Here is a 288,358-nt window from a genome sequence, read left to right as displayed (position 1 = left end):
TGTTTATAACCCTGTAGTCACCTGACCAGAAGTCTAGTTCCTCCTGCCACCGAACTTCACTAATTCCCACTATATCTAACTTTAACCTATCCATTTCCCTTTTTAAATTTTCTAACCTACCTGCCCGATCTGACATTCCACGCTCCGATCCGTAGAACGTCAGTTTTGGTTCAAATGGTTCAAATGGCTCTGAGCACTATGGGACTTAACATCTGTGGTCATCAGTCCCCTAGAACTTAGAACTACTTAAACCTAACTAACCTAAGGACATCACACACATCCATGCCCGAGGCAGGATTCGAACCTGCGACCGTAGCAGCCGCGCGGTTCCGGACTGCGCGCCTAGAACCGCTAGACCACCGCGGCCGGCACGTCAGTTTTCTTTCTCCTGATAACGACATCCTCTTGAGTAGTCCCCGCCCGGAGATCCGAATGGGGGACTATTTTACCTCCGGAATATTTTACCCAAGAGGACGCCATCATCATTTATCCATACAGTAAAGCTGCATGCCCTCGGGAAAAATTACGGCTGTAGTTTCCCCTTGCTTTCAGCCGTTCGTAGTACCATCACAGCAAGGCCATTTTGGTTATTGTTACAAGGCCAGATCAGTCAGTCATCCAGACTGTTGCCCTTGCAACTACTGAAAAGGCTGCTGCCCCTCTTCAGGAACCACACGTTTGTCTGGCCTCTCAACAGATACCCCTCCGTTGTGGTTGCACCTACGGCACGGCTATCTGTATCGCTGAGGCACGCAAGCCTCCCCACCAACGGCAAGGTCCATGGTTCATGGGGGGAGGTTTTGAAATCTATGTTGTGATAATTTTGCTGCTTTATCGAACTTTAAGGTCATTTCATTTCATATCATCGCAGCAATTTCACTTTTAAATGTGGTCATTTCATCTTTAGTGGTCAGAGTGGTCACATCAAATAACTGTTTTGCAATCTTTCTCAAATATCAAATTCATTCCAAGCTCGTGCGGCCGCGACACCGAGGTTGGCTGAAGGTCGAACCTTTGCGTTCGCGATCTGTTCATTGCTGGTAGCTGATTGAATATCTGACCGCAATGTGTCACTTTTAGAAAGCATGATTATTTCTCACACAGCAGCATTAATATTCTCCATGTTTGGGTTAATTTCTATGTCGTTACGTTCAGAATTTTATCAGAATTTGTCTCTGCCATTTTTGGTACTTACCAGTTTCTACCATAATATTAAAGAATTAAAAAAGCGCAGTAGAGCGACTTTTGCAATGAATAACATTATATGACGATGAAAAATGTTATCATCGCTGTTGAATGACCACAATACCGACTGCATTCACTTCGATAATGGAATACGTCATTACGTGCGGTAAACAACAAGATCGTCCATCTCGGACCAGCTAAACTGCGTTTTGTGAAGTTTGTTACTGTTAATTGTATTATACTGTATTGTATGAAAGTATGGGACCAAGATAAAAAAGTAATGTACTGCTCATATATCTCAATAAAAAAGCGTAACGTTGCAGCCTAACACTACTACTTCACCCAGTAAAGCGCAATATTAGATTCTCCCATACTTTAAAAGTTTTCATTCTGCTTCATCATGTTAACTATCTTTTTATTTTTTTGTGTTTCTTTGCCTTTTCTTTCCGTGAGTAACTTCACTGGGTTTTAGTTTCCTAATGACTTAATACAGGGTGAATAGCGTAAGACGTAACACCCCCTTTATTCCGGGGGCGATTGCACTTATCGGCATGCGGTTTTCGGCGAATCATAGCGGACTATGGGTCACATACGTTGGTACATGAACAATAATCACAACGTTTATATTGACCGAGATAATGAGGCAAGTGCATGTTTTTTAAATGGGATGCTATACATTTTGTACCATTATTCGAACGCTCTGGAAAAGACGCGTATAGTGATGTAGCGCATGTTGCTATTGTGATTCAAACTTTGCTTAAAAGGGGTTCAAAAATGGTTCAAATGGCTCTGAGCACTATGGGACTCAACTGCTGTGGGCATAAGTCCCCTAGAACTTAGAACTACTTAAACCTAACTAACCTAAGGACATCACACACATCCATGCCCGAGGCAGGATCCGAACCTGCGACCGTAGCGGTCGTGCGGTTCCAGACTGTAGCGCCTTTAACCGCTCGGCCACTTCGGCCGGCTTTAAAAGGGGTGGCTGGCAGTGACGGCCAATAAACTGCGGTTGGTAAAGTCAACCACTCGACCGTGGCGTTCCTCCTGCCGGTTGCTCAGGCGGGAAGAGGTGGCCCTCACACGTCTTCGGATCGGGCACTGTCCTCTCACACATAGCTTTTTATTACGGCGGGAGGATCCTCCGTTTTGTGATGCTTCTGGTGTGCGCATCTCTGTCCTGCATATTTTAACAGACTACATTTTATACCGTGATGCACGGGCAGAAGCACAAGTTGATGGGGATCTGCCCTGTGTTTTAGCTAACGATGAGACGTGTGTGTCTAGGGTTTTTAAGTTTTGTGATGTGTGTGGACTCTGGCCGTAACTTTTAGGCGGGAGGTTTTAGTGTATTGCAGAGTGGCTGACTCCTCCCCTTTTTTCCTTGCGGTCAGCCAGCCACTTCCATCTGCTACGTTGTTTTAGCTCCCTCTACCGTTTTCTTCCTGTGTTGTCCATGTTTTACGGCTGACACCCTGCTTCTTCCCACGCTTCGTTGTGGGTGAGTAAATATTTTTCAACGATTGTTCCCCGTGTTTTATGTTCCGTTTTATATTCCTGTTCTGGGATTTTTCTTGACACCCGTCTCACTATGATACTGAACGGGTGCTGAAGACCTTGCTGTCGTGCGCCCAGAAACCCGTCTACTAACTAAACCTAACTTTGCTTAAGAGAGGGCGGATGAGGATTTACCTACGTAGCGTAGGTCGTGCATGCTGCATAGAGCACGGCAACTCGGCCTGCGGGTCGCGCGAGGCGTGTTTACAGTCTGCAGCCGCTTCCGACCGCCTCAACCTTCAATAGTACAATATTTCCCAGCGCCTTTTAAGCGAAGTTAGAATCACAATCGCAACATGCGTTACATCACTATACCGTCTTTTCCAGAGCGTTCTAATGATGGTAAAAAAGTATAGCGTCCCATTTTAAAAAAAATGTACTTGCTTCATTATCTCGGTCGATATAAACATTGTGATTATTGTGCATGTACCAAAGTATGTGTCCCATAGTCGGCTATGATTCGCCGATCACCGCTTGTCGATACGTGCAATCGCCAACGTAATAATGGTGGTGTTACGTCTTACGCGATTCACCCTGTATGTGCTTACTCATATTTTGAGTCATCGCTCGACCGTGAAAGAAAGACAAACAGTTAGAACAATCAAGAAAAATTAGAATTTCATTTAATAGACGTTATTTGATGATTATCCTTTTACCGTCGTCGGTGTGAGTTGGCTCCCACCTCCGCAAGCTAAAAAAATCGCAGTTAGTGCTTATTTTCATAGTTTCCAACAAGAAGTGTCTAGTAACCACAGTTTAGTCAGCTATCAGCCACCTTAAGTGAATTAGAAGTCTAGTTAAAAGTTGATTACTTAACTCTCTACAGTAAATTGTCCATTTCTTAGGATGGATAGGATGTGTGACCTGTGTACGGACGCAGGAGGAGCTGGCCACTGTTTGCGAACAGCTGAACTTTCTGATGGCCACGGTCAGCCGTCTTCAGGCTGCTGCCTCGAAGAGTAGCGGCAGTGGGGAGTCTGGTTCGTCGCATGGTACACCCTAGGTGTTACGAGCTTCAACAACAGTCCCTGCTGTCTAGACACCTTCGTGGTACCGGGCGCGGTTGGGCCACCCTCTCCCCAAGGGGAGTGGCGGGTTCAGTGGCGTTCGCGTCGCACGAGGCGGAGGGTCAATGTGGAGGCTGGCCGTGTGGCATCGCCCGCTCTGCCTGTGAGTGGACATGTGGCTGCTCCTTCAGCAAGGTCCGAGCAGGCACACGGGGGGAGGGGTTTATTAGTGATTGGGAGCTCCAATGTTAGGCGGGTGATGGAGCCCCTTAGAGAAATAGCGGAAAGGTCGGGGAAGAGGGCAGTGTTCAGTCTGTCTGCTTGCCGGGGGTTCTCATCCGAGATGTGGAGGAGGCCCTGCCGGCGGAATAGAGAGCACTGGGTGTACCCGACTGCAGATTGTTGGTCATGTCGGCACCAATGACTCCTGCCGTCTGGGTTCAGATGTCATCTTCAGTTCGTACAGGCGGTTGGCGGAATTGGTGAAGGCGGAAAGCCTCGCTCGCGGGGTCGAATCTGAGCTAACTATTTGTAGTGTCGCTCCGGTAATCGATCGCGGACCTCTGGTTTGGATCCATGGGCTCAGATGATTCTGCGGAGATCTGGGGTGCAAATTTCTCGACCGGCGCTATCGGGTGGAGAAATGTAGGATCCCGCTGAATAGGTCAGGCGTGTACTACACGCAGGAAGCGGCTTCAAGGGTAGCGGAGTGCACATGTAGGTTTTTTAGGTTAGAGAATTCAGTCCCTAGGACCGACAAGACGGCTCCTGAGACGCGACAAGGTAGCAGTAGACAAAACGCAACAGGGAATGACAATATTAATATGGTAATAGTAAATTGCAAGAGCGTCTATAGAAAGGTCCCAGAACTGCTCTCATTAATAAACGGTCACAGTGCCCACATAGTACTAGGGACGGAAAGCTGGCTAAACCAGATGTAAACAGTAATGAAATTCTAAACTCAGATTGGAATGTATACCGTAGAGATAGGATGGACAGTGAAGGGGGAGGCGTGTTAATAGCGATAAAAAGTGCAATAGTATCGAAGGAAATTGGCGGAGATCTGAAATGTGAAAAAATTTGGGTGAAGGTCACGGCTAAAACGGGCTCAAACATGGTAACAGAATGATTTTGTCCATTTAACACCTTCCTTTTTCCTGTTGAAATTATTACATTGTAGCGTAATAATTTTAACAGGATTGGTTGGTTGGTTTGGGGAAGGAGACCAGACAGCGAGGTCATCGGTCTCATCGGAAGGATGGGGAAGGAAGTCGGCCGTGCCCTTGGAAAGGAACCATCCCGCCTTTGCCTGGAGCGATTTAGGCAAATCACGGAAAACCTAAATCAGGATGGCCGGACGCGGGATTGAACCGTCGTCCTCCCTAATGCGAGTCCAGTGTCTAACCACTGCGCCACCTCGCTCGGTGCAATTTTAACAGTAAAGATTACTTTTAATTATTACGGTATTAATTGTAATTCTTAATTTTAATTATTACGGTGTGCCGTAATAATGTTAACAGGAAAGAGAAAAGGTGTTCAACTCGATAAAATTTGGGTGTCAGCGTTTCACCGGAAGCGTGACGACCGACTACTTTCAATCGAGAATGTTGGCATTACCAGAGACAGTCTCATAGCCGACGCCACGTGATGGACAGTGGCGCCCTCTGCACTGCCTATATAATCAGCGCTTCCTCGAGTTCTCTTTGCAGTTCGCCACTTTACCTCGGAGGATGTCTCTCGCAGTCGGAAACGAAACGTCAGGGGAGAGTTTTCTTACATCGACCACAGCCTATCAGCCCGGCAGTTTTAAGTGAAGATATGGAGATCGTTACCGAGAGAACATGCAGAAAATCTCGTGAAAGGCATGCCAAAAGGGTGCCAAGCTATAACCGATAATGGCGGCGATTGGATTCACTATTAGGTAATTGTGCAATTAGTAACAACATGTATTTTCATGTAAACATATGTTTATAATAGTGTCTTTTTTCATGCAGATAACGGCGTACACTTTCTTGTGGAAATGACTGTGTCTCGATTCTCTCCCACAAAAGGCTGAAAAATGAAACTGACAGAACATTGGTAGCAAGCATAAATATGTGAACTGCTATGGCAAGAAAGCATTCGAACACATCCTGACAGTGATTTAGCTGAATATACGAGGTGCATTCAAGTTCTAAAGCCTCCGATTTTTTTTTTCTAATTAACTACTCACCCGAAATCGATGAAACTGGCGTTACTTCTCGACGTAATCGCCCTGCAGACGTGCACATTTTTCACAACGCTGACGCCATGATTCCATGGCAGCGGCGAAGGCTTCTTTAGGAGTCTGTTTTGACCACTGAAAAATCGCTGAGGCAATAGCAGCGCGGCTGGTGAATGTGCGGCCACGGAGAGTGTCTGTCATTGTTGGAAAAAGCCAAAAGTCACTAGGAGCCAGGTCAGTTGAGTAGGGAGCATGAAGAATCACTTCAAAGTTGTTATCACGAAGAAACTGTTGCGTAACGTTAGCTCGATCTGCGGGTGTGTTGTCTTGGTGAAACAGCACACGCGCAGCCCTTCCCGGACGTTTTTGTTGCAGTGCAGGAAGGATTTTGTTCTTCAAAACATTTTCGTAGGATGCACCTGTTACCGTAGTGCCCTTTCGAACGCAATCGGTAAGGATTACGCCCTCGCTGTCCCAGAACATGGACACCTTCATTTTTTCAGCACTGGTGGTTACCCGAAATTTTTTTGGTGGCGATGAATCTGTGTGCTTCCATTGAGCTGACTGGCGCTTTGTTTCTGGATTGAAAAATGGCATCCACGTCTCATCCATTGTCACAACCGACGAAAAGAAAGTCCCATTCATGCTGTTATTGCGCGTCAACATTGCTTGGCAACATGCCACACGGGCAGCCATGTGGTCGTCCGTCAGCATTCGTGGCACCCACCTGGATGACACTTTTCGCATTTTCAGGTCGTCATGCAGGATTGTGTGCACAGAACCAGAATGCCAACTCTGGAGGCGGTCTGTTCAACAGTCATTCAGCGATCCCCCAAAACAATTCTCTCTACTTTCTCAATCATATCGTCAGACCGGCTTGTGCGAGCCCGAGGTTGTTTCAGTTTGTTGTCACATAATGTTCTGCCTTCATTAAACTGTCGCACCCACGAACGCACTTTCGACACATCCATAACTCCATCACCACATGTCTCCTTCAACTGTCGATGAATTTCAATTGTTTTCACAGCACGCAAATTCAGAAAACGAATGATTGCACACTGTTCAAGTAAGGAAAACGTCGCCATTTTAAGTATTTAAAACAGTTCTCATTCTCACCGCTGGCGGTAAAATTCCATCTGCCGGACGGTGCTGCCATCTCTGGGACGTATTGACAATGAACGTGGCCTCATTTTAAAACAATGCGCGTGTTTCTATCTCTTTCCAGTCCGGAGAAAAAAAATTGGAGGCCTTAGAACTTGAATGCACCTCGTATTACAAATCATACAGAACTACAGAGCATTGTGCTTACATGATGAAAGCGAAATGATAAAAGATGATAGAAGACAACCAGGCAGCTCTTAGCTGTCAAGGAAAATACTGAAGACCATGACTTGTTTTTTTTTGTGTATCTTTGATCACAAATCTTTACACAAAATTTGACACAAGAAGTTATTGCTTAGGATGGAGTATTACAAACGCTAAATGCTGAAGGATATGAACACATTTTAGAGGACTGTGCACTGTCTGCAGTAGAGACATACCAGTAACATTCCTGAACTGGACTGACGTTCTCCTAGCCCCGACCGGAGGTTGCTGTAACTTCTCTGGGAAGATTTAGAAAGTTGACACTCCTCCATACCCCATCACTACCTTCTCTTGTTTCCGTTTTTGAGAAAGAATGGCCTGCCTGCAATTCCTCCAAGGATGTTCGCACACACCATTAAAACTTCCCTCTGCAGAGTTCAAGCCACGACAAAATTGAAGGATGAATGCAACTCACGTTAACGTCTACTAACAGGAGCCAGGACACTTCCGATCAAAACCTGCTGATACTGGCTGGAACTGGTCATCGTTTATATATAAAACTGTACGGCAAAGTTTATTTTAATATTCCTGTACCTTCAGACGTTGGTGACGATTCACAGCTATCTTTAATATTACGAAATGTATTCATTCTTTGTGAATTATTTGATATGAGATGTGTTAGGTACAGATATACCTTCTGTCAGTGACACATGAAAATTTGTGCTGGATCGAGACTCGAACCGAGGCATCTAATACAACCAATGTCGAGAAATTGGCAATCAACGAATAAATTTCGTAATATTTAAGATAGTTGAGAATCGTCAGCAATGCCTCATCCTTCAAATATGCATGCAAATATGAACAAACAGACATCGTAAAATAAACGTTGCAATACGTGTCTAAACGAGCAAAACGGCGATAATAATAACGCAGAACGTTTCTCACCTTCCCAATTGCGGGAATCCAAGCAATGTTGCCATCGATAGGAGATGTGGATAATATGGCATATGGAGATTTGGATTGGTGCAAGGAGTGTGCAGGTATATCCGAAGTGCTTAAGATGACCGCTCGTGATAAGCAGGAAATCCGGGTTCGAATCCAGGACCGGCACAAATTTTCATATGTCACTAATAGCTGGTACACCCATACCTAATACAGCTAATGTTAAATAAGTCACAGTCTACAGACAAGTTTTGTAATAAATAAAATTGTATTCTAAACTGAGTTATTCACACTGTTCGACTAAATATTTGCATTTATTCTCAGAGATTGTTTCATTGTGGGTAACTGGATCACCAGTAAAAGTCAGAAATTGTTGCCTAGTTATTAGAATACAACAAAAACAGTAATGGTCCCGGTACACTTCCCTGGGGTACGACTGTACTTTCTTTCATTTTGATTTTATGTTGGCATCTGAACAGGAATCATACAGTCATCTTCACACATATAAGGCTTAACACGCAGAAGAGCAACAAAAACATTTCTTTTAATACATTACATACCATAATCAGATAGGGATGCCATCGGATCCTTTACCTTTGTTCATTTTTAGCGACTTCAGATATTTCGAACCACCACAAATATGGTTGCAGTGACAAGATTGTTTGCGTGGCCATAATTCGCAGCAAACAGATAAATATTAGTTTTTTAAGTAAAAACCGTCTCTTCTTGCTGCAATGTATTTTATTTCTTCCAGACTCGTTTAGCCTTTTACTTTAAGGCATCTACAGTGGGATCTAAAATGATACAAGTTTTGTTTTGATGTGCGATATTTATAGATTATCAAACAGTTCAAGTTACATAAAAAACTGATTACTAACAGTTATTCGCGTTTTTGGGTGGCATCTATGTTTCATTTCGTCTGGTAACAAACTGTATATCGTACTGTAACTCCACTTAAGAAACATAAGCACGTCCCCATATTACGAACTTTTTCTTCAGAAGTTTCATATTCTTTGTGCTAATTGCTGTGGAGTACTATTCGTCTTCCGTTAGTAGTTGCAGATATCTTAGCAACAATTGTGATTTAAAGTCGTAACTACTGTGTGTTCGCTTTACGTCTCTTCCCGTTTGGTTTCTTTACGTACATGTTGCCAACCGAACGAAGTATATGCAGAAAACTAGCTTGTGTTCGTTTCCGTTGTCTTCATATCTGTGTCACACACGCACACACTCACAAAATCATACGTATATACAGAGAGAGATAAAGAGAACACAGTCGAACAGACGTGTTTAGCATATACTTCGTTAGGCTGGCAACATGTCCCTAAACAAAGCAAACTGGAAGAGACATAAGATGAACTACAGCAGCTACGACTTTAAATCTTTAAATCACTGTTTTCGGTAAAATACCTACAATTAGTGACAAAGACTAACAGTGCTCCACAACAATTAGCGCAAAGACTATTGAACTTATGAAGAAAAAGTTTCGTAATAGGAAAACTTGGTTGTGTTTCGTAAATGAAGTCATAGTGCTACCTCCAACATGTGTTCATACGACAGGAAACGCAGAAGTCGACCAAAAACGCGAATAATTGGAAGATATCATTTATTTACGTAACAAACAGGACAGGAAATGTTTTATAATCTACAAATATAGCTTATTTAAACAAAATTTTCTCGTTCTAGAACCAGCTGAGAATGCCTTAAAGTAAATGGCGAAGCTTGTATGGAAGAAATAAAATACACTGCAGCAAGAAAAGGTGGTTTTTATTTACAAAACGAATATGTCTTTGCAGTGACGAGCGACGGAAACTGGAGCAGTTCTACTGGATTTTCCTTTGTGGCGAAAATTTGAAATCCGAATTAAGGGCTTCAGGATTTACGTTGCTGCCCTCGGTTTTTGCTTCTCTTTGATCTATCACCGTCTATTATCTCGCTTTGATTCTAAAGCCGGCCATTCCAAATGACGAGAATTTCTCTGGGTTTTGTAAGAGATCTTACAACAAGATACCGTTATGCTAATAACAGGAACAATAATGGAAAGATATTGATTATCATATATTTTATTTTTAACCTTTCTTGCTGGGGGTTTAACGAAGAGTGGTTTTGACAGCCAAACACGTCCCATTTAGTGTTTATCTGTGTATATTCCCACAGCTTGTTTTCCTACGTATTGTATACTAGTCGTGGTTTCTTTAGGCATTCTTTTACACTGATGTATACCACCGACGGTCCATCCCATCACACACTGTTATACCAGGCTCATATTTATCCTGTGCTAGGTCAACTATTCTGCTAGACCTGTTCCCGCAGCTGATCTATAAGCTCCTGCCCAGAGTGTTTCAAACCCTACTCCGCCTTCGAGATACTTTACTACTACTACCCATCCTTAACACTGAGTTAGCCCAAACATTGTCGAATGTATTTTTAATTTATGGCACTGTAGCACACTTACGCTGTCAATTAACTACCGCGTAATTTGAATTACATGTTTGCACATATATTTATCAGTTTCCTTATTTTAATTATTGGCCAGCATATTTTTTTTTATCAAACACTTTACGGAGTAAAGTTAATTATTGTTATTTTTTCCCTAAAGAACAACGGTAAAGGGGAGACACAGCAGTCTTACAAATACACTCCTGGAAATTGAAATAAGAACACCGTGAATTCATTGTCCCAGGAAGGGGAAACTTTATTGACACATTCCTGGGGTCAGATACATCACATGATCACACTGACAGAACCACAGGCACATAGACAAAGGCAACAGAGCATGCACAATGTCGGCACTAGTACAGTGTATATCCACCTTTCGCAGCAATGCAGGCTGCTGTTCTCCCATGGAGACGATCGTAGAGATGCTGGATGTAGTCCTGTGGAACGGCTTGCCATGCCATTTCCACCTGGCGCCTCAGTTGGACCAGCGTTCGTGCTGGACGTGCAGACCGCGTGAGACGACGCTTCATCCAGTCCCAAACATGCTCAGTGGGGGACAGATCCGGAGATCTTGCTGGCCAGGGTAGTTGACGTACACCTTCTAGAGCACGTTGGGTGGCACGGGATACATGCGGACGTGCATTGTCCTGTTGGAACAGCAAGTTCCCTTGCGGTCTAGGAATGGTAGAACGATGGGTTCGATGACGGTTTGGATGTACCGTGCACTATTCAGTGTCCCCTCGACGATCACCGGTGGTGTACGGCCAGTGTAGGAGATCGCTCCCCACACCAAGATGCCGGGTGTTGGCCCTGTGTGCCTCGGTCGTATGCAATCCTGATTGTGGCGCTCACCTGCACGGCGCCAAACACGCATACGACCATCATTGGCACCAAGGCAGAAGCGACTCTCATCGCTGAAGACGACACGTCTCCATTCGTCCCTCCATTCACGCCTGTCGCGACACCACTGGAGGCGGGCTGCACGATGTTGGGGCGTGAGCGCAAGACGGCCTAACGGTGTGTGGGACCATAGCCCAGCATCATGGAGACGGTTGCGAATGGTCCTCGCCGGTACCCCAGGAGCAACAGTGTCCCTAATTTGCTGGGAAGTGGGGGTGCGGTCCCCTACGGCACTGCGTAGGATCCTACGGTCTTGGCGTGCATCCGTGCGTCGCTGCGGTCCAGTCCCAGGTCGACGGGCACGTGCACCTTCCTCCGACCACTGGCGACAACATCGATGTACTGTGGAGACCTCACGCCCCACGTGTTGAGCAATTCGGCGGTACGTCCACCTGGCCTCCCGCATGCCCACTATACGCCCTCGCTCAAAATCCGTCAACTGCACAAACGGTTCAAGTCCACGCTGTCGCGGCATGCTACCAGTGTTAAAGACTGCGATGGAGCTCCGTATGCCACGGCAAACTGGCTGACACTGACGGCGGCGGTGCACAAATGCTGCGCAGCTAGCGCCATTCGACGGCCAACACCGCGGTTCCTGGTGTGTCCGCTGTGCCGTGCGTGTGATCATTGCTTGTACAGCCCTCTCGCAGTGTCCGGAGCAAGTATGGTGGGTCTGACACACCGGTGTCAATGTGTTCTTTTTTCCATTTCCAGGAGTTTAGATTGAAAAGTAATTTTAACGTTGTCCGGAAACCTACAAGGGATTCCACAGTTTCATGTACAATATGTTTGCAACCGAATTGAAGGACAATGAGCGATTAATGTGACACTTTCAGACATAAGCTGGAAGACTTCTTTGCTTTAATACGCTACTGAGTCTTTCCTAACGTTTCGCGGCATTTCGTAATATATGTTGATGGAATGCCATGGTTATCTAGTGCCTAATCGAGGAGTGAATTAACAGTTGTTCCACATCCAGATTGCGCATGGGGTTCAATACTGACATTGAACTTTCTTTTGCATGTTCCAAATTTTTTTCATGTCTGATGATAGCATTAGTCGAAACGAAGATATAAATAAATATTAATAGCCATCCAGACGATTTTCTTCACGACATGCAATAACTTTGTTACGAGGCGCCTAAGATCAACCACATCAAATACTGACGAGTCGATTCCACAGACCGAACGTGAGGAGAGGGGCTAGTGTAATTGGTTAATACAAACCATAAAAAATGCACTGAAGTATGTTTTTTAATATAAATCTACGTTTTATTTAAATGGAACCACGTTAGTTTTGTTAGCACATCTGAACATATAAACAAATACGTAATCAGTGCCATTTGTTGCATTGTAAAATGTTAATTACATCCGGATGTATTGTAACCTAAAGTTGACGCTTGAGTACCACTCTTCCGCTGTTCGATGGTGTGTATCGGAGAGCACCGAATTACGTAGGGATCCAAAGGGAACGGTGTTGGACCTTAGGTACAGAAGAGACTGGAACAACACATTACGTCCACATGCTAACGCCTTTTTATTGGTCTTTTTCACTGATGCAAATGCACATTACCATGAGGGGTGAGGTACACGTACACACGTGGTTTCCGTTTTCAATTACAGAGTGGAATAGAGTGTGTCCCGACGTGTCAGGCCAATAGATGTTCAATGTGGTGGCCATCATTTGCTACACATAATTCCAATCTCTGGCGTAATGAATGCCGTACACGCCGCAGTACATCTGGTGTAATGTCGCCGCAGGCTCCCACAATACGTTTCATATCCTCTGGGGTTGTAGGCACATCACGGTACACATTCTCCTTTAACGTACCCCACAGAAAGTAGTCCAGAGGTGTAAGATCAGGAGATCGGGCTGGCCAATTTATGCGTCCTCCACGTCGTATGAAACGCCCGTCGAACATCCTGTCAAGGGTCAGCCTAGTGTTAATTGCGGAATGTGCAGGTGCACCATCATGCTGATACCACATACATCGACTCGTTTCCAGTGGGACATTTTCGAGCAACGTTGGCAGATCATTCTGTAGAAACGCGATGTATGTTGCAGCTGTTTGGGCCCCTGCAATGAAGTGAGGACAAATGAGGTGGTCGCTAATGATTACGCACCATACATTTACAGTCCACGGTCGCTGTCGCTCTCCCTGTCTGAGCCAGCGAGGATTGTCCACGGACCAGTAATGCATGTTCCGTAGATTCACTGCCCCGTGGTTTGTGAAACCCACTTCATCGGTAAACAAGTAGAACTGCAACGCATTCTCTGTTCATGCCCATTGACAGAATTGCACTCGATAATTAAAGTCATCACCATGTAATTGTTGATGTAGCGACACATGAAACGGGTGAAAGCTGTGACGATGCAGTATGCGCATGACACTACTTTGACTCAGTCCACCGGCTCTCGCAATGTCCCGCGTACTCATGTGTGGGTTCTTGGCAACAGCAGCTAACACACCAACTGCACCCGCTTCTTCTGTGAAGGGCCTGTTACGGACCCGTTTGCGTGCTACGACCATACCTGTTGCATACAGTTGGCGGTAGATGTTTTGCAATGTGCGGCACGTTGGATGCTCTCTGTCCGGGTACCGTTCTGCATACACCCTGCAGGCTTCAGCTGCATTTCGACGACAATCGCCATAGATGAGTATCATCTCCGCCTTTTCAGAGTTCGAATACATCATGGTCACAGTTCCTACAACACTACACTATCACAGGCGTCTGGTAACACAGTGTACTACAGTTGGTCTGCGTGCGGAGACGAATGCAGAATAACAATAGCAGCAAGCGCTACATGCGGACACTGCGACAGCTAGACCAAACCACAACAGTGCACTACAGCCACACTCGTAAACACTGTCGTCGTAAACATGTCCCTGCAGATGCTGCTCGTCGACCGTGGCCCGTGTTTGTTACAACAAGCAACTGAACGTCGGAGGTTTCAATCGTCAACTTTAGGTTACAATATCTCCGGATGTAATTAACATTTTATAATGCAACAAACGGCACTGATTACGTATTTGTTTATATGTTCAGATGTGCTAACAAAACTAACGTGGTTCCATTTAAATAAAACGTAGGTTTGTGTTAAAAAACATACTTCAGTGCATTTTTGTATGGTTTGTATTAAACATTTACACTAGCCCCTCTCCTCACGTTCAGCCTGTGGAATCGGTTCGTCAGTATTTGATGTGGTTTACGAAATATACCCAGGGGTAACGTCAGGTGACTCACCCTCTATACGCAGTAACCGTGTCACTAGTTGGCAGGTAGGTGACGTTCCACGTAAAACTACGAAACTGAATTTAAAAATAATTGCATAACAGGTACGTCATTTTCTGTAAATACGCTTAATAGGATAACAAGAAATATCATACAGCATCAGACAGTTCGAAATTCTGAGGACTATAAAATTGTTTACATAACAATGGGTGCTATGTAGAACAAACGAATGTATCAATTCCTGGGCCTCCTGGTAATGTAAAGTCGAAGGCAGACGCCGTTTTAAATAAACATCTACATCTACATCTACATCCATACTCCGCAAGCCACCTGACGGTGTGTGGCGGAGGGTACCTTGAGTACCTCTATCGGTTCTCCCTTCTATTCCATTCTCGTATTGTTCGTGGAAAGAAGGATTGTCGGTATGCCTCTGTGTGGGCTCTAATCTCTCTGATTTTATCCTCATGGTCTCTTCGCGACATATACGTAGGAGGGAGCAATATACTGCTTGACTCTTCGGTGAAGGTATGTTCTCGAAACTTTGACAAAAGCCCGTATCGAGCTACTGAGCGTCTCTCCTGCAGAGTCTTCCACTGGAGTTTATCTATCATCTCCGTAACGCTTTCGCGATTACTAAATGATCCTGTAACGAAGCGCGCTGCTCTTCGTTAGATCTTCTCTATATCTTCTATCAACCCTATCTGGTACGGATCCCACACTGCTGAGCAGTATTCAAGCAGTGGGCGAACAAGCGTACTGTAACCTACTTCCTTTGTTTTCGGATTGCATTTCCTTAGGATTCTTCCAATGAATCTCAGTCTGGCATCTGCTTTACCGACGATCAACGTTATATGATCATTCCATTTTAAATCACTCCTAATGCGTACTCCCAGATAATTTATGGTATTAACTGCTTCCAGTTGCTGCCCTGCTATTTTGTAGCTAAATGATAAAGGATCTATCTTTCTGTGTATTCGCAGCACATTACACTTGTCTACATTGAGATTCAATTGTCATTCCCTGCACCATGCGTGAATTCGCTGCAGATCCTCCTGCATTTCAGTACAATTTTCCATTGTTACAACCTCTCGATACAACACAGCATCATCCGCAAAAAGCCTCAGTGAACTTCCGATGTCATCCACAAGGTCATTTATGTATATTGTGAATAGCAACGGTACTATGACACTCCCCTGCGGCACACCTGAAATCACTCTTACTTCGGAAGACTTCTCTCCATTGAGAATGACATGCTGCGTCCTGTTATCTAGGAACTCCTCAATTCAATCACACAATTGGTCTGATAGTCCATATGCTCTTACTTTGTTCATTAAACGACTGTGGGGAACTGTATCGAACGCCTTGCGGAAGTCAAGAAACACGGCATCTACCTGTGAACCCGTATCTATGGCCCTCTGAGTCTCGTGGACGAATAGCGCGAGCTGGGTTTCACATGACCGTCTTTTTCGAAACCCATGCTGATTCCTACAGAGTAGATTTCTAGCCTCCAGAAAAGTCATTATACTCGAACACAATACGTGTTCCAAAATTCTACAACTGATCGACGTTAGAGATATAGGTCTATAGTTCTGCACATCTGCTCGATGTCCCTTCTTTAAAACGGGGATGACCTTTGCCCTTTTCCAATCCTTTGGAACGGTACGCTCTTCTAGAGACCTACGGTACACCGCTGCAAGAAGGGGGGCAAGTTCCTTCGCGTACTCTGTGTAAAATTGAACTGGTATCCCATCAGGTCCAGAGGCCTTTCCTCTTTTGAGCGATTTTAATTGTTTCTCCATCCCTCTGTCGTCTATTTCGATAGGTCGACGACTAAAGATAACGTGTTCAATTCGTTCCTATCATCACAGTGCACGGGGGGAATCCCGCTGTTACGGCTACAGCAGAATTCTGACAGAGTTAAACTTCGAATAGTTTCAGAAGTCGGATGAAAGCCCAAGTTAAACTCTGCTCCGTTCCGTCTTTTCAAACTAAAAGTGGGTTAGAATCGAAGTCCTAGTGGGAGTCTTACACTTTCTAAAGTCGAGGTCGATAATCAATGATTAAAATCTGAGACCTATTACTGTTACGACGCAAATACGTATGATGGATTTCATGGAAAGTTAGTAACGAATTAATCAATCTGGCACCAGTCAGTACCAGGAGTTTGGTAGCAGGGTTCACTTACGCTTACACTGTATTACGTACCACGAAATAAGTCAAAACATGTGTCCATACAATCACATACATTGCGAAAAAGATGTTCAGTTACACTGTTACAATGTCAACAAAACTAGGTGATGTTTTCCTTCGACGTCCTTTGGAAGGTAATCACAAAAATATAGGTTTTGTTTTTGTCAACAGCGTATCTTAGCATTACTTCACACTTAACTTAAAAATCAATATATATTCACAGGTCTCCCTACTATTGTAATGGGTGTGAGTTACAAAACAAAGTATGGAACGTCCCCTTAGAAAAATTGATGAATTACTGTGCTGATAAGCCTCTTACATGATTTGATTTTCAAACAGCTGAGCAGAACTGAACGTACTCAGACATTTCGCTCTTCACCTATTCTGATCAACACTAAAGTGACACACAATATTTTTATCGCAACGCAATCTGACTTTCAATAATCCCTACAAAAGAATGGCCCTGACTAACATTAACCTATACCTTTCACAAATCACTTACCTCACAAAAATCTTCGTTACTCGAACTATTGCAATACAGCGAGCGCCACTACTGCGAGCTAAATAAAAGATTCAAACTACTGAAGGCTCTAACTACTGATAGGCATAGTTAGCTAATGAAAGATTTTGATAGAGAACAAACAATATATTTACCTTAATAGTGTTCAAAAGTCATAATAAATATAGCAGTTCATGACATCCAGTCTTAAAAATTAACTGTCTCTGATGGACACACGTCCATATCATCCGCTCTAAAAACTCCGCCATTTCTCTCCCCACATCCACCACTGCTGGCGGCTCACCTCCAACTGCTCAACGCTACGCGCTGTTAGCAGCCAACTGCCCAACACTACAATAGCGAATATTACAACAATGCAAACTAGCCACAGACTGCACACAGCACAGCCAGTGATTTTCATACAGAGCACTACGTGGCGTTACTAATATAAAAACCTAAACAGCCTACTTACAAGTATAAATATGTATGTATGTTTCACACCTCCTCCTGAAATAATTGACTGATTTCAACCAAACAAGGTACATATATCACTTACTGTATATAAAGAATCCTTGTAGGGATAAGAACCACCTACCTATCAAAGGGGTGTGGGTGAAAAAGTAGTGTAGATCATGAAGCGCCAATACCTACACTTTATTCATCCAGTATTTGAGAGCGAGAGGACGCAGCGACTTGCAACGAACTTTACACATAATTTCAAATCTTCACGAATCTTTTTCTCGCTGACAAACACTACTAAATGGTAAAAGGAAAAAGGTTTATTGCCTGCTACATTTTCGTTGTTCATGTAGCAAAAACACCACATAAGGCACGGCGTCATAAATTATTACTTCTATACTGCTAATTGTATTCGCGACACATTCTGCAGAGAGTATTCAAATGTATCACTGAACATACCCGCAAATTATCACTGTAAGACACATGGTTCAGGAAATATGATGTCACAAACATTGGGATGCTTGAAAAACTGCTGACTCACCACGCATGAAGTTTAAATTTATTACTTTTTTTAAACTAACTGTGATCGCAAATAGTATCCACGTATGCCATTCAATGTACCTACAAAATTATATCATTGTTCGATGCATGCTCAAGAGATATGACGGTATAAATGTAGAGTTTTGTGAAAACGAAACTTCCAGGCCGTAATTCGCTAGAATGACAGTGGAATTTTGTATACAAATATTTGTGAAGTGCATGTGACATGTGAATACACAGGTAAAGCCAACGGTAAATCGCTCCTCCTAAGCCTTTGGATCGATTTCAGCCAAACTTGGTACACACACTATTTGCTATCAGGAAAGAAATATTGCCGAGGTAAGAACCAGCAACCTCCTATTGGGGTAGTGGTGATAACATGGAGAGAGAAGGCTTAGAAGGAGACGGACAGACAGGGAAGGGTACGGTGCAGATGGCCAGAGGTAGATGGAGGAGGAGATGGTCAAAGAAATGTGGTGAGAGTAATGGAAAAGGAAAGGGATGAGGAACAGATGGACAGGGAGAGGAAAGAGGACGAGACGGAGAGAGTGGAGGAGGAATGAACAGCGAGAGGGGCGAGGGGGAGGTGAACAGAGAGAGGGAGAGGAGGATAAGGGCAGAGAGAGGGGTGGGAGGAGAAGGACAGAGAGGGAAATAGGAGCTGGACACTGAGAGATGGGGGAGGAAGAGATGGATGAAGAGAGAATGAAGAGGAGATGGACTCTAGAAGTGGTGAGGAGGAGATATTTATTTAAGAGTGGGGACCAGATTGTGAACAGAGTGGGAAGGCGCAGACGGACAGAGAAGGGCGAAGAGGAGACTTATACGGAAGGGTAGGAGCAGATCGTCAGTGGGGGAGGAGAAGAGGAGACTGAAAGTGTAGATAGCGGTAGAAGATGATGAACAGAGAAAGAGAAGGAGATGAACTAATAGTAGACTGTAATAAATACATATTCAGGTAACGCTGGATACCAAACAATTTTCCACATAAGGCGCTGTCTTTTGTATATTTAAATGGTCATGATGTATATGAATGTGGTAGGAACAATATTTGAGCATTCTGTTCCTATCTCGCTTCGTTCTGCCATATTAGCAAAATAAAATAAATGAAAATACTTCGAAACGTAAAACGACAGTGAAATGATGTGTAAAATATCTAATCTTCAAGGTATTTTTGTGCTGTTCCAAAACTGGTTTTGGGATTTTGTGAGTCTTTAATGTCTTCAAAGATACAGAGAATTTCATATTATGATTAACATTTTATTAAAATTAATTCACCTGATGCATATGGATTACAGCCTCTTGTATAAAACATGATTTTTTCTAACATCAGCTGAATGAATATTACATTTGAAAACAGTTGTTTAGTTAGATTTTAATATTCTATCATAATTTCTGTCGTCGATACTGGACAATTTTATATTCGAGACGAGCAAATCAGTTCTGTCTTTAACTGCGGTTGATCGTTATTTAGGTGCTTGGCCATGCACGGCTCTGTTTAAAAAGAAAGAACAGCTTGATGTAGTCGTAGGATCAGACCAGACAAGTCTGCTTTCATGCCACACATCGAAGTCGCTGCAAATAACCTGTGACTCTAATCCTGCAGTCAAATAGTCATTTCACTGGCTATAATTGCCACATAGAAGAACAAAATAGAAGTTAAATGAATAATTTAAGAACAAGAGTTCCATTCTAGCATCTGTAATTGATGTGCATGACGGAGAATTATGTTGTATGAAAACATTGCTGTGTTGATACTTGCGAACGGCTGAAAGCAAGGGGAAACTACATCTGCAATTTTTACCGAGGGCATGCAGCTTTACTATCGTTAAATGATGATGGCGTTCTCTTGGATAAAATATTCCGAAGGTAAAATAGTCCCCCATTCGGAGCTCCCGCGTGCACTACTCGGGAGGACGTCGCTATCAGAAGAAACAAAACCGGCGTTCTGCGAGTCGGAGCGCCGAACGTCAAATCCCTTAATTGGGCAGGTAGGTTAGAAAATTTAAAAACGGAAATGGATGGGTTAAAGTTAGATACAGAGTGAATTAGTGAATGTCGGTGTCAGGAGGAAAAGGTCTTCGGTCAGGTGAATAGAGGATTATAAATACAAGATGAAATAGGGGTAAAGCAGAAGCAGGTATAGTAATGAATTGGAAAGTAGGAACACGGATAATCCACTACGAACAGCACAGTGAACCCATTATTGTAGGCAAGATAAACATGAAGTCCACGCCTACCACAGTAGTACAAGTTTATATGCCAACTAGCACCGCAGGTGACGAAGAGGTTGAAGAAAATATTCAGATAGTTAAGGGAGACGAAACTGTAATAGTCATGGGCGACAGGAATTCAATGGTTGGAAAAGGAAGGGAAGGAAAAGTGCTAGTTGAATATGGACGGGGGGGGGGGGGGGGGGGGTAAGAAATGAAAGAGGAAACTGCCTGGTAAAACTATGCACAGAGCATAAATTAACCATATCTAACACTTGGTTTAAGAAACATGAAAGAAGGCTGTTTACGTGGAAGAGACCTGGAGACACCGGAAGGTGTCAGAATGATTATATAATGGTAAGACAGAGGTAAGGGACTAGGTTTTAAATCGTAAGGTACTTCCAGGGGCAGGTGTAGACCATGACCACAGTTTATTGGTTATGAATTATAGATTAAAACTGAAGAAATTGCAAAAAGTAGGATTTTAAGGAGACGGGATCTGGACAAACTGAAAGAACCAGAGGTCGTAGAGAGTTTTAGAGGGGGCATTAAGGAATGACTGACAAGAATAGGGGAAAGGAATACAATAGAAAAGAATGGGTAGCTTTGAGGAATGAAATAGTGAAGGTATCTGAGGATCAAATATGTAAAAAGACTAGGACTAGTAGAGGTCCTTGGATAACATAAGAGAGATTGAATTTAAATAATGAAAGGAGAAAATATAAAAATGCAGTAAACGAAGCAGGCGAAAAGGGATACAAACGTTTCAAAAATGAGATGGACAGGAAGTGCAAAATGGCTAAACAGGAATGACTAGATGACAAATGTAACGATGTAGAAGCGTATATCGCTAGGGGTAAGATAGATGAAGCCTACAGGAAAATTAATGAGACCTTTGGAGAAAAGAGAACCAACTGTATGAATATCAACAGCTGAAATGGAAAACCAGACCTAAGCAAAGGAGGGAAGGCAGAAAGGTGGAAAGAGTTTATAGAGAGCCTATACAAGAATGATGTACTTGGGGACAATATTGGGAAATGGAAGAGGACGTAGGTGAAGATGAGGTGGGAGGTATGATACAGCATGAAGAATTTGACAGAGCACTGAAAGATGTAAGTCAAAACAAGGCCACAGGAGTAGACAACATTCCGTTACAACTGCTGAAAACCTTGGGAAAGGCAGCCATGACAGAACTGTTCTATCTGGCGAGCAAGATGTATGGGACAGGCGAGATACCCTCAGAATTCAGGAAGAATATAATAATTCCAATTCCAAAGAAAGCAGGTGCTGACAGGTGCGAAAATTACTTAACTATCAGTTCAAAAAGTCATGGTTGCAACCTGCTACCAAGAATTCTTTACAGAAAAATGGAAAAACTGGTAGGAGCCCACCTCGGGGAACATCAGTTTGGATTCCGTAGAAAGACAGGAACACGCGAGGCAATACTGATCCTACGACTTATCTTAGAAGATAGGTTTAGGATAGACAAACCTACGTTTATAATATATGTAGACATAGAGAAAGCTATTGACAATGTTGATTCTAATACTTTCTTTCAACTTATGAAGATGGCAGGGGTAATATACAGGCAGTTAAAGGCTATTTACAATTTGTACAGAAAGCATATGGTAGTTGTAAGAGTCAACGGCCACGAAAGGGAAGTAGTGGTTGAGATGGGAGTGAGATAGCGTTATAGCCTATGTCATTCAGTCTGTATATTGAGAAAGCACTAAATGAAACAAAGCGAAAATTTGGAGTAGGAATTAAAATCCAGGGAGAAGAAATTAAAACCCTGACTTTTGCCGATGACGTTGTAATTCTGACAGGGACAGCAAAGGACTTGGAGGAGCAGTTGAACGGAATGGACAGTGTCTTGAAAGAAGTGTATAAGATGAACATCAACAAAAGCAAACCGAGGATAGTGGAATGTAGTCGAATTAAATCAGGTAATGCTGAGGGAATTAGACTAGGAAATGAGACACTTAAAGTAGTAGATGAGTTTTGCTATTTGTGGAGCAAAATAGCTGCGGATGGTAGAAGTAGAGAGGATATAAAATGTAAACTTACAATAGCAAGGAAAGTGTTTCTGCAGAAGACAAATTTTTTAACAGAGAGTGTAGATTTAAATGCCAGGAAGTTTTTTTCTGAAAGGATTTGTATGGAGTGTAGTCATGTATGGAAGTGAAATATGGACGATAAACAGTTAAGATTAGAAGAGAATAGAAGTTTTTGAAAGATGGTGCTACGGAAGAACGCAGACGATGAGGTTGGTTGATCACATAACTAATGAGGAGGAAGTGAATACAAATGTGGAGAAGAAGAATTTGTGATATAACTTGACTAGAAGAATGGTTTGGTCGACATGGCACGTTCTGAGGCATCAAAGAATAATCAATTTAGTACTGGAGAGTAGCGTGAAGTGTAAAAATCGTAGAAGGAGACGAAGAGATGAATACACCAAGCAGATGCAGAAGTTACTGGGAGATAAAGAGGCTTGCACAGGATTGAGTAGAATGGAGAACTGCATCGAAACAGTCCTTGGACTGAAGACAGGGCAACAACAAACATGAACCTTGTTTATTGAAAAAAGGACATCTCAAATAAATGAGAAGTGGTCCTACAATGCTCAGTTAACTTACAGACAGAAAACACCCTTACGAAATGCAGTTGTAGCGAGCTCAAAACAGTTCATAGTTTAACATGATTCACGTATCTACACTCGTGCTGCAAAGAATACTCTATCTATTCTCAGTTCCGTAATACAAGCGAAAAAAATTAGTGTCATTATTGGGCAATGATTGTTGTAGTTGCTGTTCACTGCCCATAACCAATTACCTCCACGACTGATAAACCTCTTGATAGCATAGGCCTACGTGCCTCCGCGCACGTCCATAATCGCTCTCTTGAGCTCTACACTGGAAAAGTCCCGGTCTCCACTTGAATCCCAAAGTGTTAAGCTACTCTCTGTTTCGCCAGAGGCTGAAAGCCGTCCCCACCAAAAGTACACCAATCTTAAGCTCTACAGATATAATTTGACTCAACATGACCACTTCCCACACTAAAGTAATGTATTACAACAATATTTAAATAAAGAAATATCATAAATATTTGATTGCACCCAGATCACTTACAATAAATGAAAATAACAATTGATGCATAAATAAATAAGCCAACATAATTGCGCAAGTGTGCACAAGTTAAATGACAACGAATTTTTCTTTTTTGTTTAAAGAATTATTGAAGCCTTCTTGACCAAAGTGGCCTTTAGCTCTCTTTTCGTGTGTGGTGTTCTCTAACACATGCGACCTACTACTTTTCAATTAGCTCAGTTTTTAATACCACTTTCAGTCATCATTTAAGGAAAGTTACTGGTAAAATAGTAAACTGTTCATTAAATAACTGCACATTTATAACAATATGTGACGTAGTCATACTGTATTCATTTTGCTGTGTAATTGTGAAGAATATGATGCTTTAACAAACATTTGCGCAATAAAAAGGTATAAAAGATGTCACAAGTCAATAAATACAGTAGATACGTATGAGTGCCTTTCTGGGATGATAGCTGTAATGCAGTGTTATCATCTCAGGTATCATTTTTTGAAATTGCCTGAAGTGTTTAAAAGTTATTAATTCAGAGGTTCATTGCAAAAATGTTTATTCACTGTGAAAGTTTTAAGGATATTGAAAATATTGTTGTGACACTGGATACGCCTCGTTTTCCTAGGATCGCCGATATATTCAGATTTTTCATTAACATTTTACTGTAAATTATTATAGACTCTCAGAGAGCTGTAAGACGCCATCTTTCAGCTTGTCGACACTCCGCCATTTTTGGAGCACTGTTTTCCTCACAAAAGACAATGTGAGCAAAGGCCATCCGATTTCCCAACTTTTGGATTTACCCGTTTCTGGCGACAATGCTTATCTTTGCACCACGACTCGCCTATACCGCTCACCCACTAGCCAGCAAACTCACTTCCCCTCATTTCTCATAATGTTACTCATTGTTCCGTAACACTGTTTTCATTTACTTCCCCTATCATAATGTTCCACTCTCACACGATTACCAGACCATCATCTCCACTTACATACTGAGTTACCTGGTCCATGTCTACATACAGTTTCTGTAGCTATTCATCTTCTGCTTAGGACGTCGGCATTTACAACTACAAAATTATTGACGATCCCGATGAAAATAATTCTTCACTAAATTGTTCAAAATAACACACTCTCACGTACCTTCGTACTAATTACGAACACTACTCCAGTTTTACCATTTTATGCTGCAGTTGATGTTACTCTATATTCTTTACGAATCCGTGACATAAAGTCATGACCATGGTAAGCCACACATGTAATCTGTACAAATTTTGGTAGGTCGCAACGTAATACGTAATTAACTGAATACGAAATGATCTTTTGATCCAAAATGGCGCGTTTTGGCTTACGCCATCATCAGATAATCTGTCGGAAACAGAATGTTACGTATAACTATACATGAAAAAGGAAACAGTTACAGAAACCATATGCACAATTCTTCTAAATCTGTATACATAAGGCCATACCCTGCCACTGAATGTAACCATTGGACTTGAAAGTTACATGATATTAACGTAACCAACATGAACAGTCTGAACAAGATTCATGAGCTGTGTGGAAAGTGGATCGCGTTTAACATCAGACAGCGTTACATGAATGGTTGTGGAATATTGAAGTGCCATCAAGCTTGGAAAAGACTTTATGAGTAACAATAATTCAGTACAATATTTTAAATTTATGACAGAAATAGAAGACAATATCCACTGTAAAAGACTTTTAAAAAAATAAAGGATACTTGTAATATTCCGTATTATATCCAGTAAATTCACAGGCACTGTAGGTAGTGCACTTAATGCATTGTCAAGTTGAATTCTTTCACTCTACGCATAGGATCAGTGATCCTATATTTTAGATTGCCTACAAAATACCGTATTGTTTCCAGCCATTGACAAACCATGCTAGGTAATGCACTTAATGTATTGTGACGTCGGATTCTTTCACCTCATATACAGGATCAGTGAGTTTGTATTTTGTACATGTATTACCTCCAATATTGTAATAAATTATGTTTTCGTCCTTAATTGCTGACAGTACTTTCGTATTTTGCATTTGTTACACGCTATATATAAAAATTGTAAAGCCATAGAGGAATGTTATTGCGTTTACAAACCATATTCAACTTCTTTATTGTTGGAAACAATATGGCATCTTTTCAGCAATCTTTAATGCCTTAAAAATCTTGTGCTCTGAATACTCTTGTCTCTAATACGATTCTGAAATATTATACTGAATTACTGTTATTCATTATGAAGTTCTCGCCAAGCTTGATGGCGCTGCAGTATCCCATAGCCATTCACGTAATGGCATGAGTGTTGTTATTTTGTACACAGCTCAGGATTCTTGTTGAGCCTGCTTATGTTGGTTACGTTAATATCATGTAAGTATCAGGTACAATGGTTACCTTCAGTGCCAGGGAATGTGTCTTATGATTACACGTTTAGAAGAATCGTGCATATTGGTTTTGTAACTGTTTCGAATTTCATTGTATGTAACGTCCCACTTTTGACATATTATCTGATGATGGCATACGCCGATACGGGTCATTTTTAATCAATAAAGTCATTTTGTATTCTGTAAATGGATTATTGCCTCGCGATCTACTCAGGAATCCTTATCGTCTATCCATTCCAGTTCACCGATCCTACTTTATGTACCTTGGCATTTCCACTTCCCCTTCGAAATTTTGTGGCTTCCTTGTCACATTCAGACTTCTGACATTCCACGCTCTGTTTCTTGGAAGTTATTTCTTACTATTATTCAAACTATTTCTTTAGATTAGATTACATTAAACTAGATGTAACTTTTGTTCCAATTGATCCGTAGTTAGGAGATCCTGCAGGGTGTGGAACACATGTCAGAAAAACAATAATATACATTAAAAAATTACAAAGTAAAACAGATATGGAAGTGTCGCTTCCACAGATACCAAATGATATGATCGTCATGGACGTAGAATAAGCAAAAAAAAAAAAAAAACCCCTTGTCTCGGAATATGTAGCCATGAATTATCAAGCAAAATATCATTTTACAACATTCATTGACAGTGGTGGCGTTAATGTAGTGAATTTATACAAAAGTCAGATTGCTCTAATACTTGCATTACCTGATACCATTCGTAACATTTAGATATTAGTTGGTTCTATTAATAAATTCCTCAACACAGTAGAAGGAATTGGCTGCCAATAAATCCTTTAGGCTCCTCTTAAAATGACTTTTTTAGTAGTTAAATTGTGTATGGCTACTGGCAAGTTAGTAAAAATGTGTGTTCCTAAATAACACACCTTTCTGGACCAAAGCAGGTGACCTGAATAGTCAGCGAAGGTTATTCTTATCTATAGTATTGATTCATCAACTGTGCTGTTGCTTTTAAAAAGAGATATATTTTTTGTGGTGTCACCGCCAGACACCACACTTGCTAGGTGGTAGCCTTTAAATCGGCCGCGGTCCGTTAGTATACGTCGGTCCCGCGTGTCGCCACTGCCAGTGATTGCAGACCGAGCGCCGCCACACGGCAAGTCTAGAGAGACGTCCTAGCACTCGCCCCAGTTGTACAGCCGACTTTGCTAGCGATGGTTCACTGACAAATTACGCTCTCATTTGCCGAGACGATAGTTAGCATAGCCTTTAGCTACGTCATTTGCTACGACCTAGCAAGGCGCCATTATCAATTGCTATTTATCTTGTGATGTATGTACCGTCAGACCGATGTTCACCAATTATGGATTAAAGTTAAGTATTCCAGAAGCTACGTACGTTCTTTGCTACTATAACTTCCTTTACGTGTTCCAGACCTCACGCCAGCCTGCGTGGGTTTAAACGCGTGCCTTTCGGCTTCCCCTCCTAGTGGCTTGGCTGTCTTGCCAAGTCACAACATTTTTAACGACAAATTTCATTACTGAAAGAAAGTATTGGCAAGTACTAGTTAATATCCCTAGTTACCTAAACAGACCACCACAGGATGTTCTTGAGTTCACACCACAAATATATCTTACGCGTATCACACATTTGGGGTCTTGGAAAACTTTAGCCTGGCTTGACGAGTCACCCAAAACATGATCCCAAATGAAATAGTGCAATGAAAGTTGGCATATTATGAAACTGAATTAAAAACTGTCTTGACCGCAACGAAGTACTTACTGGCGATGGTAAGCGTTTTTGTTCAAAATGTGACCATCTTCGGACCATGTTGCACTGAAATACAAGTATAGATATTTAGAGTGTTATTCGACAATAACAGAAAAATATGAAGTACATAAAATACGATCAAATTTAAAAGAAAGGCAGTGGAAAAGAACGGAGCAGGTGTCGTGGATCAACGGATGTCAACTGCTGAAGTTTAGAACAAAGTAGTTGCTTAAGCACATAACACATTACGTCAGTAGTAGCTAATCAGGTATGCCAGAAGTAAAACTGTTATAAAAATTAGATGTAAATTGAATAGTTATACGTTACATTATGAAAATAGCTGCCATAAGAAGCATTTCTTCAAAATATAATAAAATTATGTGCAACAGAGACAATCTATGATAATCGGCTGTGAGAATGTGGATTGCCATCTGTTGGGATTTTCAGAAAATTCGTAGATCTTATGCCAACAAAATCGGGGCCTGAGTGACGCTGATGGTTTCCATGGAGATAGCGTAGAAGTATCAATATACAACATCCAGCAGAAGACGCTTTCAGACCTTCTACAAGGACCAGCGTTAAAATGTTCTGGCACGAAGGCAGGTATGTAGAGATATTTATCAGATATTGCAGACTGCTCGTAGATCGTGTTGCCAATAAAACATAAGACCTGAGTGACACTTTTCAACGGAAGATGAATTCAAAGCTGTAACAACGACTAGCTGTTAAGGGCTACTGACATGCAGATAAGAAAGCTGTACAAGGCACGCCAGATTCTATAGATGCATGTGCCAACATAAGCAGTCACAACTATCACACAATTGTTTTCAGTAGCGTAAAACCTAACAGTCATGAAAATTGAGATAAAAGTAGATACAGCCTTCAGTCTGTCACAAAACGTCATGGATCCGTCAAGGGAGCCATAAATAAAAAGCATTAGTAGTAAAAACTGTAAGTTGCTGTCGTGGTCTTCAGTCCTGGGACTGGTTTGATGCAGCTCTCCATGCTACTCTATCCTGTGCAAGCTTCTTCATCTCCCAGTACTTACTGCAACCTACATCCTTCTGAATCTGCTTAGTGTATTCATTTCTTGGCCTCCCTCTTCAATTTTTACCCTCCGCGCTGCCCTCCAATACTAAATTGGTGGTCCCTTGATGCCTCAGAATATGTTCTACCAACCGATCCCTTCTTCTAGTAAAGTTGTGCCACAAATTTCTCTTCTCCCCAGTTCTATTCAATACCTCCTCATTAGTTATGTGATCTACCCATCTAATCTTCAGCATTCTTCTGTAGCACCACATTTTGAAAGCTTCTGTTCTGTAAGTGGTACTGTTAAATAGTTGTTTACAGTTACGTAACTCGTAGAAGTTACAAAAAGTCGTTGAGCAATTACGAGCGTAAAATTAAAAATTGTTACACTCACGAAAAAAAGTAGCTGCAACAAAACATAGTTAATGTAGAGTAATGATGTTTCGGGAATACATTTTTGTAGGTAACGTATTTAACTGATTAAAATTGTAAGATCACAGGTTAACGTGAGCGAGAGATTGCAAATGTGTAGCGCCGATACATTAATAACCGGTGTAGCAGAAAGAATTTTGCATGCTAGCATGCAAACGTGCATGCGTTTTACTGTATAGGGGTGGATGTCGGTTTGTGGGATGGAGTTCCATACCGGTTGTACTTGCTTGGTCAATAAAGGAATGCTTAATGCAGTTTGTGGGTGACGCTAGAGTTGTCATCCGATAAGGCCCCACATGTGCTCGATTGGAAAAAGATCTGGTGATTGAGTTGTCCAAGGCACCACGTCGACACTCTGCAGAGTATGCTGGGTTACAACACCGGTACGTGAGCGAGCATTATCCTGTTGGAAAACACCCCCTGAAATGCTATTCATCAGTGACAGCACAGCAAGTCGAGTCAGCAGGCTGACGAACAGATTCACTGTCAAGGTGCGTGGGATAACCACGAGAGTACTCTCGCGGTCGTATGACATCGCACTACAGTCATTAGCTCCATGCATAGGTCCAGTCGTGTAGCACGCAGACAGGCTGGCCGTAGGATCTCAACTCTCCTCCTCCTAACCAACTCAAGGCCATCACTGGCACCGAGCCAAAATCAGCTTTCATCGGAAGACGCAACAGATCTGAAGTGTGCCCTTCAATGAGCACGCTACAGGGCGTCTGGCTCGGAACTGTCGTTGAAGTACCCGACTATAACAGTTCGCTGTGTCACTGTGGTGCCAACCTGCTGTACATACTCGTGACTAGAGCTGTCAGCAAGCATGTGGAGCGGCCACATTCCTGCAGTATCGTAGAAGGAACATCCAGCTTCTCGTAGCCCTATCACACGACCTCGTTCAAAGACAGTGAGGTGAGGTGTTGATAACTGCGTCTTTGTTACTTTTAAGGCATTTCTTACTAACATCAACTCATCATGTCCAACGCCAAAGGTAACTAACGTTCACGACCGTTACAGTGCCTGTTTAAACCAAATCAGACTTGCATCCTAATAGTAGCGCTACTAGCGTCTCTCTCCTGCCACTGGCACAAAATTTTAATAGATATAATCTTTCAGATGTGGAAACACGCCTTCCAAAATTCGTTTGTGTCGCGCAACTCATTGATGGCGTTGCGGTCCTTTTCCGTCAATGTATTTGCAAAGTATTGTAAAATAGAGTTACATCATATGTGAAAGTCACGATAAATTTTCGATAAAAAGAGTTACAAGCATGAAAAAATGAAATAACAATTCTGAAACTTCCTGGTAGATTAAAACTGTGTGCCCGACCGAGACTCGAAGTCGGGACCTTTGCCTATCGCGGGCAAGTGCTCTACCATCTAAGCTACCGAAGCACAACTCACGCCCAGTCTCACAGCTTTACTTCAGCCAGTATCTCGTCTCCTACCTTCCAAAAGTCCCGAGTTCGCGTCTCGGTCGGCACACAGTTTTAATCTGCTAGGAAGTTTCTTATCAGCGCACACTCCGCTGCAGAGTGAAAATCTCATTCTGGATAACAATTCTGATTTCCAAAATAAAAAGGAGAATAAAATAAGGGAGCGGGGGATTTTCTAGAAATTGATAACAGACCATTTGGAGTGGTTGTGATGTGTCAAGCATAGGCGAAATAGCGATTTATTATGAGACGTTCCTGACGTATGTTCCTTACAACAATTAGTAAAATTTAGACCTGTTTGGCCAACGTTCTGTTTGTCACATAATATTTTATAGACACCGCAATATAAATAATTAAAATTTTCAGTCACATCTTTCAGTCTATTCTGCGAAAGATTGTCAGTAATATAGGCTGTTGTTAAATCGGTATTTTTGAACAGTTTATTAATTCTGTCAGATACTATGTGCATATAGATGATTCTGTCATCCTGGTAAATTTTTTATTAGGAATTGTATGACTGACGTGGGGTTCTGGCATCTTATGAAACAGACAATCAGATTAACTTGAGTTAAAACAGTTAGATTTGAAAATTTATCTTTTAAATATTTGTTGAGTCTAGAAAAATTTTTAATCCATATTTAAAGTATTTTAGCCTTATATCTGTTTTTGTTCTAGAAAATTTTCTAAAACTCTATTAAAATGTCGAGTTCTATTTGGATAGCAACTGATTCAAGTTGTAATTTAAGTACTCTCCGAATCATCGATTTGGAAAAAGGGGTTATTGTATTTCGACAAATGATTGGAAGCACCATTAAAAATTACATTACTCACAGTCAGCTTTCTTTAAATGGTAAAACAGTTTTTGCCATTGGAATTTGAGATGGTGTGATGTAAAATGTTTATGCATTTGTAGGTTTCGTTTTCCATTGTGAAAACAAGATTGGGATTAACATTATTTGAAATGTTGAATACAAATCATCTCTGTAGCCTTTATATAACAACCTACTATCACCTATAAATCTTTTATAATATAGAATGTCACTCTTCTTTTCAAGATTATTTCTGAAAAACTGTAAATCTACATCACTGACAAAAATGTCAGCTATAGTATCTGCTAGTGATTTGCCATTGGTAATTTGTTCACTGGGAAATTAATTTTACTACTGAATTAAAAGTAGCTAAAAGCAAGAATTTTTTCTAGCAGGTCAATGAATTCTGTTGTATGAACTATACTCGTAATTTTGTTTTGAAGTGAATCATTTTCAATAATAGCTACTATTAAGTGATTGACTTATTTGTGTACAGGTTTATAACACCTCATGAATCAAATTTTGTATTAGCGGAAATCTGGATGTTATAGATTGACTGCGCTAAATCAAAACCTTCTTGAAGTTAAAATTCTCTTCCAGAACATATAAATGGTTCAGAAAATAATTAAAATTTTTGTTTAGGCTGCTCAAGGAACAATTCGTATTGTTAACAATTGGACAAATCGACATACAAGTTTTATGAAACTCCAGCTAAGATCTTGATTTAGTCATCGACGATTCATGATCACCTAGAACATTTGGATTAAAAAGTCTTGTTTGCAACTTAATCTTTTATTAACTTCATGTTGTACCATAATGAGACATCTTCCGACTATCTTAAATTTTTTTACAGCATTTTATAAACCATAAAACGGCTTTGTGCTAGACAGAAGCACGCATCGATTCAGATGAACTCACAGAAAAGATCTGTGGGTTCATCTGATTGCACGCGTGCTTCTGTCTAGCACAAAGCCGTTTTATGGTTTCTGAAACGTTGTAAAAGGAAAACGAAAAGATCTTTGTGGGTTCACCGGATTTGTCGCGTGTTTCAGTCAAGAACAGAGCCGGTTTACAGTTTTTGAGATGTGGTAAAAGGTTTAAGATAATCTGAAGATGCCTCATGAAGGAGAAAACCGTCGTTAATAAAAGATTAAAATGCATCCATGACTGTTTTTAATGCAAAATTATTTTCTTTCGGTATGAAAAATAAACTATTTTCATAATTAATTTTTTAGTCTTTTATTGAAAAGTTCAGTGTTGAATCTTTGTAACTTTGGTAATACCATTTTTTCTGAAAAACGTTAAGAACCTTAATGACATAATCACTTTCGCCAAAAACTACTAATGTATTGCTTCCGTCTGTTTTTCTTTTCAATTGCTTAATTAATTCTGAGTTTGTCATTAATATTTTTTATTATTTCTGTTTCTTTGTTTTTTGTTTATACCATTACGTTTAGTGATATTTTCTTTATATTTTTAAGCGGTTTTGCAAAAGTTTGATATACTCACATGGGAACGTTTGGTCGCAATCTAAATGTCGGCTACTATTAATTCAATACAATTGTTAAGAGATGGCGTTAAATCATATTTTAATCCTTTGTTCAAAAGGGCAGTTTAAACAGGAGTAACATGAGATTAGTAAGCTTAGGAAATTTTCTATGGAATTTATGCTCATTAAGGAAAGAATCCTCTGAAATCTCATTTCGTTGACTGATGATTGTATTTTTCTTGTGATGCACATTCGCAATTGTTTCATGTAAGAAGTTAATTTTCTCATAAGCGACATCGAGCAGTACATAAATAGTTAAAGGAGATGTCTAGTTACTTAAACGTAAATGCAACTTACACATTTTACAATTTTATCCGTCTTTTTGTTTGAACGCATTCCTAGTTTCAGAATTCATCTGTAGAACAATGCTCTTCTGTTGAACAACTGAAGTAACTTGAGAATTGGTTTTGATACCAGCTGTAGCATATTTTGGAATAATACGTTCAGCTAAGCACTGTTTTTGAAAATAAATTTTCGTATTCAGTTTCATTATTTTGGTTTTCATCTTTCTAAATTTCTTAAAATTTCCAAATAACTGACTAGGTAAAGAATTTATAATTTCTGAGAACATTTCTCGTTGAGAGTACGAGGGGTCTTGACAAAATATTATGAAATGTAATTAAAAACATTCTTGACTGAAATAAAATATTTATTGGCAATGGTACCCGCTTGAGTTAAAATCTGACCATTATCAGACTATGTTACAATGAAATAAAAGTGCAGAATGGAGTTAGGAGGACATTTGATAATAATAGTAAAATACGTAAAATATAACGACAGTTAAAATAAAGACTTTTTTTTGTCAGTTTGTGCCCTTTAGCCGTTCTGTAGTATCATCCTCCCAGCTGTATTTAATATCAAGCTGTAATCACAAGTATGTAACGAAAACTACGTCTTCTATCTCTTTGATGCCATATTTTATGCATGCACTGCTTAGAAAACACTAGCAAGTTTTAATCTACTTATAGTGTGTTATTTCATCGCTTGTTGAGAAGATACTGGTTAGGAAGCATTTATTAATGTCCATGAAAATTTCATTAACCTATCTTTCTATCAGGCGCTTGGCTGTCGCCTGTTCACAACTCCAGAGCAGCTAGTTACATTTTTAGCTTTTCCTGTGTTTCTCTAGTTGTATCCTTCTTAAATTACGAGCGTGGTTTTCTGTTTAAGTTACCTAATCTCGCGTTTCTAACTGTAAGTGTAAATTCAGTCTGTCTGTACGACAGTTTTCTTTCTTCTGAACAGCCAACTACACAGTTCATTAAGGCATCAACGCCCAGTGGTCAGCCGGCCTATGTGGCTGAGCGGTTCTAGGCGCTTCAGTCTGAAACGGCGCGACCCCTACAGTCTTGGGTTCGAATCCTGCCTCGTGCATGGATGTGTGTGATGTCCTTAGGTTAGTTAGGTTTAAGTAGTTCTAAGTTCTAGGGGACTGATGACCTCAGATGTTAGGTCCCTTAGTGCTCAGAGCCATTTGAACCCATTGGTCAGGAATGTGGCAAGTTGCATATCTAGGTTTCTATCTGCTTTTATAGTTTACTTCTTCAGTTAGTCTTGTTATCATGGACAGGATGCGTTATGCTATGTGCGAATGCAGGAGGAGCTGGTCGCAGTTCGCGAAAGAAATACGATTTTGGCTACTGTCAGTTCCGTGTTCTAGTGGCGTCGGAGGATCTGGCGTGTCGCACCTGCTAGTGTACTCGATACGGTGGATCCGCCGCCACAGCAGGGTGAGTGGTGAGTGATAATGCGTTCGAGTCGCTTGAGGCAGACGGCGATGTGGAGCCTGGCCATCAGCCCTCTCCAATTGAGCCTGTGAGTGAGCAAGTGGCCGTTCCTTCAGCCGGGTCTGAGCACGCACTCCTGGGCATGGTGAGCTACAGCGTCAGGCGATTTATTTAGCGTCTTATTGAGATAGCGTGCAGGAACGAAAGGATGCCGTTGTGCACTCGGTATGACTGCCGAAAGGTCCTCATCCGAGATGTGGAGGAGACCATGTCTAAGGCTTTCTTGGACGCAGAATACAACCGTCTGCAAGTTGTGGCTCACTTCGACACCTTTCCACTCCTGTCGCTTGGGTTCTTAGGCTACCCTCAATTCATACAAGCACCTGGCTGAAATAGTGAAAGTCGGTGGACTCGCGTGCGGGGTGTAAGCAACACTCTAAACTGGTACCATTCCTCCAGAGTTGATCAGGGTGGAGGGTCTAAAGCACAGGCTGTGGCAGTCTTGGCTGTAGATGTCCGGACTTGGCACTTGAAGGACTCCCTTTCGTAGGTCAGGAGTGCACTACGCAAAGGAAGCAACTACTTGAGTATCAGAGTACTTGTGGAGTGTGTGGTGTCACCGCCAGACACCACACTTGCTAGATGGTAGCCTTTAAATCGGCCACGGTCCGGTAGTATACGTCGAACCCGCGTGTCGCCACTGTCAGTGATTGCAGACCGAGCGCCGCCACACGGCAGGTCTAGGGAGACTTCCTAGCACTCGCCCCAGTTGTACAGCCGACTTTCCTAGTGATGGTTCACTGACAAATTACGCTCTCATTTGCCGAGACGATAGTTAGCATACCCTTCAGCTACGTCATTTGCTACGACCTAGCAAGGCGCCATTATCATTTCCTATTTATCTTGTGATGCATGTACCGTCAGACCGATGTTCACCAATTATGGATTAAAGTTAAGTATTCCAGCAGCTACGTACGTTATAGGCTATATTCATTACCTTGTCCAGTTCCAGACCTCACGCCAGCCTGCGTCAGCTTAAACGCGTGCCTTTCGGCCTCACCTCCTAGTGGCTTGGCTGTCTTGCCAACTCACAACAGAGTGACATGGGTTTTCTAATGCTAGGAGATAGTTTGAGTCGATAAGTCAGTCGTTAAGCAGATTGCGAAAACAGGCCGCATTCAGAGTAAATGCATTTAGATTGTCAAAATTTTATCAGTAGTTTTTCCAGGTATTCGTTGCAAAGTTGCCGAATTTATTGCCTTCCATGAAAGTAATCTCTCTCAAATTATTCTTGGGACCGAGTGCTGACAGTAATCTGAACTACAAAGCTCTGAGATATTTCGTGATGCGTCGAACGTATATCAGACTGATCAGACGTCACTGGAGGGGGCGTGTTCATTGCAGTTGACAATAACACTGTCTGTACTGAGGTCGAAGTGGAGAGAGATGGAGAAGTTGCCTCGTCTCGTACAACAGGTGTAGGTAAAACCATGTTAATTTTTGCATGTTTTTATCGGCCACCAGATTTCGCTGTGAGAGTTACAGAGTCATTCAAAGAAAGACCACAGTCGGTAGAGACAAATACACAGATCGTGCAATGCTAATTGGACGCGACTGTATCCTGTCGAGTATGCTAGGATTTCTATGGATTCATTGCTTCGGTACAAAGACACAGGCTTTCGAAGTACTTTTGAATAAGTTTTCTGAAAACTGACTTGAGCAGATATCTACATCTACATCTACATCTACATTTATACTCCGCAAGCCACCCAACGGTGTGTGGCGGAGGGCACTTTACGTGCCACTGTCATTACCTCCCTTTCCTGTCCCAGTCGCGTATGGTTCGCGGGAAGAACGACTGTCTGAAAGCCTCCGTGCGCGCTCTTATCTCTCTAATTTTACATTCGTGATCTCCTCGGAAGGTATAAGTAGGGGGAAGCAATATATTCGATACCTCATCCAGAAACGCACCCTCTCGAAACCTGGCGAGCAATCTACACCGCGATGCAGAGCGCCTCTCTTGCAGAGTCTGCCACTTGAGTTTATTAAACATCTCCGTAACGCTATCACGGTTACCAAATAACCCTGTGACGAAACGCGCCGCTCTTCTTTGGATCTTCTCTATCTCCTCCGTCAAACCGATCTGGTACGGATCCCACACTGATGAGCAATACTCAAGTATAGGTCGAACGAGTGTTTTGGCAGCCAACACATTTTTGAAATGGAAAGTCAGAAAAAAAGTCCCGACATCAAAAACTAATTAATGTAGAGTAGAGCTATTTTGGAAATACGTTTTTCTAGGAAAATTACGTAAGAGATTAACATTGCAAGATCGCAGGTTACTGCAAGCCTGAGATAAGCCACTAGAAATGTGAAATACTGTTTTTTCTTTATAACCGGTGTAACCCCCCTTAAATGTCAATGCAAGCATGCAAACGTGCATGCACTCTGTTGTTACAGATGCTGTACGTCAGTCTGTGGGATGGAATTCCACGGCTGTTACATTTGTTCGGTCAATAGATGGACGGTTAATGCTGTTTGTGGGTGACGCTAGAGTTGTCGTCTGGTGAGGTCCCAGTTTTGCGCGACTGGAGACAAATCTGGTGATCGAGCAGGCGAAGACCAAATGTCGGCACTCTGTAAGACGTGTTGGATTACAAGAGCATTATGTTGGCGAGCATTAGCCTGTTGGAAAACACCCCCTGAAATGGTTTACATGAGTGGCAGCTAAACAGTTCGAATCACCAGATTAATGTGCAAATTTGCAGCCAGAGTCCTGTCAAATCATTCTGCAGTATTGCAGAAGGAACATACAACTTTTCGTAGCAATATTAAAGACCCCTTTGAAACTCAGTGAGGTGTTGACAATGGCGTCTGTGTTGCCTTCATAGCTTTCTCGACTGACACCAACTCACCACGTCCAGTCCCAAGGCAACTGGCGCTCACCACTGTTAGAGAGCGTATTTAGAGCGAACCTGATTCGCATCCTCATAGTGGTGGTACTAGCGCCATTCTTATGTGACTGGCGCCAAATTTTAATTGACATCTTCTTTCAGAGGTAGAAACATGCCTACCAACTTTGGTTTACGTTACACAACTAATTCTTGCCACTTTTTCCCCGACAATGTATCTTAGCAGCAAAATGCATAAATGCTTTGTGAGATGTTGCACTCAAAAAGTCTTCAACACTTTATTTATTAGTTCTATACTCTTTTTTGACTACTACTACCATCTTTACTGAACCAGTATCTACATACATAAGATGAGTCCTTTTAAACTGGGACTGATCTCCAGAGTGGTGTGGTAGTCATAATTTGGGTGCAGTCGTCAGTGTTCCATCAAGGTGGAGGTGGACCACTATCTCTCCTATTCTTATGGTTTTTGCTGCATTTTACACTTGTTTGAAATTAATATACATATGTACTACAAATACAACAATTTGAAACAAAACTGTTAGAGATATATTAATGGAAACTAATTAGCTTAAAATTGATCCCCTAACCTAAAGTAGTTGTGTTTAATGAATTTTGTTGACACCTGTTATTATAACTGTTATTAATGTCTCCTAGGGAAATATTTGCTATACCTTTCACAATAAGTTTTGACCAGTAACTCCTGTTTACCATTACAGTAGCACAGAGTTTAACAAACAGTGTTACTAGAAACAAATTGTATTCTTTACAGTTCAGGTCATATTTTCTTAGAAGTGAAATTATATACTTTGAATAAAAATTAATAATTTTAAAATCCTAGCTGAGGAAATGATAAAAAGTTAAATTTTGAACCAAACAAATATTTGATACTGACATTGTTTAAACTACTAAAATAAGAGACAGTTAAAAGACACAAAAGGAGTCAGGTTAGTTGAAATAGCGATTACCTTAAAACATTTAGGTTACCCAACAAATACTATCTTAGCTTCATACTTTGAATATTAGATGCCATTCAGCCATAATACATTAAAACCATTACTGCCTTACAAATATTAAAAACGTAAGACAGTTGAGAAAGAGAAATATATGGAAAGTGGTACAAAGCTATGTTCAGTTTTATAAGTTGCTTATTGTAATATTGTGTTGAACGAAAGTGAAACACATCATTTGGATTTATTATTTAATACCTAAAAAGATGTTTAAGTCATGGAAACATATGCTATATGTTAGCTTCATTATGCATGCTTTATTAAATAATTTTGGGCTGTGTTACGTTAAAAACTGTAACACCTTATAAGCATTAAAAACATGAGAAATATAGATGAGAAATAATACGAGCTGAATACTGACTATACAGTTTCACACGCTAGTTATATGAAACGCTGAATTAAAAGGCAATGGAACTGTGCCATCGCTTGGAATGGTTAATACCTTTAAACGACATTACAAAACCAGATTTAGATATTTTTTATGAAGCCGTATTTTGTATTGTGTTCTATTATAGTTCATGGTTTGATATAATGATTCCTCTGCGGCTTTCCTCTTCTGGATCAGTACTGTGGCTTATTATATATTAATGACTTGCCATTCTATATTCATGAAGAGGCAAAGTTAGTTCTCTTTGCTGATGATACAAGTATAGTAATCACACCTGAGAAACAAGAATTAACTGATGAAATTGTCAATACTGTCTTTCAGAAAATTACTAAGTGGTTCCTTGTAAACGGACTCTCACTGAATTTTGATAAGACACAGTACATACAGTTCCGTACAGTGAATGGTATGACGCCATTAATAAATATAGACCTTAATCAGAAGCATATAGCTAAGGTAGAATATTCCGAATTTTTAGGTATGTCCATTGATGAGAGATTAAATTGGAAGAAACACATTGATGATCTGCTGAAACGTTTGAGTTCAGCTACTTATGCAATAAGGGTCATTGCAAATTTTGGTGATAAACATGTTAGTAAATTAGCTTACTACGCCTATTTTCACTCATTGCTTTCATATGGCATCATATTTTGGGGTAATTCATCACTGAGGAATAAAGTATTTATTGCACAGAAGCGTGTAATCAGAATAATAGCTGGAGTCCACCCAAGATCATCCTGCAGACATTTATTTAAGGATCTAGGGATATTCACAGTAGCTTCTCAGTATATATACTCTCTTATGAAATTTGTTATTAACAACCAAACCCAATTCAAAAGTAATAGCAGTGTGCATAACTACAATACTAGGAGAAAGGACGATCTTCACTATTCAAGATTAAATCTAACTTTGGCACAGAAAGGGGTGAATTATACTGGCACTAAAGTCTTTGGTCACTTAGCAAATAGTATCAAAAGTCTGACAGATAACCAACAAGTATTTAAGAAGAAATTAAAAGAATTTCTGAATGACAACTCCTTCTACTCCATAGAGGAATTTTTAGATATAAATTAAGAAAAAAAATATTAAAAAAAAATAAAGAAATAAAAAAACACAAAAAAATAAAGTTGTTATATTAACTCAAGTATGTTGTTAAATTAACCTAATTATGTCATGTATTGGAAAATTTGACTCGTTCCACATCATTACGAAATATCTTATTCATGATCCATGGAACTAGTAGTAATCTAATCTAATCTAATCTAATCTAATCATCCGGTGTGTTTTAACGTTGTGGCCTTACCTGCACCGCTCTATGTCGCTGTTCCCTGTCATATTCTCCTTTCAGGGCTGTCGAGATCTTGTCTGCTGTGTCATTTGCATCTTTCCATCAGCTGGGGTCTATTAGGTCTCTGAGTGTCACTTGCACTTGCCTCCTCTATTCGCGTCTGTTGCAACTGAAAACATATGCTGTGGTGTACCTAGCTGTCCACATGTGCAGTTGTCCCCTCGACCCAGATGAATGCAGTTTAGGTATGTTGGGTAGGGGGCATGGCCAGCCAAGTAGCGGACTATCCATTTTACTGTGTCAGCATGCTTCAGTTTCAATCTTTCTTTTATTTTGGGAAATAAAAAATACATGCACGTCCGTTTAGCCCTGGCGTCCCACTTTCGTTGCCAAACATTTATCCGCCAACGTTTAATCTCGTTTTCGGTGGGAGTCTCTTCGTCCGTCATTTCCTACACCTTGTCTTGCCGTCCCTGTCTCAACCGGTATGCTGTTACTCTGTACTTCAATGTTAGGTCTGTAGGGTATATGCCAAGCACTACACATAGAGCTTCTGTAGACGTAGTACCATAAGCTCCAGGTAGCTTAAGAGTACACTTCTGTGCCCACTTCTCGCGGCTCTCACCTATGTTGAAAGGCTTGGACGGTACGGCAATGTGCTGGCAGCAAAGCTTACTATTGATTCGTATATTTCATCTTAGTACGTCTTTATTGTGTTTAACGACATTCTGTACCCGGCAATATTAATCCTCGCAGGTTTATGCGGTAGTGTAACTCTCTTACCTATATTTAGCTTTACGTGGTTACCAAAAGTTAGTTGCGTGTCTAGATGTATTCCTAGGTACCTCGTTATCTTTTGCCTGGCAATGTTGTTCTCTGCAAGACGTATCAGGGGTCTTCGTTGTAAGGTTCATTTCACTAACATAGACAAATTTTTCCTGGGAGCTTCAGTGAGCTTGTATTTTTGGCATCGTCGGTTCATTAAGTACGATATTGTTGGCCTTCCGCTCTAGTTCAGCTCTAGAATTTGCTGGAACTACTACTGATAAATCGTCTTTATGTCTTACAACTATATTTGCATTCTCGTCTTCGTCCATCAGGTCGAGGAGTGGTTCGGTTTAATATCCCAAAACAGTGGCCTAGGATTGAGATTCATGGACGCACCCTCGTAATTTTCTTCAACACCTTTCTATTTCCTGCTTTCCACTTGGCCGCTCTGTCACGACAATAGTCTTTTAGACTGTGGTACAGGAATGCTGGTACTTGCAACTATCTAAGTAGTGAGAGGAGCTCAGTCCACTACATATTGTCGAAAGAACCTTGGTGGCCAGTGAGACCGAGCGGTTCTAGGCGCTTCAGTCTGGAACCGCGCCACCGCTACGGTCGCAGGTTCGAATCCTGCCTCGAGCATGGATGTGTGTGTTAGTTAGGTTTAAGTAGTTCTAAGTTCTAGGGGACTGACGAACTCAGATGTTAAGTCCCATAGTGCTCAGAGCCATTTGAACCATTTTGAAAGATCCTTAGATATCTATACATATCAGTACTACATATTTGTTATCCGTTTCTTGAACTACACGAAGCACCTGGCTTATAGCGACATCTGCTGGTCTGTTTTGTCGAAACCCAGACTAGTGTTCATTCTCTAAGCGCTTGCAAGCGGTCGCACATTAGTCTTTCCTACACTTAAGCTAGTATATTTGGTAGACACATAGGGCTGCTCGTGGGTTTGATGCGACTTTAATGTCGGACTTTTTATTATTACCGTGTTTGGTATTATTCGCCCTGACGAAACTTTTCCCAGATATCAGTGCATCACTTAGTACATTTGTTAGAAATGGTGCTATCAGTGGAGCTACCTGATGTCATGTCTCAGAGTGAGTTCCACCTGAGCCTGATGCTTTCTCCTTTTTAGCACTTAGGATTGCTCGCATTACCTCTATGTTTGCAGAGGGAGGAGTTACTACTTCAGTTGCGTAGTCATCATTAAATTTCTTGGCATCTCTTCGTGTTCCATGTCATCTGACATTCAGTCATCGTCGGATAAAAGCTTGAAAAGCAGGTACGCTGCAGCACTTCTCCATCCCTTTTCCATGGTTCCATCTCCTTTTTTCAATGTGGACAGTATCATTGGTGATTTTGTCTTCTACGTCAGTAGCTTGTATGGTGTACCCCAGATATTGTCTGGTAATTGTATGGTGACATAGTTTTCCCGGTGATATTTTCCGATATTTATCAGTTTTTCCTTGCATATGATTCCGGTATGCGTTCAATATATTGTCTCTTTCTTGTGCAGTTATAGCTCTGTGATAAAAATTGCGTTTCTTCCTGGATTCTCGACGCAGTATGGTCGGCTCATGGGGACATGGCATTCGTGTTCTAGACCTACTTTGGAATTTTAGAATGACTTCATTCTGTGCTCTAACTAGCAACTGTGCTAGAATATGTATCTTGTGGTCGCTATTGCCTTGTTCTGAATTTAGGTCTGCTGTTTCCGCTGTTTGTCGTAGTTCGGCCCGGTTTGCTTTCCATAAATGGAGCCGTTTTTCTTCTTGATCCTCGCTCTGGATGCTAGTATCTCGAAGATCTATAACACTAGCATTATGGTCGCAGTGTGACAGTGTTGGCCTTACTTCCTCTATGAGACAGAAAGGTGGGGCTTTATCATTCACTACTGTCGTATCAATCTCGCTCTCAGTTCTGCCATTGTCAAGAGTAGGCGGCTGCCCTTCTCTGTTTACCACATACAAATTACCCTCAGATAGGATGTCTGCGATAATAATTCCACGGCTATCAGTAGTGGCAACGTACCAGATCGATGATTTGGCATTTATGTCTGCAGCGATTAGTAGTTTCTTCCCTCTCGCATAATCGGGCGTTCTGCATATGGCTCGTTGTCGTGAGAATTTTGGGCATGGAGGATGCCGGTATCCAAGAGTCATTTCTCCTTCTAAGTTGTGTTCCAACTGTGTGGGTGTTACACGGCTGAGTCATTTTTGTGATTGTATAGTGAATCGACTTTACTATTATAACTGCCTTTGGTGGAGTGTTACCTATTAGCGGTCTACTGTTTTCTAGGACTCACATCAATTTGTTCTTTCGTGTATACGACTCCTGCAAACATACTACGCCTATATATACTTCGTCCATTAAGCTCGTCGCTTACACGAATGCTATTCTGCATGTTGTGTTCTTGAATTCACAGTTTTTCCTATTTGCTTGCCTATTCATATTGAATTTTTGCAATTAGTCTTTCATGCAACAACCTGTAAGTTGAGCGGTTAGAGCTTCCGTCTTTTGTGCAGACTATGTTTCTCTGCATACATGGAATGCATCCGATAGGGGGGTAACTCTGACATGCAGTCCATTCGCTTATGTAGCTCAGGTTATTTCGGTTGTTTCACAGGACTTAGTGGCGTATCCGAGCCCACAACATTTAAAGCGTTTACCAATCTCGTCGTAGTCCTCAATGCTTAAGGTTAAGATGTTGATAACTACCATGTCTTCGTTCAGGAGTATCGAATGTACTTTCGGTGTGACTTCACATACAGTATTCGTTGTACTTCTACCCCATTGGTCGATTTTTGAATTTAATCTTTACATCTTCCCAGAAGTCTTCCTCAGAAAGATCTTCCTCTAAGTTTAGTTTGTAGACTTGCGAGAGGAGTTCACTATCCGTTATTGTTGTCAGGAGCCCATATATTACTAGTAACGGTCTTCGTTTCTTCCTCAGCTCACACTTGATATCCTGAATGGTTTCTGCTTTTGATAGGAGCTTTTGACAGTCTTCTTTCTCGTCATTTCGACAGTCATTACAGTTGGCGTATTTATGATAGAACTAATTTTCAGTTTCTCTTGTTCGGGGTTTGTCTCTCTTGTTATCTTTTCTCTGACATCTTTCGTAGTTTGGTTAGTAGTAAATGGGAACAAAAGTATAGCTCATTGTTTTTGTTCCGCTTCATATTGTCTTATGTTGCTAACTGCGACTACAAACGCAAACGTCTGTGAGGAGCTTGTGTTTTCGGTGTCTTTAAGTCTGTTATTCTCTTCCAGAGCTTTACGCAGTTCATCCTCCAAAGTTTGAATTTGCTGTTTTGCATTTTTAATATACTCATACGATACTTTCCGCTTTTCCTCTTGCTTTCTCAGCCTTTTATTGTAAGATCATTGGTTAATGTATGCAACGAGATAAGCCACAGCTAATGTGAAGTACTGGTACATTAATAACGGGTTTAACCTACAGATCGTCGTTTGCAAGCTTGCACACATGTGTGCTGGGAAGGAGTTCCATGCCTCTTGCATTTAGTCTGTCGGTAGAGGGACGGTTGATGCTGTTTGTGAGTGACGCTGGACTAGTCATTCGGTGAGGTCCAGTATGTGCGCGATTGGGGACAGATCTGGTGATCGAGCAGTCGGAGCTAACATGTCGGCACTCTGTACTGCATGTTTAGGTACAAAAGCAGTATGTGGGCGAGCATTAACCTGTTCGAAAACACCCCGTGGAATGCTGTACATGAATGGCAGTACAATAGGTCGAATCACTGGACTGAAGTACGATTTTGCAGCCAGGGTCCTGGTGAGCCTTTCAGCAGTTTAGCTAAACGAACATCTAGCTACCTGTAGCCCTATCAGACGACCTTTCCTAAACTCAGGGAGGTATTGATAATGGCGTCTACGTTGCCTTAAAAGCATCCTTGACTGACATCAACTCATAAAGTCCACTCTCAAAGGTAACTAACGCTCACGATCGTTGTTGTTGTTGTGGTCTTCAGTCCTGAGACTGGCTGGATGCAGCTCTGCATGCTACTCTATCCTGTGCAAGCTTCTTCATCTCCCAGTACCTACTGCAGCCTACATCCTTCTGAATCTGCTTAGTGTATTCATCTCTTGGTCTCCCTCTACGATTTTTACCCTCTACGCTGCCCTCCAATACTAAATTGGTGATCCCGTGATGCCTCAGAACATGTCCTACCAACCGATTCCTTCTTCTAGTCCAGTTGTGCCACAAACTCCTCTTCTCCCCAATCCTATTCAATACTTCCTCATTAGTTATGTGAGCTACCCATCTAATCTTCAGCATTTTTCTGTAGCACCACATTTCGAAAGCTTCTATTCTCTTCTTGTCCAAACTATTTATCGTCCATGTTTCACTTCCATACATGGCTACACTCCATACAAATACTTTCAGTAATGACTTCCTGACACTTAAATCTGTACTCGATGTTAACAAATTCCTCTTCTTCAGAAATGCTTTCCTTGCCATTGCCAGTCTACATTTTATATCCTCACTACTTCGACCATCATCAGTTATTTTGCTCCCCAAATAGCAAAACTCCTTTACTACTTTAAGTGTCTCATTTCCTAATCTAATTCCCTCAGCATTACCCAACTTAATTCGACTATTAATGCAGTAAATGAAGCAGGCAAAAAGGAATACAAACGTCTCAAAAATGAGATCGACAGGAAGTGCAAAATGGCTAAGCAGGGATGGCTAGAGAACAAATGTAAGGATGTAGAGGCTTGTCTCACTAGGGGTAAGATAGATACTGCCTACAGGAAAATTAAAGAGACCTTTGGAGAGAAGAGAACCACTTGTATGAATATCAAGAGCTCAGATGGAAACCCAGTTCTAAGCAAAGAAGGGAAGGCGGAAAGGTGGAAGGAGTATATAGAGGGTTTATACAAGGGCGATGCACTTGAGGACAATATTATGACAATGGAAGAGGATGTAGATGAAGACGAAATGGGAGATATGATACTGCGTGAAGAGATTGACAGAGCACTGAAAGACCTACGTCGAAACAAGGCCCCGGGAGTGGACAACATTCCATTACAACCTGGCAAAGAGCCCTCTACAGCAGTGTCGCATTATTAAGCTTTCATTTATAGTGAATCTTGCCCAGTGCTGGCCTTGGGAGAGCCAGTCCTGACAAACTCTACCATCTGGTGAGCAAGATGTATGAGACAGGCGAAATACCCTCAGACTTCAAGAAGAATATAATAATTCCAATCCCAAAGAAAGCAGGTGTTGACAGATGTGAAAATTACCGGACTATCAGTTTAATAAGTCACAGCTGCAAAATACTAACGCGAATTCTTTACAGACGAATGGAAAAACTGGTAGAAGCGGACCTCGGGGAAGATCAGTTTGGATTCCGTAGAAATGTTGGAACACGTGAGGCAATACTAACCTTACGACTTATCTTAGAAGAAAGATAAGAAAAGGCAAACCTACGTTTCTAGCGTTTGTAGACTTAGAGAAAGCTTTTGACAATGTTGACTGGAATACTCTTTTTCAAATTCTGAAGGTGGCAGGTATAAAATACAGGGAGCGAAAGGCTATTTACAATTTGTACAGAAATCAGATGGCAGTTATAAGAGTCGAGGGGCATGAAAGGGAACCAGTGGTTGGGAATGGAGTGAGACAGGGTTGTAGCCGCTCCCCGATGTTATTAAATCTGTATATTGAGCAAGCAGTAAAGGAAACAAAAGAAAAATTCGGAGTAGGTATTAAATTTCATGGAGAAGAAGAAAAACTTTGAGGTTCGCTGATGACATTGTAATTCTGTCAGAGACAGCAAAGGACTTGGAAGAGCAGTTGAATGGAATGGACAGTGTCTTGAAAGGAGGATATAAGATGAACATCAACAAAAGCAAAACGAGGATAATGAAATGTAGTCAAATTAAATCGGGTGATGCTGAGGCAATTAAATTAGGAAATGAGACACTTAAAGTAGTAAAGGAGTTTTGCTATTTAGGGAGTAAAATAACTGATGATGGTTCGAAGTGGAGAGGATGTAAAATGTAGACTGGCAATGGCAAGGAAAGCGTTTCTGAGGAAGAGAAATTTGTTAACATCGAGTATAGATTTAAGTGTCAGGAAGTCGTTTCTGAAAGTATTTGTATGGAGCGTAGCCATGTTTGGAAGTGAAACATGGACGATAACTAGTTTGGAAAAGAAGAGAATAGAAGCTTTAGAAATGTGGTGCTACAGAAGAATGCTGAAGATAAGGTGGGTAGCTCACATAACTAATGAGGAAGTATTGAATAGGATTGGGGAGAAGAGAAGTTTGTGGCACAACTTGACTAGAAGAAGGGATCGGTTGGTAGGACATGTTTTGAGGCACCAAGGTATCACAAATTTAGCATTGGAGGGCAGCATGGAGGGTAAAAATCGTAGAGGGAGACCAAGAGATGAATACACTAAGCAGATTGAGAAGGATGTAGGTTGCAGTAGGTACTGGGAGATGAAGAAGCTTGCACAGGATACAGTACCATGGAGAGCTGCATCAAACCAGTCTCAGGACTGAAGACCACTACAACAACAATTCGGCTACGCGTATTTAGAGCAAACCTGATTCTTATCCTCATAGTGGTACTGCTAGCGGCATTCTTATGCCATTGACATGAAATTTTAATAGAAATCTTCTTTTAGGTATAGAAAAAGGCCTACCAACTGTGGTTTACGCCGAACTAGTCCTCCTTGCGACTTTTTTTCCCCCGTCGCTGTATTTTAGCAGCAACATGCGTATATGCTTTGTGAGATGCGTCCATTTTTAATGCACTCGAAAGCTGTTATTAGTCTTCTACACTGTATTTATTGGTTGTATACTGCCTTACGCGCTTCGGCCGTACGTCACTGTGAAAAGTTCAAAGTATCTATAATACATTCTTAGCTAAAACGAAACAGAATTTGTCAAACACGGATACAAAGTACTCGGTATACATTATTTGATGATGTCTGAAAACAAGTCTGTACTGTCATCAAATAGTGTACACCAGATGTTTTGTATCCAGATGCAAGCTTCACTCAAAACTCATTTAATGTAGAACACATAGTTTGTATGCATGTTTGACAAAGTAAGTTTCTTCTTACATAAGAATGTGTTACAGATATTTTGAGCCTTTGAGAATGGTGTAAGGCCGAAATGTGTAAGGCAGTATAAAATTAATAAATACTGTGATCAAAACGAAAATCAGTTTTTGAGGAAATATCATGATCATGTAGGCAGAAATAGGCCAGACCTAATAGAGGGCATCAGTTTAGAGACAGGGAATAATGATCTGCATGTCATCTTAGCGACTCTGTTTACGAAAGTTATTAAATGATTGAACAAGGTTAGGAGATTATTTCAGTTAGAAAGAGCAGATAAGCAGTTGTTAACATCTCATTGGGATAAAGCACTGACATCACTTAGCTCCTAAGCTGGGCATGTAGGAATTATGGGCAAAATTTAAACAGATTGTAAATCGTGATCTGGAGAACTATGTGCCCAGAAAGTGGATTAAGGACGGAAAAGAGCCACCATAGTTTAACAACGAAATTCTGATGCTTAGGAAACAAAGGCCGTTGCACTGTCGTTTCAAAAGAGAACACGCAAATGACGACAAACGAAGCTTAGTAGAGATTCATGCGTCTGTGGAAAGATCTACCCGTGATGCATATAACAATTACCCTTGTCACCCCTTAACAAATGATCTAGCCGATAGCCCGAGAAAATTCTGGTTCTATGTAAGATCGCCAAGCAGATCTGAGACTTCCATTCAGTCACTCACTGACCAGTCTTGTGTGGCAGTTCAAGATAGCAAAACGATAGCCGAAGTTTTGAGTTTCAGTTTAAAAAGTCGGTTATGGAGGAGAGTCCTACAAATATGCCGTCGTTAGACCATGTAACGGACATCCGAGTGGACGACGTAATAATAAGTATCCCTAGGTAGAGAAACTACTGAAAGAGTTACAAGCAAATAAGTCGCTAGGTCCGGATGACATCCCAGTTCGGTTTAGCAAAGAGCCCTCTACAGCAGTGTCGCATTATTAAGGTTTCATTTATAGTGAGTCTTGCTCAGTGGAAAGTCCAAAGCGACTGGAAAAAAGCGCAGATGACTTCTGTATATGAGAACGGTACAAGAACAGACTCGCAAAATTACAGACCAATATGCTTAACATCGGTTTGCTGCAGAAGTGTTGAATATATTCTCAGTTGGAATATGATAAAATTCCTTGAGACTGAGAAACTTATGTCCACGTATCAGCACAATATTAGAGAGCATCGCTCGTGAGAAACTCAACATACTCTTTGTAAGGTGTCAGGCAAATCCAGCACCTTCCATGAAAACCCTGACATGATAAGCAAATACAGTAGTATGTCACATAGCTCCGAATAAATCGTGACATTAAATTAACCAAAGTAATACGAGTAACGAATGAGCAAATGGAATACCACAGACTAACATAAGAATGCCTAAATGCATGTCATACCTTCCCACCGTGAGACAGACGCAGTTCCGAGGGGAGAAACGAGAAGCCGAGAGCAGAACCGTGTCAAGCGAGAAGGCCCTACGATAAGGGACGGACGGACACCCACGTCGCCAGCTAACCGCTACGACCACACCACCCGCAAGTTTTTAGCGTGAGACTTTTTCGCGTCTCTGTTACGTTAGGACCACCCCCCCAGCCCATGTTAAAAGATAGAGCCCTCCACAAGAACCATATAGATCTTACGATAACACTAAAGGACCACACCAGCTGCAAGTTTTAGAGTGAGACTTTTTCGCGTCTCTGTTACGTTGCAAACTTTAAAAACATTGCCCCACCACTAAAAGTATAACGTTTCTCATTGGATAGACAGAATTTTTGTAGGCGGAGCTTAAGGTTAACATTGAGACCCTGATTGGTCAGATGAAAACACAGCCAGATAGTTGTTTTAAAGCAACTTCGGTAAATTGTAGTAAGAAGAAGTTAGGAGAGAGTTGCTTCCGAGACGGCGAGCTGGACGGAGCTGTGCTGTCCGCCGCCCCCTGACGAACACTGACAATGTAATGAACTCACGCGATGCCGCATAACAGCGCATAATGCTTCACTCAGAACTGCAGAAGTCTCATCTGTTACACCCCCTTTTTGCGTAATACTAGTGTCGATCGTCAATTAAAGCTCATGGTGTTCACAATTGTTACTTTAAGTAAAAATCTGAAACGCGATGGTTTTTCTGTTATATAGTTATTGAGAAGCCACATCAGCCACTGTAATTTACAACAAGTTAGATGAGTAATTAAAGATAATTGAGGGTCACTGTAGACCATTTTGATAGTTTTCTCTTTTGTGAAACTTAATTTAAACCTAGATTACAGATGTGATATGGCATAGGTCATCCTTCGATCCATTGTAGAACGTGGAAACCCATTCAGGGAATATTCGTTCACATTTTTGTTGAACGCAGTTGGGTTTTACCATCCTGTATTAAAACATTTCCTTTTATCAATAGTGCAATTTATAAACAATGTTTTGTGAGTAGAATAAAATTTCCAATGGTAAACTTAACTGCTTTTTCGACGTTATTTTACCAGCTAACTAAAAACAGGAAAGCCTTGAACCCCTTCCACTAAATTTAGTTAGTATTAAGATTCTTTTACAGGGAGTGCAGTGGAGCTGACGCTGAAATCATTAAGTATTTGGTTATATCATCTCTAGTCTCACTGAACTCTTCTGAATTCTACATGTCTGGCGTCTCCTTACCAGCAACGTGTCCCAGGTTCAAACTAGTCAATTCCCTAAAAAACACGCTCAGAGCGTCGTTGCGCGAAAGTGGTAGGGAGACACGATATAGAACAAACAGACACCACGCAGAATGTTTAGAGCTTTACTCACAAGATGTACTCTGAACTACGGTATGAATGAAAAGCAACAGGCAAGTTCCATATACAGAATCTAGATTTCCGAAAAGCATTTGCCGCGGTGTCCCAATGCAGATGTTAACGAGGGAACGAGCATATGGAATAGCTTCCTAGATATGTGAGTAGCTCGAAGACTTCTCAAGTAATAGAACTCAGTATGTCGTCCCCGACGGTGTGTATTCATCAGAGAAAAGGGTATCGTCAGGAGTGCTGCAGACCAGTGTGATAGGACCGATGTTATTTTCTATGTGCATAAATTTTCTGGCGGACAGCGTGAGCAGCAATCTGCAATTGATAGCAGATGATGCTGTGGTGTACAGGAAGGTATCGTACTTAAGTGATTATAGGGAGATACAAGATGACTGAAACAAAATTTGTAGTTGTGTGATGAATGGAAGGTAGCTCTAAATGTAGAAATACGTAAGTTAATGTGGATGAATAGTAAAAACGAAAACATAATATTCGTATACAGATTGGTAATGTCCTGCTTGACACAGCACGTCGTTTAAATATTTGGGCTTAACGCTGCAAATCGATATGAAATGAAAAAAGCATGTAAGGATTGTGGTAGGGAAGGCAAATGGTCGGGTACAGTTTATTGGAAGAATATTTGGACGGTGTGGTTCACCTGCAAAGGAGACCGCATATAAGACGTTAGCGCGACCTGTTCTTGACTACTACCGTTGTTTTTGGGAACAGCACTAGATCGAATGAAAGGAATATATCGAATCAATTCAGAGGCTGGCTGCTAGGTTAGTTGCCGGTAGGTTTGAACAACACTCAGGTGTTACGGACAAGCTTCGAAAACTCAAGTGGGAATCATTGGAGGGAAAGAGACTTTCTTTTCGAGGCAAACTATTGAGAAAATTTAGATAATCTGCATTAGAGAATGACTGCAGAACGATTCTGCAGGGGCTAACGTACAATTCGCGTAAGGTACGAGAACTTTCAGCTCGTACGAAAGCAATGAGACAGTCGATTTTCCTTCGATCTATTTTCGAATGGAACAGAAGAGGCCACCGTGTGGTGGCTTGCGCAGCATGTATGTAATGGTAGATGTAGATACTTGATTTGATATTTACTCTAGTATTTGTATCATCAGTAAATTTAAGAAACTTGGCATCTTTTATGGTGCGGGAAATTCATGGACATACATAGGAAAACGCAAGGGCCCTAAAATGCACCCTTGTAGGACATCACTTATAAAATATTCTCGGATGAATGGTACTTGATAGCTGTCACATAGTTCAGAAACCGATTGTATTTATCTCCTCTCAAATTTTCGCGAATGCTGCCAAAAATGAAACTGGACTGAAATTTGGCGGAGTTTCTTTATCTTCATTCTTAAACAAACGCTTAACTTCAGCATGCTTCAGCCATTCAGAAAAGGTTCCATTTATAACCGATTGGTTACACAGACTACTTAATATGTTACTAAACCGGAAAGCACACTCTTAAATTACCCTAATTGACAGGCAACCGCAAAGATTCTACTGTGAAAGCGCTGATCATCTCGTCTCAGAGTGGTATAAGTTTATTAACATTTACGCCAACTATTTTTAAAATTATAAACTGTTTACTTACTTTTTTCATCTATATCGCTTTCATTTGATTGTTCGTTATATTAATGGCAAAGAATAGTATGGAGCAACGTACAATGATGAGCCGAAACATTATGACCACCTCTTAATAACTTGTTTGTTGGTCTTTAGAACGAAATATATCGCTGATTCTGCGTATCAGGGATCCGAGAGTTTGATGGAAGATTTATGGAGGTATACGGCATTAGATGGCTACGCGCAATGAAAGAGGTCCGTAACGAAGGGATTTATTGCTAGTGCACTCGAGCACGTGTAACTTCAATGGATTGCTCACGCGCTGCCTGCGATATGTAAGCTGCAATAGAATCGCAGACCAGGGAGCAGTGTCGGCAGCAGCAGTAGTAGTAGTGGTAGTAGCTCGAAGTCGAGCGGTTGGGTCCGGTCGCTCGTAGAGAGCAGTTGTCGAGTTGTATAGCTCACAGAGAGCACTTGTGTGCTGGAGTTCGGACAATGCAATCCAGTAGTGGTGTTTTGTAGCTCGAGAAGAGCAGTCGAGTTATGGAATTACCAAGGCCGGTCGTGAAGAACGATGGCGGTGCCTGAGCGATGTAGTATAAGGTAAAAGCAAAATACTATTGTTCTTTATTGCTGTGCGCATATGTTAACTGCTACAACTGATTTTTGTACTACTGTTATATCAAAGTCCTATGTAAATGTTTTCAAAAATCTTTCAATAATAATATTTCTTATAACGATATCTTTTGACAGTCATTCATCTGAATTTAAAATTTTTACTAATTTCTCCTACCCATAGTCATGCCGATTATCGTAAAGACAATCAGTTGTTTTTCATACATAACAAAATCTAGTAGCCAGCATTGCGCTGCGCTGTGCCAGAAAAATTTGTTATAGGAGCAGATATATACGCGTTACCCGGCGACATCTTTGTGGTAAGAATTTTCAGTTTATTCACAATGATTTTTCAGGGCCATGACGCAGCACTGCTGACGTCCAGATTTACCTGTTTAGATCCACCGTCAGTTAATTCTTGAAATGTTATATTACGAGATTTCTTTTGAAAGGTTATATATGAGTCATATTTTTATTGGGACGTTAGTCACTTATTTATTGGGAGGTTACGGAATTTATCTGTCAGGAGGTTACAACAGGTCATATGTTGTTGTTGCCTTCAGTCCTGAGACTGGTTTGATGCAGCTCTCCATGCTATTCTATCTTGTGCAAGCTTTCTCATCTCCCAGTACTTACTGCAACCTACATCCTTCTGAATCTGCTTAGTGTATTCATCTCTTGGTCTCCCTCCACGATTTTTACCCTCCACGCTGCCCTCCAATGCTAAATTTGTGATCCCTTCATGCCTCAGAACATGTCCTACCAACCAGTCCCTTCTTCTTGTCAAGTTGTGCCACAAACTACTCTTCTCCCCAAATCTATCCAAAACGTCCTCATTAGTTGTGTGATCTACCCATCTAATCTTCAGCATTCTGCTGTAGCACCACATTTCAAAAGCTTCTATTTTATTCTGGTCCAAACTATTTATCGTCAATGTTTCACTTCCATACATCACTACACTCCATACAAATACTTTCAGAAACGACTTCCTGACACTTAAATCTGTACTCGATGTTAACAAATTTCTCTTCTTCAGAAACGCTTTCCTTGGCATTGCCAGTCTACATTTTATATCCTCTCTACTTCGACCATCATCAGTTATTTTGCTCCCCTAATAGCAAAACTCCTTTACTACTCTAAGTGTGTCATTTCCTAATCTAATCCCCTCAGCATCACCCGCCTTAATTCGACTACATTCCATTATCCTCGTTTTGGTTTTGTTGATGTTCATCTTATATCCTCCTTTCAAGACACTGTCCATTCCGTTCAACTGCTCTTCCAAGTCCTTTGCTGTCTCTGACAGAATTACAATGTCATCGGCGAACCTCAACGTTTTTATTTCTTCTCCATGGATTTTAATACCTACTCCGAACTTTTCTTTCGTTTCCTTCACTGCTTGCTCAATATACAGATTGAACAACATCGGTGACAGGCTACAACCCTGTCTTACTCCCTTCCCAACAACTGCTTCCCTTTCATGCCCCTTGACTCTTATAACTGCTATCTGGTTTCTGTACAAATTGTAAATAGCCTTTCGCTCCCTGTATTTGACCCCTGCCATCTTTAGAATCTGAAAGAGAGTATTCCAGACAACATTGTCAAAAGCTTTCTCTAACTCTACGAATGCTAGAAACGTAGGTTTGCCTTTCTTTAATCTATTTTCTAAGATAAGTCGTAGGGTCAGTATTGACTCACGTGTTTCAACATTTCTGCGGAATCCAAACTGATCTTTCCCGAGGTCGGCTTCTATCAGTTTTTCCATTCGTCTATAAAGAAATCGCGTTAGTATTTTGCAGCTGTGACTTATTAAGCTGATATTTCGGTAATTTTCACATCTGTCAACACCTGCTTTCTTTGGGATTGGAATTTTTATATTCTTCTTGAAGTCTGAGGGTGTTTCGTCTGTCTCATACATCTTGCTCACCAGATGGTAGAGTTTTGTCAGGAATGGCTCTCCCAAGGCCGTGAGTAGTTCTAATGGAATGTTGTCTACTCCCGGGGCCTTGTTTCGACTTACGTCTTTCAGTGCTCTGTCAAACTCTTCACGCAGTATCTTATCTCCCATTCCATCTTCATCTACATCCTCTTCCATTTCCATAATGTTGTCCTCAAGTACATCGCTCTTGTATAGACCCTCCATATACTCATTCCACCTTTCTGCTTTCCCTTCTTTGCTTAGAACTAGGTTTCCATCTGAGCTCTTGATATTCATACAAGTGGTTCTCTTTTCTCCAAAGGTCTCTTTAACTTTCCTGTAGGCTGTATCTATCTTACCCCTAGTGAGATAAGCCTCTACATCCTTACGTTTGTCCTCTAGCCATGGCTGCTTAGCCATTTTGCACTTCCTGTCGATCTCATTTTTGAGACGTTTTTATTCCTTTTTGTCTGATTCATTTACTGCGTTTATAGATTTTCTCTTTTCATCAATTAAATTCAATATTTCTTCTGTTACCCAAGGATTTCTACTAGCCCTTGTCTTTTTACCTACTTGATCTTCTGCTGCCTGCACTACTTCATTCCTCAGAGCTACCCATTCTTCTTCTACCGTATTTCTTTCTCCCATTCCTGTCAATTGTTCCCTTATGCTCTCCCTGAAACTCTGTACAACCGCTGGTTTAGTCAGTTTATCCAGGACCCATCTCCTTAAATTCCCAACTTTTTGCAGTTTCTTCAGTTTTAATCTACAGCTCATAACCAATAGATTGTGGTCAGAGTCCACATCTGCCCCTGGAAATGTCTTACAATTTAAAACTTGGTTCCTAAATGTCTGTCTTATCATTATATAATCTATCTGATACCTTCTAGCATCTCAAGGATTCTTCCATGTAAACAACCTTCTTTCATGATTCTTGAACCAAGTGTTAGCTATGATTAAGTTTTGCTCTGCGCAAAATTCTACCAGGCGGCTTCCTCTTTCTTTTCTTAGCCCCAATCCATATTCACCTACTATGTTTCCTTCTCTAACTTTTCCTACACTCGAATTCCAGTCACCCATGACTATTAAATTTACGTCTCCCTTCACACTCTGAATAATTTCTTTTATTTAATCATACATTTCTTCAATTTCTTCGTCATCCGCAGAGCTAGTTGGCATATAAACTTGTACTACTGTAGTAGGTGTGGTCTTCGTATCTATCTTGGCCACAATAATGCGTTCACTATGCTGTTTGTGGTAGCTTACCCGCACTCCTATTTTTTTTATTCGTTATTAAACCTACTCCTGCATTACCCCTATTTGATTTTGTGTTTATAACCCTGTATTCACATGACCAAAAGTCTTGTTCCTCCTGCCACCGAACTTCACAAATTCCCACTATATCTAACTTTAACCTATCCATTTCCCTTTTTAAATTTTCTGACCTACCTGCCCGATTAAGGGATCTGACATTCCACGCTCCGATCAGTAGAACGCCAGTTTTCTTTCTCCTGATAATGACGTCCTCTTGAGGAGTCCCCGCCAGGAGATCCAAATGGGGGAATATACAACGCTTAAATTACGGGCGGCTGATTTGCGTACGCAGAGACGGCGCGCGATAGGTTCTTAGGATTCACATCAGATGAATTTGGTCACCGAGACCTGAACGTGAGTTCTCTATAATGGTCCTCAAACCACTATAGCACAGTTCTGAGTCCGAGACACGGATAGTTATACTGCTTAAAGGTAACATCGCCGTCGGGGAAGACATCAGCCATTAAGCTAAGCAAGTAGTTCGCGGCCGTCAGCGTTTCTTCGATTACTCCGAAAGGTCCCATGTAACCACAGGAGACTGTTTCCCACAGCATAACACTGCTTCCACCAGCCTGCGTCCGTGGCTGCTGCACGTTTCGAGTCCCCGTTCATCTCGAAGGCGGCGTTTGTGGAGACGATCAGCGACCTAGTACAGCAAAAATGTGATTCGTCCAAAAAGCCTACACGTTTTCATTGATCGACGATCGAATCCCGATGGTCACGTGCGGACTGCAGTCCTAATTGACGATGTCGTTGGGTCAACGTGTGAACATATGGGTGTGGTCTGCTGCGGAGCTCCATGTTCCAACAATGTACGATTAACTGAAACACTTGTGCGTGCACCAGCATTGTGCTCTTTTGGCAGAGATGCTACAGATGACCATCTACTGTACTTTACAGAGCTGACAAGCCTCTGATCCCCAGGTTCTGTGAAGAGTCGTGAACGTCCAAACATTTAGCGCCTAGTGGTAGTTTCACTGTCCTTCTACCTCTTTCCATAGATGCTCACGATAGTAGCACGTGAACATTCGACCACGATAGCTGTTTTCGAGATACTCGTGCACAAACTTCGTATAATGAAAACATAACCTGTGTCAAAATCGCTTGTCTCAATGTATTTCCCCATTTGCCGTCCATAACTTCGCTAGGGTGATCCCCGTTTCGTGTCTACTCCGCTTACAGACATTTATTACCGTGTCACGTGCTCGCAACGCCACCAGTTGGCATCCAACGTCACTGTGGACATTGGCTCATCAGTACATAAGGCACACTTACTTATTTAACCGAAAAAAGTCTACGAGTAAACAACAAGCTTAATTGGAGTAATATGAATGACTAGTTGTCTACCATAGATTAACTATATTATGTGTAAGCGTTGTGGTGGTAGTTTTCAGTCATCTGTTTGAAACGAAGTTACAAGCAGCTTTGATCTTATCTGTCGCCCATTAAAATCACGTGAAGAGATTTTGTGTATTGCGTTGAACCTGTAGATATCTTAGAGCAGCTAAGAAATATTTATATATATCGTAAGCAATTAATTACTATATGTAACGAAACGATAAGTAAAAGGAATTGTAATAATCACATTCAGAATAATTGTATGCTGATGATAATACAAACATAAAATCTCGTGATTTTGTGTTGGGGTACGTGATACTGCAATGTGAAAACACTCTTTGTAATGTTACTTGCTGTTGTAATTAAGGGTGGAGAAAAATGAAAGAGAAATGTAACTAATTTGCTGGGATCGTTGCTGGCCGATATGAAAGGGTTGGGGGAGGGTGTTCGTAAAGATCTTTCGAAGGTAATTAGACGCCAAAGTGCTTCTCACAGACGACAGATTAATTAATTTAAGCGTAACTTGAAGGCCATTGAATTATAGAACACAGGACTGACAATTCCGCCGCTTTGTCCTAAACGCTTGTACTTCCCTCCCCCTGGTACGGTGGTACAAGCAAACTGGCGCGCTGTGTACACTGAGATTTCACTTGTTTGGATTTGAATCCTTATCTTGGCTCACAGAATATTCAGGTCCAGTCCATCGCTATCGACAAACATCACTTTGCTGGAGAAGTTTATCTCCAGTCTGATAGCTGTAGACCTTAAGAGCGTTTCTGTTTTGCAGACTTGACTCGGATGCCAGAGTAAATGAAGTGTCTGTTCAGAAAAAGCGAGCGAAAGAATATTGCGTAAACTAAACACTCGGACAGCTTCGCAGAAGCCTCCGTAAGGATACTGGAATTATTAAACTCCCGTCCCAACAAACTAAGGCATAATCCATCATAATTTTTGTTACTGATAATAAAACTCATTTTGCTCTGTACTGTTATTATATACAGTGTCACAATAATAATCATCATCATCATTTAAAACTGATTACACCTTTCAGCGTTCAGTCTGGAGCATAGCCCTTTTATAAAATTCCTCCATGATCCCCTATTCAGTGCTAACATTGGTGCCTCTTCTGATGTTAAACCTATTACTTCAAAATCATTCTTAACCGAATCCAGGTACCTTCTCCTTGGTCTGCCCCGACTCCTCCTACCCTCTATTGCTGAACCCATGAGTCTCTTAGGTAACCTTGCTTCTCCCATGCGTGTAACATGACCCCACCATGTAAGCCTGTTCGCCCTGACTGCTACATCTATAGAGTTCATTCCCAGTTTTTCTTTGATTTCCTCATTGTGGACACCCTCCTGCTATTGTTCCCATCTACTAGTACCTGCAATCATCCTAGCTACTTTCATATCCGTAACCTCAACCTTGTTGATAAGGTAACCTGAATCCACCCAGCTTTCGCTCCCATACAACAAAGTTGGTCGAAAGATTGAACGGTGCACAGATAACTTAGTCTTGGTACTGACTTCCTTCTTGCAGAAGAGAGTAGATCGTAGCTGAGCGCTCACTGCATTAGCTTTGCTACACCTCGCTTCCAGTTCTTTCACTATGTTGCCATCCCGTGAGAATATGCATCCTAAGTACTTGAAACCGTCCACCTGTTCTAACTCTGTTCCTCCTATTTGGCAGTCCATCCGTTTATATTTCTTTCCCACTGACATTACTTTCGTTTAGGAGATGCTAATCTTCATACCATAGTCCTTACATTTCTGATCTAGCTCTGAAATATCACTTTGCAAACTTTCAATCGAATCTGCCATCACAACTAAGTCATCCGCATATGCAAGAGTACTTATTTTGTGTTCACATATCTTAATCTAAACCCGCCAGTCTATTGTTTTCAACATATGATCCATAAATAATATGAACAACAATGGAGACAGGTTGCAGCCTTGTCTTACCCCTGAAACAATAAAACAAACAAAAATAATTTTCGTGTAGACTTTGTCTCCTTGAGCAGGGTTTGTATCGAGATACATCCTCCAGGGTAAGTTAGTCAACAAACTCCTGTCTTACATCTAAACAAGAACCCTAAAAAGTTTTGGTCATATGTAAAATCGGTAAGCGGATCTAAATCCCCTATTCAGTCACTCGTTGACCACGATGGCACCGAAACAGAGGACGACCGAAGAAAGGCAGAAATACTGAATTCAGTGTTCCGAAACTGTTTCACTGCGGAAAATCGTAACACGGTCCCTGACTTCAGCCGTCGCACGGACGCCAAAATGGAAAATATTGAAATAAACGATATCGGAATTGAAAAACAACTGCTATCACTTAGTAGCGGAGAAGCATCCGGACCAGACGAGATACCCTTAAGATTCTACAGTGATTATGCTAAAGAACTTGCCCCCTTTCTATCAGCAATTTATCGTAGATCGCTGGAAGAACGTAAAGTACCTAGCGACTGGAAGAAAGCACAGGTCGTTCCCATTTTCAAGAAGGGTCATAAATCAGATGCGAATAATTATAGGCCTATTTCGCTTACGTCAATCTGTTGTAGAATAATGGAACATGTTTTGTGTTCTCGTATTATGACGTTCTTAGATAATACAAATCTCCTTCATCATAACCAACATGGATTCCGCAAACAGAGATCATGTGAAACTCAGCTCGCCCTATTTGCCCAAGAAATTCACAGTGCCGTAGACACTGGCGAGCAGATTGATGCCGTATTCCTGGACTTCAGGAAGGCATTTGATACGGTTCCGCACTTACGTTTAGTGAAAAAAATACGAGCTTACGGAATATCGGACCAGGTTTGTGATTGGATTCAGGATTTCCTAGAAGAAAGAACACAACATGTCATTCTTAACGGTTCAAAATCTGCAGCTGTAGAGGTAATTTCGGGAGTACCGCAGGGAAGCGTGATAGGACCTTTATTGTTTACAATATACATAAATGACTTAGTTGACAACATCGGTAGCTCCGTGGGGCTATTTGCAGATGACACGGTTGTCTACAAGAAAGTAGCAACATCAGAAGACTCGTACGTACTCCAGGAGGACCTGCAGAGGATTAATGCATGGTGCGACAGCTGGCAGCTTTCCCTAAACGTAGATAAATGTAATATAATGCGCATACATAGGGGCAGAAATCCATTCCAGTACGATTATGCCATAGGTGGTAAATCATTGGAAGCGGTAACGACCGTAAAATACTTAGGAGTTACTATCCGGAGCGATCTGAAGTGGAATGATCACATAAAACAAATAGTGGGAAAAGCAGGCACCAGGTTGAGATTCATAGGAAGAATTCTAAGAAAATGTGACTCATCGACGAAAGAAGTAGCTTACAAAACGCTTGTTCGTCCGATTCTTGAGTATTGCTCATCAGTATGGGACCCTTACCAGGTTGGATTAATAGAAGAGATAGACATGATCCAGCGAAAAGCAGCGCGATTCGTCATGGGGACATTTAGTCAGCGCGAGAGCGTTACGGAGATGCTGAACAAGCTCCAGTGGCGGACACTTCAAGAAAGGCGTTACGCAATACGGAGAGGTTTATTATCGAAATTGCGAGAGAGCACATTCCGGGAAGAGATGGGCAACATATTACTACCGCCCACATATATCTCGCGTAATGATCACAACGAAAAGATCCGAGAAATTAGAGCAAATACGGAGACTTACAAGCAGTCGTTCTTCCCACGCACAATTCGTGAGTGGAACAGGGAAGGGGGGATCAGATAGTGGTACAATAAGTACCCTCCGCCACACACCGTAAGGTGGCTCGCGGAGTATAGATGTAGATGTAGATGTATGATATTCGGAATCCCTACCAATTCTGTAGATTCTTAAAAACATACCTCATCAACCACTCTTTCTACAAATTACCAGTATATCTAGATTCAGGAACTAAAAATTTCTGTTTGCTGTATGGTAAAGCCACTCGGAGTGGCCGCGCGGTTACAGGCGCCATGTCACGGACTGTGCGGCCCCTCCCGCCGGAGGTTCGAGTCTTCCCTCGGGCAGTGGTGTGTGTGTTGTTCGTAGCATAAGTTAGTTTAAGTAGTGTGTAAGTCTAGGGACCGATGACCTCCGCAATTTGGTCCCTCAGAAATTCACACACATTTGAACATTTTTTAACATGGTAAGAACAGTGTTATGAAGCTGTGTGATAAGTATTGGTGCACTATAAACGGAACTCAGCATTTATAGATTTAAAAATATTTTCACTGGAGAAAGCTATTACAATCACGCAATTATTAAACTACTAATAACAGATAAAAAACAGCTCTATAACGAAACTGAGAAGACAACAATTTTTGCCAAGTGGCAGCTTTCTTAGTAACGTGCTCGACTGAAATTTGATGGCATTAGCGGGTATAACTTTAAGCACTGTGGTGATAGTTTATCCTTACGACAATATACGAACTAAGTTTCTATGGTGACTTTTTCTCGAGTTAATGTATACCTTCACAATTTACGTAGCCCTGAAGGTCCTCCTTCTTGATAGGAATTACAGAGGAGGAAGAATGAACGAATGAATCAAACAATTAATGATATCGTTTTTACCTTCTGAGACTTGTCATCTTGCAAAATATTGCGGGTTAAGGTAACATTCCTACTACGAGTGCAGTAGGAAGAGGAAGATGCTTCTCTAACCAGAGTCTATGAAATTTCTTGTCATTGCCGTCGTATGATGCTCAGCGTATAATAATAGTATAGACATGAAACATAGCAGCTATATCCTCGAAAAAAAAAAAAGAAAGGTATTGGTTGGACAGTTCTCAGAAATGATCAAAAATTGTATTTTAGCAGTCAAGTTTTTGAAATAAAAGGAACATGGTGCCATCAAAATGATTGAATCGTAGTACGCGGTAGAAGGCGAATGGGTTAACTATCACTGAAGTAAAGTAAGTGTAACGTTAACGAAAATTACCCCGTGTAATGCCGGTAGAGTGAACCCGCAAACATCATGACCTTTCAGCTGTAGTTCCACGTAATTATGCGGTTTCCTCTATATGGAAATAAAGCCTTCGATAATGAGAAAATTTACGCTGAAAGATCGAACGTTTTACTTGATTTGGAATATCGTCGTAAGGAGATATAAATTTGGCGCCATAAGTCCCTGCATTCAAATGTTGGTGATGCCAAAGCGAGCAGTTGCTCGACGCTATACAGTGCCTGATAGTAAATTGATTTCCTTTTCAAGTTTTACCATAATTTTCGCTAGAAACATTTAATACTGCAAGAGGTTATGCTAAGGACAGGTACGGATTTATTTATTACAAAAAAGCGAAATCAAAAACCAAGTAACCGTTCTTAAATGCTATGGGCCATATTGAGTTACAGAAAACGATAAAAACAAAATAGTAAATAAAATTACAGGAGTGCTAACAAAATACAAAGAACAAACTAAACCCACTATATTATACAGCAGTTTGCTTGAATTAAACAGTCAGAATAAAAAATAATTTAAAGTTGGTTGTACAGTTATTTACAATGTACAGAGTTCATGATGCTGCATAATAACACAAAAACTAAGACTGTATATTTGTAAGTAGCCTGTTTATATGTTTGTATGTTGGCAGCGCTGTGTAGCGCTCTGCATTAATAACTCTGACAGCGCTGTGTGCACTCTGTAAGAGAATCTGTGGCTGGTCGGACTCGCATTTAGAGGTGAACAGACAGCAGTGATGGAAGCTGGGAGTGAGTAGTCAGCAGTGATGGAGGTTAGAGGTTAATAATTAGCAGTGTTGGAGGTTTGCAGTATTAGCGCGAGTGATCGAGATTTATTACTGATGACTATATTTTTTTTAACGGGTAGTCACTTGATTAAGATGGTGGTGGTGGTTAGTGTTTGACGTCCCGTCGACAACGAGGTCATTAGAGACAGAGCGCAAGCTCGGGTTAGAAAAGGATTGGGAAGGAAATCGGCCGTGCCTTTTCAAAGGAACCATCCCGGCATTTGCCTGAAACGATTTAGGGAAATCACGGAAAACCTAAATCAGGATGGCTGGAGACGGGAATGAATCGTCGTCCTTCCGAATGCGAGCACTTGATTAAGGTAAAATCTGCTAAATACATTGTTTGGTCTGCAACAAAATATTTTCTTTGCTAACCACATGCCTATTAGTAGTTAGAGCCTTCAGTAGTTAGAATATTTTAATTAGCTGGCAGCATTGGGGCTTGTATCGCTGTAGTTCGTGTCATGAAGATTTTCTGTGAGGTAAGTGACTTATGATATGTATGGGTTATTGTTAGGATTTCTTATAATTCTGAGCGTTTCTTTTGTATTAATTATTTGAAGTCAGGTTATCATTTTTGAGCAGTCAGATTGCGTTGCGTTAGGATATGGTGGGTCAGTGTTGAAACGATAAGAATAACTAAAGAGAAAGTAGGCTCGTACGTTCAGTTTCACTCGGTGGTTTCAGAAATCAAATAATGTAGAAGTTTCACGCTCTCCCAGTTGTTGCAATTTAAGTAAAAAATTTAATTAAGAAGTTTCATATTGAGATGACATTGACAAGACAGATGTCTTTCAGCAATAGACATTTTCATTACTTTACCCAAAAGGTTTTCCCGAAGGAATGCAGCTTTACTGTATGGTTAAATGACGATGGCGTCCTCTTGGGTAAAATATTCCGAAGGTAAAATAGTCCCCCATTCGGATCTCCGGGCGGGGACTACTCAAGAGGATGTCGTTATCAGGAGAAAGAAAACTGGCGTTCTACGAATAGGAGCGTGGAATGTCAGATCCCTTAATCGGGCAGGTAGGTTAGAAAATTTAAAAAGGGAAATGGATAGGTTATAGTTAGATATAGTGGGAATTAGTGAAGTTCGGTGGAAGGAGGAACAAGACTTCTGGTCAGGTGACTACAGGGTTATAAACACAAAATTAAATAGGGGTAATGCAGGAGTAGGTTTAATAATGAATAGGAAAATAGGAGTGCGGGTAAGCTACACCAAACAGCATGGTGAACGCATTATTGTGGCCAAGATAGACACGAAGCTCATGCCTAATACGGTAGTTCAAGTTTATATGCCAACTGGCTCTGCAGAGGATGAAGAAACTGATGAAATATATGATAAGATAAAAGAAATTATTCAGGGAGAGAAGGAAACGTAGTAGGTGAATATGGATTGGGGGTAAGAAATGAAAGAGGAAGCCGCCTGGTAGAATTTTGCACAGGGCACAACTTAATCATAGCTAACACTTGGTTCAAGAATCATGAAAGAAGGTTGTGTACATGGAAGAATCCTGGAGATACTGACAGGTTTCAGATAGATTATATAATGGTAAGACAGAGATTTAGGAACCAGGTTTTAAATTGTAAGACATTTCCAGGGGCGGATGTGGATTCTGACCACAATCTATCGGTTATGAACTGCAGATTGAAACTGAAGAAAGTGCAAAAAGGCGGGAATTTAAGGAGATGGGACCTGGATAAACTGAAAGAACCAGAGGTTGTACAGAGTTTCAGGGAGAGCATAAGGGAACAATTGACAGGAATGGGGGAAAGAAATACAGTAGAAAAAGAATGGGTAGCTCTGAGGGATGAAGTAGTGAAGGCAGCAGAAGATCAAGTAGGTAAAAAGACAAGGGCTAGTAGAAATCCTTGGGTAACAGAAGAAATATTGAATTTAATTGATGAAAGGAGAAAATATAAAAACGCAGTAAATGAAGCAGGCAAAAAGGAATACAAACATCTCAAAAATGGGATCGATAGGAAGTGCAAAATGGCTAAGCAGGGATGGCTAGAGGACAAATGTAAGGATGTAGAGGCTTATTTCACTAGGGGTAAGAAAGATACTGAGTACAGGCAAATTAAAGAGACCTTTGGAGAAAAGAGAACCACTTGTATGAATATCAAGAGCTCAGATGGAAACCCAGTTCTAAGCAAAGAAGGGAAAGCAGAAAGGTGGAATCAGTATATGGAGGGTCTATACAAGAGCGATGTACTTTAGGACAACATTATGGAAATGGAAGAGGATGTAGATGAAAATGGAATGGGAGATATGAGACTGCGTGAAGAGTTTGACAGAGCACTGAAAGACCTAAGTCGAAACAAGGCCCCGGGAGTAGACAACATTCCATTAGAACTACTGACGGCCTTGGGAGAGCCAGTCCTGACAAAACTCTACCATCTGGTGAGCAAGATGTATGAGACAGACGAAACACCTTCAGACTTTAAGAAGAATATAATAATTCCAATCCCAAAGAAAGCAGGAGTTGACAGATGTGTAAAATAACCAAAATATCAGCTTAATAAGTCACAGCTGCAAAATACTAACGCGAATTCTTTACAGACGAATGGAAAAACTGATAGAAGCCGACCTCGGGGAAGATCAGTTTGGATTCCGCAGAAGTGTTGAAACACGTGAGGCAATACTGGCCCTACGACTTATCTTAGAAAATAGATTAAAGAAAGGCAAACCTACGTTTCTAGCATTCGTAGAGTTAGAGAAAGCCTTTGACAATGTTGTCTGGAATACTCTCTTTCAGATTCTAAAGATGGCAGGGGTAAAATACAGGGAGCGAAAGGCTATTTACAATTTGTACAGAAACCAGATAGCAGTTATAAGAGTCAAGGGGCATGAAAGGGAAGCAGTTGTTGGGAAGGTAGTGAGACAGGGTTGTAGTCTCTCCTCGATGTTATTCAATCTGTATATTGAGCAAGGAGTGAAGGAAACAAAAGAAAAATTCTGAGTAGGTATTAAAATCCATGGAGAGGAAATAAAAACTTAGAGGTTTGCCGATGACATTGTAATTCTATCAGAGACAGCAAAGGACTTGGAAGAGCAGTTGAATGGAATGGATAGTGTCTTGAAAGGAGGATATAAGATGAACATCAACAAAAGCAAAATCAGTATAATGGAATGTTAGCGAATTAAGTCGGGTGATCCTGAGGGAATTAGATTAGGAAATGAGACAAAGTAGTAAAGGAATTTTGCTATTTGGGGAGCAAAATAACTGATGATGGTTGAAGTAGGGAGGATATAAAATGTGGACTGGCAACGGCAAGGAAAGCGTTTCTGAAGAAGAGAAATTTGTTAACATCGAGTATACACTCCTGGAAATTGAAATAAGAACACCGTGAATTCATTGTCCCAGGAAGGGAAACTTTACTGACACATTCCTGGGGTCAGATACATCACATGATCACACTGACAGAACCACAGGCACATAGACACAGGCAACAGAGCATGCACAATGTCGTCACTAGTGCAGTGTATATCCACCTTTCGCGGCAATGCAGGCTGCTATTCTCCCATGGAGACGATCGTAGAGATGCTGGATGTAGTCCTGTGGAACGGCTTGCCATGCCATTTCCACCTGGCGCCTCAGTTGGACCACCGTTCGTGCTGGACGTGCAGACCGCGTGAGACGACGCTTCATCCAGTCCCAAACCTGCTCAATGGGGGACAGATCCGGAGATCTTGCTGGCCAGGGTAGTTGACTTACACCTTCTAGAGCACGTTGGGTGGCACGGGATACATGCGGACGTGCATTGTCCTGTTGGAACAGCAAGTTCCTTTGCCGGTCTAGGAATGGTAGAACGATGGGTTCGATGACGGTTTGGATGTACCGTGCACTATTCAGTGTCCCCTCGACGATCACCAGTGGTGTACGGCCAGTGTAGGAGATCGCTCCCCACACCATGATGCCGGGTGTTGGCCCTGTGTGCCTCGGTCGTATGCAGTCCTGATTGTGGCGCTCAACTGCACGGCGCCAAACACGCATACGACCATCATTAGCACCAAGGCAGAAGCGACTCTCATCGCTGAAGACGACACGTCTCCATTCGTCCCTCCATTCACGCCTGTCGCGACACCACTGGAGGCGGGCTGCACGATGTTGGGGCGTGAGCGGAAGACGGCCTAACGGTGTGCGGGACCGTAGCCCAGCTTCATGGAGACGGTTGCGAATGGTCCTCGCCGATACCCCAGGAGCAACAGTGTCCCTAATTTGCTGGGAAGTGGCGGTGCGGTCCCCTACGGCACTGCGTAGGATCCTATGGTCTTGGCGTGCATCCGTGCGTCGCTGCGGTCCGGTCCCAGGTCGACGGGCACGTGCGCCTTCCGCCGACCACTGGCGACAACATCGATGTACTGTGGAGACCTCACGCCCCACGTGTTGAGCAATTCGGCGGTACGTCCACCCGGCCTCCCGCATGCCCACTATACGCCCTCGCTCAAAGTCCGTCAACTGCACATACGGTTCACGTTCACGCTGTCGCGGCATGCTACCAGTGTTAAAGACTGCGATGGAGCTCCGTATGCCACGGCAAACTGGCTGACACTGACGGCGGCGGTGCACAAATGCCGCGCAGCTAGCGCCATTCGACGGCCAACACCGCGGTTCCTGGTGTGTCCGCTGTGCCGTGCGTGTGAGCATTGCTTGTACAGCCCTCTCGCAGTGTCCGGAGCAAGTATGGTGGGTCTGACACACCGGTGTCAATGTGTTCTTTTTTCCATTTCCAGGAGTGTAGATTTAAGTGTCAGGAGGACGTTTCTGAAAGTATTTGTATGGAGTGTAGCCAAACGGTTTGGACAAGAAGAGAATAGAAGCTTTCGAAATGTGGTGCTACAGAAGAATGCTGAAGATTAGATGGGTAGATCACATAACTAATGAGGAAGTGTTGAAAAGGATTGGGGAGAAGAGAAGTTTGTGGCACAACTTGACTAGAAGAAGGGATCGGTTGGTAGGACATGTGTTGAGGCATGAAGGGATCACCAGTTTATATTGGAAGGCAGTGTGGAGGGTAAAAATTGTGGAGGGAGACCAAGAGATGAATACACTGAGCAGATCCCGAAGGATGTAGGTTGTAGTAAGTACTGGGAGATGAAGAAGCTTGCACAGGATAGAGTAGCATGGCGAGCTGCATCAAACCAGTCTCGGGACTGAAGACCACAACACCAGCAACCCAAAAGCTTAAGTTGCAAGAGACATTGCATGTGCAAACGCCAGAATATGGAAACAACCAGTCCATTATTATTAAATAGAATGTCTTTGTCTCAGAATACCTGATAAGATGTACTGAGATTTCAATAAGCGGTACCCATACTAAGACACGCATTACAGTAAACCTAAGTGTGAAAATAAAACTCAACAGCCGATTTAGTAAGGGACGTAGTGTGCTGTAAACACAAATAGCGTTCACAGGCACTGACGAACCCATCCCTGCCTATCGACTAGAATGTCATCCACTGCCGGTGACCTCGTTGGTTGTGGTATGGTGGGGCGTGGGGTCAGCACACCGCTGTCCCGTCCGCTGGAAACGCCACTACTCTGTCCAGGAGCTCCGCAGGTGGCATCTCGTGGCTTAGTAGTACCTCCTTCTAGTCTTTCCACGGAGGAAAAGTTTCTGCTGTACCGGGACTCGAATCCGTGTCCTGCGCACGGCCGTCAGCCTCTCTTAGCACTCAGATACAGAGGCGGGCAAATATTGTATACTATTGACGCAATTTAGCAACTTGGCCGCAGACACTTTACCCGAGTATTTTCCTGCTTCCAAAAAAATGGTTCAAATGGCTCTGAGCACTATGGGACTTAACAGCTCTGGTCAACAGTCCCCTAGAACTTAGAACTACTTAAACCTAACTAACCTAAGGACATCACACACATCCATGCCCGAGGCAGGATTCGAACCTGCGACAGTAGCAGTCGCGCGGTTCCAGACTGTAGCGCCTAGAACCGCTCGGCCACTCCATCCGGCCCTGCTTCCAAGATATCAGTCATGCACACGGAGTTGCGGGCTGTACTGTGTACTGCTGAATACTCCAGAGTCTGTGTAACAGGACACATCTCAGTGCAGAAGAAATACTTGATACACTCCTGGAAATTGAAACAAGAACACCGTGAATTCATTGTCCCAGGAAGGGGAAAGTTTATAGACACAATCCTGGGGTCAGATACATCACATGATCACACTGACAGAACCACAGGCACATAGACACAGGCAACAGAGCATGCACAATGTCGGCACTAGTACAGTGTATATTCACCTTTCGCAGCAATGCAGGCTGCTATTCTCCCATGGAGACGATCGTAAAGATGCTGGATGTAGTCCTGTGGAACGGCTTGCCATGCCATTTCCACCTGGCGCCTCAGTTGGACCAGCGTTCGTGCTGGACGTGCAGACCGCGTGAGACGACGCTTCATCCACTCCCAAACATGCTCAATGGGGGACAGATCCGGAGATCTTGCTGGCCAGGGGAGTTGACTTACACCTTCTAGAGCACGTTGGGTGGCACGGGATACATGCGGACGTGCATTGTCCTGTTGGAACAGCAAGTTCCCTTGCCGGTCTAGGAATGGTAGAACGATGGGTTCGATGACGGTTTGGATGTACCGTGCACTATTCAGTGTCCCCTCGACGATCACCAGTGGTGTACGGCCAGTGTAGGAGATCGCACCCCACACCATGATGCCGGGTGTTGGCCCTGTGTGCCTCGGTCGTATGCAGTCCTGATTGTGGCGCTCACCTGCACGGCGCCAAACACGCATACGACCTTCATTGGCACCAAGGCAGAAGCGACTCTCATCGCTGAAGACGACACGTCTCCATTCGTCCCTCCATTCACGCATGTCGCGACACCACTGGAGGCGGGCTGCACGATGTTGGGGCGTGAGCGGAAGACGGCCTAACGGTGTGCGGGACCGTAGCCCAGCTTCATGGAGACGGTTGCGAATGGTCCTCGCCGACACCCCAGGAGCAACAGTGTCCCTAATTTGCTGGGAAGTGGCGGTGCGGTCCCCTACGGCACTGCGTAGGATCCTACGGTCTTGGCGTGCATCCGTGCGTCGCTGCGGTCCGGTCCCAGGTCGACGGGCACGTGCACCTTCCGCCGACCACTGGCGACAACATCGATGTACTGTGGAGACCTCACGCCCCACGTGTTGAGCAATTCGGCGGTACGTCCACCCGGCCTCCCGGATGCCCACTGTACGCCCTCGCTCAAAGTCCGTCAACTGCACATACGGTTCACGTCCACGCTGTCGCGGCATGCTACCAGTGTTAAAGACTGCGATGGAGCTCCGTATGCCACGGCAAACTGGCTGACACTGACGGCGGCGGTGCACAAATGCTGCGCAGCTAGCGCCATTCGACGGCCAACACCGCGGTTCCGGGTGTGTCCGCTGTGTCGTGCGTGTGATCATTGCTTGTACAGCCCTCTCGCAGTGTCCGGAGCAAGTATGGTGGGTCTGACACACCGGTGTCAATGTGTTCTTTTTTCCATTTCCAGGAGTGTATGTGTATGTCGCATCTAGTGCGAATTTATTCTGATCGTTTGTCTGTAAATAACGCGATTTTTTCTTTCGCTGGGTCTAGAGTTACAGCTGTTTGAACTGTAGAATAAAATAAACCTCAGAAACGTGATGAAGAGCACACATGTACGCTAATGAACCCGTTTATTCATGTAATCTGCTGAATAAATTGCAATCAAATGTCCCAGAAGAAATGCGATAGATTGTACAGCTTTCTTCGCAAGGTTACTCTTTCATGAAGTTTTCGTAGATCACCAGTCCTGTTCACACTACAGTCCGATAAGTGTCTTGCACTTAGGTTATCAAATGGGCTTTGATCCAGCAGCCTTGTAGGCCACTGCAAGTCATCACCGCGGTCGATGTCTCGATGAGGAAATGTCAGATTTAGAATTGTTATTTGAATGGTAATCTATGCACGGGCGAAGTGACGCACAGCACCGTCTCACTTGGCGTCTGCATACGCGTTTCTCTTAAGGTGGCTTGTAAGTAGGCTGTTTATGTTTTCTCTATGTAAGTAGGCTGTTTATGTTTTCTTATTGGCAACGTTACGTAGCGCTCAATATGAAAATCACTGGCTGTGCTGTGTGCAGTCTGTGGCTGCTTTGCATTGTTGTAATTCTCGCCATTGTAGTGTTAGGCAGCTGGATGTGAACAGCGCGGGAGTAGACTTTTTGAATGAATACAAAGCAATCTTAAACTTTCACGATGCTGAAATAAGTTTAGAGAAAGAAGGTAAGTCAATAGCTTTGAAATTTGAAGATTGGCTCTCAAACCATGACGAGGAAATTAATCGGCTTTACCTTCTGTTGGACAACAATTCGGAATTTTCTATGGAACTAGACACTAACAATCACTCTGCAAGAACTGACAGGGATGATATCGACGGCATATTTGAAATTAATGAGTTAATTCAGAATAAAATTCAAACAATTGAGAATTGTAATGACACTGATAGGCAGGACCTTTTTGAGATTTTACAAGAACATTCCACAGTTTTTACTCACAAAACAGGAACAATCAAGGGATTTCAATACCAATTTCGTGTTCGTGAGCATACTAAATTTTGTGTTAGACCATACGTAATTCCGGCGCATTATAGGGACCGTGTTAGAACAGAAATACAATCTATGCTTGACGAGGGCATTATTGAGCCTGCAGTAAGCTCATACAACAATCCGTTACATGTTGTTGAGAAGAAAAATGGATCGATCAGGCTTGTCTTAGATTCGAGACAAATCAATACTATCATTATTCCTGAAACAGACAGGCCGCAGACGGTGGAAGAACTTCTTCAAAATTTTAATGGTGTAAAAGTGTTGTCTTCCATTGATCTCAGATCCAGCTTTTATCAGATCGAACTTCATCCAGAATGTAGAAAATACACAGCTTTCCTTTGTTTCGGCGTTTGTTATCAGTTTCGGAAACTTCCCTTTGGTTTGAACATTTCTTCAGCAGCATTCATTCGCGGGCTAAATTCGATATTACCTGAGTTCTTAAAACGTCACATCACCTTATATGTGGACGATATTCTAATAGCAGAAGCTTCATGGGAACTACATAATCGCATCCTCAACAGTTTGTTACGTATTTTTGCAGAATCTGGAATTACAGTTAACTTGGAAAAGTCTGAATTCGGTAGGACAAAGGTGAAGTTTTTGGGACATATTATTTCTTCTGAAGGCATTCAGCCGGATCCTGAAAAGTTAGAAGCAATCAGAGCCATTCCAGTTCCATCCACAAAAAGACAAGTCCGCAATTTTCTAGGTCTCGTAAATTTTTACCGTCGTTTTCTGAATATGCAAATTCTTGTTACACCAAAACTTTGTTCTCTCACTGGAAAAAATACTATTTGGAACTGGGACGAACAAGCACAGTTGGAATTCAATTCTTTGAAAGAAGCGTTACTTCACGCGCCAATCTTAGATCATCCAGATCTGTCACAAGATTTCTGCCTTAGCACGGATTCTTCTAAAGTCGGTCTTGGTGCCCATTTATTTCAAGAAGCCATAGAAAATGACACTACCATTCAGAAAACCATTGCTTTTGCTAGCCGAGTGCTAACAAAATCTGAAAAAAATTATTCCGTTACTGAATTAGAAGCTTTAGCTATCGTTTGGGCATTTAACAAATTCCGTTTCTTTCTTTCTGGTAAGCACGTAAAAGTATACAGTGATCATCGTGCATTACAATTTCTTATGTCTTCAAAATTAAATCATGACAGGTTAAAACGTTGGGCATTGTTTCTGCAAGAATTCCGCTTCACAATAGTCTACATTCCCGGCAAGGAGAACATTGTTGCGGACGCACTGTCACGCGCACAGGCTGGGCTTGAGAAAAGTACCACAGAAGGCAACCTCGAGAAAAATTTCAGTATTCTTTACATTCAGAAAGTCGCCTTTGAAAACTTCATCACCACATCCTTAAAGGACATTGCTCATGAACAAGATAAAGATCCGATTTGGAAAGACATCAAGAGCAAATGGCATGAAAGGACACACACACAGATTCGGCATTATTATCTGGTTAGAAACAACATACTGTTCAAACGCTGCACTGTTGATGACAAGCTATGGGTACTTTGCATTCCTGACGATTTTGTTAATAAGCTCATTTGGTACATTCATTTCAGCTACGCACATTTTGGTCCACGAAAATGTTATCATATTCTTCGAACGACAGTGTTTGCACGTGTGTTAATAATTCAGCAAGGGACTGGATAACAGCATTGCTGGTTCTAAGGACAATTCCAAAAACTTTGTGAGTGCACAAGTGGTGGTTTATGGACTTGCTATATTCTCCGCAAGACTCTTTGATGGTGAGTGTGCACCTGCACAATCGCAACAGATGGCTGCTGGCCATCTCTACAAGGACTACAGTGGGTCTGCATCTTTGATGGCCCACCATTACCATTATCTCTACAAGGACTACAGTGGGTCTGCATCTTTGATGGCCCACCATTACCATCATCTCTACAAGGACTACAGTGGGTCTGCATCTTTGATGGCCCACCATTACCATTATCTCTACAAGGACTACAGTGGGTCTGCATCTTTGATGGCCCACCATTACCATTATCTCTACAAGGACTACAGTGGGTCTGCACCTCTGGTGGCCCACGAATACCGTAATCTCTACCAGGACTACAGTGGGTCTGCTCTGTGATGACCTACCTACCAATATTCTTCCAAACTTCGAATGACTCTGCTGTGGGTTTGCTCTGTTGTGGCCCATTACCTGTATGCATGTCAAGAGTCAGCACTGTCTTTCCGTTGGAAGGACAACACTACTTCTTCAAGACTGCATGGAAATCCACTACTTCTGTGTGCAATTTCTTTTATTAATGAGACTTTGTGAAAAAAAACCTGTAATTACTGTTATGATGAATGATCAGGACTATCTTTATGGACTGTGAGAAAATTTTAGCTTTTGACCAACATTGTATCAATAAGTGTGTGCATTTGATTTCTTTGTTATTGTAATTATGAAAAATTTTATCAAATCATTATTGGCCACTGCCCAAAAAAAATTTGTAAAATTTTTGTGGGGAGCATGGGGGCTATGTAAGTAGGCTGTTTATGTTTTCTCTATGTAAGTAGGCTGTTTATGTTTTCTTATTGGCAACGTTACGTAGCGCTCAATATGAAAATCACTGGCTGTGCTGTGTGCAGTCTGTGGCTGCTTTGCATTGTTGTAATTCTCGCCATTGTAGTGTTAGGCAGCTGGATGTGAACAGCGCGTAGCGTTGCGCAGTTGGAGGTGAGCCGCCAGCAGTGGTGGATGTGGGGAGAGAGATGGCGGAGTTTTGAAATTTGTCATGAACTGCTATATTTATATATGATGATATCAAGGTAATTACATTGTTTGTTCTCTATTAATATCTTTCATTTGCTAACTATCCCTATCAGTAGTTAGTGCCTTCCATAGTTTGAATCTTTTATTTAGCTGGCAGTAGTGGCGCTCGCTGTATTGCAGTAGCTTGAGCAGCGAAGATTTTTGTGAGGTAAGTGATTTGTGAAACGTATAGGTTAATGTTAGTCAGGGCCATTCTTTCGTAGGGATTTTTTGAAAGTCAGATTGCGTTGCGCTAAAAAATATTGTGTGTCAGGTTAAGCACAGTCGTGTATAAATGTTCTAAGGGGACGTTTCAGGCTCATCACACTCTACGTACAGGGCGGTGGCGCCTATTTCCTTAAGTTAAAGAGTTTTACTTGGCTATTATGGTTAAGGACTGTTCCACACAATGACTAAGATAATGTAACAGCCAGGGCCTACTAGATCGTGGAGACATAATACGAACTATATCATAACGTGACGAGAATGTTTTTCCACAATTGACGTAAAGTGACGAAATAATGTAGACTCTTTCATTAGCATTCGCATTCTCATTCGCGTTATCATCTCATTCCTTTCCTGACTTGGTTCTGACTGATGTTCATTGCTTAATCAATATAATTATATTTCGAAATATAATCAGAAGGCAAAGTGTTATTCAAAGTCGTGTGCATTATTTATGCGCTCCTAGTCATAACCTACGAGTAATTTCAAAAATATTGCGAGACAAGTTGAATATGTTAAGAATGAAGTTTTTGTAGGAGATTTCTGAGTCAGGTTCACTGGAATTTAACCATACGGTATATCTGCAAAAGAATCTGCAGTTTTCGGCATTACTAAACAAGTTCGATGATTTTCCTGACAGGCGGCACGGTCAACTATTTTCAGGGTTCTTATTCAGATCCCACAAGCCGAAATCACAGAGAACTTTGGCCTGGAATGGACATATTTTATAAAAAAACATTTATTAACATAAATTATGAAGTATTGCAAGGTTTTATCTGTTAGAATTTCACACGAAAGAAAATTTTCTTGATAACAATTTTTGAACGAAAGATATAGCACGATCACATTCCAGCTCCGTGTGGGATTTCATTGCTATAACTAAATAAAAGTAATCACATTCTCCCACCACGTACAATATTTAAGCGTATTAAAAATTTAAAAATAAGTTTTTTAAGTTTTTTATTCAGTTAGAAATCAGCTCCCTTGAAAGGCGAAAGCTTGGGGGGGGGGGGGGGGGGGGTAACAACACCTGGCCTTCAGTTTCTGAAAACGGGCCGAATAGCTTGTAAGGTTGCTGCAGATAAAGTCGGATAAATAACCCTTAAGGAAAAAATTTGATACTTTGTGCCGTTTCCGAGGTATTTAGCACTGAAGTTAGCCAATCAAATCCTTGCGCATCCAAATTCAAGCACTTGCACGCAATACAATGCGGCAGTGAATAGATATCTGTGGATCGATAAGTTACCACTTGTTGAAATGCACATTAACAGTTAAAAATGTGCCTTCCTCGGAAGTGATGAATTAAAGCTAGGCGATGGAAAGCCAAGTTTGTTCGGTCTGAGGAAGCCAACGGGAGAGCACGTTTCGCGATACCTCCTCTGGCAGGCGCCTTGAATTTGAGAGCGCAACGCTTGAGTGGCTAATTTCAACGGTAATCAACTCGCAGACAGCACAACGTATCGAATCTTTTTCGTAACACTTATTTCTCAGCACAACCTATCCTGCAACATCCTTACAAGATTTTCAGACTAATTCCGACCAATTTCTGACCTTCCTCTATAGTAGTCCGTAGCAGCAATGCTAGATGCTGATAGTTCTCTTACTGGTATATAAATTTTCGATGCATCTACTTGTGGGTTCATGGGTTACTTTCATTATTGAGCATGGGACAAGCGTAATGAGTATACAACATGAATAGTATTACACCACGGAATGTATATACCCAAAATTTCTGTCGTGGGAATGTAAGTCTCCACACACATACATGCGCGTGACCATTAGCCCTTGGGCGTTGAGAAGGATAAATACGTACGCTCAGCTTCGAAACGTTCAGAAACAACGATGTGTAAGGATCGGATCCCAGTATCAACATGTGAGAGATCCCCCGCTACTTTAAGCTAATACAAGTGAGGTTCAAATGGTTCAAATGGCTCTGAGCACTATGGGACTTAACATCTATGGTCATCAGTCCCCTAGAACTTAGAACTACTTAAACCTAACTAACCTAAGGACATCACACAACACCCAGTCATCACGAGGCAGAGAAAATCCCTGAGCCCGCCGGGAATCAAGTGGGGTAGTCTTGAATATTTCCGCTGTGTGTGGGAACAGATGTAGTAGCTGATTGTGGGTGGGTGTGCCCTTGAGAACAGGTGAAGCACTTGGATAATTATTGAAACAATAAAAACATTCCATAAAGCTGCCTCTCCTTTCATTCGTAAAGTCAATCCAAGTTTTTCGCAGGGTCTGCATGTCTACACTGCTGTAGAACACTCCAAAGTGACAGCTGTATTTGAGGTACTCCCACAGTTGTATCAGGGAAGTGCTGCTTCTATTTGATCTTCTAGAGATTCCTGCCCATTAAAGTGCTGTTTCCATTAGCTCTCCTACACCTTTCTGTCAAGGAGACTAGCTTTTAGAATTGTGCAACCTGCCCTTATTTATTTTCTAATGCCACTATTTTCTAACACGACAGTTACCCCTGAACAGCTCACTTACTAGGGTCTGATTATCTTCTTTTATTAATCACAATTTATTCACATACATTCATCTTGTCAAGGAAAATCGTCGTAATAATCACTGACAGATTGAGGGTGGGGGTTTGAGTTCTTGCAGCTGCGAGCTAACTCAGCATTAGCACTGCTAGTGGTAGGGACATCCATGCCGGACAGGTCTCAGCTGAGGATCCAGACAAAGTGCGTTCTACATAGAATTATCTTCCAGCACATATTTTACAGTAATCTGTCTCTACAATCATGGGTGCACCGTGAAGATCAGATATTGATGAACACATCCTTTACTCTCAATTTTTTGATGCGGCCTTCCACGAATTTCTCTCGTGGGCCAACATCTTTACCACAGAGTAGCAGTCACACCCAAATACCTTAATTATTTGTTAGATGTGCTCCAACCTCGGCCTTCTCTGACAGTTTTTACCTTATGCTGCTCCATACAGCACCAGGGAAGTTATTCCTTTGTATCTTAATACATATCCTATCATCCTGTAACCTCTTCTCGTCACAGTTTTCCACACGCCGATATTTCTGTCCCTACGGACTATGCCGAGACCCTTCTTTATTGTCACTCCAATTAATTGTCAACTTCCCTGTATAGTAATGCATCTGAAATGCTTCCTTTTCTTCTTCTCCACTTGCGCCACAGTTCATTGCTGTAATGCAAACGTGTATTCTTAGAAACTACTTTTTCAATTTAAGGCCAATGCTTGATACTAGTAAACTTCTTTTGCCCAGGAACGCCGTCAACGTACCAGATCGATAATTTGGCATTTATGTCTGCAGCGATTAGTAGTTTCTTCCCTCTCGCATAATCGGCCGTTCTGCATATGGCTCGTTGTCGTGAGAATTTTGGGCATGGAGGATGCCAGTATCCAAGAGTCATTTCTCCTTCTAAGTTGTGTTCCAACTGTGTGGGTGTTACACGGCTGAGTCATTTTTGTGACTGTATAGTCAATCGACTATACTATTATAACTGCCTTTGGTGGAGTGTTACCTATTAGGGGTCTACTGTTTTCTAGGACTCACATCAATTTGTTCTTTCGTGTATACGACTCCTGGAAACATACTACGCCTATATATGCTTCGTCCATTAAGCTCGTCGCTTACACGAATGCTATTCTGCATGTTGTGTTCTTGAATTCACAGTTTTTCCTATTTGCTTGCCTATTCATACTGAATTTTTGCAATTAGTCTTTCATGCAACAACCTGTAAGTTGAGCGGTTAGAGCTTCCGCCTTTTGTGCAGACTATGTTTCTCTGCATACATGGAATGCATCCGATAGGGGGGTAACTCTGACATACAGTCCATTCGCTTATGTAGCTCAGGTTATTTCGGTTGTTTCACAGGACTTAGTGGCGTATCCGAGCCCACAACACTTAAAGCGTTTACCAATCTCGTCGTAGTCCTCAATACTTAAGGTTAAGATGTTGATAACTACCATGTCTTGGTTCAGGAGTATCGAATGTATTTTCGGTGTGACTTCACATACAGTATTCGATGTACTTCTACCCCTTTGGCCGAATTTTGAATTTAATCTTTACATCTTCCCAGAAGTCTTCCTCAGAAAGATCTTCCTCTAAGTTTAGTTTGTAGACTTGCGAGAGGAGTTCACTATCCGTTATTGTTGTCAGGAGCCCATATATTACTAGTAACGGTCTTCGTTTCTTCCTCAGCTCACACTTGATATCCTGAATGGTTTCTGCTTTTGATAGGAGCTTTTGACAGTCATCTTTACTCGTCATTTCGACAGTCATTACAGTCGGCGTATTTATGATAGAACTAATTTTCAGTTTCTCTTGTTCGGGGTTTGTCTCTCTTGTTATCTTTTCTCTGACATCTTTCGTAGTTTGGTTAGTAGTAAATGGGAACAAAAGTGTAGCTCATTGTTTTTGTTCCGCTCCATATTGTCTTATGTTGCTAACTGCGACTACAGACGCAAAAGTCTGTGAGGTGCTTGTGTTTTCGGTGTCTTTAAGTCTGTTATTCTCTTCCAGAGCTTTACGCAGTTCATCCTCCAAAGTTTGAATTTGCTGTTTTGCGTTTTTAATATGCTCATACGACACTTTCCGCTTTTCCTCTTGCTTTCTCAGCCTTTTATTGCAGGATCATTGGTTAATGTAAGCACGAGATAAGTCACAGCTAATGTGAAGTACTGGTACATTAATAACGGCTTTAACCTACAGATCGTCGTTTGCAAGCTTGCACACATGCGTGCTGGGATGGAGTTCCACGCCTGCTGCATTTAGTCGGTCGGTAGAGGGACGGTTGATGCTGTTTGTGAGTGACGCTGGACAAGTCCTCCTGCGAGGTCCAGGATGTGCGCGATGGGGGACAGATCTGGTGATCGAGCAGTCGGAGTTAACATGTCGGCACTCTGTACTGCATGTTTAGGTACAAAAGCAGTATGTGGGCGAGCATTAACCTGTTCGAAAACACCCCGTGGAATGCTGTACATGAATGGCAGTACAACAGGTCGAATCACTGGACTGAAGTACGATTTTGCAGCCAGGGTCCTGGTGCGCCATTCAGCAGTTTAGCTAAACGAACATCTAGCTACCTGTAGCCCTATCAGACGACCTTTTCTAAACTCAGGGAGGCATTGATAATGGCGTCTGCGTTGCCTTAAAAGCATCCATGACTGACATCAACTCATAAAGTCCACTCTCAAAGGTAACTAACGCTCACGATCGTTGTTGTTGTTGTTGTTGTGGTCTTCAGTCCTGAGACTGGCTGGATGCAGCTCTGCATGCTACTCTATCCTGTGCAAGCTTCTTCATCTCCCAGTACCTACTGCAACCTACACCCTTCTGAATCTGCTTAGTGTATTTATCTCTTGGTCTCCCTCTACGATTTTTACCCTCCACGCTGCCCTCCAATACTAAATTGGTGATCCCGTGATGCCTCAGAACATGTCCTACCAACCGATCCCTTCTTCTGGTCAAATTGTGCCACAAACTTCTCTTCCCCCCAATCCTATTCAATACTTCCTCATTAGTTATGTGAGCTACCCATCTAATCTTCAGCATTTTTCTGTAGCACCACGTTTCGAAAGCTTCTATTCTCTTCTTGTCCAAACTATTTATCGTCCATGTTTCACTTCCGTACATGGCTACACTCCATACAAATACTTTCAGTAATGACTTTCTGACACTTAAATCTATACTCGATGTTAACAAATTTCTCTTCTTCAGAAATGCTTTCCTTGCCATTGCCAGTCTACATTTTATATCCTCTCTACTTCGACCATCATCAGTTAGTTTGCTCCCCAAATAGCAAAACTCCTTTACTACTTTAAGTGTCTCTTTTCCTAATCTAATTCCCTCAGCATTACCCGACTTAATTCGACTACGCGTATTTAGAGCAAACCTGATTCTTATCCGCATAGTGGTACTGCTAGCGGCATTCTTATGCCATCGACATGAAATTTTAATAGAAATCTTCTTTTAGGCATAGAAAAAGGCCTACCAACTGTGGTTTACGTCGAACCAGTCCTCCTCGCGACTTTTTTTCCCCCGTCACTGTATTTTAGCAGCAAAATGCGTAAATGATTTGTGAGATGCGTCCATTTTTAATGCACTCGAAAGCTGTTATTAGTCTTGTACACTGTATTTATTAATTGTATATTACCTTACGCGCTTCGGCCTTACGTCACTTTGAGAAGTTCAAAATATCTATAATATATTCTTAGCTAAAACGAAACACAATTTGTCAAACACGGATACAAAGTACTCGGTATACATTATTTGATGATGTCTGAGAACAAGTCTGTACTGTCATCAAATAGTGTACACCAGATGTTTTGTATTCAGATGCAAGCTTCACTCAAATCTCATTTAATGTAGAACACGTAGTTTCTATGCATGTTTGACAAAGTAAGTTTCTTCTTACATAAGAATGTGTTATAGATATTTTGAGCCTTTGAGAATGATGTAAGGCCGAAATGTGTAAGGCGGTATAAAATTAATAAATACTGTGATCAAAACGAAAATCAGTTTTTAAGGAAATATCATGATCATGTAGGCAGAAATAGGCCAGACCTAATCGAGGGCATCAGTTTAGAGATAGGGAATAATGATCTCCATGTCATCTTAGCGACTCTGCTTACGAAAGTTATTAAATGATTGAACAAGGTTAGGAGATTATTTCAGTTCGAAAGAGCAGATAAGCAGTTGTTAACATCTTATTGGGATAAAGCACTGACATCACTTAGCTCCTAAGCTGGGCATGTAGGAATTATGGGCAAAATTTAAACAGATTGTAAATCGTGATCTGGAGAACTATGTGCCCAGAAAGTGGATTAAGGACGGAAAAGAGCCACCATAGTTTAACAACGAAATTCTGATGCTTAGGAAACAAAGGCCGTTGCACTGTCGTTTCAAAAGAGAACACGCAAATGACGACAAACGAAGCTTAGTAGAGATTCATGCGTCTGTGAAAAGATCTACCCGTGATGCATATAACAATTACCCTTGTCACCCCTTAACAAATGATCTAGCCGATAGCCCGAGAAAATTCTGGTTCTATGTAAGGTCGCCAAGCAGATCTGAGACTTCCATTCAGTCACTCACTGACCAGTCTTGTGTGGCAGTTCAAGATAGCAAAACGATAGCCGAAGTTTTGAGTTTCAGTTTAAAAAGTCGTTTATGGAGGAGAGTCCTACAAATATGCCGTCGTTAGACCATGTAACGGACATCCGAGTGGACGACGTAATAATAAGTATCCCTAGGTAGAGAAACTACTGAAAGAGTTACAAGCAAATAAGTCGCTAGGTCCGGATGACATCCCAGTTCGGTTTAGCAAAGAGCCCTCTACAGCAGTGTCGCATTATTAAGGTTTCATATATAGTGAGTCTTGCTCAGTGCAAAGTCCAAAGCGACTGGAAAAAAGCGCAGATGACTTCTGTATATGAGAACGGTACAAGAACAGACTCGCAAAATTACAGACCAATATGCTTAACATCGGTTTGCTGCAGAAGTGTTGAATATATTCTCAGTTGGAATATGATAAAATTCCTTGAGACTGAGAAACTTATGTCCACGTATCAGCACAATATTAGAGAGCATCGCTCGTGAGAAACTCAACATACTCTTTGTAAGGTGTCAGGCAAATCCAGCACCTTCCATGAAAACCCTGACATGATAAGCAAATACAGTAGTATGTCACATAGCTCCGAATAAATCGTGACATTAAATTAACCAAAGTAATACGAGTAACGAATGAGCAAATGGAATACCACAGACTAACATAAGAATGCCTAAATGCATGTCATACCTTCCCACCGTGAGACAGACGCAGTTCCGAGGGGAGAAACGAGAAGCCGAGAGCAGAACCGTGTCAAGCGAGAAGGCCCTACGATAAGGGACGGACGGACACCCACGTCGCCAGCTAACCGCTACGACCACACCACCCGCAAGTTTTTAGCGTGAGACTTTTTCGCGTCTCTGTTACGTTAGGACCACCCCCCCAGCCCATGTTAAAAGATAGAGCCCTCCACAAGAACCATATAGATCTTACGATAACACTAAAGGACCACACCAGCTGCAAGTTTTAGAGTGAGACTTTTTCGCGTCTCTGTTACGTTGCAAACTTTAAAAACATTGCCCCACCACTAAAAGTATAACGTTTCTCATTGGATAGACAGAATTTTTGTAGGCGGAGCTTAAGGTTAACATTGAGACCCTGATTGGTCAGATGAAAACACAGCCAGATAGTTGTTTTAAAGCAACTTCGGTAAATTGTAGTAAGAAGAAGTTAGGAGAGAGTTGCTTCCGAGACGGCGAGCTGGACGGAGCTGTGCTGTCCGCCGCCCCCTGACGAACACTGACAATGTAATGAACTCACGCGATGCCGCATAACAGCGCATAATGCTTCACTCAGAACTGCAGAAGTCTCATCTGTTACACCCCCTTTTTGCGTAATACTAGTGTCGATCGTCAATTAAAGCTCATGGTGTTCACAATTGTTACTTTAAGTAAAAATCTGAAACGCGATGGTTTTTCTGTTATATAGTTATTGAGAAGCCACATCAGCCACTGTAATTTACAACAAGTTAGATGAGTAATTAAAGATAATTGAGGGTCACTGTAGACCATTTTGATAGTTTTCTCTTTTGTGAAACTTAATTTAAACCTAGATTACAGATGTGATATGGCATAGGTCATCCTTCGATCCATTGTAGAACGTGGAAACCCATTCAGGGAATATTCGTTCACATTTTTGTTGAACGCAGTTGGGTTTTACCATCCTGTATTAAAACATTTCCTTTTATCAATAGTGCAATTTATAAACAATGTTTTGTGAGTAGAATAAAATTTCCAATGGTAAACTTAACTGCTTTTTCGACGTTATTTTACCAGCTAACTAAAAACAGGAAAGCCTTGAACCCCTTCCACTAAATTTAGTTAGTATTAAGATTCTTTTACAGGGAGTGCAGTGGAGCTGACGCTGAAATCATTAAGTATTTGGTTATATCATCTCTAGTCTCACTGAACTCTTCTGAATTCTACATGTCTGGCGTCTCCTTACCAGCAACGTGTCCCAGGTTCAAACTAGTCAATTCCCTAAAAAACACGCTCAGAGCGTCGTTGCGCGAAAGTGGTAGGGAGACACGATATAGAACAAACAGACACCACGCAGAATGTTTAGAGCTTTACTCACAAGATGTACTCTGAACTACGGTATGAATGAAAAGCAACAGGCAAGTTCCATATACAGAATCTAGATTTCCGAAAAGCATTTGCCGCGGTGTCCCAATGCAGATGTTAACGAGGGAACGAGCATATGGAATAGCTTCCTAGATATGTGAGTAGCTCGAAGACTTCTCAAGTAATAGAACTCAGTATGTCGTCCCCGACGGTGTGTATTCATCAGAGAAAAGGGTATCGTCAGGAGTGCTGCAGACCAGTGTGATAGGACCGATGTTATTTTCTATGTGCATAAATTTTCTGGCGGACAGCGTGAGCAGCAATCTGCAATTGATAGCAGATGATGCTGTGGTGTACAGGAAGGTATCGTACTTAAGTGATTATAGGGAGATACAAGATGACTGAAACAAAATTTGTAGTTGTGTGATGAATGGAAGGTAGCTCTAAATGTAGAAATACGTAAGTTAATGTGGATGAATAGTAAAAACGAAAACATAATATTCGTATACAGATTGGTAATGTCCTGCTTGACACAGCACGTCGTTTAAATATTTGGGCTTAACGCTGCAAATCGATATGAAATGAAAAAAGCATGTAAGGATTGTGGTAGGGAAGGCAAATGGTCGGGTACAGTTTATTGGAAGAATATTTGGACGGTGTGGTTCACCTGCAAAGGAGACCGCATATAAGACGTTAGCGCGACCTGTTCTTGACTACTACCGTTGTTTTTGGGAACAGCACTAGATCGAATGAAAGGAATATATCGAATCAATTCAGAGGCTGGCTGCTAGGTTAGTTGCCGGTAGGTTTGAACAACACTCAGGTGTTACGGACAAGCTTCGAAAACTCAAGTGGGAATCATTGGAGGGAAAGAGACTTTCTTTTCGAGGCAAACTATTGAGAAAATTTAGATAATCTGCATTAGAGAATGACTGCAGAACGATTCTGCAGGGGCTAACGTACAATTCGCGTAAGGTACGAGAACTTTCAGCTCGTACGAAAGCAATGAGACAGTCGATTTTCCTTCGATCTATTTTCGAATGGAACAGAAGAGGCCACCGTGTGGTGGCTTGCGCAGCATGTATGTAATGGTAGATGTAGATACTTGATTTGATATTTACTCTAGTATTTGTATCATCAGTAAATTTAAGAAACTTGGCATCTTTTATGGTGCGGGAAATTCATGGACATACATAGGAAAACGCAAGGGCCCTAAAATGCACCCTTGTAGGACATCACTTATAAAATATTCTCGGATGAATGGTACTTGATAGCTGTCACATAGTTCAGAAACCGATTGTATTTATCTCCTCTCAAATTTTCGCGAATGCTGCCAAAAATGAAACTGGACTGAAATTTGGCGGAGTTTCTTTATCTTCATTCTTAAACAAACGCTTAACTTCAGCATGCTTCAGCCATTCAGAAAAGGTTCCATTTATAACCGATTGGTTACACAGACTACTTAATATGTTACTAAACCGGAAAGCACACTCTTAAATTACCCTAATTGACAGGCAACCGCAAAGATTCTACTGTGAAAGCGCTGATCATCTCGTCTCAGAGTGGTATAAGTTTATTAACATTTACGCCAACTATTTTTAAAATTATAAACTGTTTACTTACTTTTTTCATCTATATCGCTTTCATTTGATTGTTCGTTATATTAATGGCAAAGAATAGTATGGAGCAACGTACAATGATGAGCCGAAACATTATGACCACCTCTTAATAACTTGTTTGTTGGTCTTTAGAACGAAATATATCGCTGATTCTGCGTATCAGGGATCCGAGAGTTTGATGGAAGATTTATGGAGGTATACGGCATTAGATGGCTACGCGCAATGAAAGAGGTCCGTAACGAAGGGATTTATTGCTAGTGCACTCGAGCACGTGTAACTTCAATGGATTGCTCACGCGCTGCCTGCGATATGTAAGCTGCAATAGAATCGCAGACCAGGGAGCAGTGTCGGCAGCAGCAGTAGTAGTAGTGGTAGTAGCTCGAAGTCGAGCGGTTGGGTCCGGTCGCTCGTAGAGAGCAGTTGTCGAGTTGTATAGCTCACAGAGAGCACTTGTGTGCTGGAGTTCGGACAATGCAATCCAGTAGTGGTGTTTTGTAGCTCGAGAAGAGCAGTCGAGTTATGGAATTACCAAGGCCGGTCGTGAAGAACGATGGCGGTGCCTGAGCGATGTAGTATAAGGTAAAAGCAAAATACTATTGTTCTTTATTGCTGTGCGCATATGTTAACTGCTACAACTGATTTTTGTACTACTGTTATATCAAAGTCCTATGTAAATGTTTTCAAAAATCTTTCAATAATAATATTTCTTATAACGATATCTTTTGACAGTCATTCATCTGAATTTAAAATTTTTACTAATTTCTCCTACCCATAGTCATGCCGATTATCGTAAAGACAATCAGTTGTTTTTCATACATAACAAAATCTAGTAGCCAGCATTGCGCTGCGCTGTGCCAGAAAAATTTGTTATAGGAGCAGATATATACGCGTTACCCGGCGACATCTTTGTGGTAAGAATTTTCAGTTTATTCACAATGATTTTTCAGGGCCATGACGCAGCACTGCTGACGTCCAGATTTACCTGTTTAGATCCACCGTCAGTTAATTCTTGAAATGTTATATTACGAGATTTCTTTTGAAAGGTTATATATGAGTCATATTTTTATTGGGACGTTAGTCACTTATTTATTGGGAGGTTACGGAATTTATCTGTCAGGAGGTTACAACAGGTCATATGTTGTTGTTGCCTTCAGTCCTGAGACTGGTTTGATGCAGCTCTCCATGCTATTCTATCTTGTGCAAGCTTTCTCATCTCCCAGTACTTACTGCAACCTACATCCTTCTGAATCTGCTTAGTGTATTCATCTCTTGGTCTCCCTCCACGATTTTTACCCTCCACGCTGCCCTCCAATGCTAAATTTGTGATCCCTTCATGCCTCAGAACATGTCCTACCAACCAGTCCCTTCTTCTTGTCAAGTTGTGCCACAAACTACTCTTCTCCCCAAATCTATCCAAAACGTCCTCATTAGTTGTGTGATCTACCCATCTAATCTTCAGCATTCTGCTGTAGCACCACATTTCAAAAGCTTCTATTTTATTCTGGTCCAAACTATTTATCGTCAATGTTTCACTTCCATACATCACTACACTCCATACAAATACTTTCAGAAACGACTTCCTGACACTTAAATCTGTACTCGATGTTAACAAATTTCTCTTCTTCAGAAACGCTTTCCTTGGCATTGCCAGTCTACATTTTATATCCTCTCTACTTCGACCATCATCAGTTATTTTGCTCCCCTAATAGCAAAACTCCTTTACTACTCTAAGTGTGTCATTTCCTAATCTAATCCCCTCAGCATCACCCGCCTTAATTCGACTACATTCCATTATCCTCGTTTTGGTTTTGTTGATGTTCATCTTATATCCTCCTTTCAAGACACTGTCCATTCCGTTCAACTGCTCTTCCAAGTCCTTTGCTGTCTCTGACAGAATTACAATGTCATCGGCGAACCTCAACGTTTTTATTTCTTCTCCATGGATTTTAATACCTACTCCGAACTTTTCTTTCGTTTCCTTCACTGCTTGCTCAATATACAGATTGAACAACATCGGTGACAGGCTACAACCCTGTCTTACTCCCTTCCCAACAACTGCTTCCCTTTCATGCCCCTTGACTCTTATAACTGCTATCTGGTTTCTGTACAAATTGTAAATAGCCTTTCGCTCCCTGTATTTGACCCCTGCCATCTTTAGAATCTGAAAGAGAGTATTCCAGACAACATTGTCAAAAGCTTTCTCTAACTCTACGAATGCTAGAAACGTAGGTTTGCCTTTCTTTAATCTATTTTCTAAGATAAGTCGTAGGGTCAGTATTGACTCACGTGTTTCAACATTTCTGCGGAATCCAAACTGATCTTTCCCGAGGTCGGCTTCTATCAGTTTTTCCATTCGTCTATAAAGAAATCGCGTTAGTATTTTGCAGCTGTGACTTATTAAGCTGATATTTCGGTAATTTTCACATCTGTCAACACCTGCTTTCTTTGGGATTGGAATTTTTATATTCTTCTTGAAGTCTGAGGGTGTTTCGTCTGTCTCATACATCTTGCTCACCAGATGGTAGAGTTTTGTCAGGAATGGCTCTCCCAAGGCCGTGAGTAGTTCTAATGGAATGTTGTCTACTCCCGGGGCCTTGTTTCGACTTACGTCTTTCAGTGCTCTGTCAAACTCTTCACGCAGTATCATATCTCCCATTCCATCTTCATCTACATCCTCTTCCATTTCCATAATGTTGTCCTCAAGTACATCGCTCTTGTATAGACCCTCCATATACTCATTCCACCTTTCTGCTTTCCCTTCTTTGCTTAGAACTAGGTTTCCATCTGAGCTCTTGATATTCATACAAGTGGTTCTCTTTTTCCAAAGGTCTCTTTAACTTTCCTGTAGGCAGTATCTATCTTACCCCTAGTGAGATAAGCCTCTACATCCTTACGTTTGTCCTCTAGCCATGGCTGCTTAGCCATTTTGCACTTCCTGTCGATCTCATTTTTGAGACGTTTTTATTCCTTTTTGTCTGATTCATTTACTGCGTTTATAGATTTTCTCTTTTCATCAATTAAATTCAATATTTCTTCTGTTACCCAAGGATTTCTACTAGCCCTTGTCTTTTTACCTACTTGATCTTCTGCTGCCTGCACTACTTCATTCCTCAGAGCTACCCATTCTTCTTCTACCGTATTTCTTTCTCCCATTGCTGTCAATTGTTCCCTTATGCTCTCCCTGAAACTCTGTACAACCTCTGGTTTAGTCAGTTTATCCAGGACCCAACTCCTTAAATTCCCAACTTTTTGCAGTTTCTTCAGTTTTAATCTACAGTTCATAACCAATAGATTGTGGTCAGAGTACACATCTGCCCCTGGAAATGTCTTATAATTTAAAACCCGGTTCCTAAATCTCTGTCTTATCATTATATAATCTATCTGATACCTTCTAGCATCTCAAGGATTCTTCCATGTATACAACCTTCTTTCATGATTCTTGAACCAAGTGTTAGCTATGATTAAGTTTTGCTCTGCGCAAAATTCTACCAGGCGGCTTCCTCTTTCTTTTCTTAGCCCCAATCCATATTCACCTACTATGTTTCCTTCTCTCCCTTTTCCTACACTCGAATTCCAGTCACCCATGACTATTAAATTTGCGTCTCCCTTCACACTCTGAATAATTTCTTTTATTTCATCATACATTTCTTCAATTTCTTCGTCATCCGCAGAGCTAGTTGGCATATAAACTTGTACTACTGTAGTAGGTGTGGGCTTCGTATCTATCTTGGCCACAATAATGCGTTCACTATGCTGTTTGTAGTAGCTTACCCGTACTCCTATTTTTTTATTCATTATTAAACCCACTCCTGCATTACCCCTATTTGATATTGTGTTTATAACCCTGTAGTCACCTGACCAAAAGTCTTGTTCCTCCTGCCACCGAACTTCACTAATTCCCACTATATCTAACTTTAACCTATCCATTTCCCTTTTTAAATTTTCTGACCTACCTGCCCGATTAAGGGATCTGACATTTCACGCTCCGATCCGTAGAACGCCAGTTTTCTTTCTCCTGATAATGACGTCCTCTTGAGTAGTCCCCGCCAGGAGATCCAAATGGGGGAATATACAACGCTTAAATTACGGGCGGCTGATATGCGTACGCAGAGACGGCGCGCGATAGGTTCTTAGGATTCACATCAGATGAATTTGGTCACCGAGACATGAACGTGAGTTCTCTATAATGGTCCTCAAACCACTATAGCACAGTTCTGAGTCCGAGACACGGACAGTTATACTGCTTAAAGGTAACATCGCCGTCGGGGAAGACATCAGCCATTAAGCTAAGCAAGTAGTTCGCGGCCGTCAGCGTTTCTTCGATTACTCCGAAAGGTCCCACGTAACCACAGGAGACTGTTTCCCACATCATAACACTGCTTCCACCAGCCTGAGTCCGTGGCTGCTGCACGTTTCGAGTCCCCGTTCATCTCGAAGGCGGCGTTTGTGGAGACGATCAGCGACCTAGTACAGCAAAAATGTGATTCGTCCAAAAAGCCTACACGTTTTCATTGATCGACGATCGAATCCCGATGGTCACGTGCGGACTGCAGTCCTAATTGACGATGTCGTTGGGTCAACGTGTGAACATATGGGTGTGGTCTGCTGCGGAGCTCCATGTTCCAACAATGTACGATCAACTGAAACACTTGTGCGTGGAGCAGCATTGTGCTCTTTTGGCAGAGATGCTATAGATGACCATCTACTGTACTTTACAGAGCTGACAAGCCTCTGATCCCCAGGTTCTGGGAAGAGTCGTGAACGTCCAAACATGCAGCGCCTAGTGGTAGTTTCACTGTCCTTCTACCTCTTTCCATAGATGCTCACGATAGTAGCACGTGAACATTCGACCACGATACCTGTTTTCGAGATACTCGTGCACAAACTTCGTATAATAAAAATATAACCTTTGTCAAAATCGCTTGTCTCAATGTATTTCCCCATTTGCCGTCCATAACTTCGCTAGGGTGATCCCCGTTTCGTGTCTACTCCGCTTACAGACATTTATTACCGTGTCACGTGCTCGCCACGCCACCAGTTGGCATCCAACGTCACGGTGGACATTGGCTCATCAGTACATAAGGCACACTTACTTATTTAACCGAAAAAAGTCTACGAGTAAACAACAAGCTTAATTGGAGTAATATGAATGACTAGTTGTCTACCATAGATTAACTATATTACGTGTAAGCGTTGTGGTGGTAGTTTTCAATCATCTGTTTGAAACGAAGTTACAAGCAGCTTTGATCTTATCTGTCGCCCATTAAAATCACGTGAAGAGATTTTGTGTATTGCGTTGAACCTGTAGATATCTTAGAGCGGCTAAGAAATATTTATATATATCGTAAGCAATTAATTACTATATGTATCGAAACGATAGATAAAAGGAATTGTAATAATCACATTCAGAATAATTGTATGCTGATGATAATACGATCATAAAATCTCGTTATTTTGTGTTGGGGTACGTGATACTGCAATGTGAAAACTCTCTTTGTAATGATACTTGCTGTTGTAATGAAGGGTGGAGAAAAATGAAAGAGAAATGTAACTAATTTGCTGGGATCGTTGCTGGCCGATATGAAAGGGTTGGGGGAGGATGTTCGTAAAGATCTTTCGAAGGTAATTAGACGCCAAAGTGCTTCTCACTGACGACAGATTAATTAATGTAAGCGTAACTTCAAGGCCATTGAATTATAGAACACAGGACTGACAATTCCGCCGCTTTGTCCTAAACGCTTGTACTTCCCTCCCCGTGGTACGGTGGTACAAGCAAACTGGCGCGCTGTGTACACTGAGATTTCACTTGTTTGGATTTGAATCCTTATCTTGGCGCACAGAATATTCAGGTGCTGTCCATCGCTATAGACAAACATCACCTTGCTGGAGAAGTTTATCTCCAGTCTGATAGCTGTAGACCTTAAGAGCGTTTCTGTTTTGCAGGCTTGACTCGGATGTCAGAGTAAATGAAGTGTCTGATCAGAAAAAGCGAGCGATAGAATATTGCGTAAACTAAACACTCGGACAGCTTCGCAGAAGCCTCCGTAAGGATACTGGAATTATTAAACTCCCGTCCCAATAAACTAAGGCATAATCCATCATAATTTTTGTTACTGATAATAAAACTCATTTTGCTCTGTACTGTTATTATATACAGTGTCACAATAATAATCATCATCATCATTTAAAACTGATTATGCCTTTCAGCGTTCAGTCTGGAGCATAACCCCCTTATAAAATTCCTCCATGATCCCCTATTCAGTGCTAACATTGGTGCCTCTTCTGATGTTAAACCTATTACTTCAATATCATTCTTAACCGAATCCAGGTACCTTCTCCTTGGTCTGCCCCGACTCCTCCTACCCTCTATTGCTGAACCCATGAGTCTCTTAGGTAACCTTGCTTCTCCCATGCGTGTAACATGACCCCACCATCTAAGCCTGTTCGCCCTGACTGCTACATCTATAGAGTTCATTCACAGTTTTTCTTTGATTTCCTCATTGTGGACACCCTCCTGCTATTGTTCCCATCTACTAGTACCTGCAATCATCCTAGCTACTTTCATATCCGTAACCTCAACCTTGTTGATAAGGTAACCTGAATCCACCCAGCTTTCGCTCCCATGCAACAAAGTTGGTCGAAAGATTGAACGGTGCACAGATAACTTAGTCTTGGTACTGACTTCCTTCTTGCAGAAGAGAGTAGATCGTAGCTGAGCGCTCGCTGCATTAGCTTTGCTACACCTCGCTTCCAGTTCTTTCACGATGTTGCCATCCTGTGAGAATATGCATCCTAAGTGCTTGAAACCGTCCACCTGTTCTAACTCTGTTCCTCCTATTTGGCACTCCATCCGTTTATATTTCTTTCCCACTGACATTACTTTCGTTTTGGAGATGCTAATCTTCATACCATAGTCCTTACATTTCTGATCTAGCAATGAAATATTACTTTGCAAACTTTCAATCGAATCTGCCATCACAACTAAGTCATCCGCATATGCAAGAGTACTTATTTTGTGTTCACATATCTTAATCTAAACCCGCCAGTCTATTGTTTTCAACATATGATCCATAAATAATATGAACAACAGTGGAGACAGGTTGCAGCCATGTCTTACCCCTGAAACAATAAAACAAACAAAAATAATTTTCGTGTAGACTTTGTCTCCTTGAGCAGGGTTTGTATCGAGATACATCCTCCAGGCTAAGTTAGTCAACAAACTCCTGTCTTACATAAAGTATGATACTCGGAATCCCTACCAATTCTGTAGATTCTTAAAAACATACCTCATCAACCACTCTTTCTACAAATTATCAGTATATCTAGATTCAGGAATTTCTGTTTGCTATATGGTAAAGCCACTCGGTGTGGCCGCGCGGTTACAGGCGCCATGTTACGGACTGTGCGGACCCTCCCGCCGGAGGTTCGAGTCTTCCCTCGGGCAGTGGTGTGTGTGTTGTTCTTAGTTTAAGTTAGTTTAAGTAGTGTGTAAGTGTAGGGACCGATGACCTCGGCAATTTGGTCCCTTAGAAATTCACACACATTTGAACATTTTTTAACATGGTAAGAACAGTGTTATGAAGCTGTGTGATAAGTATTGGTGCACTATAAACGGAACTCAGCATTTATAGATTTAAAAATATTTTCTCTGGAAAAAGCTATTACAATCAGGCAATTATTAAACTACTAATAACAGATGAAAAACAGCTCTATAACGAAACTGAGAAGACAACAGTTTTTAGCAAAGTGGCAGCTTTCTTAGTAACGTGCTCTACTGAAATTTGATGGCATTCGCGGGTATAACTTTAAGCAGTGTGGTGATAGTTTATCCTTATGACAATATACGAACTAAGTTTCTATGGTGACTTTGTCTCGAGTTAATGTATACCTTCACAATTTACGTATCCCTGAAGGCCCTCCTTCTTGATAGGAATTACAGAGGAGGAAGAATGAACGAATGAATCAAACAGTTAATGATATCGTTTTTACCTTCTGAGACTTGTCATCTTGCAAAATATTGCGGGTTAAGGTAACATTCCTACTACGAGTGCAGTAGGAAGAGGAAGATGCTTCTCTAACCAGAGTCTATGAAATTTCTTGTCATTGCCGTCGTATGATGCTCAGCGTATAATAATAGTATAGACATGAAACATAGCAGCTATATTCTCAAAAAAAAAAAAAAAAAGAAAGGTATTGGTTGGACAGTTCTCAGAAATGATCAAGAATTGTATTTTAGCAGTCAAGTTTTTGAAATAAAATGAACATGGTGTCATCAAAATGATTGAATCGTAGTACGCGGTAGAAGGCGAATGGGTTAACTATAACTGAAGTAAATTAAGTGTAACGTTAACGAAAATTACCCCGTGTAATGCCGGTAGAGTGAACCCGAAAACATCATGACCTTTCAGCTGTAGTTCCACGTAGTTATGCGGCTTCCTCTATATGGAAATCAAGCCTTCGATAATGAAAAAATTTACGCTGAAAGATCGAACGTTTTACTTGATTTGGAATATCGTCGTAAGGAGATATAAATTTTGCGCTATAAGTCCCTGCATTCAAATGTTGGTGATTCCAAAGCGAGCAGTTGCTCGACACTATACAGTGCTTGATAGTAAATTGATTTCCTTTTCAAGTTTTAGAATAATTTTCGCTAGAAACATTTAATACTGCAAGAGGTTATGCTAAGGACAGGTATGGATTTATTTATTACAAAAAAGCGAAATCAAAAACCAAGTAACCGTTCTTAGTTGCTATGGGCCATATTGAGTTACAGAAAACAATTAATCCAAAATAGTAAATAAAATTACAGGAGTGCTAACAAAATGCAAAGAACAAACTAAACCCACTATATTATACAGCAGTTTGCTTGAATTAAACAGTCAGAATAAAAAATAATTTAAAGTTGGTTTTACAGTTATTTACAATGTACAGAGTTCTTGATGCTGCATAATAACACGAAAACTGGCCGGCCGCGGTGGTCTAGCGGTTCTAGGCGCTCAGTCCGGAACCGCGCGACTGCTACGGTCGCAGGTTCGAATCCTGCCTCGGGCATGGATGTGTGTGATGTCCTTAGGTTAGTTAGGTTTAAGTAGTTCTAAGTTCTAGGGGACTGATGACCACAGATGTTAAGTCCCATAGTGCTCAGAGCCATAGTGCTCAGAGCCAAACACGAAAACTAGGACTGTATATTTGTAAGTAGCCTGTTTATATGTTTGTATGTTGGCAGCGCTGTGTAGCGCTCTGCATTAATAACTCTGACAGCTCTGTGTGCACTCTGTAAGAGATTCTGTGGCTGGTCGGACTCGCATTTAGAGGTGAACAGCCAGCAGTGATGGAAGCTGGGAGTGAGTAGTCAGCAGTGATGGAGGTTAGAGGTTAATAATTAGCAGTGTTGGAGGTTTGCAGTATTAGCGCGAGTCATCGAGATTTATTACTGATGACTATATTTTTTTAACGGGTAGTCACTTGATTAAGATGGTGGTGGTGGTTAGTGTTCAACGTCCCGTCAACAACGAGGTCATTAGAGACGGAGCGCAAGCTCGGGTTAGAAAAGGATTGGGAAGGCAATCGGCCGTGCCCTTTCAAAGGAACCATCCCGGCATTTGCCTGAAACGATTTAGGGAAATCTCGGAAAACCTAAATCAGGATGGCTGGAGACGGGATTGAACCGTCGTCCTCCCGAATGCGAGCACTTGATCACGGTAAAATCTGCTAAATATATTGTTTGGTCTGCAACAAAATCTTTCCTTTGCTAACCACATGCCTATTAGTAGTTAGAGCCTTCAGTAGTTAGAATCTTTTAATTAGCTGGCAGCATTGGGGCTTGTATCGCTGTAGTTCGTGTCATGAAGATTTTCTGTGAGGTAAGTGACTTATATGTATGGGTTATTGTTAGGATTTCTTATAATTCAGGGCGTTTCTTTTGTATTGATTATTTGAAGTCAGGTTATCATTTTTGAGCAGTCAGATTGCGTTGCGCTAGGATATGGTGGGTCAGTGTTGAAACGATAAGAATAGCTTAAGAGAAAGTAGGCCCAGTACGTTCAGTTTCACTCAGTAGTTTCAGAATCAAATAATGTAGAAGTTTCACCCTCTCCCAGTTGTTGCAATTTAAGTAAAAAATTTAATTAAGAGATTTCATATTGAGAAAACATTGACAAGACAGATGTCTTTCAGCAATAGACATTTTCATTACCTTACCCAAAAGGTTTTCCCGAGGGCATACAGCTTTACTGTATGGTTAAATGATGATGGCGTCCTCTTGGGTAAAATATTCCGGAGGTAAAATAGTCCCCCATTCGGATCTCCGGGCGGGGACTACTCAAGAGGATGTCGTTATCAGGGGAAGAAAACTGGCGTTCTACTGATCGGAGCGTGGAATGTCAGATTCCTTAGTCGGGCAGGTAGGTTAGAAAATTTACAAAGGGAAATGGATAGGTTAAAGTTAGATATAGTGGGAATTAGTGAAGTTCAGTGGAAGTAGGAACAAGACTTCTGGTCAGGTGACTACAGGGTTATAAACACAAAATCAAATAAGGGTAATGCAGGAGTAGGTTTAATAATGAATAAAAAAATAGGAGTGCGGGTAAGCTACTCCAAACAGCATAGTGAACGCATTATTGCGGCCAAGATAGATACGAAGCCCACACCTACTACAGTAGTACAAGTTTATATGCCAACTACCTCTGCAGATGACGAAGAAATTGAAGAAATGTATGATGAAATAACAGAAATTATTCAGATAGTGAAGGGGGATGAAACTTTAATAGTCATGGGTGACTGCAATTCGAGTGTAGGAAAAGGGAGAGAAGGAAACGTAGTAGGTGGATATGGATTGGGGCTAAGAAATGAAAGAGGAAGCCGCCTGGTAGAATTTTGCACAGAGCACAACTTAATCATAGCTAACACTTGGTTCAAGAATCATGAAAGAAGGTTGTATACATGGAAGAATCCTGGAGATACTGACAGGTTTCAGATAGATCATTTAATGGTAAGACAGAGATTTAGGAACCAGGTTTTAAATTGTAAGACATTTCCAGGGGCAGATGTGAACTCTGACAACAATCTATTGGTTATGACCTGCAGACTAAAATTGAAGAAACTTCAAAAAGGTGGGAATTTAAGAATATGGGACCTGGATAAACTGACTAAACCAGACGTTGTACGGAGTTTCATGGAGAGCATAAGCGAACAATTGACAGAAATGGGGGAAAGAAATACAGTAGAAGAAGAATGGGTAGCTTTGAGGGATGAAGTAGTGAAGGCAGCAGAGGATCAAGTAGGTAAAAAGACAAGGACTAGTAGAAATCCTTGGGTAACAGAAAAAACATTGCATTTAATTGATGAAAAGAGAAAATATAAAAACGCAGTAAATGAATCAGGCAAAAAGGAATACAAACGTCTCAAAAATGAGATCGACAGGAAGTGCAAAATGGCTAAGCAGGGATGGCTAGAGGACAAATGTAAGAATGTAGAGGGTTATCTCACTAGGGGTAAGATAGATACAGCCTACAGGAAAATTAAAGAGACCTTTGGAGAAAAGAGAACCACTTGTATGAATATTAAGAACTCAGATGGAAACCCAGTTCTAAGCAAAGAAGGGAACGCAGACAGGTGGAAGGAGTATATAGAGGGTCTATACAAGGGCGATGTACTTGTGGACAACATTATGGAAATGGAACAGGATGTAGATGAAGATGAAATGATAGATATAATACTGCGTGAAGAGTTTGACAGAGCACTGAAAGACCTGAGTCGAAACAAGGCCCCGGGAGTAAACAACATTCCATTAGAACTACTAACAACCTTGGGAGAGCCAGTCCTGACGAAACTCTACCATCTGGTGAGCAAGATGTATGAAACAGGCTAAATACCCTCAGACTTCAAGAAGAATATGATAATTCCAATCCCAAAGAAAGCATGTGTTGACAAATGTGAAACTTACCGAACTATTAGTTTAATAAAATCTAACGCGGATTCTTTACAGACGAATGGAAAAACTAGTAGAAGCCGTTGGATAAGCAGCTGCAGCAGCAAGTCGTATACTCCTAGCTCACTCATTTGTTACATAGTTTAATTCTTAATTTCTTTGCGTGTTTTTGGTAGTTGCATTGTTTAATTCATAAATTTCTGGCGTATTATAGTATTTGAGAGTTGTAGCATCGCGTTTTAGTACCTAAATAGTGTAAATTCGCGTAGTCGTTTGTCTTCTGTTTTTGTTTTGAACGGCCAGTGTCGGTTGGTCACAGTCAGTGTGCTCCCTGCCGCCGTTGGATAAGCAGCTGCAGCAGCAAGTCGTATACTCCTAGCTCACTCATTTGTTACATAGTTTAATTCTTAATTTCTTTGAGTGTTTTTGGTACTTGCATTGTTTAATTCATAAATTTCGGGCGTATTATAGTATTTGAGAGTTGTAGCATCGCGCTTTAGTATCTAAATAGTGTAAATTCGCGTAGTCCCTTCCGCCGCCGAACAGTGTCAGCAGTGCGCAAGTAGCAGCATTACTGCATTTACTAGGCAATCTTGTATTTTAATAACCGTTTAAATTTTGTCGATTTGTTTGCGCTCTCTGTAGATTAGTTCAGACGTTCTTTGCAAATCAGTTTTTAGCATGGACAGGGACTGCAACTGCTGTGTTCGGATGCAGGCTGAGTTGGCATCCCTTCGCTCCCAGCTTCAGGCAGTGTTGGCTTCGGTCACACAGCTTGAGGCTGTTGCCAATGGGCATCACTGTGGGGTTCCGGATGGGGGTTTGTCGGGGACGGCCAGCTCGTCCCACGCATCCCCCGATCGGACTACGACTGTGGTTCCCCAGGATACTGCCCGCATTGAGACTGATCCCTCACCTGTGGTAGAGTGGGAGGTCGTCTCAAGGTGTGGCAGGGGGCGAAAGACATTCCGGAGGGCTGAACGGAAGGCCTCTCCAGTTTGTCGACGAACCGGTTTCAGGCTCTGTCTCAGGCTGATACTGATCTTCGGCCTGACATGGCTGCTTGTCCTGCTCCAGAGGTTGCCCCTCAGTCTGCAAGATCCGGGCGGTCGCAGAGGGTGGGCTTACTGGTAGTCGGGAGCTCCAACGTCAGGCGCGTAATGGGGCCCCTTAGGGATACGGCAGCAAGAGAGGGGAAGAAAACCAATGTGCACTCCGTGTGCATACCGGGGGGAGTCATTCCAGATGTGGAAAGGGTCCTTCCGGATGCCATGAAGGGTACAGGGTGCAGCCAGCTGCAGGTGGTCGCTCATGTCGGCACCAATGATGTGTGTCGCTATGGATCGGAGGAAATCCTCTCTGGCTTCCGGCGGCTATCTGATTTGGTGAAGACTGCCAGTCTCGCTAGCGGGATGAAAGCAGAGCTCACCATCTGCAGCATCGTCGACAGGACTGACTGCGGACCTTTGCTACAGAGCCGAGTGGAGGGTCTGAATCAGAGGCTGAGAAGGTTCTGCGACCGTGTGGGCTGCAGATTCCTCGACTTGCGCCATAGGGTGGTGGGGTTTCGGGTTCCGCTGGATAGGTCAGGAGTCCACTACACGCAACAAGCGGCTACACGGGTAGCAGGGGTTGTGTGGCGTGGGCTGGGCGGTTTTTTAGGTTAGATGGCCTTGGGCAAGTACAGAAAGGGCAACAGCCTCAAAGGGTGCGGGGCAAAGTCAGGACATGCGGGGACCAAGCAGCAATCGGAATTGTAATTGTCAACTGTCGAAGCTGCGTTGGTAAAGTACCAGAACTTCAAGCGCTGATAGAAAGCACCGAAGCTGAAATCGTTATAGGTATAGAAAGCTGGCTTAAGCCGGAGATAAATTCTGCCGAAATTTTTACAAAGTTACAGACGGTGTCTAGAAAGGATAGATTGCGTGCAACCGGTGGTGGAGTGTTCGTCGCTGTTAGTAGTAGTTTATCCTGTAGTGAAGTAGAAGTGGATAGTTCCTGTGAATTATTATGGGTGCAGGCTACACTCAACAGCCGAGCTAGGTTAATAATTGGCTCCTTTTACCGACCTCCCGACTCAGCAGCATTAGTGGCAGAACAACTGAGAGAAAATTTGGAATACATTTCACATAAATTTTCTCAGCATGTTATAGTCTTAGGTGGAGATTTCAATTTACCAGATATAGACTGGGACACTCAGATGTTTAGGACGGGTGGTAGGGACAGAGCATCGAGTGACATTATACTGAGTGCACTATCCGAAAATTACCTCGAGCAATTAAACAGAGAACCGACTCGTGGAGATAACATCTTGGACCTACTGACAACAAACAGACCCGAAATTTTCGACTCTTTAAGTGCAGAACAGGGAATCAGTGATCATAAGGCCGTTGCAGCATCCCTGAATATGGAAGTTAATAGGAATATAAAAGGAAGGGAGGAAGGTTTATCTGTTTAGCAAGAGTAATAGAAGGCAGATTTCAGACTACCTAACAGATCAAAACGAAAATTTCTGTTCCGACACTGACAATGTTGAGTGTTTATGGAAAAAGTTCAAGGCAATCGTAGAATGCGTTTTAGACAGGTACGTGCCGAGTAAAACTGTGAGGGACGGGAAAAACCCACCGTGGTACAACAACAAAGTTAGGAAACTACTGCGAAAGCAAAGAGAGCTTCACTCCAAGTTTAAACGCAGCCAAAACCTCTCAGACAAACAGAAGCTAAACGATGTCAAAGTTAGCGTAAGGAGGGCTATGCGTGAAGCGTTCAGTGAATTCGAAAGTAAAATTCTATGTATCGACTTGACAGAAAATCCTAGGAAGTTCTGGTCTTACGTTAAATCAGTAAGTGGCTCGAAACAGCATATCCAGACACTCCGGGATGATGATGGCATTGAAACAGAGGATGACACGCGTAAAGCTGAAATACTAAACACCTTTTTCCAAAGCTGTTTCACAGAAGAAGACCGCACTGCAATTCCTTCGCTAAATCCTCGCACAAACGAAAAAATGGCTGACATCGAAATAAGTGTCCAAGGAATAGAAAAGCAACTGGAATCACTCAATAGAGGAAAGTCCACTGGACCTGACGGGATACCAATTCGATCCTACACAGAGTACGCGAAAGAACTTGCCCCCCTTCTAACAGCCGTGTACCGCAAGTCTCTAGGGGAACGGAGGGTTCCAAATGATTGGAAAAGAGCACAGGTAGTCCCAGTCTTCAAGAAGGGTCGTCGAGCAGTTGCGCAAAACTATAGACCTATATCTCTGACGTCGATCTGTTGTAGAATTTTAGATCATGTTTTTTGTTCGAGTATCATGTCGTTTTTGGAAACCCAGAATCTACTATGTAGGAATCAACATGGATTCCGGAAACAGCGATCGTGTGAGACCCAACTCGCTTTATTTGTTCATGAGACCCAGAAAATATTAGATACAGGCTCCCAGGTAGATGCTATTTTTCTTGACTTCCGGAAGGCGTTCGATACAGTTCCGCACTGTCGCCTGATAAACAAAGTAAGAGCCTACGGAATATTAGACCAGCTGTGTGGCTGGATTGAAGAGTTTTTAGCAAACAGAACACAGCATGTTGTTATCAATGGAGAGACGTCGACAGACATTAAAGTAACCTCTGGCGTGCCACAGTGGAGTGTTATGGGACCTATGCTTTTTACAATATATATAAATGACCTAGTAGATAGTGTCGGAAGTTCCATGCGGCTTTTCGCGGATGATGCTGTAGTATACAGAGAAGTTGCAGCATTAGAAAATTGTAGCGAAATGCAGGGAGATCTGCAGCGGATAGGCACTTGGTGCAGGGAGTGGCAACTGTCCCTTAACATATACAAATGTAATGTATTGCGAATACATAGAAAGAAGGAGCCTTTATTGTATGATTATATGATAGCGGAACAGACACTGGTAACAGTTACTTCTGTAAAATATCTGGGAGTATGCGTGCGGAACGATTTGAAGTGGAATGATCATATAAAATTAATTGTTGTTAAGGCGGGGACCAGGTTGAGATTCATTGGGAGAGTGCTTAGAAAATGTAGTCTATCAACAAAGGAGGTGGCTTACAAAACTCTCGTTCGACCTATACTTGAGTATTGCTCATCAGTGTGGGATCCGTACCAGATCGGTTTGACGGAGGAGATAGAGAAGATCCAAAGAAGAGCAGCGCGTTTCGTCACAGGGTTATTTGGTAACCGTGATAGCGTTACGGAGATGTTTAATAAACTCAAGTGGCAGACTCTGCAAGAGAGGCGCTCTGCATCGCGGTGTAGATTGCTCGCCAGGTTTCGAGAGGGTGCGTTTCTGGATGAGGTATCGAATATATTGCTTCCCCCTACTTATACCTCCCGAGGAGATCACGAATGTAACATTAGAGAGATTAGAGCGCGCACGGAGGCATTCAGACAGTCGTTCTTCCCGCGAACCATACGCGACTGGAACAGGAAAGGGAGGTAATGACAGTGGCATGTAATATGCCCTCCGCCACACACCTTTGGGTGGCTTGCAGAGTATAAATGTAAATGTAGAATGTAGATGTAGAAGATCAGCTTGGATTCCGTAGAAATGTTGGAACACGTGAGGCAATACTGACCCTACGACGTATCATAGAAGCTAGATTAAGAAAAGGCAAACCTACGTTTCTAACATTTGTAGACTTGGAGAAAGCTTTTGACAATGTTGACCGGAATACGCTCTTTCAATTTCTGAAGGTGGCAGGGGTATAATACAGGGAGCGAAAGGCTATTTGCAATTTGTACAGAAACCAGATGGCAGTTATAAGAGTCGAGGGACATGAAAGGGAAGCAGTGGTTGGGAAGGGAGTGAGGCAGGGTTGTAGTCTCTCCCCGATGTTATTCAATCTGTATATTGAGCAAGCAGTGAAGGAAACAAAAGAAAAATTCGGAGTAGGTATTAAAATCCATGGAGAGGAAATATAAACTTTGAGGTTTGCCGATGACATTGTAATTCTGTCAGAGACAGCAAAGGACTTGGAAGAGCAGTTGAATGGAATGGATAGTGTCTTGAAAGGAGGGTATAAGATGAACATCAACAAAAGCAAAAAAAGGATAATTGAATGTAGTCGAAGTAAGTCGGGTAATGCTGAGGGAATTATATTAGGAAATGAGACACTTGAAGTAGTAAAGGAATTTTGCTATTTGGGGAGCAAAATAACTGATGATGGTCGAAGTAGAGAGGAAAAAAAAATTAGACTGGCAATGGCAAGGAAAGCGTTTCTGAAGAAGAGAAATTTGTTAACATCGAGTATAGATTTAAGTGCCAGGAAGTCGTTTCAGAAAGTATTTGTATGGAGTGTAGCCATGTATGGAAGTGAAACATGAACTATAAATAGTTTGGACAAGAAGAGAATAGAAGCTTTTGAAATGTGGTGCTACAGAAGAATGCTAAAGATTAGATGGGTAGATCACGTAACTAATGAGGAAGTATTGAATAGGATTGGGGAGAAGAGAAGTTTGTGGCACAACTTGACAAGAAGAAGGGATCGGTTGGTAGGACATGCGCTGAGGCACCAAGGGATCACCAATTTAGTATTGGAGGGCAGTGTGGAGGGTAAAAGTTGTAGAGGGAGACCAAGAGATGAATACACTAAGCAGCTTCAGAAGGATGTAGGTTGCAGTAGGTACTGGGAGATGAAGTATCTTGCACAGGATAGAGTAGCATGGCGAGCTGCATCAAACCAGTCTCAGGACTGAAGACCACAACAACAACAACCCAAAAGCTTAAGTTGCAAGAGACATTGCATTTGCAAACGCCAGAAAAATGGAAACAACCAGTCCATTATTAAATAGAATATCTATGTCTCAGAGTACCTGATCAGATTTACTCAGATTTCAAAAAGCGGTACCCATACTAAGACACACATTACAGTAAAACGAAGTGTGAAAATAAAACTCAACAGCCGATTTAGTAAGGGAGGTAGTGTGCTGTAATCACAAATAGCGTTAACAGGCACTGAGGAACCCATCCCTGCCTATCGACTAGAATGTCATCCACTGCCGGTGACCTCGTTGGTTGTGGTACGGTGGGGCGTGGGGTCAGCACACCGCTGTCCCGTCGGCTGGAAACGCCACTACTCTGTCCAGGAGCTCCGCAGGTGGCATCTCGGGCCTTAGTAGTACCTCTTTCTACTCTTTCCACGAAGGAAAAGTTTCTGCTGTACCGGGACTCGAATCCGTGTCCTGCGCACGGCCGTCAGCCGCTCTTAGCACTTAGATACAGAGGCGGGCAAATATTGTATACTATTGACGCAATTAAGCAACTTGGCCGCAGACACTTTACCCGAGGATTTTCCTGCTTCCAAAAAAATTGTTCAAATGGCTCTGAGCACTATGGGACTTAACAGCTCTGGTCATCAGTCCCCTAGAACTTAGAACTACTTAAACCTAACTAACCTAAGGACATCACACACATCCATGCCCGAGGCAGGATTCGAACCTGCGACAGTAGCAGTCGCGCGGTTCCAGACTGTAGCGCCTAGAACCGCTCGGCCACTCCATCCGGCCCTGCTTCCAGGATATCAGTAATGCACACGGAGTTGTGGGCTGTACTGTGTACTGCTGATTACTCCAGAGTATGTGTAACAGGCCACGTCTCAGTGCAGAAGAAATACTTGATATGCGTATGTCGCATCTAGTGCGAATTCATTCTGATCGTTCGTCTGTAAATAATGCGATTTTTTCTTTCGCTGGGTCTAGAGTTACAGCTGTTTGAACTGTAGAATAAAATAAACCTCAGAAACACGATGAAGAGCACACATGTACGCTAATGAACCCGTTTATTCGTGTAATCTGCTGAATAAATTGCAATCAAATTTCCCAGAAGAAATGCGATAGATTGTACAGCTTTCTACGCAAGGTTACTCTTTCATGAAGTTTTCGTTGATCACCAGTCCTGTTCACACTACAGTCCGATAAGTGTCTTGCACTTAGGTTATCAAATGGGCTTTGATCCAGAAGCCTTGTAGGCCACTGCAATTCATCACCGCGGTCGATTTCTCGATTTGGAAATGTCAGATTTAGAATTGTTATTTGAATGGTAATGTATGCACGGGCCAAGTGACGCACAGCACCGGCCATAGATCGTCTCACTGGCAGTCTGCATACGTATTTCTCGTAAGGTGGCTCATCACACTCTACGTACAGGGCTGTGGCGCCTGTTTCCTTAAGTTAAAGAGTTTTTACTTAGCTATTATGGTTAAGGACTGTTCAACACAATGACTAAGATAATGTAACAGCAAGGGCCTACTAGATCGTGGAGACGTAATACGAACTATATCATAACGTGACGAGAATGTTTTTCCACAATTGACGTAAAGTGACGAAACAATGTAGACTCTTTCATTAGCATTCGCATTCTCATCCGCGTTCGCATCTCATTCCTTTCCTGATCTGGTTCTGACTGATGTTCATTGCTTAATCAATATAATTATATTTCGAAATATAATCAGAAGGCAAAGTGTTATTCAAAGTCGTGTGCATTATTTATGCGCTCCTAGTCATAACCTAATTTCAAAAATATTGCGAGACAAGTGGAATATGTTAAGAATGAAGTTTTTGTGGGAGATTTCTGAGTCAGGTTCACTGAAATTTAACCATACGGTATATCTGCAAAAGAATCTGCAGTTTTCGGCATTACTAAACAAGTTCGATGATTTTCCTGACAGGCGGCACGGTCATCTATTTTCAGGGTTCTTATTCAGATCCCACAAGCCGATATCACAGAGAACTTTGGCCTGGAGTGGACATATTTTATAAAAAAAACATTTATTAACATAAATTATGAAGTATTGCAAGGTTTTATCTGTTAGAATTTCACACGAAAGAAAATTTTCTTGATAACAATTTTTGAACGAAAAGATATAGCACGATCAGATTCCAGCTTCGTGTGGGATTTCATTGCTATAACTAAATAAAAGTAATCACAATCTCCCACCACGTAGAATATTTAAGCGTATTAAAAATTTAAAAATAAGTTTTTTAAGTTTTTTATTCAGTTAGAAATCAGCCCCCTTGAAAGGCGAAAGCTTGGGGGGTATCAGCACCTGGCCTTCAATTTCTGAAAATGGGCAGAATAGCTTGTAAGGTTGCTGCAGAGAGTCGGATAAATAACCCTTAAGGAAAAAATTCGATACTTTATGGCGTTTCCGAGTTATTTAGCACTGAAGTTAGCCAATCAAATCGTTGCGCATCCAAATTCAAGCACTTGCACGCAATGCAATGCGGCAATGCATAGATATCTGTGGATCCATAAGTTACCACTTGTTGAAATGCTCATCAACATTTAAAAATGTGCCTTCCTCGGAAGTGACGAATTAAAGCTAGGCGATGAAAAGTCAAGTTTGTTCGGTCTGAGGAAACCAACGGGAGAACACGTTTCGCGATACCTCTTCTGGCAGGCGGCTTGAATTTGAGAGCGCAACGCTTGAGTGGCTAATGTCAACGGTAATCAACTCGCAGACAGCGCAACGTATCGAATCTTTTTCGTAACACTTATTTCTCAGCACAACCTATCCTGCAACATCCTTACAAGATTTTCGGACTAATTCCGACCAATTTCTGACCTTCCTCTATAGTCCTCCGTAGCAGCAATGCTAGATGCTGATAGTTCTCTTACTGGTATATAAATTTTCGATGCATCTACTTGTGAGTTCATGGGTTACTTTCATTATTGAGCATGGGACAAGCGTAATGAGTATACAACATGAATAGAATTACACCACGGAATGTATGTACCCAAAATTTCTGTCGTGGGAATGTAAGTCTCCACACACATACATGCGCGTGAGCATTAGCCCTTGGGCGTTGAGAAGGATAAATACGTACGCTCAGCTTCGAAACGTTCAGAAACAACGATGTGTAAGGATCTGAACCCAGTATCATCATGTGAGAGATCCCCCGCTACTTTAAGCTAATACAAGTGAGGTTCAAATGGTTCAAATGGCTCTGAGCACTATGGGACTTAACATCTATGGTCATCAGTCCCCTAGAACTTAGAACTACTTAAACCTAACTAACCTAAGGACATCACACAACATCCAGTCATCACGAGGCAGAGAAAATCTTTGAGCCCGCCGGGAATCAAGTGAGGTAGTCTTGAATATTTCCGCTGTGTGTGGGAACAGGTGTAGTAGCTGATTGTGGGAGGGTGTGCCCTTGAGAACAGTTGAAACACTTGGATAATTATTGAAACAATAAAACATTTCATAAAGCTGTCTCTCCTTTCATTCGTAAAGTCAATCCAAGTTTTTCGCAGGGTCTGCGTGTCTACACTGCTGTAGAACACTCCAAAGTGACAGCTGTATTTGAGGTACTTCCACAGTTGTAGCAGGGAAGTGCTGCTTCTATTTGATCTTCTAGAGATTCCTGCCCATTAAAGTGTTGTTTCAATTAGCTGTCCTACACTTTTCTGTCCAGGAGACTAGCTTTTAGAATTGTGCAACCTGCCCTTATTTATTTTCTAATGCCACTATTTTCTAACACGACAGTTACCCCTGAACAGCTCACTTAGTAGTGTCTGGATGTCTTCTTTTATTAATCACAATTTATTCACATACATTCATCTTGTCAAGGAAAACCGTCGTAATAATCACTGACAGATTGAGGGTGGGGGTTTGAGTTCTTGCAGCTGCGAGCTAACTCAGCATTAGCACTGCTAGTGGTAGGGACATCCATGCCGGACAGGTCTCAGCTGAGGATCCAGACAAAGTGCGTTCTACATAGAATTATCTTCCAGCACATATTCTATAGTAATCTGTCTCTACACTCATGGGTACACCGTGAAGATCAGATATTGATGAACACATCCTTTACTCTAAATTTTTTGATGCGGCCTTCCACGAATTTCTCTCGTGGGCCAACATCTTTACCACAGAGTAGCAGTCACACCCAAATTACTCAATTATTTGTTAGATGTGCTCCAACCTCGGCCTTCTCTGACAGTTTTTACCTTATGCGGCTCCATACAGCACCAGGGAAGTTATTCCTTTGTATCTTAATATATATCCTATCATCCTGTAACCTCTTCTCGTCACAGTTTTCCACACGCCGATATTTCTGTCCCTACGGACTATGCCGAGACCCTTCTTTATTGTCGCTCCAGTTAATTTTCAACTTCCCTGTATAGTAATGCATCTGAAACGCTTCCTTTTCCTCTTCTCCACTTGCGCCACAGTTCATAGTTGACAATACAATGCTGTAATGCAAACGTGTATTCTTAGAAACTACTTTTTCAATTTAAGGCCAATGCTTGATACTAGTAAACTTCTTTTGCCCAGGAACGCCCTCTCTGCTTTTTATGTTCTCATTTCTCCGTCAGTCATACGTTATTTTGCTTCAAAGATCGAAAAATTCCTCAACCTAGACTACTTCGACGTCCCCAATTTTGATGTTAATTTTAACACTGATTTCTTTCCTGCGACTCATCACGCTCATTTTTTTAGGTTTACTCGTGGTCTGTATCCTGCGTTCAGTAGCTCCATCATTCTAATACATCCTGTAATTCTTTCTCTTCTTTACTTTGGCTAGCAACGTTATCAGCGAATCTCAACATTGATACTCTTTCACCTTGAAATTTAAGCCCACCCACGTTTATTGTACATTGTTTTCTTCTCCTGACGAGTACTGCAACCTCTCAAAATGTTAGACATATATTGTTAACACCTTGAATATTTCAAATCGGAGACAGGAGTGGACAAGACATTTTATCATCAGATTGAAATATTCAAAAACGTCTTATTACATATTGATTTGCGTACAACCAACAGCTCATATTGCCTATTAAAGAAGGACGAGGAGAACGACAAATAGAAACGTCATATTACAATATTCTTGAAGGATTTAGCAAATATTTGACATAGCAGTGAAAAACAAGAAAGAAATAATACGAACATGGCAAGCGAAATAGGTGAATACTGCCAGACTGCAGTAATCATGGGGAATGCTCATGATTTAAACAGGAGAAGTAATCGAATGACGAGGTGCAACGATCAGCTGCTTTTCTTTTATTACGCGTAAACTCACTGGAAGTTGCTGGAATGGTGTCCCGATGTGAATACTTCCTGGAAAAATCTTCTTTCACCCGGAAAGAAAATTAATAATATGATCAATGATGTTGAGAGTATGTTGACCAGTTTTGTACTGACATGTCGCGGAGATATTTCACAAATGGCTCTGAGCACTATGGGACGCAACATCTTAGGTCATAAGTCCCCTAGAACTTAGAACTACTTAAACCTAACTAACCTAAGGACATCACACACACCCATGACCGAGGCAGGATTCGAACTTGCGACCGTAGCAGTCCCGCGGTTCCGGACTGCAGCGCCAGAACCGCTAGACCACCGCGGCCGGCAGGAGATATTCCACACTCTGAGTCAGTCTTTTTTAACTATTATAGTAATGCGTACCATTTTCTGCAACCATTTATCGTCTGGGAGAGAGATTGCAATAACATCATAAAACGATGGAGATGATATACAGTATCGGGAGAGAATCCGATGTGACATCTATGAATGGCAACTGCAGGAAATAGGCAAGAAGAAGTGAAAATTATTCCAGTGATGGTGAAGAGAACTCTTTTGATTCCAAACACTGGTCTATAACTATTGTTAAAATTCTCTGAAACAGAACATCTTTAGTTAAGCGCGAATAGAAAATGAAGATTGGAAAGTGCGAAGAGCAAAAATGAAGTAAATCCAAGAGGTTACATAGAAACGTTGTAGTAATAAAATATGTTAGTAAACTACAAAACTGCGTGATGGAAATCTTACATCTTTGGAAGATAACATCAGTAAAAGTATAGGTGATGCGCAGTGGTTTAGAGGATAAATGCTGTATAGTTTTGTATGTGGACAGGTGTGTTTTAACATACGTTTGAGGACGATGTGTGTAGCCAGCACACAGACATCCTATGGATGTTGATAAAGATATGAAGAACGGGAGGCCAGCAATATGCTAGTCCAAAAAATTCTAACAGAGACGTAGCTTTCATTCAGAGAATTCAATGTGAATCGATGTAGGAAGATAACCATTTTTGGGAATAGCCGGCTTTCGGCACTGAGCTGCAGTGAATTGGAATGCAAACAGCGCCGTTGAGAGATGGTCAACTGTGATCTTTTTCAGCTCCGCTCACTTGGCAGCAAGCGGCTTTCATCGGCTGCAGAGTTCCGAAAAACGTCACCCACGCGGGGCATCCGTTCCCGGGAAACCAAACCTAGTTATATCGCAGCATCAGCTCTCTGCGTGCGGATAGCCCCTCTGAAGCATGGTTCCCGTGTTGGCAGCAGACCGTTTGATGCGATGACCCAAGACAATGGCGCGCCAGCGAACTGGCGTACTCGACGTACATTCGCTCTTTGGCAGGAAACGGTCTTATCGCATGCTGAGCGCCGCTATTGCGCACGGAGATGTCAACTGCTGGCCGATGTGTGTCGGATCAAAACCCGGCGACTGGAGTGCGACGAAGGGCCATTGACGCTGAGATATCTACGTCCCTCTTGGGTGCTGATTGAACTTGGTGTACGAAGTCTAAAGTTCGGCCTTGTCACTGTAGTATTGCCTTATGTTATCTCTTGACAGTATCCCTTCCATGTTATGTGAGTGTAGGGCAGTGCAGAGCTGACTGATGTTTTTGATTTTTATTTTCTGACAAAATTACGACTGTCTTTAGATACGACCTGTCTGGACCGTCTCAATCGACGATTTACAAATGTAGGAGTAACCGGAACTGAGGATGGCAGTCTGAGACCGTACACTCCTTTCATCTTTGATGACAACTTCGCTTGCGTCGGAAAATTAAAAAAAAAAAAAAAAAAAAGAACAGCACCGTGTAATTCTCCATAAAACTGTCTTCCTGAACTGTGCGTGTGCACTCGAAAGCGACCAACTACAAACATTCCTGCTTTTTGTCAGATGCTGAAGTCCTCCGCAATGGCATCTGCGAATTTCATTCTACATAATCTGAACATGTGTGTACTGAACATATAGTCGACCTTTACTTGGCGATGCTAATAACATATAATGAAACAAGGATGTGTCTATAAAAAGACAGGAAATAGTCGTGTATTAAGAAAGAAAAACGTAAGTGATAAATATGCTGCGGAACTAAGTTGCAATTCCCATATTATAGTCCTTACTGTTTGTACGCTTTATTGACCATCTGAGAGAATCTATAAAGAGTGATGTCTATCGAAGTACGAGATATAATGATTTATTTGGTATCAAAGTCACGTGGAAACTTCGTCAGTTGTAACACATTATTCAGATATTCGTACAGTGACTAAAATGGTGTAAAACAGCAAATTCTTTATTTCATGACTTATATTAACAATCGTAGAATGGTGTGATACATTAGCCACAAATGCCGAAAGGTGTTTTAGTGCCCTGCGACATGGCTGAAACACTACGCGACACATAATGGTCACGTGCAGGGCTCTTTCAAGATCACGTGGATGGTACCATGCTATGAGAGCTATGACACCGTCGCTCAGGCAGTGCTACTAATTTCTTAAACATGGCAACCTGATATGTGTTAAAGGTACTTAATTACAACAAGCTGTTATATAAAATTAATTACGTCAAGATAACTTAGACTGTTGACATTACCTCTTTCGGCAATTAATTGACCTTTTCATATGTGATTAACCTAATAGCAGCTTGGTCGCGATATATAACAACTGCAGTTATGCACTATGAACATCATGAAGTAGTTTAAAATATGTCAATGAATTACACATCATGTCGTCACTGAGTAAATGAGACTGTAGTAAGGTCATGCGACAAAAAATATAATGACGCATGAAGTAGGTACCGGGGTATGACAGCGACGGAATGGATTAAAATGTGGCGTTGTTAATGAAATTAAAAATGTTGGGTTTGAAAACATGACAAAAAAGTAGCCATGTGTAACACATTAGGTATTGGAGTTAATGAAGTATAATTTTGAAAGAGAACATCAACGATACAGTCCACTTAGAAATGAAATTAATCAAAACTGTAGAAAGACCAAAGAATAATGGGTGGAGGAAGTCTAGAGATAGGTACAACAACAAATCTGGATAACGTTGGTGTTGCACACAAAGACATAGTTGTTACTTTAGAGAGAAAACAACGACGAAGGACAATGAATAGAGATGAAAAAATGTCCACTGGCAGCATCAGAGAAGACAATAAGGTGATTTTTATATTTACCGAGAAAAAATTAGACCTACTGAAAATGACCACACAGTAAGGGAGATTCAGCCTTCATCGAAAATTAAAAAGCATTACAGGTAGTCCGAACGAAAACCGTTCGAATAGTGACGAAATATCAGTAGAAGTCTTTATACGGCCATCGACCAAAAAAGTAGAGAAAGAATTATATATAAGGTTCTTCTGTCACCTTGAGACAGATAAATATACCGAAATTGACATAACGTACAGAAAAAATGTTCTAGATGAAAAGTTAATGAAAGTAAATGCACACTTATTCCGTGGCCGGAGTCAACTTTGTATTTAAAAAGGGGCCCACTATTTTTATTGCCTATTCGGATTTTTGCGCAAACAAAAATGCGTATAGTTTACTCGAACTACCGTTTTCCGTTTGCAGTGGATGGCGTTGTAATCGACAAATATCAAGTACACATGAAATGTATGTCAATTGTGAATACGGACAACCATTAGCTGTATAACAATATGACGAAAACGAAAACTTGTGCAGGACGATGACTCCCGCTTATCACGTGCGGCTATCCAGCACGACTCACGATCAAATCCAAACTTCAGTACGTCGTCAACAGCCTGCACTCGTACATCCATTATGTATATTGTTGCTACAGGCGAGACATTTTACTAGAAAGTCGCCTGCCCGGTGTCGGTGGATAAATACGATATTGCAGTGCCTGTGTTATTCTGAATTACGATGCAATGTCCCTTTGGATATGCAAGCGACTTTCAAGTAAAATGTCTCTCTGTACGGGAAAGTGCATAATGGATGTACGAGTACAGGTAGCCTGCCCGGTTAGCCGCGCGGTCAAACGCACTGCTTAGCGAGCGGAAAGGCGTTGGCAGGTTCTCCGGCACGAATCCGCCCGACGGATTAGTGTCGAGGTCCGGTGTGCCGGCCATCCTGTGGATGGTTTTTAAGGCGGTTTCCCACTACCTCGCCGAATGCGGGCTGGTTCCCCTTATTCCGCATCAGTTACACAATGTTGGCGATTGCTGAGCAAGCACTGTCTCCACGTACGCTCACACCTTAATTACTCTACCACGCAAACATTTGGGGCTACACTCATCTGGTATGAGACGTTCTCGGTGTGTGTGGGGGTGTGGGGGGGGCGGTGTCCATCGGGGACCCTGGGTTCGGTGTGGGGCGGCGGTGGGGTGGGTGGACTGCTGTGGCCTGTTGTGGGTTTGTGAACCACTGAGGGCTACGGCGGGACGAAGCCTCTCTGTCGTTTCTAGGTCCCCGGTTTAGTACACAAACACGAGTGCAGGTTGGAGTTACGTGGTCGACGACATATGGAAGTTTCCGTCTCGTCGTTAGTCGCGATCGGCTAACGTAATGGTCGCCGGCAAGGTAGCTAAGCGTGTTCAGTCGAACGGTTAGCTGCCCTCTGTAATAAAAAAGTGAGTGAACGCATCAAAGATGAGCTTGAACAGGTGTCATGGGACGTCCATACCGCACAAATGCAACGATTAATAATAAACAAAATGAGATCAGAAAAAAATATAAAAAAATTAAAAAAGTGTGTTCGGTCCATGAGCTGGCTGATCTGCGATAAAAAAAGTGAATGAAGCGATCAGCAACGAACTTCTATGGGCGTCATGTGACGTCCGCTACGACGAAATACAACGAACAATAACGAACAAAATGCAAAACAAAAGGCAAAAGGGTAAGGAATCCCCTGCGATAAACGGGAAATACGGGTTCGAGTGCCGATTCGGTACTATTTTTCATTGCCGTCATTCCATTATACATTTGATGGTTGTCTATATTCGCAATTGTGACCACTTTTAACATATTTCATAATGACTGTAGTGTCCGCAGTGTCCGCATAACGTGGTAGCAGGAAATACGTCGGTGCAAACAGAGGGCCAGGTGTATCAATGGGTAAGAAGCAATAATTGTAGTAAATGGAGAAACAGTTCCTAGTGACCAGCTAAAATGAAGAGTCGAAAATAACTTTAGGAGAAACGAAACATGAGCATCGTTGTATAATCCTGTTCCAGTGGAATAACTGGTTCAGAAATGTATGTAGGCTCTAAATATTCATCGAAAAGAATATTTTTAATCATACTGCTAATATTGTTTTCTGGTGCGCCGCTACTTCTGTCAAACCGAAGCAGGTTCTTACCTAAACTACTACTTTCAGCATTCGTTTCCACTCTTTTTTTTTTTTTTTTTTTTAAAAAAAAAGACCAAATTTGATGGTTTTGTAATTGCACTGGATCATAGTAAATTGCTCACTATTCAGATACATAGCATCGGCAGCAATTGAGAAATCTATACCATATAAATTAACAGACGACGGAGGTGATCCTTCTTGGTACACAAAACGGTTCTGTACACTGTTGCAGAAACAACGACACAAATATGCCAAATTTAAACAGAGGCAAAATCCCCAAGATTAGCAATATTTTAGAGAAGCTCGAAATTTAACGCAGAATTCAATGCGAGATGTTTATAACAGTTTCCACAACGAAACTTTGTCTCGAAAGCTGACAGAAAATCCAAAGGGATTTTTGTCGTATGTGAGGTATGTTAGCGGCAAGAAACAATTAATGCCTTCTCAGCGCGATAGCAATTGAGATACTATCGAAGACAGTGCTGCCACAGCGGAGTTGCTGAACACAGCCTTCCGAAATGCCTTCACAAAAGGAGACGAAGTAAATATTCCAGAATTCGAATCAACAGCTGCCGACATGAGTAACGTATAAGTAAATAACCTCTGAGTAGTGAAGCAACTTAAATCACTTAATAAAAGAAGTATTCTGGTCCAGACTGAATACAATTAGGTTCCTTTCAGAGTATGCTGATGCATTAGCTCTATACCTAACAATCACGTACAACAGTTCGCTCGACAACAGATCCGTACCCAAAGTCTGGACAGTTGCACAGGTCACACCAATATTCAAGACAGGTAGTAGGAGTAATCCACTAAATTACAGGCCCATATCTTTAACGTCGATATGCAGCGGGATTTTGGAACTTATATTGTGTTCGAACATTACGAATTACCTCGAAGAAAACGATCTATTGACACACAATCAACATGGGCTTAGAAAACATCGTTCCTGTGAAACACAACTAGCTCTTTATTCGCATGAAGTGTTGAGTGCTGTTGACAAGGGATACCGGATCGATTCCGTATTTATGGATTTCCGTAAGGCTTTTAACACTGTACCACACAAGCGCCTTACAGTGAAATTGCGCGGTTATGGAATATCGTCTCAATTATGTGACTGGATTTGTCATTTCCTGTCAGAGAGGTCACAATTCGTAATAATTGACGGAAAGTCATAGAGCAAAACAGAAGTGATTTCTGGCATTCCCCAAGGTAGTGCTATAGGCCCTTTTCTGTTCCTTATCTATATAAACGATTTGGGAGACAATCTGAGCAGCTGTCTTAGGTTGTATGGAGATGATGCTGCCGTTTTTCGACTAATAAAGTCATCAGAAGATCAAAACAAATTGCAAAACGATTTAGAAAAGATATCTGAGCTGTGAGAAAATTGGCAGTTGATCCTAAATAACGAAAAGTGTGAGGTCAACCACATGAGTGCTAAAAGGAATTCGTTGAACTTCGGTTATACAATAAATCAGTCTAATCAAAAGGTCGTAATTTGAACTAAATATCTAGGTATTACAATTACGAACAACTTAAATTGGAAGGAACACAATGAAAATGTTGTGCGGAAAGCTAACCAAAGCCCACTTGTTATTGGCTGTAGACTTAGAAAATGTAACAGGTCTACTAAGGAGACTGCCTACACTACGCTTGTCCGTCCTCTTTTAGGATACTGCTGCGCGGTGTGGGATCCTTACCAGATAGGACGGACGGAGTACATCGGAAAAGTTCAAAGAAGGGCAGCATGTTTTGTATTATCGCGAAGTATGGGAGGGAACGTCACTGAAGTTAAAAAGGATTTTGGATGTACATCATTAAAAGAAAGGCGTTTTTCGTTGCGACGGAATCTTCTCACGAAACCCCAATCACCAAATTTCTCCTCAGAATGCGAAAATATTTTGTTGACACCGACCATCATAAGGAGAAACGATCACCACGATGAAATAAGGGAAATCAGAGCTAGTACGGGAAGATATAGGAGTTCGTTCTTTCCGCGCAGTATAAGAGATTGGAATAATAGAGCATTGTGAAGGTAGTTCGATGAATCCTCTGCCAGACACTTAAATGTGATTTACAGAGTATCCATGTAAATGTAGATATAGATGTAGATTGCCAGACAGCATCCTGGAAGTGAGCAAAGCGTTGTTTCCCATTCGTGGTAGATGGCTCTGTAATCTACAAATGTCAAGCGTGCATTTCTGCAGTTGAGAATCGACACACTTGATTGTGGTTTTCATTTACAATGCACATGTAAATCTTTATCTTCCAACGGTTGATACTGATCTTCAAACGTTACTTGAGTGTTTCATCTGTGACTATACAGTACAGACAAATGTGGCTAGACACTGTCGCATCAGGCCAGAAAGCTACTTGTAGGGGTATGTTAGTTTCCTGATCCCTATTGGACAGACTTTGGTGAGGCCCAAAACCATCGGAATGCTTGATTTCGATGGCCACCATCGAACTCTGCCATCGGGCTGACTGATGTTGGTGTGTGTTTCCATCCAACCTCCGTAACTCTCGCGCTGCTTGCTATACGGCTGCTGGTGGAATGCAAATCACAACTTTTGCAGTGAGGTAAATGTCCATGGAAAGCCTGGCGCATCTGCCACGGATACTCACGGAAATGAAGCACCTCAGTGGTGCGAGTCAGAGGGAAATAACCGAAACCAAGCACCCCACTGATGAGAGGTAAGGACACTTAGAGAAAACCGGCATCTCAACGGTAAGCGGCAAGGGGACTCACTGAAATCTGTCATCCCGAAGGGAACGCGAAACTATCACAAGCACGTACTTGCTCCTAGTTTCTAACTAGACATCTAACCATATTGTGTTGCAAATCAATTTTGCAGCGGCAATGTAAATTCCGAATATAAATATTAGTTCTTAGAATGCAAAGATTTACAGTTACATCGTATATGTAGAATCAAAAGCGTTTGACATACCTGATATTTGCAATACCGCAGTGCCTGTGTTATTCTGAATTACGATGTAATCTACACCAATTCAGCGATGTGTTCTAGGACTTATGGTACTGTACAGATGGTATGAGTGCCGACAGTTACAGTTCTTGCACAAATCGTACCTGCAATCTGCATATACTGCAGTACTACTTCTCTCACTGTAAGAGAACTGTACGCACGCTAGACAGTCACTTTCCGGCAGTTAATATGTATTGGCCGCTGAGTGGAAACTGTCTCTCCACTCACACCAGTTACGGTTTCCAGCCCCATGAAGCGTTTCGCACTTTGTTTTTGCTGACAGGTTGCCTGCTGTTGTGCTACTGACGTCACTACAGCTGTTTTGAGATTAGTTCCGAAAATTCCCATCCATAGCGCCACTTTCCGTTGGTATTAACTTATTTTATTTACCATTAGGTTTTTTGTATATTACTTATTATGCTGTTTATGCGCACTTACATTTCCGTTTATGTTTTATAACAATTATAGTTCTGTAAGGTTTCGTTTTATTATTTTGTAGCACTTTTATTCCAAGCCTGTGAAGAGCCTCAACACGAGCATGCCATTAGCTGATTAGCTACAGTTCTCGCTTGAGGTCTCTACTCATCGGTTGGCTTCCTTCCGCAATTTTTGTATAGGCACTATGAATCACGTGGAAGCGTTTACGACCTCTTTTTGAAATAATGGATTCGTTATTGTATTATGTATCTTCTTACATTTTTTATGACCACAGAAATATGCAGCATGCATCTTATTTTCGACACTCGCAAATAATGCCATAGTTACAATTATGTGAAATTTTTGATGTTTAAGGTTTTAAAATTTTTAAACTTTTCGCTCATTATACTCTTATCTAACTTCTATATAGCTGTGGTATATTTCTCTATACAGCCTTCTGAAGGATACTAAATGCCTGAAACCAATTAAGGAAATAAATATACTTGTGTCCTGGTGGTTGCTGATTATTTCAATAAATACAACTACAGCTGCTGAAGTTGGATAAAATACTGAAGCCCCGATATTATAACTGTTGTATAGCAGTTAGCAGGTCAGTCTAGTCATATCTCTACATATTAAATAATCTACAATTCTGTAGTTGAACTCAGCTCTAAATTTGTTTTCAATATCGATCTACTTATAGCATTCAACAATTAATTTTCTAGCTCAGTAAACTGGCTTAAAATTGAAATGGTATAGATCTACAGTGTCAGAAATGAAATAGTAACGAGTGCGACAACAGAGATTTGAATTTATCTATTGTGTTAATAGTTAATGTGGCAAAGGTTTTTCATACTTACGTACCGTTGGTTTTACTGAACAAAACTTGCTGTGTATTTGCACACAGAATTCAGGCATTCGTTAACATTGTAATTGCAGTATTGTTTCTTTCGTCCTCCGAGAAAATGTTATTTTAACCTACTGCGTAACGTAATTAAAGGTCACTTATGTAAAAAAAAAAAAAAAAAAAAAAAAAAGTACTTCCTTCCCACTGCAACGCAGAAGTTTGAAATTTGGCTCAAAGGTGCCTCCAACTGTCCTGTGTAGTGGTGGGAAAGTGTGACACTCTGAGAGGGCAAAACGTGAAACAGCAAGGTGTACGACACGCACATATGAAACCCCAGAGCTCGTAAGTCCACGTGAGTTAGGCTGTAAGGTGAGTTAATGATGTGGCAATGGCACGAAATTTCACCACAATTCTGTGTCGCGCCACTGAAGACGTGTCACACGGTGGGATGGTAATTGCACTCCCTCTTACTCACATTTCACGCCTTTCTTTGACGCCTCTGCTATGGACGTCCGAACCGCGAAGCCTAGCGTTGAAATCACGCCGGCTTCTTCTGGGTGGCCGAGGAAGACATTTTAGCACGCCGTCACTCAGGATCTACCAGAAATAGGTGATGGCGTAAAGTGCATCGATGAAACCATCGTTCGCTTGTGGCGTTCATTTTGATAATTTCACAATCGAAAAAGACAGTTTGCTTTGCGATGTACAACAAGAAAGACGTTTTTCACAAATTTCGCCAAAGCTGACACCCGCCGGACGATTCAGCCAACTATGGACATCGCCTTGAACGTAATCTAACTCCTTTGGTGTGTAGCCTGACCGAAAGTTTTCTTTTTGCCATGCATGGTGTGATCACTAGAGACCGTTAAAACCCATTCGACGAAGTATAAACGTCATCCGAAGCAATGAATGGTTTTTATGCTTTTTCATCCGTCCATTTTTACGTCCTCATGTGGAGCTTGCACGTGGCGGTGCGACGGTGACATGCACGTGAATGAAACTGCAAAGTGTAGCTCTGAGACCACCAGTTTAGCTACACCATTGGTGCTATTTGGGCGCATTAGTTGGGCACTTTAAAAATATCTCTGTATATAGATATCCACATAGAGTAGTCATGCAGACGCAGTGTACATCAGAGCGGATAGTTGATGTTTTAGGATACCGCAGCTATGTTGGAATGAAGAGGATAATTGGTAAACGACACGAATGAAAATCTGCATGAAACTAAGTTTAAGGATGATGACCGAAAGAAGAACAATAATTTCTTGTCTTATTAATGTAGGTATTCATCGCTTACCATATTTTTATTTCGTAAATGGTACATCCTATCTATAGAGAACATAGGTTTTCGTAGAACTGTTTTCTTCAAACTATTTTCTTAAGGAAACAGGTTACCCCTTAAAGTTAAGTGACCAGCAAGTAATCTACGTAGACTGGATCCATTACATTGCTTAGTGAGTTTGCAGTATATCTTTTTCTTGTCACCTATGAGCTCTAATCATGCTAGACATCGCAGTCGCATGAGCGAGTTTCCGGCTGTTTGGGGAGGGGGAGTGTGTTCTTGTTCAGCCTGGAAAAGGTCGGCCGGAGAGTGAATGGGCTGCGGCCAGAGCCAATTGGTGGGCTTACAGGGAGAGTGATTTTCCATCGACGACCGTTGTTTGCAACATCCGTTGTAGAAAAAGTTCTTAAGGTCCTTCCAACAAGCAGCACTTCACAAACGGAAGAAGAAGGTAGATTAGAGTTTAACATCCAGTCGCCAGCGAGGTCTTTACAGACGGAGCAGAAGCTGGGACTACGAAAGGATGCGGAAGGAAATCGGCAGTGTCCTTTTCAAAGTAACTGTCCCAGCATTTTTCCGGCGCGTTTTAGAGAATTCACGGAAAATCTAAATCTGCATGTCCGGATGCAGGTTTAAACCACCGTCCTCCCGAATGCGAGTCTCTTGCGCTAACCACTGTGCCACCTCGCTTGGTCACATCTTCTCCTACATCTGCAGTTACGTCTACATCTACGTGACTGCTCTGCAGTTCACATTTAAGTGCCTGCGCCCGAACTTTGGTTTTTCTTTTTATTATGATGATCATTTCTCTCTGTATAGGTGGGCGTCAACCAAATATTACAGTTTTCCGGAGAGAAAGCTGGAGATTGAAACATCGTGAAAAGATCTCTCTGCAACGAAGAACGCCTTTGTTTTAATGATTGCCACTCCAAGACGCGTATCATATATATAACACTCTACCCTATTTCGCTTTAATATAAAACGAACTGCCCTCTTTTTTTCTATTTCGCTGTTATCCGTCAATCCTATCTGGTTAGGATCGCATTCTCCAGAAGAGTGTGGACAAGGGTATTCTAGGCAGCCTCTTAGTAGACCTGTTGAGTCTTCTGTGTTCGGCCAATAAAACGCAGTATTTGGTTTGCCTTCCCAAACATTATCTGTGTGATCGTTCGAATTTACGTTGTTCGTAATTGTAATTTCCACGTTTGCAGTTGAATGCACTGCCTTTAAATTTGTGTGATTTATCGTGTAACTGAAATTTTACTGATTTCTTTCAGAATCATATGGATGACCCCACAACTTGCATTTTTAGGGTCAATTACCACTTTTCTCACCAAACAGATATCTTGTCTAAATCATTCAGCAATTCTTTTTGATTATCAGATGACTGTATAAGGCGACAAATGACAGCAGCATCTGCAAAAAGTATAAAATGGCTACTCGTATTGTCTCTAAAATCATTTTTGTAGATTAGGAAATCAGAGGACCTCTAACACTTCGTTGGGGAAGGCCAGATATTATTTCCCTTGCCGGCCGAAGTGGCCGTGCGGTTAAAGGCGCTGCAGTCTGGAACCGCAAGACCGCTACGGTCGCAGGTTCGAATCCTGCCTCGGGCATGGATGTTTGTGATGTCCTTAGGTTAGTTAGGTTTAACTAGTTCTAAGTTCTAGGGGACTAATGACCTCAGCGGTTGAGTCCCATAGTGCTCAGAGCCATTTGAACCATTATTTCCCTTTTTTTTTCTCGATAACTCTCCGTTAGTTACTACGAACTGTTACATTTGTGACAGAAAATCATGAAAGCAGTCGTACAACTGAAACGGTACTTCACAGGCTCGCAATTTGATTAGCAGTCTCTTGTGAGCAACAGTGCCAAATGCCATCTGGAATTTGATATTCCTGCTGCTTGGGAATAAGACGCTAGTTGTATTGCAAAGAGAGGCGTTTTCTGAATACGTGCTGACGACGTATGAATGGATCTTTTTCTTACAGCTAATCAATAATACTCGAACAGAGCATATGTTACAAAATCCTGCAGGAAATCGACGTCAGCTATACTGGTCTGTAACCAGCGAATTGCTGCTGCTTGTGTCGTGAGTAATGATATGACCTGTGACACTTTCCAGTCTTTAGGCATGGATCTTTCATCGAGCGAGCGACTGTAATCTATAAGTTTGCTATACATGGAGCTATCGTATCAGGTTACTCTGAAAGGCACGTGAGTGGTATGCATTCTGAACCAAAAGACGTACTTTTATTGATTTATGCTGCTTCACCAAACCTAGTACATTATATTTCTAAGTTACTCAGAATGGCAGAGGTTCTTGATTCGATTTCTATTATAGTTACCTCGTCTTCTTTGGTGAAGCAATTTCTCAAGATCTGTTTAATTTCTCCTCTTTATTGAGCCGCTGACATCGCAAATATTACCGTTTGTATTGTGCAGTGAAGGAATTGATTGTGTCTTTTCACTGGCATACTTTACATACGACCAGAATTTCTTCGATTTTCTGCCGGATTTCGAGATGGAGTTTCACTGTCGAAATTATTAAAAGCATACCACATTGAAATCTGCCCTAAATTTCGAGCTTCTGTAAAACGCTACAAAAGCTTTGTAATTACGAGTTGGAAATGGCCGATGAGACTGTGTACATTCTGCTCGTGTTTCTGACTGGCCGAAATGTCTATACATTAAACAGTTTCATTGAGGGATTTCAGAGCTCTTGGAGTGGAGGAGTTGGCCGTCAGCCGATGCGTGGTTGAGGTGGTGGTTCGAGGACCCACTGGGCAGGTGTTTGTGTTTTTAAGTGATTATCAGTTTTGAGTTCTGCAGGCTGTGATCCTCCCTGATCAAAAAGATACTATACCGGCACAGAAAGCTTAGAAGCACTCGCTTGTGCGTACGCGTGCGCGGGCATTTTTCTTTCAGGCATTTTCCTTTTTCTCTCAGCGAGTTATGGATTCGTGAGTGGGAGCTTGTTCTCATAAAAGAGATAAAAGAGGTCTCTGAGCAGAACATAGAGCCTTAAGTGAGACGCAGGTGGTTTCACATATAACCGACGGACTTGGATGGGATTAGTTGATACCAACAAATTTCTCATTTGTTTCGTGCCACTCTGATTGTGGTATTGTTTGAAACTTCCGCTAAGGCCTTGGAACTGTATTCCTGATTTTCCGTTGTGGTAATTATCGGTGGAGGTTGCTAGTAAACAGTTGGAGATGGTATACTGAACTGTCAGCAGCAAACATATTCCAGTTCAATGGCCGGATCTGGAAATATTTCCTGGAAGAGTTAGCCAGCTACAGGGCCAGTGACCATTGACTTCGCAGTTGTGAAGTGTTTACCACTGTCTAGCGCGGGTCAAAGCGAGGACGGTGACCCTTATTTGCAATAACTGGTTCTGCAGCAGAGAACAGAATTAATCCAGCTTCACCAATAAACGTTTCCTACGAAATTCGGGGAGTAGTGCGACGCGTAACTGGTTACACGGGCCGCACATTGCCAAGAGTACGTTTGAAGCTTCTTTATTAAAATTTTTTCCTGCTTCTATTGCTGAATGAAATGGGAAGTTGACGCTTCTACGTTATTTAATTCTGAAACGGTTGAATAAAACTGAATGTACTGAGCTTACTTTCTCTTTACTTATTCTTATAATGCCAGCACCTACCCACAATATTCAACTCCAATGCAATATGACTGCTCAGAAAAAAAGATAACCTGACTTCAAATAATTAATTCAAAAGAATGGCCCTGACTAAAAAAAATCCTAAAAGTAACCTATAAATTTCATTAAGCACTTACCTCACAAAAATCTTCATTATGCGAACTACTGCAATACAGCGAGCCTCAATACTGCCAACTAAATAAAAGATTCTAACTACTAAAGCCACTAACTGCCAATAGGAATGCGGTTAGCAAAGGTATAATTTTGTTGCAAACCAAATAATGTATTTTTTACCTTAATAATGTCACATCCAGTTCAGACACGAATATAAATATAATCATGAGTAATATCCAAACTCCAAGTCCAATATGTACAGATAGTTAGCCTGCGCTAACACTTCAGACCTCTAGCCTTCTTCAATGCTAACTTCTCACATCTATCATCCATCACTGCTGGCTTTTCACCTCCAACTGCCCAACGCTAGTGGCGATTAACTTCCAACAACGAGTCCAATCATCCACAGAGTCTCTTACAAAGAAAGCGCAATCAGATACAATGCAAAGCGCTACACAGCGCTGCCAACACAGAAGCAGCCCACTTACATAGCCCCAGCTCCACACAAAAAAATTTTATTACTTATTTTGGGCAGTGGCCAGGATCAATTGTTAAAATTGTTTATATTAACAATATCAAATAGAACAAATGCACACAATTATTAATGCACTTTTGGTCAAAAGCAAATATTGTCCTCACAGTCCCTAAAGACAGTCCTAATCATACATGAGAGTAGTAGTCTATTATGACAGTTTTATGCAGAAAGTCTGAGCAGTAAAAGTAAATGCAGACTAAGTAGTGGATCTCCATGAAGTCTTGAAGAAGTGTTGTCCTCCCAACGGAAACACAGTGCTGACTCTTGACATGAAAATTGGGCCACAACTGGGCAAACCCACAGCAGAGACAGTCAAAGTCTTGAAGAATACTGGTAGAATAAGTAGGTCACTAGAGAGGAGACCCACAGTATTTCTTGAAGATACCATGGTAGTAGTGGGCCACCAAGGGCGCAGACCTACTGTAATCCGTGTAGAGATTATGGTAGTAGTGGGCCACCAAGGGTGCAGACCCACTGTAGTCCTTCTAGAGATGGCCAGCAGCCATCCATTGCGACTCTGCAGGTGCACAATCGCAGTTGAACAGCCTTGTGGATAATGAAGCAACTCCATAAACCACAATTTGTGTTGTCACTATTTGTTTTGCCACGTCCTTAGAACCAGCAATGCTATCGACCAGTCCCTTGCTGAATTATCAACATATGTCCTAACACACATGTGCAAAGATTAACACAGCCATTTAGCCTTTGAGATTTTACACATACAGTATGACCAACAGAAATGTGGGCAGTAAAATGAATCCCTACTATTTACTTAATTTGAAGAACTGGTGTCTATACAATTTACAGTTTTACTGCATAACAATACAGTTACAAAGGTACAGAAACATCATTAAAGGACATATAATACAGATAACATTTATAGTAATACAGGTTTTACAAAGGAATAGAAATAAACATATATATGAGTACTCCAGGAACTGTGGCATAAGTAAGTAAATGAAAAATGAGAATATCAATTGAAATATTAACTTGACACATAAGCATTAAAAGAAAACAGAACAGAATAAATAATGTCTAAACATTTTTCTAAAGCAAAGAATACATTACATTTGAGGATAACAGTATTTCTTATCACTGTGAATGCTGCTAAGTACTACAAGAGAAAAATTCAATTAATCTTATCAGGTGAATGCACAGAGAGAGGAGGAACACAGATGCACAAGGGTACACATGAACACAAAGCGGAATAACACAAATGGAAAGGACAGGGTTTGTTTTCAGTGTAACATTTGGTACTACAGTACTTGTGGTACTTCATTTCCAATCAGAACTTCGTTTTCCCATAGATATTTTCTTCTTATTTCAACATTTGTTCCCACAAAGAAAAATCCTATCTAAGCAAGCTTTTTCTATTTACTTTCACATATTTTTTACCTCAATATTTATTTTCCATTATCTTATCTCATCATTTTTCCTAAGCCTGTTGTCTCTAAAACCTACTTATCAGTTCATTTCCTCTTTCAAAATAACTGTTCCTCAGAATACAATACTCTTTTGGCCAACTTTTTTCGTTATAGCTTCTCAGTACATTTTTACGCAACTCATCACAATTCATTTTCTTATGTAGCATACCCCCACTTAGACTAACTTAAATCTGTGGAGATCAGATACATAAACTAGAGAACGAGGCAATACAGTAGCACAAAACAATTAACAAAAACAGCAATGACAAAAAATACAAATTAGCAAAGCAAGCAGCAGTATATCTAAATTAGCAAAGCAAATGCCACATTACAACTAATATAAGGCAGTATGCGGCAAACAAGAAAAATAAATCAGTGGTAAAACTGACTTATAAGAGTAATGCAAAGTAAAATTCAGTAGGACAATGCCTGGCAAATAACAGAAGCAAATGCAATAACTTATACCTAAACATGTCAAAGGACAAGCAGAAAAACATTACAGTGAAGATCGCAATGCAGATAATGGAATGTCTATTTACATATTAATGCCTATGTCCCATCTTAACACTAATGTGATGCAACACAACAACCTATTCTACCAAAAAATTACCAAGTCTTTGAAAACGAAACCATGTATGCAGTTCCTGCTATCAATCAATTCTCCTTCACATGCCCCTTTCGTTTCCTAGTGCTCCTTTTGATTAAGAATGTAGATCACAAAATTATTGTTTAATAGAACTGTAGACAGAAAGTGTGTACATTAGTATATTTACACTACTGGCCATTAAAATTGCTACACCAAGAAGAAATGCAGATGATAAACGGGTATTCATAGGACAAATATATTATACTAGAACTGACATGTGATTACATTTTCACGCAATTTGGGTGCATAGATCCTGAGAAATCAGTACCCAGAACAACCACCTCGGGCCATAATAACGGCCTTAATACGCCTGGGCATTGAGTCAATCAGAGCTTGGATGGCGTGTACAGGTACAGCTGCCCATGCAGATTCAACACGATACCACAGTTCATCAAGAGCAGTGACTGGCGTATTGTGACGAGCCAGTTGCTCGGCCACCATTGACCAGACGTTTTCAATTGGTGAGAGATCTGGAGAATGTGCTGGCCAGGGCAGCAGTCGAACATTTTCTGTATCCAGAAAGGCCAGTACAGGACCTGCAACATGCGGTCGTGCATTATCCTGCTGAAATGTAGGGTTTGGCAGGGATCGAATGAAGGGTAGAGCCACGGGTCGTAACATATCTGAAATGTAACGTCCACTGTTCAAAGCGCTGTCAATTTGAACCAGAGGTGACCGAGACGTGTAACCAATGGCACCCCATACCATCACACAGGGTGATACCCCAGTATGGCGATGACGAATACACGCTTCCAATGTGCGTTCATCGCGATGTCGCCAAACACGGATGCGACCATCAATATGCTGTAAGCAGAACCTGGATTCATCCGAAAAAATGACGTTTTGCCATTCGTGCACCCAGGTTCGTCGTTGAGTACACCATCCCAGGCGCTTCTGTCTGTGATGCAGCGTCAAGGGTAACCGCAGCCATGGTCTCCGAGCTGATAGTCCATGCTGCTGCAAACGTCGTCGAACTGCTCGTGCAGATGGTTGTTGTCTTGCAAACGTCCCCATCTGTTGACTCAGCGATCGAGACGTGACTGCACAACCCGTTACAGCCACGCGGATAAGATGCCTGTCATCTCGACTGCTAGTGATACGAGGCCGTTGAAATCGAGCACGGCGTTCCGTATTACCCTCCTGAACCCACCAAGTCCATATACTGCTAACAGTCATTGGATCTCGACCAACGCGTGCAGCAATGTCGCGATACGATAAACCGCAATCGCGGTAGGCTACAATCCGACCTTTATCAAAGTCGGAAACGTGATGGTACGCATTTCTCTTCCTTACACGAGGCATCATAACGTTTCACTAGACAACGCCGGTCAACTGCTGTCTGTGTATGAGAAATCGGTTGGAAACTTTCCTCATGTCAGCACTTTGTAGGTGTCGCCAAAATTGTGTGAATGCTCTGAAAAGCTAATCATTTACGTATCACAGCATCTTCTTCCTGTCGGTTAAATTTCGCGTCTGTAGCACGTCATCTTCGTGGTGTAGCAATTTTAATGGCCAGTAGTGTATTAAATTTTGCCCTACAAAACCAATGGTACAGTGCAGTCAGAAAGTAGATAATAATAAAATAAACAGATACGTACAAGCCAAGGCATGAAAATGTTATTCAATAGCTATGTAGCATTTTATAATTCAGTAAAAGTTCTCTCAACTCTCGTAGAAACACACTTGTTGTAATCAGGTGTGTAACGTAAAAATATTTCTCATCACTTGATAAGCATTTCAGTAAATAGCCTAGTGTAATCATATGTTCCCAAGTAATAGCATGTCGTGCTTGTGATGCGTTCTGCTAAGAAATGTCAATAACGAGGTCAACAGCCTCTCTTTTCTACACCTATGCGAGCTCTTGCGGAAGTGTGGGTAGCTTCAATGCGGCTAAAGCAGCACAAGGAAAGTTATAAGTCCACACAACTGTAAGTATATTTGAAAGCAGGTAACGCGCAGCTATGCACAGGAAAAGTATTACGTCAAGGTCACATACATATTTTACCGAAATATTTAGGACAGCAGTTTGCGCTTCATTGACAGTTTGATACGAATAAAAAATTTCACACGTTGAAAATTTACGTTGAAAGTGTGAGACGTGTGCGGCTCGCATTCCTGCCGTTTGTTCTTTGGCATTTTGTCACAGCAAGCGGCGTCTTGTTTCATCCTTACCTACTTACTGGCTTGATGATGTTGCTGGTTTGACTCCTTGAGTGGCAGCAGCAGCGCTTATCGATACTAGTGCTGTCGTACTATCTTCGATGTGACAGCTAGAATTTCCAGGTGGTGGTGGTCAGCCGGTTTTGACGGAGCAGCGAGGAAATCTCCATGGCGCGAGGGCAGTCCGGGACCACTGGCGGCACGCACGTGCTGTTGGATCGTGAGGCGCCAGCTGCGACAGCGACGAAGTTCGCTGCCCACCGAACCTGGACGCTGAAGTTGAGTGATAAGTCAACCTGCTATGAAACCTATTGTGACATCTCTTCATTCATCTGTGGGTTGTTTTTACCTGCGCCATTCAGACTACTAGTAATGTATAATGTGTTGGAGTTGGTAAAATCTTGCAGCCGTCTTCCTATATTGTGATTAATTATTAAATTGACTGTTACCTGCCAATGAAGTGCACCAGCGCTATTTTCTGCCCTGTGGCCGTTAACCCCCCCGTTACCTGCTCTGATCATTAGCGTAGTTTTCTGGCAGTGTGCCTTTCCTCATTGAGTTGATGCTCTCCAGCACGGCATGTAGTTCGACAACGTTTTAGGTTGTTTGGTTCATATTTTCCTTTCAGTGGTTATTGTTCCCCTTGTTGTTTTTAGACGCCAATTTCTGAAGACATAGTGTTGTTTGTATCCTCGTCCTCGACCGATGTTTTCATCGTTGTGCCGTTTGTCGAACGGAAGGGAATTGGTTAAGTTGTTGGTCGGTCCTTGGGCCGTCCCTAGTTTGGGTTGCCATCCGATTATTTAACATCAACTCTTGGCTGCCTGTCTCACCTCATCTTACGTTGAAGCTACCTTCTCAGGCCGAACTTTGGAACTGTTCTGAGCACCACTTCTTCTGTTTGTTTTAGATTGTGATTTTCATTTTAGTTTGAAATATTCTGTGAGGCCTTCGGCCATGTATTAATTCAGTTCTTTTTAAATTTTGTTTAAAGGCCTTCAGCGGTGTTAAATTAAAATTGTGAGGATTGATTTTATTTAAAAAGATGTTTTTTTCCTTAAAACTTCTTCTATCGGAAATTATTTTGTAATTCAGTCCCGAAGCTTTTAGTTGTTCCATGTGTTATGTGTGGCCTTCAGCTGACGATTTACGTGAACCCTTTTTAATAAGGTCTTCAGCTGTGTGTATTCTCTAAAGCTAAATTTTTTATAAGAAAGGAGTTTATTTTAAATTGTTTGGCTATCTTGTTTCAAATTAGTTTATAGCCTTCAGCCATGGAATAAATTAATATTTCTTTAATTAGACTTTTGGTCATTCTGTTGTAAGTTTAAAAAGAAATTTCTTGATTAGAAAAATTGTTGATTAATGTCTATTAATTATCGTTGTCCTCCAGACGTGTAGTGTAGGCCTTCAGCTGCTAATTGTTTTCAGTTGCATTTTTTAAAAATTTTTACCTTCTATTTTTAATTGCTTTTGATTTCCAAGCCAGGCTATCAGCTGTTCTTGTTTCAGGTGTGGTTTTGTGCCTTCAGCCCAGAAAGCATTTCAAGTTTTCTTTAACTAGGCCTTCAGCAGTATTGTCTAATTGTGATCTTTTAAAGCAATGTGTAAATAACTGGTTCTTAGAAAAATAAAGTTGCATGTTTGACTGCGTAGCTCACAGTAACTGTTTACGGCCTCATCCACAATCGTAACCTTATACTGTGTGCTCTCTCAATACCTGTCAACCAGTATCGAAGCGTATAGAAACGAAATTTCAACGTACTTCAAATATCCCATACGAGATACATCACCCAAATCTCTCATAGTATCACAGTGGTTCCTAAAGTAAATGTGAAAAGTTCCCAAAATGCAGAAAATGTACAATTTTATAAGTGTGAAGTAATCTAACTGTGTAATTACGTAAAAATGTGTCACTGGCATAGTGAAATAAAAATGTTTGTCTCTTTCAGTTAAATGATCAAATAGCTGTATAATTCCGTGTTAGACAAATATGGTACCGATGTGTACAGTTGTATAAGCAAATACCATTTTAGCTAGGGCTCTTTGCACTTGCCACACGCATGGTACACAAAGTAAGCGCGTACCACCTTCAGGGTTAATGTAATTATACCCTCAGATGTTACAGATAAAGCAACGGAATGAAATGTATCGCCGAAAATCTTCTCTGTATCATACTATTTCTAAAATCTTTCTAAAATTATTCCAAGTACTTAAGATAATCACTCAAATGCGTGTCATGTAGTGCAAAGCTGTGCGTCTTGTTGTAAGATAATTTCTGCCATTGGCTAGCGGTAAAAATGTGCCAAGTGTCGTAGTTATCGTCGTTCATAAGCAAGGTTCTCCAGAAGTCAATGTACTTACCTTGTCATATACATGTCTTATACATGTCGTAGGTATTACATACATTACTGTGTCGAAGAAAGTACTATACTGTAACGTATTGTGTTACAAAAAACACCTATCTCATTGTAGCTATGTCACAAAAGTCATTACCAAAATATATTTTACTTTCCAGAAGAGTGCAGAAAACTGTGCAGACATGAAACAAGTACAGCGCAAAAATAAAAATAAAAACTGTGTCACTCATTAGTAGCGTCGTAGTATAATCGTATAGCTGTCAAACAAACCTAATACTCTGTCATTTCTAATCTCTCAGAAAGTACTTTAAATAAAATATGTCTTTTCAAGAAACCAATATATTGCAGTAAAATCTCATTATCAGTATATGTTCCAAGAATGTGGATTTTATATTCGTGACGCAATCGTGCAACTAACAGGAAAATGTACACACACTACCACTGTGTCGTCTGTTCCCTGTGAAAGTGGCGTCGTAAAATTGTTTTCTCAATATGTTACATAAGTTCTTGACTGGATAGTTAACTTCAAAAAATTGTTGCATGTTAACAGTTTGTAAGTGTGACAGAGTGTCATAGTAACGTGAAGTAAAAAACAAATTTATAGCACGAACTAAGTTAGAAAGCAAATTATCTTTCAATAAACGGTTTTACATGTGAAATGTCGTGTAAACCTTTACTCTTACTAGTACGCAGAGTTTCAACTTCAACACAATTATCATGCGGTATACGTCGGATCCTATAAGGTCAATTGTAAATCAGAAAGAATTTGTGACTAAAGTGTTTCTTCTCATGTGACGCTGAATGGGCTTTAATGAAAACTTTCTGACTAATAAGTAGTTTGTTTGCTTTTGTCTTAGCGTGTTGTTTTCTCCTTTTGTCTGCAGCAGAATTTATATTTTTAATAGCCAAATCAATTATCTCTTGATTTCGAAGTTAACGTGTATTTGGAAAAGGTACAAGCTCTCTAATTCTGTTCGGTGGTTCCTCATTATTCAGTACAAGAATAGGTGGTAAATCAGTGGAGTCATGAGGCATTTCATTCAGCACGTTTCGAAATAAGTGTAAGTATCTGTTCCAATACTGATGCTTTCTGTGACAATAAAGTCTGCAAAACTTATTGATTTCTTTCATAATACGTTCAGACAGGTTACAAAGCTGAGAGTACAAAGAAATAGAAACAGGCTTGATTTTACGATTCTGAAGCATGCGTGACCAAACAGCAGATCTGAATTGTGGTCCATTATCTGAAATAACTTCAGCAACGTGTCCAACTTCACGTAAGAAATTTTTAACAATGGCCTTGGATACAGACAGTGCAGTGGCTTTGCGTAACGGTGTGAAAGAAACAAATTTTGATGTAAGTTCAACAGTGACTAGAAGGTACGAAAATCCATTCGATGTTTTGACAAGGGGTCCCAGAACATCAACAGCAGCAAATTCTTTTAATCTAGTAGGAATGATAGGAAACAATGGAGCACGATAAGAGATGGTAGATGGTTTAGATTTTTGACAAAGTTCACAAATAGACAAGAATCCGAATTCTCATTTTCATTTTGTTAAAATAACAAGTCGTCCTAAGAATATGATAACATTTTCGTGGACCAAAGTGTGCATAGCTGAAATGAATGTACCAGATGAGCTTATTAACAAAATCGTCAGGAATACAAAGGACCCATATCTTATCATCAACAGTGCAACGTCTGAAGAATATGTTGTTTCTAACCAGATAATAATGACGAATCTGCATGTGTGTCTTTTCATGCCATTTACTTTTGATGTCTTTCCAAATCGGATCCTTGTGTTGTTCATAAGCAATGTCCTTTAGAGATGCAGTGATGGAGTTTGCAAAGGCTACTGTTTGAATGTAAAGAATACTGGAATTTTTCTCAATGTTAGCTTCTCTGTTGCTTTTCTTACGGCCAGCCGGTGCGCGTGACAGTGCGTCTGCAACAATGTTTTCCTTGCCAGGAATGTAGACTATTGTGAAGTGGAATTCTTGCAGAAACAATGCCCAACGTTTCAGCCTATCATGACTTTATTTTGATGACATAAGAAATCGTAATGCACGATGATGACTATAAACTTTTACGTGTTTGCCAGAAAGAAAGAAACGAAATTTGTGAAATGCCCAAACGATGGCTAAACCTTCTAATTCAGTGACGGAATAATTTTTTCAGATTTTGTTAGCACGGGGCTAGCAAAAGCGATGTTTTTTTGAACAGCAATATTATTTTCTATGACTTCTTGAAATAAATGGTCACCAGTTCCAACTTCTGAAGAATCCGTGCTCAGGCAGAATCTTGTGACAGACCTGGATGAGCTAAGATTGGCGTATTAAGTAGTGCTTCTTTCAAACAATCAAATTCCAACTGTGTCTGTTACTCCCACTTACAAATAGTATTTTTCCCAGTGAGAGAACGAATTTTTGGTGTTACTAGAATTTGCATATTCAGAAAGCGACGGTAAAAATTCACGAGACCTAGAAAACGTCGGACTTGTCTTTTTGTGGATTGAACTGGCATGGCTCTGATTGCTTCTAATTTTTCAGGATCCAGCTAAATGCCTTCAGAAGAAATAATGTGTCCCAAAAACTTCACCTTTGTCCTACCGAATCCAGACTTTTCCAAGTTAACTGTGATTCCAGATTCTGCAAAAATACGTAACACACTGTTGAGGATGACATTCTGTTGTTCCCATGAGGCTTCTTCTATTAGAATATCGTCCACGTATAACGTGATGTGATGTTTTAAGAACTCAGGTAATATGGAATTTAGACCACGAATGAATGCTGCCGATGAAATGTTCAAACCAAAAGGAAGTTTCCGAAATTGATAACAAACGCCGAAACAAAGAAATGCTGTATATTTTCTACACTCTGGATGAAGTTCAATCTGATAGTAGCTATATCTAAGATCAATAGAAGACAACACTTTTACACCATTGAAATTTTGAAGAAGCTCTTCCAACGTTTGCGGCCTGTCTTTTTCAGGAATGATGATTGTATTTATTTGTCTGGAATCTAAGACAAGCCTGATCGATCCGTTTTTCTTCTCAACAACATGTAATGGATTATTGTATGAGCTTACTGCAGGTTCACTAATGTCTTCGTCAAGCATAGATTGTACTTCCGTTCTCCGTTCTAAGACATTTCCTATAATGTTGCCGGAATTACGTAAGGTCTGACGCAAAATTTAGTTTGCTCATGAAAACGAAACTGGTATTGAAATCGTTTGTTCCTGTTTTGTGAGTAAAAACTGTGGAATGTGCTTGTAAAATGTCAAAAAGGTCCTGCCTATCAGTATCACTACAGTTCTAAATTGTTTGAATTTTATTCTAAATTAAGTCTTTAGTAACTAATACGTCATCAATATCATCCTTGTCAATACCTGCAAAGTGATTATTAGTGTCAAGTTCCGTCGAAAGTTCCAAACTATGGTCCAAAAAGAGGTAAAGGCGAATAATTTCCTCGTCATGATTTGAAAGCCAATCTTCAAATTTGAAAGCTATTGACCTACCTTCTTTCTCTAAACTTCTTTCAGCGTCGTGAAAATTTAAAACTGCTTTGTCTTAATTGAAAAAGTCTACGCCCAATATAATCTCCGTATACAATAATGGAACAATAAGCAAATTCATAGCAAATCTGTGGCTTTGACAATAGAATTCTAAGTTAGTCTGTTGGCGTACATCTACACTTCTTCCAAAAATTGCACCTTGTAGATTAATCTTACGTAAAGGAAGTGTGGGACAATTGTCCAATTTGTTGCATTTACTAAAAGCTGTTTCACTAATTACAGAAATAGGACTGCCAGATTCAAGTACTGCCGTAAATTTTATGTCATTTGCCGTGATGTGAATTACAAGATATGCAATATTATTCTGTCTTACGACATGTTCCTGGAGTAAGATGTCCCTAATGTGTTCCATTTTCAGGTAATTAAAAGTCACGGCAGCCATGTCGTCAGCTTCATAAGTACATTTTGTAGCTGCCAGGAATGCGTGTCACTATCTATTATCTCTTTGTTGTCGCGCATCGTTACTGGGATTTGGAGATCTAACTTCTGCAATTTCAACTTCTCGAGAGGGCCCTGTCCTGTTTGAATCCCGACAGTTCTGATTAAATTCAGGTCTGTCGTCATGATTATATCGTCTGTCATGTCGGTAGTTTCTGTAGTTTCTTTCTTGTCGGTTAAGTGGTGGAGAATTGCTCCCTGGATCGTAATTGCGAGGCGGACCGTTGTGTCTGAAGTTATTCTGTCTCCCTTGATAATAACTCTTCTGGTTCCCATATTGTCTGTTTCTACGATTGCCTCTGTCATAATCATTACCACGGAGAGGTGATCTTTCCCTGCAACTATTGTTATTCTGCCAACAGTTGTCATACGGGTGGTGTCTATTTTGGCAAAAGTAATCTTGCGGTCCGGTTATTAATTCTGTCGTCACGGAATTGTGACGGACGTGACCTGTAATTTTTGTTTTCCTGTTTTCGCATCCCGTGACAGTCTGCGTCGATTTCCATTTCTTGTAAAAGTGACTGAAAAGCCTCAGTGTCATCTTTTCAATAGTCTGATAAAATAACATGTCTCAAATGATCGGGCAATTTAATTAAGCAAAAACAGATGAGTTCCACTGGGCTGTATGGGTTTGACAAATACTGATTTTTGTGCAACATATATTCGAAATATTTTACAGGGCTATAAAATTCAGATTGTTCGAAATGTTTCATCATTATGATGCTGTGTTTTACTCGATCTTGTGTAGCCTGTGACAAATATCCAGAAAGGAGGGGATGATATAAATCTCGTTGACTGTGACAGTCGCAAATGACCTATCGCATTCTTGCTGCTGGTTCATTTTCTCGATAGCCATACACAAATTCTGACCTGTGCTACAATGACCAATTAGGAGGAAAGCAACGAGCAAAATTAATAAGGCAAGCTTCTGGATGTATATCATTAACGGAATTCTTGAATGTTTTAAATTTACGTGTAGTGATACAGAGTTTATGGACAAAATCATCGTGTCTACGAGTTGCAAATCGGTCGTTGTTACGTCGTGTCGTCGGTTCCGTCTAAAGATTCGGTGCAAGTTGCCAGTTCCTTTCAAAAACTCCAAAATACTCTGTATTGCTACTTTGTGACTTTTCCTTATTTCTGAATCCCTCTTCCCGTGAAGGAGCGCGAGTGCCCTCTGAAATATGTAATTCTTGTAATATCTGTGCCAACTTAACTTGTACTTCCCGCATTTCTCTTTTGTACTGTGTATTGATTTGATTCTCATTTTGTTTGAATTTCCTAATTTGTTCATACTCTTCTGTGTCAGTAAAGGCTACCGGTCTTGTAACATTCAGATCATCATCTACCTTTGTAAATAAATTAGTTAGCTGATCCGAAAGTTCGGCTACTTTTTCCGATAATATTCTGATTCCCTCCGTGCGTTTTTGTGAACCAAGCTTTAAAGTGTCCATTTGTGTCGAAAGCATATCTACTGTGCCCTTAAGTTTTCTTGAGTTTGAACAAGTTGCGTGACCGTATCAGTAGACGCAACTGAGTCATTTTAGCCTGCAAGGTGTCGTGATTTTCGTGTACAATAGTCTGCAGTTCTTTTGAGGCTGCTTCATGATTCTGTAATGTGTTTTCATGTCACGAAAAATAGGCTGAAATCCTCACAAATTTGCGTTTACGAACATTTAGATTCCATTTTATGTAAATCAGCAGTTAAACCTTCAAGTGTTTTTCAAGCGTTGTGTCTAACTTCTGCTAGGCGCTACAGTCTGGAACCGCAGGTTCGAATCCTGCCTCGGGCATGGATGTGTGTGATGTCCTTAGCTTAGTTAGGTTTAAGTAGTTCTAAGTTCTAGGGGACTGATGACCTCAGAAGTTAAGTCCCATAGTGCTCAGAGCCATTTGAACCATTTCTAACTTTTGAAGATTTTGTTCCATTCTGTCTAACTTTCGTAGCTGTTGCTGTGTTCGTTCCTGATTTTGTTCCATTGTGTCTAACTTTTGAAGCTTTTGTCCTATTTGTTGCATTAACTGTAATAACAATATGTTAGTATCTGGAACATGTTACTTTGTGCTTTTCGGCAGTGCATTTGCACTGGCAACATTTGCATTTTGAAAATCAGAGAGTGACTCCTGACTTAATTGACAAAACCTGAATCTACGGTATTTGTAAGATATTTGTTCTGTCATTCCGCATTCCTTAGGCGAGCTATTGCTGACCGATCGATCGACAGTACTTCCTGTTCACTAACTGTTTCACTATCTACGCAGTTAACTAGTGTGTAGTCCATTTCCCTATGCACAGTTACCAAATTATTTTGGACCTTTATCACTTCATTACAAGGTAGTGCTGACACGCTACGTTCGTCGTCACTATTATTCCTCAATTTGCTTTGTAGTATAGTGTTGCGCTTTTCATACGCAATGATTATCACAGAAACTCGCATGTTAACTAAGAAAAATACAACTTGAAGAGCAAAAATAAGACACATTAAAAATAACATTGAAAATAATATCCAATTAACTGTAAACGCGACTGCGAAATATTTGGTTCAAATCCACATGCATGCCACAACTACTTTGCTCATTACAATATTGTACAAAAATGAAAAATTACGACTACAAGTGAAATTCTCTATACAACTACGCGCTAGCAGTAACAATACCTAATTTCTAATCATGCACTAATTACTGAAAATACCACAAAAATCAGAAGATTCGAGTGAGGTATGATGGCAGGGTCACCTGTTGAAATTCCTTTATTAAAATTCTTTTCGGCTTCTATTGCTGAATGAAATGGGAAGTTGAAGCGTCTACGTTATTTAATTCTGGAATAGCTGAGTAAAATTGAATGTACTGAGACTACTTTCTCTTTACTTATTCTTATCATGTCAACACTGACCCACAATATCCAAGCGCAAAGCAATCTGACTGCTCAAAAAAAAAAAAAAAGAAAAAAAAAAGATAACCTGACTTCAAATAATTAATTCAAAAGAATGGCCCTGACTCAAAACAAATCCTAACAATAACCTATAAATTTCATTAAGCACTTACCTCACAAAAATCTTCATTACGTGAACTACTGCAGTATAGCGAGCCTCAATACTGCCAGATAAATAAAAGATTCTAACTACTAAAGCCACTAACTACCAAGAGGCATGTGGTTAGCAAAGGAAAGATTTTGTTGCAAACCAAATAATGTATTTTTTTACCTTAATAATATGACATCCAGTTCAGACACGAATATAAATCGTCATTGACATCTAATACAATGGTATAAAATCATGAGTAATATCCAATCTCCAAGTCGAATATGTACAAATCGTTAGCCTACGCAAACAATTCAGACCTCTACCCTCCATCAATGCTAACTTCCCACATCTAACATCCATCACTGCTGGCTGTTCACCTCTAACTGCCCAACAGTAGTTCCATTACTGCCCAACTGCCCAACGCTAGTGGCGATTAACTTCCAACAACGAGTCCAGCCAGCCACTGAGCCTCTTACAATGAAAGCGCAGTCAGAGATCCAATGCAAAGCGCCACACAGCGCTGCCAACACAGAGGCAGTCCACTTACACGTTCATACTGGCCGAGGAACCGAGGATTATTTCATGTGACCCTACGGATGCTCAAAGGCACGAAAGAAACGAACTTTCCAAATTTCCCTGCTATTTTCTGCTATTACCTTCTCAGTTTCAAGTGAAATGTTTGGTTGGTTAAGTCCAAACTAAATATGGAGCTTTTCTGAGACGTATCAAATGCGGGTGTCGTAAGATCTCCTCGTAATAGAATTGCTCATCACATTGTCAAGTGTAGATATCCGCCTGCCGTTCATTCAACAGCGAGTAACGTATACTTACCAGCATTTCATGCGAGCTGAAAAAATCCCTATGTACCTCTGATTTGTGTTAACTGGAATGAGATGCTATTCGTCGTCATTTTACCACATGAACATCAATTCCCTCTAGAACCCACCCCATGCTTGTGATGCAAGGAAGCTTCATTAAGTTACATCAAATAAATATGCGTTATCAATGTACGTAACTGTCTTGACTGAGATCACTCTATATATTCTAATCAGTACACTATCTAAAACACAACGTATTAATATAGTACACTACTGGCCATTAAAATTGCTGCATCACGAAGATGACGTGCTACAGACGCGAAATTTAACCGACAGGAAGAAGATGCTGTGACATGTAAATGATTAGCTTTTCAGAGCATTCAAGTAAGGTTGGCGCCGGTGGCGAGACCTACAACGTGCTGACATGAGTAAAGTTTCCAACCGATTTCTCATACAGAAACAGCAGTTGACCGCCGTTGCCGGGTGAAACGTTGTTGCGATGCCTCGTATAAGGAGGAGAAATGCGTACCATCACGTTTCAGATATTGATAAAGGTCGGATTGTTGCCTATCGCGATTGCGATTTATCGTATCGCGATATTGCTGCTCGCTTTGGTCGAGATCCAATGACTGTTAGCAGAATATGGAATCGGTGGGTTCGGGAGGGTAATACGGACCGCCGTGCTGGATCCCAACGGCCTCTTATCACTAGCAGTCGAGACGACAGGCATCTTAGCCGCGTGGCTGCAACGGATCGTGCAGCCACGTCTCGATCCGTGAGTCAACAGATGGGGACGTTTGCAAGACGACAACCATCTAAACGAACAGTTCGATAACTTTCACAGCAGCATGGACTATCCGCTCGGAGACCATGGCTGTGGTTACCCTTGGCGCTGCATCACAGAGAACGAACTTGGGTGCACAAATGGCAAAACGTCATTTTTTCGGATGAATCCAGGTTCTGTTTACTGCATCATATGGTCGCATCCGTGTTTGGCGACATCGCGGTGAACGCACATTGGAAGCGTGTAATCGTCATCGCCATACTGGCGTGATGGTATGGGGGCCATTGGTTACACGCCTCGGTCACCTCTTGTTCGCATTGACGGCGCTTTGAACAGTGGACGTTACATGTCAGATGTGGCTCTACCCTTCATTCGATCCCTGTCAAACCCTACATTTCAGAAGCATAATGCACGACCGCATGTTGCAGGTCCTGTACGGGCCTTTTTGGATACAGAAAATGTACGACTGCTGCCCTGGCCAGCACATTCTCCAGATCTCTCACCAATTGAAAACGTCTGGTCAATGGTGGCCGAGCAACTGGCTCGTCACAATACGCCAGTCACTACTCTTGATGTACTGGGGTATCGTGTTGAAGCTGCATGGGCAGCTGTACCTGTACACGCCATCCAAGCTCTGTTTGACTCAATGCCCAGGCGTATCAAGGTCGTTTTTACAGTCAGAGTTGGTTGTTCTGGGTACTGATTTCTCAGGATCTATGCGCTTAAATTGCGTGAAAATGTAATCAAGTTCTAGTGTAATATATTTGTCCAATGAATACCCGTTTATCATGTGCATTTCTTCTTGGTGTAGCAATTTTAATAGCCAGTGGCGTAATAGTCCGCTTTAGTTGCCAGTAATTTCTTATTTCTTACTCAGTCCGTTCCGAAGCCTAAGGCTTCATCTTCATGTGTCTCGCAGTTGTTAGTACATTGGACTCGCATTCGGAAGACGACTTTTCAGATCCACGTCCGACCATCCAGGCTCAGATATGCAGAATATTCACGGTTTTCTTGCTACGTAAATTCGTGATAAAATGTCGAGCCTTGCACGATAGCCTCCACCGTCATTGTCTCCACTGCAGCTGTGGTGGCCTATATAGGCTATGGGCGGCTTCTGATTGGTCGGCTTGTGATTGGTTGGCGATGTCAGTGTCTGGCCAGGTGGCGCCACCGCTTCCGTGGGAACGTGAACACTGCAAGGAGTGTCTTCGCTGCTTCTCTGCATCGAGCGCTCGTTTCAGTGCACCTCTCAGATAAGGTTCTTCTCGCTCATTCTTATTTCAAACAGCTTTATATTATATCCGTTAGAGAGGCTGTGCTCTGCAATTGCTTATTTCTCTAGTTCTCTATTTTTTTATATCCCATTGGCTTTCTGCACATCGGTCGGAAATGGTACGAATGGTCTGACCTATGTAATTGCTTCCATACTCACAGGGGATATTATATACGCCTGGGACCCTGAGGGAGAGACACAGAGACTGTCCTTAACAGGGCGCACCATCTCCTTAATTTCCTTTATTTTTTTTTTTTTGTCATCACCCTCGAGACTGGTTTGATGCAGCCCACCACTAGTAGTACAAAGTACACTCCTGGAAATTGAAATAAAACCACCGTGAATTCATTGTCCCAGGAAGGGGAAACTTTATTGACACATTCCTGGGGTCAGATACATCACATGATCACACTGACAGAACCACAGGCACATAGACACAGGCAACAGAGCATGCACAATGTCGGCACTAGTACAGTGTATATCCACCTTTCGCAGCAATGCAGGCTGCTATTCTCCCATGGAGACGATCGTAGAAATGCTGGATGTAGTCCTGTGGAACGGCTTGCCATGCCATTTCCACCTGGCGCCTCAGTTGGACCAGCGTTCGTGCTGGACGTGCAGACCGCGTGAGACGACGCTTCATCCAGTCCCAAACATGCTCAATGGGGGACAGATCCGGAGATCTTGCTGGCCAGGGTAGTTGACTTACACCTTCTAGAGCACGTTGGGTGGCACGGGATACATGCAGACGTGCATTGTCCTGTTGGAACAGCAAGTTCCCTTGCCGGTCTAGGAATGGTAGAACGATGGGTTCGATGACGGTTTGGATGTACCGTGCACTATTCAGTGTCCCCTCGACGATCACCAGTGGTGTACGGCCAGTGTAGGAGATCGCTCCCCACACCATGATGCCGGGTGTTGGCCCTGTGTGCCTCGGTCGTATGCAGTCCTGATTGTGGCGCTCACCTGCACGGCGCCAAACACGCATACGACCATCATTGGCACCAAGGCAGAAGCGACTCCCATCGCTGAAGACGACACGTCTCCATTCGACCCTCCATTCACGCCTGTCGCGACACCACTGGAGGCGGGCTGCACGATGTTGGGGCGTGAGCGGAAGACGGCCTAACGGTGTGCGGGACCGTAGCCCAGCTTCATGGAGACGGTTGCGAATGGTCCTCGCCGATACCCCAGGAGCAACAGTGTCCCTAATTTGCTGGGAAGTGGCGGTGCGGTCCCCTACGGCACTGCGTAGGATCCTACGGTCTTGGCGTGCATCCGTGCGTCGCTGCGGTCCGGTCCCAGGTCGACGGGCACGTGTACCTTCCGCCGACCACTGGCGACAACATCGATGTACTGTGGAGACCTCACGCCCCACGTGTTGAGCAATTCGGCGGTACGTCCACCCGGCCTCCCGCATGCCCACTATATGCCCTCGCTCAAAGTCCGTCAACTGCACATACGGTTCACGTCCACACTGTCGCAGCATGCTACCAGTGTTAAAGACTGCGATGGAGCTCCGTATGCCACGGCAAACTGGCTGACACTGACGGCGGCGGTGCACAAATGCTGCGCAGCTAGCGCCATTCGACAGCCAACACCGCGGTTCCTGGTGTGTCCGCTGTGCCATGCGTGTGATCATTGCTTGTACAGCCCTCTCGCAGTGTCCGGAGCAAGTATGGTGGGTCTGACACACCGGTGTCAATGTGTTCTTTTTTCCATTTCCAGGAGTGTATATTGAGGTTCATTTTGTTAGTGGGGGTTGCCTACATCAGGGGTAGGTACGCACTCAGGGGCAAACCTATTGTTCTGTTAAGTCCTTTGCCGGCCGGAGTGGCCAAGCAGTTCTAGGCGCTACAGTCTGGAACCGCACGACCACTGCAGTCGCAGGTTCGAATCCTGCCTCAGCCATGGATGTGTGTGATGTCCTTAGGTTAGTTAGGTTTAAGTAGTTCTAAGTTCTAGGGGACTGATGACCTCAGATGTGAAGTCCCATAGTGCTCAGAGCCATTTGAACCATTTGCTGAGTCCTTTTCCATGTCAACCTATTGTACTGTAAAGTGCTTTTCCATATCAACCTATTTTTCTCCTTTGATTGACAGGTACTTAACCTATTGTTCAGCTAATTGCTTTTCCATGTCACTGCACTTAACCTATTGTCCCCCTATCCCCTCCCACTCGCCTCCGCCCTCAGGAAATCCCCCACCCCTCGTGCCACAGGTACACTTTCAGGTCTGAGTTAACCTATTGTTCTGTTAAGTGCATTTCCATCTCACTACCCTTAACCTATTGTTCACCCAGCCCCTCCCCCTTCACTGATAGAGGTACACTTTCAGATCTGAGTTATTGGAATAAGCCCCCTGTCACTACTATCAAGTTTGAATTTTAGCGGCAAAGATAGGTCAATTCACGTATATCTACTAAGCTAAGAAAATGGCGCGAAAGAAAGGGCACTCTGACTAACCTCAGCCACCTGACTGCCGCCTCCTCCTAAGAATTAGTGGGAAAATAACTTGACCAGTGATGGACATAAGTCTTTATTTTGCATGCACCAGTCCTTATTTAAACTGTTTCATGCAGCACAGTCATCCAGTGTGTTCACCACAAGGTCTGGACACCAGCTGACCTAGTACACAGTACCACCACCAGAGTGAGCTCTCATCTGTGATGTAATCCCAGATGATAGGTGGAAATGGCGGAAAACAATGTGTTTGCCACCAGGTCCAGACTGAAACTGACCTGGTACACGACCACCACCAGAGGGCGATGTAGTCCATCCTCTTATGCAATCCAAGATGGCGGCTATAATGTCACCTGCTGATACAAATAACATTATCCAAGATGATTAAAACAGTGTGTTCCCCACTAGGTCAGGGCCTAGTACACAGTACTACCAGCAGAAGTTGCTGTCATCCGTTTTGTGACGTAATCGAAGATGGGGGGGGGGGGGTGATATCGGGATAACGACCCTACTGACTCTATCCATGGTGGACATGAATCTTTATTTTGCAGGCAGTGTCTCCACTACGATAATTAACTCCAACTGACCTAGTACACAGTACTGCCACCAGAGTGTGCTGTCATCCCCCCTGTGACGCAATCCAAGATGGTGGTCTGGAGGGGGAAAATGGTATAAAAATGACTCAGCCTGCACTGGGCTGCTGGATAGAGTAAGGAAGGAGCGTACTTTGTTTATTTTGGAACAATATATTTGGGGATGGAGTACATTTATTGCACTGATACAAAACACATGCTCTGACATGCCTGGGGTCATGCCACACAGCCCACAGACCTGTAAACTACTCCTAAATAACACTCTGCATACATGCAAACAACTCCTAATTTACCGAAATAATTTCAGTCAAACCTGCCAACTGCTGCTAAATAATAAAATAATGCAGTACACAGATGTGGAGACACGAAATCAACTCACATAGCACATAGCACAGCCTACAGACCTGCTCGCAAAATAATGCAACAGACACACAATCAACATGCACAAGCACGGTCCACGACCCCGTGTCCAGTAGAGCAAACAAGAAGCTAGCAACAGCCCCCACAATGTGGCGCAGCTGTCAGCTGTCAAACTACATACAGGCGCCCTCAGGCATGAGACGGCGACATCCCTTTCATACTTGGTACCATAGAAATTCCTCTCCAAATACATGATCACCCAGATGCCTTTGATGACGTGACCGGACACGTGTGCCGTCACAGCCACGATCAGCCACTGGACGCCGGTGAAAGTTGCCTCTATTCTCGCATATACAGTCACTAATATAGTGATGTCACAGAACTCCAAATCGCGCTCATGCAACCCCACAAATGCGAGACACCTCTGGACAGCACTTGTCATTACCGTTGATGATAGAATAGCACAGGTAGCTTTCCCCTAGCGATAATAAGGGAATATACTACCTGCGTCCAGCTGTGTGTACCCACCCCAGCATGACTGACTCCTTGCCGGGTAACGTCTGTGTGGCGACTCGCCATCTAAAATATTCTCAATGCTATTCTGACATCACATGGCTCTGTAAAAAATAAGAGCCAAGTGACCTCTCAGGAATTATATAGTGTTCCACAAATAGGTAACGTTCGCTTTTGTAGGAGTTTCCGTGATGTCCCATCTTGTATGCACGGAAATTCTTGCCCCAACAAACCTGTTTACGAAAATAGCGGAGAGTGCCATCGAATGCACTCTTCCCGACCCTCCTGACATGATACCCATCATGCTCTCAACATAAGCAAATGTTGTCACTGCTATGTAGCGGCTAATATATCCCAGCACAAAAGATGTGAATCAATCGAGCATTATGATTGGCTCTTATCGAATTTACCTGCCTAATTACTGATGCCGCCAGTATCGAAGCACCATCCACCTTTTTCACAGATCTCAATATTGCATTGACAGATAGCAAAGTTGTCTACAGATCATTAAATACGTATGAGACTCACAAGAATATTGGAAGCCTGAAAGATATTTACCCGTGTAAGTACAATTAAACATTATGGTACAGTCTGACACCGATCGATGTACAGGTAATGTCTCCTCTTGGCAACTGTGCTTCTGGAATGAATCTCAGTGCCTATAGCACACACAATTTTCCACGTAAAAAATCTCTCTCATACCCTTGCAGTTATCGGTGTGCTAAATCTATATGTCCCTCACTGTAGGACACACAGTCATCCTCTCTAGTCATGCCACAACATAAACTACAGTAACTTTACAATGCAATATATACACATTTTACATAACATGAGCCACAGTCACTTTATAATACAATACATATACATTTTACACAAACCGTGCAGTTATCTTTTATCTCTGTGCAGCACCCAAAAATTTATGGTATGCCTACATTCTCACAGGCTATATATCACGATGCTTCCCAGTCACGTCTGTTTCCTTGTAGGAGGTATCCCCCACTATTAACGATCATTTTATGTAGGCCTGATGCAGCCGTCGTATAATTTCTGAACCATGATCGGATGTGAACAGTGGACATTTTATGTCTCCGGAAAGCTATATTGTGCTCGCATCACGCTGAGCAAATGTTTTACAGAAGTAGTTATTCCGTTTTGCGGTTCGATAACATAGTTTATCGTAGAGAAACTGGGAAGAAGGATGTATATCATGCGCTTGAAATATGTTTCTCACAATGGAATATTAACAACGCTACGTTCCATACGATTGATAGTTCGGAAATGCAGGCCATCAAACATTATAGCCCGTTTTAAGTGCAGAACTTTATAGCCTTAGCAGTGCGTGTGTTTATGATCTCTCTTAACAATGCCTTCCAGGTACCGATCCTAGACTCTAGAACAATACTTTAGATTAGATTGGATTAGATTAGATTAGTACTAGTTCCATGGATCATGAATACGATATTTCGTAATGATGTGGAACGAGTAGAATTTTCCAATACATGACATAATTAGGTTAATTTAACAACATACTTAAGTTAATATAACAATATTTTTTTGTGTTTTTTGTTTTTCTTTATTTTTTATTTTTATTTTTTTTATTATTTTTTTAATATTTTTTTTCCTTAATTTATATCTAAAAGTTCCTCTATGGAGTAGAAGGAGTTGTCATTCAGAAATTCTTTTAATTTCTTCTTAAATACTTGTTGGTTATCTGTCAGACTTTTGATACTATTTGGTAAGTGACCAAAGACTTTAGTGCCAGTATAATTCACCCCTTTCTGTGCCAAAGTTAGATTTAATCTTGAATAGTGAAGATCGTCCTTTCTCCTAGTATTGTAGTTATGCACACTGCTATTACTTTTGAATTGGGTTTGGTTGTTAATAACAAATTTCATAAGAGAGTATATATACTGAGAAGCTACTGTGAATATCCCTAGATCCTTAAATAAATGTCTGCAGGATGATCTTGGGTGGACTCCAGCTATTATTCTGATTACACGCTTTTGTGCAATAAATACTGTATTCCTCAGTGATGAATTACCCCAAAATATGATGCCATATGAAAGCAATGAGAGAAAATAGGCGTAGTAAGCTAATTTACTAAGATGTTTATCACCAAAATTTGCAATGACCCTTATTGCATAAGTAGAGTTGACAGCTTTGTTGATTTACGTAAAAATGCGTCGAACTCAAACCTTCTGGAGCTCCATCGCGCATAAAAATCATTTGTTTCTTGTTCTTCTTAACTGCCTGCTATTACATCATGGCATAAACTATACATCGATAAGGGATGCTAAGCTGCTCGACACGGATGCATCTCGAGATGGGTGAAGGCACGGAAAGCTTCATTCACTTACGAGACATGGAGTATAGCGGTCTTCTTCTGAGTGGCTGCAGATAAATTCGGTAACGGTGCTGCATGGCGGGTTGGTCAGTGACATTGTGGGGACTGTTCTTCACTCTCTAATTTTACCCTAAGACAGCGAGAATGCTCTGTGACTCCCATACGCGGAGAGATAGATTGTAAATTAAGCACTATGCTCGAGGTGTTAGAAATATGTAGAGCGCTGTCTGGTATACGTTGATGATTTATGTGTTCGAGAATTAACAACACTGAATGGACGCTGCAATGGATGCTGCAATTATACTCGCAAAGTGGAGAACGAATGGTTTAGCTATGAAACTGAAATATAGGGAAACATACTGTCACATCATTGGCCTGTGGTGAAGTTACTGTAAAATTGCTAAAATTGTTCATGCTATCAACTATGACACTTGTTATTAGAGTACATCGATGGTGTCTTTTCCATCCCATCTTTGAACTGGCACGCTGTTGGTTACCATATAATGACTGACTGATGCGGCTTGTTTGAGTTGGGGAAAGAGGTTTGCTGGATGGACAGTACCTTCCGGGATGGACAGCACCGAAACACTGATCGCGCATATAAGTGCAATATGAGGAATCAGTCGAAAGGGAGCGTAGAGTTATTAGCTATTCCTTCAGTGTGAGAGACAAGACCAAATGTAGAGCTCGAATCACCTTCGGGCTGTAGTTTGGAGACTCTACACAACACGAGCCAATTGTTCTGGTTGCCTTATGTTGTAACTGTCTTTTATTTAAAATCCGCCAATGTGTGGAGTGTTATGCTATCTGCCGTAAGAACATGATTTACACCGTACAACGTCTACTTTCCAGCGAAATGCTGTGGATCAGAACGTCTTAATGTAAGTTTAGAAGTTGACACAGGGCTCGAAGTTGTGGCAGAGAAACGAAATGTTTGCATTGTACAAAAGCGTGTTAGAAAACAGTGTTTCAAACAACTAAACAGGACTAGAGGGAGCGTCTTTTGCGACTTAGTATAGTCTGTGGGATACAATCATTCGTCTAGACTGTAGGTGATGAAACTTTAAAGTAGTCTCTGGAGTGCCTGTATCTTTAATAGGATCATGCCACATAGGCAGCAGTAGCAGCAGCAATATCATGTGTAAAATCGTGGAGTGGGGGGGGGGGGGGGGGGGAGGATATACCGTTAGGAATGCTTGGAGAGCTGCACGCTGCTCTATTCTGGGAAGCATTGTGAAATCTTTTTCTCTGCATTGGACCGCGCCGCAGCTATGCATCATTGCGCCAGCATCGGTGCCTGGGTGACTTCTGTATCGGATGAAGTTAGTGGGGCTTTTATAGTTCGTAATTTTTCTCTGCTGGGGGGATGGAGAATAACGATGGTAGCAGGTTGGGCTGATTGATTTGAATGGATGCATATCTTCTTTGGACTGCAGTATCTGTATCTAGTTTGGAGACGTCTCACATTTCACGCATTTCCGCCGAATGCTCAAAACACAGTCCTGTTGTACTAACTCAGATGGTTCCGCTTCTACAGAAGTTGCAGAAGGTGGTGAATATGTGTTTTCCTGACTTCTGCTCAGGCCCGAATTAAATTGGAATGATCACATGCAGAAAGCTGTAGAAATGGGATCAGTTGCAAGAAGCGTAGGGGGGGTGACTAAAACAACGTCGGAATTTTATTGTAGCAGCTAGGTTCGGGAAAGGTTACTCTTTTCGAAATATGGGAGTGCCAGAAATATGATTGAGTAGTGGTTCTAATCATTAATGGAATTGTCACTAGCATCTAATGCAGGTATGTGCTTGGATGGAAAGACCCGATTCCAAATCATGGACAACATTTCTGACGGACAGCGTAACACTAAAGATCTGAGAAGCTAGTGTACATTTCCTTATGACCTCAGTCAGCACGTCATCTACTACTATTGTTTGTGTTCATTCTTAGTGAGTCATCACCTATAACTCGGCGGATATATGGCGGAACCTCTGATGTGGTATTGAGACAGAATGCACAACAAATACCATAGAACTATCTACCTGGGGCGGTGTGAGGGAGTCGCAAATATCGCTTACATACCAAGTTCCTTAGCCGAATCACTTTCAAAATTCGCTAATTTTGTCATGAGGTTTCATCATGGGCTACGTGTTGGCCTGATAATACACATTCCTACGATTAACGTCCTGGTATTTGTCTGGAAAAACCATCTCATTCAGAGATAATGTCGTACCTCGATTTTAAAAGCAGGTATAGCTTTTAACAGGATACTTGTGTGCAGCTGTAGAATAAAGACCACTTGTGACGGTAACATACAGTAGTTGTTGCGATCAGGTTTTGTTAACATCTGGTCGATTACGTCTATCTTTCTAAGACACAGTGGTAGCACTTGCAAGAAAAACCTAAGAGACATGCCCACCCATCGTTGATTTTCGGTCAGTATTATTTTGCATCCTGTGGAATCATTTATTGGTCAAGTATTATACTTAGTAGTATTAGGACGATGTGTGATATGTTCGCATTTGAGCATCAGTCTAATAATGTATGTGTTTGTGTTCCGACATGTGTAAAGGAGATGACTATGTTCAGTCGTAAGGAAGGTACAAATATTTCCATTTCCAGAGCCACAGCCTTCAGCAGGGTGTATTTCCGATACTTCGTTCATTCTCGAATGCCATTCAATTGAACCGCGATCGTAAAATTTAATTGTAAGTATAATGATAAAACATATATGTGATCGGTTTTCTAGAATGATTCAGTGAATGCATGGCCTGTGGTGCGAATGATTCTCGTTTCCCGTTAATGGCAGCAGCCGTCTGAATGCAGAGGCCTGTTGGAGTGTAGGAATGTATCTGAGTTAACTTTGCCGTTGTCTAGACGACTGAATAGCGAACTAATACTTAGTATGTGTTGGGCGGCTTTCGTAATCAAGTGGAAATTTGAGAAGATTGTGTATGGACGGCACTGGCCCGTTATTCCATCCCCCGTAAATCGTTCGGTTGACTGCTTCTGCACATTTCGCGTCTTTATTTAGTTGAGAGAATATCGATTGTGGTGTGTGCATCTGGCATGTGGAAGACACGTTTGCCTATTCTCTAGGCATGGAAAAGGCCTTAGCTGGCTTGTAAATTACAGGGATGATTTGGAATCTGTTACATCACCAACATCGGTATTCGAGAGTTGAAATATCAGTTTGCTCTATTTGTTTCTAGTTACTCAATGGTTTACAGCATGCTGCACCTCGCTAAAGTTTGGGATTTGTAGAGAACAAATTTCCAGTCTGTTGTTGTTGTTGTTACAACAACAGACTGGAAATATCTATATCTCGGGAATTATGTTGCACTAGCGATCGGTAGGATGCTGCCTAGAGCTTGATATCGAGAAGTACTGTGAAAATGGTATAAAATTATGGCAAACCATGCGAAAATACGTATGTTCTTATAATCCCTGAGTCTGGAGACGTGCGTAAAAAAGCGAGCAAGCAATAAAGCAGGTTCGGAGCAGAAACAGTAACGCGTTTGTGCCGACGGGAAACGATCCCGAATTTGTAGAACAGTTCTGAGAGTGACTTTGGTCCGATGAGGGTTCTCTGATGTAAAAGGGGTGATTTTGTATGATTGAGGAAATGAAATGTATGCTTACTTCATCAACACGATACGCAGTGATATATTGCTGGGTTAGAGATTGGTTTCATGTTCTAATATTCAAACTCCTGTCCTCAATGGGAGAGCAGTGTATTTTAAGTAAGAGTATTTCTGTATTTGACTTTATGTATGACACTTTGCTGGGTTTAGTTGTCGGTGCAATATGATGATCGGTGAAAAATAGTTTATTTTGCTGGATGTCACATATGTAGAAAGAAAGAAAAAGCTGATGGTGGTTCCCTTGGACCCAGGAGCATTGTGACATATAGCCAATGTGAGTGTTGGCATACCATAATTTTTTTGGGTCCTATACAGATATAAAAGATAACTGCACTGTTCGTGTAAAATGTGTATATATTGTATTGTAAAGTTACTGTGGCTTATGTTGTGGCATGACTAGAGAGGATTACTGTGTGTTCTATCGCAAGGGATGTATAGATTCAGCATTTCGATAACTGCAATGGTATGAGAGAGATTTTTTACTTGGAAAATTATGTGTGCTATAGATACTGAGATTGGTTCCAGAAGCCCAGTTGTCAAGAGGAGACATTACCTGTACATCGATCGATGTCAGACTGTAGCAGCAATCGTAATATTTAATTGTAGTTACACTGGCAAATATCTTCCTGACTTCCAATATTCTTGTGAGTCTTGTATGTATTTGATTATCTATAACTTTACGGGTTTAACTGTCAATGATATTTAGCGATCTGTGCAAAACAACATCAACGGCATCTAGGCGATCACGTATCTGGAGAGGAATTTCTCAGGTACCAAGTAGGAAAGGGATGTCGCCGCCTCATGCCTGAGGGCGCCTGTGTGTAATTTGACAGATAAGGCTGCGTTACTTCGTGGGAGCTATCGCTAGCCCACTGTGTGCTCTACTGGGGAGGAGGTGGCGGATGGTTCTTGAGCGTGTTGATTGCGTATCTGTTGCATTATTTGGCGAGCAGGTCTGTAGTATGGCCTATGTGTTATTTGTACAGTTTATGAGTTAATTTCGTGTCTGCACATCTGTGTACTGCATTATTTAGAAGCTGTTTGCAGGTCTGTACTGATATTATTTCGGTACATTAGGAGTTGTTTGCATGACTGCAGAGCATTATTTAGGAGTAGTTTACAGGTCTGTGGGCTGTGCGGCCTGACCCCAGGCATGTCAGAGCGTGTGTAATAAATATATTTCATCCCTAAATTTATTGTTCCAAAATGAATAAAGTACACTCCTTCCTTACTCTATCCAGCAGCCCAGTGCAGGCTGAGTAATTTTTGTGCCATTTTCCCCCTCCAGACCACCATCTTGGATTATGTCACAGGGGGGATGACAGCACCCTTCTGGTGCAGTGCTGAGTACTAGGTCAGTTGGAGTCCAGAACTCATGATGGAGCCACTGCCTGCAAAATAAAGACTTACGTGCAGCACAGGCAGAGTTGTTTTCCCACCATTTTCCCCCACCATATTGGATTACGTCATGAAATGGACGACAGCGCCCTCTGCTAGTGGTACTGTGTATTAGGTCCAGACTGTGTCGCGCCATATACCCCCACCATCTTGGCTTATGTCGCAGATGAGAGCTCCCTCTGGTGGTGGTACTATATACTAGGTTAGTTGGTGTTCAGACCTCGTGGTGAACACACTGGATGGCTGTGCTGCATAAAATTGTTTAAATAAAGACTGGTGCATGCAAAAATAAAGACTTATGTCCAGCACTGGTTGAGTCCTTTCCGCACGAATCGTTAGGAGGAGGTGGCAGTTGGGTGACTGAGGTTAGTCCAAGTGTCCTTTGTTTCACATCATTTTCTTAGGTTACTAGAGATATGTGAACTGACCTGTCTTTACTGCCAAAATTCAAACTTAGTGCAAGTTCCTAGCAGGTGGTGGCAGTTGGGCGACTTAGGTTACTGGAGTTAGCACAAGTGACCTATCTTCACACAACTTTCTTAGGTTAGTAGAGATAACTGTGTTGTGATGCAGTATCCTATTGGAATTTGTACTCCCCACCATTTTTCAGGGTGAGGGGAGGGTGGGAGGTTGGCAGGGGAGGGGGGTTTACCAGATGAGCAGCGTTAAATTAACTGATCAACTTATTTATGTAATCAATGAAATTGATAGTAGTGAAGGGAGGGGGGGGGGTCTATTCCAATAACTCAGACCTGAAAGTGTACCTATAGCAGTGAGGGAGAGGGGAAGGGGTGGGGGAACAATAGGTTAAGTGCAGCGACATGGAGAAGCACTTAGCACAACAATAGGTTAAGTGCCTGTCAATCAAAGGAGAACAATAGGTTGATATGGAAAAGCACTTGACAGAGCAACAAGTTGATGTGGAAAAGCACTTAACAGAACAATAGGTTTGCCCCTGAGTGCATACCTGCCCTTAATGTAGGCAACCTGCACTAACAAAATGCACCACAACACACTTTGTTCTACTACTACCACGAATTCCTCTCCTATGCTAACCTTTTCATCTCAGAGTAGCACTTGCAACCTACGTTCTCAGTTGCTGGATGTATTCCAATCTCTGTCTTCCTCTACAGTTATTGCCTTCTACATCTCCCTCTGGTATCATGGAGATCATTCCCTCATGCCTTAACAGATGTCCCATCATCTTGTCCCTTCGCCTTATCAGTGTTTTCCACACATTCCTTTCCTCCCTGATTCTGCACAGAGCCTCTCATTCCTTATCTTATCAGTACACCAAATTTTCTACATTTGTTTGCAACGCCACATCTCAAATTCTTCGATTCTTTTCTGTCCCGATTTTCCAATGGTCCATGTTTCACTGTCACACAATGCTGTACCACAGACATACATTCTCAGAAATTTCTTCCTCAAATTAAGGCCGATATTTGATATTAGTAGACTTCTCTTGGCCAGGAATGCCTTCTTGCCATAGGTAGCCTGCTTTTGATGTCCTCCTTGGTCTATCCGTCATTGGTTATTTTACTGCCTAGGCGGCAGAATTCCTTAACTTCAGCACTTTGTGACCGTCATTCTCATGTTAAGTTCTTCGCTGTTCTCATTTCTACTACTTCTCATTACCTTCGTCTTTCTTAGATTTACGTTCAATTCATACTCTGTATTCTTTAGACTGTTCATTCCGTTCAGCAGATCATTTAATTCTTCTTCACTTTCACTCAGGATAGCAATGTCATCAGCGAATCATATCATTGATATCCTTTCACCTTGAATTTTAATTCCACTCCTGAACCTTTCCTTTATTTCCATCATTGCTTGCTTGATGTACAGATTGAACGGTAGGGGCAAAACGCTACATACATGTCTTACACCCTTTTTAATACGGGAACTTCGTTCTTGGTAGTCCACTCTTATTATTCCTCCTTGGCTGTTGTACATATTCCCTATAGCTTACCCCTACTTTTTCCAGAATTTCGAATATCTTGCACCATTTTATATTTCGAATGCTTTCTCCAGGTCGTCAAATCCTAAGAACGTGTCTTGATTTTTCTTTAGTCTTGCTTCCATTATTACCTGCAACGTCAGAATTGCCTCTGTCGTGCCTTTAGTTTTCCTAAAGCCAAACTGATCGTCATCTAGCTGTTGCCGTGTTTGGAATTTTTTGGATGATGCTTTTCTGAAAGTCAGATGCTGTGTCGCCAGACCCATACATTCTACACACCAACGTGAATAGTCGTTTTGTTGCCACTTACCCCAATGATTTTACAAATTCTGAAGAAATGTTATCTATCCGTTCTGCCTTATTTGACCTTAAGTCCTCCAAAGCTCTTTTAAATTCTGTTTTTAATACTGGATCCCCTATCTCTTGTACTCGTAAATTGACTCCTGTTGCTTCTTCTATGGCATGAGACAAATCTTCCTCCTCATAGAGTCTTTCAATGTCTTCTTTCCACCTATCCCCTCTCTCCTTTGCATTTAACAGTGGAATTCGCGTTAAATTCTTAATGATATTACCCTTGCTTTTGATGTCACCTAAGGTTGTTTTGACTTTCCTGTATGCTGAGTCTGTCTTTCCGACAATGATTTCTTTTTCGACTTCTTCACGTTTTTCCTGGAGCCATTACGTCTTATATAACTATATATGACGGTAGTATCTGTTCCCGAAAGAACAGTTACCGTGGATGACCATGCAGCTTTGCTAGAAATGAAATGGTAATTAAATGGACACCCTAGCTACAAACAGGCGTTGATGTACTTCATTGGGTACATGTGGAAAATGTGTGCCCCGATCGGGACTCGAACCCGGGATCTCCCGCTTACATGGCAGACGCTCTACCCATCTGAGCTACCACGGGTACAGAGGATAATGCGTCTGCAGGGACTTATCCCTTGCACACTCCCCGTGAGATCCACATTCCCAATATGTCCACACCACTACATTCGTAGTGCGCCTAATAGATGTTTGCCCATCATACTCATTACTCGTGGCAGATTAATCTACCAAGTCCCGTACGAGTTCGGGCATAGCGTGTGCGAATGTAGTGGTGTGGACATGTTGGGAATGTGGATCTCACGGGGAGCGTGCAAGGGATAAGTAGCTGCAGACGCACTATCCTCTGTGCCAGTGATGGCTCAAATGGATAGAGCGTCGGCCATGTAAGCAGGAGATTCCGGGTTCGAGTCCCGGTCGGGACACACGTTTTCAACATGTCCCCAATGAAGTACATCAACGCCTGTTTGCAGCTAGGGTGTCAATTTATTTACCATTTCATTTCGTCTTAGCTTCCCTGCACTTACTACACTCCTGGAAATGGAAAAAAGAACACATTGACACCGGTGTGTCAGACCCACCATACTTGCTCCGGACACTGCGAGAGGGCTGTACAAGCAATGATCACACGCACGGCACAGCAGACACACCAGGAACCGCGGTGTTGGCCGTCGAATGGCGCTAGCTGCGCAGCATTTGTGCACCGCCGCCGTCAGTGTCAGCCAGTTTGCCGTGGCATACGGAGCTCCATCGCAGTCTTTAACACTGGTAACATGCCGCGACAGCGTGGACGTGAACCGTATGTGCAGTTGACGGACTTTGAGCGTGGGCGTATAGTGGGCATGCGGGAGGCCGGGTGGACGTACCGCCGAATTGCTCAACACGTGGGGCGTGAGGTGTCCACAGTACATCGATGTTGTCGCCAGTGCTCGGCGGAAGGTGCACGTGCCCGTCGACCTGGGACCGGATCGCAGCGACGCACGGATGCACGCCAAGACCGTAGGATCCTACGCAGTGCCGTAGGGGACCGCACCGCCACTTCCCAGCAAATTAGGGACACTGTTGCTCCTGGGGTATCGGCGAGGACCATTCGCAACCGTCTCCATGAAGCTGGGCTACGGTCCCGCACACCGTTAGGCCGTCTTCCGCTCACGCCCCAACATCGTGCACCCCGCCTCCAGTGGTGTCGCGACAGGCGTGAATGGAAGGACGAATGGAGACGTGTCGTCTTCAGCGATGAGAGTCGCTTCCGCCTTGGTGCCAATGATGGTCGTATGCGTGTTTGGCGCCGTACAGGTGAGCGCCACAATCAGGACTGCATACGACCGAGGCACACAGGGCCAACACCCGGCATCATGGTGTGGGGAGCGATCTCCTACACTGGCCGTACACCACTGGTGATCGTCGAGGGGACACTGAATAGTGCACGGTACATCCAAACCGTCATCGAACCCATCGTTCTACCATTCCTATACCGGCAAGGGAACTTGCTGTTCCAACAGGACAATGCACGTCCGCATGTATCCCATGCCACCCAACGTGCTCTACAAGGTGTAAGTCAACTACCCTGGCCAGCAAGATCTCCGGATCTGTCCCCCATTGAGCATGTTTGGGACTGGATGAAGCGTCGTCTCACGCGGTCTGCACGTCCAGCACGAACGCTGGTCCAAGTGAGGCGCCAGGTGGAAATGGCATGGCAAGCCGTTCCACAGGACTACATCCAGCATCTCTACGATAGTCTCCATGGGAGAATAAAAAGCCTGCATTGCTGCGAAAGGTGGATATACACTGTACTAGTGCCGACATTGTGCATGCTCTGTTGCCTGTGTCTATGTGCCTGTGGTTCTGTCAGTGTGATCATGTGATGTATCTGACCCCAGGAATGTGTCAATAAAGTTTCCCCTTCCTGGGACAATGAATTCACGGTGTTCTTATTTCAATTTCCAGGAGTGTATTTATTTCATTCCTCAGCGACTTGTATATCTGTATTCCTGATTTTCCCAGAACATGATTGTACTTCCTCCTTTCATCAATCAACTGAAATATTTGTTCAGTTACCTGTAGTTTCTTTGCAGTTACCTGCGTTATACTATGTTTTCGTTCCTAACGTCTGTGATGGTCCTTTTGAGAGATGTCCATTCCTCTTCAACTGTACTGTCTACTGAGCTATTCCTTATTGCTGTATCTATAGCCTTTGAGAACTTCAAGCATATCTCGTCTGTCCTTAGTACTTCCGTATACCACTTCTTTGCGTATTGATTCTTCCTGACTAATATCTTAAACTTCAGCCTTCTCTTCATCACTACTGTATTGTGATCTGAGTCTACATCTGCTCCTGGGTACGCCTTACAGTCCAGTATCAGATTTCGGAATCTCTGTCTCACCATGACGTAATGTAAGTGAAATCTTCTTGCATCACCTGGCGTTTTCCAAGTATACCTCTTCCTCTGAATAGGGTATTCACTATTACAAGCTGAAACTTGTTACGGAACTCAATTAGTTTTTCTCCTCTCTCATTCCTTGTCCAAAGCACATATTCTCCTGTAATCTTTTCTTCTACTCCTTCCCCTATAACTGCATTCCAGTCACCCATGACTATTAGATTTTCATCCCCCTCTACATACTGTATTACCCTTTCAGTATCCTCATGCACTTACTCTATTTCTTCATTTTCAGGTTGCGGCGTCGGCGTGTATACCTGAACTATTGTTGTCGGTGTTGGTTGACCCTGCCACTGACTGTTTACAGAAACAAACTCTCTGCCCTACCTTCCTATTCCTAACGAATCCTACACCAGTTGTACCATTTTCTGCAGTTGTTGATATTACCCTATACTCATCTGACCAGAAATCCTCGGCTTTTTTCCACTTGACTTCACTGAACCCTACTATATCTAAATTGAGCCTTAGCATTCCCCTTTTCACATTTTCTAGTTTCCCTACCACGTTCAAGTTTCTGACATCCCATGCCCCGACTCGTAGAACGTTATGTTTCCGTTGATAATTTAATTTTTTTTCATGGTAACCTCCCCCTTGGCAGTCCACTCTCGGCATTACGAATGGGGGACTATTCCGGAATCTTTTGCCAATGGAGCGATCATCATGACACTTCTTCAAATACAGGCCACATGTTCAAATGGTTCAAATGGCTCTAAGCACTATGGGACTTAATATCTGAGGTCATCACACCGCCGGCCAGAGTGGCCGAGTGGTTCTAGGCGCTACAGTCTGGAACCGTGCGGCCGCTACGGTCGCAGGTTCGAATCCTGCCTCGGGCATGGATGTGTGTCATGTCCTTAGGTTAGTTAGGTTTAAGTAGTTCTAAGTTCTAGGGGACTGATGACCACAGCAGTTAAGTCCCATAGTGCTCAGAGCCATTTGAACCATTTTTTTTCATCACTCCCCTAGACGTAGAACTACTTAAACCTATCTAACCTAAGGACAGCACATGCATCCATGCCCGTGGCAGGATTCGAACCTGCGACCGTAGCAGCAGCAGCGCGGTTCCAGACTGAAGTGCCTAAAACCGCTCGGCCACAGTGGCCGGCTCAGGCCACATGTCCTGTGGATACACGTCTCGTGTCTTTAATGTTGTGACCTCCGTTGCCTTCTGCATCCTCATGTCGTTGATCATTGCTGATACTTCCGCCATAGGGTCAGTTTCCCACCCCTAGGACAAGAGAGTGCCCTGAACCTCTGTCCACTCCTCCGCCCTCTTTGACAAGGCCATTGGCAGATTGAGGGTAACTTCTTATGCCGGAATTCTTCGGCCTCAATGCTGATTATTAATCAAAATTTAAGCAGTGGCGGGTTTCGAAACCGGGACCGGTCCCGTTTTGACAGTGAATCAAAGGCACTACCCCTTTCTTTAATCTAATTTTGTTCGGTATTGTTCGTTGCATTTGTTCGGTGGGGATGTCCCACGACACGCGTTCAAGTTCAGTGTTCAGCCGTTGCCTCACAGGGCAGATAACCCTCGACCGAACACGCTGAGGTAACGTGCCGGCTACCCCTTGACCCGGGTTGCATGGACGACGAAACATCTTATACGCCATCTACCTAGGTCTCTTCCTTTTTTAGTGGGTATAGCCAGACAAAAAAGTAAGAAAGGCAATCGGTGGTTCATCCTGTGAGTATGCAGCATTTTAACGTTCCCTTTTCTTGAAGAACGCACCATGGCCATTCTGTCGGAACAATGACATCAGATGGTTAATTTCGAACTTCAAATGGTCCTCGTTAGAAACAATTTTTGCTCTATATACAAACGAGTTCAAAACGGCTCTCTTTGGAACAGGATGATGGAAACTCTGTGTATTGATACATAAATCGGTATGCATGAGCCTGCCATACACAGAGTGGCCGAGACACCCGTCCGCCTGTCGTTGTACTAAAATGTCTAAGAATGGCAATCGTCCCTGCTTCTAGCGTTCTCGCTTCCCGCGCCCGGGTTCCCGGGTTCGATTCCCGGCGGGGTCAGGGATTTTCTCTGCCTCATGATGACTGGGTGTTGTGTGATGTCCATAGGTTAGTTAGGTTTAAGTAGATCTAAGTTCTAGGGGACAGATGACCATAGATGTTAAGTCCCATAATGCTCAGAGCCATTGTTTTCGTCCCTGCTTCGGATGTATGTTGTTCTTGTGCTCCGCGGATTGTTAGAGAGCTTTTGCGCCGTGTGGTCCGACCAAAAATTTATCGTCAACATAACAATAAAATAAGGATGGACGGAGGGCAGCCAAATTTAATGGATGTTCCCCAAAATTCTCCATAAAAATGTTAGCCAAAAATATAAACAACGGGGAGTCCATCGCCGTAGCGTCCGTCATTTCATAAAATTTACTACCATACAAGAAGTAGGTGGTAATGATCACATGCCGGAAGAACTTTATACTTTCAGGAGGAAAAAGATCCGCCAGCATTTTCAAAGTCTCCTCCACAGGAACTTCTGTGAACAGCGATACTACATCCAGGCTGACAAAAATGTCATTTTAAACATTTGTAATCTTTTTGAGTTTCTCAATGAACATCTGGGAGGTTTTGATGTGATGCTCATAACGGCCGGCTATAGGAGTCATCAACTTTGCAAATATGAGAACCACAAACACTGACAATAGGTCTCAATGGAACATTGTAATTGTGGATCTTCCATAGCCCATACAACCTGGGAGGTCTAGGAGCTCGGACTCTGAGAATCAGCGCAATATCATCCGATAGACCGGAATTCTCCAGTAACTCTGTAGTTTCTCTGCTGTACGTCAAAGGTGGGTCCCTTTTAATACATTTCTGCGTACTGTCTTCCAATAGTGATGTCATTTCGCTATGATATTCGGTAGTATTAAGAACGACTGTGGTATTTCCTTTGTCAGCTGGTAAGACGACAAGATCTTCATCTCTCCGAAGTAAACGAAGCTCCTACCTCGCCTCTCTACTGCTCTACTGATAATAGATTTGACAGGCTTAGCTGAGGACAAAAAACGTCTGGTGATAAGTCTCACTTCGTTGTCGTCGCCTGTGCAAGATGGCGAGCCGCCTGTTCTGCTCCACTGATAAGATCTACGATGGATACAGTACGCGGTGTAGGAGCAAGATTCAAACCTTTATTAAGGGCCGACATAGCTCCTTTCTCCAGGTTCTTGTCCGATAGGTTAACAACAGTTCGTGCTGTTTTACATAATGACTACGATCTTTGCATAGCTGTAAGACACTCAAATTTCAGAAGCTACAGTCGGATTCGCCTGACGATGACGATGGAGACTATTGTCGACAGCTCGAGATTTTATCCCAAACTGACGCGGCAGAAAAACCGAGAATGTTTTACATATCAAGACTTTGTTCCCATCCAAACTTAGGTTTTCCGTTATTTCTCTAAATGGCTCCAGGCAAAAGCCGAAATGATCCCGTTGCAAGCTCACAACCGTTTTCCTTCATGCGAGCTTGTGCTCGGTCTCTAATGACCACGGTATCGACGGGACGTTAAACCCTAACCTTCTTTCTTTCCTTTTCTTTTCCACATCAGACACACGCTTGGGGGCGTAGAACCAGCAACCGCGGCGCCCCGTCGACTCCACTCTCTTCCGCTACCTTTCACCTATTATCCAATTTTTTACCATGGTAATCATAGTTTCAACAAACACGGAAGGAGGGAACAGCGGCAATGTGTTGTTCTCAGGGCAACGTAGCCATTACCACAGTAAAGGAGCGAGTTGATCGTTTGAAGCAATTATTTTCTTGCGAGACTGTTGAGTCGCGCTGCTTCCTGACCCATATCATTTTCTTGTGACGTCCTTTGGGACTGATAGAGTTCTCACCATATCACCACACGTGGATTTTCACCGACCTTTATGGTGCAGGAACAAGTACATCATGAAACAGGCCACTTTTCTTTCCGGGACAATCATGCACAATTTTTTAAAGTTTACTTTTTTGGAGATGAGGCAGACCATAATAGATGCCGTCAGATTTTTTATGGAGTTGCACGGGCGACTGTACGCCGATTACAAGAACTGATGCACAATTAAAATATGTTGGTCCACGAGTTTAAAGCAGCTCTCGAGAACATGTCCCACGAGAGCTGCAAGATGCGGATCAACAAGGACCGCGTGCTGAATGGTAGCTCGCACCATGTTACGAGGGCAGTTCAATAAGTAATGCAACACATTTTTTTCTCGGCCAATTTTGGTTGAAAAAACCGGAAATTTCTTGTGGAATATTTTCAAACATTCCCGCTTCGTCTCGTATAGTTTCATTGACTTCCGACAGGTGGCATCGCTGTACGGAGCTGTTAAAATGGCGTCTGTAACGGATGTGCGTTGCAAACAACGGGCAGTGATCGAGTTTCTTTTGGCGGAAAACCAGGGCATCTCAGATATTCATAGGCGCTTGCAGAATGTCTACGGTGATCTGGCAGTGGACAAAAGCACGGTGAGTCGTTGGGCAAAGCGTGTGTCATCATCGCCGCAAGATCAAGCAAGACTGTCTGATCTCCCGCGTGCGGGCCGGCCGTGCACAGCTGTGACTCCTGCAATGGCGTAGCGTGCGGACGCACTCGTTCGAGATGATCGACGGATCACCATCAAACAACTCAGTGCTCAACTTGACATCTCTGTTGGTAGTGCTGTCACAATTGTTCACCAGTTGGGATATTCAAAGGTTTGTTCCCGCTGGGTCCCTCGTTGTCTAACCGAACACCATAAAGAGCAAAGGAGAACCATCTGTGCGGAATTGCTTGCTCGTCATGTGGCTGAGGGTGACAATTTCTTGTCAAAGATTGTTACAGGCGATGGAACATGGGTTCATCACTTCGAACCTGAAACAAAACGGCAATCAATGGAGTGGCGCCACACCCACTCCCCTACCAAGAAAAAGTTTAAAGCCATACCCTAAGCCGGTAGAGTCATGGTTACAGTCTTCTGGGACGCTGAAGGGGTTATTCTGTTCGATGTCCTTCCCCATGGTCAAACGATCAACTCTGAAGTGTATTGTGCTACTCTTCAGAAATTGAAGAAACGACTTCAGCGTGTTCGTAGGCACAAAAATCTGAACGAACTTCTCCTTCTTCATGACAACGCAAGACCTCACACAAGTCTTCGCACCTGAGAGGAGCTCACAAAACTTTAGTGGACTGTTCTTCCTCATGCACCCTACAGCCCCGATCTCGCACCGTCGGATGAAGAAGTTATTGATGCAGTACGACGTTGGCTCCGACATCGACCAGTGGAATGGTACCGTGCAGGCATACAGGCCCTCACTTCAAGGTGGCGTAAGGCCGTGGCACTGAATGGAGATTACGTTGAAAAATAGTGTTGTGTAGCTAAAAGATTGGGGAATAACCTGGTGTATTTCAATGCTGAATAAAACAACCCCTGTTTCAGAAAAAAAATGTGTTGCATTACTTATTGAACTGCCCTCGTACAACGAGCTGGCCACCGTTGAGTTCGCGACTGTGGTCGCAGGCACCAACCCCTTCAGCGCGAGGCACATCATTCTTCGCCACCAGGATTTCCGACACACACCGCTTCCACGATACTCTGTAGTATCCCCCATACGCATCAGGGGACTTGGAGACCGATCCAAACGAAACGTGTCGTGCGCAGCTTTTTGCACATACCACCTAATGGTTCGCCAACACGGGTTCATCTACACTGCGAATATGGAAAATCATCAGCTGTATAATGAATGACGACAATGAAAATTTGCAGCACACCACGACTAGAAACCCAGATTTCCTGCTTATCGCGAGCATTCGCCTTACCACTTTCTCCTTTTTTTATCTTTGTTCGTCTCGGCATTTGGTGTGTCCGGACATCATATGACACCTGTTGATCGTTGAACACGTAACTCAATTTTTTTATTACAGAGGGCAGTCAGCCTTCGGACTGAACACATTGAACTAACGTGCTGGCACCATTTAACCAAATGGTGCATGACTCACGGCAAGACCCAAACTTGTCGTTAACCATGCGTCTACAACCTCTACTCGTACATTCATTGAGTATATTCTTATATTCCTGTACAGATGAGACGTTTTACTTAAAAGTGGCTTGGACGGCTTCGGCGGATAAATACGATAGTGCAGTGCAGCCATTACGAATTACGAGGCACTGCACTATCTTGTTTATCCGCCTACACCAAGAAAGCGACTTTTAAAATGTCTCATCCGTACAGGAATGTACGTTATGTATGTAGGAGTACAGGTTGTAGGCGCATTATTGCCGATGTATGGAAGTTTGGGTGCAAGCGCGCGTCGTGAATAGATAGCCAAAATTTGATCACTCACGATAAGCGGCAAATCCGGGTTCGAGTCCGGCTACGTCAAAAATTTTCATTCTCGTTATTCCGTTCTACAGCTGACGATTGTTCATATTCGCAATTTCGAATACACTTAATGTATTTCATTACGGCTATAGTTGAAATTTCGAATACATTTAATGTATTTCATAACAGCTGCAATCGGCGTTGTGGCTGTTCCTTTAGGCATGCATGCGTGTTCAAAGAAACTTTGCATCGTAATTCGGAATAACACAGGCACTGCACTATCATACGACAGCTTTCCGCTGCGATGTAGGGTACTTCCGTCCCAATTTCTGGCAGACGTGTACGTGTACATGGACAGTGAGCATCTTAGATTCACTACTGAAGCAAGTTTCATGCAAATTATATCCAACTGCAAGACGCCATTGTGGAGGACGAGCAGGGCAAACGAAGTGAATCCAAACGACGGAGGGCAGATGGCAATCCTCCCATCGTTATCCGTGAATATTCCACAGCACCTCCACGAATATACCTAGGACGCTTTCTCCTGCATCTGCAACTATGGATGACCAGACTTATTCGTCACCATCAATTACAACACAACCCGGACTGATATCAAGGAAGGAAACAACGGACCGCGTCGATATCACACCGCGACATTTTAAAGTGGAAAAAGCTGGTGACGTTCGTTGCCACAGGGCATGTATTTGGAGACGCGCAGTGCTTATTGTATTCGATTGAATAGCAAAATGGCGTCTTGCCTGACGTGCGCTTGCTGCTTTCGTTAATAAAGAAATTATGGCGAATCACATCGACAAAATGATGTAGCAGAGCTACCCTATCTCAGCGTGGACGGGTAGCTGTATGACACGATCACAAAGAGCACAATTCACAGTCATCACAGAGTGCTGAACCCTTCGTCCCCATGCATGAAGCACAGCAAATGCACCAAAAAGTATCCTCGGTCCCTGCTGAAAGAGATGCAAATGAATGAGAATAGTTATTCGTTGTATAGACGCAGAATGCTGTAGGACTGTGCACGTACCGTCACAGTCAGAGTTACTGCATAAGGCTTTGTAGTGGACAGCTGCTCGGTGGTCGCTTACTGACCACTCCTTTCCAAAAATTTTAATGGATACGTTAATGGTTAGTTTCATAACTCGGTCCAGGCAGTTAAATACGTTTGTAAATACTTAAACAAAAACAGTGCCCAGGCAATATATATCGTGCAGGAGCAGAGCTACGCCAATAGTGACCCAAGAGATGAAGTGCAGGTGTATAGAGCGGGTCTATATGCTGGCAGCATCGAAGCGGCACGGCGGCAGGTATGGGCCTTGCAGGTTGACAAGAGGCATCCGACGGTGACACATCTTGTGGCTCTCTTGCCCAATGGCGGGTGTGTTTACTTCACGGATGCACGATCGAGTAGCGACACACCCATGACTAGCCTCACCACATTTCTCTGCTTGTGACAGATAGGACTTTGCCCGAACTTTTCTTCACTTGAAAGTGGCAGGATGTTACACATGGAATGCATCACGAAAAGAATTGAATCATCGTGTACTGGGCAGCTCGGCGAAGGCTGGAATCGTGTGAAAATCTCAGATACCCTGGGTATAATTTACACCTTGCACACAACTTTGCACTTTGAGTATTCCTGTGTATGGTTGCTGCTGACCAGCGACCGGGGACCCATCGCTATACAGGCCCTCTACACAGTCGACAGGGAGGCAAAAACCATGTACAGCAAGTGAGTGAGACAATTGGAACTCTTAGAAGATGGTGGCTACTCGGACACTACGATGGAAGTCACCATATTGTTCCTGTCACCACCCAAGTTGAGAGAGCTCTTTGCTACCATGTTAAGCATTTGTTGGCTCTCAGATTCCCTGCAGCTTTGGAACAAACATAAAACTGCGCTATCGGAAAGTAGTAGTGTAAATCGGGTATGAGCACATTTTTGACATCATATTGATATCAAAATAATTAATTAATCCTCTCCTCACCCCTGATGGCATCTTGTGTTTTCCCCAGCCAGCACATGGCTGCCAATATGTACGAACTTCCCTTGTCACCTACTCCTCTGCGAAATCCTCACCTGTCCCCACATCCCCTCTGCATTCCTACCCGTTGATACGAATGCACATTTTGAATATCGCACGATTTTGAAGTCGGTTCCTGGCGCACTTTCTTGTCACTCCCCCCTTAAACTATTGTTCTGTCCCATAACACCTTTTTTTATATTAAATTAATTGACTAATTAAATAAATTAACTGCAAAAAAGTTTTCTGGAAATAACTCAGTGCAATACCTACCCTTAACTTAACCTACTATGCTACTTTTGGTACTGTGTCATAGAACACAAGCTGTTTCAGGTCAGGCCTGAGTTTTCTTAATACCCACTTACCACTCTATCCAACTGACTAACTAATTATTTTCTGCCCCATTCTGCAAATATTGATTGACCGGCAGGAAATTCATTGCAGTGTGTGGAATATTTCAACAATTATGGCTTTTCTAAAATTCTGATTATGTGAGGAATATCGTTATGAAGCACTCACCGTATACAGGGTGTCCCAGCTATCTTGTCCACCCAAAATATCTCTGGAACAATAACAGCTATTGGAAAACGACTTTCACCGGTATCAATGTAGGGCTGGGGCCCATGAATGCACATATTTGGAAACATTCTAAAACGAAAACATATGTGTTTTTTAACACAAACGTATGTTTTTTTCAAATGGACCTCCTATATTTTTTCTTCAGCAATCCATAGCATGACAAAGCAAATACACAATGGCGTCGATTGCATCGCAATGTTCCCATTACATGCCGAGATATTAAGACGCGAAGTTGACGCTTGAAACACCCGACATGCGCTGCTAGCGCACGTCCTGAGGCTCAGGCGTGAACCCCATGCTGCCCGTAATCGCGATGTGATTGACATGCGTAATCACACTTCCATACTTATCAAGAGGACCGAAACGAATAATACGGTCTGCTGCCATCCTGCATTAACGTCGTACATTCCAGCAGGTATTTATCCCATAGGCTAGGGGTGATGCGGTTCTGTAACATATCTGTGTACCGCAACGTTAGTCACAAAGTTAACTTCGCTTATCGTTAATCCGTTACTAAAAAGGTAATGCCGTTCAACGTTAAAACTTTACTTTACTGTAGATCTACTGCAAGTGACAGTTAATCATTCACTCGTAATAGTAAAATTCATGTTGATGGTTTTAGTGAAACGAGGAAGTGGACTAAAAGTTTTACCGTTGTTTAGGTAAAAATGTTTTGATTTGGGAAGTTCAGGTAGGACATAGAAGATGAATGTAAACATGTTTAACCAATTAGTTTTCTTATCACATAATTATCAATGTTACTTTTATCTAATGCATTAAATGACAAATTGTTGCAAACATATATTTCTTAACATCACTGGGTACAATGGCCCTTCGTAGAAACTTCCACTGTGATACCAGCACTACATACTAAACATAGCGTTCACATCTCATGCTCAAAGTGATGCCCATTGGCTTGCATACATAGGGTCACTCTGCGGATGAAGGATGCCCTACTTCATGCTGCTGTTTCCCCTTTGATGGCTGTACAAGCATCAATAATGCGTTGCTTCATGTCCTCTGGTGTTGTTGGTTCATGTTGGTAAACAGCATCCTTCACTGCTCCCCAAAGAAAATAATCCAGCGGTGTAAGGTCCGGAGATCGGGCAGGCCACCTAACTGATCCACCTCGTCCAATCCACCTACCAGGGAACTTACGGTTCAGAAGTCGTCGTGCTCGTAAGGCGTTATGTGCAGGGCATCCGTCATGCTGATACATGACCATTCTCCGGTTCAGAGGTACGGTGTCCAAGAGAACAGGCAGATTGTGTCGTATAAATCTGGAGTATTGTCTGCCATTTTGGATGCCATTTATAAAGAAAGGTCCGGTAATGGTATCTCCAATAATCCCACACCAAACATTAACTTTCCGCGGACGTTGATGCTCTACCTGACGGAGCCATTTTGGATTGTCTGCGGACCAATAATGCATATTCCTCATATTGATAATTCCTTTGTTGGATAATGATGCCTCCTCGGTAAAGAGAACTTCTGCAAAAAAAAAAAAATTGGATTAGTCAGAAGTTTTTGCTGAGCCCACCGACAAAATGTTACCCTATTGCGGAAGTCATTTCCATGAAGATCCTGGTGTAAATGAACATGGTAAGGATGAAATTTATGACGTTTACGAATGCGCTGTGCACTTGATTTCGACACACCAACTTCATGTTCAATTTGACGTGTGCTGATTTGAGGATTCACAGCTATGGTAGCGATCACAGCAACTTCAGCACGTTCATCTGTGCGTGTTCTAGCACGATGTCGAGGTCTTGGATTTAAGCTTCCCGTTTCACGTAGACGAGATGTGAGACGACCAAACATCCGGCGCGAAGGCGATGGGTTGTCAGGGAATCGTCTTCTGTACAGTCGTTCTGCCTGAACAGCATTTCGTCCACCTACAACAGGGTACAGTACAGGCATGTAGAGTAGGGTAGAAAACAGACTTATTAACTTAATAATCATAATGTTCACTAACAGTACTATCAACAAACAAGCAATCTCATAACGTATTTCCCGTCAACGTACATTCTCTATAGATCAGCAGCACTTCTACCATATCTTCATGTGTGTACATTATACTGTACAGTATAAGTTCCACAACACAACGTTTATTCACAATGTGTACTACCTCCGTGCCGTCACTGGATTACTCTGATGCACGACTACACTGGCAAGCGGTGTACTGCACGCCAAAGCAACAACAAATGGGATGCTCGGGGGGTGGTGGAGTACAGGAGTTTGCCTGGGTCGCAAATCATAAACAAGGCGAAGTGGTAACTGTGGCAGTAGTGGGAACTACGTTGGACACTTGACTAGGTAGAGCCAGGCCCTGCGCGACAGGCACAATGGGTCATATAATGCATTAGATAAACCTTATTTTGGGTGTGCAGGATAAATAAGACAACCTGACGGGTGTACACCGATCGGTACTGGTTCATATTGTGTACGTAGATACGTAAAACGTGCAAGAGGGAAACCATTATGTGCTTATGAGAGTTGATGGCAGCAGACCGTATTATTCGTTTCGGACCTCTTGATAAGTATGGAAGTGTGATTACGCATGTCAATCACATCGCGATTACGGGCAGCATGGGGTTCACGCCTGAGCCGCAGGACGTGCGCTAACAGCGCATGTCGGGTGTTTCAAGCGTCAACTTCGCGTCTCAATATCTCAGGATGTAATGAGAATATTGCGATGCAATCAACGCCATTGTGTATGTGCTTTGTCATGCTATGGATTGCTGAAGAAAAAATATAGGAGGTCCATTTAAAAAACATAAGTTTGTGTTAAAAAACACATATGCTTTCGTTTTAGAATGTTTCCAAAAACGTACATTCATGGGCCCCAGCCCTACACTGATACCGGTGAAAGTCGTTTTCCAATAGCTGTTATTGTTCCAGAGATATTTTGGGTGGACAAGATAGCTGGGACACCCTATATATATATATATATATATATATATATATATATATATATATATATGTGTGTGTGTGTGTGTGTGCGTGTGTAATAGATCTCTAGTGTTATTTCTTCCTTCATAACCCTCTCATTATAATGTATATATGGTAACTCAGTTGGTAAGATGACTGCACTAAGGTGCTACACATATTATTATTACAAATGTTAATTTTCTATAAAAGCTCATTGCACTCCAAAACCTGATGTAGTCAGGTTCTTAACAGGGCGGGTGAAGCATCGGGACTTTGTTGTAAGTGACTGGTCCTGTGATGGTGTGGAAGAAGACTGGAAGCAGAAGAAGAAGGATAAAAAGGATGGCATACTACTACCTATAATATACGAGTGATAATTGTAGGTCCATCCAACTGTGGCAAGACAAATGTTCTCATGTCACTACTAACACACCTGGATGGAGTCTCCTTTGAGCACGGATGTGTATTTTCAAAAACAAAAAAAAAAAAAAACGCCGTTTCAGCCTAGATGGTGTAGCACACACGGCATTCAATCCAAGCAGACAAAACCCTTGCAAAAATACAGTGAAACACAGTATTCGTTTTCTATTATATTTCTGTTTCGGTTGTCATACGTGTATTGATGTATTTTGAGTGAGACATATTTCACAATCCTGAAACAGTAAGTGAGGGATGATGCAAAATCTCATTATAGCTTTCATAAAAGACAATATGAATCCAAAACACATTTACCAGGCGCTTTCATACAAGACAATATGAATCTAAAGCAGAGTTACCAGGTGCATGTACAAACTGACACGTCATTCAATGATTTTGTAGATATGGGAAGATTGCTGAAATCACACAGATTGGTAAATCAATAAAACTAAATTATGATAGGTATAGACGGAACTTCCGGGAGGTTCTACGAAATAAGTGATGTGTGTGTTAGTTTACATTACACCATGGACAAGTTTGCATGTGTCAGGTACTCAGCCTGAGAGCATAGGTATGCATGGACAGCCAGAGCGAGAGCACCAGCAGCAGCGAGTACTGTTTGTATAAAGCGTTTATTTTGCATTTTGTTTACGACCATCCACTAAGGAAGCGATTCTATTTGTGTTTATCTGCTCTGCATAGTAACTAACAGTTCTTGATAAAACTTTACGTAGTTTTCGTCTTAGATTTCTTAGTGTTTTCTTGATCGTTTAGAACAGAAAGCGCCCTAAAACCGTCTTTTGTTTGTTTCGCGGCCGTTAGCCACTAGTCACTTGAATCAGCAGTTGTCTTGTGACAGCCAGAGCGAGAGCACCAGCAGCAGCGAGTACTGTTTGTATAAAGCGTTTATTTTGCATTTTGTTTACGACCATCCACTAAGGAAGGGATTCTATTTGTGTTTATCTGCTCTGCATAGTAACTAACAGTTCTTGATAAAACTTTACGTAGTTTTCGTCTTAGATTTCTTAGTGTTTTCTTGATCGTTTAGAACAGAAAGCACCCTAAAACCGTCTTTTGTTTGTTTCGCGGCCGTTAGCCACTAGTCACTTGAATCAGCAGTTGTCTTGTGACAGCCAGAGCGAGAGCACCAGCAGCAGCGAGTACTGTTTGTATAAAGCGTTTATTTTGCATTTTGTTTACGACCATCCACTAAGGAAGGGATTCTATTTGTGTTTATCTGCTCTGCATAGTAACTAACAGTTCTTGATAAAACTTTACGTAGTTTTCGTCTTAGATTTCTTAGTGTTTTCTTGATCGTTTAGAACAGAAAGCGCCCTAAAACCGTCTTTTGTTTGTTTCGCGGCCGTTAGCCACTAGTCACTTGAATCAGCAGTTGTCTTGTGACAGCCAGAGCGAGAGCACCAGCAGCAGCGAGTACTGTTTGTATAAAGCGTTTTTGTACTTATTTGCTGCGCTTAGCTTTTAAATAGTTTTCCTGGGAAAACCTAGCGTAGTTTTCGCGTCTCGTATTTCAGTGAGTGTTTCTTGATTATCAGAGTAGCTCATCAGAAGATTATCTTGGGAATTTGTCACCGTATAGAGTAGGGTAAACATAGTCATGTGTAGGGACTGTGGTTGTTGTGAGCGGACGCAAGGAGAATTGGCCACTCTTCGGGGGCAGGTGGAGGCTTTGTCCGTTAGGCTCATCGAGCTCGAGGCGCAGGCGTCGGCTCGTAGTGCCGTTGGGGCAACTGTGGTGAGACCTATACCTACTTCGGTGGCCTTGGAATCACATGGAACCCCTGATGTCGCTGCGTCTTCCGGCAGTGAGCATCTTACCGGTCAGCCATCACTCCAGGGTGAATGGCGGACAGTGGTGGGCTCGCGCGTGCCTGGCCGAAAGGCAAAGGTGGGATCTGGCCGCGTGGCAGCTGCCTTACCCCTTTCCAACAGGTACGGGGTGCTTCCTAGTGGTGATGACATCGTTTCCGAGCCACCACAGGATGCCTCGCCTGTTGGGCCAGTGGCCGATTCTCCGGCAAGGTCCCGACAGTCACAGAGGGCGGGCCTATTAGTTATAGGGAGCTCCAACGTTAGGCGGGTTATGGAGCCCCTCAGGAAAATAGCGGGTAGGTCGGGGAAGAATGCCAGTGTGCACTCGGTGTGCTTGCCGGGGGGTCTCGTCCGTAATGTGGAGGAGGCCCTTCCGGCAGCTATTGAACGCACTGGGTGTGACCGGCTGCAGATAGTAGCACATGTCGGAACGAATGACGCCTGCCGCTTGGGTTCTGAGGCCATCCTTGGTTCCTTCCGGCGGCTGGCTGATTTGGTGAAGACAACCAGCATCGCACGCCTAGTGCAAGCTGAGCTTAATATCTGCAGCATAGTGCCCAGAGTCGACCGCGGTCCTCTGGTTTGGAGCCGTGTGGAGGGTCTAAACCAGAAGCTCAGACGACTCTGCGACTATAATGGTTGCAAATTCATCGACCTCCGTTATTGGGTGGAGAACTGTAGGGCCCCCCTAGACAGGTCTGGCGTGCACTACACACCGGAAGCAGCTACTAGGGTAGCAGAGTACGTGTGGCGTGCACACGGGGGTTTTTTAGGTTAGAGGGACCCCCCCTTGGGCGAAACGATAAAATACCTGACGGCTTACCAGAGAGGACATTATCATCGTTGATAAAGAACGTCCGTCCTCAGAGACCAAAAACAGGAAAAGTTAACGTAATATTGGTAAACTGCAGGAGTATCCAGGGCAAGGTTTCTGAATTAGTATCTCTTATTGAAGGAAATAGTGCGCATATAGTATTAGGAACGGAAAGTTGGTTAAAACCGGAAGTGAACAGTAACGAAATCCTAGACACAGAATGGAATATATACCGCAAGGATAGGATAAACGCCAATGGTGGAGGAGTATTTATAGCAGTAAAGAATTCAATAATATCCAGTGAAGTTATTAGCGAATGCGAATGTGAAATAATCTGGGTTAAGTTAAGTATCAAAGGTGGGTCAGATATGATAGTCGGATGCTTCTATAGACCACCTGCATCAGCAACCGTAGTAGTTGAGCGCCTCAGAGAGAACCTGCAGAACGTCGTGAAGAAGTTTCGTGATCATACTATTGTAATAGGGGGAGACTTCAATCTACCAGGTATAGAATGGGATAGTCACACAATCAGAACTGGAGCCAGGGACAGAGACTCTTGTGACATTATCCTGACTGCCTTGTCCGAGAATTACTTCGAGCAGATAGTTAGAGAACCAACTCGTGAAGCTAACGTTTTAGACCTCATAGCAACAAATAGACCGGAACTTTTCGACTCCGTGAATGTAGAAGAGGGTATCAGTGATCATAAGTCAGTGGTTGCATCAATGACTACAAGTGTAATAAGAAATGCCAAGAAAGGAAGGAAAATATATTTGCTTAACAAGAGTGATAGGGCACAAATCGCAGAATATCTGAGTGACCACCATCAAACGTTCATTTCTGAGGAAGAGGATGTGGAACAAAAATGGAAAAAATTCAGAAACATCGTCCAGTACGCCTTAGATAAGTTCGTACCGACTAAGGTCCAAAGCGAGGGGAAAGATCCACCGTGGTATAACAATCATGTACGAAAGGTACTACGGAAACAAAGAAAGCTTCATCATAGGTTTAAGAGTAGTCGAATCATAGCTGATAAGGAAAAGCTGAACGAAGCGAAAAAGAGCGTAAAGAGAGCAATGAGAGAAGCATTCAACGAATTCGAACATAAAACATTGGCAAACAATCTAAACAAGAACCCTAAAAAGTTTTGGTCATATGTAAAATCGGTAAGCGGATCTAAATCCCCTATTCAGTCACTCGTTGACCACGATGGCACCGAAACAGAGGACGACCGAAGAAAGGCAGAAATACTGAATTCAGTGTTCCGAAACTGTTTCACTGCGGAAAATCGTAACACGGTCCCTGACTTCAGCCATCGCACGGACGCCAAAATGGAAAATATTGAAATAAACGATATCGGAATTGAAAAACAACTGCTATCACTTAGTAGCGGAAAAGCATCCGGACCAGACGAGATACCCTTAAGATTCTACAGTGATTATGCTAAAGAACTTGCCCCCTTTCTATCAGCAATTTATCGTAGATCGCTGGAAGAACGTAAAGTACCTAGCGACTGGAAGAAAGCGCAGGTCGTTCCCATTTTCAAGAAGGGTCATAAATCAGATGCGAATAATTATAGGCCTATTTCGCTTACGTCAATCTGTTGTAGAATAATGGAACATGTTTTGTGTTCTCGTATTATGACGTTCTTAGATAATACAAATCTCCTTCATCATAACCAACATGGATTCCGCAAACAGAGATCATGTGAAACTCAGCTCGCCCTATTTGCCCAAGAAATTCACAGTGCCGTAGACACTGGCGAGCAGATTGATGCCGTATTCCTGGACTTCAGGAAGGCATTTGATACGGTTCCGCACTTACATTTAGTGAAAAAAATACGAGCTTACGGAATATCGGACCAGGTTTGTGATTGGATTCAGGATTTCCTAGAAGAAAGAACACAACATGTCATTCTTAACGGTTCAAAATCTGCAGATGTAGAGGTAATTTCGGGAGTACCGCAGGGAAGCGTGATAGGACCTTTATTGTTTACAATATACATAAATGACTTAGTTGACAACATCGGTAGCTCCGTGAGGCTATTTGCAGGTGACACGGTTGTCTACAAGAAAGTAGCAACATCAGAAGACTCGTACGTACTCCAGGAGGACCTGCAGAGGATTAATGCATGGTGCGACAGCTGGCAGCTTTCCCTAAACGTAGATAAATGTAATATAATGCGCATACATAGGGGCAGAAATCCATTCCAGTACGATTATCCCATAGGTGGTAAATCATTGGAAGCGGTAACGACCGTAAAATACTTAGGAGTTACTATCCGGAGCGATCTGAAGTGGAATGATCACATAAAACAAATAGTGGGAAAAGCAGGCGCCAGGTTGAGATTCATAGGAAGAATTCTAAGAAAATGTGACTCATCGACGAAAGAAGTAGCTTACAAAACGCTTGTTCGTCCGATTCTTGAGTATTGCTCATCAGTATGGGACCCTTACCAGGTTGGATTAATAGAAGAGATAGACATGATCCAGCGAAAAGCAGCGCGATTCGTCATGGGGACATTTAGTCAGCGCGAGAGCGTTACGGAGATGCTGAACAAGCTCCAGTGGCGGACACTTCAAGAAAGGCGTTACGCAATACGGAGAGGTTTATTATCGAAATTACGAGAGAGCACATTCCGGGAAGAGATGGGCAACATATTACTACCGCCCACATATATCTCGCGTAATGATCACAACGAAAAGATCCGAGAAATTAGAGCAAATACGGAGACTTACAAGCAGTCGTTCTTCCCACGCACAATTCGTGAATGGAACAGGGAAGGGGGGATCAGATAGTGGTACAATAAGTACCCTCCGCCACACACCGTAAGGTGGCTCGCGGAGTATAGGTGTAGATGTAGATTATGTAAATTTTAGTCTCTCGAACATAAAGAGCTGTATGTATGCTGAGTCCCTCCTGAGATTGATCAATGAATTAGGTGATAGGGTTAAGGAACTAGAGATGTACATCCACATCATTCTGAGGAAGAAAGTAGATGACTTAGCTGTAAAGCTTGATGGAGTTGAAAAGAAGGTACATAATTTAACCAAAAAGGGTTGAGGGAAATATATTTAAGATGCAACCAGTGAAGCAGCTTATGTAGTATATACCAAGCTGTCAACTAAATATAAGGTCATCATTGAATTGGTGGCTGTTCTAGAGAAGTTATGGTAACTAGGGTTAGGACATTTGGATCGAGAGAAGACATTGCAAGAAATGTTTAAAGCAGTTGCTGAATCTCCCAATGAACCCTCAGGATATTAAACAACACGATGATGATACTGTTGCTGGTTTCATTAACCATCACAATGATGCTAGGATACACAAAATATTTGGGGGTTATTGGTGAAGAACCATACACCTTAGGCACGCGGCCTGTAACTTTAAATGAAAGAAAGAAGCATATAGGCTACAGGGAATTTCAAAGAACACTAAGTCTACTGAACCTCATTTTCCTAAAACCCTGACAAACAGTAAAATTGTCGCTCTAAGATCTGGAGAGGTATGATGAAATACTACAACTGACTGGTGTACACAGGACAGCAGGAAACAGCGCAATGCAGAGTACAGAGAAATTATGAAACATTGTCATTAGATGACCAGTATAGCGGTGGTGACTGGATTGACATTCAGCATAAAAGAGTCAGCAATCATCCTCTCTCAGTATATATACTACAATGACCCCAATGAGCTAATATATCAACTACAACTGCTCATGGCAACATCTGCTGCGGGCCATTCTGCCCATTAAGATGAGGTTGCTTCTAATTTGTATTAATACATACTCCAAATCTGCCTCAGCATTATGTGATAGTAAAAGTGGGGGAAATGTCACGTGGGTGTTTGAGCGTTTGTTACGGACAGGGACAAATTGATGCTGGGACAACCTCCAAACCAATCACAGTGGAGAGTTTGACAATCGATATTTTATGACCATGATGCAGTGGTAAGGAATACATCACTACTCAACATTCACCCACCTGAAAGCGAGTGTCATGGAACGCCTGAGCAGAACAATAAAAGGTGAATAATCGGTTAGTTTTAATTTTCACTTCTCATGCAAAAGGAGAGATATCCCCTCAGTAATAATTGCATAGTATAATCGAACTATGCGTAGCACAATGAAAATGAGACCAATCGATGTTTGTGGTAATGGACTCAGGGATACATTGTACTATCGTATTAAAATGCTTGATCCACGTAAACAGCAATTTAATGTGTGGAACGTATCTCAAAACACAAGACAACATTTGAGAAGTCATATCACCAAAAGTGGTCGGTTTCCAAAGTGCAGAGAACAAATCCTGGAACTGGAATGGAATGTCGTGTGGCTAGGGCCTCCCATCTCGTAGACCGGCCGCCTGGTGCAAGTCTTTTTAGTTGACGCCACTTCGGCAACTTGCATGTCGATGGGGATGAGATGATGATGAAAACAACACAACACCCAGTCCCTGAATGGAGAAAATCTCCAACCCAGCCAGGAATCGAACCTGGGCCCCTTTGCATGGCATTCTGCATTGCTGACCACTCAGCTAGCGAGGCGACTCAGCTACCGAGGCGGACTCCTGGAGCTTACATCTTATGGAATAGCAGTGGCACTGAAATTTTACACTGAGGAAATGCAGAAACGCACAGAACCACACGTTGCTCATTAAGTCATAAAACGTCGAAGGAACAGAGCACTAGTTAAATGGCTTGGTCTTCCTACAACACCAAACAGTTGGACTGGCACTCACGATCTGCTATATAATGGGGCGCACAGACCAGAACCAGCACAGTTGCATAACATGCATGGTAGGAGAAGCATTATAGGAGTGGTGCTATTCTCGACAAACTTCCTGTGAAACTGCACGTTCCGTGGTATAATTACTGCGGACCCGGTACAAGGCTTCAAAAACATTTGGCTTGTGTTGGTAAGGGAACTAACCTGCTTGATAAGGTGTGTTTGGAACACATCATTGCTTACGCAAAACATAAAGATCTCCCAGGACGTCAAGCTGCAGATCGAATTTTAGCTGATAAAGCCAAGGCAATACGTGCAAGTAAGGATGTTGCTACAGGACAGAATGTGTAGTTGATAAAACAACGAGTGGTAAAATTAAGCTGGCCTTTGGTGTGAATTTCAAGGAAGTTGTGAACGCTGTATTTCGCACACTGAAGAAGAAGAATGGTTGTTTAAAAATCTGTCCCAGAGTGATGTGGGCAGCTAAGAGTGCCCTGAAGCATAAATGACCGGTTAAAGCACCCAGGGTTCTGCTGATACCCAAGACATCAAGCGGAATTTTCCCCTTCGTCATTCCTACCCTTGCATGGCTCTCAGCGGTGGGTTCAGTGGCTGGTGCTGCTGCGGCTATTGCCAGAACACTGAAGAACGCACATAACTCCGAGTAGGAACTAGAGGATGCAAGAAAACATAACAACATAATGGAAGCAGCAACCATCGAAGACAACGAAACAAGAAAAGACCAGGTCCCTTCATAAAAAAGTTATTTATGCTACTGCATAGACTGCTTACAAATACGGATCTGCTCACGTTTGTCAGGAAAAAATTCAACTTTCTAAGATATCATGGTTTTTTCATTGTTTATGTGGATACATTACCGAAGACTATGTAGAAATCTGGATAATGTGGACTTGTGAATGTAGATGTTGCTGTGAGGCCAGAGTCTCACAGTGTGGCATATGTTAAGAAAAATAAAAATAACGTCCACTATTTCGACTCATTTGGAGACTTGCAGCCGCCAGACGATTTACAACGGTACTTAACCAACAGAAGACGTGTGTTCTACAATTTTCATAACTACCAAAACTTTAATACCTGTTGAAGCTCTCATCTATGGAGCAAGAACCTCCTGATGTTTGCGAAGAAGCATGTATATAAGGAGATGTATTAAACTGCCGCCCATCAGGTGAGATTCAGATGCAATGACGTATACTCTGACTTAAAAAGATTGATCGTCAGTATTACGCGCGAATTCTTTCACACTGATTGATTTAAGAAATGCGGAGTGAAGTGTTGCGCTGACTGGACTTGAGACTTACAACAGCATTCCAAATATCACAGAGACTATCAATAAAATTCATCTGGAAATTAACGGTCGAAAAGATATTATCTAAATAGAATCTGGCGCATGCATACTGATGGTTTAAACGAAGTTTTAAAACGGTCTGGAATAGGGAATATTTTCCGTGTAAATATCAATAGAGTTAAATCTGAAATAAAGACGAGTGCAACGATTGACTTTAACTACAAAGGATCAAAAGGATGGCTACTGGGTTTCACAAAGGACATGTTTCGAAGCAGGATCTTAATACATTCTACAGGTCCAACGAATCAGTCGAAATACCTACTGTCAGTACAATCCATGTAAAGTGTAACATCCCAACAAACTCTTATCCCAACAACAGACTGACTCATACAAATTACGGATTCTTCCCATCACTGGGAACAGGGTACACGGTCGTTGAAAGCCCTACCAACGCTCGTTACCCCACAGTAACAGTTAATGCTCTGGACCATCTGGAGCTGTGTATTATGGATAAGGACAATCGACTTGTCGACTTTCGTGGCGAGGAAATCATTGTATGGCTGCAAACAAATCAGCCCCTGAAGTGACCTTGAACATCAAGCAACCGAGAAGAGGCGGTAGGCTTCAACCGGCCGGGAGCTGCTGAAGGCGGAAAGCTAAGAGACCTTTTAGTAGCACGCTTAACTTGCCGGATCGAAAGCTTCGGCAGCGAGCTTCAACGAGTCATGGATCAAAGTGTCTCCGTATTGTCAACGAAGAAAGGATCTGCAGAAAGTATAAAACAAAAGTGCACTCTGAACAGTGTGGCACTTCACAACAGAACAGTAAGGTCGAGTGAAAATGTGTACCAATCTGAGGTTCGAACCTGGGATCTGCTGCTTACTAGACAGACAATGTGGTAACCACTGCACCATCTGTGACACAGCATTAGCACGAGCGCACAGACTACCTCGCTATACCTCACGGCTGATCCACACCCCAGACGAGCGCCACCTATCCGCAGTCCTTGTCCTTTATATCGCCATTGACTATTTAGAGATTCCCATAGGAGGTCGGATGTCTTTCGTGCATTCGCACTGAAGATGCTGAATCCATAGCCAGAGAATGGGAGCAGACTATGTGATCAAAAGTATTCGGACACCCCCCTCCTAAAAAAAAAAAAAAAAAAAGTTTGTCATATTAGCTGCATTACGTTGCCACCTTTTGCCAGGTACTCCATATCAGAGACCTCAGTAGTCATTAGACATCGTGAGAGAGCAGAATGGGACACTCCACGGAACTCACGGACTTCGAACGTGGTCAGGTGATTGGGTGTTACTTGTGTCATACGTCCGTACGTGAGATTTCCACACTTCTAAACATCCTTAGGTCCGCGTTTTCCGATGTGATAGTGAAATGGAAACTTGAAGGGACACATACAGCACAAAATCGTACAGGCCGCCTCGCTTGTTGACTGAAAGAGGCCGCCAACAGTTAAAGAGGGTCGTAATGCCTAATAGCCTGACATCTATCCAGACCATCACACAGGAGTTACAAACTGCATCAGAATCCACTGCAAGTACTATGACAGTTAGGCGGAAGGTGAGGAAACTTCGATTTCATGGTCGAGCGGCTGCTCATAAGCCACACATCACGCCGGTAAATGCCATACGACGCCTCGCTTGGTATAAGGGGCGTAAACACTGAACGATTGAACTGTGGGAAAACGTTGTGTGGAGTGATGAATGGCGGTAAACAATGTGGCGATTCGATGGCAGCGTGTGGGTATGGAGAATGCCCGGGAAACGTCATCTGCCAGGGTGTGTAGTGTCAAGAGTAAAATTCGGAGGCGGTGGTGTTACGGTGTGGTCGTGTTTTTCATGGAGGGGGCTTGCACCCCTTGTTGTTTTGGGTGGCACTATCACAGCAAAGGCCCAAATTGATGCTTTAAGCACCTTCTTGCTCCCCACTGTTAAAGAGCAATTCGGGGATGGCGATGGCAGCTTTCAACACGACTGAGAACATGTTCATAATGCACGGCCTGTGGTTACACGACAATAACATCCCTGCAATGAAATGGACTGCAGAGAGTCCTGAACTGAATCCCATAGAACACCTTTGGGATGTTTTGGAACGCCGACTTCGTGCCGGGCCTCATCGGCCAACTTCGATACCTCTCCTCAGTGCAGCACTCCATGAAATATTGGCTGCTATTTCCCAAGAAACTTCTAGCATCTGATTAAACGCTTGACTGTGAGTGTGGAAGCTGTCATCAATGCTAAGGGTGGGCAAACACCATACTGAATTCCAGCATTACCGATGGAAGGCGCCACGAACCTGTAAGTCATCTTAAGGTAGGTGTCTGGACACTTTTGGTCACGTAGTGTATAATGGATAGGGGCAGTGGACACGTGCCGCTCGGTGGGAATGTGGATCGGCTATGAGGTTTACCCAGATAGTCCGTGCAGTTGCGCCAATGCTGTGCAGTGAATGGGGCAGTGGTTTCTACACTTGCCTCGTAAGCAGAAGATCCCGGGTTCGAATCCCAGTCTGATGCACATTTTCGCGTGACGGCGTTGATTTCGTTTAATATCCCGCTGCAGCTGACAGTAGTGATCCCCATTCCATTTACATACAGTGACAGCTGCAGGATCTGCGAGTTCTCTGTTCTTTCGAAGGAGCAGACACCATGCATTCATATGTGTTGATGGATCATTTACGAAGAGGGATGGTACTACTACAGCGGCATCGAACCTAACATGTAATACTCTAGCGTTCCTGTTTCAGGAGGTACAATTTGAAATTAATGGGGTCGAGATGGCTCCTACGCGCAATGTAGGCGTAACATCAACTTTTAAAACTTATGTCTCTGTTTCCCTCTTGGATTTGAACTATTTATGAAACGCTGGACGGTTCACTGAAGAGCCACTGGGTATAAGTACAAGAAAGGTACCTCGTGTATACTTTAAAATTGCTTATGGGATACTCTGAGGACATGCGCCGAATTTTTCTGGATAATAAAAGGAACTTACTGTGGTATGGAGTGCAACGGATAGCAAATCACACATTCAAGGAGCTGAAGTAGACGACACCATCAATAAAACAATATGGAAAATGCCACACATCACAGTATAAGGTGAGCAGCGTTTGAAGCTTTTAAAAGTTCTCAGCGCCGGTGTATTTTTACAGCTATCTCTCTATTGATGGGAGGTTTTCGATTACACAGTGGTACCGACTGCATGCATACAAGCGCGGTCTATTGAAAATTGCTCTTAGCTGGAGACGCCCAGATTCATTGAACTTGCGATTCAGACCAATAGGAGAGGGAATATAGCAAATGATTCCACCAAATATGATAATTACAAGTTAACTAATGCCGGAGTCCACCTGAACTCTGAATTCTACCCGTATGATAACTTATACCTGCTGTGGAATGAAAATGTATGCAGTCTAGGATATGATATGCACTCGACTTTCCATGCTTCAGACAATGAAGAGGAACTACTCAGTCCACATAAATTAAAGGATCTCACGTCAAACATCGTAATAGACTGCTCAAAACAGAACGAGCCTATTAAATCCTCACCTATAAATGTACGAAATGAATTTAAATCTTTGCCAAATTTCCTGGAACAGACTGCAGTGTATGCTCTAGTTCTACATGACAGTATGATTAACTACTGCCCGCTCACCAGTGTTGTGCACAAGCTGTATAAGTGAACAGGTGCTGCGCCATACCCAGAGCGTTCCACTATGGTATCTCAAGGTGTGAACACCATTGCGTATGCTCAGGATTTCTATTTTGATGAGTGTAGACAGTTCGTATTTAAAGACGTTGCATTTGCAGAATACGCAGAAGATGCCAGAATAATAGAGACAGTCTCAGCAAACATTGTATCACCGAGTTCTTTCCAAGCCGGCCGAAGTGGCCGCGCGGTTCTGGCGCTGCAGTCTGGAACCGCGAGACCACTACGGTCGCAGGTTCGAATCCTGCCTCGGGCATGGATGTGTGTGATGTCCTTAGGTTAGTTAGGTTTAACTAGTTCTAAGTTCTAGGGGACTAATGACCTCAGCAGTTGAGTCCCATAGTGCTCAGAGCCATTTTTTTGGAGTTCTTTCAAGGACGTGAAGTATGCTAAAATATGGAAGAGTGGGAAGTGGTTAACACATTTCTACCATGGAATACACTGTGATGATCCTGGTATATCCTATAAAGATACAGTGACGTCGCTTCGAATATTCGACCACATGGATACCATCACCTACCTGAAGGGGAAGGACAAGATGGCGTCGGTGCATCGAATCTTCAAGTATGCTGGTATTCAAGACCTGGAATTCTACGTGTGCCATGCTCTCCATCGACTCAAGACAAAGAAGAAGATGTGGGAAGTATGTGTCTCCTTATGAGAATGTAAAATTACTTTTAAGCTGGGTGTGAAATAAATTCTATGTGTGAATTTTGTTTCTACTAATTTCACCCTTTTCCCACTTTGACAGTATACAGTTTTACGCAGATACTATGCCTATGGTTTTCTTCAAGCACAGGCGATATAATTTTAGACATGTTTGCTACACGTCTTTGGAAGCGGACACACTCACCTGCAACCTGCTCCCGTAACCCAATACAAGCAGCACGATAAGTGTAATCCCATGCAACCATTCTGCGTATTTTGTTATATTCCATGTTAAGCTGGTCTAGCGGTTCAGGCGCTCAGTCCGGAACCGCGCGACTACTACGGTCGCAGGTTCGAATCCTGCCTCGGGCATGGATGTGTGTGATGTCCTTAGGTTAGTTAGGTTTAAGTAGTTCTAAGTTCTAGGGGACTGATGACCACAGATGTTAAGTCCCATAGTGCTCAGAGCCATTTGAACCATGTTAAGCGTAACCTTCATGTTCAAATCTAATGTAATTTGTGTTCTGCACATCCATTATAAACAGAATTCAGTAGGGAATAGGTGTTCTGTAGATAACAGAAGCAAAGACCCAGGTAACGTATTTTCTTTATTTATTCAGTTCACACAAAGAAACCTGATTTTTGAGTTACAGTGCAGTTCCTGAGGTGCAGTTCGTTTCTTGAGGTACAGATCAGTTCTATAGGTACGGTTCAATTCTTGAGATACAATTTGACTCTGATATTTCGATACAGAGATACCTTTAACTTAGACCCTATTTATAATTACTAGGAAAAAAAGAGAACCTCCCAGCAGTAACACTGGCTGAGAATATGCTTACAATTTTTATAAATGTGCGCCAAAAACTAATGCAGAGAGACTTTTTTAGTACAACTAAATTCCACAGTCCCAGTAGGTTGAACAATAATTCTGAAGGGCTGTGAGCTATATATACTTAAAAACTAATCAGTCTTGGACAGCTAGCAGCAGGTGAAAATTTAAAAAAAAAATTCTAATTAAGATATATTTATACGTGTGTACAAACAACACATACAGTGTGAATGAACAAATATTTAGATGACATTCATTTAGATGACATATATTTGTTTATGTTTTTTTACATTATTAAAAGTTTTTTTTACATTTTTGTACTTTTTTCACAGCTCGCTCACCCCCCCCCCCCCCCCTCTCTCTCTCTCTCTCTCTCTCTCTCACACACACACACACACACACACACACATTCAGTCTCTCACTCAATCAGAGTCCCCCCTACCTTCTCTCGCTACAAGTGAGTAGTGTGGGTATGGGCGAAATTCAGTCCTGTCATCACAAACGACCATTTTATCGTCATTAGGCGACAGTGTACAACTCGCGTCCTCTCGATAGAACAGTAGTTTGGCACGCCATATGCAGTGGCTGTGACGCAGCACTAAGAACTCTGCTGTACATTCACTGCAAATAGGCTTTGCTAGAGAGAGCTCTCGATGGCTTATGATGTACATCTTTACGCCGCCTCTGGATGGCACTTACCAGTGTGCAATATGCATACATTTTTGATCGCAGACCTTCAAACTCCACAACTGGCAATTCATTTACCTCACCTTTCATGAGGCTGATAACCTTCTTGTTCTTTGGAGCAATACGGTAAGGATTATCGGTCATGTATGAGGACGTGTCAAATTCATTACATTTGTAACACATTATTTATTTATTTATTTATTTATTGTTCCGTGGGACCACATTTAGGAGAAGTCTCCATGGTCATGGAACGAGTCAATACATGAAATTATAACACGATTGTAGAAACAGATAAAATGAAATATAAGAAACATATTCAGGCAACAAGTTGTTAGTTTAAATAAAGAAATCAAGAATGTAACACTGGAATTTGCTTAATTTTTTAGCTCTTCCAGGAGCTCCTCGACAGAATAGAAGGAGTGAGCCATGAGGAAACTCTTCAGTTTAGACTTAAAAGTGTTTGGGCTACTGCTAAGATTTTTGAGTTCTTGTGGTAGCTTATTGAAAATGGATGCAGCAGAATACTGCACTCCTTTCTGCACAAGAGTCAAGGAAGTGCATTCCACATGCAGATTTGATTTCTGCCTAGTATTAACTGAGTGAAAGCTGCTAATTCTTGGGAATAAGCTAATATTGCTAACAACAAACGACATTAAAGAAAATACATACTGTGAGGGCAATGTCAAAATTCCCAGACTATTGAATAGGGGTCGACAAGAGGTTTTCGAACTTATACCATACATAGCTCGAACAGCCCGTTTTTGAGCCAAAAATACCCTTTTTGAATCAGAAGAATTACCCCAAAAAATAATACCATATGACATAAGCGTATGAAAATATGCGAAGTGTACTACTTTTCGCGTTGAAATGTCACTTATTTCAGACACTGTTCTAATGGTAAATAAAGCGGCATTTAGTTTCTGAACAAGATCCTGAACATGGGCTTTCCACAACAGCTTACTATCTATCTGTACGCCTAGGAACTTGAACTGTTCCGTCTCGCTTATAACATGCCCATTCTGTCTGATTAAAATGTCAGTTCTCGTTGAATTGTGGGTTAGAAACTGTAAAAACTGAGTCTTACTGTGATTTAGCATCAAATTATTTTCCACAAGCCACGAACTTATATCATGAACTACATTATTTGATAATGTTACAATATTACACACAAGATCCTTCACTACCAAGGTGGTGTCATCAGCAAACAGAAATATTTTTGAATCACCTGTAATACTAGAAGGCATATCATTTACATAAATAAGAAACAGCAGTGGCCCCAGCACCGACCCTTGGGGAACGCCCCATTTAACAGTGCCCCATTGGGACTGAACATCATTACCACTCTCAATATTGCGGAGGATTACCTTCTGCTTTCTGTTCTTAAAGTAGGAGGCGAACCAATTGTAAGCTACTCCCCTTACTCCATAATGTTCCAACTTCTGCAGTAATATTTTGTGGTCAACACAGTCAAAAGCCTTCGTTAAATCAAAGAAAACACCTAACGTTCGCAACCTTTTATTTAATCCGTCCAAAACCTCACAGAGAAAAGAGACTATAGCATTTTCAGTTGTTAAGCCATTTCTAAATCCAAACTGTACATTTGACAGCAAATTATGTGAATTTAAATGCTGCAGTAACCTTGTATATACAACCCTCTCGATAACTTTAGCAAACACCGATGGCATAGAAATAGGTCTATAATTGTCAACATTATTCCTGTCTCCCTTTTTATAAAGTGGCTTCACTACCGAGTACTTTAATCGTTCAGGAAACCGACCACTCCTAAAGGAAAAGTTACAGATATGGCTAAGTACTGAGCTAACATACGTGGAACAATACTTCAGTATTCTGCTAGATACCCCGTCATATCCATGAGAGTTCTTGGTCTTTAGTGATTTAATTATTAACTCAATCTCCCTCTTGTCAGTATCATGGAGGAGCATTTCAGGTAACAGTCTCGGAACACTTTTTTCTAAGAGCGCTATATGATTCCCTGTTGGGACTAGGTTTCTATTTAGTTCACCTGCTATATTCAGAAAGTGATTATTAAGTACTGTACGTATATGCGACTTATCAGTAACACGGACATCCCCACTACGCACTGATTCTATATTCTCGACCTGTCTCTGCAGACCAGCCACTTCCTTTACGACTGACCATATGGTTTTAATTTTATCCTGAGACTTAGCTATTCTATCTGTTTACCACATACTTTTTAACTTCCTAATAACTTTTTAAGCACCTTACAATACTGTTTGTAATGGGCTGCTGCATTTAGATTTTGACTGTTTCTAACGTTTTGATATAATTGCCACTTTGTTCTACAAGATATTCTTATCCCTTTAGTCAGCCACCCAGGCTGCCTGTTTGTGCTAGTACCTTGTTACTCCATATGGATCCAGTTCTTCACCCAATATATGAAACTATCCATATAAAGTAACTTAGAACCTGCAAAATAGTGCAGTCTTTGCCATCTCCACTGCAAAAAACCTCTTATTGAATAATGTCAACCTCTTAAAATTTGGTGTGAAGCCTTTTCATTATGCCCAAAGGCCATCTCCTTCGGTTCTAATCAAGACTCTCCATAGTTCTGATTAAAATTGGATTATTCATTATTTTATTGAAATATTTGTCAAAGTCACACATCGTGGAATCTCTCTGTCTCGAATTCAAATCAATATACTCCTTTAACAGGGTTCAGTGCTTGAAGGAGATAATCTATGTGATTATAACCAACTCCATGTACAATCTGAGACTCTGCCGGAGATTCCGATAATGAATAATGTATCTCTGTTTCTTCACCTGCATTGTCATGAGTTCTTGGGTGGAGCCTCCTTGTGGAACTAGTTGCTTTGGACACAGTGGCTAATTGGCGTGCGCATCATGCAAACTAATAGAGCATATGTGTTTGCCTCCACCACACGTCCCACATCAGAATCAGCCACCATTTCCCTTTGATTTTTCCACCTAATCCCCTGTATTCGTCCGCAGGCATCCATCGAAACTCACCAATTGGCAGTGATTGTTGCATAGCGTGCCCATATAAATTATTTACACATGGGTACATGACGTAAATCAAGTCAAGGGATGCACTGAACCTGTCACCATTACATTGATTATTTGCCTTGGCTTACCCATGGGCGCATTGACAAATAAATCAGGGATCCCTTGCTCAAACATCTAGACGAGGTCCAGTGCAGCATGGCCTTCCATGTTAGATGGACGCCATTGGTGCACGGGAAACGACAGACGCTGTGGTGACCGCTGCTGCCCCTGACACTGCCGCACCTGCTGTTAGTGCTCCAGAACCGGTCTGGTGTCCACACATGAGCTTCCCTCTGGCAACAGTTTCAGGGCTGCCACTACAGCCAAGCTACTCGCACTGGAACGACGCTGTGCCCTCTCTTTCCACTCCACCTTCTCATTGTAGCTGCCCTGTTACATTGTTAAAAGCTTAGTCAGCCGGTGTCGTAATTTTGATGTGGGAGTTAGAATGACTGTTCTGTAGTAAATATTTCCCCTTTGCGATACAGGCAGAGGTCAGTTGAGGAAACTAAGCCACTTCATTTTAAAAGTAACGATATTAAGTAATACACCTGACCCGACTAGACAAAATAAGGGCTCGTGAGTTAGTGGCTCAAAATAAAAATTAATACTGCAAGGGAAATGGGTCATAAATATAGTTAAGTCGGTACACACTCAGTTGTATGCGAACGTACGATTGGGATAGAGACACGAACGTTGTAAGTACTATCATTACAAGTGGCCTGGATAAAAATAACTGTGGTTAAAATGCATTTATTCACCTGAGAAAGAAAATAATCGGACTTCGTAATTAAATGAAAAGAAAGATTGCAGGTTCTGAATATCGTGGCAAATATGGCTTAAATATTGAAATTGACATTGGCAGCCACTAAGGAAAGAGATAAACACATTCGCATACATCTGTTGTCGAGCAGTGTTGTCATGAAGTTCGTCGCCTCTATCTAAATTCTCCATCCAAAATTAAAATAATAATAATATTACAGAGTTACAGGAGCTGGGCTCCATGGTATAGTAAATGGGAAAATCGTATTGTTTCAAAAGTTGCTTTCATTATTTAGTACAATTTCACTTGAATTTGACGAGCACTTCGTTTATACATCTAATCACCAGGACATGAGAACAAGGAAAGGTAACTATTACTACAACTAATGAACAAAGAGTGTAAATCTTCTTTTGTCCATCAGTATGAAATATTTTTCAAATTAATCTTTGGTATAAGAGTTGAATAACTATACATTTATCAATAAGGAAAAATTATTAAGCTTCTCCACATTGTCCACACTGGTCTTTCAAGGTATGTGCACATCGATGCATACCTTCCAACACCTCTCAGCAAGCAGCTTCAACATCGTTGTCAAATAGTTGTTGTTGCAAGATTAGTAATAGCGATGATCCTGTAGCTAGCAGCAGTATTCACCAAGGAAAACTGTCCCACACGAAAGGATATTGAGTTAATTAAGTAGTCAATCAGTTCGATAGAGTGGGAAGTCGGCTATTTTAATAACTCAGAGCTGACTTGAAGCAGCTAATGTTCAACAACACAGTACTGAATGTGGTGCAGTAGGTTAAGAGGGGGGTAGGGACCTCAATTGAGCTATGTCACATCATTTTTTCGATCAGTTTAACTAATTAGTCAATAAATTAATTACTCTGATATGAAAAGTGGTGACATGAAACTAAAGTTACATGGAAAGGAACACTAGGTGAAATGGGGGGGGGGGGGGGGGGGGAAGGTTGACAAGTAAAGTGCACCAGAAAACCTCTTAATTAGCGCGCAAAATTCGAAAGATCTGTTTGTATTGGTGGAGAGGGATGATAAAGGGGGAATGCGCTCATATCAGCAGGGAAACCCCATGACGTCATTAGCTTCCGACTGTTGTGGCAGAGAGGTTCTAGGCGCTTCAGTCTGGAACCGCACAACCGCTATGGTCGCAGGTTCGAATCCTGCCATGAGCATGGATGTGTGTGATGTCCTTGGGTTAGTTAAGTCGTTCTAAGTTCTAGGGGACTGATGACTTCAGATGTTAAGTCCCACAGTACTCAGAGCCATTTGAACCATTTGAACATCATTAGCTATTTTGCTATCAAGTTGACATCTAAAGTGTGCACATACTGGTTTCACACTACTACTTCGGAACAGATCGCAAGCAGATAGTACAGGTCACTGGCGTTTTAACGATATGAAGTTATTGAGGACAAAGTTTCCTCAGTGGTGCGAGAACGGCTGCCTGATGTCATGCCCAGCCCACATCAAGTGGTGCGGTTAGTTTAAGCCAAGCACAAAGCAAAACAAGTCAAAGTCAGAGGAAAAGAAATAATAATAAATCAACAATAAATATATTGAAACTACCAATTAAAATCATGAAAGGTAATAAAATTCAAGCAAATCTAACTTCATATGAGATATGAGTTGTTCACAAGTTTCCTCAGGGAGCTCAGTTACGAAACCTCAACCGTGGGGTTCAAGTCTCCCAAAATGGACCGGAGCTATTACCAAAGCATAGGTAAAATTTTAATAAAACTGTGAGTTGCATGGAGACGGGTCTTGCAATGTACTATAAATTTCTTAATTTGAAGCCAAACTTTGGGTTGGTAAAGTCGAAACTACTTCTGGAGCTAACAGTTGTGAATATCGTCATGTCTCCTCGTAATAAAATAGTTCATTACACTACCCAATGAAGATCTCCGCTGGCCGCTTCCGTAGATGTTAGTAAATGGGGCACTGGTCCAGTAGGGCAAAGACAGGAACTTCGCGCTAGCTGTTGCGTCGTCTCGGATAGCCACGATCTTGCTGAGCGGAGGAAAACCTGCCCAGACTGTGTTCAATTTTTCAGTGAACCTGGCGACCTAGAATATGCGCTCTTACAATTTAAGCAAGACTAGCGGTTGCGGCACTCTGTTACAGCAGAGCAATACGATAACATGGAACGAATCCCTCACGTCACATAATCGTGAAATCGAAGTGTCGTAGTTTGCAGGATGTCCGCAGTAACCGAATGCTGGTGTCTGGTGTGGTCGTCTTGGTCATTGGTGACTTTGACAGAAGCTACTTGTCATCGAATGAGCCACAGCAGCAGACGAGATTAATGTGTGCCTCAACACTTCGCCGATGTGGACAAAGGTATAGTTTAGACATGATAGTTAATATGACAGACCAGCTCTACAACAACCGAGAGTTTGGACTCTTTGCTCAAAACCTACTCGAAACAGAAGGCACCATGGCAATGAATGCGGAAGATGTAATAGAATTTGAAAGTCATGTGTGTAATGTTGTAAGATTGAAAGAAGATTCTCGGAGCTTACAACAAAACTTGAGCAACGAGAAATGGACACATGAAGGAGCAGTCATAGCGTATAAGAACAAATCAGTAGGATACATCAGTAAAAAAAATTATTGATCAGGTACCTGGTGAGATGAACTACACGTCAACCGATACATTGATGACAAACGACACAGCTAAATACCCTATACAGTTTCTAAATCTATTAGAGCTGACAGGGATACACTTTGAGATGAAGTTGGGAGCACCTGTCATACTGATGTGTATTCTGGATTCACCACTATTGTGCAACAGCACCAGGTAACCATCACATCGCCAAAAAGGCCACTGTCGTTATTACCTGGGGGATCAAAGGAGAGACGGTATTGATACCACGAATTTCTATCATTCCAGAAACAATTTTCCTTTCCAGTGCAAATTCTTGGAGTTCCCTTTAAAAGCGATCTTCTCCATCACTATGAAAAGTTGAGGACAAACGTTAAATGTGGCAGGTGCTCATCTGGGCTCCTCATGTTTTTCACATGCACAGCTCTATGTTGGCTACTTGTGTGTATCAACAACAAGAAATCTCTGCCTATACGCATCTAAGGTGGCAGAATAAATGGTCAGATTCAAACCTTACATTAAGCCTTTACAAATTGCAGTGAGAAGGTGTAGATGACACCTAACATAAATCGAAAGTTATGAGAACATTTGCCTATCAATATGTAATCCAAAAAGGGATGACAGTCAATCTAGTGAAATTAACTCACCATTCCTATAGAATGATTGTCTTTGAGCGGAAGATAGAACAGGGAACGCGAGTCGAGTCGCTTTTAGTTTTGAAAAGCCAGCTCCACAGTGGTGTAGCAAAGCCTCTCTGTGGGAGTCACACCAGAAACCACCTAAAGGGGTGGCAGGAAGGAGGACCGCGACCCTGGGCCAGGTAATTCAAGCTGGAGGACCACCTGTAGCGAGACATCAGTACAAGGGCAGAAAAGAAGCTTTACAAAACTGCGTTTCGAAATTCCAACGAGATACAAATAAATGCAAGTGACGCATTTTCGTCCACCGAGTCCAACGCATGGAAAGGTCAATGTACTTCAGGTGTCTAGAATGGGCACAAAACGTCCGATTGGCGGAAACGCACTAGGAATGAGAAAAATACTAAAGTTTCGATGCAGTTTGATAGAAGGGACGTTGCGATTGGTACACTGTTCTACAAAATAAGAGGAACGCTCCACTTGGGCGAAAAAAGCCGTGACGTGAAAAAGTGGAGGGAGGCAGTTCTGCCGTGAGCAGGACAAGAGAGAAATTTTCGTGGACTCTTCCCTGAACTGGCGTCAAGTGCAGAACAGAGCGCTGTAAGATGCAGAAACCAAATTGGTGTGGACACCACAGTGCCTGCACTCCAGCTAAAGAATAACTGTACTGACGTTTCGCTCCTACCGTGGAGAATCGAACCAGCCAAATTAGTTAACTGTTCTTGCGAGAACTGAGAGGGCACTATAATATGCAAGCTGCTCCAACCATTCGCGTGTATAACGCCACATAATAAGAGTATGGCTGAGTACATGTTTCCTCGCATAATGAGAAACATAAGGAAAGTTTCTGCTGGAAAGTTCAGCAAAGGCCATATTACTTTTGTAGGAATTTCACTCGGAAAGAGCAGCCTTGCAGACAGCAGTACGTCGCAGCTTAAGGTAAATACCGCGTGCAGAGGCGTTAACTTTGTTGTTTCACCAGTTTGCGTCCACTATAAACTCGAGCGGTGCCTTGGGTAATCTTGCGCTCAAATTTGACACTTGACTAACCATCCACCGTAGACTTGATTGTCATCCTAAATAGCATGGAACTTCAAACCGGAATCGGACGATATTCGTAGTACTGACCAACATCATAATGTATGTGTAAGAGCAGTTTTGTAAAGAAACGTCCAATTAAACTTTCATATTATTGTGCTTAGGATTAATGTAAGAAAACTTCCAATTAAACTTTCATAATATTGTGCTTAGGATTAATGTTCTTTCAGAGAGTTAATATTTAACATTGTCGTGTATAAACTTATTTCACTTTTTGATTTTGGCAAGATGCGTTATCCATTGCGCTCTTTGTATGTTGGAGAGTTGAAAACTGTGTGAAAAGCTGTAATTTGGTGAGAAATATTGCGACATTAAACTTGTAATTTCACCTCACACAGATGTTTTCAATTCTAGAAAGAGCAAATCATAACCCCCAACCTTACATGCAAAGAACAACACGTCAAGTTGTTTGCGGAGACTACCGCAGTAGATTTCTGGCTCACGAAGTACAGCTATGATCTTTTCTGTCGTAAGCATGTCACAAACAATCGTGAAATTATTTGCTGCCGTTTTTGCTACTTTGTCGCGTAAACATGTTTTCCGTGAAGTAAACAAGTGAGTTGCGAGCGACGTTTCTGGCAGTTTCTCCCATCGTCTCGAAATTTGGCGACATTTTTTTCGATGTCTCGTGGTTTGCTGGGACGCAAGTGGTTCGCACCGCAAGACCTTCAAGAGATAACGTTTATGGTGGTCCATAACCATGGATAGTCGGTTCCGCGATCGTCATTGTGTTCTATAAATAGCTGTTTAACGGCGAGTAAAACTGCGGGGCGCAGGAATTAAACCAATAAAAGCGCAAATACGGCAAAATTAAAAATTTTAAGGGTAAATAGCTTTATGAAACAGTAAATCTGTTTCCATAATTTGTGGCCTAGTCTTCATGTCAATAAATGTCTTGCACTGAACATTTTAGTCTTAGTTCATCTTCAGGGTTTAACTTCTCTCAATAAGAAAATCGATTTAGCTGTAATAATGTAAGAGACAGTTAGTTACTTTTCCATTTAAATTATTAGTGTGGATATTTCCAACGATGTGCCACATTCTAGCGTCTTAGGAGTTATTTATTGCTAGAATATAGATCATGGACAAATATTGTAAAATGTATTCCAGGGCATCACGCAGATACTAAAAAATACGTTAGAAGGCATGTATAATCGTTTCAGAGTGTCTGATTAAAAAAACTCGTATTCACGAAGTATACCGCTTGGAATTTTTCCTAGGTTATCGCAAAAATTTATTTTATATGTGAAAACGGAATGTTGTTCCGTATTTGCTTTCAGTTAGAGCTCCACGATAAAGGACTGTGCAAATGCTGTAATGCTTTTGTACGTATTCGAGAACAGGAAACGAAATTGCATGCTACGAACAAAAATGGAAAAACAAAGAAAATCCAACCAGAAATTCAACAGTAATGGGGAAAAAAATGAATACGATCACACTTTAATTTGACAGGCGGCGTAACGCTTGCGAGGAATCAGCCAGAGACGCGTTCATTACGAACTTTATGCAGGTCCTTAATTAAGATAGAAACAACTGGGTCCCAATTTCCAGAGCTAATAAGGGACCGAAGACACGAATAAAATGATTCTGGTGGTGTACACTTCTCCATTACCCTCAACGACGACGGGCGTGGGAGAAGGCGTCAGGAATTATGCAAAACAAACACTGTTTTCGATTAACGAATTGCGCTGTCGTAATAAATCGTAGCTCACAGTTACTTGAATTACGGTATTTTGGTCGTAAACAAGCCATAAGTACTCTTGGTGTTAAGTGTTTCCAAGAAAAATAGAGGTGTAATTAAGAATGTCCTCTTACTGGAAGTTAATGTAAGACCTGCTCTTTGACGTCTGAATATCTGTACCTGCATTTTGTTTTATTACTACTTTCGCAATCTGTCAAAAATTGAGGTATTATTGGCGTTTACAACCTCGTACTTAATGAAGAGTATATCTAGCGCAGGTTCTTCGTCTCAGTTCTGTCTAATACGATCACCTATTTTATACGTATCATATTACACTACGTCTAAATCTGTGCGTTGTCTGACCGTGTGTGGAAGCGAATGTCGCTTGTGTAACCACGAAAACTGCTTTATGCAATTTAGTTTTGTGTTCTGTGTACCTCACGTTATTGAAAATTCACAGAAGTACCGAATGATTATTTAATAAAAGTCCATGTACGCACAGGGGTCCAGTTTTTAAATTTAATTTGCTAATGCTGTCAAATTTTACGTTTTGTAGAATAATATTGTATGGGAGTTTTTTTCAAACGTTCCAAGCTTTTCAAAAGAGAGGGTTCTTTAGTTTTTACTTGTGAAGTAACGAAGTTTTTTCAGCAGAAAGTTTGTTACAGACGAGGCGCAACCTAAGTTAGACAACCACGTAGTGATCCGTAGCAAGTTGACAGGATTTGCACTCATACACTGCTGGCCACCGTAAATGCAACACCCTGAAGGAAGCATCCGAATCAAGTGAAATTTACACCATGGATTTGCAGCGATAAAATATGCAACTCATTAGAATTTCAGCGCAGACGCACATCACGCGCGCCTGTGGCGCCACCTCATAGCGCCATTTAAGGCTTGGCGATTTCGACGAGTGTACGTTCGGCACGTGTGTTTACCTTGTGGTTGTTTCACAAGACGATCAGTTATGCCTCGTAGACAACAGCGAACGTCGTTTGATCAAGTATCCGAGTTCGACAGAGGAAGGATAGTGGCTTTCCGAGATTGTGGATTATCATACAGAGAAATCGCTAGTCGTGTTGGACGAAACCAAACAACTGTAATGCGGATATGTGACCGTTGGATGCAGGAGGGTACGACGGACCGACGTGGCCGATCGCATTCACCTCGGTGCACCACTGCACGTGCTGATAGGCAAATTGTGCGCACGGCAGTGACGGATCGCTCAGTGACATCCCGAACCATAGCACAGCACATTGCGTCTGTAACGCATCATCCAGTGTCTGCGCGTACCATTCGACGCCGTTTACAGGAGAGTGGTCTGTCCGCAAGACGTCCATTGCTTCGTCTGCCATTGACGCAGAACCACAGACGTCTCCGTCGCCAATGGTGTGATGGCAGACGGATGTGGACGGCAGAATGGAATGACGTTGTCTTTACTGACGAGGCACGCTTCTGTCTGCAGCACCACGATGGTCGGATTCGAGTGTGGAGACACCGTGGAGAGAGGATGCTGGACAGCTGCATTATGCACCGCCACACTGGTCTTGCACCGGGTATTATGGTATGGGGCGGTATTGGATATTACTCTCGCACGCCTGTAGTACGCACTGCCGGTACTTTAAATAGCCGGCGCTACATATCCGAGGTGCTGGAGCCAGTTGTCCTTCCTTACCTTCAGGGCTCGGCCACAGCCATATTTCAACAGGATAATGCGCGACCACACGTGGCACGCATTGTCCAAAGGTTCTTCGTCAATAACCAGATTGAAGTGCTTCCCTGGCCGGCTCGCTCTCCGGATCTTTCGCCGATAGAAAACATGTGGTCCATGGTTGCTCAACGAGTGACCCAGATTACATCCCCAGCTGCCACACCAGATGATCTTTGGCAACGTGTGGAAGCTGCTTGGGCTGCTGTACCCCAGAAACACAACCAACGTCTCTTTGACTCAATGCCGAGACGTGTGGCAGCGGTGATCTCCAACAATGGCGGCTACTCTGGCTACTGATTCTGGCAGGAACCACATGTCACAGACGTCTGTAAACGTAATCGTTTGATACTTGGTCAACATGTTATCTACAAAATAAATTTTGTTGTGCTACCTCTTGTCTTTCTTGGTGTTGCATTTACGGTGGCCAGCAGTGTATTCGAGATATCAGGTTGCATAACCAAGCCATTACCACCTGAATAATGTTCTTTACTCGCAAACTGTTACATGATTTCAGATGGAGGTTAAGAAGTGTACCAGAATCATTTTCCCTTCGAAACCATTCCATTTGTGTAAGTTATGAAGAACAACGATGTCCACTCACCAAGATATTATCTAGGATATCTCTAGTTTACTGGTATCTTCGTTAAGTTATGCGTATGGCAGTCGCTGGTAGAGTAAAACTGTGTGCATAGACTCGACCCAGGGACATTTGCTTTCCGCGGGCAAGTGCTCTACCGGCTGAGCTACCCATGTGCGTCTCATTACCCACCCTGATAGCTTTATTTACGCCAGTACCTCAACTCCATCCTTCCAAACACCGAAGAAGTTCATTTGCATGCGCTGCAGATCCAGCCATCCTGGAAGAAAGAGTATGCAGACAGATTGCTAAGCTACAGTCAGGGTGATGGTTTCGAGAACGTATTTCCACTCTGGAGCTGTTCAGCCTGCAGTTTTAATCTTCCAAAGAAGTTTAAAAACCGTACATTTCGTTGCAGAATGAAAATTCATTCTGTAAGTTATACGCATACTTGAACGCATGGTTTTTTTAAACTTATATTGAAAGGTCACCTACTGGAATTTAGAGAACGCGCTTCCTTAATGCATAACGCCTTCCACTAGAATTTCTGAAGCATTTGCTACGTTCTTGCATTGATTAAACAAAATTGTGACTAAGCGTGATCTTTAGTCCTCCATTATCTCTTCGCTATGCCTGTTTGCTAATTCAGCTAGGTCGGTGTTACAGTGTGACAAATTACATTCAAGAGCTGAACAACGACAGCTGCAATTAATTCACGAAGGGAAGTTTAAATTTCCGTAGGAATCTTGCGTCAGGTCTCTGTCTAGCTGCGTTCCAGCCTCTTCCCCACAAACAGATCAATGTGCTCGTACCACCTCAAACTGCTACAGATGGAGGCTCTCAGACACTGATTGCAGAGACAACTCTTACTAGCGACCAAAGATGTTGCTCATAAAAGTTATTGTGAGGTACATTCTGGTAAACAGAACAGGGCTACGGACTTAAATTAATTGAAGCAAGTGTTAGAGTAACAACAGAATCCAGGACAGAGGCAATTTATCAGAAATGCTGTCGATATGCAAATCTCGTCAGAAGCTCGCTGCATCACCAGAGACCCTTCGATAATTAGCATCTTTTTACATTAATTATTTTTCCACCCACGACTGAATATTAGAATTTTTGATGTGTAAAATAAATTGAATCCGTTAACGGAGCTTCGACGGTTCGTTGTACGCTAATTACATTCAGTGGTGTAATTAATGGCATTGCTAATGGACCTACTCTGATGTCCGCGTCATGAACCGATGAAAAATTGTAGTATTGTGTTTCTGCCTAGCGTAATGAGATACTTAGGAATAAATGTAGCTCCTGCAGACGCTGGACAGAATTATCCGATGTAGAAAAGATTTCGAAGTTTGTGACAAATGAACATCTCTATTACATTGGGAAGTAATAACAACTTAGCATTTATTACGTAATTACGTTTTTCTTATGAAGAACGACTATATCATACATAACAAAAACAGCCTGAGGGACGATAGGCTCGCATCATCGTTTACTGAACTGAGCGAATCGAGACTTCCTCCTTTTCTTATCTCTGTCAGGCACAGTGGAACAGTAAAATCGATAACGTGTTAAATAAACAACGATGGCCAACTTCAATCTATTTTCGTCAGCTAATACTGTTACACTCAAAGAACCATGATGGCACACATTTTGCTTATTAATGTAATATCAATAGCAAAACGTAATTCTGTCCTTTTAACTTACATACAGATGCATGTTAACACCTGCCATGGCGTGCAAAATCACTACACGTGACACATTTCTACAGCTTCTCAGCTTCACATGCTATCACTTCACTCTTGGCGCTCTTGCGTTGTTCTGTGCAACAGAGTCATAGATTCCAGAAATTTATCACTCAGTTTTACGGCAGTACAGTCCTCCTGCTTAGCTGGCTGGTGACGTGTTTGCCTCCCACGCATTGGGCCCGAGTTCGATTCCCGGCCGGCATGGAGATTTTCTCCGCTTGTGGATGGATGTTGTATTGTACTCATCATAATTTCGTCCTCATCATCGGCCGCAAGTCGCCCAGTGTGGCGCAGACTGGAATAAGACTCGCACGTGGCGGCCGAACCCGAATGGGACCTGCCGGCCAACAATACCATACGATCATTTCATTTCATTTCATGTACGGCAGTAAATATGAAAGCAGCGATTGTCCTTCACTTTCATTGACTCCAATCTGCTTCGGGAAACGTATATGTTTCGTGACTTTTTTTAATCTTCCTCTTACACATCACCAACAAAGTCTTCCCCAATTGCGATGTGCTCCTGGCTACTTTTTCTTGTTACTAAATCTAAACAATTCGTTTTACTTTTGGTGAAAACCGGAACAATCTCAGTGACACGTCTGCTGTCCATATCCTCAATGAACACATACGATTGACAACAGATAAAGCTGAAAAATGCTATATGAACTAACATGAACAAACTGAACCAATTGCAGGCTACCAACCGTAACTGAGAATACGAAGCGCATTGATGGAAACATATCATTATGCATCTTGGAATCAATGTTCGGCTTCGCTACAAGTGTATGGGTACACTGTCTAAGATTCGCCACGAACGCAAGAGCCATCAGGTGAGGGCAGAGAGGCGTTTGCCTATGACTATCTGTGCCGTTCGATCTCACATCAATGGATAATGATGATGATGATGATGTTGATGATGACACGTTGATGTGGGGCGAAAGACTAATTGAGATCTGCAATAAATCTCAACTAGCAATAGTGAATACTCGGTTCAAGAATCACAAGAGGAGGGGGTATACTTGGAGAAGGCCAGGAGAGACGGAAAGATTACTGTTAGATTACATCACGGTCAGGCAAGGATTCTGAAATCAGGTACTGTATTGGAAAGTGTACCCAGAAGCAGATATAGATTCAGATCACAACTTAGTAGTGATGAAGAGTAGGCCGAAGTTTAAGAGACTGATCGTAAAGCATTAATGCGCAAAGAGGTAGGATGCGACAGTTTAAGGAATGATGTGATACACTTGAAGTTCCCTAAAGTTATAGGTACTGCGATAAGGATTATCTCAGAAAAAGGCCAATCACAGAAATTGTAAAGAAAAACATAGGTACAAGGTAGGTAAATGCAAGGAAACTAAGGGTAGAAGAAATACTTCAGTAGATCGATGAAAGAAGGAAGTACAAAAATGTTCAGGGAAATTCAGGAATATAGAAATACAAGTCTATGAGGAATGAAATAAACAGGAAGTGCAGGGAAGCTAAGACGAAATGGCTGCATGAAAAACGTGAACACATCAGAAAAGAAATTGTTCTCGGAAGGACTGGCTCAGCATACAGAAATGTCAGCCATCGGTGAAATGAAAACAAAGGGTTGTAATATTAAGAGTGCAATGGGAACTCTATAGTTAAATATGGAGGAGAGAGCGGATAGGTGACAGAGCACATTGAAGGCTTCTATGAGGGGGGAGGCTTGTCTGATGTGATAGAAGAAGAAACAGGATTCGGTATAGAAGAGATAGTTGATCCAGTACTAGAATCAAAATTTAAAAGAGCTTTTGAAGACTTGAGATCAAATGAAGCACAAGGGATAGACAACATTTAATGGGAATTTCTAAAATTATTTGGAGAAATGGCAGCAAAGCGACTACTGCCGTTGGTGTATCGAATGTTTGAGTATGACGACATACCAGCTGACTTTCGGAAAAATATTATCCACCCAGCACCCAAGACTGCAAGAGTTGACAAGTGTGAGAATTATCGCCCAGTCAGCGTAACAGCTCATGCATCCAAGTTGCTGACAAGAATAATATAAAGAAGAATGGAAAAGAATTTGAGGATGTGTTAGCTGACTATTTGTTTGTCTTTAGGAAAGGTGAAAGCACCAGAGAGGCGGTTCTGATGTCGCAGTTGATAAGGGAAGAATGACTAAAGAGAAATCAAGACACATTCATACGATTTGTCGATCTTGAAAAAGCTTTCGACACTGTCAGATGGCGCATGGTGTTGGAAATTATGAGGAAACAAGGGATCAGCTATATGGAGAGACGGGTAATATACAATACATACAAGAGCCAAGAGGGAATATAGCGTTGTTCACTGAATCACGGGGTCCTGGGTTCGATTCTCGGCCAGGGAGTTTCTTCCCTCGGAGATTGAGTGTTTCTGTTGTCCTCATCATTTCACTATCATTCGGGAAAGTGGCCAGATTGGACACTGAAAGTTTGGGAACTTGTACGGGGATTGTTAACCCCGCAGTTGAGCGCCCCACAAACAAAATATCATCATACTCATCATCACCAAGAGGGAGTAATAAGAGTGGAGGACCAAGAATGAAGTGCTCGAATTAAAAAGTGTGTAACATAGCGATGCAGTCTTTCGCCCCTACTGTTCAATCTATAAATCGAAGAAGCCATGATGGAAATAAAAGAAAGGTTCAAGAGTGGAGTTAAAATTCCAGGTGTAAGGATATCAATGATAAGATTCGTCGATGACATTGTTGTCCTCAGTGTAAATGGAGAAGAACTGCAGGGCGCTGCAGTCATGGACTGTGCGGCTGATCCCGGCGGAGGTTCGAGTCCTCCCTCGGTCATGGGTGTGTGTGTTTGTCCTTAGGATAATTTAGGTTAAGTAGTGTGTAAGCTTAGGGAATGATGACCTTAGCAGTTAAGTCCTGTAAGATTTCACACACATTTATTTGTTTTTTAAGAATTGCAGGATCTGGTAAATGGCGTAAACAGTCCAATGCGTACAGATTGTGGATGCAGAGTACCTCGAAAAAAGGCAGTAGTGAGAAGTAGAAGAAATAAGAACGATGATGATCATGAAGTAGATGAAGTTAAGGAATTCTGCTACCTGGGCACCAAAATGAGCAAAGACAGCTGGAGCAAGGAGGACATAAAAAGGAGACAAGTACTGGCGAACAGGGTATTCCTGTCCAAGTGAAGACTATTAGTATCAAACATAGGCCTTAATTTGAGGAAGAAATTTTTGAGAATGTTTGTTTGGAGCTCAGTTTTGTAGTGAAACGTGGACTGAGGGAATAGCAGAAGAGAATCTAAGGATTTGTGATGTGATGCTGCAGACGAATGTTGAGAATTAGGCGGAATGATAAGATAAAGGACCAAGAAGTTGTGTGCAGAATTGGAGAGTAAAATAATATACGGAAAACACTGACAAGAAAAGGGGCCAGGATGGTATGACACCTCTTAAGATATCGGGGAATAGCTTCCATGGTGCTAGAGGAAGCAGTAGAGGTAAAAACTGTAGAGGGAGGCAGAGTCTAGAATACATCCAGCAAATAATTGAGCATGTAAGTTGCTAGGGCAACTCTGAGATGGAGAGATCGGCACAAGAGACAAATTCACGGGGTGCTGCATGAAACCAATCAGAAGACAGACGACTCAAAAAAAAAAAAAAAGAAGAATTCCTGTTGCAGTTACATACAACCATCAGCTGCATAATTGAATGACGCTAGTTAAATTTTGTGCCCGACCAGGATTCGAACACAGATATTATTTAAATTAATAAGAAAGGCACAACTCTTGTAGAACACAACAGATGAAAAAAAAAAACAGGATGGAGGTGGACGCCAACCTTCAGCCCTTCTCTTCACAACTCGTGTCTACACGTTGCCATCAACTGCGCTTTTTCTTTCTTTTCTTATCAGTCCGTGAGCAGCCAATAGCCAGACCCGGACTTCCATATGCTGTCATTAATGCATCAGAACCTGCACTCATACATATCATCTAATTCTTGTACAGGCCATGCGTTGGAGGGGATGGGGTGTGGTTGCGAGGGACATTTTACTGAAAGTTGCTTCCTGGTGTTGTAGAATAAACACGATATTGCGGTGCCTGTGTTGTTAAGAATTTCGATGAAACATTCTGTCGATCATACATGCACGGAGAAAGTGTGAAGAATGGCAGTATGAGAGGGAGTGACACAGTGGCAGTGGAACATAGTTGACAGTGACAGAACAGTGTTAGGAAAAGAGTGTAGGAGACAGTGCCACCAGGAAAGGATAAAAAGAGAAGGAGAAGGTGGAAGTAGGTGAGAGACAATGATAATGAGAGGCAAAGTCTATGAAAGTGAGAAAGAGGAAGGAAGATTCAGTGGAAGTGAGAAGAGACAGCATCAATGGGAAGGATGAGTAAGTTGGTAGCAGTAAGAGAATGCAAGAGGGACAGCGACAGTGAGTGGTAGTGTGACAGAACGAAGGAGACTGCGGCAGGAGACAGTTTGAGGGACACAAAGGGGTAATGGTAATGACCTGGGCCAAGTGAGTGAGTGAGAATGAGCTTACAGCGATGGACTAGTCGGTATAGGCGAGTTGTTGTAAGGATATCTTGCGGGAATGAGAAGTGAGTTGTGTGGTGTCACCCCCAGACACCACGCTTGCTAGGTGGTAGCCTTTAAATCGGCCGTGGTCCGTTAGTTTACGTCGGACCCGCGTGTCGCCACTGTCAGTGATTGCAGACCGAGCGCCGCCATACGGCAGGTCTAGAGAGACTTCCTAGCACTCGCCCCAGTTGTACAGCCGACTTTGCTAGCGATGGTTCGCTGACAAAATACGCTCTCAATTGCCGGACGATAGTTTAGCATAGCCTTCAGCTACGTTATTTGCTGCGACCTAGCAAGGCGCCATGTTCAGTTACTATTGATATTGTGAATCATGTTCCGTCGAGAGCGACGTTCATCATTAATGGATTAAAGTTAAGTATTCCACCAGCTACGGCCGTTTTTCTAAATTCTAATTTGCTTGTCCTGTTCCAGACCTCACGCCAGCCTGGGTGAGCTAAAACGCGTGCCTTTCGGCCTCCTCTAGTAACACGGTGTTGGCTCTCCTGCCAACCACAACAAGTTGCTTGTTAAAAAGAACACAAATATGTTGGATTTCCACAATTTTTGGTAAAATTTTCAAAGGTGCTGAGAAGATAGAATGAGGCAGCTACAACCCAACTCTTCCCTCGGAGTCTTTTAAACAGGAGCATATTTGCCTTTTTGTGCCCTGATAGAAGCATTTTTTCGCTGGTTCCCTAACATACGAGAGCGTTTCAAAATAAAATACGTAAATATTCTCCTTGGCTTGGTTCATTAGCTAACTGTACGTGACACTGATCCTACGATCTTACACCGCGTGATACTGAGAAATAACTCAAACTGCATATACCACAGAACATATCGTGTTGACCTGTAGGCAGTTCAGTGAAAGTAGGTTAAAGGGGATAACACAGTAATTCGCAAACACAAGAAACCATACACAGCGTAGTGCGCGACGAAGATGCATAGATCATACTAAAGAGGCTATAGTGACTGTCATGAAAATAGACACTTGAAGGTCATGCCTGTTGCGTGACGCCTTTGGGCTCGAAGCGCTATGATTCGTTCGCTTCACAGCTTATTTGCTACATTCATTGTGCAGCAATGATGGAAGCCAATACCAGTTGTATGTTTAATGTTCCCATGTGGTATCGTGCGTTCACGTGCGGTTTTAGTCTACCGTAGGAAGATGCACAGACTTGTGTGTGAGGGTTATTAAGGAGCAAACGCCCAAATGTAGTCATAAGCCGATTGGCGTGCGTAAAGGGCGACAAGAGATTGGAAAAAAACTAAAATTGTGGTATCGAACATAATGAAAGTTTTTATTGACCAGGCTAGTTGTGAAGAAGCCAGGAACAATTTAAATTTTGCACAAATTCATAAAATGGCAACAAAAGCTTGTTGCATTTTCGAATCGACTGTATTCCATATTAACAGTGCAGTAATTACATCAGAATTCAGAAGCACATGTTTTGATTCTTCAATAAAGGGATAGAAACGAATTCGGAAATCCATGGAATTTAAAGATTTTAATAATGTTAAAGCGAGACAGAGGGGAGTAGCCGATGGCTAGAAAAGTACAGGATGACCTCGGTGAACAAAATTAATTATGCTGGCTCTGAGCCCTCCATTCTTTGTCTTCTCCACTCACTTGGTTTTCGATTCAGATAGTGTAACGATGTACGAACATTTTTAATGCAATACAGAGACATCAGAACACAAAGAGCAAAGTTTTTGTGCACAATGCATTTGTTGCGCGTTGAGGACAGTCTGCCTGTAGTATTCTTAGTTGAAGCTTCGCTTTCACAAAAGCATGCGAACAGATATATTTTCCTCGACTTCAACAGAAATAGTAGCTTGAAATAACCTACAATAACTTTTGTTGAGCGTGTATCGACATTTTGGGTGAAGGGTGTATTGATGCAGCGTCTGCAACAGCTGCAAATAAAAAAAATCGGGAGGTAGGGAATATTCTTAGTCCCATTGAGGAGAGACGTCTGGAGAAAAATGCTGGCGTTGGTCCACAAGTACTTGCACACACAGCGCAGGACATCTCTCGTAAATAAACTGCTTTCATAGGTGACACGATACAGTAATGATGAATCCAATGTTATCAAAATAAACTTTACAGTATTATTATCAACTTTCTGACTGGAAGTTTCTTCGAGATCCAACGGAATGCAAATTCATCAACGACGGCTATTTTTATTACACAGGCGAAACAGTTTCACACCTCTAGAAATACTTCTACGTTTTCACATCGATCTCTAAACTCTGAAAATGTTGATACATTTTTTCAGTTGAAATATGTTACTGCTTCTGCCTCCTTCCATAGGTTGACGTAAAAATATGTTTTTCTCGAAAATTTCTTTCAACGTCAGTTTTTGTTTTGATTTGTTTTTCTTAACGACTGGCAAAAATATTCTCCGTCATATTATAGACTAATAAAAGAGTTGCCTAATATTTATTTCGAGTTTTTGACTAGCAGTTGAAATTATCTATGACTAGCAATACTGTAAGGTGAGATGACCCTGAGCCATTTAGTTTTGTGACAACCACTTTAGCTGTCACCATCTCTGCAGCAACACGCAGTGAATACTTCGACAAAACATTATACCGTGTACAAAAAATATGTAGCGCTAAGACAGATTAAATAGTGTAGAAGAGCACAACGTTAGACGAAAGAACAAAAGTCGAGTTCGTATTTAATATAAGACTTTATGTGACCATTCGCATCTAGCATTTATTTTATTTTTATATCTATATCCTGTTTTTTGAATAAGAAAACTCCCTTTGCTATTACGTCCAATGTTACCCTCACAGAACTTTACCTTATTATATTTCAGCTTTGGTACATTTTTACTAAGAAAACTTGCTGTAAATAAAGTTTGTTTTCCAAACTCTTTATTTCAACACTATCTGTTTCATTACGGATAAAAGTTTCTAAATAATATTCTTAAAAACAGCGCTTCAAAACTGAAGGTGAGCTAACGCCATCTACCGTGGTCAACGCACGGTTACCATAGACCTCATGTGACTTAGTGTTCAGCAGTGTATACGTGGTCGTGTGATGTAGAGCGACGTTTGTAGCATGTTTACCATATGGCAGATTCGACAGGCCTGATCCCGCGTGTATTAACTGGACTACAGTACACGTCTCGGCAAAATAATTACTTCGTATCTTTTCCCTTTTTTACCTCTTTCACTTTCTATCCTTAGCATTTTGGTCTGAGCGACAGTGAGTCTGTAAATCACTCTGACCCTTAGGGGTTGAATTTCCAAAATCAATGAGACAGGTATTTTACGTCTCCAACCGAAAAACCAAATACCAATTTTCAAAGATTTAATTTAAAAATGCTTTCGCAATGAAATATTCTTATAAAACGTCTCGCCCTCTATTTCTCCACCTTTGGGATTCAATTTCCAAAAACAGAGACATGTATACATTTTATTTCTAACAGAGAAGCCAAATATAATTTTTCATAGTTTTGGCTTCAAAAATGCTTGCACAATGAAATATCTCCATAAAAACTTTCATCCCCCGTTTCACCACCAAAGGGGTTGAATTTCCAAAAACAGTGAAACACGTATTTTTTGATTTCTAACTGGGCTTTAAAATATTTTCATACTAAAATATTTTCATACAAAATTTCATCCCCTATTTCTCCCTCTTTGGGGGTTCAGTTTCCTAAAACAGTGACACACGTGGGCCGGCCGAAGTGGTCGCGCAGTTCTGGCGCTGCAGTCTGGAACCGCGAGACCGCTACGGTCGCAGGTTCGAATCCTGCCTCGGGCATGGATGTGTGTGATGTCCTTAGGTTAGTTAGGTTTAACTAGTTCTAAGTTCTAGGGGACTAATGACCTCAGCAGTTGAGTCCCATAGTGCTCAGAGCCATTTAGTGACACACGTCAAAAAGTCAAATGCCAATGTTCATAGATGTAGCTTTAAAAATACTTTAGTAGTTCTTTAATAATGATATATTTTCTGAAACACTCTCATCCACTATTTCACCCCCGTAGGGTTAAAGTTCCAAAAATGCTGATGGAGGTTTTTGTTTGGTTCAAACGGCTCTGAGCACTATGGGACTTAACTTATGAGGTCATCAGTCCCCTAGAACTTAGAACTACTTAAACGTAACTAACCTAAGGACATCACACAGAACCATGCCAGAGGCAGGATTCGAACGTGCGACCGTAGCGGTCGTGCGGTTCCAGGCTATAGTGCCTAGAACCGCACGGCCGGTATTTCTTTATTTCTGAGTAAGAAACCAAATAGCAATTTTCGTAGGTCTTGTTTCAAAATTACCTTAATATCGACATTGAAAAAACAATAAAGAAAAATAAGACGCTTCATCCCCTATTTCACCACCTAAGGGTTGGAATGTCGAAAAGATCCCTTTTTAACCGTCGTCTACAGTATAAGATCCACACCTCCTCCAAATTTCAATTTTCTGTCCTTGACGATTTGGACTGGGCTATGATGAGTTAGTCAGTCAGTCAGTCAGTCAGTCATGGCGTCGCCTTTTACATATAGAACCTTTCACATATAGAAATTCTGTGTGAGCAATATGTCAGCTTTAGTTGAAATGAGTGGTAGAAACTTAAAAAACTGAGTCTTCCTGTGATTCTTAATAAATGTGTTTTCTAGAAGGCATGACTTACTGTGTCTTACTGTGGTTCAGATTTATTTTCTGGAAGCCATGACCATAAATCTTGGACTGCGCTATTTGATACATTGCCTATTTTGTACTCAATGTCCTTCTCTGTCAAGCTTGTGTCATCAACAAATCCAAGTGTTTTAGAGCCTCCTGTCGTGTTACAAGGTAGGTCGTTGACGTGTATGTGAAAGAGTAGTGGTCCTATGATCCCTGAGGTACCCTCCAATTAACCGTACCCCAGTTAGGCGCCATTACTGATGATGATCAGACAGACTGAAACTGGCACGAAATAAATGTTTGTTTGTTAAAAGCTCACAGTGCTATATGAAACTCGTTTTGCGTTACGGACGCACAAGAAAATCAGCTTGATTCAAAAGAGGATATTTTCCTAGAGTGTCTGGTGTGAGTAAAAAGTGGGTCGTCATAACTGGACGTCCAGATGAAGACCCCGCTCACGCTGACACAGCGGCCGCCTGCATGCTGCCCGTGGAGCCGCTGCTCGGGTTCCCTGGTAAGCACGTCCGCCTCGGCGGCTGCGGTCTGTTTGCGTTCCTCTCCAGGCTGCCGCCTCGGTGGCTACGGACGGTGCAGCGTTCCCCGCCTGGGGTCTAGTGACGGGTCGTCAACCCCCTTCTCTGGCTTCTCTAACGCCACAAATGCCAGTGTTGCGAAATTCCAAATTCAACACTGTCTGGATTATAATAATTCTCCAAACGATTTTTAACCTCTCCTAGAACTGAAAAGATGTAAGAAGGGACGTAATAAGGTAAGTAGAATTTTACTGTGGAAGGCCAAATAATTTTTTTTTTTTTTTTTTTTTTTTGCTGCGATACACTTCAAAGTAACACAGTAACACAGATACATGAAAGTATTTTTCAGCGTAGTATGAAGTCTCTGTAAGCAAAGACTGCCACAGTACACCATTCAAAAAAATGGTTAAAATGGCTCTGAGCACTATGGGACTCAACTGCTGAGGTCATTAGTCCCCTAGAACTTAGAACTAGTTAAACCTAACTAACCTAAGGACATCACAAACATCCATGCCCGAGGCAGGATTCGAACCTGCGACCGTAGCGGTCTTGCGGGTCCAGACTGCAGCGCCTTTAACCGCACGGCCACTTCGGCCGGCAGTACACCATTCGTTCAACTCCTCGAAGATGAGAAATCTCTTATTGGTGACAGAGAGAACGGTTGTGTGAATGTCCTCATTCTTCGGAAATCTCTTATCTCCATAAGAAGTTCTTTAAATCTGCCAAACAGGGGTCATCGCTTGGTACAAAATGTCGCCTCTACCACGCCCCAACGGCAGAGACCAAGTTAAGCAGGGTAACGTAGTTACAAAAATAGTGTACAGCAAAGAGGAACTATAGTGCTTAAAAGGATCCGAACGACCTGAATTGCGTTTCGCTTGATTTTCTGCACCTCACATAACATAACTGCCTTACAGGTCCCTTGCTCTCTTTTAGGTACAGTCGTTTGCCTATACGAAATGTTTACTACAAGAGATAACTGCTCTGCGTGGCTATCATTCCAGATGCGAATTAATATCGCGATAGCGCAAATATCGGGAAACAAGTTATTAGATGTGACACAACCATTAAGCTTCAAAACTCAAATTTATTGCAGTGAATGACATTTCAGAAAGCAACTTCAAACTTGAAATTGTGTTACGAACATTTTTGACTGGACTGGGATCCATTTCATGTTAACTTACTACGAAAGATCTTAAATATGATTTCAATCACAAGAATGACAGTGTGCGCAGGTTTAAAGTAGAAATGACAAGTCACGATGAAGCTTTATGTTGGACGGGGACTGGGACCCAGCACCTCGATTTGTTAACTAAACACAGTTAAATGTTAGATATCGTAATTTTTCACCCTTACCGAACTGACTGAAAGTAAAATGACGGGGCGAAATAATTGTCACCTACCGGGATTCGCACTCGGTACATATCGCCATTGACTACTACTCACGAATAGTAATTAAAATCGGTTTATTTCACCAGTAGCGAGAGCGAACATGTCTGAACAGGAAAGAACATAAAGTTCTGTGCTGACTGGGAGTCGAACTATGGACTCATCATGGTAGTTTGTAAGTAGGCTGTTTACGTGTCTGCATGTTGGCAGCGCGATGGACTGCATTAACATCTCTTACAGCACTGTGCGCCCTCTGTAAGAGGCTCTGTGGCTGGTCGGACTCAGCTGTTGGACAGTCAGCGGTGATGGAAGTTGGTGGTGAATAGCCAGTAGTGGTGGAGGTTGGAAGTGAGTAATTAGCATTTATGGAGGTTAGAGGTTTTTAAGTGTTAGCGAAAATGGACGATCTGGACGTGTCCGACTTGGTGATTGAATGTTATTCATGATTATTTAATTCTTGGAACTGGATGTCACGGACGACTATACAGGGTGGTCCACTGGTCGTGACCGGGACAAATATCTCACGAAATAAGCGTCAAACGAAAAAACTAGAAAGAACGAAACTTGTCTAGCTTGAAGGGGGAAACCAGATGGCGCTATAGTTGGCCCGCTAGATGGCGCTGCCATAGGTCAAACGGATATCAAATGCGTTTTTTTAAAAATAGGAACCCCATTTTTTATTCCTATTTTCGCTTTGTGATAGGTGGCACTGTAATAGTCACAAACATATGGCTCACAATTTTAGACGAACAGTTGGTAACAGGCAGGTTTTTTAAATTAAAATATAGAACGTAGGTACGTTTGAACATTTTATTTCGGTTGTTCCAATGTGATACATGTACCTTTGTGAACTTATCATTTCTGAGAACTCATGCTGTTACAGGGTGATAACCTGTAAGTACCACATTAATGCAATAAATGCTCAAAATGATGTCCGTCAACCTCAATGCATTTGGCAATACGTGTAACGAAAAATGGTTCAAATGGCTCCGAGCACTATGCGACTTAACTTCTGAGGTCATCAGTCGCCTAGAACTTAGAACTAATTAAACCTAACTAACCTAAGGACATCACACACATCCATGCCCGAGGCAGGATTCGAATCTGCGACCGTAGCGGTCACGCGGTTCCAGACTGAAGCGCCTTTAACCGCACGGCCACACCGGCCGGCACGTGTAACGACATTCCTCTCAACAGCGAGTAGTTCGCCTTCCGTAATGTTCGCTCATGCATTGACAATGCGCTGACGCAAGTTGTCAGGCGTTGTCGGTGAATCACGATAGCAAATATCCTTCAACTTTCCCCACAGAAAGAAATCCGGGGACGTGCGGGCCATGGTATGGTGCTTTGACGGCCAATCCACCTGTCATGAAATACGCTATTCAGTACCGCTTCAACCGCACGCGAGCTATGTGCCGGACATCCATCATGTTGGAAGTACATCGCCATTCTGTCATGCAGTGAAACATCTTGTAGTAACATCGGTAGAACATTACATAGGAAATCAGCATCCATTGCACCATTTAGACTGCCATCGATGAAATGGGGGCAAATTACACTTTCTCCCATAAAGCCGCTCTATACATTGACCCGCCAGGGTCGCTGATGTTCCACTTGTCGCAGCCATCGTAGATTTTCCGTTGCCCAATAGTGCATACTATGCTGGTTTACGTTACCCCTGTTGGTGAATGACGCTTCGTCGCTAAACAGAACGCGTGCAAAAAATCTCTCATCGTCCCGTAATTTCTCTTGTGCCCAGTGGCAGAACTGTACACGACGTTCAAAGTCGTCTTCATGCAATTCCTGGTGCATAGAAATATGGTACGGGTGCAATCGATGTTGATGTACCATTCACAACACCGACGTTTTTGAGATTCCCGATTCTCGCGCAATTTGTCTTCTACTTATGTGCGGATTTGCCGCGACAGCTGCTAAAACACCTACTTGGGCATCATCATTTGTTGCAGGTCGTGGTTGACGTTTCACATGTGGCTGACCATTTCCCGTTTCCATAAATAACGTAGCTATCCGCCGAAAGGTCCGGACATTTGGATGATGTCGTCCAGGACACCGAGCAGCATACATAGCACACGCCCGCTGGACATTTTGATCACAAAAGCCATGCATCAACACGATATCGATCTTTTCCGCAATTGGAAAACGGTCCATTTTAACACGGGTAATGTATCACAAAGCAAATACCGTCCGCACTGGAAGAATGTTACATAATACCACGTTCTTATACGTTTGTGACTAATACAGCGCCATCTATAACAAACCGAAAAAGTGGCCCAATTAAAACATTCATATTTCCTTACGTACTACACGAATATGTAATAAAACATGGGGGTTCCTATTTAAAAAAAAATGCAGTTGATATCCGTTTGACCTATGGCAGCACCATCTAGCGAGCCAACCATAGCGCCATCTGGTTTCCCCCTTCAAGCTAGACGAGTTTCGTTCTTTGTAGTTATTTTTCGTTTGATGCTTATTTCGTTAGATATTTGATCACCCTTGTAGGGAAGCAGCCTACTCACGCCGTAATAAATTCACATCAGTCTTTCCATCGTGTTCCAGCCAGTCCGCTGTAACTAGCTCTGACGTCATAAATGTTGCGCAATACTTTAAAAATCAAGTAAATAACCTGAAACGGTTCTAGCATGTCAGGAGTAATACTAAATTAATATGTGCTTAATATCAGTTCTATAACTTTAACCATTTTCGAAATTTGGATGTTTTTCTGTAAAAATCATTGGCTTAACAGAAAAGAGCTAGAGGCATAAAAATTTATATTTCGATTCCTTTTTCATAATAATTTAATAGAAACAGTACTTTGGATTTCACAAATTAAAATTTTAGAGGAAATTCATGATTCTCTGGTTTTGTCTTAAAAATTTAGGAAGCAGGATAGATTAAGTAGGCGAATAAATAAGGCTAGGATGTTTAAATTTAAGTAGAAGGGAGATTCGCTATAATCATAAAGATGTGAGAAATTTCAACTGAATGACTATAAAACTATAGCGATAGCATATCTCCAAAGGGCAAGTTCAGAGCTCGTCTACTGCGTGTAGTGTAATTAAATTAATTCTCTCGCCCAAAATATTTGACTTAGCCACGTCAAACTTTTATTATGATTACTTACGTGTGTGCTGATTGCACATTTAAATTGAGAGCTTCATCGGCCATCAGCAGAAGAAGCTATGATTTATTCGGTAACTTAAAGTGGTGCTTTACTATCCCAGTGGCTAGTTGGGAGAGCCGATTTGATCAGGCGTTCCCTTAGCCGTCCGCACCGCGGCTTTATATATAAGAACGCTGCGCGAGGAAGGAAGGCCCCAGTTCTCTCCAGACGCTGAATAGCACGCCATCTGTGTCGGGAGTCGCGTCGCGTCGGTATCATTGCTATAAATAGCCTCGGATGCCGTAATAAGTTACTCGGGATATGCGTAACCATGAAACCGTTTTCGAGTGAAGTGTTAATTCTGGGATGACTTTAATGATCTATCTTCAGTTTGCGTATGTCGTATTTTCACGTGCCGCCGTGGGACAAACATTCTACCATTATTTAGCGTGGCGTTTGATGAACATTATCATCAAATTATAGCGAGCATTCATTTAAACATTTAATTTGGACAGTTACAGTTGCATCAGCGCATTAGACTCTGATCTGCTCTGATAGTCAGATTGTGTGGATTCTTTTTTTTTCATCTGTGACTTTCAGAATATAGAGAACGTTTTTACTCGATCGTTTTTGATTATGACTCCCAGACAATTTCCTAATTCCTCAGAGCTTTAAGCTGTAACTATAAGTGTATTTCTCAGATGAAGTGGGCACTAGGAATTCTAATTACAGGCTTCACGTTTTGCTAATCACTTTCTGGTTGCCAATATTGTAGTTAGAGAGCCAGCGTTGAGAACGGCAAAAGACAGCTTAAATAATAGGAACATTTATATAACAATTAATTCCACCTGCCGCCCCACATATGGTTAAACGGCATGGAAATGCATCTTTTCTACATTACACAAAATATTATTAACAAGTATTCTACTAGCCGCCCCACACCCTGTATATTTTTTTGTACTGAATGTCACATTATTAAGGTAAAAATACATTGTTTGCTTTGCAACAGAATCTTTCCTTTGCTAACCACATGGCTACCAGTAGTTAGAGAATGACACGCAGTGACATGAGTACGTCAGGCAGGAACGTAAGCTCCCTCATTTGCGCGGGCGGTGAGGAAGTAGATTTCGTCGGGGAAGGGTAGGTCGTCAGCTTTGACTTCCTCGTGCACCGGATGCAACAAAATGGCCAGAATTTCTTCGTGAACAGCCAAGACTAGATTCCTCTGCCACAAGTCAAACGATGCTCGTCGGAGTCGACAGCGGCACAACGAAGGTATGTCAGTGTGCCGACCAGGCCAATAGAGTGCAATCGTTGAGGCTTGGGAATTTGCCATTCAGCACTACACATCAAAACGCATGTATCTCCGTAGTGAGAGAAGGGAGATGAACCGTCGTCCATATTCTCTGCCACTGCTTTGCCGATACTTCTGTACGACCATATTGCGGGTGTGTTATTGGAGGAAGTGTTGTGAAACGTCTCTCGTTGTGGGTAGCCTCGTCTCCTGAATGTAACTATAAACGACGAAGATGTCCCGGCTAGGGGTGATGTGGCCAACATTGACTGGTGGACGGAGTGAAGGGAAGTCACTTCATCTATCGCAGTGCCAATTAAGGTGACGTGCTCGGTCCTCCAAAAGCATTGCGTTGTACTAACAAATACCGCACTCGCCTTGTTCATTACAATTATGAGTGCAGTGCCTGCTTCTCCCGGTTGGCAGTGTTAAGGTATCTTAGCGGAGTTAGAAAGGAGGTCAGCACTGACTAAATGTCCGAAGGCTGACTGGAACCTTGACGCAATCATAGTGGGCAACGGCAGTATGCGCTTCAAATGACCTATTTCTGGTGACAAGTAGAGACTGACGTACTGCTGCACGCAGTGCGTGTTGACGCAATATGTGTCAATCTGTTGCAGTAGCTGTCAATAGTTATCTGCCGCTGTATGTTGTACGTTTCCATGTAACATCACTATCAAACACTTGAGAGTAAGGACCTTGGTAATGGACACTGCTGTCTCTAGTGGCAGCCCTCTGTTCACTTCCATACATCGAGTCTTTCGTAGGTTGGTAGTGTGCTGGCGTAAGCTGTTGCCAGCACACCATTCGCCAAAGGGGTTGCGAGAAGATAGACAGAGACCAAAGACAGGCTCGCAAAGAAACGCACCGACAGCGCCCTCTTGCCCGCCATTATTTAGATCGCCACCGTGGACCGGATGCCCCAGTCAGTTCCAGACAGTCATCCAGTGAGTCAACGAGTTGAGTCTTCAGTCGCAGCCCAGTGGGAGTCGCAATCGCAGAATCAGTCATCGCATAGCGACTAGAATAATGCACGTGGTGTACTTGTACTTCACCAGCAGTGAGTCTAACGCGGAATGTTACAGAAGAGCTTGTACCACAACAACTAGCTTATGTGAGGTAGATTTATTAGTCTTTCGAATAAAAAACCCAAATAATAATTGCATGCGATACTGGCCACCAAACAACATCCTCTCGTCCCTTCCCATGGTACAAGCCTACAGTGACAACGAGACGGCACATGAAGTGACACTAACACACTGCTCCACACTGCTGAAGCCATCCCAGCGCAGCCTGGTTTCGTCTCCTCACTTGACTAAAAGAATGGGTCGTTAGAAAGGTGCGGTGCATAGTTGGACACCTTGACGGAGCCGTCGAAGGCCGTGTGTTGCAGACTCAAGAGCGGTTGCAAGTAAGATGGCCGAAAGCGGGCAGCCTTGCCGCAGTGGGTGCTGGTTCTGAGCTAGTATCTTACACCAAGTCTCTCGAGTGGGCACCGTGAATCAACCACAAGATCATGTGCACAAACGTGACGGGGTTTCCCGACTGTTCTATAACGGCATGTAACAACACGTGGCCCACTCGGTGGAAAGCGTAATCGAAATCCACTGCTACCAGGGCTCCTCGTAACCTGCATGCCAACATCGGTGCTGTGATACCCCTGAATGCCCCTAGCGCCTCGCGTATGTTGGTCTACCCACCTGGACACTTTAGATCAAAATGTGTACTGTCCTTCACTGCCGCTTGAAGGCGTGTACGATGGATACGTAAAAAAATTTTGTAGTCTGTGTTCAATAATGTCAAAGGCCGATAGTCTAATGGTCTACGACCTTCGCGTGGTTTTGGAATGGGTATCTGAGCCGTGGTAAAGTTTGCTGTTTTGAAGAGCGCTCTGCAGCGCGTAGTGTGAAGCAGTCGCCCTCCGTTTCTGGTGGTGGCGCCGCTGCGGCAATCGCAGCTTTGGTGTATCCCTCTGGTGGGAAAGGGGAAAGGTTGCCTGTTCACGTCTATTTAAGGGGCGCTATGAGCTCGCCAGTCGGGCAGTCTGGGTCAGTCTCTCGTCCGCAGCTTGCTAGTCTGTCTCTCGTCCGCATTTATTAGGCAGTTAGTGTCCGTCTGTCGCTCGGAGTGCTAGGATGTCTGTCAACCTTTAAAGCCGGCAAAATGAGAGTCTTTCCACTCCGCCAGTAAGAGAACTCAGCGAGTGGTTAATCAGTCGGAGCTTAGTTCCTGCATCTGAGTCTATGCGTTAGGCCGCCAGTGTGCTCGAATTTGCTCAGGCAACGGTCATTGGCGGTTGGATCGATCGGTTGGTCGGTCGCGCACTGAGCCACAAGATGACTTGTCCGTCTTGAGCGTCAGCGCGTGTGAGGTCGCCACGTGAGTCCAGTGGGCCGCGCCGTATAGCCGGGGGTAGTGACTTCGGGGTCGACACCAGAGCAACAGGAGTCAACCCACGACATCAGTCTGGCCGGTGCGAGCTGCGACGCCGTGAGACGGGAGATCGCCGCGCCTTCCTGCGTCCGTTGAAGCAGCTGGCAGCGGACGGTTCGGGAGAGCGATTGGGGGTGCTGCGCCAGGTCTTCTCGAGAAATCGCAGTTTGTTAGAAGTTAGGTGACAGGTGACATGTTGTTTGATTTACTCTTGTTAAATTCTACTTGTTTCCTTGGTGAGGTCACAAGCTGATCTGCTTTGGGGACGTCCCCCATTCTTCTCCGTTTCGCTATTAAATAAAATAAATTCTTAAGAATATCCTTTGAAAATAAATCACGGTTCATTACTAGTAGCAGAAGGTGGTTAGCGTTCTTGATACTACTCTTTGAGTAACTGATGGAATTGTATATGTACTTATTTTATATTTTGTAATATTTTGCTTTGTCCAAGTGGCTGTTTAGCTGCATGTTTCAGGTTGTCATGGCGGCCAGGGAATGTCCAGGATTAGGCCTGTTGCGCAGAAGTCAACTCTTATATGAGCTGCGTATTCGTAATACAAACAAACAAGGCACTGTTCAAAATGGCTCTGAGCACTATGGGACTTAACATCTGTGGTCATCAGTCCCCTAGAACTTAGAACTACTTACACCTAACTAACCTAAGGACATCACACACATCCATGCCCGAGGCGGGATTCGAACCTGCGACCGTAGCGGTTTGACGGTTCCAGACTGAAGCGCCTAGAACCGCTCGGCCAGTGCGCCGGCCATGGCACTGTTCCTGCGTTGCTTGCGGACTTAAAAGATGCCTTGCTCAATCCGGGTCAAATTACACCAGAAGTTGTTGGTTCCTTTCCGACAGCCATGGCAGCCGCGGCAGGAGAGGTCGTTGAGTTCCAACAACGAGTCGCAACCAGTTAGCTAGACTACGCGCGCATTTGGTGCACGTGTTCAACCGGGTCTCTGATCTAGAACAAGTTGTTGTAAACGAGGCTGATCGTAAGGAAGTGGTTGAGTTGCAGCGAAAGGCAGTTGCGTTGCAGATTAGGTTAACCGGGTTAGAGTCTAGCTCCGAAGAATTTAGTGGGCAGGTCCAAGTCGATCCGGCACGAACAGGAAGCGAACTAAATAACCCAAACCGCGGAATTGAACCTAACTCGGACTTTTTCACAAAGCTACCTAACCCGATTGCACTTTTGTTAAAGGATGTAGGAGAAGTAAGTGTAGAATCGTTAGCGAAGATACAGGAGATTCTGTGGTTACTGGTCTATTTTGAGCAGCATTCTTTTGCTTTTAGAATATCGCACTCCACCCTGTTAGCTCTGCTGTACCCGTTATCAAAGGGGAAGTGTAACGAATTAATTTCTAGAACTCTTCCGGAGGGGTTGTCGTTACGACAGATTAGACTGGGAGACTCACAGGGGGTTTTAGGAAACATCTAGAATGTCCGTATATTTGGAAGATGCAGGCCGCTAGTGAAGATTTGTCGATGTATGTGGAAAGGGTAAGGGTAGCTTCGCAGGCCTTGCTAAGTGATTTATCAGAAGAACAATTAATTGCAGTAGTTTTGGAAGGGATGGCGGCTGCTGATAAAATAAATTTTATTTTTAAGTCACCCCCGAAGACCTGGGAAGAACTCTCTGTTGTTTTTACTTCTGCTTCTGCGCTAAAGTTAAGCGAGGACTCTAGGAATGTTAGTGTGTTGGGACACGCGAAGGAAAATTTTGAAGTGGAGACAGATCGTCCAAGTAGTAATTATCAAGGCGTACACAGGAAATGTTTTCGATGTGGGGCTAGTACGCATTTGGTTAGGAGTTGTCCGGTTTTACATGGGACAAGAAGTACTAAGCGACATATGGGCAAGCGGCACGATTCCAGGAATAACTTACTGTTTAGTGAGGGGCGTGCCGTAGTTGCTGATTCCCGGTTACGTCGACCTTATGTTTGTGTGAGTTTGAATCAGGAACCCCTCTGCGCCTTATTGGATACGGGTAGCACTTATTCTTTGCTTAATGAGGCTTGGTTTCTGGAATTTGGCAATCTTACCAGGCTCAAACTTGAAAAGATCCCACTTCGGAGATGTCGCATGGCCAATGGTCAGGTGTTGCCTCTGGCGGGGTAGGTTAAGGGTAGTGTCTCGGTAGGACGGTTCTCCTGGCCAATGACCTTTGCTATCGTTGCTAATCTGCCGGTAAATATGGTGATGGGTTGTGATTTCATTTCTAAATCTCAACTTGTTCTTGATGATTCAGGGGATATTATTTTTTTTTTATTTGCGCCAAGTCAGAAGTTCGGATTTTGTGAATGTCGAGCGGCGGTGCCATCCATGCCTTCTTCCTTGTCGGTCACTACTATCGATAATGTCAGTCTTGATCATCTTTCCCCGAGGCAGATTCAACAGGTCCATCTGTTACTGGAGGCTTTCCCTGACTTATTTTGCGATAAACGAGTAACGAATAAATTAGAATATCATATTCGTTTGACTGACAATATTCCGGTTAGGCATTCCCCATATCGTCTCTCACCACATAAGATGAAAGTATTGCGGGAGAAGGTACACAAGATGTTAAATCAAGGGGTTATCCGTCCCTCGACTTCTCCGTATGCCTCTCCGATATTCTTGGTACCGAAGGACCAGGGTAGCGATTTCAGGGCGGTGGTTGATTACCGTCTTTTGAATGAGAAGGTGGTGCTGGAATCAGTTCCGTTGCCTGATCTATACAATTCCTTTACTTGGTTTCCAGGCGCGTCTTGGTTCACCATTCTTGACTTAAATCAAGCTTACTATCAGATTCCGTTGACCGAGGAGTGTAAACATGTTACAGCGTTTTGCACCGATTGGAATCTATTTGACTTTAACCGGGTCCCATTTGGGCTGGCTACCGGAGCTGCCGTGTTGACTCGTTTATTAGATAGTATACTGGGTGAATTTAAATTGCGTTTTGTTTGTAACTATTTGGATGTCCTTGTGATATACAGGGTGATTCAAAAAGAATACCACAACTTTAAAAATGTGTATTTAATGAAAGAAACATAATATAACCTTCTGTTGTACATCATTACAAAGAGTATTTAAAAAGTTTTTTTTCACTCATAAACAAGTTCAGAGATGTTCAATATGGCCCCCTCCAGACACACTAGCAATATCAACCCGATACTCCAACTCGTTCCACACTCTCTGTAGCATATCAGGCGTAACAGTTTGGATAGCTGCTGTTATTTCTCGTTTCAAATCATCAGTGGTGGCTGGGAGAGGTGGCCGATACACCATATCCTTAACATACCCCCATAAGAAAAAATCGCAGGGGGTAAGATCAGGGCTTCTTGGAGGCCAGTGATGAAGTGCTCTGTCACGGGCTGCCTGGCGGCCGATCCATCGTCTCGGGTAGTTGACATTCAGGTAGTTACGGACAGATAAGTGCCAATGTGGTGGCCCTCCATCCTGCTGAAATATGAATTGTTGTGCTTCTTGTTCGAGCTGAGGGAACAGCCAATTCTCTAACATCTCCAGATACCGTCCAGAACTTTTCCCTTTGCACAAACACCCATCCTCTGTAAACTGTTTATACCAACGTTTAATACACCACCTATCAGGTGGTTTAACACCATACTTCTTTCGAAATGCACGCTGAACAACTTTCGTCGATTCACTTCTGCCGTACTCAATAACACAAAAAGCTTTCTGTTGAGCGGTCGCCATCTTAGCATCAACTGACGCTGACGCCTAGTCAACAGCGCCTCAAGCGAACAAATGTACAACTAAATGAAACTTTATAGCTCCCTTAATTCGCCGACAGATAATGCTTGTCTCTGCCTTTTGTCGTTGCAGAGTTTTAAATTCCTAAAGTTGTGGTATTCTTTTTAAATCACCCTGTATAGTAAATCGTTTGAAGAGCATTTGAGTCCTTTATGTCAAGTATTCACTAAGCTTAAGCAGTTTGGTTTAACCGATAAACTCTCGAAGGTTACACTTTCGAGGCCACATATTTCCTTTCTAGGCCATACTGTTTCAGGCGATGACGTTCGGATCGATCAAGAGCGCACTAAAGCCTTGCGCGCACTCCCACCTCCGACTGATAAGCGGGGAGTCGCTAAGTTTATTGGTATGGCAAGTTATTTCAGGAGGTTCGTGCCGAATTTTGCGGCCTTAGCTGCCCCTTTCAATGAGCTTCGTAAAAAAGGAGTTAAATTTACTTGGGGTCCCACCCAGCAGGCGGCCTTCGAACAGATCAGAGCCGCCATCGCTAATCCACCGGTGCTTGGGGTGGCTGATTTTGATAAGCCTTTTATAGTTCAGACGGACACGTCGAGGGCGGGTGTGTCAGCCGTCTTATTACAAGAATGGCAAGGTGAGCGGCAACCTTGGGCCTATATCTCGTGCCGTTTGAATGATGCTGAGGCAAAATACTCAGTTTAAGAATGTGAGGCCTTGGCGGTCCTATTTGCATTAGAAAAATTCCGGCTTTACCTTGAGCATAAACATTTTTTGCAGGAAACGGATAACCAAGCCTTAAGGTGGGTTTTGGCTAGGCCACGCAAGACAGGTCGAACCGCCCGTTGGACCGTGAGAATCTCAGGCTTTAAATTTAGGGTTAAGCATATCAGAGGTTCTGAGAATGTGGTGGCTGATGCTCTCAGCCGTATGTTTGACCCACCATCTGATTGTTCGGAGGAGCAGCATCAGGGCCCACTTCAGGATCAACTTTTGGTTTTGAGAGATGTACCTCAGTTGTTTAGTAATGATGAAGAAAACCAGGAACAGTATGAGGAATTGGGTCCCATCAAGTAGGGGATTAGGTCAGGTGACGTTATTAGAAATTACAGCTTGAGGAAAGGTATCCTATGTAAAGCAGTTGGCCGAGAGCGCCACCCTTGAATTTGCCTGCCACGAACATTAATCCAGCCAACATTTCAGTATTTTCATTACCCTTCGATGGGAGGTCACTTAGGGACATATAAAACGATTCACAAAATTAAGCAGTATGTGACTTGGCCTCATCTGGAGCGCGACATTAAGAAGTTAGTAGCCGGTTGTCATCTGTGTCGGGCCGCTAAACCTAGTAATGCCCTACAGCAAGGTCTGTTGTCTTCGAAGCGTGAAAATTATCCAATGGATCGTCTTTATATAGATTATGTGGGTCAGTTGCCATGTTCCAGTAGAGGAAATATGCATATTTTGGTGGTAATTGATGCCTTTTCTCGCTTTACTTGGTTTATTCCCAGTAGAAGTAGTACTACCAACGTAACTATTTCTCATCTTACTAACATCGTTTCGATCTTTGGGCCTCCTAAGAGCTTGGTTAGTGATAATGCCCCTGCTTTTGTGTCAGATACGTTTAAGGTCTTTTGTTTCGGGAATGGCATCAAGCACATAAACATAACACCGTATTACCCTCAGGGGTCCTATGCTGAACGTGTGAATCGCAACCTAAAATGAGCTTTAATAATTTACCATCAAGTTAAACCGAGTAAGTGGGATACTAACTTGCCCTGGATTAATTTTGCGTTTAACACTGCGGTTCATGAGCCATTGAAGACTACTCCGGCCTCTCTCTTATTGGCCTATCCTATCAATTCGCCTTTGTCTAACTTATGGCGCATCCAAGACTTACTTGCTGAGCGGGTATCCCTGGGGTTAATTAAAAGGAACTGGAACCGGGCTCGTCGCAATATATCGGCTGTCCATGGTCGTCAAGCTGTGCGTACAGCCACAATAGGCGTCCTTATCAGGGAAAACTGGGGGATCAAGTCCATATTAAGAATGTTCAGGGTCGAGGATGGGGGACCTAGTAGGGAAGTTCACACCCTGCTTTATAGGTCCATGCACGGTGGTCCGTGTGTTGGGGCCGGTTAACCTGTTAGTGAGACATGATCAGACCGGAGTCCATTTGAACCAGGTGAAGTCTCTGAGTCCGGGCGCCTGTTCTTGTTTGAGGGGAGGAGGTTGAGCCGTGGTAAAAACTGCTGTTTTGAAGAGCGCGCCGCAGCGCGTAGCGTGAAGCAGTCGCCCTCCGTTTCTGCCGGTGGCGCCGCTGTGGCAATCGCAGCTTTTGTGTCTCCCTTTGGTGGGAAAACGGAAAGGTTGCCTGTTCACGTGCATTTAAGGGGCGCTATCAGCTCGGCAGGGGGGTCAGTCGGAGTGAGGCTAGGTCAGTCTCGCGTTACCAGTTGCTGGTCCGTCTCTCGTTGGCATTTGTGCGGCAGTTAGTGTGTCTGTCGTCGGACTGCTAGTATGTCTGTCGTTCGGATCGACGTGTAAAGAAGGCAAAATGAGAGTCTTTCCACTCTGCCAGTAAGAGAACTCAGAAAGTGGTCGCCCAGTCGGGGTTTAGTTCCTGCACATGAGTCTGAGCATTAGGCCACCAGTCTGCTCGAGTTTTCTCAGGCAATGGTCATTGGCGGTTGGATTGATCGGTTGGTCGGTAGCGCACTGAGACACAAGACGACTTGTCCGTCTTGAGCGTCAGCGCGTGTGAGGTCACCACGTGAGTCCAGTGGGCCGCGGCGTATAGCCAGGGGTAGTGACTTCGGGGTCGACACGAGAGCAACAGGAGTCAACCCACGACATCAGTCTGGCCGGTGCGAGCTGCGACCCCATGAGACGGGAGATCGCCGTGCCTTCCTGCGTCCGTTGAAGCGGCTGGCAGCGGACGGTTCGGGAGAGTGATTTGGGGGTGCTGCGCCAGGTCTTCTCGAGAAATCGCAGTTTATTAGAAGTTAAGTGATTCGTGATTCGTTCTTTGATTTACTCTTGTTAAATTCGACTTGTTTTCTTGGTGAGGTCACCAGTCGTTTTGCTTTAGGGTCGTCCCACCATTCTTCTCCGTTTGCACACCCGCGGGAAGGTGGTTGTTTATAAATTGGGTAGTCCGTTTTTCCCTTGTAGAGTAGGGGCGCTTTAGAGCAACCTGCGGTTCGGGTTGTTCGGTAATCTCCCTATCAATCTACCGTAAGTTAGAAGCTGCCTCTGTCATGTTGGTCGGATTTGGTGTGTTAACGAATTTATTGCTTGGACGGCCTAATACCTGAAATATGTTTTGATCTTTGGAAACTTTGATATTATTGCCTATGATCTTGAGAGGCGGTATCTGTGTACTGTTGAACATCTTAACTATAGTTTGACCAATCTTGTAGAATTTTATATTAGATTGCATTTCATGGGCTTTTATTTAAATGATTATTTTAGTATATAAAGTTGCCACCATTTCACCGTAAGACTTTTCTTAGAAGTTAAAATCAAGTTGAACCTTCGGTGGCAAGGTTAATATTTTGACTGTTAGTGTTTTGTAACATTTCCATCCCTCCTTTGGGGGGCGGGGGGTGCATAGTTTGTGTGCTTGTGTAAATTGTTAAAACTCTTAGTTTAAAGTTATCTGGTGTGTTGAAGATTTGCACCAGTGTAGTCGTTCAGAGGCTGTTGTGAGCGGTCGTAACTACGGCCGTGTCAAAAGAGAGCGGCAAGGTTATCTGCCCGAAAGCTCATATAGTCTGCCTTGTTCCTTTCTGCCTCTGAATAAATTGTATCTTTGATATTTAGAGGGTGCTACCTGATTATAATTTTAAATCTGTTTCTTTTAAGAAAATGATTTTAGGCACTATTAAAGTGAATAAAATTCCCATTTGTTAAAAGGAATTTGGTTATGATTTCATCAGTTACTCCCTGGCAACTACTTCCATGCTTACATAGTGTGATTAAATGTGTTAATGTTCTTGATGAATCGCTAGTAAATAAAATAAATTCTTAAGAATATTGTTTGAAAATAATTCACGGTTCACTATCGTTAAATCCTCTGTGAAGTCGGTAGGTGTCTGTAAGTTAGATGTTAACAGATTTGTTGTAAATCTGTATCAACGTCGGTCCCATCAGAAGAGGAAAGATGCGCTAGAGTACAAGAGGTAGTCAGTCCGATCCAGGTGATTTGATTCACGCACCACACTTTAGTGATGCGTCCAGATCGCCTGGGGTATTTTCAGCCATAATGTCGTCCCCTTCAAAGGAATATTCGGCCGCTGGCATTTCCCGAAGCACGTCAGCGGATCTTGCTCTGTCCAGTTGGTCTTCCGCTTAGAATTTGCGTTGGTGGTGAATGAAAGTGCGTGCAGTGTCCTGTCACGTGGCACGCGATCCATCGACCATTTCGACGTTCCGTATACATGTACGCCTCTGCTGCCGCCTTTCTCTCACTATACAGTATAATGACTGTCGTTCGTTTTGTAATCCATCAAGTATCCCCTTGTGTATCTCAAGTCTTTCGATCTTCACCGCCGTAAGACGCAGCAGTTGTGCTTTGACATGTTGAACAGGCGCCCACTGACGATCGGGAAACAGTGGTTGAGTCACTCACGCAGGGCTGCGAAATAAAATTCGGAAGCCACCCTTTGCTAACCTGACTTACAGTGGACATATCGTGTGAACATTCTGCGTAAAGCTGGTTTGACACAGCAGAGCCACCATTTAAGCGTTGAGTTGCACGTGCGTTCGCTCTGTTGACATGTGTCTTCAGTCACCTGCAAACAGTTCTATCCCACAGATGGGTAACGTTTAGCTTCCATGGACCCTGCTGCGCCATATCTTTTGTCTTGGCAGGGCGATGGTGCACAGCTAAGTCTTGTGGTCTGTGAAGGCCGCAGACCACACGTCAGCGTCAATCGTTGCCATGCATAGCCCGCGCGACACGTACACCCTGTTTACTCGACTGTCCAAATGTCTCGTAAGGTACGTATATGCACGGGCTGTCACCGTGCATTATGTCTAAGGTATCAAGCGGTGCAAGATCCCGAACCAGCGTTTGTGACTCCTGACAGGGAACGAAGTTTCGGCATTGGTCCTCGGGCAGCAGAACGCAGCTAAAGTCGTCCTGACGTCTTCGGAAGAGCTGTGTCACTTCCTGGGTGTAAAACGTTGTGCGTTCGTGTTCTTCCTTCGAGCCAGATGAAGCGTGAACATTCACCAAGCGGACATCCCCTACACTAAGGGCAACACCGCTGGTCGATGGTAACTACAACGCTTGTCCAAAAAGTAAAAGTAAGTTCCGATGTGTCGCTAAATAGAAACAACAATGAAAATGAGAAACATTTTATTTGCAAGAGTTAGCTACACTTTCCAGATACTTCTCTATATAGCCGCCGCTCAGACATTTGTCGGAGCGTTATACCAAACTTCCAAAACCATCGTCCACAATGAAAATCAGAAACATTTTATTTGCAAGAGTTAGCTACACTTTCCAGATACTTCTCTATATAGTCGCCGCTCTGATTTAGACATTTGTCGGAGCGTTATACAAACTTCCAAAACCATCGTCATAGAAGGCAGCCGCCTGTGCTTTCCGATAATTCTCTACGCTGGTCTATAGCGCGTGGCCTGCGCCCAAGTGTTGTCTTCGTATCCACCGTTTTCATGTGAACAGAGATGGTACTCAGGACGAGCCAATTAGGGCTGTGTTCTGGGTGAATGAACACTTCCCATGAAAAAGGCTGCAGGAGCGTCTACACTGCCCCTACAGAGTGCCGCTGAGAATCGCCATGCAGAAAGAAGTGCTTGGCAGTTGTGTTAGGTGGGCTGCATTCATTAAGGCGAAGCCTCTCAGTGCGCCCTCCTACATGGCGGGAGATATCGTTGTTCTAGGCACCTTCACTCGCTCGCAACTGAAAAGAGCGTCTTGATGGCATCGACGCTCATACTAGAGGCACTACCCAACACATCTGTGCAAAGCTTCATCGGGTTTTTCACTGTGGTGTCCATTTCACGACTGATCGGAACTTACTTTTTGGACAACCCTCGTATTCCACATCTTTCGCCACTATTCCTTCTCGTAACAGTACGGCTGTGCTACCCTACCGTCGAAGCCCGTTAAACTATAGGCATTATAACTGTAAAACTCTACAGAGCTATCTTTTCGTACCTCCTGAAGAAGTATGTCGACGTCCGCTACTCGTAGCGTGTCGCACAGCATTTGGGTCTTTACTGGGTGCTGGTAGTGGTAAACCAGCCATCTTCTCAAAAGCGATCGGCAACCCTTCGGGCACTTCGGTCGCGCGTGGAGCCTACATGGCCCCTGCACGCCTCGGCGTCCAAGGGACCTATTCGCTTCCGCCACGTGACCAGAAAATAGTGCCGCAAGTATACGGCCGCCGGCCGCTATAAAGGTCGCACTAGAGCTACACAAGTCAGTTCTTCTGACTACGAGAGCTTCCCTTAGCCTTTGTATGGGTGGTACACGCCCTATCGTCTTTGGACGTACTCGAAGCTTGTCATAGGGACCGACGCCGCTGTGTTCAGCATTCATCGTTTTTCCCTTGGTGCAATCAGACTGTATCCAGGATAGACTTTTCTGTTCATATGCTCGTACTATTATGCGGACTGAAATTTTTTTCCGTACAAGTGTATTCGTCTGTGAGGATCTAGTTGTGATATTTTGTCTGATGTTTCCATACAAGTGTATTTGTCTGTGAGGATCTAGTTGTGATATTTTGTCTGATGTTTCCGTAGAAGAGTATTTGTCTATAAGGATCTAGTTGTGTTACTTTGTCTGAATTTGGAATCACCATACAGTCAAGTATTCATACCCGTGAGACACTGTAGCTGCGATCTTATTACTATCGTCGAAGCAAACGTTTCATTCTTTGTTCAGTAAACTTTATTAAACTTTGATCACTGTTTTCCCTGTGTCGGTGTGAGCGACGCAGCAAATACCATTGCTGTTAACTGTATCAAAACGGTAGCTGTGGGACATCGTATCGTCTTTGGACTGCTACAACGTCACGCACCAAGGAACAGGCTGGCAGCAGAGCACTTTTCCTTGACTGAGACCACACCGCGCCGCCATAGGCAAGATTTATACCCGACACATGACTGTGACTGAACGCCCAGGCCTTTCATCTCGTCAGATTGGTCCATTTCTTGTGCCCAGTCTCCCAATGAATTGATGGAGGTGCTCACTGTTGTCGGTTTGTTCGTCTGTACCAGTGAGAGGCAGTAGGGCTGCAAATGGATTAATATTACTATTCGTCGCCGTAGATACTAGAGTTTGAGAACTATTTTCGAGGTCAGCCGGAAAGGGATGGAAAACATACTGGCCATAATTTCCAGTCTGCAAGCTCACATGTTCACATTATTTTTGCGGTCACTGAAACAAAATGATTCTATTCGTTATTTGCTCAGTAGGATTAGGAACTATGATAATAAATAAAAGTTCTGAGTTCTAACAGTCCGCAGCTCGTGGTCGTGCGGTAGCGTTCTCGCTTCCCACGCCCGGGTTCCCGGGTTCGATTCCCGGCGGGGTCAGGGATTTTCTCTGCCTCGTGATGACTGGGTGTTGTGTGATGTCCTTAGGTTAGTTCGGTTTAAGTAGTTCTAAGTTCTAGGGGACTGATGACCATAGATGTTAAGTCCCATAGTGCTCAGAGCCTTTGAGTTCTAACTGAATAGTATATTCAGTAAGAGTTTACATGCACAACTGCAATAATTATCTGATAATAATAATAATAATGCCCTTATCATAAACAGGACTAGTGGCCGTTCAGAGGCGACCTCTACGGTAAGTTCCAAGTAAAATGATTTATCATTTTGACTTCTAATCATCCAAGTAAATTGCTCCCCACAAACGTGGAAAATAATTTCGCCACTTGCCACGCGGTTTAAGCAACATAAGTGGAGGTTCATGAACAGTTACTTCCATGAAATCTAAGCGATCCATGACAGTGTACAGTCCTCGCGATTTCACTACCTACATTTACCGAAAACGCATTTGGTTGCTGCCTAGCTGAGACGTTATCTGAGACACAGTGTATACCGGCGTTTAACTTACGTGGACAGTTCCTGAGCTCACTGCGACGTGTCTCTTATAAATACCTAAGTGATCCATGACGCTGTACAGTGCCCGCGAGTTCACTTCCTACTTTTTCCGAAAACATGTTTGGTAGATGACCACCTCTGACGTCATCCGAGGCAGAGCGTATGCTGGCGTTTGACTGACGTGGACAGATTGGCAACTCGATGCGAAGTGTCTTTTCGCTACACCGAACATCTGCTACCATCTGCTGTAGGTACAGGTAGCAGCATTTAAATGGCCGTTCTCTCGGACACATATTATTTAATAACTCTGCCGTGAAACAGTTTACAATACTCATAATCTTTATATAATTAGAGTTAAGCAATTACTGAAAAGGTTTTAGTTTCACTGCGTTCAAACTTTGCTGAATAAAATTCTTGGAACAGAATCGACAGTAGAACTTGACCTCTGAACTACCTCTTTCAGAGTCCTTGTTCTGATTGTTACTTGGACTAACGTCTTGAAACTTGGGACAGATGTATTATTTCGTTAATTTAATTGAGTGTTTTAGTTAGAACATCCTATCATAGATAGAAATGGTACTTAATACACTACTGGCCATTGAAATTGCTACACCACGAACGTGACGTGCTACAGACGCGAAATTTAAGCGACAGGAAGAAGATGCTGTGATACGCAAATGATTAGCTTTTCACAGCATTCACACAAGGTTGGCACCGGTGGCGACACCTATAACGTGCTGACATGAGGAAAGTTTCCAACCGATTTCTCATACACAAACAGCAGTTGACCGACGTTGCCTGGTGAAACGTTGTTGTGATGCCTCGTGTAAGGAGGAGAAATGCGTACCATCACGCTTCCGACTTTGATAGAGGTCGGATTGTAGCCTATCGCGATTGTGGTTTATAGTATCGCGACATTGCTGCTCGCGTTGGTCGAGATCCAATGACTGTTAGCAGAATATGGAATCGATGGGTTGAGAAGAGTAATACGGAACGCCGTGCTGGATCCCAACGGCCTCGTATCACTAGCAGTCGAGATGACAGGCATCTTATCCGCATGGCTGTAACGGATCGTGCAGCCACGTCTCGATCCCTGAGTCAACAGATGGGGACGTATGCAAGACAACAACCATCTGCACGAACAGTTCGACGACCTTTGCATCAGTATGAACTATCAGCTCCGAGATAATGGCTGCGGTTACCCTTGACGCTGCATCACAGACAGGAGCGCCTGCGATGGTGTACTCAACGACGAACCTTGGTGCACGAATGGCAAAACGTCATTTTTTCGGGGAAATCCAGGTTCTGTTTACAGCATCGTGATGGTCGCATCCGTGTTTGGCGACATCGCGGTGAACGCACATTGGAAGCGTGTATTCGCCATACTAGCGTATACCCGGTGTGATGGCATGGGGTACCATTGGTTACACGTCTCGGTCACCTCTTGTTCGCATTGACGTCACTTTGAACAGTGGACGTTACATTTCAGATGTGTTACGACCCGTGGCTGTACCCTTCACTCGATCCCCGCGAAACCCTACATTTCAGCAGGATAATGCACGACCGCATGTTGCAGGTCCTGTACGGGCCTTTCTGGATACGGAAACTGTTGGACAGTTGCCCTGGCCAGCACACTCTCCAGATCTCTCACCAACTGAAAACGTCTGGTCAATGGTGACCGAGCAACGGGCTCATCACATTACGCCAGTCACTACTCTTGATGAACTGTGATATCGTGTTGAAGCTGCATGGGCCGCTGTACCTGTAGACGCCATCCAAGCTCTGTTTGACTCAATGCCGACGCGTACCAAGGCCCTTATTACGGCCAGAGGTTGTTGTTCTGGGTACTGACTTCTCAGGATCTATGCACCCAAATTGCGTGAAAATGTAATCACATGTCAGTTCTAGTGTAATATATTTGTCCAATGAATACCCGTTTATCATCTGCATTTCGTCTTGGTGTAGCAATTTGAATGACCAGTAGTGTATATTATAAATAAGGACTGTTCTGTCCCAAATTTAGTTTTTAGTAAATTACTTGAAAACTATTAGAGGTAGCTTAATGGAGTTACATTGTTAACGTTTTTATATCAATCTGTGGCTTTTCGTAAAAACGCCAGTTTTGCTCAAAACATTGTACTGACCAAGTTGCAACATGCAACTTTTGATTGTGACATACATTTGTACGTTCTGAGTAATTTATAGCTTTCTAGCTGCATTATATAGTGCCATTTATTTTTGTCGTAAAATAGCATATTTAGCAAAACGTATTTACCTGATCATTCTGAGATTCAACAATTTTAACATTAATGTACTGAAACATATTCTGACAATGTTTGGAAAAGTTAGCTTAATTCTTAATCTCATTCTTAGATTATGTCGCGATACTCTGTATGCTACGACAGGCGCGTAATGATGACGTGGCGCTAGTAGTAGTGAACTTGGGTAAGTGCTGGCACTCTCGCTTGCCTCTGTATCTCTAACAATGATACAGCACTTGTTTCGCCACAAGGTGGGATGGTATCGTCTTGCATAATTGTCTCCATCGTGACTTCTCGAGGATGTGGCTCCTTTACAATCTGTAGCAAGGATGCTGTGAATCATTCCCACCATCTTGTTCGTCGTTTCGGCCATGCTGCTCGACTTCTGTTGACAGCCACCGCTTCTTTCGATCCTTCGGCGACCGATTTTTCGTAGTCGCGCCCGCACTTCTGCAGAGAGACCCTCTTCCGTATCTGAAGATGGGTTCTGCGGGAGCGTGGGAGGATCCTGACTCCGCGGCTGTCACGGGGCGTCTTGCGTATGGAGTGACAAGTTCACCTGCGTCGTCGATGACGTGGGATCGGCGGCGATACTCGGAGACTCCTTTAGGCAACGGCCTGTCATGCAAGTCACCCACGTCATTCTTGAGCTTTCCCACGTACGTAATAAGCAGCGATGTCGTCTGCTACCGTGGGTGCCGGGTGTCCCGCGGTAACTGTACCAGACGTCGCTGAAGGCAGTCAGTTTTAACAGGTCTGAACATCGTAAATTACGATGGCGCGCCACGTCCTATTGACACATAAGATAGTACGTGTTTCCGGAGCTTAATTATTATTTGGCGCACTCGGATTGAGAACGGGATACGTCTCGAAGCGGGTCAATTTCTCCGCAGAATGATTAAGAACCATGCCGTATTTTCGAAATGCCTCGATTACCATGTCCGCAGCGACTGAGAACGGAAATTCGAATACACGTGCCGTTCTAAATCCGATACTTGCGTGATCAACTGAAACCATAACCACGTTTCTGTCGATGTGGCAAAACTGATAACCGTCTGTGGATCGAGGAATGAGTCTGCCGCAAGCTGCTTCGTTTATAAATCTGACGTATATTACGCTGGACGCTATGGATAGGGGGATCTCTATCAGTTCACGTGGATCTAGCTTCCCCACATATCGCTCGAAAAGTTCGGTTTCGTGTGCTTTCCGTCTTGTATATTGTGCTGCGATGATGAACGTGGATGTCACACTCTGGTAGGAAAGACCCATATTGACCTACAGAAAGCAGTACAACGTATGTAAAGCTCACGGATGTAAACAAAGCACCTTCAAACGGAGCGAGGCCAGGGCACCACGCAGGTCCGAGCCGCTACAGCGCCGAAGGCGGACTGTAGACCACCAGGACCAACATCGGTACAGGTTCTCTATCTAGATCAGTTGATGCATGAGTTTCTGAGTATCTAAATATGTGAGATATATCGCCGTATCTTTCAATAGTAATGACTTAAGATTAAATTATTTACACCCCAAGGGGCCATATACCTTGGTATTTGACATCAATTTAAACCTGATGTCTGTACGTTGTCTTTATGAAAAGCGATCTTTGCAGACGGTCGTACATTTTGATTGCACTGAATTAAAAAAAGGCCTATGTATCTAGCATTGACAAAAAGTTTTGTGTTGTTAATTGCATCCCATAGGTGTGTCCACCACAGTTGGCATCTGTTTCAACAACTGAGGTGCCTTGCAGTCTCAACATACGAAAAACGAGCCATGAAATTGCAGCTGATTTGCTACTGTACAAAATCCCCCTTCTACACATTTCTAGTTTCACAATGGAACCTATCCAGGGGTTTGGCTGGAAAGCAATTCCTATTACACTTCTCTGATCTGGAGCCAATATGCGTTTATCATTTTCGCTCTTTATCGAATAACTATCAAGAAAATTTCTTTGTGGAAGAAAATGCTCTTTCAATTTGGGTAGATGACATCTTCATATCCAAACCAGTAGCTTTCTACATGCATGGAATCCAAAAACTGTTAGACCATCGTCAGACTGTTTTAGTTAGTTTTCTGGTATATTCAGTGAGAAACGATATAAAACATGCTCTGTTCTAATAGAAATTCTTTACAATTTATCAAGATACCCTTATGAAAAAAGTCTGTTGTAAAAGAACAAAATTACCGTAAAAAGAGCCATCCCAATGATATTATGCAATTTTGAGCCTGATGCGAACTGTGTGTAGTGAAGTCTTGTGTCTTACGCAAGAATCACTTCGGGATTAACACGAAAATGAATAAACCTCGCACTGAGAGTAGATCCAAAAAGAAACACAGTTAACAAATTATTGAATGCCAGACAGTATCCACAGAATTGTATATTCACAAAAACTAAGCCACAATTCCCTTTAATTTTTCAGCTTTAGTTCTAGGTGGTAATAAATCTAAATTATGATAACACTTACGATGGTGCAGTGGTTAGCACACTCGACTCTCATTCGGGAAGACGACGGTTCACACCCGCGTCCGGCCATCCTGATTTAGGTTTTCTGTGATTTCCCTAAATCGCTTCAGGCAAATATCGAGATAGTTCCTTTGAAAGGGCATGGCCGACTTCCTCCTTCATCCTTCCCTAATCCGATGAGGCCGATGACCTCAGTGTCTGGTCCCCTCCCCCGAATCAAGCAACCAACTTAAGATGACGAAGTTAGGATTTTCTTGAGTTTTTCCATCTTTAGGCGTATTGCTCGGTAAGAGAAGACTTTAAAAGCAGACGAAAAGCTTAGGATTCTTACAAGGCGGCCATGCTACCACCTTGCTAGCGAGCCAGTTCTGCTAAAAATGCGCTCTCACTGCGATATTGTCGATTAACGCAGAAAATCGGTTACGTTAACACTTTCAACACTGCCCTCTTTACACTCGGCACTTGGCTGTGAACTGGCATATTTAATGGGTGTTTGAAATTAGATTGCAAAGAAGAGAATAATGATAGGAATATGGTTCTTGCATTATTTAAAAGAAACTAGTAAGAGCTTTACATGAATGTGAGTTTATTTTACAATATAAAATACAAATGGATGTTATAATTAAAAAAAGAAAACACAAAAATGTCGTGGACAAAAAAGTTTTACGTGATCTCTCTCTTGAGTAATGCCATTATACGGTATCTAAATTTAAAAAAAAATATCACTGGAACGTATAACTGCAGGTACCTGTAAACTAGAGTATTTTAATAGTTCGGATGTAGTTAGCCTTTGTGTGAAAATCCTGGAAACGCAGTGGGACGCCACAGTCCTTGCACCACCATCTACTTTCCTTCCTGATGCGCTTACCCCTCTCTTTCTTCCCCCTGTCTGAACATACTTTGCAGTACCTTAGTAGTATTCACCTTGTTTGCAGTGGGTGGGACCTTCTCTGGAAAGTGCCTTGCAAATGTCCTCTCAATTTGTGAGGATGAAGCGGCTTGTTGCTGAAAAATATTTCCACTCTTCTCAGTCAATTTCTTCCCCACTTTGTGAATAATGTCTACTAGGGATACATTCTTCCTAGTCTTCTCTTTATATAAAATAAAACTGTTGACAATTGACATGATAAACAAATGGGAAAACAGCTTTTTCCTCCACTTCAAAGTTTTTCGGGCAAACGGATAATAGCTGGAGAGCTGATCTGCTCTGTCAATCCCAGCTTTATTCTTATTGTAATCAATAATAACGTCTGGCTTTACAATTTCTGCTATTCCACCTTCGGCCCTCACTTGAATAGGTAGAGTTATGCTTTGTGGAAAGACCAAAAACATCTCGTTTTGACTTCCACTTCACTGCCAAGAGATGGTGTTTCCTTTGAAAAACTATCTGACCTTTTTTTAATTTTAGTGTTTTGAATATCCGTGGCAAACCTTTCCTGTTTTTATTTACAGTTTCCACTCCAAGAGTTTTATTTTACCACAACATGTCCAAAAGAGGTGGACTGGTGTAGTACCTATCCATACAAATGCAATGTCCTTTGCCAAAGTACTGTGAACAGAACCTTTTTACAAGGCCCTGGATACTATTGTCAACATTCCCTGCGGAACCTGAATATACATCACAGTTTAGCATATAACCAGTTGATGAATCGCAGAGAGCACACAGTTTTATCCCATTGGGTTTGTTTTTCATGTATACTCTGAAGCCTATTCTACCACGAATGGGACACATTGCCTCGTCTGTTGTCAGATTCATGCTTTGATGAAAACTACTTTTGCTTTTTTTTCACAAAGAAATCGAAAAAAAGGCCTCACTTTGTGAAGTGGGTCATGCTTTCCTTCGCCTCTGCTAATGAACATAGCATTGTCATTCAAGTGTAACATCGATAGTATAGCGCAAAATCGATCACGACTCAACAATTTACTCGCAAATCCTGTCTGCAAAAACGGGTCTGTTGACAAATAATCACTGATTTTCGGCAATTTGACGACGCACGTATGCAAAATAATACTGGAAAACCAGTAAATCTTTTGCAGTTTTACTGCAGACCTCTTATGCCAAATAGAGTTTATTTTCAGGCTACCTTTGCGTTTCACTGCCGTAATAACGTTACCAGCGTACCGATTCGTTTCACTTTTGATGAGCCCAATAATGTCGTCATCAAAGAAATAACTAAAATATTGAAGCTCCTCAGTGGCATCTCAAAAATGCGATGCTACGCCGACTACTTCCTGGAAATCCGGCAGTGCTGGCTGATCATCTAGTTCCGACCAATCTTGCTCTTTGTACTCAGCGAGGCACATACGACCAGGTACCACAGATGGTGACTGATGGTCTGTACCACTGTCTGCACAGAAAAAAATAATGCTGAGGTTGGTACTAAGAGGTACTAAATTCAAGTGAAGTAATGAACACTACTCACCATACAAAATGCAGTAATGAACTCTTCACTTTATAAACAATTGAGACACATACATACCTGAATCATCACTTCTACTTTCGTCTGGAGAGTACGAATCCTCTTTGTCAAAATCGTCAATTTCAGATCCTGCATCTCCATAAAGAATATCTAAGATCTCGGCCTCCGTCAACTCGCTGCGGGCCATTTTCACGATCGTAAACACCTGTGAATGAACTGCAGATAACATCGTCTTTGCAGTGTTCACAACCGCTCCTGTGATGAGACAGCCGATAAAAGCTGGCCTCTTGCGGAAGAAAAATGAACTACCTCCACATTAGTTGACGAAACTGCTTCGGAGACCCACTAAGCGCGCTTACGGAGCCAAATAAAGGCTCGCCCGTACCGTATACAGGCGCCGTCGCCAACGTCTAGCGGACCACGCCCGTATGGCGTACGGGCACCGTGCTGCAAGTGTTAAGAATGGGATTAGTTACATATTACGTGTGAAATGACGTACCTCGAATCAAATAATAAAAGACAATCCAATGGTACACCTTAAAAGAGAATAATTCAGATTACTTATCAGGAATGACAACGAAATATGAATTGAATTCAACAAGACAGCTCCGAACCACAACAGGAAGTAAACCGATGGTAGCCAAGCGTTTTCTATAGTGTTGTCAATTCCCGATTAGACTAGAGACAAAAAAAATGCCTTCGCTCAGCTGATGTGCTGAGTTGGTTAGAAGTTGGGAAGCTCTCCTGTCGAACATACTGTGAAACCTGCTGCCACCGTGTTGTCTGCTAGCCGAAATATCTCAGGCATAGCCCAATGAGGTTCTGGTTCCATTTCTGTAACCATGATTTTGATCTAAGGCACAGTTACAAATAATGTCCTGACTCACGGTCTGTAACTCGAATTACTTGGTTATCCCTACTCTTCAGTAGCTGTCGTAGCTATTTTTATTTGCATGTCTTATGAGTACTGGAAACTTGATGCTCATTCACATAAGTGTTTCGCTCTATTGTTTTTATGTCTTATGTGTGCTGCAAACTGGACGCTCATTCACCAGAAGTGATTAACATTACGAATAGGTAACATTCTTTATAATATGATTCACATAAAGAAGTTTTCCTTAAAAAACCTTTCATTGACGCCATCTCTAACATATACAGGGTGTTACAAAAAGGTACGGCCAAACTTTCACGAAACATTCCTCACACACAAATAAACAAAAGATGTTATGTGGACATGTGTCCGGAAACGCTTAATTTCCATGTTAGAGCTCATTTTAGTTTCGTCCACCTACTCTCAATGGAGCACGTTATCATGGTTTCATACGGGATACTCTACCTGTGCTGCTAGAACATGTGCCTTTACAAGTACGACACAACATGTGGTTCATGCACGATGGAGCTCCTGCACATTTCAGTCGAAGTGTTCGTACGCTTCTCAACAACTGATTCGGTGACCGATGGATTGGTAGAGGCGGACCAATTCCATGGCCTCCACGCTCTCCTGGCCTCAACCCTCTTGACTTTCATTTATGGGGGCATTTGAAAGCTCTTGTCTACGCAACCCCGGTACCAAATGTAGAGACTCTTCGTGCTCGTATTGTGGACGGCTGTGATACAATACGCCATTCTCCAGGGCTGCATTAGCGCATCAGGGATCCCATGCGACGGAAGTAGAATGCATGTATCCTCGCTAACGGAGGACATATTGAACATTTCCTGTAACAAAGTGTTTGAAGTCACGCTGGTACGTTCTGTTGCTGTGTATTTCCAGTCCATGATTAATGAGATTTGAAGAGAAGTAATAAAATGAGCTCTAACGTGGAAAGTAAGCGTTTCCGGACACATGTCCACATAACATATTTTCTTTCTTTGTGCGTGAGGAATGTTTTCTGAAAGTTTGGCCGTACCTTTTTGTAACATCCTGTAATAACACAAATGAAAACGCACCATAACACTGATTACAAAACATCAGCAGCCACAATTGTATTTCATAAACTACAAATAACACACAGTTTCAAATCACGAAAGAAATCTTTCTTAATGACCAAAACGCAATACTCAAAAATCAGTGAAGAAAATTAAATAAGTGAATGAGGACAGTGCAAGTTCAATAGTGTTAGATAGTGTGGTAGCCTACACTGCTGGTGATTAACTTATTCCATACGCGTGTCTGCTGTATTCTGTAAACTAAAGCAAAAGCGCTATAAAGTGTTCACCGTACTAATACAAATGAATGGCGGCTTACCATTGTAATCTTACAACGTAAGTATTATATAACAGTAAAAAATACCCATAACACAACCGTCCTCAAATCATTACGAATTAGAAGATGTTAAGCATTTGTGGCATAAAAACCGTTTGTGACAATGTGCAGTCCACGATCATACTGAAGTAGCGTTAAAGGACTGGCATGAAAGTATGGAAATGTAGCAGTGCACACATAGCTAAATCCACTTATGAAACAGTTCAGGGCCCCAGTTAATTGACTACAATTGTGTCGTCATAAAAAACTAAAAAATAGTTAAGCAGAAACAAGAAAACCAGCAATAACAAGTGCTTAAATCTGTAAGTGTTTCATTATTAGATCTACAGGGTATTAAATCGAAGTAGCAGAAAAACCTAAGAGTGAGAAATTTTTAGAGATATCTTTACTGATTGTCGAGCTAAGTGACTATAACTTTGTCACAGAAGAAGTAAAAATTTTATCTCCAGAGAGATTGCAACCTACAGCTGCCATCGTCTTCCATTTTAAGAGTAAACACTTCACCGCTGCGCTACAGCACAACTGCCGCATGGCTCTCTCTGTTTGGCCTACTGATCAAAAAGACAGATAGTCTGCAGTCTAAAACACGAGAGTAGTTGTTGTATCAAGTTGGAGAGAGCTCCCTGGACTCAGAAACATGAATTTTCTAACTTTATGTCATCCCTTAAATGAACCATTCAGAATATTTAATCAAAATGACAATAAATATATCCTGGGATGTCATGTCTCTAGCCAGTAGCAGGTAAGCTGTATCTTCTGCGTCTCCGTCTTGCTTTTGAGAGACGTGGAGCAGGCTGTTTCAAAGGTGGCTTCTTTTTCCTGACTTCCTCTACAGTGTTGACAGAAGACGGATTGAGAGTCAATCGAAGAAAGACTAAAGTATTGTGAAGTAGCAGAAATGAGAAAAACGAGAAACTTAACATCAGGATTGGTGATCACAAAGTAGATGTAGCTACCTAGGCAGCAGAGTATAATTGTGTCACAAAAATTGTCAAAGGTGAAAATTCCTGGATAAAGATATAAAATGCGCAAGTCGAACAGTTAGAATACATTAGGCATTTTCTAGTATGATAAAACATTGATGTACAGGCAGTATCTCGGCTTTTGACGGTTGTTCTGAGTTTTGTAGAGAGGTACTAATTTGTTAAGTCAACGTAGTGCAGTGAAAGTGCGGTGTAGACAGGAATGCACCTACAAAATTGTATTATACGCCTAGAAACTTTCATATAGTACGTCTTAACTTTCAGTAAAATTCTGAACATTAAAAGATAGATGGCACGGAACATGAGCAGTGACCATCATTTCACATTATGCAAATTATCTGCGGAATTAACAGCGGCTGTTTCAGGTCCAAGAGACACAAGCCATCGCTTAGGGTACGAAGCTAAGAGGGGAACCAGAAGATTTGTATACCAGTAAGATTTGTATACAGGATATCACAATCAGTAGCGGCCGCTTGAGGCTACCCTGGCGGCCAAATTCGGAATTTGTAAACTGTGCATATCGCAATTCGTAGCGAAAATTGACGCGGATGAGAACCAGCCCTGGGAATTAACACAATAACTGTAACTCAAACAAGCAGCAAGTAACATCAGTAAGCAACAATCTCATGAGAAGAGACGACCCCATTCAACAATGAAGAGTTTCGTGCATGGTTGCATCCAGTTCTGATTGTCAGCTAATATAAAAAGGTCTTTGAGCTTTCGTAAGATGGGCAACACTTAGTTTCACAGCAGTTCGGACTCATTCTGCATGTCATCAGGAGATGATATTAAATTAATATTAGGATCACCGACTGAGTTATATTCAGCCCCAAGTGGAGTACTATCTAACGTACAAGTCAGTTTTAAAAATTACATTATGCTACTTCTCGTATGAAGTTTCTGATAGATACCCTGGAGGCTTAGCTAGTAAAAAAAATATTCAGGAACTAGTGGTAGTGAAAATATCGGTAATTACGAAGCACTGCGTAGAAATTTCACCATAAACTCAAACTGGTGGATATCTTACTAATATTTTGATTTCCTTCCATCTGAAGTCCACTGCATGTTAACGCGGCCATTAAGCAGACGCATTTCGCTTTCAGTGACAAAACAGTATTAGCGATTATACTGAAATTAATAAAAGTACATGAACTGTTCGTTATTTTCATTATTAGAGACAATGGCAATATCGCTTGATGAAGATTTATTGCAGGCAATAGAGACAATACTGTCAGCCCTTTATGTTTCTTTTTAAATGTAATGATGACGACTGCTACTCCCTTCGTGTTAGAAAATCCGATCAGAAGAGTAGAAAGTAGCATGTCCTCATAATTATTACAGGATAACCACGGGTGATGCTTGAAAACAGAAAGAAGTGAATAGCGTCTAGCGAATGAGTTTCTCGGTTCGGTGATAAAAACAATTACGACAACCACGGAAGAGGAGGGCCGTCTAAATAATTCCCACTGCTCTTTATTTACATGAATCTGGATATTATTCGTAACCACGCTTTCGATCAAAACCACTGGGTTACTCTTCAGAACTTCGGCTGCCAGTAAAAGCGGTAGCAGACGGCGTCACCGCGTCTTCGAGAGGCGCACATCGCAGCTGCTAGCCAGCTGAGCACATCTGCTGAGCAAACGTATTCCTTCCGTCCCTATTCCAATGGAGAGCTGGCAACTTTGCAGAATACGTTTGGCAAATACATCACCATCCATCTACTTCCTAGTGTGGCCTAGAATTGTCCTGCTAAATATACCTGATATTTCGCGGTCATTTCCGATGAATAATGATGGATTCTGACTTATGGTGTAACACTGGACTCTCAAATTTATCATTTAATTCTAGGAGGGCCATTCCACACAAAATCCATAACTAGTCTCATATTTAACATTGCTAATTATCACAGGTAATCATCAATACTATGGAGAGATAGGTGCTAACAGTACCGGCTCGCTAGCTAAGTTGTAACGTGGCTGCCTCTTAAAGGAGAACGCTGCGTTAGTCCTCGATTCTAATCTCTCGAGAGGCGTAGGCATTTTGTCTGCTTTCGCATCTTCTCTTACTTAACTACAAGCTTCCAGATCGAAAACCATTAAGGCAATCTTAATTTCACAATCTTTACACTCATGGCAGAAGAAGTAGTACAATAGGGGTTGCTTTCCAGCCAAGATCCTGAACACATTCCTTTGTAAAACCAGCATCGCAAGGCGCCTCGTTTGTTGAAACACAGGACAACTGCGATGGATACCCCTCTGGCTGCACTTATTAACACAAAACGTCTTGTTTGTGCCTATAGATGCATAATGTTATATTTTGAGAACTCAGTCTCCTGAGTGCCAATAGTTACTTTCTCTTAATGAATTCAATACACTGTGGTTAAAAAACACCATCTGATCATTCTGATGATTATGTTGGTTCTCCGATCTTTTCTTAAATCGGGTATTTTTGGCGTTTGTTCCACGTCTATCTATCTGTCCGTCTGCTAAGACCTCTTGCTCTGAGGAACGGGTAGAGGTATCGATCTGAAATTTATTTCAAATACTAATGTCTATGCTCCCTAGACGACGAACAAAATGTAAGGTTTTAGTACATTGCTATCAAAAGATACGGTAGTCTGCAAAGATCCCTTTTTCTCAAGATTGGATACAAGTTGTAGCTGCCGGCCGGAGTGGCTTTGCTGTTCTAGGTGCTACAGTGTGGAGCCGAGCGACCGCTACGGTCGCAGGTTCGAATCCTGCCTCGGGCATGGATGTGTGTGATGTCCTTAGGTTAGTTAGGTTTAATTAGTTCTACGGTCTAGGCGACTGATGACCTTAGAAGTTAAGTCCCATAGTGCTCAGAGCTATTTGAACCATTTTGAACAAGTTGTAGTTAATGTCAAATATTAAGGTTTAAGCTTCTAAGTCAATTCAGTAAAAAGACGCGGCAATAAATGTCACATATTTTGATACTCGCAAACTCACACATTAAATGTTATACGAGGAGAAATTACAACCCATGGCGGCGCTGGTGGTCAAGTGGAAGTAGTTCTGCTTCGAGCGCTGAGAGGGAAGGTTCATGTTTACGTCGCTTGCCGCAGCGTCGCTTGTGAGAAGTTATCCTCGTCAGTGTTGCTCTGTTTGCCGAGTGAGTCGCAGCGGTAAAGGCGAGGATTTGGCTGTGCCTTCTTATACACCAACCTGCCCCGCATCGATTTTGTCCTGTGCTCCTCTCGGAGATACGAGACCTCTCGTTGGTGGTACGGTCACGGCGAAAAAGTTACCTCCAGCATCCCTCCAGCTCACGATGTGGCTTCTTCCGAGCTCCCTTCGTGTGGAGAGGGAGTGGGGTCCCCTCACTTCGTCTTTGTGTCCCCAGTTACAGTCTGAAACCTGCCAATGTCCTCCTTCTTCTTCTTCAGCCGCCGACGGTTTCCTGGATTTGCTGCAGTAACTCCAGAGGAGAGCAAAATTAGTGACAAAGTAACACCTGTTCTATTGGTGGTTCCACAGAATGCTTCCGCCTTCTGTATCTACATGGTTACTCTGCTCCACACATTAGAGTGCCTGGCAGAGGGTTGAATGAACCACCTTCAAGCAGTCTCTCTACCGTTCTGCTCTCGAACGGCGCGCGGGAAAAACCGAGCACTTAAATTTTTCTGTGCAAGCCCTGATTTTTCTTAGTTTACCTTAATGATCATTTCTCGCTATGGGTGTCAACAGAATGTTTCCGCAATCGGAGGTGAAAACTGGTGATTGTATTTTCATAATAAGATCCCGTCGCAACGAAAAAAGGCCTTTGTTTTAATACCGATACACGTTGCACTATCTCCCTTATTTCGCGTTAATACAAAACGAGCTGCCCTTCTTTGAACTTTTTCGATGTCATTTGTCAGTCCTACCTGATGCGGATCCCACATCGCACAGCAATACTCCAGGATATGGCGGTCAAGCGTGATCCTCGCAGTTTCTTTAGTAGACCTGCTGCACCTTCCAAGTGTTCTGCCAATGAATCGCAGTATTGGTTTGCTCTACCCACAACATTATCTACGTGATCGTTCCAATTTAGGTTATTTGTAATTGTAATCCATAAGTATTTAGATGATTCTACCGAATTCGGAATTGTGCGACTTATCGCGTAATCGAAATTTAAGCGGATTTGGCGAAGAGTTCTCGGGCTTCCAGCCGGGTGGCGGAGTCTTCAAACTGCGACGTTTCGATGAGTGACATACTCATCATCTTCCAGAAGATGATGAGTATGTCACTCGTCGAACCGTCGCAGTTTGAAGACACCGCCACCCGGCTGGAAGCCCGAGAACTCTTTGCCAGCTGTATACGCCGGGAAAGCATACATTCACACTTAAGCGGATTTCTTTTAGTTCTCATGTGAATAACTTCACACTTTTCTATATTCAGGGTCAATTGCCACTTTTCGCACCATACAGATATCTTACCAAAATCATTTTGCAATTCGTTTTGGTCATCTCGTGACTTTACAAGATGGTAAATGACAGCATCATCTGCAAACAGTCTAAGAGGGCTATTCATATTGTCTCCTTAGTGACTGGATCCGCATTATTCGTCCCTTGTATTGAGTGGCAGGAAGCTGTGCCTATGACCCCTCCCACACCTCCATATGCAGAGGTCGCCATTCCACGTAGCCAACAGAAACAGCGTATACAACCTGAGCGTGCGGTGGCACGTAAGAAATTTAAGAAAAAAAGATTGCGATGAAGATTGCGATGACGGGGGTTCTAGTCCCCCGATGTCCGAGTCATCTGTGGACTCCGCAAAGGGCCTTGACTCTCAGCTGTCTACATAATTCTGCTCGGTTTGTTCCGACCCAGTGTAGCTGTGGTCAGTGACCCAGGCCTACACGTTCCTTTAATTAAACGTTAATCGTGCAGAATCAGAATTGTGATTGGCTTCACTGTGTCAGTTCATTTATGATTCATGTGCGGACATAATATTCTTACAGGATGTGCTACTTAGGCATTTGTCCCTACGCCGTTTCCATTTGATCTTTAATGTAGCACCGGAATATTCTACAACGGCCGCCTTATTCTCTCGCAAAGGTATTCTTATAGCTGAGGTGGAAATGCTGGATTCTGGCGGGGGCGTAGGTTGTCAACTTTTTAATCTTACCTTGATTCTTTTACATGTTCCGTCTGGTACCGGTCGAACAGTGGATCGTTCGCGTTTTTATAAAGAAGAAATTGCTTAGCTGTTGCGTAAGAGTCCTGCGGGTATTCTGTTGGGTATTAATTTTATCTATGTGCTGCGCCCTGCAGATCAGTCTCCAAATTTCAATTTCTGTCGTGAATTATATGACCTGGTCCGCTCCTTACGCTTGAAAGACGTCTCGTTAATAAATACAGATGCTAGTTAAATTTACCCATTTTACTGCAACTTCTAGTAGCAGATTAATAAGTTTTACTTATCAGGCTGCCTGCATGATAGAGTTCTTAATGTTGTAGTCACCCCTGCTTCCTACACGGATCACTATGCAGTGACTGCAACTTTCAATCTTGCACGGCAACCGGTCAAATTGTTTCGCACTCCGTGGATGTTAAAATTTGCTCACGTAGCTGACCCCTCTCTCGATGACGTTAAGCGAGCCATGTGGGAGCGCACTCTCTGGTCAATTGTCTCTTACTGTACTCCAGAAAGTCCGAATACTGGATACACATGTCTTACGCAAAGCTTATTACGTAGCCAAAGTTTATCCGCTTTCCTCGATGATAGGGAAGAAACTACAACTGTCCGGTGTTATTTTATAGAAACAACATATCTTTCGCTTACGGATGAGGTGGTGACGAAGCCTCGTTCCTCAGGGAGGTTGGGCATGGCTGGTGTGCGAAGGAACAAGCAGATGTTCGACGTACTATTTTGACGATAACTCAAGAAACTCACACATTCACGTCCCCTTTATTTCTCTGTGTCCATCCTGCTAGTCTTGATCTCCTTGTAGATGATGGTCGCATAAAGTAGAAGTTATCTTGTGATGAGCCATTTAAGGACTGACATTTGATGGAGACCTGTCGTCATCATGAAATTCCTAAAGACTCGTTAAGAAAGTTCCTTACCCGAATCTCGTTGAAGGAGGATCGCCGCAAACAAACTGGACGACAGTTTGGTCCAAATCAGACTTCCGATTTTTCAGGTGCGCAATGTGCACTCATGGTATTAGGTAGTAAATGACATGATTTCAATGAACGATCGACTTTTTCGTATTGGGCTTAGCGACACGGATTTATGTAGTCATTGAACTCTACGTATACGATAAACTGAACTCCGACCGAACAGGCTATGAAGGCACAACGGTACCGACCGGGCGCCGTGTAATCCTGAGCCCAGGGGCTTCACTATAGATACGATAGGACGTCGTTTTACTTGTGGAGATCATATGGCAATCTGGTCTTCGATTAGGACACAATTGGCCTTCCTTACTTGATCTTCTAAAACTGTATGCGCTACGGGCATCATATTGCGCCCAGATTCTATCTTCTTTCCACTTAGAAAACTCATAAAGTCATGAAATTGCTGGGACACTTTGTTCATTACGTCGTAGAAGGCGAGGGGCCTTCAGGCAGTACATAACCACGGCTTACTGGATATACTAGCGGCTGCACTGATATCTAGACCTCTTCGCCAACATGTTGAATCTCGCTGTTCGTAAATATTGATCAATTTCATTTTCCTAACGATAGGTGTTTTCCTTGTTGTGTGTGTTCCCATATGTCTTGCCCCACTTGTACTCTCCTAGTTGCCCTGCTCGTTTCGTTTTTTGTTTTGCCTCAGTATTGTTCCAGCTCTATTAAAAAAGGTGTATAGATGTAGTACATATAAACATGAGCGTATATAATAGGTACCGTCATATAGGAATTTTGCTCTAGACGGAAGGCTTGGATTGTGATTTAGACTATAATCTAATTTTCTGCTTTCTGCTATATAAGAAATAAATATAAAAAATAAACAAAAATTAAAATATAAAAAAATAAATAAAACAGTTGTTGAAACATGACAAGAGAACTGGGTAGTGGGTTGTCGGGTATGTTCTCGAGGTATTTTCTTTCCTTTCTGTTTTTAATTATTATTCTGTTATCATAACTAATCTTTTCTCACATATGCATCGTCTACGGTCTTCCGAAGTTTCATGATAGTACCAACTCATTCTGATACATATAAAAAGCGGCAAAGCGCGTGCATGGAAATCGGAAGTTCTTAGGATCGGTACTGGGTGAGATCAAGGATTTTTGAGATTTGAGGAGTGAGGAGTTCACGTTAAACCGATGATTCCCTTTGTCGGGCTGTATAACTGGGGTAGGTTGGGGACGCGGAAGTCGCCGAAGTGGAGTCCAATAGAAAGACTTGCACTAGGGCATTAACTCACACTAAACAATAACGATAATCATTTATTATTATCTATAGACATAATTACATTTGTACGGAATTCTCAGAGCGCGAGTCCTATTCGCACTTGTCTGCTTTTTTAGTTAAACTGTGCGCTGGAGGACTACACACATTATATAAAGTATGAGGAAAGGTTACTGCGCCCTTACCTACGTAATTGTGTCAGAGGAAATGTGGTTTAAAAACGTAAAGACGAGAGTGTGCACGATAACTGGCCTTTGCGGTGGAAAACAAAACTTCAGCAGAAATTTCCGCATCCTACCGTGTTGCAAGTTCGTACAGCTGGCTGGTAAGTGACACACCAGTGGATAAAATATCAAGTCATACACACATTGGGTAGACATCTAGTGAATATTGACTGTGAACTAGGAAATTAATGCGTCGAGCAGGTTGCAGTCAACCTCCAGGGAGTGTGGAGCGTCTTTGTTTACTAAACAATCATGAACCATTCTTCAGGGTAGGATAAAGGTCTGTTAGAATGATTCTAGTTCCGTGTGTCTAAGGTCCGGTTTCCATTCACACAGCAGGCATCCATTTTTAACAAGCACCAATCGACTTTCTTTTTTTCCGCTAAACCAAGCTGAACAATGTAGGGTTGCACCTTTATTCTACAGCCACATCATACATGAATTCCCTTCTGTTCATACTTTAGGAGAATCCGTGAAAGACAGAGGCAGCGGTTACGCTTACAAACTATGTCACGATTCAGATTTCTTGGCGTGATTTTTCTTTTTTTAACGAAGAGCGAATAATGTATGGTCAACAGGTACTTATTTCTTTCCATAGTTTCATTGCTTCAGCAAGAGATCCAACTCCTCAAGGACTCCGTGAAGCTTGTTTTTCGGTTCGAATCACGATTAAGCACAAAGTTTCCATCGTATCGTTTCAAGTTGTACCAATCGCAGAGCATTCTAGGGGACAAATGGTTATGATTTTTAACACTTCTCTGTGCATTTTCAATAATATCGACTGGTACTGGTTTCAACTCCCAATCAGGCACAGACCTTTACGACGTATCATTGATATATAGACATGACACTTCTAATTACTAGTGAGAAAGTATTCGATAGTCAACGTCTCTCCGTGTGTAGTCAACGACGATGATATGTCCAGAGTTCGACTCCCAGTCAGCACAGAACTTTAAAAGTCATGTTATTTCCAGTTCAGACAGGTGGACATGCGCTGCTGGCGCAATAAACCGATTTTAAATGTCTATTTGTAACTAGAAGTCAACGACGATAAGTACTGGGCTCAAATTCCTGAAGTTGAAAACTATTTCGTCTCGTCGTTTTAGTTTGTCACTTCAGTTCAAATAGCTCTGAGCACTATGGGACTCAACTTCTGAGGTCATCAGTCCCTTAGAAATTAGAACTACTTAAACCTAACTAACCTAAGGACATCACACACATCCATGCCCGAGGCAGGATTCGAACCTGCAACCGTAGCGGTCGCAACGTTCCAGACTGTAGCGCCTAGAACTGCTCGGCCACCCCGGCCGGCTGTCAGTTCAGTATTCGTAAAAAATTACAATTTCTGTCATTCGACAGTCGCTGGTTTCGATTCGCTAGCGAACACAAAACATAATGCCTTGTCATTTCAAGTTTAAACCTATGCACACTTTGTTACTTGGGATCGAAACGAGATTGGAGATCTTTTGTGGGTAGTTAACAAGAACAATACTTGTTAGACTATACACGCAAGTCCCAGTCCAGTGCAAAAATGTTCGTAATATAATTTCAACTTAAAAATTGCTTTTCTACGTTCGTAGACATACAGAGCAGTTATATCTCGTAGCCTCTTGAAGTAATCATTTTGTATATTCAAACGACTATACCTAAAAGAGAGCGGAATATCTGCAAGGCAGTTGCGTTATGTGAGTTGCATACTAATCTCGTGAAACGCAATTCGGGTCGTTCGGATACTTTTAAGGACTATAGTACCTTCTCACATACATACGTTTCTCGGCTTTTCGCAAGGTCAACATTTAGCATTTACGGAAGCCCCTTGGATCCCGTTACATACTGTGGTTAGTTTATGTATTTCATCTCAAAAACTTAAATGTATTGTAATATACAATTAAAGGAGTCATAGTCTGGATGCTGATGTATGTACTGACGTCTTCGACTCTTTCTTTGATTGAGGGATGTTTCTGTGATGGTGTTACGAACATTCAGTGACGGTTAAGAACGGTAGATGTATCCGTTTGAGGTCCAGAAACGACGGAGTCTGAAGCTGTGAGGGAAATCGTTCCGATACCACAGGGCTACGAACGCTTGTTCAGTAGAAGAGAAGCGTTTTCTAGCAGCAAGGATGAAGAAGTACTAATAGTTCTTTAGGTATGCACCTTAGTGTCCATGTTTAATGACCATTTTTGTTGATATCTGCTCCCAAAATATGGAAAGCAAGAGCTTGCGACACATGATTTCCATTGCCAGACGTATCAGAAAGATAGCACAGTCCCGTCCCATACCTCCCATTGATATATTTACCCTTCTCCATCATTCCTCAAAGTTTGTCTCACTATTATGGAATCACCTTGCGTATACCAGGACCATACGGAAAGAAATGAGCAACTATTGTTAATGCTTTTAATCCTTCATTTTTAGACAAATCAAGTACCTCATCTTAATCTACATGCTTAATGTCTCTCTTCAACACAGTCGGCGTTTCTTTGAACGCATCTGTCTGCATGTTTCAAAATACCCTGACGATTGAACTCAGTTCCAGGTTCAGGAAGACTGACACACTGCCTACCGAACATCCTCCACCGTCTCGTAGAGCTGGCGGCCCAGCTGTTCCTTCACGGAGTCGAAATGATGGGAGCCGGAGAGTGCCAAGCCACGACTGTATCGTTCGATTGTTTTGGGTGATGGTTCTTCTCTGAAGTTTTTGCTTTTTGGTCAACAAACCTGGGACATGACAAGCACGAACTTTTCGATAACCTTAGCTTTCAATCATTCGTTCACTGCACTGTCTCGCACTGCAAGTCTTACAGTGATTTCATTCACATTGGCATGGCTGCCTTCTCTAATAAGCTCGTCAAGACTTTCCTCGTTGTATTCAGTGGAGGCACTTTGAGGCCGACATCTAAGACGCTCATCATCGATTCTAAAGTTTTCATTCTTGAAACGTTTAGTCGAGCGGTTCTAGGCGCTTCAGTCTGGAACCCCGCGACCGCTACGGTCGCAGGTTCGAATCCTGCCTCGGGCATGGATGTGTGTGATGTCCTTAGGTTAGTTAGGTTTAAGTAGTTCTAAGTTCGAGGAGACTGATGGCCATAGATATTAAGTCCCATAGTGCTCAGAGCCATTTGAACCATTTGAAGGAATTCAATGACAGCACGTGATCGAAACGAAACATTGGTGTCGACCATTCTGGAAGTACTACCTGTGGTCACGATACAGACGCTAATGATGTGACAGTACGCCAACATGTGATTTAAGATCTATAGATTACGATCTTGCAGTTGGTTTTATTACATTGTTGGAACTCGTATTTCAACAGTAGTTTGCTCACGACTTTCAGTATGGCGCTATGGACTCCTGTATACAGGATGTTCCATCTAAGTCTGCCACCTCACATATTTTCGTAAAGAAACAAAATGTAAAAAATTCGATTCCTCAGGGATGCATGTAAGTCAGGGCTCACACAGTTGGCAAGAATGCACAATCCACAAATGGAACGAAGAACTTTCAACGAAGAATTACTTTTTTTAATGACGCATGTATTGTGTGAAAAATAGAAGAACAATTAGTGGCTGCATACTTGTTTTCACAATTCTAAACCGCATACCTTTGAAAGAAGTAGACTTTAACCTTCGAGCGGGAGCGCTGGGGTATTGAGTACCGCATCGCGGAATTTCGTAGTGCTATACCGTAACGCGAAGCCCTGCAGCGTGGTAGCTCTAGGTATTTTCTTATCGAATCATCCTTCCCTGTATACGCCCTCCTCGACGTAGAGCCCTCAGCATTGCGCTGCTGTTTCGTAAGGAAAATGGTGGCGGGGCGCTCCGTATATCGCGCACCCGTTCTTGTTACACTTGTTTCCTTCTGACAATTTTGTACGTGTCTGCCATTTTCACTTTATGTACAAAGTACGAACAGGATGACGAAAGTGCCAGTGAGGAAGAAAGAAGTTCAGATATTGAGGTTTTCTTAGGAAAAGACAAACTTTCAAAAGTGGAGTAGTATGATAGTACCTCATACTAACAAATATACTGACAACCTTAGAAAAAACTGCAAACGTACACGAGATTGTAAAGTTAAGGATAGCTATGAAATTATGGCAATATTCGGCGTTTTATTTTTGACAGGTATAAAGAAAGACCAACACGTACATATAAAAGAACTTCCGGAGTCAGACGGTGCAAGTATGGATATCCTGAGGGCCGCAACGGTCTATAAAAGATTTCTATTTGACATGCAGCATTTGTAATGCGTTGTATTAATATAAATTTTAACTGATTCTCAAGGAGATTATCATAGAATGTGGGGTACTAAATACCACACGCGGCTATGACGCAAAAATATCAGCGCTGGGAGGTTAAAGGATGGCAACTGCGCCACAGGTTCTGTCGTAATGCGCAGAGCGCGGTTTGCCAACAGCTGCTTTAGGAAATTGGAGGCAATCCGCATTACGGCAGTGCACCATTACAGCAGAAATTATGGCATAATTTCCATTAATTAAAGTCCAAGCATTCTAGGAGGTACACGCTTTAGAGCGGTGAAACCAGGTTCTGCCGTCACTAATTTTATTTTTAGTTTCCATTTCGGTAGAAAAAAAAGAAAAAAAAGAACATAAATTTGTGTTGAAAGTGATATTTGTTTACTAGTATGGATTGTGCATTCCTGCCCATTGTGACACAGGTACATCCTTGGCCATTTGCATTTTTCATGTTTTGCCTCATTTCGGAAATATATGAGGTGGCACAGTTAGCTGACGGACCCCACTGAGGGTCTCTGTATATAGCGCAAGCACAGGAATCGATGTAACTCTGCACGTGGCTCAAATTATTGTTCGACGACAGGGTTATTACCGAACTCAGTAGCCTAATTTAAGAATTTAGTCCAAATAGCATCAGAATTTCATTATGAATCTGTCTGCAAATTTAGACGTTTTACCCGCAAGAATCGACCCGTCTAACATACTTTGGAATATATTCTGTGTCCGCATGGTTTTTCTCGCACTCTGTCATCTGGAGGTCTGCATGAAGACTGGATCGTGTGCTATCTCCAACAATGCACTCTTGTTGCGCAATCAACTCAGCGTGGGATGACATGTGTAGCTTACTTTCTGAAGTACTCTCCTCGCTAAAATAATTGTGTGTAACCGGAGTTGTATGGTGATGTAGCGGAAGCCGATATACTACAATTCAACAACTTCAAAAATAAGGAATCAAATTTTTTAGTATTTTTGTAATGTTCTGAGTAATTTGTAATGATGGTTTCTGCTTATCTGTGTACAGCTGTGTACAGCCAGGAGCCTGCTTTTCCCTCAGTGTGGTTAAAGGCTTGAAGATTTGTGTGAGCAGGAATTGAACCATGAGTAAAGAAGAAAAGGAGCTTAAGTACTTTTTCCGTTATTGTCCACATGTCTATAATCATATGAAACATTATTCACTCACATCCTTGAATAGATGAGTGATCAGAACTGTTCATTCTGTTTCCTGTAATTGAAGAGGTATGAAGCATTGCCTATTTGTGTCGAGTACATATAACCAAGCACACCGCAACTAATTTCTGCCATGTGGAAACAATTGAGTCAACCGAGTGCAGAATTTGAGGGATAAGTCGGAAGCATCTAAACATTGCACCATTCACCATTGCTGAAGACAGTAGGATAAAGTCGGCTCTTTGGGATCGTCGTTACGAAATATGATCGGGCATAAGAAGATGGTAGTTCCTGGTACGAAACTGACAATGCTATAATTCAAATTACAAAGTATCGAGAAACATCTACATCTCTGTAATAATAAAGGCCAAAAGGAATGAGAAATAAGTCAAGTTCATGCAAACACTGGTTGAAAATATGCTACATCGTTAGTTGCATGGATGAAAAGTCTGCCTTAACGGGTCGTTTCAGTGTTAAATGGATTATGAGAAAGGACTGATACAGCTGTACTGATTTCTTAAAGTTCTTATGTAAATCTACAGATTTTAGAGTTCCGTTCCGCAGTAATAAAAGTCATGTAGCTACAAATTATTGCAGTAGTCAGTTTGTAAAATGTTTATTTACTTTAATAGCTAGTCTGGGTTACGTTATGCATCTTCCACGAACCTCCTCTGCATTAGGCAAATTTCTGTTGCGGTGAAAGAACTTGTTTAAAATCGCACCTTCAGTGGTAGTAATTTTATGAATTATAACCAGTGTTGAATTTAATTAAATATAGCTACATCGAGAATGAGGTCAGGAAGTTTCAACGTTGAAGATTTTTGTGTTAGCAGAAGAGCCAAGGAGGGAAGAACTATACTGACGTGAGGTCTGGAACATGACAAAGAATGAGAATTCAGAAAGCGGACGTAATTAGTTTGATACTTAACTTTAATCCATTAATGATGAACGTCGCTCTTGGCGGTACATGATTCACAATATTGTCTGTTCAGAATACATTATTGAAGATAGTAATTATAGTAACTGAATATGGAGCCTTGCTAGGTCGTAGCAAATGACGTAGCTGAAAGCTATGCTAAACTGTCGTCTCTGCAAATGAGAGCGTATGTAGACAGTGAACCATCGCTAGCAAAGTCGGATGTACAACTGGGGCGAGTGCTAGGGAGTCTCTCTAGACTAGACCCGCCGTGTGGCGGCGCTCGGTCTGCAATCACTGATAGTGGCGACACGCGGGTCCGACGTATACTAACGGACCGCGGCCGATTTAAAGGATACCACCTAGCAAGTGTGGTGTCTGGCGGTGACACCACAAAGCTAATCCATACTTTTATATTGATATTGTAAATGCGAGAGTAACTCTGTCTGTTACGCCTTCATGACTAAACCTCTGAACCGATTTTGATAAAATTTAGTAGAGAGATAACTTGAACGCTGAGGAAAACCATAGTTGTATATCACAACGTATTTATTGATTTGAAGAACATAACGCGAAGTATGGAATAATAGTTACTATTTGAAAAAGCAATTTACTCTTTCGCTTTTGAACTTCATCATATTAATTGTGAAAATGCTTTTATTGTTTCATGTGTTCTATGTAACACGATCGATCCAACGTAATGGATGCAACGCTTATGGAATCGTCTGCGTGTTTAATCCATACTTATATACCAATATCAGTCACAAGGCTGTCACTTCTTAGCCGTTGAGCGTCATCCGTCTCTTATAACTTCTATGTTACGTTCTAATTTGCGTGAAAAGCTCGTGGTTATGGACAGGAAAAAGTTTTAATGGCTAAGTGGTGAACGGTGGTGTTTCTTCATCACGGCTTTCCGGGGTTCACACCAGTGTCGTCTTCTTTTGTGCTCGCGTCTGGCTGTGTGTGCCGTTCTCATCATCATTTTACCATCATCGAAGTGCAAGTCACCGAAGTAGCGTCAAATAAAAAGACTTGTACCAAGCTCCCGAACGTCCCGACGGAGTCTCCCGGCCAATAAAGCCATACGCATAACTTTTTTGTTTTTCTTCTGACTGGTTTCATGCGGCCCACCACGAATTCCTCTCCTGTGCTAACCTCTTCATCTCAGAGTAGCACTTGCAACCTACGTCCTCAATTATTTGCTGGAGGTATTCCAATCTCTGTTTTCCCCTACAGTTTTTGCCGTCTATAGCTCCCTCTGGTACCATGGAAGTCATTCCCTCATGTCTTAGCAGAAGTGCTATCATCCTGTCCCTTCTCCTTATCAGTGTTTTCCACATATTCCTTTCCTCTCCGATTCTGCATAGAACCTCCTCATTCCTTACCTTATCAGTCCACCCAATTTTCAATATTCGTCTGTAGCACCACATCTCAAATGCTTCGATTCTCTTGTGTTCCAGTTTTGCGACAGTCCATGTTTCACTACCACACAATGCTGTACTCCAGACCAACTTTCTCAGAAATTTCTTTCTCAAATTAAGGGCGATATTTAATGTTAGTAGACTTCTCTTGGCCAGGAATGAACTTCTTGACATTGCTAGTCTGCTTTTGATGTCCTCCTTGCTCTGTCCGTCATTGGTTAGTTTACTGCCTAAGTAGCAGAATTCCTTAACTTCATGTACTTCGTGACCATCAATCCTAATGTTAGGTTTCTCGCTGTTCTCATTTCTACTACTTCTCGTTACCTTCGTCTTTCTCCGATTTACTCTCAGTCCTTATTCCGTGCTCATTAGACTGTTCATTCCGTTCAGCAGATCATGTAATTCCTCTTCACTTTCACTCGGATAGCAATGTCATCAGCGAATCTTATTATTGATATCCTTTCACCCTGAATTTTAATTCCAGTCCTGAACCTTTCCTTTATTTCCATCATTGCTTCCTCGATGTACAGATTGCACGGCAGGGGCGAAAGTAGCCTCCCTTACACCCTTTTTAATACGAGCACTTCGTTCGTGGTCGTCCACTGTTATTATTCCCTCTTGGCTGTTGTACATATTGTACATGACCCATCTCTCCTTATAGCTTACCCCTACGTTTTTCCAGAATTTCGAACATCTTGCACCATTTTACATTGTCGAATGCTTTTTCCAGGTCGACATATCCTATGAACGTGTCTTGATTTTTCTTTAGTCTTGCTTCCATTATTACCCGCAACGTCAGAATTGCCTCTCCCGTGCCTTTACCTTTCCTAAAGCCAAACCGATCGTCATCCAGCGCATCCTCAATTTTCTATTCCATTCTTCTGTGTATTATTCTTGTAAGCAACTTGGAAGCATGAGCTGTTAAGCGGACTGTGCGATAATTCTCGCACTTGTCATCTCTTGTCGTCTTCGCAATCATGTGGATGATGCTTTTCCGAACTCAGATGATATGTCGCCTGACTCATACAATCTACACACCATAGTGAATAGTCGTTTTGTTGCCACTTCCAACAATGAATTAAAAATCAGATGGAATGTCATCTATTCCTTCTGCCTCGTTTTGACCTTAAGTCCTCCAAAGCTCTTTTAAATTTTGATTCTAATACTGGAGTCCCTCTCTCTTATAATTCGACCCCTGCTTCTTCTTCTATCACATCAGACAAATCTTCCGGCTCATAGAGGCTTTCAATGTGTTCTTTCCACCTATCCGCTCTCTCGTCTGCATTAAACAGGGGAATTCCCGTTGCACTCTTAATGTCGTCACCTTTGCTTTTAATGTCACCGAAGGTTGTTTTGACTTTCCTGTATGCTGAGTTTTGACTTTCCTGTATGCTGAGCCTGTCCTTCCGACAATCATTTCTTTTTCGATGTCTTTACATTTTTCCTGCAACCATTTCGCCTTAGCTTCCCTGCACTTTCTATTTGTTTCATTCCTCAGCGACTTGTATTTCTGTATTACTGAGTTCCCTGGAACATTTTTCTGCTTATCCTTTCATCGATCAATTGCAATATTTCTTCTGTTACCCATGGTTTCTTCACAGTTACCTCGTTTTATTTTACTAATATACGAGCACGACCGTGGGTAACAGCTAGAAAACAATGCTTATACAATCCTCAAGATGTTTAATACATGTCATTCCATACTTTCATATTAATATTATAAATGCGAAAGTTACTTTCTCTGTTACGTTTTCAAGACTAAACTTCTGAATCGATAGCTAAGAAATTTGGAGTGAAATCGTTTGAACCCTAAGAAGAATGTTGTCTACTTTACAAATTGTGTAGTAGAGGACATTTATCGATTTGAAGAGTATTAGGCAAATAAAGGAAAACTATTTACTCTTTGAAGTAGCTTTTGTTGGTTGATATGTTCTACTTAATATGATTCAGCGTAATGCATAAAATGTTTCATCAACTCTTAACGTGTTTATTCCATGTTTCCATACTAATGCCAGTATTATTATGCCTCTATTATTAACTGCGAAGATAATTCACTCTGATACGTTTTCACGACACTACCGCTGAAGCGACTCCGATGGTATTTAATATAGAGATAGCTTGTGTCCTGAGGAAGACCAAAGAATAGTTTATAAAGTCGTCACTTTTTGACTGTTAGTAACATTATTATATATGGTACCTGTCGGTGGCATGCAGAGGATGCTGGAGGAATAATCGGTGATTCTAAGTGTCTATGGAATATTTCGTGGCAGCGAAAATTCAATATCACTGAGCGCGTGCTTTATGACATTGTGTTTCTGCACCGCCTGCATTACCTGAAGAGTTTTCGTTGAGATACAACACTAAAATCGAACGATGTGTCCGAGAACCATATTTAAAATTATTACTATAAGTCTGTTTTACCGCTTAGTTCTAAGAGTTCAAGCAGTGAAATTTGCTCGAATCCAGCAAACCTCAGAGCAATCTCATGTCCACATCCAGTACGTAGGTGAACAAGACAAACCCCTGAAAACTATTTTTGCATAAATGTAACAAATCGACACCTTTTTAAATATAATTAGAAGATATAATGTATGCTTTCAGATTCGACATACAGCATAATAATAGTAGTGTACTTACATACCGGCACAGCACAATTTTTTTACGTACCTCTTTACACCACTGCACACACAGAAATCTCGCAAAATTACTAACTTATTTACTCATTACCACTCATCATAACAAAACTACAGATGTACGCGGGACGATTTGTTGTAATAAAACGACGGAAGACGTCATATTGGTGGTTAACAAATTTTCGTATTTAGTTATTTTCGCATTATGATTCGCGTGTAATGAGAGAAAGCCGTTTTAAGTCAGCGGTTCATTTAAGATTCATAAAAACGTGTCATATTTATTATGATTTATAACATAATTCTCAATAACATTTCGGAGACGAAAGTAGAGAAAAAGAAACATCTTGTTGCTGACTGACAGCATAACGTAATCAGTCGAAGCACTGTGACATTCCGGAAGCATATGAATGTGTGGGAGTTCGTGTCCCTCTACTTCAAGTCATTTTGTTTTCTTCCTCCTGTGTGTTTTCTAAAAGGTTGTCGGAGATTCATATGAAATTAATAGGAATAACATCAGTAATATTTGATGTTACGTAAATAGAACTGCTTTCTCTGTCAGGAGTGAATGTGTTTGACTCGGTGAACTTTGCTGACGTCTTTCCTGAATGGACATGGATTTTCCGTTTTCGCGGATATTAAAGCTTTTATTTATGTATACCACAGAGAGAAGAACGTGACAAGCGTGCAGTCAGGAAAGGAAATGTTCGTTTTAATAGAGGTAACGTAGCAACTCTACGCGCGTCCCTTTTTGTGTACGAACTGTATGGTTTGCGAGCCAAGTAAATGCGACAAGCGTCGGTGGAGAGCGCAAAGTCATGTTAATCAGCCCGTGCGGTGTGCCGATGACGCTGTGACTCGTGACATGGGACATCCCACCTGCGTGCACGTCAACTTCAGGTGCCTCGTCCCACGTGCCGACGGCTTAAGCCGTTTTAAGGCAACGCTACACTGAATATTCATGAATAATGTGTTGTGTCGCTCTTGATAGGCTTTCGTGTAATCAAATGTAGATTAATAACATCTAGGCAATTAAAGTCTATAGTAGACTAATATGAAATACAAAGTCTCGCATAGTGAAGCTACAACTAAAGCCTTCGCCAGCAGGGACGAGGCAGCTAACGTTCACATGCATGCAGACAGTACAGGACACAGCGCCGTCGGCAAACGACACTAGCTAGTTGACGTGATATTGCGCACTCAGCGCTAACCAACGGCAGTTTTCGGTTTTATTTTGCTCGCAAACCATACACTCTGTTCACGAATATGCTCTATTAAAACGCACATTTGTTTTCATTAGCATATGCTAGTCGCTTTGTTCTGTCTGCAGTATACATAAATATGCGTGAATGAGTAAAAAGACCAAAATGAAATATACATGTCCAGTCAGAAAGCACATCAGCTTATGAAAGTTTAGCAAATAGAACAATCTCACTCCCCAGTATAGAGGTGGAGCCCCTCCACGCCCACACCGGCATGATGGCCAACACAAAAGGTCTACTGCCATCTCTGCATAAGGGTTAGTATTCACTAAAGTGAAGTGTCGCAGGATGTGGGTACTGCTATGTTTGCGTACGTCTGGTAAGGATTAACCATTAATACGCGCTCATCTGGAGATAGATTGGTCGAAATCTGACGAAGGGTAGCGGTTTGTAGGGCAGAGGAAAAAAAGTGCCAAGGCAAGAGCCAAGGGAAAAAAAACCTCTGCGAAAGTTAGGTCGGGCGGCAAGAGCAGTAGCGGTTGTCTTGCTGCCTGCGATAGGTTGTGCAAGGATAGGCTTTGTTAGTAGTGGGTATCATGCATGTCGATACCTTGACGTTGTGCGTTTGTGCTGCTCGGCGGCTGGCGCTGGGTGCTGGTACAGAGTCCTCGTTCAGCGTCAGCAACCTGCAACAGTTAGGTTTGTTATCGGTCTTGTGTCCGATAGGTCATATACCGGAGGCACAGTGTGAGGGAATGTTGGCAGATTGTTTGTGCGTCTGTGGGCGAGCTCGTCGGTGTCCCTGCTGTGGCCTGTCGGTCGGCACTAATAGCAGCTGGTAGTTGCCAGTCAGTGTTGCTGATATGCAGGGGCTTGCCGACGTTTGTCGCTGTTTGCGTATGTTAGTTGGCCATAGGTGGCTATGCCCTAGCTAGCAGTGTCTTTGGCCGCTTGTGTTTCCACCTGTGGTTGTGATCGTAGTTTCCCAGAGTGAGGATGAAAGGATTGTTCGAGTGTCTCGAGTTCCTGTATAGTCGTGTGGCGTGTTTTTTGAATACTTCCTTGAGGGTATCAAGGCGGTATTCATGGTGAAGATCCACGGTGCGTGTGTAGCGTGGAGCATTGCTGATGATTCGTAGCACCTTGTTCTGTATGATCTGCAGGCGGCGCAGTCGTGTGGGAGCTGCATATCCCCAGACGGGAGCTGCGTACGTCATCAGAGGTCTAATCAGTGTCATGTATAAGGACCTCGACACCCTCCTATTCAGTGTGCTTTCCCTGTTGAGCATTGGGTAGAGCTGTTTGAGCCTCGCGTGCGCTCGGTTGGCAACGTATTCGATGTGGTCCCCCCATGTAAGTTTCCGGTCCAACCAGACACCAAAGTACCTGACTTTCTCTCGGAAACGTATTGGGCGTGTATGTAGTGTTATTGGTCTACAGTGTTGGTGTTTGCGCAGTAGTTTCAATCTGCGTGTGAACAGAACTGCTTCCCACTTGTCGACGTTTACTTTAATACGCCATCGCTCCAACCAAGGCTCAGCTATTCTGAGTGCTGTCTGTATTCGTGAATTGATGTTCGACGGTTTCCAGTCTTGCGCGAGGATGGCTGTGTCATCCGCGTAGACGGCTAACGTCGTGTTTTGTGTCGCTGGGAAGTCATTAATGTACAGGTTAAACAAGATGGACCCTAGGATGCTCCCTTGGGGTACTCCAGCTTGGATACCGTGTTGTGTTGATTGTTTATCCTGCACGTTAGTGTTGAAACATCTGTTCGTGAGATATGAGTGTATGAGACGTACGAGTCCGTCTGGGAAACCAGCTTCGCTTAGTTTGCGTATGAGTCCGTTGTGCCAGAGACGATCGAAAGCCTTTCCGATGTCTAGGAACACGGCCCCTGTGGCTTTGTTCGTGTTGTAGCCGTGTGTTATATGTTCGACTACGCGGAGGAGTTGTTGTGTTGTCGAGTGGTGATTCCTAAACCCGAATTGCTCCGGTCTTAGGGTGTCGTTGGCGATGCAATGCCTAGTGATACGTTTCAGTATTACCTTCTCAACAATCTTGCTGAGCGAACACAGCAGACTGATGGGCCGGTAATTTTGTGGGAGGGAGTGGTCTTTCCCTGGCTTCCTGAACATCAGGACCTTGGCCGCCTTCCGAAAGTCAGGGAAGTGTTGGTGTGTCAGGATGGCATTCGTTAAGTGTGTGAGGTATTCTACGGCCTTATCCGTGAACTCCTGGAGAACACGGTTTTGAATGCCATCAGGCCCAGGGGCTTTTCTAGCGTTGGTGTGCTTGATAGCCCATGTGATTTCATTTGTGCTAGTACGTCTTATTTCGTTGCGCGAGGGCTGGGCTACAAGTCGTGTAACCTCCTGGTCCGTTTCAAGTGTGAATGCTGGGTCTGAAGGAACCAGATTCGGCATGAAGGACGCTGCAAGTGTTGTGGCCATAAGCTCTGCCTTTTCCGTCGCGGAGTAGGCCGGGCCGTCTGGTCCTTGTAGCGTTGGAATGTAATGTTTCTCCCTGGTGAAGCGTCTGGCCAGCTGCCACACGCCAGGACGTGTGGTATCCAGCCGAGCGAGTCTCTGTCCCCATTGTTCGTTTCTGAATGTTTGGATTTTATTCCGTATTAAGCCCTGGAGTCTGTTGACGTGCAGTTTATAGAACGGGCGCCTGGTACGCTGCCAGTATCTCCTGAGGCGGTTCCTCATTGAGAGAAGGCCCAGGATTTCCTGGGGCAGGGCCGTCGAGTGTTGTCTTGGTGTTGTAAATGGAATGGCGTTAGTCATTGCATCTTGGACGGCAGTTGTGAGAGCCTCCACAGCCTCATCAATCTGCTGTGTGTTGTTAATTTCGTGAGTGTCAGGAATGCGACTATCAAGCGTTTCCTTGAACAGTGTCCAATTCGCACGCTTGTAGTTAAGATTCCTGCGTGGTTAGATGTCCTGCAGTGTCTCTTCCATGTGCAGTATTACAGGCATGTGGTCCGAGTCCAGATCGTTTTCAACCGTCAGGTTGAGTGTGCATGTGATGCCCTTTATGAGGACTATGTCTAACACGTCTGGCCTATGTCGAGCCTGTGTAGGCACGAACGTGGGAACGTCCGGCCCAAGTATAATGTAGTTTCGGCCTAGTGCGTGTTCGTACAGTTTCTTGCCGTTGGAGGTTCGTATTCGTGAGTTCCAATCAGGGTGTTTTGCGTTGAGGTCTCCAGCGGCGATTACCCGCGGTGCTATGTTGAGTACTGTGCTGATATCACGTGTTACTATGTTTTTAGGAGGACTGTACATCGATACCAGTGTGGTGTTGGCTCCGTTGAACTTGACCCTGACGGCCGTAGCCTCTAGTCTTTCAAGTGTTGGGAGCTCGATGTTCGTGTGTTCTATGTCTCTGTGTATGATGATTGCCGTGCCGCCCCCCCTCCTGCCATCCGCTCGGTCGGTACGATAGACGCAATACCCTGGGAAGTTTAGTTGTTTGCGAGGCGAAAGCAGCGTTTCGTTCACAAGAGCGATTCGGATACCCTTTCGCTCCATGAACGCTGCCATCTCGGCTTTTTTGCTTGCGATCCCGTTGGCATTCCAAAACAGGATCTGTGAGATTGTGTTTAAGTCCGCGTTTCGGGGCTGGTGTGGTGTATTATCCATGTAGTAGTGTAAAAAGCGGTGTGATAGTGGCTTGGAAGCTAGTCCAGTTGAGCGTACCCGACATGAACTGCATGAAGAGTTGTGAGACACACCCCATAATCTTCGAGACTATTTCGGTGGTCGTGCGTCCGGGGAATAATGTTTCCATTATTCTCTGGAATGTTGTTGTGATGTTGGTCATGTCGGCCTGGGAGTTGTTGGTCGTGTTAGCGGCCGCTTGTTCCAGTGTTGGCGTTTGGTGAGGGCTGGCCTGAGAGTCGGCTGTTCGTGTGGCAGTTGTGGGCGCCTGTGTATTCTCTGTGGTGAGTGGGTGTGTTATGTGGGTTGTTGAGTTGGTGTCCGGGTTGTGTTCGTGAGTGTTGGTGTCCTGTTGCCTGTGTACTTGTTGTGGTGTGGTCGTGTTCCTCGTGCTGCGGCTGTTTCTCCTTCTCCTCCTCCTCTGGCGCTGTGATCGTCCCTGCGTAGGTGCGTTTACTGTAGCCTGTGGTGGGCTGCAGTTCGCGATCTCAGGGGGTAGGGTGGTGTTGTTGCTGGTTTCGTGTGGTGTGCCCGGTGCGGGTTCGGTGTCAGGTGTTGTGTTTGTCTGTTGTGTGTCTGTTGCTGGGGGTGTTTGCCGAGCGTGTTCTGAGCTCTGGGGCTAATCTGACCGTCCCGCGCTGCTGGGGCTGCCAGCGACCACTCCAGCGAAGGATATTCCACTTCTTACTGGGCGCGGGGGCGGTTTTGGAACTGTGATGGCGGTAGGTTTCGCATGTTTCGCGATTTTGCGCCTCAGAGCTGCTTTGTAAGCAATGCACCCTCTGTAGTTTGCCGGATGGGCAGCACCACAGTTGGCGCACTTGCGAGGTGCTGTATGGGGGAGTTTGCAGCGTCGGGTCGTGTGACCGCCAGCGCAAATGCGGCAGCGGGGAGCGAGACCGCATCTGATACCCGCGTGCGCAAAGCGCTGGCACTTGTGGCATTGTTGGGGGGTGCGCGGCATGTTGTAAACCTCTGCATTGACGACCATGTGAAGAAATAGCTTTAACTTCAGCAGGTCGCGGGATTTGGCCGTGTCGGCCAACTCCGCCATGTAGTTATGAGACGGTCTCGCTGTGCCGGACTCTGACATTCGGTTTACCCGAATGCACTCCCACCCGAGAGCAGAGAGTTCATTGTGTACTGTGTCGGTCGGGGTTCGTGAGTCTATCCCCTTTATCACGTACTGCTGTGTTTTTTCCAGGACTGTCCTGTACGTGAAGTGCTCTACCTTCCTTTTTTTGAGAAAGTCCAGTAGATTTGTGTAATCTGCCTTGTTCGCCACGTACAGTGCGGCGTGTTCTCCGGTGAGCTTAGAGTAGTATGTTGTGGGGCTGTGTTGATTGTTAAATTCCTTGTTTAGGAGACTTAGGTGTCCGTAGTTGTGAATGATGACCGGTGGGAAGCCAGTCGCGGTGTTGTTCGTGATCTGCGTAGCTGCTTGTATATTTGTGGTTGCTGCAGTCGCAGGGTTGTTTGTGTTGGTCCCTGTGTTGTTTTTGTTGTTTGTTCGCGCTGTAGATGGTGTTGGCAACAGCGCTCGGCCGTTGCCTCGTGAGTTTGTGGGCTCACTTGTTTGCGTACTTGGCGGCTGTTTGCGCCTTGGCCCGACCTGCTGCCACGGCCCGTCTTCGTCTGTGTTTGTTGTGTCCTCCGTCGGCTCTGGATCCGGTTCCGTCGGTGCCTGGGCCGCCAGAGGTGAAATAGGGGGCATGTCCTTCTGTTGTTCAGCAGGTGCCTGTGTGTGTGGTGTGGGTGTTTCTGTCTGTGTGTTTTCACTGCCCGTCAGCTCTGCGATCAGCTCCTGCTGTTCCGCGATCTGTTTGTCCTTCAAGGCAACCTGCTCTTGGAAGGTGGACAGTGGGACGGAAATGATGGCGGGAGTAGCCGGCATCACCGCCTCTTGTGCTGCAGCTTTGCTGCGGGTGAGTGGTGGGGAATCACAGGAAAGATCGGACATCTTTGCTGTTTCGGGAGTATTTATTTGGATAGGGAAGGATGGATGCACGACAGTTTTGCTCCTTTCACGAAGCGACAATATTTGCTTCTTAGCGAAAGCGCTGTGTACCTTGTTCCTACAGAAGAGGGGGGTCCCTACGACCTATCTGCGCGGAGTGCAATGCGCGGCGGAAGAGAGCGCGGGTTGAAGAGAGCGGCCTACAGTGCGCGGGGTTATCCGACGTGAACGGGCCCCTCACACTGAGATTACCCTACCAAAGAACGGGAGAGTCCCGCTGGGGAGATTTGCAACCGAAGTTGCAGGAAGTTGAGCCGAAGCTCTTGCCACTTAGCGCCCGGAAGCGTTAAGCGGCTTGCGCGGGTTCGTGCCGCCCAGTAGAGCGTCACCGGCAGCTACGCCAGTTGCAGCTTGTTAGAGACCACTCCGAGGAGCTATCAGCGGGCAGCTACGCCAGGTGCAGAGAGCGGCCTTCCGCTCGGGTCGGCTGCTCGGCTGCGAGCAATCTCACTCCCGTCAGAGTGTGCACTTTTATGTGCATAATATCAAATATTGCAGAAATTATTTCCTTTAATTTCATAGAAGCGTTCCACACCCTTTTATAACACATGAAGTTGAGAAAAAAAATGTATACAGCAGGAACCTTCACTTGATCCATCCTCGGCTCTACAACGTGGCTCCTCAAGCAGCTATACAATGCTAAATACCTGGTAACTGGCTTCGTATCGTCAGAAATGGCAGAGGAAGACCTACGGCATAAGAAGTCACCCTCGTTCTGCCAACGGCCTTGTCAAAAAGGGCGGAGGAGCGGACAGAGGTTCAGGGCACTCTCTTGTCCTTGGGGTGGGAAACTGCACCTAAAGGAGGAAGAAACAGCAATGATCAACGGCCTGAGGAATGCAGAACGCAATGGAAGCTACTGCATTAAAGGCACATATCGTATATCCACAGGACATGTGGCCTGTAATTGTAGAAGGGTCTCCACTGGCAAGATTCCGGAATGGTCCCCCATTCGGATCTTCGGGAGAGGACTGCCAAGGGAGAGGTGACCATGAGAAAGTGATTGAATAATCAACGAAAGGATAAGCTTCCATGAGTCGGGGCGTGGAACGTCAGAAGCATCATCGTGGTAGGGAAACTAGAAAATCTGAAAAGGGAAATGCAAAGGCTCAATCTAGATTTTAGTACTGTCAGTGAAGTGAAATGGAGAGAAGACAAGGATTTCTGGTCAGATGAGTAAAGGGTATCAACAGCAGTAGAAAATGGTATAACAGTAGTAGGGTTCGTTATGAATAGAAAGGTAGGGCAGAGAGTTAGTTACCGTGAGCAGTAGGATGACAGGGTTGTTCTCATCAGAACCGACGACGATAGTTCAGGTCTACATGGAGACGTCGCAAGCAGATGACGCAGAGACAGAGATAGTATATCAGGATATCAAAGTGGCAGTTCAGTACGTAAAGAGAGCTGAAAATATAATAGACATGGCGGACTGCAGTGCGGATGTAGGGAAAGAAATGGAAGAAAGGGTTACGCGAGAAAATGGGCTTCGTACTAGCAATGAGAGAGGTGAAAGCCTATATGAGTTCTTCAATAAATTTCAGATAGTAATAGGAAATTCTCTCTTCAAGAATCATGACTGGAAGAGGTATACTAGGAGGTATGAGAAGAATTCAGTTAGATGACATTGGTCAGGCAGAGATTCCGAAATCAGGTACTGGATATAAGGCGTATATGGGAGCAGATATATATCGAAATCACAATTTAGTAATGACGTAGATTGAGCTGAAGGTTCAGAGACAAGCCAAAAAGAATCAATAAACAAACAAGTGGGATATCGAAGTACTAATGAATGAAGTGAAAGACTTGAAGTTCTCTGATGCTATACATACAGCAATAAGAAATAGCTGAGTAGGCAGTGTAGTTTAAGAGCAATGGACATCTTTAAAGAGGGCAATTACAGCAGATTGAAGGAAAAACATAGGTACAAAGAAGATAACTATATAGAAACCATCGGCAACAGAAGAAATATTTCAGTTGATCGATGAAAAATCAATACAAAAATGTTTAGGGAAATTCAGCAATACAGTAATACAAGTCGCTGAGGAATGAAATAAATAGGAAGTGCGGAGAAGCTAAGACGAAACGGCTGTATGAAAAATGTGAAGAAATCCAAAAAGAAATGGTTGTCATTGGGACTGACTCATTTTATAGGAGAGTCAAAACAACCTTCGGTGAAATTAAAACCAAGGGTGGTTACATAAAGACGGCAATATAACTACACTCTTAAATACAGAGGAGAGGCCGGATAGGTAAAAAGAGTACGTTGAGGCCTCTATCATGGGAAGATCTTGTCTCCTGACGTAATGGAAGAAAAAACAGAAGGCGTTGTAGAAAAGACAGGAGATTAAGTGTTAAAATTAAAAAGATCTTTAGGAGACTTAAAATCAAATAAGGCAGAAGGGACATATGAGATTACATTAGAATTTCTAAAATTGTTGGTGAAAACGACAACAAGACGATTACTGACATTGGTGTGGAGAATGTATGAGTCTGGCGACATACCATCTGACTTTCGGAAAAACATCATCCACACTATTATAACGGTTGAAAGAGGCAGCAAACCCTAGAATTATCGCAAAGCCAGCTTGAAGGATCATACATCCAAGTTACTGACAAGAATAATATACACAAGAATGGAAAGAAAAATTAAGGATATGTTTGATGATGATCAGTTTAGCTTTAGGGAAGATAAAGCACCAGACAGGCAGCTCTGACGTTGCAGATGATAATAATAGCAAAAACACAGTACAATCAAGACATGTTCATAGAATTTTCCCACCTGGGAAAAACGTTTGACAATGTCAAATGGTGCAAGATGTCCCACATTCTCTGAAAAATAAGGGTAAGCTACATGGAAAGACAGGTACAATATGTACTAGAGCCAAGGGTGATTTGTAGGAGTGGAAGACCAAGAACGAAGTTACCGGATTATAAAGGGTGTAGGACGAGGATGTTGTCATCACCCCTGCTGTTCAATATATACATCGAACAAGCAATGACGGATATAAAAGAAGGGTTCAAGACTAGAATTAAAATTAAGGGTGAAAGGGTGTCAATGACAGGATTGGCTGATGGCATTGGTATCCTCAGTGGAAGTGAAGAAGAATACATGATCTACTGAATAGAATGAACAGTCTAATGAGCACAGAAGATGGATTGACAGTAAGTCGAAGAAGGCTTAAGATAATGAGATGCAGCAGAAACGAGAACTGCGAGTAACCGAAAATCAGTATTGGTCACCACGAAGTTGATGAACTTATAGAATTCTCCTACTTAGGCAGCAAAATAACGCATGATGGGCGAAGCAAGGCGGACGCCAAAAGCCGACTCAGTCAAGAAGGGCATTCCCGGCTAAGAGAAGTCTACTGATATCAAACACAGGGCTTAATTTGAGGACGAAATTTATGAGAATGTACGTTTGTTGCACAGCATTGTATGGTAATGTAATATAGACTGAGAATCGAAGCATTTGAGATGTGGTGCTCGAGAAGAACGTTGAAAATTAGGTGGACTGTTAGCATATGCAGTGAGGGGGTTCTTCTGAGAATCGGCCTGGAAAGGTATAGATGGAAAGCACTGACAAGAAAAGACAGAATAGTAGGACCTCTGATAAGAAATTAGGAAATAGCTTCCATGGTACCAGAGGGAAGGCAACAGCCTCGCCGCAGTGGATACACTGGTTCCTGTGAGATCACCGAAGTTAAGCGCTGTCGGGCATGGTCGGCACTTGGATGGGTGACCATCCAGGCCGTCATGCACTGCTGCCATTTTTCGGGGTGCACTCAGCCTCGTGATGCCAACTGAGGAGCTACTCGGCCGAATAGTAGCGGCTTCGGTCAAGAATACTATCATAACGACCGGGAGAGCGGTGTGCTGACCCCACGCCCCTCCTATCCGCATCTTTCACTGAGGATGACACGGCGATCGTGTGGTCCCGGTAGGCCACTCGTGGCCTGATGACGGAGTGCTTTACTAGAGGGAGCTGTAGACTATAGAAACTGTAGAGCAGGACAAAGATTATAATACATCCATGAAATAATTACAAGTGCTACTCTGAGATGAAGAGGTTGGTACAGGAAAGGAATGCGTGAAGGCCCACATCAAAAGAACCCCCCTCCCCTCCTCCCCCCCCCCCAAAAAAAAAAATTCTAAATGTTTTGGTTAGCAAAATGTTATTAATTGACACTGTGACATATTCTAACGAGAACGACACGTAGTACGTCAATCTGCAGTGTGCCATTGTCTTAAGACGACTTACTCTGATAACATGAGATTAATAAAGCGATAACAACCATATATTAATATTCTTTAAGCACGAATTAAAATTTTATAACAACAAATCCCACCAATAACGATTCCTTCTCGAGATAGTCAAAATGCTGTTGCATACAAACAATATTTATTCATAGGATGTTACCAATAACAGCTTACTGAATAATTGTTTCCGCTAGACACGACAAATACAGTATGGCGTCTTGGTTCAAAAAATGGTTCAAATGGCTCTGAGCACTATGGGACTTAACTTCTGATGTCATCAGTCCCTTGGAACTTAGAACTACTTAAACCTAACTAACCTAAGGACATCACACACACCCATGCCCGAGGCAGAATTCGAATCTGTGACCGTAGCGGTCGCGCGGTTCCAGACTGTAGCGCCTAGAACCGCTCGGCCACTCTGGCCGGCTATGGCGTCTTCTTTCCAGCATGTGACATAGAGAACATTCTTGCTTCGCACTGATTCTACTTCACGTGGCACGTTGCCGAAATGTCGCTGAACTTATTTTGTGTTTCAAGTGACGAAATGGCGCTTCAATGTGCAATGGCAGGAAGTGACGTCACACATGTTGTAGAGCGTCACGTCAACGTCAACGTCAGTTAAGTCGTATGGCGTGCGGATGGCTTCAGGCACCGTGTTACATAACAGAGGTTAGGTCGGTGTAGGTTTCAAGTCTTGACGAATTTAAATTTTTTATTTATTTACTTCACCTCCACGTTTTCGAAAATTTGCGGATTTTTTTTTTTTACGAGATTCATACAAATGAGTTTCATAATATTTAATGTTACGTAAATGTAAGTGCGTTCTCTGTGATGAGTGATTTTGATAGATTTGTTGAGATTTTATATGCTGACGTCCTTACTGACTGGGCACGTATCTTCAGTTTTTGTCTTATTTATTCACACACGTTGAAGTCTTTATTTACGTATACCGCAGACAAAATAACATGACTAGCATAATATGGACAAGGGAAGAAATGGGCGTTTCAGTAAGTCTAACTTAGGAATTTTACTCACGTAATATTCGTGGCCAGACTCTATTGTCCGCAAGTCAAAAAAAGCCAATAGCAGTCGCTGGAGGCCGCTGAGAGTGCAGTATCACGTTAACCATCTCGTAACATTGGATATCCCGTCTGCATGCACGTCGACGTTAGCTGTCTCGTCCCGTGTGCCGACTGCTTTTTAACCTGCGTTTTATAGTTTTGCACTGTTGCCACTGAGTTAGGCAGTAATCTCCAACGTCGGATAATTTGAGCTTCGCTTGGCGCTGTATCGATTTCTTTGGTTGTGCAAACTCTTTGCCTAGCGCTGCTTTAGCTACTGTTTCCTAGGCCTCTTGTAGGGAGGCGCCTAGCTCACCGGAGATAGGATTTTCACACGGGGGCAGCAGGCACATGATTTGATGGGATTTGGATGTTTTGATGAAACCTTACGTGGTATCGCTGCTTGTACATGGTGGCTGTTCATCTTGCCTGTACGGTTGATGTTTACATCACAGGCCGTGCCTTCGCCGACTTGGGAGTTGCCTCTTTAACTTGCCTGTGTGGTGACGGGCCATATTCCGGAGTTGTACTTCAGGGGTTTTCCTGCTGCCTTGGCTAGTGGACGTGGTCACATACACTGCAGATGATTTGCTTCGTCCTCCTACAGGAGTGACGATGGGTAATTGTTCCGTGGGCAGTAATGTTGGTCAAGTTTCACAAGAAACTCCGCCATCCTCTTACGGCCTTTTGTGCAATCAATTCTGAGTGGCTTTTGTTATTTTGACATAAAACTGATTCAGATCGTTCTGCTGGCCCTGTTGACTCGGTGACGATTTGTGGATCAGCATCTTGGTGATAAGAATCTATCAAAAACAAATACTCATTTAATTGTTGGAGGGTATCAGTTTCATGAGACGTATGTGATTTCAGAATTATAGTTTTAGTCTCTGTTGACCCCTGTGCTTCAGTGCCTTTTTGTACTTAATTCCCTATTTGATACTTACGGGCCAAATGGACTCAGTTTTATGTCCTCGCGTTTTTCTTGTGATTTGGAAGGGGGGGGGGGGGTTGGTGTTCGCCTACTGACTGTCATTCTCTTTCGTGTAAATTTAGTTTGTACTCTGGTGGGTGCTTGTCGAGAGACAGTCTAGCAGACCGGCCGAAATCGAGGCGTTACTGTATTAGCCTACTTTTGAGTGCTTCAGGCCTTTCATTTGCCGAGGATTTCGTTGCTCATAAATGTATTTGATAGCCCCCTCGATCTGATTCACAGACGTGACTTTAATTTTAAATTTTTAGCTTTCTATGATTACGCTCGTTAGTGAAACGGAGAATTCCTTTTGGCTGCGTAAAGCTTTATATGTAAAGATAAAAAACAAAAGTTTCCTTCGCAGATATATACATCAGAGTAAGTTTTCTGCTTTCTATGATCACGTGTATTATTGGAATAGGAATTCCTTTTGGTTGCTTCACAGTTGTGTATGAAAAGACAAAAAGCAAAAGTACGGGCTTTGAACGAACTACTGTGATTTTAACAGTAATTTACAGCTAGGAAATTTTTATTTCTGTCTTTCTTGAGCTTACGGTTGTTGTTGTTGTTTGGAGTCTACTTCGGATACTATGATATTGGTGTAGTATGCGCAGAAACTAACACCTTTTGAAATCAACGGTGTTATCCTATACCTTCAGTAAGTGTGATAAGTTCGTGACGGCACGTGTCAATGCGGTTCTGTCCAAAATGTTAACCTCTTAAAAACGTATGGGGTCATTGTGGATTGGAGTTCTTATTTTTCGTAAAACTCTGTATTTTAGGAAATTACGATCCGTTCGGACAACATTAGAACTTCACGCTCACCTAATATGAGAATTTTAACACTGTGGTACTACTAAATTTGTGAGGAGGTCCTTGTGTTTAAGCTCTGCAAAGTGAACAGTTAAAGATGTTCCTCCGAGTTATGGGAGCAAGTGACGATACGGAAGGCAAGGATGAATAAACTGTGATTTCTCACTCTATTATTCAAGTTAGCAATCAGACGCGTTCACATCCGTGATCCAGAGACCTGTGCTGTAGAGCAGATAGATGAGCTCTATTATGTAAGCGAGCACACACAAGGCCACTGTGATCCTGTGAGCGGAGTGTAAACAGCCACTGAGTCGTGCTCGTTGTAAGCGACTGTGCGAGCAGTGCCTGCGCTGTATCTGATTGTCGCAGTGGAGGGCTGAGCAGGTAACCGTTATTGACTCAAAACTGCGCAGCACCAACTTTTAAACATAGCCCTGCAAAGACACTCTTCCGTTGGATGTAGTGACCTTTTACATTTATGAAACTTGCATACGAAGTATACTACACGTAGTGAATAATAGACAATAATGAAATAAATGTATAAAATATATGGGCCCATGGACAGTAAACAGACCTGCGACCCAAAAAGAAAAGAAGAACGGATCCCCAATAAAGCAGAACTTCAGTTTAATCTACCCAAATGATTAAAAAGCTTTATATGTTCTGTTCTAAACTGATGTCCTAGTAAGATTTTTATTTCAGAACTGCTTAATGTAAGTATTATGGTGTGTAGTTTTGTTAAAAATGTACAACTATTTCATGTTATCGATATCGGCCGAGCTACCTGACGTCAACTTGAAATGAAACCAACCTGTCCTGAGGTCAATGACCACTTCCTCGGCCCGGCTGCCCAGACTCCTACCCTCCTATAATGGGTCCCGGCAACGACGACCTACACTTCCTTCCTACCTTGAGACCAGTTCATCTCGTCTCAACACGAAAGATCACACATTGACAGCTATCATCCAGATTGGCTAGACTTCACAAAGCAGTTATCGTAACATACATACTAAGTTGTTTTTCTCTTTTCCATTCGATAAGAAAGGTGTATGACTTTTGCCAAAATTAAACTCATCTCTTCTACAAAACGAAGAGAAGCTTTTCCTTTTATTCGTTCATTATGTGCACGCATGATGTTTCTGCAAGAGTTCTTATGAGCTCACGAACTCCGAAGAATTTATTTATTTGTACTCAGATAAAATGTGTTGAAAACAACTGTATGTTCTTCTCTCATCGATAATAATTTCAAAGTTTTCCGAAATCGCTGTACTATTACTAATAATGTTTGAGGCGCAAAAACCAAGTACTTGTACCAGTTTTCGGTAACCTTAAATTATTTATCAGTTGTGTATAAAATAATTTCCAAGTCTTGTGTTGTAGCACCTCTTGATCCATAGTACTTACGGACATGAATGATGTTAAACTTAAACGCCCTATCCTGAATTTTATCTCAGGTTTCCCGTGAACTACTACAGAATGTGCGGACAAACATGTTAAATATTGTCCTGAGCACGGATGGATAATCCACACTTTCACAATATGCTTCTTTTCGATCTGTTTTACTTTTCTTTAGGTCATCAGGCTTCTGACTGGTTTGATGCGGCCCGCCACGAATTCCTCACTTGCGCCATCCTTTTCATCACAGAGTAGCTGTTGCAACCTATGTCCTCAATTATTTTCTGGATGTAATCCAATCTTTGTCTTCATCTACAGGTTGTACCCTCTAAAGCTCCCTCTAGTACCATGGAAGTTATGTCTTGTCATCCTGGCCCTTCTTCTTGTCAGTGTTTTCCATATATTTCATCCCACGCCGATTTTCCGGAGAGCATCCTCGTTGCATACCTTATCAGTCCACCTAATTTTTAACATTCTTCTTTAGCACTACATCTCAGATGCTTCGATTCTTTTCTGTTCCGATTTTCCCATAATCCTTGTTTCAAAATGGTCAAATGTGCGTGGATTCCTAAGGGACAAAACCGCCGACGTCATCGGTCCCTAGACTTGCACTTTATGTAAACCAATTTATCTTAAGAGCAACACACAAACCCATGGCCGAGGGAGGACTCGAACCTCAAGCGGGAGAGGCCGCGCAATCCGTGACATGGCGCCTCAAACCACGCGGCCACTCCGCGCGGCTCGCTGTTTCACTATCATACAATGCTGTGCTCCAAATCTCCATTCAGAGAAATTACATCCTCAAATTAAGGCCTATGTCTGACACCAGTAGACTACACTTGGCAAGAAATGGCCTTTTCGCCTAGTGCTACTTTGCTTTTCATGTTCTCCTAGCTATGTCCGTTATGGGTTATATTGCTGCATAGGCAGCAGAATTTCTTAACTTGTGATCACCAATCCTGATGTTAAGTTTCTCGTTGTTCTCATTTCTGGTACTTCTCATTACTTTCATCTTCCTTCGATTTACTCTAAACCTTTATTCTGTTTTCATTAGACGGTTTATTCCATTCAAAAAATCCTGTAAGTCTTCTTCACCTCTACGGAAGGTAGCAATGTCATCAGCGAATCTGATAATTATATGCTTTTAACATGAAATATATTCCACTCTTCAATCCTTATTATGTTTTCAGTATTGTTTCCTCGAAGGGTATATACACTCCTGGAAATGGAAAAAAGAACACATTGACACCGGTGTGTCAGACCCACCATACTTGCTCCGGACACTGCGAGAGGGCTGTACAAGCAATGATCACACGCACGGCACAGCGGACACACCAGGAACCGCGGTGTTGGCCGTCGAATGGCGCTAGCTGCGCAGCATTTGTGCACCGCCGCCGTCAGTGTCAGCCAGTTTGCCGTGGCATACGGAGCTCCATCGCAGTCTTTAACATTGGTAGCATGCCGCGACAGCGTGGACGTGAACCGTATGTGCAGTTGACGGACTTTGAGCGAGGGCGTACAGTGGGCATGCGGGAGGCCGGGTGGACGTACCGCCGAATTGCTCAACACGTGGGGCGTGAGGTCTCCACAGTACATCGATGTTGTCGCCAGTGGTCGGCGGAAGGTGCACGTGCCCGTCGACCTGGGACCGGACCGCAGCGACGCACGGATGCACGCCAAGACCGTAGGATCCTACGCAGTGCCGTAGGGGACCGCACCGCCACTTCCCAGCAAATTAGGGACACTGTTGCTCCAGGGGTATCGGCGAGGACCATTCGCAACCGTCTCCATGAAGCTGGGCTACGGTCCCGCACACCGTTAGGCCGTCTTCCGCTCACGCCCCAACATCGTGCAGCCCGCCTCCAGTGGTGTCGCGACAGGCGTGAATGGAAGGACGAATGGAGACGTGTCGTCTTCAGCGATGAGAGTCGCTTCTGCCTTGGTGCCAATGATGGTCGTATGCGTGTTTGGCGCCGTGCAGGTGAGCGCCACAATCAGGACTGCATACGACCGAGGCACACAGGGCCAACACCCGGCATCATGGCGTGGGGAGCGATCTCCTACACTGACCGTACACCACTGGTGATCGTCGAGGGGACACTGAATAGTGCACGGTACATCTAAACCGTCATCGAACCCATCGTTCTACCATTCCTAGACCGGCAAGGGAACTTGCTGTTCCAACAGGACAATGCACGTCCGCATGTATCCCGTGCCACCCAACGTGCTCTAGAAGGTGTAAGTCAACTACCCTGGCCAGCAAGATCTCCGGATCTGTCCCCCATTGAGCATGTTTGTGACTGGATGAAGCGTCGTCTCACGCGGCCTGCACGTCCAGCTCGAACGCTGGTCCAACTGAGGCGCCAGGTGGAAATGGCATGGCAAGCCGTTCCACAGGACTACATCCAGCAACTCTACGATCGTCTCCATGGGAGAATAGCCGCCTGCATTGCTGCGAAAGGTGGATATACACTGTACTAGTGCCGACATTGTGCATGCTCTGTTGCCTGTGTCTATGTGCCTGTGGTTCTGTCAGTGTGATCAGGTGATGTATCTGACCCCAGGAATGTGTCAATAAAGTTTCCCCTTCCTGGGACAATGAATTCACGGTGTTCTTATTTCAATTTCCAGGAGTGTAGAACACAACGGACAAACGCTACACCCGTATCAATCCAAGGACTTCGTTCTTGTTCTTCCACTCCTATTATTTCCTATTGGTTCTTGTACAAACTGCATATTAAATGTCTATCCCTATAGCTTACTTCTATTTAACTCAGAATTTTGAACGTCTTTGCATCATTCGACAGTGTCGAAAGCTTTTTCCAGGTCTTGATTTTTCTTTAGTCTAGCTCCCATTATCAACCACACCTTAGTAATTGCCTCAATGGTGCCTTTACATCTACATTTATACTCCGCAAGTCACCCAACGGTGTGTGGCGGAGGGCACTTTACGTGGCACTGTCATTACCTCCCTTTTCTGTTCCAGTCGCGTATGGTTCGCGGGAAGAACGACTGTCTGAAAGCCTCCGTGTGGCTCGAATCTCTCTAATTTTACATTCGTGATCTCCTCGGGAGGTATAAATAGGAGGAAGCAATATATTCGATACCTCATCCAGAAACGCACCCTCTCGAAACTTGGACAGCAAGCTACACCGCGATGCAGAGCGCCTCTCTTGCAGAGTCTGCCACTTGAGTTTGCTAAACATCACCGTAACGCTATCACGGTTACCAAATAACCCTGTGACGTAACGCGCCGCTCTTCTTTGGATCTTCTCTATCTCCTCCGTCAACCCGATCTGGTACGGATCCCACACTGATGAGCAATACTCAAGTATAGGTCGAACGAGTGTTATGTAAGCCACCTCCTTTGTTGATGGACTACATTTTCTAAGGACTCTCCCAATGAATCTCAACCTGGTATCCGCCTTACCAACAATTAATTTTATATGATCATTCCACTTAAAATCGTTCCGCACGCATACTCCCAGATATTTTACACAAGTAACTGCCACCAGTGTTTGTTCCGCTATCATATAATCATACAATAAATGATCCTTCTTTCTATGTATTCGCAATACATTACATTTGTCTATGTTAAGGGTCAGTTGCCACTCCCTGCACCAAGTGCCTATCCGCTGCAGATCTTCCTGCATTTCGCTACAATTTTCTAATGCTGCAACTTCTCTGTATACTACAGCATCATCCGCGAAAAGCCGCATGGAACTTCCGACACTATCTACTAGGTCATTTATATATGTATTGTGAAAAGCAATGGTCCCATAACACTCCCATGTGGCACGCCAGAGGTTACTTTAACGTCTGTAGACGTCTCCCCATTGATAACAACATGCTGTGTTCTGTTTGCTAAAAACTCTTCAATCCAGCCACACAGCTGGTCTGATATTCCGCAGGCTCTTACTTTGTTTATCAGGCGACGGTGCGGAAATGGATCGTATTGTTTGGTAGTGCCTGATACGATGTGAATACTTAATCAATATATACGAAAGGAACCTATACACAGTGTAGTACTGCCAAAATACGACAGCGTCTAAACGAGATGCAACGGCTTGACACACGAAACAAGCAGCTAAGAACTTGTTGGTCTTTGGAAATCTTTCCTCGAAACGCGTGAGACGGGCATAGGAAAGCACTGTTTCACGCTGGATAGGACTTCTGGGCTAAAAAAAAAAAAAAAAAAAAAAAAAAAAAAAAAAAAATTTCTTACCGGATGAGGTACGTAATACGAGTGAGAGACTGTTTATTCTTTTGAGAAATGTTTCTTATTTGATGATTTTTGTTGATGTAAGTAGTTCTGTGACGAGAAATAAAGTTTGTTGTCGGTCTAGTACAGTCTGTCACGAAAACATTTTCACGATACAACATTTTTCGTGCCGAAACTCGGAACCGATGAGCTGAAAAGAGCTTTACTTTTCTTTTTTTTTTCTTTATTGGATTTCAATTCCCACACCCCGCAGAGGGGAAGGGAGGCGGGCTGGCAGCAACGTAATATGCAGCTCTATAGCCTACAGAAAAGTTAAAAAAACATATGGGAATATAAAAAAACAAGAAAAACAGGCGATAAAACGGTGACATTGCAAAATACTGTAAAATGGCGGAAAGTTGTGCGATTTAAAATATAAAAACACTGCGGCCTGCGGTGATGATGCGGATGAAGACACACAAGAAGTAGATAGGCACAATTAATAAACACTGCGACAGTCTGTTCACACGAGATAAAAAACACAACTAGCGACAGTATGGCGGCTGTTCGCAACACTGACAGGGGATGCACAACACTGAACACTCACTTAAAACAGCACTGTACAGGTGACATGGCGTTAGATAGGGGGGGGGGGGGAGGAGCCAGACGTATGAGTGGGAAAATGGGAGAGGAGATGAAAAGAAAAAAGGGGGAGCCGATGGAGGAAGGGGACATAGAAAAGGGGGAGCTGGGCGGAAGCGAGAAGGAAAGGCAGTGGAGGGGAGAGCAAAAAAGGACTCGGGGTAGAGAATTGAGGTAGAGAAAGGGTAGACAGCAAAAAAACAGGATGGAAGGGGGGGAGAGTGAGCCCAGCGAAAGGACAGAGGAAGGGAGGGGGAGTCGACAGAAGCCACCCTGGGAAAGGAGATGAGAGGTGTAGAGGTGAAGAGTAGAGGGGACACAACAGTGAAGATGCAGCAGAGGGCGAGGGTTGGAGAGGAGAGGAGCAACCTAGGGATGAAGGGGATCAAGGCGACGGGAGGTGTAGAGGATGCAGATACATTCGAGGAAAAGGAGTAGATGGGGGAAAGGAATCAGGTCGTAGAGGATCTGCATGGGGGATGGGAAGCATATACAGAAGGTGGGGCAGAGTGCATATGGTGCTCGAGGATCCGGAGAGACTTATAGAAATTGGGGGAAGGGGGGGCAGATATTCAGGTGGGACTGGCATAACAGAGGATGGGATGAATTAAGGATTTGCAGGTGTGGAGGATAGTAGAGGGGTTCAATCCCCATGTCCGGCCAGAGAGGAGTTTGTGAGTTGGAGGCAATTGTGGGCTTTGGATTGGATAGAATGGTGATGGTTAATGGTGAGGGCAAGGTAGGTGAGGGTGGGGGAGAGGCAGACAGGATGGGTGCAGATGGTAATGGAGAAATCAAGGAGCTGGAAGTAATGAGTGGTACGATCTGTGATGACTGCCTGAATCTTGGAAGGATTGATTTTTCAGGAGCCATTGGTTCCACCATGTGGCAAAAAGTTCAAGGTGATTCTGGAGAAGGCGTTGGGACCGTTGAAGGATGAGGGTGAGGGCAAAGAAGGCGGTGTCGGTATATTGCAGGAGGTGTACTGGAGGGTGGGGGATGGGGGCATATCTGCCCTGTACAGGAGGTAGAGGTGAGGGGAGAGGACAGAGCTCTCTGGCACACCCAAAGAGGGGTAGAAGGTGCAGGCATTATGGATGGTAACATAGGAGGGGCAGCAGGAGACGACAGAGGCAATCAGACAAACATACTTGACAGGATGGACGTAGGTCTGGAGTTGAAACAGGAGCCCGGGTCGCCAGACATGGGCGTAGGCTTTTTCATGGTCATGGGAGACAAAAATGGCAGAGCGACAGGAGTTCAGCTGGAGGGAGAGGAGATAGGTGTAGGAGTTGGTCATTGGCAGAGAAGGAGGGCCAAAAGCCACATTGGATGTTGGGGAGGAGGTGGTGTCGGTGGAGGTGGTGATGGATATGCCAGGTAAGGATGGATTCCAGGAGCTTGCTGAACACTGAGGTGAGACATATAGGGCGATAGGAAGAGGCATCAGATGGAGCTTGTTGGGTTTGGAGAACATCAGGATATGGAAGGATATGGTAAGGACTGCAAGGAATGAGGGAGGGCAGTGTTTGAGGTGGCGGTAGGTAATTCGGTCGTGGCTGGGAGCAGTGTTGCGTTTAGTGCTGAGTGTCATGCTGATGATGCCATGTGTAGTGATGAGAGTGTTAAGTTTAGATGGTGGTGTGTGGCCCAAGTACTGGAAGCTAGGAGCTAGGGGAGGAATAGAGGGATTCGTATGGTCGATTATGTCAGGGAAGAGGGAATAATCAAATTGGGGATCATCTGGGATGGAAAAAAGCATTAGATATGTGAGAGGCAAAGTGGATGAACTGACTGAGGTTGTCGGGAAAGGGACAGTCATCAAGGAGGAGAGGGTACTGGGGAGTAGGGCAGTTCCCAGTAAGGTGATGGAAAGCAGACCAATACTTGGAAGAGTTTATTGGGAGTGTGGTGCTGAGTTGTGTACATGTCTGCCGGCAGCTGCTGCGTTTCTCTGCAGTAAGCGTGTTGTGGATGTGTTTTTGTAATTGCCAGTGGTGGGTGAATGTGTCCCGGTCACGAGTGTGGAGAAAAGAGCAGTGAAATGGCAGGATTCAGAAAGGAGAAGGATGGCCTGTGGGGGCAGAGCTGGGCGGTGAGGGTGGATGGCTTTGGTAGGTATAGGGGTGGCGATGGCGATGGCGTCAGACAAGGTCTGGTGCAGGAAGGCAGTGGTGCGGAATATGTCATCAGGAGATTGGATGGTAAGGTCGTGGCCTTCAACCTGGATGTGAATGGAGTCTCAGTAGGCATCCCAGTTGACATGAGAGTAATCGTGGACAAGTGGACGTCAGGGCGAGGAACTGGGTGGGGATGGTGACCGTTAGAGATAGTGAAGAGAACGAGAGCATGGTCACTGAGAATGAAGTCAAGGACATCTGCGGTGATGCACCCAAGGAGGTTGGGAGAGCGAGGATCACATTGGGAGTGTTGTTGGAATCGGGTCAGGTGTGCTGGGGGAGGGGAAACAGGTCTCCCTTGAGGGTGGTGATAAACCGATGCCACCACTGGTGGTTGGCAGGAGCATGGCTGTGGATACTGAGGTCAGTGGCAGTCACATTGGCGGAGAAGGTATGGTCAATGTGGGCACGGAAATCGTACGGGATGAAGGTTCGATGGCAGACATAAATGGTGGCACAGGTGAGGGTAAGGGTGGGGAAGAAGAGGATTATGGTGAGATACTTGGCAGGATTGTTGAGGAGAGGTTGGGGCCGAGCAGGAAGGTGCTTGAGGTGGCCTATAGCAATTCCGCCACGCGTCAGAGGGTACAGGTTATCGGTGCAGTGAAGGGTGTAAGGATGTATGGAGATGGAGAAACGAGGTTGAAGGAAGTTTTGATTTATGATGAAGGCATCCATGTGGTGCTGGTAAAGGGTGTGGAGGAAGAGGAGTTTGTGGGTGGCCAGGGAGCAGATATTATTGAACAGGGTACTGTAATGTTGTTGCACCATGGGGAGAGTTAGACGAGAGTGGTGAGGGAGGTGAAGGTGAAGTGGACATTGTTATGGAAGTAGGTGGCATAGGTAGTAAGATGGAAGATGGAACGGGCAGCCAGGGCAATTGGGGAAAGGGTGTGGGAGCATTGGAAGGCGTGAATGTTTTGGAGCACAATGGTGATGAAACGGATGATGTCCTCTGCAGTAGGGGTAGGGCAGAGCAAGTTGTTGGGGTGGATGGGGTCGCCGATGGGATGGACAGGAACAGTGAGGTCAGGGGGTGACAGGAGGAGGTTTCCCTTTACACTTCGAGGTATAGGTAGGATGGGGTTGGTTACAGGTGTTGCAGGAGGGTGGAGAGGTGAGGTTTGGGCAGTTCTTTAAGAAGTGAGAAGCTTTGCCGTGGGAACAGGTATGGGGGTTCTTGCAGGCGGAGGTAACATGGTCATTGTACTTGAGGCAGCATTGGCAACGGTAGGATTGGACTGGAGAATAGGAGGGGTCCAATTTATGATGGCGATTGTATATGAGGGCTCCATCTGTAAGGAGGTGGTCAATGGAGGAGGAGGATTCGGTGAATATCCACATTAGATAAGTCAGCCCGGCATCATTAAAGATGCCCCCCTGCAGGTTCGGGGTTAAGAATAGGCCCCCGGTATTCCTGCCTGTCGTAAGAGGTGACTAAAAGGAGTCTCAACTGTTTAGGCCTTTAATGTGATGGTCCCCTAAGGGGTTTGACCACTCTATTTCCTAATTTTTCCGTTAGTGCGTACCATTGTGCACTTCCATCTTTGCTCCCTTTATTAATGGATATTCGACACCTGACAACCAGCACGGTAGCCAGTCCATTGTGGTGAGGTCGTCATGTACCCTCTCGGTGGTAGCCCCCTGACTACACAGGGATTGCGCTGCTGATGCCTGAGCTGCTACCTCCCCATGTATGGCGAGGAGTAGATGCCTATCCTTCTGGGGCATCAGCACTCCCGGCAAAGGCCATCCTGCCAGGTGGTCTTTGCTGTGGCTGGGTGGCGCCCATGGGGAGAGCCCCTGGTCAGAGTGGGTGGCATCAGGGCGGATGACCCGCAATGAAGTGTGGTACATCATCTCTCACTGGTGGGCCTCCACCAGCAGTCTCTAAGTGAACGAGGTCTAACCTCAATGGGAAGAAATTTGATCTGAGATCATTTACCTCCCTGGGCACTCCATGGGAGGAACATATGACTAAAGAAGGCAGTGCCGATTATTCACCCTGGTAACTAGTCTGTAACAGAGTTGATGGTGAATCATTTATGTCAACCAAGCCCCAGGTTTTTGTGGAGCATATAGAGGAGAAGTTCGGGAGGTGTAGGGCTTGTCCCAAATGCGCTCTGGTTCAGTTCTAATCAATACAGCATCCTCTGCCCTGTCACGGAGGTTGCTCTCTTGTGATAAGTTAGGGGACGTTTCAGTTAGCATCACGCCCCATGAGAGTTTAAACATTGTCCAGGGTATTATATTCCACAGGGATCATCTTCTGCAGTTGGACGATGAACCACGCGCCAACCTAGAATGACGAGGTGTTCACTTCGTCCAGCACGTCCATCGGGGTCTTTGGGATAATTAGGTAGCCATCGGTTCCTTCATCTTGGCCTTCGAGGGTTACGTCTTACCCGAAAAGGTCAATGTGATGGTTTACCGCTGTGATGTGAAACAATATATCCCTCCTCTGATGTGGTGTTTTAAATGCTGGAAGTTCGAGTAGCCGCGCGGGATTAGCTGAGCGGTCTAGGACGCTGTAGTCATGGACTGTGCGGCTGGTCCCAGCGGAGGTTCGAGTCCTCCCTCGGGCATGGGTGTGTGTGTTTGTCCTTAGGATACTTTAGGTTAAGTAGTGTGTAATCTTAGGGACTGATGACCTTAGCAGTTAAGTCCCATAAGATTTCACACACATTTGAACATTTTTGAAGTTCGAGTACATGTCATCCCGCTGTACTTCCGGCATCACATGTCGAGATTGTGGACGTCCTTTGCATCCCAATACTCCATGTGCTCCGCCTCCCATCTGTGTTAATTGCGGAGAACACCATTCCTCCTGCTTGAAGGATTGTAGCATAATCCAGAAAGAACAGAAGATAATGGAATATAAGACCCTGGACAACCTGACCTATTCTGAGGCTAGGCGGAGATATGAGAGGCTCCATACTGTGCCAATGACGTCGACCTAGCCGCTGCTGCAACGACGGTTCTCCCATCTCCTGTGTCGTCCCTTATGGTTGGATCTATGTTCGGCCAGAATCCAACAGCCCCCTTGAGTGTGAGGGCCATTCACACCCTGTTGCTCCTGCTCCATCTACTTCAGGAGCAACACCTCCCCCCCCAACCATCGGGGTCATCAGTTCCCCCTTCCCAGCCAGAGAAGAGAAAGACATCTTTGGCTACTCTCGCCAGGAAGGGGTCCCTTGGGGACATCCCTCCGCAAGTTCCGACCAGCGGAAAAGCAGACACACACAATTGGCTGAAACAACCACCAGTCCCTGGTCGTAGGGCCTCACGGTCGTTGTCCGTCCCTGAGACTGACCCAGTAAAGCCCTCCAAGCCTGAACCACCGAAGGCACAGCGGGAGAAGCAGAAAAAGGAAGAAAGTCCCCAAGAATAACGACATTGCTGTGCCACCTGTCCCACCACTTCCTACAAGCTCTGTGTCTAAGGACAAGGTGGAGATTCTGGCGTCCGCTGAGGACCTCAATCTCGCCGGTCCCTCTGACACCATGGATAGCACTAGCACAGGTGCTCAGTCGGAGGCAGCAGGTGACCCAGAGGCATAATCTGCCTTCCCAGTCCCTTCACGCCTTTCTCAGCTGTGGACAGTATCATCCAGTATCCTCCAGTGGAACTGCAGCGGTTTCTTCCACCATCTAGTTGAGTTCCGACAACTTATCAGCCTTCACCCTTTCTTCTGCACTGCTCTTCAGGAATCTTGGTTTCCAGCAATGTGAACCCCCACCCTCCGTGGCTATCGGGGTTATTATAAGAACTGGCAAGCTTATGAAAGGGTGTCTGGGGACGTCTGCATCTATGTCCTTCACTCTCTTCACAGCGAGTCTGTCCCTCTACAAACATCTTTAGAGGCTGTGGCTGTTCGGGTGTGGACGCCACAGGCTATTACCGTCTGCAGTCCTTACCTTCCACCAGATGGTGATGTCATGCAGCATGTCCTGGCTGCGCTGATAGCCCAATTGCCGCCACCTTTCTTGTTACTTGGCGACTTCAAAGCCCATAACCCTATGTGGGGTGGGTCAGTGGCAACAGGTTGAGGCGCTACCATTGAACATGTATTGGCACAGCTCGATCTTCCCATTTTAAATGGTGGTGCCTTCACACATTCCAGTGTGGCGCATGGCACGTACTCCGCCATCAACCTTTCAATCTGCAGCCCTAGCCTCTTACCTTCTGTCCAATGGAGTGTGCATGACGACCTATGTGGTAGTGACCACTTTCCAATGTTTCTGTCACTGCCAAAGCGTCACTCTTCTGGGCACCCTAGCAGATGTGCTATGAATAAGGCTGACTGGGACTTGTTCTCCTCTATTGCCGCTATTGAGCCTCTCTCTAATGACACCATTGATGTGGTGGTTCACTCGTACACCACCGGCATTGTTATTGCCGCAGAATCTGCCATTACCTATTCTTCTGGGTCCCCTCGGCGGAGGACTGTGCCTTGGTGGTCGCCTGAAATTGCTGAGGCGATTAAAGATCGCTGGCGGGCTTTCCAGCGTCACAAGCGACATCCCTCCATAGAAAACCTCATCGCCTTCAAACGGCTGCGAGCACGGGCCCGCCGCCTTATTCGCGAACGCAAGCAGTGCTGGGAACGGTATGTCTCTACCATTGGCCTCCAAGTCTCTCCATCGCAGGTCTGGGCCAAGATTAGACGCCTCTATGGCTATCGGACCCCTGTCAGCGTCCCTGCGCTCTCACTGAATGGAGCAGTATGTGCAGACTCCGACGTAATTGCAAACCGCATGGTAGAGCAATTTGCTCTGAGTTCCACATCTGCAAATTACCCACTGGCCTTCCGCTCCATTAAAGAGCGGATGGAACGTCGGAGCCTTTCATTCCGCACCCACCATCCTGAATCCTACAATGTTCCATTCAGTGAGTGAGAATTTCGCAGTGCCCTAGCCGCTTGCCCTGATACAGCTCCTGGGTCAGATCGCATCCACTGTCAGATGCTGAAACACCTTTCAGTGGACTGCCAGCGACGCCTCCGCGACCTTTACAATCGTATTTGGGTCGAGGGTGAGTTTCCGTCGCAATGTCGGGAAGTATTGTTATCTCCGTTTTGAAACCTGGCAAGAACCCTTTGGAGGTGGACAGCTACCGTCCCATTAGCCTCACCAACGGTTTTGCAAGTTGCTTGAATGGATGGTTAGCCAGCGGTTGACTTGGGTACTGGAGACTCAGGGCCTTCTGGCTTCGTCTCAGTGTGGGTTCCGTAAAGGCCGCTCTGCCACTGACAATCTGATGAGTCTGGAGTCAGCCATCCGTGCTGCCTTTGCCCGCCATCAGCACCTGGTCGCTGTCTTTTTCGACATGCGGAAGGCGTACGATACGACATGGCGTCATCACATCCTTTCTACGCTTCATGCATGTGGTCTTCGGGGTCCACTGCCGATTTTCATACGGAATTTTCTGTCGCATCGTACCTTCCGCGTGCAAGTCGCGGCCTCCCATAGTTCCTTCCGAGTTCAGGAGAATGGGGTGCCACAGGGATCTGTTTTAAGTGTCTGCCTGTTTTTAATTGCAATTACGTCTAGACGTTAATCCAGTCCCGTCTGGATTATGGGAGCCTGGCTTATGGTTCAGCATCCCCTTCGGCGTTGCGCGTGCTGTACCAATTCTTAACAGAGGGATACGCCTTGCCACTCGTACTTTCTGGACCAGCCCTGTGGACAGCATACTTGTGGTGGCTGGAGTCCCTCCACTGGAGTTACGGCGCCATCGTTTACTGGCCGCTTATGCTACGCATGTTTGTAGCTTGCCCGGACATCCTACTTATCGTCTTCTGTTCCCGCAGTCGGTCGTCTGTCTCCGAGATCGTCAGCCCCGGTCGGGCTGTACGATTGAGGTCCGCGTCAAAGAGCTCCTCTCCGGGTTTGGGGTTTTCCCTCATCCGACTCCTTTCCGGGCCCCTCTGCGTACACCCCCGTGGTGTGTGCCCCGCCCTTGCCTTCGGCTCGAATTGGCACAGGGCCCCAAGGACTCAGTCCCTCTGGAGGCCTTCCGCCGCCGCTTTTATTCCATCCTAGCCACGTATCAGGGCTCTGGCGCTGTTTACACTGACGGTTCGATGGTTTCTGGTCGTGTTGGTTATGCTCTAACTCTAGGGGACCACTACAAACAACGTTCCTTGCTGGCTGGCTGCAGCGTTTTCACTGCTGTACTGGTCGCCATCTTTCGTGCCCTAGAGTATATCAGTTCCTGCTCAGGTGAGTCCTTCGTTATCTGTAGCGACTCACTGAGCGGTTTACGAGCTCTCCACCAGTGTTGCCCTCGTTCTCGTCTGGTGATGGCTATCCAGGACTCCCTGCAGTCTCTTGCCCTTTGCGGCCGCTCTGTGGTCTTTGTGTGGATCCCCGGCCGTGTTGGGATACCCGGAAATGAAAATGTTGACCACCTGGCGAAAGAGGCCACCAGTAAACCATCTCTGGACGTTGGCCTCCCAGAGACTGATTTGCAAGCCTTCTTACGCCGCAATCTGACCGCACCCAATGAACTCCATGCTATCAAGGAGACTGGTCATGCATGCAAGCCAATCGCAGAGACTCAGTTTTCCTTTGTCGGCTCCGCATTGACCACACTCAGCTGACGCACAGTTGTTTACTGCGTCAGGAGGACCATCCTCTATGTCGCTGCGGGTCGGCTTTGACAGTGGCCCACATTTTGTTGGCCTGTTCACTTTTAGTTGTGGTCAGGCAGACATTTGCGCTGCCTGATACGCTCCCTGCCTTTTTAACAGATGACACTGCCATGACAGGCTTAGTTTTGCGTTTTATTCGGGCAGGGGGCTTTTACAACTTAATCTAACTGCTTGTCCTTTTTTGTGTTGAGTCTGGCATTTAGCCGACGGTTTTAGACTAAGTTTCTAATATGTTTCTCGGTGGTTGGCTTTTCATTTTTTGTCTCTATGGTCGGCCAACCACTGTCACACTCTGTGTGATTTTAATTCGTTTTGTCTGATCTCTGTCTGAGTCTTTCTTTCCCTGTGTCGTCTGCCATTTTTTCTGTTGTTCGTTGTTTATTCTCTGTGGATGTGGGATGACCGTAGCAGTCTGGTCCCTTTAACCCCACAAACCAACCAATTATTAAAGATGCGACAGGCCGAGCAGATTTCGATGTTGGGCTGGGAGTTGAGTTCTGCCAACACCTCAGCCTCCATGACCACGGGGCTCAGCTTCGTGATCACGGTGGTGAAGGTTGGCAGACGCCAGAGGGGTTGAGGCTGTTGGGGAGAGGACGGGGTGTGGATGGGGGTGAGGGTGGCTTGTTGGCCAAATTGGATGCGTGGGACTCTGGAGAGGTCCATCCTGCTCAAGTCTGAGGGAACGCATTTTTATCTACAAGCAATGAGGAAAGAGAAACGTATCTAAATGGAGTGTAGAAGTGGAGAGAGAGAGAGAGAGTAGGCTTATGAAAGCAATGCACTGTCTCTGTACGAAGTACTGGAGACAGGACAGAATCTACCAGCTGAGATCCTAGACACTTTACAGCGATTCACACAACATACCACTGCTCTTGTCACAGACATCACTCAGGCGTTGTTGCCACTGGTCTTGAATGAAGAAGACAAAGATTGGACTAGATTTTTGTGGTTCAGAACTAAAACGGGAGATCCTCGTACGACGGACGACAGACAACAATACCGCTTCATCAGGCTCCCGTTCGGCCTGACCGGCAGTCCATTTCTACTTTGTGCAAATTTAAGAGAACACACCCAAAGGTGTATGACGCTATTTCCCAGTGTGGCACCTCTTATAAACAGGAGTATATCCATGGACGACTTTGTGATCGCAATAGAATGTGATAATTTGGCGATTACCAAATATTACAAACTTGTAGGCCTAATGAAATCAATCAGCTTCTCATTACCGAAATTAACTAGAAATTCCGAACAACTGGAAACTATCTGGAAAACCGAAGGGCTGGAACCCTACTCACGGCCTCAATTTTTAGGTGTTGGCTGGGACACCGAGGACGACTACGTCTGTATCGAAATCACCGAGAAACATCAGAACACCCAGCCATCAGACGTTAGCTCTTGCAGTGTACGGCTAGGCTGTATGATCCACTTGGACGGTTCTTCCAGAATGTTGGAAAATTATTATTCCAGGACACATCGCTCATTGTAACTTGCTGAGATGAACTAATGTCCTCAGACGTAGGAGCACAATGATGCAATTGGATGTCTAGCTTACCATCACAGTCACAGGTATGTGTCGCCAGATGGCCAGCCACAGCTCACGGAAGAGACACACAGGTGCTCGTATTCTGTGACGCATCCGGAAAAGCATATGGAGCAGTTCTTTTCGTGCGCGTAGTCTTAAATAACAACGTGCTCACTCATTTAGTCCGTAGCAAGAACAGAGTTACTCCTATTAAGAAGGTGACCATGCCACAATAGGAACTTTCAACGGGAGAAGTAGGTATCCGACTATTGTGTTACTTCTGTCGCCCAACAGAATTTAAAATCGCTCATGCGATATTGCGGACGCACGCTACAGTCACGCTAAGTTGGATTCACAGGCATCTGAAAAGGTGGAAGACCTTCGTTCGTAGACGTGTAACGGAGATACAAACTCACACGATACGCACGAAATGAAGGCACTGCTCAGGACAAGACAGCGCAGCTTATTATTTTTCGTCTCGGAGGTCAAAGACTTGCATTGAAAATATCGCGAGTTGGACCACCATGGCTTGCACGTCCTCTTGAGCGTTGGCCATCGGATGTTATGACAGTGAACCGACTACCCCCGGAAGAAAAACAATAGCCAAGTTCTGTCGATATTCACATCGACCACCCACGTGAACCTATCTAAATTCAGCTCATACTGCAGGCTCTTTCGTACTAATGCACAGACTCTCCGTTTTCTACAAAACATTCGTCCGAATGAGAATCTTCGGGAGAGCTTACAGCCATTGAATTATCAGCTGGTTGACCGTATTGGACACGAGTAATCCAGAGAGAAGCCTTCGCCAGAGAATTACACGCGATTCAGAATAATGTACCACTGCCAAAAGAGTTAAAGATCGCAGGGTATAACCCTTTCGTGGTAGACAGACCGTTATACCTCGTTTGTCGACTGCAGTGCACTAGCCTTGACGGTTCCAACCATTTCACACAATGACCTATTCGATAGAAAGACGTGCGCCTCCATCACTTCGGCGTTCGTTCGGTACTTTAAGAACTCCGAATAGAATTTTTGATCCTCAGAGCTTGTCAGGCAATCAATAGAGTCCTACGCTCTTGCTTCGGGTGTAATATCCTTAGGAACCCACGAGGGCAACAAATTGAAGCACCGCTGCCATTTGAACGAGTTACGCCTGCTAATACATTTGTTGTAACGAGAATAGACTTTCTTGGACCGTTATTCATTAAGGCGGGAAAGAAATAGACAAGTCACACATCGCTCTTTTTACATATGCTGCCACACGAACCGGGCACCTCGAACTCTGTACAGACTTGCAAGAGACGAGTTTTCCGTCCCACTCCAGCGACTCTCCGGCAGACGTGAGCTGTCCCATACGATTTACACAGACAACGCGAAAACCTTCGACGTCACTAACATGAAGGCGTTAATCACGGTAAACATTTACCAGTCCCTCGCGTACTACGGTATTACGTGGGAATTCGTCACCTGACGAGCGGGTTGGTGGGGAAGATGGTGGGAAAGAATAGCGTTGCCTGCAGAAGTTACTGTGACTGGCGAGACTCAGCGAGGAACAGTTCAAACACCACCTTGATTAATATTGAATCCGTGGTTACCACAAGGTCCATTACGCAAGGAGACGATAAATATGCACTGACTCCTTCCCACTTTGTGACTGGAGAGAAACTCTTAACAATTCTAGCACGTCTAGGGCCTACTTCGAAACCGAACTTATCAAAAGAATTCCGGCTGAGACATCAACTGTTCGACAGCTTTTGGAATCGTTGG

Source organism: Schistocerca americana, chromosome 6 (genome assembly GCF_021461395.2).
Source record: "Schistocerca americana isolate TAMUIC-IGC-003095 chromosome 6, iqSchAmer2.1, whole genome shotgun sequence".
Taxonomy (NCBI): Eukaryota; Metazoa; Arthropoda; class Insecta; order Orthoptera; family Acrididae; genus Schistocerca; species Schistocerca americana.
Note: the sequence above shows the minus strand (reverse complement) of the source record.